The sequence below is a fragment of the Vicugna pacos genome, chromosome 11 (assembly GCF_048564905.1).
Source record: "Vicugna pacos chromosome 11, VicPac4, whole genome shotgun sequence".
Lineage (NCBI taxonomy): Eukaryota > Metazoa > Chordata > Mammalia > Artiodactyla > Camelidae > Vicugna > Vicugna pacos.
This window is the reverse complement of record NC_132997.1, coordinates 73,628,963-73,917,320: the sequence shown is the minus strand read 5'-3', so window position 1 is coordinate 73,917,320 and position 288,358 is coordinate 73,628,963. Positions and strand designations below refer to the sequence as shown.

The 288,358-nt window shown below is 43.0% G+C and overlaps 4 protein-coding genes and 3 long non-coding RNA genes across 8 annotated transcripts in view; 4 read left to right on the top strand and 3 right to left on the bottom strand.

Moving 5' to 3' along the window:
• The window catches only part of PIK3AP1 (phosphoinositide-3-kinase adaptor protein 1), a 104,390-nt gene extending 16,710 nt beyond the window's left edge, over positions 1-87,680 (top strand). The window contains exons 3-17 of the mRNA XM_072971701.1: positions 31,151-31,287; positions 33,703-33,847; positions 35,595-35,737; positions 35,866-35,998; positions 37,965-38,161; positions 40,846-41,035; positions 54,630-54,725; positions 60,867-61,067; positions 63,907-63,972; positions 65,817-66,022; positions 69,013-69,085; positions 75,390-75,545; positions 77,075-77,145; positions 78,468-78,586; positions 84,764-87,680. Of these exons, the coding sequence (XP_072827802.1) occupies positions 31,151-31,287; positions 33,703-33,847; positions 35,595-35,737; positions 35,866-35,998; positions 37,965-38,161; positions 40,846-41,035; positions 54,630-54,725; positions 60,867-61,067; positions 63,907-63,972; positions 65,817-66,022; positions 69,013-69,085; positions 75,390-75,545; positions 77,075-77,145; positions 78,468-78,586; positions 84,764-84,821 (1,991 nt within the window). The 3' untranslated portion in view covers positions 84,822-87,680. The remainder of the gene's footprint in view (positions 1-31,150; positions 31,288-33,702; positions 33,848-35,594; positions 35,738-35,865; positions 35,999-37,964; positions 38,162-40,845; positions 41,036-54,629; positions 54,726-60,866; positions 61,068-63,906; positions 63,973-65,816; positions 66,023-69,012; positions 69,086-75,389; positions 75,546-77,074; positions 77,146-78,467; positions 78,587-84,763) is intronic.
• LOC140699377 (uncharacterized) lies at positions 76,105-78,596 on the bottom strand. The gene is made up of 2 exons (XR_012077527.1): positions 78,125-78,596; positions 76,105-76,348 (listed from the first exon to the last, which is right to left on the bottom strand). It is a non-coding gene; the product is annotated as an uncharacterized lncRNA (long non-coding RNA).
• On the bottom strand, positions 84,945-91,024 carry LOC140699378 (uncharacterized). The gene is made up of 4 exons (XR_012077528.1): positions 90,860-91,024; positions 89,909-90,036; positions 86,269-86,324; positions 84,945-84,976 (listed from the first exon to the last, which is right to left on the bottom strand). It is a non-coding gene; the product is annotated as an uncharacterized lncRNA (long non-coding RNA).
• Positions 91,025-91,146: 122 nt separating this feature from the next.
• On the top strand, positions 91,147-147,283 carry TM9SF3 (transmembrane 9 superfamily member 3). The gene is made up of 15 exons (XM_072971702.1): positions 91,147-91,436; positions 100,180-100,375; positions 108,793-108,915; positions 111,281-111,441; positions 112,458-112,535; positions 119,274-119,405; positions 120,755-120,921; positions 124,810-124,904; positions 127,892-128,022; positions 132,926-133,065; positions 135,820-135,888; positions 137,595-137,741; positions 138,179-138,262; positions 138,389-138,465; positions 143,079-147,283. Exons 1-15 carry the CDS (start codon positions 91,341-91,343, stop codon positions 143,144-143,146), a joined length of 1,764 nt encoding a protein of 587 aa, XP_072827803.1. The 5' UTR covers positions 91,147-91,340; the 3' UTR covers positions 143,147-147,283.
• A 4,478-nt stretch (positions 147,284-151,761) lies between these two features.
• Positions 151,762-267,565, top strand: TLL2 (tolloid like 2). The gene is made up of 21 exons (XM_006210577.4): positions 151,762-152,013; positions 174,347-174,457; positions 200,386-200,463; positions 214,431-214,586; positions 217,467-217,584; positions 222,434-222,612; positions 223,545-223,650; positions 230,815-230,939; positions 233,538-233,653; positions 238,483-238,585; positions 245,151-245,267; positions 246,273-246,418; positions 246,902-247,097; positions 254,634-254,759; positions 255,483-255,643; positions 256,257-256,437; positions 257,797-257,922; positions 260,378-260,505; positions 262,793-263,006; positions 265,465-265,715; positions 267,316-267,565. The coding sequence occupies exons 1-21, from the start codon at positions 151,818-151,820 to the stop codon at positions 267,448-267,450; spliced, it is 3,069 nt and encodes a 1,022-aa protein (XP_006210639.1). The 5' UTR covers positions 151,762-151,817; the 3' UTR covers positions 267,451-267,565.
• LOC140699824 (uncharacterized) lies at positions 167,728-168,554 on the bottom strand. The gene is made up of 2 exons (XR_012078071.1): positions 168,285-168,554; positions 167,728-167,903 (listed from the first exon to the last, which is right to left on the bottom strand). It is a non-coding gene; the product is annotated as an uncharacterized lncRNA (long non-coding RNA).
• A 7,231-nt stretch (positions 267,566-274,796) lies between the features above and the next one.
• OPALIN (oligodendrocytic myelin paranodal and inner loop protein) lies at positions 274,797-286,672 on the top strand. 2 transcript variants are annotated; one of them, XM_015244684.3, is made up of 6 exons: positions 274,797-274,889; positions 278,325-278,360; positions 281,233-281,268; positions 282,345-282,464; positions 283,805-283,861; positions 285,369-286,672. In XM_015244684.3, the coding sequence occupies exons 1-6, from the start codon at positions 274,887-274,889 to the stop codon at positions 285,555-285,557; spliced, it is 441 nt and encodes a 146-aa protein (XP_015100170.2). In that variant the 5' UTR covers positions 274,797-274,886; the 3' UTR covers positions 285,558-286,672. The 2 variants fall into 2 exon arrangements, with proteins under 2 accessions (XP_015100170.2, XP_072828441.1); XM_072972340.1 differs by lacking the exon at positions 274,797-274,889 and having other exon boundaries at positions 278,304-278,360.
• Positions 286,673-288,358: the final 1,686 nt, after the last annotated feature.

Here is a 288,358-nt window from a genome sequence, read left to right as displayed (position 1 = left end):
GGCTTGATTAATGAGATTTCTATCCTTGAAATGATCAGTTTATCATCTGAACTAGCTCCTGGCAACCTATGTGAAGACAGGATCAAACTGGGGTGCTTGTGTCTGTCTATCTATCTACCTACCTACCTAAATTTTAATAGAATATATATATATTTATATTTATGCTGGTGTATATATATATATTTTTTATTCTGATTTCTGAAATTTTTTCCTGGAAGGATACACAAGAAGTTCTTAATAGTGATTGCCTTTGGGTAGAAGGAGGACATTTTGAACTTTTTGTTTTACATATTTCTCTAGTGTTTTAATTTTTCTATTATGTTAATTTTTACTCTCAGGGATTTTAAAAGAGAAAACTGACGGAGTCATGGGGATTTTATGGGTCTAGAGGAAGGAGTTGGGCTTACACCTAGCTAATCCAAGTAGGTTGAGCTTCAGGTTAAATTCCTTTGTGCAAACTCCTTGGCCTTCTTCTCAGCTTCATTTGATTGATCTTCTGGGTAAGAGGAAGTGACTTGGTATTGGGCCGCATTATTGCTGTAATGTCTGTACCGTCACTCACTCATTGTGAGCTATGCCTGAAAAGAGGTAACAGCTATTTATCATTGAGTCATATTTTTACTCTTGTCAAATGGAATTTGACTCTTGTCGAATTTAGATTGAGGTCTTCTTGGGTTTCTACAATCTTTATGACAAGAAGGAAGAGAATGTGGGTGTATTTTTCACGGACTCTGACACTAACCAGTTGTGCCACTTTGGACAAGTCACCTGGCCACCCTAGAACTGTTCTTGTCCCCTCTAAAATGCTGAGAGGAGCACAAGTTGACATCTCAGACCTTTACAGCCATGAAATTCCATGACTGCAACCATGTATGATTTCATATATCTTACATTTCATTGCTGGTTCCCAGTCTGATAGTTTTCAAGATCTCATCAAGGTATAGTGTATTATTTCAGCAAACAAGTTATCCTTCACAACAGAATTTTAAACAGAACCTTAAATGATATAATAATAGCTTTCTGTTTATGGACATTAGTCCAAGTTCAGTCTTAGGAGAACATAACAATATGCCATTATCTGTGTGGGAATGAAAGAATGCATGTTATTTAACATTTTACATAGACTGTTTATTATGGTCTATGTGTAGATTTATTAATGTGGGTTCACAGGAAGATAATGGGGACAGGGGAAATGGGGGCAAATATGCATGACAGAATGGGTCTGTTAATTTCCCTATTTTTGCAGGATGTTTTGACAGCTTTTCAATTCAGTTTCCACCACCATTCACATGACTGAGAGCGTGTCTGAGATGGCTGAGGAAATAGGGTGATTAATGCTGTAAATGACTCTTTATCTGTCCATTGGGGAAATTATTGAAAGCATGGTAGGCTTGTCATATGGACTTCTGGGCAGAAAACTTCCAATTTAGTCAGTTTGGTAAAATTTGGACTTAAACAGCGGTCAGTTTTCCAAGACACAGAAAAATGAACAAAATCAGTACTTAATAAAATTGCCTTTTCTGTTGGGGGAAAAAGCATTTGGAGACTATTTTATTCTCACTGTGTTTAAGTTTTTAAAGAAAATGCTGGTCTCCACTGACTGTGTTTTGTATGTGACAGGTGCCCAATAAATGGTGGATGTAGGGATGCCTGGGTGGGTGGGTACATCCATGGATTGTTGTCCATTTTCCTTACTCTTGAGCCCATTCTGAATATCCCAGTTGGAGGAAAAGATATCCTTCCCATGAGCACCCTTCTTAGGGAGCCTGTGCTGCTGTGCCATTTGGATCATCTGCTGTTTCTATGGAGCAGGTTTGTCTTGTGGTCACATAGTCTGGATGTGTCCAAACAGAAACTCTTTAAATTGATTCAGAGCAAGACAAGGTCTACAGAGTGCATCTTTTTCACTCTGTCCATACTTAACAATGTACCAGATATGACAACCTGTCCCACAGAAGATCAGGTATGCCGCTGTAGAAGCCAGTTAACAATTTGAGTTGTTAGCTCCATGGGGTGCTCGTGGGTCATCAGTAGCAGAGATTAAACTGCATGTGTCCTTTTGAAGGAGAGCATTAAACTGAAGAAATCTGAAGAGTTCAGAGGAGACCTCTAGAATTGGCTTAGTAGTTTTGGGAATTCCTTGGTACTTTTTTTTCTTCTGGGTTTATGCCTTCTGCATATATGTATCTTCCTTATCACTCTTACAAGCGCAGACTCATGCTAGCCTTTTACTTAAAAGAATGCTGGTTGAACGTGCATATTTCGTTGGCCCAGTTGCCAGTTTCACAAACAGATTGCTGGCTCTCTCTAACATCTGATAACACAGGAAATAGAGGGGAGGTTGATGATGAAATGAAAATGCTCTACTTTTAAACTGGACTAAAATAAGTTTCTTTTTACATATACAGTTGATGTTAGAAGCTGTGGCTATAGTTAAAGCTTGCAGTAAGATAGACATTCATCAAAACTATGAGAAGAATATTAGTATTAGCTGTTGACTTTTTTTTTTTTGAGCATTAAAACGTGGGAAAACATTTCTTTTGCAGGATGTGGCATTTAACATCCCAAGTGGAGTCAACTTGTTTCTGATTCTGAAACAGATTCCCCTTTTTATTTTCTAGAACTTTATGAATATCATCTCCCAAAGCCTTGGTTTGTTGCTAGAGAAGGTCTTTCTGTGATTATAGAGCATTTCCATATTAATCTTGATAGGAAGACTGGCCTCAATCCAACATATAGCATTTAACAAGGCTGGCTAGGTGTTTATTTGCAATTAGTTCTCAAATCTCATCCCCCATGCCCTACTCCACCCAAAACAAACTGAACTATAGTATTGTAACATGACAAAGGGAGAGTCCTAGCTTCCATGGTTTATATGAAAAAGAGCTGGGAGTTTCAGGTGACCACATGCTCAACGTGCATCAACAAGGTGGTACCACTGCTCTAAGATGCAGTCTTGAGCTGCTCTTCTGAACAATAGCCAGACTGGAAGAAGTGATGGCTCTTCTTGTGTTACACACAGACTATAGCTACTCATCTGGGGTAACTATTGGCAGAAGGTGGGGGAGTGGAAAATTAGGTTGGGAGGATGGGGAGGCAGATAAACCTGAGTTGTCTCTTTTTGAGGCCTGCTTAGAAAGGTGAGTGTATTACTCTGGACTTGTATGGAGAGAGAACCCCCAACCTGGGCCAAACAGGAATTAACCAAACTATGCAAAGAGCAGGAGTGCAGATGGTTCTCAGAGATAATGTGGAACCAAGGATTTGAACTCCACAGGGTTGTCTCTTCTGTGTCTCTCTGCAAATTGGCATCATACTCTGGTGAGTCATCTCCAAAAAGGAGAATTGTAGCCTCAAGGAGCTATCACATCTCACTCCTTCCAGTTCCAGCTCCAGAGAGGAATTAATGCTGCTTCTCTTTGGTCCAAAATTTTAAAATCCCAGGGTAGAGTCTAGCTAGCTGCACTTGGGTCTGGTGCCTAACTCTAGGGCAAGGGGATTGGTGGTCTTTTGACGGCCCATTTGATGGCCTGAGGTGTGGGATTTCTAAAAAAAAATGGCAACTTCCACTAAACCACTTGGTGAGAGTGGAGGGGTGGAGAATTTTCCCAAAGGGGGTCTGATATTCTGTTCTTGTCAAGCAACGCAAAGACAACTGCCACCATGAGGGATCTGGGAGCATACCTGTGCCTGAGGAATAGAGGAAAGAACGAGGGGGTGGGGTGTTAATCACAGAATTATAGAATTCATGGCTAGAGTGAAACTGAGACTCAGAGACTCAGCTATCAAATGACTTGCCCAAGGATACCCAGCTGATTAGAGACAAAAGCCCATGCCTCTAACACTGACCTCAGAGTTTCATTCACTATATTTATTACCTTCCTATAGAAGAAAACACCAAGGAGAGACATGAAAAATACCATCAAACATTTGAAGGACTGTTATGTGGAAATAAGAATGGTATTTTTTGTTGATGTTTCAAAGGGAGGGTTTGGTTTCATGGGCGGTGGTAACCCACAAGCAGAATTCTATTATATTTAAGGAAGAATATCAACACTTGAGGTGGCTTAACAATGGAGCAGGCTGTGTCAGGAGGCATGGCCCGAAGCCGTCTTTGGAAGCCTTCAGGCTAAAGACTGTATCTTAGAGCAATTGTGCTACCTCGCTAATTCATATTGAGCATGTGGTCACCCCAAAACCCCAGGATAAAGATGTTTATCAAAACATCTGCCAATGATGCTGGAGAAGGAATCCCTTAAATTCCTGGCAACCCAGGGACACTAATTAAAAACGTGGACTGTGTTGCTTTTCACTGTTTTCCTACAGCTTCCCCCAGCTGTACAACGTGTACAGAGCTAAATGCTGTGCTGACCATTTTACAGTGTTGTCTCATTGACTCAACCTGTTACCTCCATTTTGCAGAGGCACAGAAACATTCAAATTTGCTCCCAAGCCCCTAGACTTAACCATTACATTCAGTGGCTTCTCAGAAACTATTTGTTTACAGTCCCAGTTTTACAATGTCTCTGTCAGGTGATCTCAAAGTATAATCCTCAGAATACCTGCATCAGAACCATATATTTTTGGTTTTGATACAGAAGCAAATGTTCTGAACACCATGTTTTTGTAAACATTCATGTTTCCTGTATATTTGAACCCCACAGTTTTTGGTAAATATTCATATTCTGGGCCCTACCAATTACCTAAGGAACTAGAATATCTGCGTGGAATAGGCTGGGAATGTATATATGTATTTTTACAAGTACCAGTAGGATTTTGATGGACATTTAAGTTTTAGAACCACTGGTCTAGGTCTTTCTAGGGAAGGCTTGAGGGGACACAAGATCCTGAAAAGCCTCATATTTCTCTAGACAGCTTAGACTTTGTTCTGAAAGCCATGGGGAAACCTTGAAAGGCTGAAAATTGGGTCTGACATGAACAGGACTGATTTTCAGGAAGTTCAATCTGGTGACTGTGTGGGTGGGGCTGGAGGCCAGAGTCTGGGCAGGAGGCTCTCGTGTACTTCAGGGGAGAGGTGATATGGGCCTGCGCTGAAAAGCAGCAGTAGGAAGGGGGCCCTGGTTTTTAAGGTAGCCTTTTCCCCAGTGTCAGTTGGGTGTAGAGCTAAACGTATATAGATCCTTCTTAAATGAAAAATGGAACCTACGCTACAACAGATTTCCTGATGAAATATTATTGTCAGTTTCCTTGGGCTCATGTGAGTATTTTATTGAGATATCATCAAGTGGTAAGTTCCTCTGACATCTTAGTCTTGCCCTTTGATTCTTATCACCAACCCCCCTTTACTGTCAGTGGTATGTTCCGTGGAGATCTCAAGCAGTGTGTTTGTGCAAGGCCTCATCTCCAGTGCAGGTGGGGAATGATGGTTGGCCGAAGACGCAGAGACCCAGTGTTGCCTATTGAATATACAGGGGAAATGCCAAGGCATCTTGGGGGTGGGTAGGGTTGTTTGTTCCTAAATGGGCACATAAACTTAACCGGGGGTGCTCAGGTCATTATGTAGTTCTGGCCAAGCAGCCACACCATGCTGGAGGGTGAATAATGTGAGGGCAATGGGTGCTTCTGTGGAGCATGTGCCACTACGCTCCTAAGAGGCTGGGGGAGGCCCTATTTTTTGTCTCTATCTTTTACCCCTCTGCCTCTGTCCTTGTTCTTTAGATTCTAGTATCCATAGTTCCTCCTCTGACTGGACTCCTGCAGAAGTCATTTGCAGGACATTCACGGGCCACACTCATTTAGCTCATTGTTTCCCGAATTTCAGTTGTGTTCCCCAGCTTGAGTGTAAATCCCTTAGGAGTAGGGCCCATGTATTAACAACCTATGGTGCGCCTAGCATGGTGCAGGCACACAGAAATCTTAGTTAATGCTATTGGGTTGACTGGGTATTTGACTGAAGTCTTAGAGCACAGATATTATAGTTACTTTGCAGCTGAAGCAGCTTTCTGACAGAGTGACTTAAATTACTCTCTCAGTAGGGTCACAGTCATTATCTGTCACAAATGTGCACTGACTGCCTACATCCTGAATTGTTGAGAAAAAAAAATGCTTTCAGAACACTCATGGTCTAAATAAGGAATCAAATGCAGATTCATCTTAGCTTCAGGTGATCCTGCTGCCCTCTCATTAATATATATTTATGAAACACCCACTCAGTGGGTTTAGTGAGGATTTGGTGCTATGTTACTTGCTGCAGTGGCATTATAGATTCTGTAGAAATTATAGGCCCTCTGTCAAGAATCCTCATGAGCTAAGCTAGCATGTGGGCATTTGTCTGGTAATGGCCTGTTTCAACATCTAGGACTTGCTACCCAACAGAGGGATTGGGAGCATGTTTCAGCCTAGCCTGTCTCCCATGTCCCACCCTGTGTTGTCAGAAGTAGCTCCCTAGTTCCCTACTGCTGCGTTGCATCAGAACCTCAGTGTGGAAAAGGCAGTTAAGAGGGCCCTGGATAGGAAGGTGAATCAGTTGGCTGAGGCAGTGAAGTCTAAGATTTGGAGTCAGGAGGGCCAGGGTTCTAATCCCAGCTTTGGTAACCACTTCTGGGTCTTGAGGCAAGATTCTCTGAGACTCTACTTTGTTATCTGTAAAATGAGATGAAAATGCCCACCTCACAGGGCTGTCAGGAAATATAATTGAGAAGATGACTGGAAACACATGGCCCCCTGTTCCCACCTCCTTCCACAGGCGCATGCTCATGTCTTGATCTCTTGATCAGCATCTGTCTGCTGGGTTTGTTCGGGATTTTTATCCCCATGACTATTGGTTTGATTTAAATCCTGATCATTTCTTGTCACAGAGACTAGATAGTTTATTTTATGGTAAACTTTTTTTAAGTTTTAGAAATCTCAAAAACTGTAAGGTTAATACTTGCTTGTTGTAAAAATTTTTTTCTAACCATTAGAAATCTGTAGAGGAAAAAGTGAAAATATTTGTCCGCTTCCCCAAATCCTCAATCTCTTCTGTAAAAGTAACTACCATAGACGGTTTGGTGTGTCTTTCCAGGCCATCTTTATTAATTTATAAAATACACAGACATTTTTTCTCTATAAATAGAATCACTGTATATATATTATTCTGTAACTTCATTTTTTTCAATTCATTGATCCTTATTGTGACTTTATAACATATACACATATGGACTTTTTTATAAAGTAAATACTGTATGCATTATATTTTGCAGCTTGCTTTTAACTGAACCCATAGACAGCTGTCTTTGATCTTCTTAGTTCCATCTCATATATCTCCAGCTCTTCTTCCACCAAACTGCCAGAATGATTTACCTAAAACCTGTATTCCGTCCTGCTCTGTATTCTATCTTAGGGCATGTTGGTCCTTCTTGAGATCACCCTCAAAAAGTCAGAGATATATACAAACCTTCCCAGTTTCTTTTTATTCATTACAGGACTGCAACCCGATACTTAAAAACACAAACTTGGAAGCTTTTTGTTAACCTTCTTACCTGGAGGAGGTCAAAATTTTTATGTTTATTAACTTTTTGGTGACATGTCCTGAATGATTCCTCTCAGATTCGAAGATGTCTTCCCTTAAGCACGGAGATTCAGAGAGCCAGTTTTGGAGACTCACTCTTGTCGCTTTTCGGGCCTTTCTCATGGTGAACATATTAGGTGTTCTCTTATTGTTGGCCTTTTCTCTTTGCTCTGGAGTTACTATTATGTTTAGATCTTCATTACCCAAAGACTTGAGGTCCTTTAGGATTGAAGTAAGAAGACCAACTAGTGCACAGCTGTCCATGAGCTACGATAGAAAGAAAGCTGTAAAACAAAATGAGTGCGCCTGGGTGGCCTTAGCATCTGGCTCAGTGTCTGGCACAAACTAACTGCTCAGTAAATTTTTTAAAAATGGAGGTGCTGGGAATTGAACCCAGAACCTCATGTATCCTAAGCATGTACTCTTACAACTGAGCTATGTCCACCCTCCATCAGTAAACTTTTCATTCCTGGAAAGCATGTCAGGTATGACAGGTCCCTCTGCAATGGGGGCAAGGAGGAGATGCAGTTATTCCCATTTCAGGGCATGTGAGGCCCATAGTTTGCTGTCAGTATCACTTTCGAAATGGCCCACGGGGCTGTAGGCAGATAAGTATGGTCAGCATCCTTTCTTGCTGAACCACGACCTGGCCGCCTCTACTCCTTCTAGCTGCTTGGACCTGAACAGAATGGGGGAGGTTTGGAGCTGCTCTCTCTTTGCTTAATTCACACTAGTGATAGGTTTGTGCATCTTGAGTTTGATGACCACTGAATGACCACTCAAAAACCATACTGGGACAATTTTAGATTCGACACTGGTCATAAACTCTGGGAAAAAAAAATCAAGACACAAATAACTAACAAGCTGAATTTTGTGGCTTTTGTGGATCTATTTACTTATATTTTTAAAAAGCAGTAAGTCTACAGCCTTAAGATACTCAAAGTGACATTCTTTGCTTCCTTTGACCACAAAAACCACATGTCTACTTCATCACCAGGAGGCTGTGTCGGGGCAGATTGCAATCTTCCTACTGATCTTTTAAAAAAGCAAAAACAAACAAAAAGCCAAGAACTCCTATGTTGGTTGCAATGCATATACTGGTTAGGTGCTTCAACTCTTAGAAAAGAATTCGTACTTTATCCTCAGCTTGTCTTAATTAGCAACATGGCATGTCTGTCAGAGGGTGTCACCTCAAATATTCTGGTTTGTGACTTCTGTGATCATATTTAGGTTTTCCAGTTTTTACCCTTCTTAGTGAATTTTTCCCCTAATATGGAATGTATTCAGTTGGCCCTTATCTTTTCCGGCCATTTGGAAGGTAACCATACTGTCTTAAACTCTGCCAGTTGTACCTCAAAGTTTTTCTTAAGATTGCTGACACAGGCTCATTGTTCTTTGAATGCACTAGAATTTTCTTTTTGATTATTTCTATATGTTCTCCCAGGTAAGTCAGTGGCATGTATCTCTTCATTCCTCCAGCACAGCCCAGGCTTCCCCTCCTAAGGTCTTGTACAGTGGGACATATTGTACAGTGCAGCCTGCCTGCTCCCAGTTCAGACTTTGTTTATAGGTCAAGCCATCTTTTCTCACTATGCTGGCATTGGCCTCAGCATTGGTCTCACTCAGGGTTCTAGATATCCATCCCATGCCACTGGAGTTAGCTCTTGAGATGAAACCAGCATCTCATTCCTGGTCTTGCACTTTCCCCACATGTGTTGTCTCACTTAATAAGTAAGATTTCTCACTTTTAGGCATAAAAGATATTTCAGCAACTCCTTGGATATACTCCCATCTTCTACTCACGTTGTGTAACTAGCTATGTCAGTGCTCTTGAATGGAAAAGAATGACTGAGAACCTTTAAGTGCCACCGTGCTTTTCATAACACCTGACTGTTAGGAACATTTTGGGGAGACTTCTTTATCATTTGGGGTAGAATTCAGCCATATCTCCTGAGTGGCAGAGTTGTACTAGAAGCAAGTCAGGATGTTTTGGGAATCTCAAAATGAGTGTCCTCAGGTGAGGTCTACTAGGTGTCAGTAATAGAAGTGAGCCATCAGTTTAGTTTCTGGTGTCCAGACTGAGGTCATGGGCACAGCCATGTGACAGGCATCATCTCCTATGTACAGATACAAACTTGAGTGTTCATTCAGAGAAAATGTGTTAAGATTTCTCTGACGTTTTGGTATAAAACATCTGCCATCCTATGGAATTAGAAAAGTGAAGATCCTGAAGTCTTGGATTAAGTCTCTCTCATCTTTAGAAGTTGTAGCTCTCAGCATATGGTAGCACCTAGTGCTCAATAAATATTTGATGAATGACTAAATGAATGATTGGAGTATCGCTACATTATAGTTTGGCTTTAAATAAACAAGACCAAATTATTTGGCTTATGAAAAATGACTTAATTTTGTTGTATCAATTTTCAGTACAACTGAATTACAAATTTCTGGGACTATAAAGTAGCAAGGGACTAGAATATATAGGAGTCATGAGATGGGTGCACCTTAATTTGTTAGTGGGATTAGTGTCGCAAGTAGATTTTTTTGTCTTGGTAAAAATGAAAAAGGTATATTTTCTTGCCTTCTTCCTAAGTCTGAGATACATTTCCAAAATCTGTGAATACTCAGGGCTCTTGTGGCATTGTACTCCAGAATAAGAAAAAATTAGACCTCTTGGGCAGGGATATTTTATCCTTTTATCTTTGGTTTACTCTCCATTACCTTTGCATAAATTCCCACATGGCCAACTGAATATCTCCTCTTCAGTCAGATGTGAATCCTGAAAATTTCAGATTTGCCAATTGCACATTGAATAATCAAACCAAACCTTGTTTTATTTTATTAAAAAAAAATTTAAACACGATGCAAATCCTTTTTGAAATTAGCAGAATTTTCTGCCCTAGCTCAGGGTTATAATCTTGGGGCACCTTTCAAGGGATGTTTGTCACAGTTATGAGCAAAGCTTTGTTTTGATTTTAGCAATTCCCAGCACAGAGACGAATCCTTGAGACTTCAGCAATGTAAGGCTGAGTGGAAAAGTATATGGTGCTACGTGTCTAGAAACCACTTCAAATGACTGTTTTTAGAACCTTGTTACAGTCTGTTTAAATGTAGTTTTTCAAAATAGATTTTTAATGGCTATCTTCTGAATAGCTTGATTTGCAACTGAAGAGAAAAGCAGCTCTTAAAAAAAAGTAGATGATAGAGAGGGAAAAGTTGTATTTAATTCTGTGTGATGGTTGCTATGGTGATGGTTGAATGTAAATTTCAGTTTATGTTAAAACCCTGCTAAGGTTTTGATTAGAGATCAGAGGCAAGGTGTGGTGTCTGTTGGTAAAGTGGCTAAAAAGCATCTATTAATGAGGCAAAAGAAAAAAATAAAGGATGGGGTCACACAGCTCTCTCCCCACCCAAATATCAGGTCAGCACTTACTAATCTCATAATGGTGACCAAGGCAGTACAAATTAGAGCAAGAAACAATAAAAAATTGTGTTTCTCTTCTCCCTTGACAACTTCTTCCTTGAGGAAATTGAAGACAAGAGAGCTTCCTCAGAGAGGAGGCAGTTCTTGCAAAGATGAACTCCTATGTGCCAGTTTCACTGGTTTGAAGTAGGCATTTGGTTGTGAGGAAGGGGATGCAAGCATCAGATGTAGGGGCTGGGCTGAGGGTCCTTGCAGACCTTCCAGCCGCTATTTCCCATCTTTTGAGTCCTTGGTCAAACCAACAAGAAGGAAAAACACACAAACAAAAAACCTGGCTAGAAGGGTGAATAACGTCATGTTACCCTAAAGCTTCAGGCACTAAAATTGTAAATCCATCTGGAGAGCAGACTTTTGCCTCTTAAATTAAGCTATTTAATCTAAGAAGGAACGGTTAAGGATCAGTGAGTAACTGAGCTAATTACAATCAGGTGTTTGTTTATCTAACTCTTACTCTTTAGTGCTACCTACTTAATTCTTTAGTATTTATATGTAGTTGCTCTAATAGTACATCCCCATATATTTATGTATTATTTATATTTGTATGTGTATGTTTTTTTTAAAAGGATAAGAGTGAGAAAGCATAGCAATTGCTTTCCATTCACCATGTTTATAGAAACATGGGTCTTCAAGTCCCTGGGCAAAATTCCAAGTCATCACTGCCTACTTGGCTAATTGCAAACCAGAGTAATGAAGACAGACATGGCCGATCTATGCTATGGGCACTCAGGATAAATGCCAGTGTCTCAGTTTCAGTTGCTGCAACCTATGTCCTAAGTAAAATTGGGAAGTAACTGAATTTGACTTTTGATAACCTTCTAGCTCTTTTTCATTCAGCCTTCTCCGTTGGACTCACTGCTCAGCACCCCCTGATTCAGCACCTTCACATTCAAAGTCATCCACTCTGGTGGTAGAAACACCCTAATAGAACCTTCTTTTTACTCAGCTAAAAATGCCCCAGTTTCCAGAATGATCCTCTTCAACACGCTCCCAAATTTAGTCAACATCTCCTCTCCAAAGTGGCTGATCTCATCATAACATGAGGAGATAATTGGATTAATGGTTATTCTTTAATGGTCATCCTTAAAGGATTATCTAGTAGAATGCCAGACTCTGATCTTAAATTTCCTTTCCAGCTTTTCTCCGACTTTGAGGCACATACAGAAGCTGGATATCAAATTTGTTAGGGGCTGAATTGTGCCCCCCTCAAATTTATATATTGAAATCTTAACCCCTAATACCTCAGAATATGAATGTATCTGGAGATAGGGTTTTTTAAGAGGTAATTAAGGTTAAAGGAATGTCATTAGAGTGGGCCCTAATCCAGTAGGATTGATGACCTTTTAAGACAAGATTAAGACCTAGAGGTGTGTATGCACAGAGGAAAGACCATTTGAGGAGACAGGGAGAAGGCAGCCATCTGCAAGCCAAGGAGAGATGCCTCAGAAGAAACCAAACCTCTTTTTTTAAAATAGAGATATTGGGAATTAAATCCAGGAGCTTGTGCATGCTAAGTATGCATTCTACCACTGAGCTACACCCATTCCCTCATATCTTATATATATATATATATATATTTTTTTTTTAATTGAAGTATAGTACCTCCTCATATCTTGATCTTGGACTTAGGCTTCAGAACTGTGAGAAAATAGATTTATGTTGTTTAAGCCTCCCAGTCTGTGGTATTTTGTCTCGGCAGTCCTAGAAAAGCAATACAGACTTATAGATGGATAACATTTGTAAGTGGCTGGGTAGTTATTACACTGAGTGGCAGAAGCACTATTCAAAATTATCTTGATCTAGTTCAGTAAGGATGATTCTAGTTCTGTTCTGAGGTCCATAAAAGCAGCTCAGCTAGTGCAGCAAGGTAGAAATCCAGCGTGACATTAACCTGTGAAGATGAGCTGCAGGTTAAGGCTGACTACCTGATTGATAAGGAACCAAAGGTATTATAAAATTAAGCTACATTAATAAAAATGTAGCTCCCCAGCCGTGGAATATTGTAATTTCACTATATTCCACCAAGAATGGTGTTTTGTTCTGGGTGATATATTTTTTAGGAAGAAACTGATCAACTGGACTGTGTCCAAAGGAGGACAACCAGGGAGTTTGGAAACATGTTGTATGAGCCACCGTTTTGTGGAAAGGCTTGTGGCTGTGTTCTGAGTCATGGGGGAATGGAGAACCCTATTTGAGGTGGACGCTCCTGAGAGGCAGGAGTGGTGGACGTTATGGCGAAAGTTCCAACATTCTGTCCACCCTGGATGATTAGTGGAGTCAATGAGTGCCTGGCACCCCCATGGTGACAGTTATTGTGCATGTGACATAAGTTGAAACAGAATGAAGGGAAGAGTTCCCATGCTTGGGAGGATATTTTTCTCTTTTTTCTTCCAGTCCTTATTGTGCCTGAAGTGAACCTGCAGCTGCCACTGCCATCTTGCTACCAACTTAAGAATGAAGCTCACACTAAAGATGGTAGAATAGAGAAATGCAAAGGCCCTGGGGCCTTGGTGATATTAAGTTACTAAACCCTTATGTCAGCCAACCCCAAGTCCCCCAACTGCTGGACTTTTTATTCTGGGAGATAAATGTCCTTATTGTTTAAGGCATCTTGAGTTGGCATTTCCTTTACTTGCAGCAGGACCATCTTAAAGATTCTACAGGGTTGGGCTGAAGATGAGGAAGAGCTTTTATAGATAACTCCAAATGCCCATCAGTAGGGTAGACTCTTTTAAGAAGGGAGCTTTTGTTACTGTGAGTATTCAAATGGAAATTAAAAAAAAATCCTTTATTGAGTGGAATTTTGCTGTAAATGATTCTCAAGTGTCAGTCAAACCCTGATGATCTAAGATTCAAAAATAATTCTTACTAAGTATGGTGTGAGTGACCATGAAGCTGAACTTTTCCCCTGGCCATTTGCATTATGTCCAGCATAGCTCAGATGAAGCTTTTATTAGTAGAATGTGGAGGTGGGGGAGGTTTTGTGCATGAGAGCCTTCCAGCTGCTCCCTGTGCACTTCGCACTTCGTATGAGTGAGTCACTCTCCTCTTTGCCTACAGGGGTCCGTATCTGGGGTCCCTACTTTTGGAAGATTTCTGAACCCTAACCAAAAAGGGAAATAAACCATATTATGGCGGCTAGATTTGCCAAACACAGCATACAAAGGGCCTGCAATATTATGGAGAAGAAAAGTGAGCAAGAGCAAGGTTTTGTGGGCTCTTGAGAGGGGCACAGAGGCTAAAAAGAGTGGCGGAGAGGTAGACAAAAAGTAGTTAAGCATTACAGGGAAGCAGTTTTACACCTGTTTTAACCCATGCTCCTCTTTGCCAAATGTCCCCCTTCCATAGTTCATATTATAAAAATTATAGTTAAAAAATTGAAACCTAATAGAATTTGACTGTGCTTCCATTTTAATTCATCACTGGCAGGGCATTTGCAAACGCTCCTGCCTCCCCTCTGAGAAGATATGAATCACTGGGATAGGTTTTTCTTGATCCTGGTCCTAACATTGATTAGATTTCTAGTGGTTCTGTAATTAAATATAAAATAATTGTGAAAACTATGTTTTGCCCTCATGCTTGCGACTCTCAACGAGAAAGTGTGATCTCACGCTATGTATCTCACATGATACATAACAGACAGGACTTGTTGGGGAGAAATGTTCACAGAAGGTGAGAATGTAGTTGGTGAGGCCAGTGCGGTGTCACACACACAGTGTCCGGGCTGGACAGGGACCCCAAGGTACGACTGTACTGTCCGCTCTTTCTTAACACAGAGGAGGACAGCTATGAGCAGGGAAGTGACTCACCAGGGAGCCGGTGGTTAATAAATCACTGACCTGAGGGTAAGAGTGTGAGAATGCCCAGCTTTTACTTTAGGGAGTCATTTTTTAAGAATTTGAATTTGCAAGGAAACCAAATCTGATTGATTTTTCAGTTAGTGAGAGGGGTCGATGCAAGTAAGAGGCCAAGGTGGTGTGAAGAGGCTAACTACTAAGGTCGTAAATATTTTCACGTGTAATGAAGGCGGAGGATGGCCCAACCAGTGCTTCTCCCTGGTGATGGGGATCCTCTGTTGTGGGCACTGGGCACGTCTGGTGTCAGCGTTGCCCAGCACATTCCTAGCTCTGGCTCGGGAACCAGAGGAGAAAACAAAGCCACATTTGAAGGTGGGCTCAGTGCCCACGCTGGAGGTCATACAAGCAAGTGGCCAGCCTGTTTACTCTGAGCTCCACCTCCACAAAGAGAGTGATCTCATCTTCCCTCAGATGGGAATGTCTCCTGGGCTTGGTGGGAGGTATTCAATCAGTTTCTTTACTTCCTGCCTCAGCTTTTCAACCTCAGGCTGAAATGAGGCTGCTCAAGTGTCGGATTACAGCTCCAGCACAGAAACTGAAAATTCCCCCAAAAAAGTCCCTGTAAAATGGAGAATATTACCTGGAGGATACAGCTTGATTACCTTTAAGATGTTAATTATTAGACAAAATCAATGTTTTTTTAGTTTGATTTTGACTCTTCTCAGTTTAAAAAAAAAAACTGAAGATCATTTCTTCAAAGATTTAAAAAAAAAAAAACCCTGAAATCCCAGCGTGTGTCTTTGATGACCTTCTGAGAAATGGGGGCTGGAGAAAAGGCCTCTGAGGTGGGGGTGGAAGAGGTGAGAGGGTAGTTTCCAGTTTGGGGGCTCCTTTTTTGTGCATTCTTATCTGTTTCTGCCACCAAAGCACAAGTGTCAACAAGGCTGGCAGAGGCCCGAGCCAGCTGAACTGGGGCCATGGAAGCTATGATTGCCTCAGGTCATAGCCAACCCAAGAAGGGACACTGTGGCTCCAGTCAGATGGAATGACCAGAAGCCAGCAGCAGCCAGCAATGACCACTACCAGAAAGATGGCCAAGGTTTTGAAGAAATAATTAAGGTCACCGAGACAAAGGCAAACAGGTGCTCAGAACACATACAGCATAGCAGAGTCATGTCTCTCAGAGCCTGTTCTTGGAGGGAAGCTGTGCTGACTACACTTCCCTTCATAGGCAGACAGCTGGCAGGGGACAGGCTGGTGACACTGCAGATGAAGTACAGCTGTAGAAGAGAGCAGAGGGGTTTGTGGTTGTAGATGGATTCTGGACAATGCAACCCACCTTGGCTTCCCCTCCAGGAAACAGCCAAACTAGGAAAGTCCCCATGACCTTTCATTTCTAGACAAACTGGTTTGGTTGTTTTAATTGTGCTACCGCCAACCTATAGTTCTAGGCTTTTATGTCCCAGATCCCTGCAGTACACACATAAAACTCAAGTCCAAGTATGCAGCAGTGGGGGCCGTTCTCATGTCCTCATTGCAACTAGAAGTATAATAATAATAATAATAATAATAATAATAATGATGATGATGATGTGTGTTAGGCATGGTGCTCAACAATAACAATCCTGAGAGGTTGGAATTATAATTTCCATTTTACAAATAAGGAAAATGAGGCATGGAGAGGCTGAGAAACTTGCTTAAGGAAACCGGCTAGTAAGGGCTGGGGTTCAACTTAGATTGTCTGGACCCCAAATTCCATGCTCTTAAGGAGTACTTTATCTGTGGTGGCCATGACAATGCACCTGGAAGACCTCCAGCTTCCAGGAGTACATCTGACCAAGGGCCCCAGGGCTGCACTCTGAATCCATCACAGCATTTGACCAAGCCCTTCTCCCAGTCAATGACAGCGTGGTGGGGATGCTACAGCAGGCTGGGTCCTGGAAGACACGGGACCCCTCCAATAGCCATCTTCAGCTTGAGGACTCCCTGATGGGCTTGCAGAACTTCCCTTCCATCCATCCTTCCTTCTGTTGTTCTTCATTTGGGCTTAGGCTATCCGATGGTTCTCCCAACTTCCCTCCCCATTTTCTGTTGCAGGCACTTTTCCTAACAAAATCTTTGCAATGTTTAATCCCATTTTAGTGTTTACTTCTTGGAAGACTTAGACTTACATGGTGTACCACCCTGAATTTTCCGGGCAGCTTGGTTGAGCCTGCCCGCATAAATCAGGGATTAGACAGTTCCTGTTTCTCTCCAGCTCCCACACTAAAAGCCTCGAGGCACAAGGCCTTGCAGTGGTCCTCCCTGTGTTGTATTTTTCTCCACTGCTGGTAACTTAGGTGGTTGGTCTTATCTCATTCATCGATTCATCCATTCATGCAAGAAGCATTTATTGATTTCTCGGCTCTGGGGATCCAAAGATGAATGTCAGGGAATCTTCCTTCAAAGAAATCGTAGTCTAGTGGAAGAACAATTTGGTCAAGAGAGAAACAATCCTAATCGCTAGTGACTGTTCAGTGCTTACTCTTTGTCAAGTACTCTTTTAAGCGTTTTATATGAATCAACTCATTCTGTACTTACAACTATTGAGTCAGGTAGGTGATATTATTATCTCCATTTGCACACCTGGGAACTGAGGCACAGAGAGGTAAGTGGCAGGCAGGAAGTGGCAGAGTTGGGATCTGAATGCATGCAGAGCCTTCATGCCGACTGCTGTGCTACACTGCCTATTGCCTTGCCGCCTCTTCTCAGAGAGTGGGACAAGCTTCCACTGCAACAGAAGCTCGGAACCCAAAGCACTCAGTTCCCACTTTAAAAATCTGTATTGGCTGTGATCTTCTGGGAGTCTGGTGGGTGCAAACACCCACTTGTTGTGGACAATCAAGGCTTGCTGCTCCTGCCTGCCTGGAGGTAGCAGCATCTTTGCTGGTTCCTGTCTCCATGGCTACCTAGAGCATCCCTGGGCTGCCTGACACTCACTTTCTGAGTCACATTTGATTGTCTAGCTCTGGACTATCATATGCAGAGGTGTGCTTCTGCCCATTTCTACATGGAGAATCATTTCATGGGGGCTCTCATTTGTTAAATGAATAATAATGAAAATAACAACTTCTTAACTTTGTCTAGTACTTTTCAGTTTTCAAAGGGCTTCTAAGTGTTTATCACTTAATCCCATAAACCTGTGCAGCAGGCCAGACAGGTATGAATGTTCTCATTTTAAAGGAGAAGAGGAAATTGAAGCTTTGAAAAGTCACTATACCCAGTGACTTGGGAGATGAGACTTGGATCCAGGCCTTCTGTGGCTTCGTTGACTGTGCTCTTCCAGAACCCCTCGGTTGCTGCATTTATATTGCTAGGACATATTATACCATACATATTTTTTTAAAGCCTAGCCCTTAGTAGCCTGGGTTTTAATTATTGGGAAGCAATCAGCAGCTCCTGGGTTAAAGGAACTTTTATTTTGGTCAACAATTATTTAAGCAGAATTTGGATGCCATCTTTTTTTATTTTTTAAGCCGATCACCAAAGAGAATTACGCCCCTACCCCAACTTGCCCATACTTGGAAGCCAGATACAGCTTTCAGGGTGAAGAGTGAGAGAAAGTTACCTGTCCTAAAAATAGAAAGTGAAACTGGCCAGTCCAATTTCATAGTTTCAGCTGGTTAGAATGCTAAAGGTCACCAAAAGTAGGGGCAGGTAAACACCTTCTTGGCCTTTTCTGGAAGTTTGATGACTCAGTGGTAGAGAGACAAAAGAGAAGAGGTTTTTTGTTCATTTGTTTGTGTTTACAGTTTCTTAAGCTTAGTTCTGTTGTCAAGGGTTGCCTTCAGCCTCTCTGTTCTTGGCTGGGTGAAAATAAATTGCATTTTCATGGCCTGCCCCAAACAAAGCACATTTGTCCATCTTCACACCAGTAAATCCAGGTATCAGTGTCTGCTTAGATTGGAATTGATTCCTGAACCAGGAAACCAAGAAGAAGCTGTTATTAATGGCCTCATTACAAGCCTGTGTCATGCCATTTGAACGAAATTTACATAGAGAGAGGAAGCACATTTATAAATGTCGGAAAGAGATGAAGAAAGAGGAAGCCTTCGTGGGGGGCTGTGGTAGCTCCTGCTTTGTTAGCAACAGTGGGGTTTCCTGAACGGTGAAACAGGGGCCCATGGGCCTCTAGCCCTGAGAGTCCTGGTGGAGAAATTTCTCCCCAGTGGTGGCCTTTGAAATGTAGTGCTTCTTAAGGGTCTTGATAAACTTGGCCAGTGAAGCTGTGCTTGGTTGGAGCAGCCCCAGAGATGATGGGTCCAGGACAGATACGGGTTTCTGTGCAACCTGGTTCCTATGGTGGGGCAGCAGATTTTCCCCCAACCCTTCCCAGATTTATCCCAGAGACTTGTTAAGGGAAATTCAGCCTGTGGCCAGGAGGCAGCTCACCCAGGAGAATTATTTCCCCACTGGGGTCATGTTTCCCAAGAGCAGATCTTCCTTTAGCCAAAGGAAGGAGATGGGAATCTTGAGTTCATAATATGGTTCTGCCGTTAAACCAGCAGCTAATGACGTAGGGCCAGTCATTTCACGTCCCTGTGCCCCCAGTTCTCCATTTGCAAAATGGAGATAGTCACGTCTGTCACGTGTGTGGGACAGTGAAAGGAACTAATGAGAACACATTAAAAAGTTCTGAGGCACTGGGTGGTGCAAGAGCTCCAAATATCCCTCAGCTTCTCAGTTGAGGATGGAGAGACTTGGCTCTGGTACTCAGGAAAGTCCTGAAGGTTGAACTTGAGAGAAGTTTGAAGGGCGGGCGGAAGGACTGCAGGCAGATTTTCTCATCAGTGGACAAGGGTGAGCCCACACGCTCATTGGTTGTCATGGCAGCCTCAGCTGTGGGACTATTTTTATTCAAGCTGAAGAGCAAGCAGGGCGAGTTGGGGAGGGGACGGGAAGAACCATCATCCTTTGCTTTAAAACAAAACTAAACTAAACTGACACCTTGCATAGCTCATTTAGAGCAACTAGGTGGGGGCTGGATAAAGGTCTTGCAGCCTGAAGTCTTCTCTCCTCTTGCCCTACTCCCTTATCTTGAACTTCAAGTACCTTGAGGAGGGCCAGGAATTACCTGGTGAATGAAGGAAAAACAATTTCTTGTCTGTGTGAGCTGGAAAAGACTGGGGTTGATGTGCAATAGATTCCTGATCCAGAACCCTCTACCCAGTGCTGCAGATCCACTGATGTGTAGTAAAACCGGGCAGCCTCAGGAATCTGCAGCTGGCACAGAACATCTGGATGGCAAAGCGGATTGGATGTGACAGGTGAGCCAGCCTGTGTGGGGAAAGTCAGCAGCACTGACTGACTCAGGAAGTCAGCATGGACTTGTGGGAGGAGAGGATTTGTTCTTCCTCCTCTTTTCTATTCCTTTCTCCTTATTTCCAGGGAAGTAGAGGGCCACCATGAGATTACTTAAAGTCTGAGTTAGGGATATGTCCGCAAGGCTCTGCCTTACCTCTCTGGCATCATGAGAATGATGATGATGATGATGAAGGTGGCAAGGACAATGATTGATGTCACTGTAATGAACTCATACTAACACCACTAAGTAATTGTCACCTCCCTCCCCTTCCTTTAGTGCCAGTAGACGTGGTGGGGAAAAGCCCTGCATTCCACTGACCCTCTTAACGTCATTCTGATTGATGCCTATATGTGACTTCTGGGGGTAGCTGGTGACTTGTGGGTTATGTAGACTTGTCACTGTGTTGGGAGCTTTTTAAGTGAAAGGGATTAGTTGGGCAGGAAATTCAATACCCATTAACCAAGGTGGGTGAAAAGGGAGGAAGAAAGACCTATGGGTGATGACTAAAATGAAAAAGCAGTCTTGATGTTTGCCAGGAAGCTGGGGGGAGGTGGGGTTGATGAAACTCAAGGTCTGAGTCCCACCACTGCCAACATCTCACCTCCCACCACGAACCGACACGCTTTGCGATGAAACAGAAGCTCCTTCATTTGGATCCACACATTTGGAATCTGGGGACAAGGCCAGGCCTGAGGTCTCGCTTTGTGCTTTCTAAGGAAATGATAGCCATGATACGGATTTTCTAGTCTCATAACTAGTGTAAACAAGATACATGGTAGGAGAAATATTTCATCTACTTAAGAACCATTTTTCTAAACGTTTTGTGAACGGTGCTTGTGGTATGCTTTCAGGCATTGGTTAATTTTAGCATCTTATTTTCTCACGAAAGCGGATAGAGCAGGATGTTGGCGTGGTAACACTTTGTTAGCCACTAGTTCACGTTATTTTAGAGATATGAAGTCACTGCTTGCTCAGGGTGTAATGGATGGTCAGCCATTCCCCTTCTCGATTCTGACCAAGGTTTGCAAAAGAGCTGGCATACTCCACTTGTGTACCTGGAATTATTTAAAAAACAAGCAAAGAAAATTCTTTGACTTTTAGAAAAATAAAACTACAGTTTCAGCCTGTATTTTACAGAGTTTCCTCTTCTCGTGAATACTACCTACTTGGTGACAGGTCTTCAGTACACCGATCAAACCCCTTGAATGGTATTTGGGGTCCTCTCTGACACCCAGGTTCCTCTTCCCCTCTCACCAGCTCCGCTTCATATAGATGGTGCCCCTCCTTGCTTCCTGTAGCCCACACACAACATTTGTCGTCATGCTTTTGTGCCTTAATCGTGCCTTCACCTCTGCCAGGAAAGTCCTTCTGGCCCCGTGTCAGCTTCTCTGCACCTTTCAAGGCCCTACTTGTCATCCCTTTGGGGCTGTCCTCCCTTCTTTGATCCTCTGGTGGCTATAAACTGTTTTTTAAATCCCTTCTTATCCATTGTAGTGTTTTGTTTTGAAGTTATTCCTGATCTCATTTATCTTGCAAAGTTGAAAAGAAGCTGTTTCTCTCCTGTGTGCTGCCCCCACCAACAGTGAGGACAGAAATGTTCTCACCCTGATGTTTCTTGGGAGGTCTAGGATAGGCTTTGAATACTAGTTATTCATCGATAGGCAATGGATGTTTGTTGAAGGGATAAAATTATACATTACTAATTATTTTATCAATTTAAATGGAAAATGTGCTTTTTACCTCAAAGGGTAATCTCAGCATCCAAATGCTATTTGCCTTAATTAAAGTAAACTAAACTTTCATCATCCTTCAGGAAATTTTTCTCAACTTCTCTAAACTTTGGTTTTATTTTTCATGTGCCAGAACTTTTATAAACACTTATAAACATAACTCACTTTATGTAGTTATATGTATGTTCTCATAATGCTTGCTGGTGAGAGATCACATAGATCTCTCAGTGGTTTCACGTGGTCCCTCATCTTCCCAGTTCAGTTGTAAGCTCTTTAAGGCCAGCACTGTAGAGGACACGTCCTCAGAAACACCCTGGGGTCCACATCATACATGTTTGATAGATACTTGCTGGGTGATTAGGAAGCTCAGGTTTCAGTACGTTTCATGTTGGGCTTTGAGAAATAGTTGTTTTGGGATTTCATCATGTGGCTTAGGTACAATGGATCAGCATCATAATAGTTGAGAAACTTCATCCTGAGTGGAGAAGCCTCCAGAAATTTCTCCAGGCCTCAGGCAGCACTCTATACTCCTGCCCCATCTGGGTAGGGTTAAATTTGGGTCTTGACTGGGTTGCAGATGCAGAGGGAACAGGACCACACCACCTAGGTTGCTTGGCTGCTCATTTCAGCATTCTTCTAAGAAATCTCTGAATCTTCTTCACTCTTGTATCAGCCACATTGAAATCTTGGACACAAATTGATAATGTCCTCCTGCTTCACATCAGCCCAGAGACCCACATGGGCCCCTGACTGGCCCCAGTGACCATTTCTGTTTCATTCTATTTTTGGCTAGATTGGTGAAAAACTCTTAATTTTCAGTTGAGATTTATCTCTTTAATTCCCTTCTTTGTTCATTTTCTTTTTCCTTGTCATTTCAAAACCGAAAGAGAATAATTTAACATGTTTATGCTACAGACCTTCTTTTGGCCTTCCCACCTTTGCTTTATCTTATTTAAAAAAAATCACTAATAAATTTAGCTTAACAAAACGAAAGCCATCTAGCATAATTCAGCTTTTCCCAAACTTCAGTCATTGAGGATCATCAATATGGTTTTTGGTTTATCTATTTTTTTAATAGCTTTATTGAGATATAATTTATATGCCATGCAATTTACCCACTTAGAGTGTACAATTCAATGGTTTTGGGGGTATATTTCATTATAAACTTTCTAAAAGTGTGGCAATATATATAGTATAATATTTGCCATTTCAACCAATTTTAAGTAGACAATTCAGCGGCATTTGTTACAGTCACAGTGTTGTGCAACCATCGCCACTATCTCTTTCCAAAACTTTTCCAGTGAACTCTTAATAGTATTTTCTTTATCTCAATTCTTGTTTTTTATTTAAGTAGATTTATTTTAAAAGGAAACTTGCCACTATAAATAAAAAATCAGTATCTCTTGAAATAAAAAAGTAACTATAAAAATAAAGACAATAAAAACCAAACAGTGGTTTTAAATTCCAGTATACATTCATCCCTGCAGAAGCCTGTGGGCTTATGGCCTTGTTCCCTCTGCGGTGCAGGGGGAGATAAGCATGTTAAGGAGAGATTAAAAGCATCGTCTTACCAAACTGAGTCTTTCTTCTTGATAGGAGTGGGATTGAAAGAATTTAAAGGGGACTGTTTTCTTACTATGTGGCTCAGAGTCACTGAACGTTTGCTGTACACCAGGTAGATGGTTCCCAGTGTGGAAAATGCTATCAGAGCTCATGAGAGCATGGATTTAGGGGTTAAATTTCCATTCAGCATGCACTATGTGACATGGACAATTTATTTAAATTCCAGTGCCCTAGTATTCTCATCTGTGAAACAGTCAGAATCATTCCAACCTCTTAGGTGTGATAAAATTGAGTCATGTGTGTTAAGGGTTTTGCATGGTTCCTGGCATATAGTAAATGCTCAGTGTGGCAGTTGTGGTCATTTTTAAGAATGATCCCTGTTTATAGTACTTTCCCCAAAGCTTAACATTACCTTACAAGAGAAGTTAGCTTGTGTGCCCTGAAAAAAAATGTGTCAAGATCAGCAAACACCATTGTCTCACCTTCCTTACCCTACCCCTCCCTCAGGCTATCAAAAAACAGTCCCAACTGTGCACCAGACAATGTGCAGGAAAGAAGCATTAAGCACTGTGGTCTGAAAACTTCATTGGAAAATCAGACAGTGCAGCCTTGGGGCAGAGGCCCCTGGAGCACACTGGCTGGTTCAGTTGGCATTCAGTGTCTCTTGACTTAAACTCCATCCTTGGATGTGTCACTTGGCCGTGGTGGCAGGTCGTGGCTTACCTAACCAAGGCAGCATTGCTCAGAACAAGGCAGGACCACCAGGTGTTGGTGAGCAAAAGCCCACGTTGTGTCTCATGAGCTGAGTCACATCACCAGACCAGCAATAGCAAGTGACACTGCTTCCTGCCCTGGTCCACATCCACAAGGGAGACTGGCACAGACACCTGTGGGCGAAGTCCTACTCTGCCCCTTGCTTGCTTGCTGCGTGACCTGGGTTGCGTTACTTCAATCCTTCAGGCACAGTGTTTCCATCTATAAATGGGAATAGGATATTGATTTCTATCTCACAGGGTTTACATGAAAATTAAGTCAGATTAAGACTGTTAAAGCAGTCACCACAATACTCAAGTAAGTGGTAAGTTTTATTGTTATCGTTATTAGTAATAATGAGTCTGTCACTAGCCCTCTTACCTCTATAAGCTGGTCCATGTGGTTTGATGTGGGTCCAAGTACATACATATACTCAATTCATTTAAAATTCATAATTTCTTTAGAACTTAATAATGTTAAATAATTTTTTAGACTCCCTTCTAAAGGAAAAGATTTTTTGAATCTTTAGTGTTGACGGATTATTTTGATGTTGCTGAAATGTGAATGAACATATTCAGTTCCTGATGCTTATTGTTCTTTCCCAATTCCAAAAGCAAAACAGATGAACCAGATACGAATATAGGTATTAAAAAAATAAAAGGCAAACTGACTGCACTTGCTTTGTCATAGATGATGGTGGTTTACTGAAGCAGCATTACGAACATGGCACGAGGCTGTGGAGCTCAGTGACTCTGTCAAAGGGTCTTGCTACAGCTCCCCTGGGTTATTGTGGGACTTGGCTCTCCCAGTGCATTTCTTCTCTATGTGAAGAAGTATACAGGGAACCTTCTTGTGTTCACTTGGCACAGATGTCCCATTTACATGTCATCCTGCCCCCTGTATTCTTTCCTTATTAGCTTCTGACATTCAGCGTAGCGTAACCTAGTTGCAAAATGATTACACACATACAAACACTTACGGCCACCGCAACCGTGTGGCTGGACCCAATTATAATGTGGTCATCCAGATAATCTGGAAAGTCTTTGCATCTCATTTTAAAGGCATTGTCATCTAAATGAAAAACCCAGGCACTGATTCTCATAAGGACTATATCTGAGGATTTTGACAGATGCCACCTTTGAGAAACATTGATTCACATCCTGCCTAGATCCCCAAAGTATGTCAAGCAGCCGTCAAAATTAAACACAATATAAAAAGAGAAATAAGCAAGACCAAGACCTGGAAGAAAGTGTTAACAGTGGTTAAGAAACAAAATTAAAACCGAGCTACCTGGCAGCAAGAGCAAAAGGTGAAAAAAACCATGTTAGCTTGTTCTTACTGTCTAATAAGTGAAAGTAGGCAAGTTCTCTGAAGAGACAAACTTCCCTGCCACTGAATTCAAGGAGTGTTTACCAAATGAGTCTTTTACAGATGAGAATTTGAAGAGCTTGATGTACAAAGAAAGTCTTTTTCTATAATTTCTTCAGAGTTTCATAAGAGCTAAGAGGATATTGTCAAAGTTTAAAGCAATAAGGATACTATTGGTGTCTTAATAATACTTGAACTGGGGAGGATCCTCAGGGTTTTCAGAGTGCCTTCACTCAAACATTTATTTATTTGAGTCTCAGGATAGCAAAGTTGGTGTTATTTTTGAGGTGGGGAGGGGTGGAGAGGAATCTGCAAGTTTAAAGGGGAAACTTTGGGGCCATCTCATTCTGTCAGGTGGGTTTCAGTGGTGCTTATGTCTGGGTTTAAATCTGCTGAAGTGGCTGGACCCTGGCTGTCTGTATGGTGCTGTGGAAGAGGCTGATATGGCTGGAAGAAACGTGAGCAGTGGTGCTGTCCATCAGCGCCACCAGAACGGCCCTGCAGAGTGAATGGAATCCTGCCTGACTTCTTGAAATGAATTAGCGGCCAGTAGCTTATTCATTTCAGGTGACTGAAAGAATAAATCTACTGGAAGGAGTTGTTTATAGGGACCATCTGAACATGGGGACTGTCTACCAAGTGTTGCCCTGTTAGGAACAGTCTCATCATAAATGATGCCAAGCTGGTGATGTGATTAGTCAAAAGATTCAGCTGCTTCTTTTCTCTTCGCCCAACCCCCAGTATCAAAGTGCTTTCTTATTGTGGAAAATATGAAAATACATGAACAGTTTGGAAGGTAGGAAGGAAGAAAGAAAAGAGGGAGAGAGGGAAGGATTATGCATATACCCACACATTTTCTTCTGACCTTTTGGAATGCATTTTCCTTTGTGTAATTGATAACTTATGCTATAAGATATACGATTTTGTTTTCTGCTTTTTTGTTTAACATAATGTCATAAGCTGTTACTTCAAACTCTTTGGAAAATAATATTTTAAATATTCTTTTACCAGACAGATTGTTTTTCATTTTTCACTGATGCAAAGAATGATTTAGCAGACATCTTGGTTCATTACCTTTGTCTACATTTTGAACATTTATTTTTCTCCTTAAGAGATATTTCTGGAAGTAGAATTAAGTGGCCAAAAGTATGAACATTTTAAAGACTTCCCTTTCTCTATGTGTGGTCACACGGCTTTCCAGAAAGATTGTACAGTTTATACCTTGTTCAGCAGCAAATGAGAGTATCTGTCCTACCTCACCTTCAAATATTTCCTAATTTGAAAAGGTGAAATAACAAATTTTTATTTGCATTTCCGTGATGATTAGTGACAATGAATGATATTTAATTTTTTTGGATGGAGAGGTAATTTTATTTCTTCTTTTCTGAATTATCTACTTACTGGGCTTTGGGTATTTTTAAAGAGATTTCTATGACCTCTTAATATATTAAGGAGATTAGTTCCTTGGCATGTCTATTTCAAATTTTTAACTAGTTTGTGATTTGCCATTGGATTTTTTGGAAACAGCTTTCTTGAGATGTAATTTACCCATTTAAAGTATATAATTCAGTGATCTTTTTTTGTATATTCACACACTTGTGCAGCTATCAGCACAATCAATTCTAGAATATGTCCATCATCTCAGAAAGAAACCCCATACCCTTTAGCTGTCATCTCCCAACCTCCACCCACCCCCTCCCAAGAACTCCCAGCCCTAGGCAACTACTAATTTTCTTTCTGTTTCTTTAAATTTGCCTGTTCTGAACATATTGTATATTTGGAGTCATGTAATATATGGGCTTTGTGGCTAGCTTCTTTCACCCAGCATAATGTTTCCAATATTCATCTGTGTTTATAGCATGTATTGGTATTTTCGTCCTTTTTATGGCTGAATAATTTGTCTATCCACTTATCAAAGAATGAACACTTGGGTTGTTTCCATCTTTGGCTATTATGACTAATGCTACCAAAGCATTATAGTTAGTTTTTATTGATTTATTTACTAAAGTTTTAAATTCATGTCATCATCTCTGTTGCTTGTTTGGATTGTATTTCTTCAGTAGTTTAAGATAAACAAATATTTTCCCAAAACAATGATAAAATTTCCACTTGTATTTTTATCTTTTTAATTTTTAAAATTTGTTTTATTGTTCATTTCAATCTATAATCCATCAAATTTTATTTTGGAGTGGATAAGAATTAGGAAGAGTCTAAATTGTCCTCTGACCCCCACCCCCATCCCGAATGCCTAAATTTTTTCAGCAATATCTGCTGAATCATCCTTCTCACTAACCTTTTTTTTTCATTCTGTACTGATGTTTATTGCTTTTCATCACATGTTAAGTGTTTATGAGAATGAAGCTTGATCTTGGTGTTATTTATTGTGTTTAATTGCTCTGTTTAATTTTTTATAAGTTTAATATAAAGTGAGGCTACCCTTTATTGTTTCTTAAGCTTTGGTAGGAGACATAAAACCTATATAAATGGAACTTTCTTAGATAGGAAAATTGAATATTATAAAGAAGAACACTGTGGGAACTACAATTTGAAATTCAATGCAAGGAGGGTGATTGATTTGGATTCTAAATTATATTTGAAAAGTGAGAAAGTTTTTTTCCATGATTATTGTTTTAATCAGATTTTTTTATACTTAAATGTATCTTATTTTATTAAAGCTTAGGAGGCAAGTATTACTATTTGTTTTTGACAGTTCAGGAAATTGAATTTTGATGTATTAAAAAATTTGTCCAAACTGAAGATATTTTAAACCTGTTCTGTGCAATTTCACAGATCTACAGTTTTTTTCCTACTCAGAGAATTATGTAGTCAACAACTGGATTTCTATTAAAACTTCACAGGCTTTTTGTGATAACTATCTTGACAAATAGTGCATAGTTAGACCATTAAAAAACCCGAAGGCAGTGAACCCCGTGATACCATTTTCTGTTATCAGTTCCTTAAATTCGTCTTTTTTCTTTTAGTTGCAATTTTTCTATTTCTTGTGATGAGAATGTTAAAGATTCACTCCCTTAGCAACTTCCAAATGTGCATACAGTATTATTAACTATAGTCACCATGCTGTACATTTCATCCCTTATTTGCATGAAATTTACTTTATAAATCAGATTTTCTACTTATTCTGAGATAATTTTGGTAATTTATATTTTTATATAAAAATTGTATTGACACTTAAAAAAATTCTTAGCATAGAGTTTTCACATCAATATGTTTCTAAAATTCTTCTCCATATCTGTTGTTATCCTCCTTTCTTGTTTGGCTTATTTCTGTTTCTGTATTCTTTTCTTGATTGCATTCAGTAGAGCTTTGACTCTAGCTAGCCAACTGATTGAGTCAGTAATTTGGGAGAAACGAAGAGATTTTTTTTTTTGAAGCAATAGATTGTACCGTGGGTCTATCCCCAGGAGGTTATACCTGTATAATAAATTAGAATAGGTAATTGACAATAGTTGGTACCCACCACTCTAGCCACTTAGGATAATGTCAAAACAATTCTAGAGCAGTAAGTAGCTCCAGGGAGCTTCTTGCAGTTTTAAGTAACTGGTTGAATGTTTTAAGTCATTGGGGTTATTTTCTCATTCAGGGAGAACCTCAGGAATGAAAAAATGGCATGTCTAGGTAGCTAATAATACAAAATTAAAGCTTGATATAGTGTTATATAATTAAGAAGAAGAATATTAATTATCTCTAATTTTTTGGTTCTTTCTTTCACAGATTCCTGTGGTGGGTGGGAGTTAATTTGGGTGGCGTGTACAGCTCAGTCCACAGGGGTGGACCCTGACTTTTTAGAAGTCACTGATTAAGGAGACAAGATGTGGGGAAGGGCAGATCCAGTGGAGAAAATGGCAGCCTTCAGTTAATTTGTTTTGGAAAGCAGGGAGGTGGGGAGACTACTGCACTTAGCCTTTGCAGGGGGATAATTAGCACTGAGTGAGAGGGGAGTCAGTGGGATCGAAAGGAAAAGAGAGATATAGGAGATTGATGGCTCTGATGCTTACTGAAAAATAATATCACCCTCCTTAGAACTCCCAGGTTCCTTTGCCCCATCTCTTATTACTGAGTTCTGCCAGGATTCCTGTTGCACAAACAAGGTCAGAGACTAGGCTGTACTCAGCCTGGCTCTCAGAAATAGTGCATCTTGGGAGAAACCACAGAGAGGGGACACACAGCAGGAGTCCGTGCCTCCCTGTCCATCGCAGTGTGTAGACATCTGTCAGTACCAGTGTCAGGCTCTAGGACAAGACCCCTGTCCAAGGCTGTGGAGCTTTTAAGTTGCATATCTGGGAAGCCTCAGCCCCTCCCCCAGCCTGAGCCAGTCCCAGAGGTCCTTGCCTCACAGTTAGAGTAGTAGGACACGGTGGGGCCTTGGCCCCCTAGCTCTGTTCCGCTGCCTCAGCCTTCATGGTCATGGGAGCATAGCCTCTCCCCAGCATGACGTGGGGTCTAGGGTGCAAGCCTGTGTTACAGCTTTGTGTGGGGACATATCCATGGGCTGATGTGCCACCCCAGCTTTCTCCCAGGATGGATCATACTCCTTCCCTGGGAGGCTGGCCTGCAGGAATCAGCCTTATCTCTCTCCAGCTCTTAGATTGTGGGCTCTCTGAAGACAGGATGGATGTCTCAATCACCCTCATGTCTTCTCAGTGCCTAGCATGCTTGGCTGGCTCTGTGAGTGATTTAGGAGTGAAGAAGAGCAAGCCCAAGAAACCCTCCCTCTCCTCGTGACCCTTCTTAACCATTGTGTTCCTCTTTGAGGATCTGATGAAAGCTTTGAACTATCTCCAGAGAAGTGTAGGCAAACACATGCACACGCACACACACACACACACACACAAGTGTGCATGCATATATGGAATCTTGCATCCAATTGATGAGCTCTGGTTAAGAGCCCCTGCCTTAGAGCTCTGGTAGGTTCCACTTACCCCATCTGAACACCATCTCATTCTGTGCTATACCCCATACACCTGCATACCCCTGCTCCCCTGCTCTGAGTCTGTGCATCAGTCTTTCCACAGCAGAAGTTTTGGCTGTGGTACTGATTTGGAACCTGGTCATACAGATCTAAAATTTCTTGAAAGTGATGGTTTTCCACTGTTACTCCAGAGCGGGTACATTGGCTAGCCATGGCCCTGTGGAATAATGGCTTCCTGGAGAGCACAGGTTTTACTTGATGTTCAAAAGATGACCTTTAAATGGACAGTCCATTCTTGACCCCACCTGAGGAGAAGGAGCCTCTTTCCTCACAAACACCAAAGTCAGCTCTATGAGAAGTCCAGATGTAAGGCATCCAGAAGCCTGTTGTTTGAGACTAGACCTGCCAGCCCCAGACAGCAGCCTGCCTCAGATTTTCTGGCTTTTCTCTCCACTGTCATCCTGTTGCTGTCACCCTCCCCTGTGGCCTCCAAGGTGGTTGACTTTTCCTCATGAGAGTCTCTTTCATAATTTCTTGAGTCACTCCCTGCAGCTTGTATTTGTTTGAGATTCGGAACCGTTTCCTATTTGGTAATGTTTGGGGTTTTAATGGGGTGAGACATGCCCAGCACTTCTTCCTTCTCTTTCCATTCATTGGTGCTCTCTGTGCCATAGATTCTGGCTGTGACTCAGTCACTGACACTGAGACCGAGGACGAGAAGGTGCTTTCCTACTCGAAGCAGCAGGGCCTGCCGCCGGAGACTCCGCCTGGGAACCTCATGGTGGTGCAGCCGGACCGCATTCGCTGTGGGGTAGGCATTCCTGGGGCTGGCTGATGGATGTCAGAGCACAGGCTTTTGGGCTTTTCAATGGATGTGCTTGTTATAGTAAAGGGAGCAGGGTTCTACTGTTGCACCTCAGTGTAATCCCAGCCTTCTCATGGGGTTTCCCTGTACATTAGGTATCCTGGGAACCCCAATGTCTGGGACCTGGCACACCTCTCTCCTTTAAATCAAGGCAAGATGAGCCCAGGAATGTATATATTAGCAGTCTAAAACTTTAAGTTCATGGATCAAAAATTTAGAGCATGTCAGAGACCAGCAGACATGAGCATTACAAGACATTTATATGCCAGCCGTGGAGTTAGAGGCCTGGGTCTGTTCCTACCAGCATAGCGCTGGGAGGAAGGAACTGTGGGGCATTTGGAGAGCTTGCTTCTCTGTCAGTTGTTCCCTAGCATGGCCCAAATGGGTGCCTTGAAGCTTGATGGCTGAAACTTGCTGGCCTGCATTGCTTGCAAGCAAAAGAAAGAAGATTAATGCTTGAGCATAACATGACTAACATTTTCAGGGATGGGACCTACGTTAAGAGGTGACTTGAAGGTGAAGGCCAACTGATGGGCCACTGTCATTTGAATCCTGCCATAGTACTGATAGTTTTTCATTATCTTTCCTTTCCTGATGAGAAATGTGTGATATTGGTTTAGAGCAGAAAACACTTCCCTATGGGTACAAGCCCTATGCTGACTTTGCCGTGGCAACAGGAAGTCCTGGCTTCCCTGTGCTTGTGAGTGGTTTTCTGCACAGCCTGAGGCCATGAGCCACTGGGCAAGGACTCCCTCTATGGGGTTGCAAACCACTGCTTCAGGCTGGATGAACTCGTAGACATGTTTAGTTTGGGCTGCACAGTGTTATAAAATTGGGCATGGAAATCTGTTTACAGCTTCCATTGAATCAAAATCTGGAAATACCAGACCTGAGATGAGTGGCTGGGCTGAGCAGCCCTTCAGAAAGGGCGTGCATCCTCCAGGATGCTGGTTCCCTCCCCTCCCCTTTCTTTGTACTCAGCCCGCTTGACTCCTTTTCCTTACTGGCCAGGCCGTTGTGGGCATTTTAGTTTTCAGTCTTCCTGTACTATTCCCTGCCTTCCCCACGTCCCTTTTCTCCTGAGATCAGACTGGTGGGTGCCTGTTGGGGAGAGGGTTTTGAACTAAAGGGTGATACCCCTCACCTGCCTCCCTGGTTTTCCATGCTTTGGCCCCTTCTCCCATGCTGGCTCCCACTGACCCAGATTCTCCTTGTTGCTTGCTCCAGGTCTCTGGGTCCTGGGGCAGCAGGGCTGGGATTGGGTCATGACTGTCAATAGTGGAGACTCATTCTCTCCAGCTCCCCAAGCTTCTTGGGAGAAGGAGCAGGCGGGACAGGGCTGGGTCTGCAGCAGGAGTCGGGTCAGCGATAAACACTTTCACATTTACCCTCAGCAGTCTCCATGAGCCAGGACCCCGTCTCCCTCTCACCTGCTGTGGAGTCGTGGCCCTTGTCATGAAGGCTTTTACAAGGGCTTGATAGCAGAATCTTACAGTGAACATTTGGGAATTAGATATGGCCAGAAATTTGTCGTTTTCCCCTGTTTTTTGGAGAACCTGTCCTTTCCAGTTCAAAGTCTCAAGAGCTTAGTCAGCGTAACCAGCACAGTAAAACAGACAATTCCATTTGACATGTTCAGCAAAAGATCTCAAAGCAAGGTAAAATAGCGACTCGGGTCACTCAATGCCTTGGGAAAATTAATCCTCCAGTAAGTTATTTTTGTCCACCTAAAAACAACTTAAGTTGCAGAAGCTAAGAGGGCTTCTCTCAGCCAGTGCCTCTCACTCTGTAAGGTCACCCAGAGGTCTTGGTAAAATGCAGGCTCTGGTTCAGAGGGTCCACGAAAGGCCTGCGATTCTGCATTTCTAACAAGCTTCCAGGGAATGCCAATGCTGCTGGTCCCTTGACCTCATTTTGAGTAGCAAGGCTAGTCTAGAATAGTGCTTCTCAAACTATCTGTGGTGAACAACTCTTTTTTAACTTTATTTTTGTAAATTTCCGATCCTTCTGTGGGCCCTTCATACATACAATAAAAAAAGAAATGCTATAAAAATTAAATATAAAGGCATATAAAATACAAGCTCCAGGTTTTAAAGTCATTATTAGGGTCAACAGATGTAAAGTACCTCATCAAATTGCTGTAAAGATTTATCAATGTTCACTCTGAGTTTTTGTAACTTGTCTTGTTGGGACCCATGGCAAGCTGCCTCTGCCCGGCACCAGACCAGAGACCCCTCACCTGCTCTGGAGCAGCCTCACTGGGCAGAGCTGGGGCTTCGGGAGCCACAGAGACCCTCTGGCTCAGCGCCCTCACAGGGGACCCAGGAGGAAGAGGGGATGGTGACTGGTCTCCCTTTCCAGGCAGAAACCACTATCTACATCATTGTGAGATGTAAGCTGGATGAGAGGGTGACGACAGAAGCAGAATTTTCACCTGAGGATTCTCCCTCAATAAGAGCGGAAGCCAAGCTGGAGAATGAGTACACTGTTTCCGTGAAAGCTCCCAGTAAGTAGCCTCAGGAACCTCCAAAAATTTGGCATCGTGTTAAGGAAGAGGCCCCCCTCTTGTTGTCTTTTACTTGTCTTGTCTTTGTTCAGCCACTGGAGAAAGTGACAGCCAAGATTTGAATTTGGTTGCCATGTCCTATTTAAAGGAAAAGGAAGTTGAAAAAATACACATGTGTGGTGGGGTGGGGGAATGGATATATTAAAATGTTTATCTTTATAAAGTTAACATATTAACAATTTTTGAAATTAGAGAAAAGTTGGAAGAAAGTCATCTGACAGCCTACACTCCTTCTTTTATGTCTTTGTTTACAATTTTTAAAAACATAATTGTTCCAATAGTATCTATTATCTTATACTCTTTTTTCTTTATGTACTCTTAATTTATCCTTTCTCCATCCCTTTTCCCCTGTGCTATTACGTGGACTTTGTAACTTTCCGTTTTATAATTATATTTTTTCTATTACAAAAGTAATGTGTGTTCAGTATGAAAATTTGAAGAATACAGTAACCATAAAAGAAAGTAAATAGAAAATTATCCATCTGCACATCCCCTACACAGAGGAAGTTACTGGTTTCTGTATTTTTCTCCATCTGTGTACATAGCTTCATACTGTCTTGTAACTGACTTTCATTACCTGGAAATACACTAAGAGTATTCTCCCATGTTAATAAATATTCTTTTACAATATGATCCTTAGTGATAACAAGGTAATCCATTGTATAGATGTACCATAATTTATAAAACCAATCCCTTGTGTTGGACCTATATCTTAAAATTGTAATTTTAAAAATGATATAATAGTTGAATAGAAGTATCATCTTTCAATTTTTCATTTCCTCATTGTTGCATATTTGTGTAATTTCTGATTTCTTATTGTCTTCTTATTGTTTTAAATGATGATATATTGAGCATTTTTATGCATGTAGTTTTTTTTTTTTTTGTATTTAGGATTGTTTCCTCAAGGTGGAAGGAATCCCTGAAACAATGGGCGTTTTTAAGGGCCCTGGAAGATAGAGCTTCATTGCCTTTTGAAATATTACTACTCTCAACTTTATTTGCTATACTATCACTAACACTAGGCATTATCACTTTGAATATTTTTGCTAATTTGGTATATTTTTAAGCGGTAGTCCGTTGTTTTAATTTGCACTTCTTTGATTACTAGTGAGGTTGAGTATTTTTCCATGTTCTCTACTTGTCGCATTTCCTCTTTTATGAATCGAATCTTTGTGGTTGGTGTATTTTTAGGTTTTTCTTTCCTCCTCACAACCCCTTCCTGTGGTGTAGAAGAGAGAGCACCTAGGGGAGTACATAGTAGTGACGACAGCAGAGCAAGTGAATCAGTTCTACTGGCCCAACGGGGCGGAAGCACGGAGTCTCACCCGCCAGGATCCCTTCCCCCTTCTGGCGACCACTGGCCTCTGTATAAAGTGCTTTAAATTCAGCTCTTCCTGCCTGTTGCAACAGTTGGCCTACAGTAGTGAACAAAAGAAATGAAAATCTTCCAAAAATTAAATTTCAGACCCAATGAGGATAATTCCTCTGACTCAGAGCCCTCCCGTGTGTTAGTCTGCTCACTACTACTTCTAGTCTTTCCCTTTCTTCCCAATCGTGCAGCTCACCTCCAAGATCTTTCTTCCAGCCGTCAGTTTCTTTACCATTAAGATGAATCCATGAACACTTTTCCCTGTCCCCTTGTAATATAAAAAAAGAATACTTCCATAGTATCTTTTCTTCTGTTCAGACCTTTCATCTGGGAATGTTTCTCTGAAGATATATTCCGGAAATTTACTGGTGTGTGAAACCGTTATCAGCTATTATACTGACATGGAGGAAATTGGGAATTTATTGTCCAAAGCTGCAAATCCCGTCGAGTTCATGTGTCAGGTAAGGATGGTAAAAGGCAACTGGAGTTTTCTGGGCAAGTAGTTTCTGCTCATGGTTCATCAATCTCAAATCTGCTAGATGGGAGACAGCTGGATTTAAAATCTGACCGTCTTCACTTTTGTATTTAGGCTTTTAAAATTGTACCCTACAACACAGAGACCCTTGATAAACTGCTGACGGAGTCCCTGAAGAATAATATCCCTGCAAGTGGGCTGCACCTCTTTGGAATCAACCAGCTGGAAGAAGAAGATATGATGACAAGTAAGTCACTAGTCCAACCTCAGGAAACCAGCAGTGTGCTGATCCCAGATTGCTGCTCTCAGCCTGCAGTCAGCCTGTGCTTGTACTTTCTGCCGGTTCTGCTCTACAGCTCATTCTTGGAGAAGCATTCATTCTTCACTGGCTAGCCTGAGATTCTTCCAAACAGTAAATATGAATATCTTACCCACTTGCTACAAAACCCTTTGTGGTGCCTACTTATCTTCTAGACAAAGTCCAAACTCCTTACCCTGTTTACAAACCCTTCCCAAAGGGCTCCTGCTCTCACTTCTCTCCATGCCCTCCCTCGGCTTCTGTGCTCTGCTCTGCGGAAGGTATGAACTTCTTTTACCTGATGAAAATTCCACCCTGCCCCTTGCCACATCGACCCATAGGAATGCGGTTTCTTCCTCCTCTCCTCCTGCAGCAGCTTGGGAAGCACTTCCTTAAGTAGGTTACATCTACATGCTGTTGGCTATCCTAGCATGTTGAGTGTCCTCTGTCCTGGCACTCTTCAGCTGTATCTGTCTTCTCTGCGAGGCTGTCAGCTCAGGGAGGACTGGGACTGTGCCGGGGTGGCTCACTGTAGGCTCAAAACAAATATTTGCTTGATGAGGGAGGAGCAGTCTCATGTGCGTATGTGACATGCTGGGAGCCAGGAGAACCACTTGCATGGGGATGGTGCCTGGCGTGCTGGACAGGATGCCTGTTATGGTGTGGACACCATGCTTCCTTCATGCTGTGGTTGCACGGCACAAAGGTGATCCAAGACCCTGGTTACCTGCTTCTGCGTCCCATCCTTCCACAGCCTATGAGAACCACAAGGATGAAGTTCTGTTATCTTCAAGTCCTTCTCCTTGGAGCATTCTCTTGTTGCCTGTCCCCATTTTCCTACTGTGGAATGTTCTTGCATCACTTCCAGCAGATGTTAATATTCTCTATTTTTAAACTTGGGTCTCAGGAGGGAGTATTTCGTAGTTTGACAGTCATGAGGGATTCTGGGGAAATTTACAGACCCTTCATTGCAAGGATCATATCCTGGTGGATAGGAAGCTGGGTTTATTGTCTTATTTTTAAAATACATGCATATGTTTACACGTAAAAAATATATATTCATATATCTGTCTATCATCTATCTATTGATCAATCACTCTCGGGTTTAAAAATAAACTTTTATAAAAACAACAAAAAAAGGTTTGTCCCCCAACTCCACAGTACAAACATGTCTGTGTCCTTGGTTGAGTTTAACTTGCTGTATCCGGATATTAGTAGATGGAAGGAGTCATGGTGATCCAGTGACTCTCAGGAGTGCTCTGTTTCCCACAAATCAAAGACTTAATGGACATCCTGGGGTTCACGAGCATTAATACTATCATTCAAAACCTGTCCTAAACAAAGAGCTCACTGAAAACTGTCTTATTAATCCTCCCAGGTCCCTTTGAAGTGGCCTGGAAATATTTTCTAGTTCAGAACTAGGGGCCATGGAAAGGCTACGTAACATACCCAAGATTACTCGGCATACTTTATAAAATTGGGAATAAGAGCTAAGAAGATGAACTTCTTTCTTTTAATCAGCATAAAGCTGTCATTTGAAAGTGCTCTGTAATTGGCAGAGCTGGTCAAAACATGATTCCTGTTGTACTTTGTGGCTGCTGTTTATGCCTTTAGAACATCAGCACATTTTGAACTAATATTATTTCTCGGGATTCTCTGATCCTTTTAGAGAAAGAAGATAGGATAGTAATGATTAGATTTGCTAATTAATTAGCATATTTCCTCAGTCATGTGAGACCATAATCTTCAATGGTGCCGCAGAGGAAGCTGTCAGATGTTAGGTCAGTCATTTGAGAAGTAATGATTGAGCTCCTGCTGGATGCCATGCTAAGCTTGCCAGCTTCGTCTCCATGAACAAGGTGCCCTGTGCTTTCCTTTTTATCTGTCCATTAAGTTTTCCCTGAAAATTTTTCAGATCAGAGGAATGAAGAGCTGCCCACTTTGTTGCACTTTGCTGCCAAATACGGACTGAAGAACCTTACTGCCTTGTTGCTCACCTGCCCGGGAGCCCTCCAGGCCTACAGTGTGGCCAACAAGCATGGCCACTATCCCAACACCATTGCCGAGAAGCATGGCTTCAGGGACCTGAGGCAGTTCATCGACGAGTATGTGGTAAGTCAAGACGGGAGGGCCCCTGGGATTGGAAGTGCACTGTATGGTTCCAGGGCTGCCTTTTCACCAAAGACATGGGTGGATTTCATCTCTAGCCTGTCCTTATGTGCCTCTTCTGGTGGTGCCAGTGTGTGTGGGCTTCGAAGATGAGCCCTGGAGTCACATGAACCTGGGTCCAAATTCCTGTACCAACACTTGTCAGCCACATGACTTTGGGCAAATTATGTATCTGTCCCCTGTCTCTCTCTCTCAGTTTCCTAATACACAGAAAGAAGATAATAATAGTTCTACCATAGGGTTGTTTTGAGGATAGAAGGAAATAATGTATGTAAAGCACTGAGATCCACCCTCAATGCATTTACAGAGACATTTATAGGGTGAATCTGCTGAAGGTCGATGCTGATCCCTCTTTCCCAGTCACCTCCTCACCCACTTCCAAGGCACCTTGGCAGGATGCTCCCAGCCGCCTTGCCCACCATCAGGCCCAGAAGAACTGTGTGAGGCTTGGTTCCTTCTTTAGCAGAGACCACAGTAAAGCTCTGCACCGGAGGCTTCAGGGAGGCCAGCTGTTGAGGCACCACCTTCTGCGGACGACCTATTTCTCTTTCTGAGCCTCTCTGCCTGTCTTAATGCTTATCTGCTCCTCTGGTTTTGGATCCCCAGGTCCTCCTGGATCATTGACTTCTGGGTCCTTCTTTGAGTGTAATCTCTCCCTGTACCTCAGCCTCATTCCATGTTCCAGGATTGCTTCCACTGTTTTGGAGGCAGCTGCCCTTCCTGACTCTACCCTTGTCTGGTTTTCCTCCATTTTCACTATTCACAGCAGTGAGACAGGAATAGTTCAGCCTCTCACACAGGGCTGTGATCTCAAAAGGAACAATAAACACAATCCAGTCTTGCTCTCTACCTCCAGACAGGGGTGAGCCTGACACCCCCTGCAGAAACCTACCTCTCTGCTCTGTACTAGCTAGTCTACAAGGCAGTGACTCACTGAGACACATAGAGGGGGCTTCCCAAAATTTAGAGGGTATTAAGAGTATTGAATGAGCAGAACAGCATGAGTCCCCGTTTTGGGCTTCATTGACACAAATGAGGTTAAAAGGTGTTCACGGTCCATGAGTATTTACTTGGCTTTACTTTTGAGTTAAAACGTATACAATGAGGTGCTTTATTTCCCTGCCAAAAGTTTTTTTTTTTCAATTAAGGACGTACTTAATGATATGTGTCCATAGTAATGACTACTACTTATTGAATTTATTTAATGGGCAATTGCACTATCTTCTTTAATCCTCATCACAATCCTTTGAAGTTGATAGTATTATCATCTCTCCAACAAAGTAGGCAAGAGTGTAGAAAGGCAGAGTCATTGTGCCAAGAGTCCCACAAGTAAGGGTAGAGATAGAATTTGAACCTAGTTGGTGTAAAAGCTGGGGCCTGTCATCCTACTCTGTGTGACAGGGATGTTGCACGATGCACTTCCAGCTTGCACTGAAGTTAATCTGGCTCACATTTCCCATATCATCTTTGCTGTCTGACTACAATCGCCTCAACCCATGCATCTTCAGTATTGCCCCCAAAAGGTCCCTTGTGTTGCTTGTGACCTCTGTGAACTGTCCCATTTCCCCTTTCCGTCACATCAAAACCAATACTGGACCTTGAGTCTCCACCACTGCACAGCTGTCGCCTGGTCTGCTCCTTGGATCTCATCAGGAAAGCAACACAGGGTGTCAATAGCAGATTACCTCTCTTGGGGTAGTGATGATGAAAGTGAGAATTTTTGTGGGTTGATGCTGAAATGAGGATTGTGAAACACCGAAGCTTCTTACCAGGAAAAGCTGTGCAGGGGTTTCAGAGAAGCCAGCTCTCTGGCTTCACCAATGCCTGGAGGCAAAATGACGGAGCGCGGCCTGCCTGACTTCAGGGCATTTCAGCCAAGATCAGCTCTCCTTCTGAGCACAGGATACAAATCAGAGAGGGGCACTTTGAAGTGTGCTGTCAGGCACTCTGGAGCAGCCTGCTGGAAGGAGCGGGAACAGAGTGAACCAAGTTCCCAAGGGACCTCTGACTATGCATAAGTGCAGGGACACCTTAGCTGCAGCCCTGTTTGGAACATTTGAATCTCCATCTGGCTAATCAGTAAGGGTTACACCCTTGTGTGCCATTGATTCCCTTTTGAGGAACCACTGGGATGTAACATAAAGGTCAGAAGCCAAGACTGCAGACCTTTGAGTAAGGCACTAGATTTTTCTGAGCTGTGGCTTCTCATCTGTGAACCAAGGAATAGGATACTTTCTTAAGCAGTGGTGGAAAGGATGTTATGAGATAATGCGTAGGCACATTCCCAGCACCGCCCCGACACATGATGGGTGCTCATGAGAAAGTTTTACATTTGTATCCCCTGAACATTCCATGTTTAACAAGTGTCTCCTCTGAGCACATAACTCTGTTCTTAGTGTTGGAGGAAGATACAAAGATTAAAATCAAGAACATAAAACAAAGAAAAAGACTTGGAGCCTGGCCTCAAGGAGCTTTCAGTCTGGGAAGTCCAGACATACACACACAGTTGCAACCCTGATGTATGTGAGCCTTTCCTTTGCTGTCACAAGCCACTCAGGGGCCTGGCTCTACCCGGAAAGCTTGGCTGTGCCAGTCAGTGTGCCTGTGGGTCCCACCTTCTCTTTCAGGAAACTGTGGACATGCTGAAGAGTCATATTAAAGAGGAACTGATGCAAGGGGAGGAGTCCGACGCTGTGTATGAGTCCATGGCGCACCTTTCCACAGACCTGCTCATGAAATGCTCCCTCAACCCCGGCTGTGACGAGGACCTGTATGAGTCCATGGCGGCTTTCGTCCCAGCAGCCACCGAGGACCTCTGTAAGTAGCACAGCCTGGTTCTGCTTCCATCTTTCTGCTGACAGATGGCTTTCTTCCTTCTGGTGTGTGGGGGAAGTCCCTTGCTTACCCTCACTCCCCTGGAGAGATGAAGATCCCATTTTACACAAAGTTAGATGGGTCATCATGTGCTGTGACAAGCAGAATCCATCTCCAGACTTCCTCTGCTATGACCACTGAGTGACTGGAAAGTCAACATTGGGGAAGATGTTGTCTTGTGATCCTGGAAGCGAAATCAGTGGCATTTGACCCTGTCAGTTCCAACAAGCCCTTTTCATAGCAAACATTTTGTAATGCCCCCTTACTACCCTACATGAGATGCATATAACCTACCTACATGTGAAATTTTTAGAAATCAAATATACATCTTAAATCAAATATAAAAGAGAACTAAAAGGAAAGGAAATGCTCAGTTGAGTCTGTGCATGAGGACACAGTGAAATAGCCAGATGCAGTCACCCCTGCTCAGAATCAGTGCCACTGTCACAGCCTCAAACGCTGACCGACACGTTTATTATATCAGTGACCCGAATGCTGTCGGCAGCAATGGCGTCAGCACCTGGATTTTACTAAGTGGTGAACAATTCCTCACATTCACCTCTCCATTTCCATAGTAATTGAATTCTCAGAAAATTTAATGTATATCAAAACCTTGCAAAAATATAAGTTGTATTTATGAATGAAGCAGTTTAGTTTCTAGGCTCAGAAAATTATAAGCATTTTTTGGATACCTGATTTTATTGGATTAGTATATAATAAACTTATTTCTAAATAAGTTTAACTATTTCTAAATATCATATCTCCAGGACATGACTTTTCCTATAAACTGCTTTTTTTTTTGCCATTTTTGGCTTTCTAAGTTGTTTTTTCAATAGTAAAAGTAATAGTCTTACAAAAGTTGAAACAAAATAGAAATGTATAATGGAGTTATTAAAAGTCCATGCTATCCAACCAACCAATATACTTGTAGTAGTTTGCTGGTTATATTTGTCCATAGTTTTCCTTATACCTGCTGATATTAAATTTAAAAATATGCACACATACATATATATATATGTACGCACAGATATATACAAATACACATATGTTTAAATATGTATCATAAGCAGTTAATATTTTTACCTAGATATATGTATAATGACATATTTAAAAGTCATGAGGGACACAAAACACTTCATTGTTCAGGGCTGTCCTGCACATTGAAGGATGTCTAGCATCTTTCTCCTTCTGCTAAATGCCAGTGTCTTCATCATGGTGACAACCCAAAACACCCTCGTAGATTTTCCAAACCCCCTCTAGAGGTCAGTGCTGCTCCCCCGAGAACCACTGGCCTAAATAATGGTGGATTTCGAAGCACACATCAGGGTTGAAGCAGGAGGACCACACAATGGCCCGCTAAGAGCCTTCTTAATATGTTACCACCATTTGCTATCAGATGCTAAGCGCTTCGAAACACTGCCTGCGACTGCGCTCTCCTTTCCTCTGGTCTAATTAATAGATTCAAGAAAGACAAGCAAGTCCCCATCAATGCATCCATCAGCTTTATTGATGGTTGGCTTTCTGTAATGGCCTAGATTGAGTATTGCCAACTTTCAGCCTGAGAAGAAGACTGTGGGGTCCCAGGCGCACAGGGAGATGGGCCTGATTTTCTCATCCATGAAGGGAAAAGCAGACATCAGGAGGGTGCTTTGGAGCAGGAGATGTGGGTAGATCAGGGGGCCAGAGGGGAGCCCTGACACCAGCAGGGCCTTTGACACCACAAGCCCAGCACCTGGAAAGTGTGGTCCCGTGGTTGTTAGGTGCTTGCCAGACAGATTGGCTGCTCCTCTGGGGGAGGGGGAGAAGGAGGGAAAGGGAGGCAGCAGCTCTCTTCCAGCACCTAACTGGGAGGACTGGGAGTGCTGGTGCAAGCTGCTCCCAAATGAGCCATGACCCAGCAGGGAGACGAGGAGAGAGGGCATTATCCCCACCATTCACATCCTCTACCTCACTGAATCCTCAAAGCAGCCGTACAGGGATGCTTTCATTAACCTGCACTTTACAAATGAGGAAACTGAGGTACGGAGACATTAAACAATTTTCCCAAAGTCTCACAGCTAATAAGAGATAGGGCCAAGATTTGAACCCAGGTCTATCTGTCTCTAGAACCGTATTCCTTATTCTGTACCAGAAATTCCCACCTAATACCACAAATTTTAGTCCTGGTTTCTTTCAGAAAAACCACCTACCAGCTCCAGACATGCCTCTTCCTTCTGCAGCCCAGATGTTAGCTCACAAAACAGCCTCTGGCGCCCCCTACGCTTGACACCCATCATCCATCTCTCTATGTACCCAAAACATTCTGGAGCATCTGTGTTTCAGCTACTTGCCTCTCCCCCATGTTGGGAAGACAACTTGGTGGGGAGGAGACACAGTCCTTTTCAATCTGGAGGTGACCCATTCACAAAAGAACATTTGGAGAAAGACTGGTACCCACTTGGGAAGCTAGAGACATGCATCAGCATTTCTGCCTTGTGTCCCTATTATGGGGCAGTTGAACAATGAAAGAATCTCCCACTTTATGGGCAGTTTAGTGTTGACAGAGAGCCTTAACACCTGTTATCCCTCGGGATGCTTGAACGCGTGAAATTCCCCCACCACATCGTTGCAGAGCTGCGGGGAATGCTAACCATCCCATTACTCCTTGTCTGCTGGTCCTTCACAGCAGGGGCAATGAGCCTCTCCAGCTTTCCTAAGGCAGTGGAGGGCTATGGAGCTTGCCTGATTTGTGGCCAGTTGGCAACTTGTAAAGTGACATGGGGTCAGGGGAGATTCTGGTTGCCATGGAGCTAGGAGGAGGCCATCGACAGACAGGCTATAGAATTAGGCTGCTTTCGGGTCGGGGAAAGGAAACTCACTGCATTTTTCATCTGCCAGATCATATAAACTCTGAATTTTCTGATTCTAGACATGATTTGGTTTGTGTTTCTGTCTCTGTGGTTTAATCTTGAGAATGACCACTCAGCTACTGGCCAGGAAGAAGCAGCAATTTGTACCTGGGGAGGACCCATTCATTTTACTATCAGTGACTCTAGGAGAGAAGGCAATTTAGGTCATAAATAAGTAGAGCAAACTGATCAATCTAAGATGCATATCTGTAACACCACCCAGCACAGGAATCACTGTCAAGCCAACAGACTGCTTTAATCTCTGTGATCCCACCTGATCATCTAGGGCTTGGTGGATAGAGTTTCCTTCATTTTATAGAGGAGACCACTAAGGCTCCAAGATTTAGTAACTTAAGTCCCATCGAGGGAGAACTGGGTCAGGAATCTGGGTCTGCAGATTCCCAGGGGTCAAGTCTGTCAGCTGCCCGCTGCGATAGAGGACCCTCCTGGCCTGCCCTTCTGCTAGGGTCTGCACTTGCCAACCCTGGGACAGATACTTACATGGGAGCTATTTCTAAATCTAAATAGCCGAGGTTATCACTGCCCCACCTTTGTTACCATCCAACCCTAGAGGCTGAAAATAAACACGTTAAGGGAGCTATGTGTATGTTTATTCACTAACCAACTCACTCGCTCATCCATTCATTCGCTCACAGGACAAACACTATGGAGTGCAGGCGCTCAGCTAGCGCCTTACCGTTGCCTGGGAGGTCACCTCACTGTGTTGGGACAAATCGGCCTCCTTCTGACGTGAATTTTGGAAAAGGGATGGTAATGAGGTCCCCTTCTCCAAAGGGCATGCAAACAACCACGAAGTGGGAAGGTTGTCAGGGAAACTCCCAGTGTTGAATGGAGGGGGCTGGGGAGCAAAGGTGGCTTCTGATCCTGAGATTTTGTGATCCTTCCACTGAACTTGAGTGGGTGTGGCTCATGCTCAGACACAATACCACACGCCTCACACTCACGGTCTTTAGTTTAGATATGCTGCCACCACGTGGTAACTACATGTCTTTGTCATCCAACTTTCAACTTTCAATTCTCTTGAGAATTTTTTGTTCCAGACCCCTGCAGATGTAAACCATCATTTTCTGTTCCGTACTAGGTAAGACATAAATGTTATGAAGAATAAGTAAGCTTACGCAAGCACTAAATAAAAGTCACGGCACACCTCTCTTTGAGTGCTTTTACTATCTCCTCATCTTTTTCTCATTTACTTCTTTTGCTTCTATCCCTACCTTCAGAGAATGATATGATGGTCCTTGGTCTTGGGTATTACATTTCATGTGGAAAGCCACGTCCAGTGACTGGTCACTTCCCTGAGGCTCTGGGTCCTAAGGTCTTGGGAGCCATTTCTAGGAGGCCCTTGTCCAGCCATTTCCAAGGTAATCTACTTGTGCACTTAGCACTGCTTAAATGTCTCAGAGACTTGTCTTTCTTCATCAGGAAGGAGGAGCAAAAGAAGAAAGGTGTAATGTCTCACTACTAGAAATGAAACTCACACATGTCACTCTAATCCACCCGCTTCCTGTGACTCCCACGTTGAACTTTTCTTTTGCACCCCTGCTCCCTCCACCCAGTTCTGTGGCTCACATCTATGTACAGTGGAGAGACCACTTAGCCTCAACTAACTTACTGGCTTTCCTTAGCAACCTCCCTGGCAACTGGTGCCTTTGTAACAGGTGATCTCCAGCAGTGTTTTCTTTACCTGAACTCTCTGATTACAGCCTCTCTGTGCAAGCTGGGTACCCTCTGAGCTGGGGACATAGCTGGGCACAGTAAAGGGCCTCACAGCCCAGCCAGGTAAGGTCTGAGCCCACCTGAAGGACCATTTGTAAGCAAAACTGTTAAGTTACTGATTTGCTTCTGGAACATTCTGTCTTCTCCATCTGCATGCTTTTCTCTCAAAAATTGTCCTTCCTACAGTAGCTGAGGTTCTGCTATCCTCCTGCTATCCATCGTGGGAAGACTCTGGCTAGTAGAGCCTTGGGGCAGCGGGGCTGGGTGCAAGGCATGGGGTCTTTCTAGCAAGGAACTCACACTGAGGTGGGGCTGTTCCTGTCTTGTCTGGGGCTGAAACTGACCCGGTGAAGCAAAGCGAGCCTCAAGCTACTTCCTGACTTCTGTAGCTTTTGCCTCCTCCAGATGTACGAGAACTGTGTTGTGCACATAGGCATTTAGTGAAAGCATGCTGGATTGAATGTTTTCAAGTTAAGAAAATAAAATCCTCACCACCAACAGCGACCTTGCCCCCCCGCTACACCTGCACAGCTAGGCGTGGCACGCAAATCACTTTGCACTCTGGTTACATATATGCCTCTCTGCTTACGAGCCCCTCCTTCAGTTAAGAAGTATGTATCACCCACGGGCTATACAATAGGTGCTCAATTATTTCTCGAACTTAAGATTTACCAGATAAGAAGTCATCCCAGATTTTGTGGCATGGAACCATTTGTTGACATTCCAATGCAAAGACTTCACTTCCCCATAGGTGGTAGTGAGACATCTGTTAGATGTCCCTGAGGGTAGGTATCTTTGGCCATTTCCTGCTGCCTTCTCCTTGTCTCCATACATTTGCTGGTGCTGGTCCTGCTGTCTGAATTGTCCTTGTCTTTTCTCAGCTTGGGAAATGCCCAGATTCCCTAACAAAGCCCAAAGACCTCCACATTCATGTATTCATTTGCTTATTCCTCATCAGTTTGTTCATTCACACAATCATTCAACAACATTTATCAACCCCCTTGAGTGTTTAAGTCATCGTGCCAGGTGACGAAAAGTCAGTAAATAAGCCAACATGATCCCGGCCTTCCAGAGCTTCCCTTCTAGTGTAACTGAGTATATAACTACAAACTGTGACAATGCCATGGAGGAAAAAGACACGATGCCTCTGAGAGAGCAGCTATGGATGTGGAGAATGGGCTGGGAGCGTGGGATGCATGGGTCTTAGTAAGTCATGGTACCCATTGCATCCCGCCAGGAGCTCATCCTGTGGATTGAGTCCTGCAAGGCAGAGGGTCTGTGTGCTTGCCAGGAGCACCGTATTGGGGCACTTGTCTGCTAAGAAATTCACAAAACTTAACATGCTACTTCTTCTAACCCTTTCAAGCTAGTCTCTTCTTTTGCAATGCCAATCACTCCTTAGCCTCTCTAATTTCAGACTGCCATTCTCCTGTCTCTGTCTCTCTCTGTTTCTCTCTCCCCTCCCCCAACTCTCTCTGTGTTTCTCTCTCATTGTCTCTCTCCCTTTCTGTCCCTCTCCTCTCCTTCCCTTCTCCTCTCTTACCACCTCTGCATGTGTGTGATTATCTCTCTGTCTCTCTCCTTCCCATCGCTTCTCCATGAGGGCGTGGAAAGGTTGCACTTTCTCATTGACATGATCAATCAAAGCACTCTGTTTGCGTACAAATGTGCTCTAAGGCTCTTTTCTGGCCACAAAAGCACTTGCTGAAAAAAAAATTCTTTTGGCCTGCTTTCAGGGTTTGAGAGCCTTTCCAGAAGAATAGTCTCCCAGTATCTGACATTTTACTATATTATATACTCAGATTAGGTTTTCCATTGAATTAACAACACATCATCTGGATGGAGATTCCACTGCAGCTAAATGATCTAGATTTATGTCCCATGAGGAGGATCATATGAGCTGCTTTGAAAATTCATTATTGCGCTTGACTCATTTCTTAATTAAGTGCCTGTCTGGGCTTTCTCTCATCTGTTCAAGCTTCTTTCTTCCTGGGAATGGTTTCTTTTGGACTGACTCCTTAAAAAAGTACAGTGTAACTCTGCCGCTGGCTTTTCCCAGAAGGAGATTGTAGCCCCAGAGTCTCCTTGTTATTGTTTTTTTTTTTTTTTTCCCAATGAAATGAAAGAACTTTGCACTTTCTCCTTAGACCAGCAGGTTTCAGCACATTTCAGTTTTTTTTTAACTGACAAGTGGTGAAGGCTAAGGGCTTAGAATCTGAAGTACCAACCTTGGGCACCCAAGGATGCAGGGAATCTGTTCTCCTTTCCTTTACAAAATGCCCTTTGTCTGGAAATGATTCCCTTCACCTCCAGAATTTCCTATGTGTTTCAGTCACTCATGTGTTACTCAGTGTATGCCTGGGTTATACGTACACGTGGGTTGTCCAATTTAGAGTTTGAGGGTTTCATCTCTCAGTAACTACAAACAACACAACTAGGTACTTTTTCTTTTCTCTTCTTTATTATTACAAAAGTAGTATCTGCTGCTTCTAGAATTTACCGCCTAGTATAGCTATGGCAAACAGTGTTTTAAATTTTTCATGTGCCAGTGTCACTTACGTTGTATTGAGTGCCTGGGGAGCTGTGTTGAGAAGGATTCTGAGGCCACAAAGAATGCTATGATTGATTAGTTGTTTGCCTTGAGTGTGGAATAGGGACGTGGAGGCCAGTGTATGTATCCACTGTTCCTGTATAATTCAAAGATATTTATGCTCAATTCAGTATAAAATAATCATTTTATTTAAAATGTAAATAGAAAGAAAATTATGTTTCTGCACTTAAGCCTGTGCCTATCCAGAGACTCGATAAGGCCTGTGCCTACAGCAGGCCAGGGCTGTTGAGTCCATGTGTGGACATGGTATGATGGACTTGCTTGAGTGTGTTGTCCTAGTCCCTGTGCCCTGTTCCCCTTGCCAGTCCCACGTGGGAAGGAAATTCATGGCAGGCTGACTGTGCTGACATTTGGTCCTATCTGTGGTAGGCAGAATAGTGCCCCTGAATCTGTTAATATGCTAGATTACATGGCAAAGGAGAATTAAAGTTGCAGATGGGATTAAGGTTGCTAATCAGATGGGCTTAAAATAACGGGACTATCTTGGATTATTGGGTTGGCCCTGTATAATCACAAGGGTCCTTAAAAATAGAAGAAGGAATCAAAATGATATCCTTAGGATCAGCCTCTACCTGTGATCTGGGCTGCACAGCATAAGGCCAGAAGGGATTGAAGAGCTGCTGGAATTTCCCCCATGGTGTTCATTGCTGAGCCCTCTTATAAAGAGCATGATGAGCCTCAGGAAAGCACACAGTGTTGGGTTTAGGGCCTCCAAGTCAGATCTGGACTACAGTGGCAGAGCCTTGGCCAAGGAAAAAAGAAGCCTGCAGCTCTGTCTGGCCAGCACTTGGTGTTTGGGAGCCATGATCAAGTAAATGCCTGGCAAGTCTTATTTGTGAGTCAGATTTCCACACATTATTCTATGATAAAGAATTAGGGCTCGTTATCTTAAGATGCCCCCATACTTTGAGTGTACTCTAATACATATTGGTTGGGTGTAATTCTTTATTAGGAAATGTATTACATGTGATATTTGAGAATATGTGTGGAAATTCAGATATTAGAATTAACCTGTAAACATTCATTACTCTGAAGGAGGAAACTTGACTTCCAATGAATAATTACTATTAAAAAATATAAATTGAGTCCTCTTTTTAAAATTGTTCCTTGCTTAAGACATTAGCCTGGGTATAAAATTTAATAATAGAGATAATAATAATAATGGTAATAATAGCAGCTAGCATTTATTTAGCACTTCTTGTGTGCTAGGCATGTGCAAGATGCTCATTTAATACTGATAATAAACTTATGTGATACTTAATTACTATTGTTGCCATCATTTTACAGACAGGAAAACAGAAGCTTAGAGGATTTAAACAACTCGACCCAAGAGTTAATGTAACAGCTATCATTTCCTTTTCTGCAGGAGAATTTGACCTTCCGGTTGCCTTCCTCTCTGTTAACCTGGTAACCTGATAAGAGCCAATAAGTCAACTGTGTCTCTAGGCAGGATTGCCTGTGATAAAAATGACCCCTAATTGGTTGGTAAATTGCATCTGGAACTGGGAGGAACTGTATGTAAACTGCACCATACTCTGGGCTTCCCTGAGGGCAAAGACTCTGGATGCCTCTTATGGGGACCCTGAAGCTATGCCTCAGGAGTTGCTAATGTAACTCATGAGTTGAGAAGTGCTTTGCCTATGAGACACCAAGGCACCTCCTCCACCTGCCTGATATGCGTCTTCTCTCCTTACATGAGAGCTGCTGGTTTGGCACAAGGCTGCCCTAGATGAGGAAGGCCACTTGGCACTGTTCTGCTGACCCGTGTCCTCCCTCCTTCTGAGTATACTGGCACCAGCTTGGCCCATGGTCAACTTGCGAGTCTCAGGGATCAGCTGGATCTAAAAGGCAGTTGGACTGGTGTTCCTACCGTCAGCAGCGGAAAAGTCAAAATTGGAACCTATGCATTTTGACCCTAGTGTCCAAGCCTCTCACCATCCTTCTGAGGTGCCTCAAAGAGGAAAAATAACTCTACTAAGGTCACAGGACTGATACTGAGCAGATCCTAGTTTGTCTACTTCCAAAGTCATGCTCTTAACCATAGGTTAAGGTGTGAACTGTAGAGTAAAAAGATCTCTTTGTCACAGGTGTCTTATTTAGCCCTTCCTCAATCATCATACTCACAGGTGCATGGCTCACAGGAGTCCCTGGAAGATGACTTGATAGTGTAAGTGGACAGGAAAGGGTCAGCGTAGGTCATTCCCAGGGAGTTACGCTTCTTTAGTTTTGCTGTTACATTTCTTCCTCTACTTTTCTCATCTCTTTCCCTCCTCTCCCTTCTTCTTAAAACAAAACAAAAACAAAAACAAGAAACACTTTTATTTTGAACTACTTTTAGATTTAGTGGAAAGTTGCAAAAATACTACCCTTCCTGTATACCTTTCACTCAGGTTTCCTTAATATTAACATCTTACATAACCAGAGTATAATTACAAAGCTGAGAATTAACATCAGTGCAATACCATGAACTAACCTCTGGACCTTGTTCCAATTTTACTCATTTCCCCCTGATGTTCTCTTTCTGTTTGTAGGTAGGGTCCTAGATAAGGTCCCATGGTACATGCTCTTGCTTCTCCTTGGTCTCCTCCAGTGTGTGTTAGTTCCTCAGCCGTTCCTCGTTTTGACACTTCAAAAGAACACTGACCAATTATTTTGTAGAATGCCCCTCAGTTTGGGTTTGTCAGATGTTTCCTACGATTGGACTGGAGTTACCAATTTTGGGCAAGAATGCTGTGGAAATACCGCGTCCTCCTCAGTGCATTGTATCTAGGGATCATGATATTGATATGTCTTATTACCCGTGCTCATTCTTTTTTTCTGCCTTTTCCTTTAATCCACAAAGTATTCAGCACATTAAGATGGGGTCATAGTACCCCAGGCAGAAACCCACATTATTAGTGTCGTAGTGTGCCTGGTTCAGCCAGGGCTGCTGTTGCTGCTTCCATTTTCTTCTACATTTTGTTTTTCTAACACTCTTTGTAGCTCCTTCAATTTTGCAGCTGCATTTTGGATATGGAAACAGTTCTCTCGAACTCAACTGTGTTAGTGAAATAGCTAGACCGTGTGTGACTCTTTGACCACTGCCAGTGGGGTGACCAATTGTGTGTGGAGGATTTGTGCTCTGGTGTTGCCAGCCTGGGGGATTTGGTTATTGGTGATTGAAGCTGCTCTGCCTCCATCAGGTTCTTAGAGATGCTTGGACCCGAGGGGGCTGTGGTTTCCCGGAGGATGCAGCACTGGACATAAAATTTCTCCCTCCCCTCATATCTGGGGGTGTCTGGTGCAAGCAGACCCTTTCCTTCAGGGTCTATTCCTCTGTTGTGTGAATGAGGTGCTTCAGAAGGTGTCTGGGTCAGGGTCAGATGGCTGAAGGGGTGTAGGGGTCAGGGTAGGGAGGTAGAGGAGGGTCCTGCTCCCAGTAGGGCACACCCAGAGGATATGTCTTTCTTCCTAATTTTCTAACTCCATGCGGAAAATGTTCCATAAGACCACAATTAAGCAATTTAAATAGAAATCTCATAAGAGGAGTTTCCTGCTCTTGAATTTTTAAGGAATGAATTAAGTGTGAGTTCTTATCAGAAATTTATTTTTAAAGTTAAAATACCTCTAGGTATGTGTCAGGATCAGTAAGTCACCCTAATTGCTCTATGGTTTACTTTATATAATTCAGTGGTGACAAGAGAGGTTCGCTGAATTGACAGTTTCCTCATTTGGAATCACAGGGCTTTGGACTAGAGGTTATCAAGGTACATTGTAATGTCTCCACTATTTCAGGAAACATTAAACTGAAATGGTGGAAAAAGGAAGTTGGCTTCTCTTTCTTTCTTCCTTTTTGGATAATATTTAAGGTAACACAAACATGATCAGAGCTCTGCTTTTATTTCCATTATTTTTTCAATAGGCTAAAAAACTAAAATATAAAAAGATGAGCAGTGAAAAAAAACTTTCTCTAGTTTTTGTCTGTTATCTTTCTAGTTCCCAGGAAACCTTAATCTTAATTTCTGATCTTAATTTCTTACATTTCCTTCCAGAGTTTCTTTTTGCATATACAAGAAAATACAAAAATAGAATCTTATTTCCCCCTGTTTGGGGGAAACAGGTAGCAGCATATTGATTTTCAAAAATGTATTTCTTCTATAGACTCACAGACATAGAATATAAACTTGTGGTTGCCAGGGGGGCGGAGGGTGGGAAGGGATAGCGGGGATTTCAGAACTGTAGAACAGATAAACAAGATTATACCGTGTAGCACAGGGAAATATACACAAGATCTTATGGTAGCTCACAGAGAAAAAAATGTGACAATGACTATATGTATGTTCATGTATAACTGAAAAATTGTGCTCTACACTGGAATTTGACACAACATTGTAAAATGATTATAAATCAGTAAAAAATGTTAAAAAATGTATTTCTTGAAGGTTCTGATTCATTGAAAATACGTATTCTTTCATCTCACCTCAGATTTTTAAAAAATATACCCACTATGAACCCCCTCTGGAATCCAATTGTCCTCTCTCCCTCCCTGAGGTAACCACTATCATGAATTCAACATTTATCCTTCCCAGAATGTCAGCATGTTTTCATATGTTTAACTACATATTTATGAATTTATAGATCATATATAGTACTGTTTTATAGGCCTTAAAACTTTATATAAACAATATCATACTGCAAACACCAGTCTGCAACTTTGTCACTCAACATTCTGTTCTGTTTTGTTTTTTATTGTATAAAATTTATATTTTGATTATCAGCAGATTATCAAAGTTTGAAACAAAGTCCAGTAAGAGCTATGCTATGTAATAATGTAATATCTGGTCACTTGAATATTTAAAAATCAGCATTTTTTATTATTAAAAAAATCAGTCAATCTGCTAATTGACAGGTGAGCCATAATTTATTTTTAATAACCTTTTGATTTGATTTTTGATTTGGGAATCCATTTGTACATACTTGATCATAATTACCTAGGCCTTTAAAAAAAAGTGTTGATAATGTTTTTCTCATGTATGAATGCAACACAAGTCACTGTGGATAATTTGGAAAACAAAGAAAATTATAAAATAGAAAATAAAGTGTCCATGATCTGAAATGTCCATGATCTATCCATATGACTTCAGAAATAGCCACTATATGCATTTTTTCTTACATTTTTTTATTGAGTAATAGTTATTTTACAATGTTGTGTCAACCACTGTATGCATTTTCATGTATTTCTTTCCAGGTTTTTTTTCTATATAAATGCAAATATTTTGTCTCAAAACTCAGATTATGCCATGTAAAGTTCATTATCCTTAACTTTATGATCATGACTTCTTTTTAATGAATATTCTTAGGAAATGTGATATAAATATAAACATAAAGTCACCAGGTTGTATTTAACTGGTCCCCAAAGATCAAAGTAGTAAGGAAACAGTGTATCTGTGTATACTGATTAAATTCAATTTTTTTCCTCAAAATATAGTATTCAACTTCAAACTACACATTTTGCCTAAGCAAACAAGTCCCTAGTGATTGTGTGATAATGACTTTACTGAATGCAACTTCTTAATATCAAAGCTTTACTTGTAACACAGGGCTGAATTTTTGCTCCCAAAATGCATACTTCAGAGTCACAAAGTAACAGGTCACTTTTGGTTACTCAGGTTTGAGTAGAATCTGCTGTGGTAATTGAATGGTTTTCACATGTCTCCATGGAGTTATGCTTGATAGTGAAAACCAAAGGTCTCTGTGCTTCCTCCTTATAAATGACCAATGACGTGGATGACCTAAAAATAGAGTTCTGGCTGTTATGTTTTTGAGATGGTACTATGTTGATAGAAGTAGCTCCAATACATTCTTTTTAACTGTTGCAAAATGATCCATTGTTCAAATAAACCACAGTTTATTTATTCTTTGTTGTTCCTGCTTTCAATTATTTGTTTGCAGTTTTAAAGAAGGCTACAGTTTTATATTTAAAAGTTAAGCCCATTCATTCAATTGCAGATGTGCATATTTATACATTTTGAGTCCTGTGGCCCAGGAAAGGGCCTGAATGTTGTTTTCCTTTATACCCCATACTTACTGGATGTCCTTATTGAGTAGATAAGATAACTGGATGGATAGATGGATGGATGGATGGATGGATGGATGGATGGATGGATAGAGGAATGAATGGTTAGGTGGATGGTTGGGTAGATGGATGGTTTAATGAATTCCTGAATCTCTTGATTTGTTGAACCTTGTATATCCATCTATAAAATGTCCTTGCCTGTGTGGAAGAACAACATATAAACTCTTAGTCTCCTTTTCCTTCTAGATGTTGAAATGCTTCAGGCCAGTACATCCAGTCCAATCCCCGGAGATGGTTTTTCTCGGACCACTAAGGACTCTATGATCCGCAAGTTTTTAGAAGGTAAGTTGCGGCAGTGAACAGGGAAGAAAAAAGAGGGAAAGAGAAGCAAATGGAAGACATCGGTTCCATATGAGGGTTGTTCCACTCAAGGAATGGGCTTCCATGTACATGCATATGGTGTGACTAAAGGTACTTTATCTCCACAAGCTCCTCCATCAGCCTGTTACAAGTAAGCCAGAAATTCCCACCACTGGAGCCACTCCTTTGGATAAACACATTACCTTCAGCAAGACCTCTTTTAAATGCATGTGTTTGTTTTTCTTTGACCAAAATTTAGTAAGTACCTACTGTAAGCAAAGCACTGTTTTGGATGTTGGCCTGGGGGACACAAAGAAAAATGAGATATGATCAGTACCCTCAAGAGACTTTACTTTCTGAGGAAGGGGGAGAATATAGGAGGATATAACACAGGTATCATTAAGTCGAGGCTGTATTGCATAGTGATTAAGAACATGGACTCTGATCTGTACCCAGTTCCCACTTAGGTTAGCTGGAAAACCTTGGACAAGTTATTTAATTCCTCTGGGTCTTATTTTCCTCAGTTGTAAAATTAGATGAATATTGTGAGAATTAAACGAATTATTGTATATTAGGTCTCAGAGAAGGGCCAGGCATGTAACAAGCAATAAAGGCTTATTTTGTTGTTATTATTATTACTATTGAAGGTTTCAAAGGTGGAGGATGTTGATATGAGTAATTCCTTAATTCTGTTCAATCATTTACAATATATGGTGGGGTCTGTTGATCAAGTAGGTATAGAAAGCAGGGTGTTAAGAGGATGGGAAAATTTGTTTTGACAGTAAAGAGGAAGGAGAAATTCTGAGCAGTGGTAGACGAATAGCAGCCTGGCCAGCTGCCTGTTTTTGTAAATAAAGTTTTATTGGCACACACTGTGTTTGTTCCTTTAGCGTTGCCTATGGCTGCTTTCATACGCTAAGGGCAGAATTCAGTACTTTTGTGCTTAAGGGACCGGCACCGTGGGAATCACCTTCACCCTGCAGGGTAGACAACAACTCCCCCAGGACATTTCATTTTGTTAACATCAGAAAAGCCGTCCCAGAATTTCTTCAAGCCCTGTATAAGATATTCAAAGATGAAAAGATTGGGGCTTTCCCACTAAATGTAAACTTCCTTGAGGTCAGAGCCCTCTAATGAGTTGGGACCAGCCTGGTCAGTCCTCTGGACCCAGAACCCAGGGAAGCCAAAAGCAATCTCCCCACAGCTCAGAAAAGATGCAAAGAAAAAATTCCCAATAAATCACCGGATTGGAAATCCCACAGGAAGAAGGCCCATGCATTATTTATTCATGTATGTTAAACAGGCATTTAATAGAGATTTGTTGACTAAATGGTGCTAGGGAGAAGAAGGAGGGAGAGAGAAGCACCTACTATGTGCAGGTACTGATATATTCCTTTATTATTTCATTTTGTCCTAACAGTACTCCTATGAGTAGGTCTCAGAGGGAAATTAGGCTCAGAGAAGTTATATATCATGCCCAAGATCACACAGCTTGTATGTAAGTGGGGCAGAAGGCATACAAAGCCAGGTCCGCTGAGATTCTCGAAGCCATGAGGATATTGCAATCAGGTCCCAGTACAGAACATTGAAGCCTGTCACCAGGAGGGAGGCAGAGAAAACCTGTCCCAGTCCAGGGACAGAGGGTGGGAGGCAAGCTTCTGTCCTAAATCTTTTTGGTCAGTGGAGAGCAGAGTAGGGCAAAGGTTGCAAAAGAAGCAGTGGAGCATGGAGGTGAAGAGCACACACTCTGGAACTAGCTTTGCTGGGTGCCAATCTGGCTCTAGTTGACTTTGGGCAACTTACTTAAAAGTGCACAAGGCTCTAATTTCTTCATCTGCAAAGCGAGAATAATGATCGTAGTTACTCCACTGCATTGTTACAGAATCAAAGGAGATGATGTGGGCAATACACTTGGAATAGTGCTTGGCACAGAAGAAGTCCTTGGGAAGGATTTACTGTGTCATTTTGATGCTGAGGAGAAGGATGCAGGAGCCGTTGCTAGTGAGGGCTCCAGGCCACCCTCACGCTGCAGCCCGGACACCAGGGCGTACTTCCAAGCATCCTTCAGCTTTGGGGGCTGTGCTCTCTTTTCCCTAGTCCTAATGAGATGTATAACTGAATCCCAGATGTAAAATTGAGATGACAGAGCCTAGCGCTCACTTCCTTTTCCTGCACCGACGGGTGGCAAATGAAGGTGATATCAGTGTTTTCTTAGTTGCTTTACATGGGTTTCTGAGTGGATCCTACAGGAGATGATAAAGGGGAAAGCCCTTTGCCAAAGGGCAGTACTGTTCAATTAAGGTGTGGTTGCTCTCTTTGCTCAATGACTAACAATCACCCAGCTCATTGGGCCACTGCTTTCTTTTTTTAAAAAATATTTTTTGAGCTTTATTGAGGTATAAATAACAAAAATTACACATATTTAAGGTATATAATTGATAATTTCATATAAATATACATTGCAAAGTGATCATCACAATAAAGCTAATTAGTATTCATACTTCACATAGTTACCTTTTTTTTCCTTTTCATCCCCCTACCCACCTCCCCTCTGGCAACCACCTGTTTGTTCTCTGTACTATGTTTCTGTTTTGTTATGTTTGTTCATTTGTTTTGCTTTTTAGATTCCACATATAGGTGAAATCATACTATATTTATCTTTCTCTGTCTGACTTATTTCACCAAGCAGTAATACCCTCTGGGTCCCTCTATGTTTTCACAAATGGCAAGATTTCTTTCTTTTTTATGTCTGGGTAATATTCCATTGTGTATATATGCCACATCTTCTTTATTCATTCATCTATCAATGGCCACTTAAGTTGCTTCTGTATCTTGGCTATTGTATATACTGCTGTAGTAACTATTGGGGTGCACATATCTTTTTGAATTAGTGTTTTTGTTTTCTTCTCATAAATACCCAAAAGTGGAACTGCTGGATCATATGACAATTCTATTATTAATCTTTTGAGGAAACTCCATGCTGTTTTCCATAGTGTCTGAACCAATACACATTCCCACCAACAGTGCACCAAGATTCCCTTTTCTCCACATCCTTGCCAACACTTGTTATTTGTTGTCTTTTATATAACAGCCATTCTGACAGGTGTGATACCTCCTTGTGCTTTTGATTTCCCTGATGATTAGTGATGTTGAACATCTTTTCATGTGTCTGTTTGGCATCCATGTGTATTCTTTGGAAAAATGTCTATTCAGGTCCTCTGTCCATTTTGTAATCCTTTGTGTTTCTGTGGTGTCAGTTGTAACTTCTCTGCTTTCATTTCTGATTTTATTTATTTGGGCCTTCTCGCTCACTCTCTCTTTTTCCTTGATGAGTCTAGTTAAAGGTTTATCAGTTTTGTTTAACTTTTCAAAGGACCAGCTCTTAGCTTCATTGATCTCTATTGTTTTTGAGTCTCTATTTCATTTATTTTTGCTCTGATATTTATTGTTTCTTTTCTTCTTCTAACTTTATTTTTTGTTTTGTTTTGTTTGGCTTTTTTTTTAAAATTCTTTTAGGTATAAGGTTAAGTTGTTTATTTGATATTTTTCTTGTTCCCTGAAGTAGGCTTATAACTTCACTCTTAGAACTGCTTTTTATAAGTCTCATGGAGTTTGGATTGTTGTGTTTCCATGTTCATTTGCCTTCAGGTATTTTTTAAATTTCCCCTTTGATTTCTTCAGTGACCCATTGGCTGTTTAGTAGCATTTTGTTTAGCCTCCATGTATTTGTGTTCTTGTAGTTTTTTTTTTTTTAACTTGTAGCTGATTCCTAGTCTCATGTTGTTGTGATTAGAAAAAATGCTTGATACAATTTCCGTCTTCTTTAATTTAGACTTGTTTTGTGGCCTAGCCCATGATCTACCCTGGAGAATGTTCCATGTGTACTTGACAAGAATGTGTATGCTGTTGTTTTGGGATGCAATATTCTTATATATGTATCTATTGAGTCTATCTGGTCTAATGTATCATTTAAGGCCAGTGTTTTCTTACTGATTTTTTTATCTGTCCCTTGATGTAAGTGGTGTATTAAAGTCCCCTACTACTATTGTATCACAGTAAATTTCTCCCTTCATGTTTACTAATATTTGCTACATGTATGTAGGTGCTCCTATGTTGGGTGCATATGTATTTACAATTGTTATATCTTATTGTGGGATTGATCTTTTTTATCATTATGCATTGTCCTTCTTTGTCTCTGTCACAGTTTTTGTTTTAAAGTCTATTTTGTCTAAGTATTGCTACCCTGGCTTTCTTGTGATTTCCATTTGCATTGAATACTTTTTTTTTCATCCCCTCACTTTCAGTCTGTGTGTCTCTTTAGATCTGAAGGGGGTCTTGTTTTTTTATCCATTCAGCTACTCTATGTCTTTTGGTTGGAGCAGTTAGTCCATTTACGTTTAAAGTAATTATTGATAGGCATATACTTATTGAAATTTTGCTAATTATTTTCTGGAGTTTTTATAGTTCTTTCTTATTCTTTTCTTCTTTTGTTCTTATCTTTTGTGGTTTGATGACTATCTTTAGTATTATATTTGGATCTCTTTCTCTTTTTGTGTATATATCTGTTATAGATTTTTGTTTTGTGGTTACCATGAGGCTTATATATAACCACACGTGTGTGTGTGTGTGTGTGTGTGTGTGTGTGTATAATATATACATATATATTTTAAGCTTGATCTCTTAAGTTCAAATATATTCTAACAACCCTGCATTTTTATCCACCTTCATATTTAATGTTTTGACTTCATATTTCACATCTTTTTGTTCTCTGTATCCCTTCACTATTTATTGCGGATATAGATAATTTTACTACCTTTGTCTTTTAACCTTCCTTCTAGCTTTATAAGTGGTTGGTCCATTGTCTTTGTTGTATAATTGCCTTTACCTATGAGATTTTTCCTTCTTAATTTTCATATTTCTAGTTGTGCTTTTTCTCAGCTTAAAGAATTCCCCTTAACATTTTCTATAAAGTCACTTTAGTGATGCTAAACTCATTTAGCATTTGCTTGTTTATTAAACTCTTTATCTCTCCTTCAAATCTCAAATGATAGCCTTGCCAGGTAGAATATTCTTGGCTGTAGTTTTTTTTAAAAAATCACTTTAAATGTGTGGTGTCACTCCCTTATGGCCTGCAAAGTTTCTGCTGAAAAGTCAGCTGATAGTCTTATAGGAGTTCCCTTGTATATAATTGTAACTACTTGCTTTTCCCTTGCTGCTTTTAAGATTCTCTCTTTATTTTTAATGTTTGTCATTTTAATTACAATATGTCTTGGTGTGGATCTCGTTTTCAGCTATTATTTATTCAAATATGTCCTCTGCCCCTTTTGATCTCTTTTCTCCTTCTGGGACTCCTATAATGTGAATGTTAGTATGCTTGATGTTGTACTAAAGGCCTTGTAAATTGTTCTAATATTTTATAATAGTTTTTTCTTTTTTTCTGTTTGGTTAACTGATTTCCACTACTCTGTCTCCTAGTTCGCTGATCTGTTTCTCTGTATCATCTGATATACTGTTGATTCCTTCTTGTGTATGATTTAAATTTCAGTTACTGTATTCTTCAACTCTGTTTATTCCTCTTTATATTTTCTAACTTTTTGTTAAGCTTCTCACTGTGTTCATCTGTTCTTCTCCAGAGTTCATTGAGCATCTTTTTGATCATTACCTTGAGCTCTTTGTCAGATAGATTGCTGACCTCTATTTCACTTAATTCTTCTTCTGGGGTTTTATCTTGTTCTTTCAATTGGGACATATTTTTCTGTCTCTGATTTTGCCTAATTCTGTTTTTATATTTATATGTTAGATAGGTTGATTGTATTTTCTAATCTTAGAGAAGAACTTTATGTAGAAGACGTCCTCTGGGGCCCAGTAGCACATTCCTCTCTGGTCACAAGAGCTATATGCTCTAGTATTGCCCCCTATGTGGGCTAGGTGGGCCCTTCTTTTGTGATGAGGCCAACCACTGTGGGCATGCTGGTAGGTGGGGCTGGCCCTACCAGGCCCTGTCTCAAGCGGAGGCTGCCAGCCACTGATGGGTGGGGCTGGGGCTTGGGGTGGTTGGTTGTGGGGCCCAGCGGGCCACAGGGTTTGGCAATTACTTTCAGTCACCTTTTTCTATGTTTCTAGGCAACACCATAGGAATGGCCAGTTTGGAGAGGGACACGCACCGTCTTGGTCAGGAGGAGGAAGATGTTTACCACACAGTGGATGATGATGAGGCCTTTTCTGTGGACCTGGCCAGCAGGCCCCCTGTCCCAGTGCCCAGGCCAGAGGCCAGTGCTTCTGGTACTCACCACCTGTCTGACAATGAACCATACATTTCTAAAGGCAAGTATGGCAGGAAATGATGCCCAGTGGGGTCTTCAGAGCCTCCCAGCAGGAATTCCCTGGATCCTCTACCTTCTGAACCACTGCTCAGAGACCGTCCCCTTCCGAATGGTCTTCAACCAGCTGCAAGGGACAGAGTCAGAGCTTGGGGCTGATTCTGGAGCTAGGCTAGGGGCAGTGATCAGATTCAGTTTTCTGGCCTTCCTGGAGGCATTCATGCACAGTATGAAGACAGAGGTAAACAAGATTTTCCTCTACTCCAAATGGTAAAAGCACTGATAAATTTTATCTCCTGAAACTCTTCTTCCTCCTCTTCTTCTTGTTAGTAAATTTTAATAGCTAACATTTATTGAAATCTACCCAGAGTACCCTATCTAGAACATGTCATTTAATCTTTACAATAATCTGTTAGGTAAGGGCCATTATCATCCCCTTTTTATGGATGAGGAAAATGGAGGCTTACAGAGGTCTAATGATGACCACATTAGGAGAGCTGGAATTTGAACTCAGGGAGTCTGACTCCCACAACCCTGGCTTTCAGGCACCATACTGGGCTATCTACCTACCTACATTGATACAGATTGGTGAGAATTGGGTTTTGACTTCTTCATAATGATCCCTGGGACATTTGATGCTTCTAGCATTGTCAGTTTCACTATCTTCTAGGACTTGATTTTATTAATATGATTATAAGTAGTTTAAGAGTATGAGACTTGCCAGATTTGTGCACATGACCTCCATTTCATTTTTAATAGTGTAAGCAGGTTGTGGAAGATGTGGCAAAAGATCATGAACTGGAGAAGGCAGCCCTCAATCAGAGCTGCAGAGGTAACAGGGCTAGAGTTGTCAGATAAAGTACAGTAAGTATGAATTTCAGACAAACAGCAAATAATTTTTTAGTGTAAGCCCCAAACATTGCACTCTTTTTTGCTTTTGGTTTTGCTTTGTTAAATCTGGCAACCCTCAACTGGGTAGAAATACAGTTGAGGAATATTATGTATGGCCGAATGCCGTCAGTGCTCGTGGTTTGCCATCCCTTGGGCAACATCTCCTTTGGTGTGTGTAGCAGACACTGTTGGTGCCCCACCCACACACCTCTAGCTCTTTACGTTTCTGTGCCTACTGGCTGGACCCTGCCTGTCAGAACCTGTGTCTTAGCCTAATGACTTCCTCTAGCAACCAGAGCCTCCCTTGCCCTCTTACAGGACAGGCTGGAAGAGTTGGGGAATTGTCACTTTTGGACACCCCCCTACCAGCTGCTGACAGAATGGGGTTGGTGGCTGACTACCCTAGCTTACTGACCCCTCTACTGGGAGAACACCAAAGTGCATGTTCTGCATTGTTTTCCAGAGCCCCCCAGCTTGCCCACCATGGTGATTCACTCGATAACCCACTGTTTTATTGCTGTATCCACTTCCCTGTCATTTCCATCACCGCCCACATTGACTACTTGTACTTGGATCCTTGTCCCCAGGTCTCCTTCTAAGGGAACCCAAATTAATAAGCATTGAAATATATACTGATAATGCCTAAATGGCAGGAGGTGGGGAGAGGGTGTTGATGGCCTAGCTTATGGTGGGGAAGCAGTTGGGACAGGTGATTCCTAAAGAGCCCTGTTGGACTTGCTAGGAAACTGTGGGGAAGCAAAGGACAGGAGAGAAGCAGAAGATAACAAAAAAGGCAGTGATTTGGAGGCTAGAATACCTTAGTTCAAGTCCTAACTCTTATATTTTTCAACTGTAAAGTATGGGACATTAGGTAAATAATTTGACCCTCTTTAACTTCAGTTTCCTCATCTATAATATGGGTATCATAATAATATATGTGTACATTGATGTATAATAATACTCTGCCAGAGCCTTATCATGAAGGTCAGATGAAATAATGTATAGGAAACTATTTTATAAACTATAAAAAAAACTGTAGAGACATCACTTATATTAACTAGCATGCCAAGATATTGCTGACCTATTGGCATCAATCTCAGGGTTTAGATGTGAATAATGTTAAGGAAATCTAACATGGAGCGCTTACATGTGCCAGACACTGTTCTAAGCACTTTCCAGGTATTAACTCATGTAATCCCCACTACAGCCCAGTGAAGAAGGTACAATTATCATCCTCATTCTACAGATCAAAAAACTGAGGCCAGGAGAAGTCAAGCATCTTATCCAAGATTATATGGCTCATAAGTGGCAGAGCCAGAATTTGAATCCCAAAGTCACGTGCAGAGCCCTGGGAACCATAACCACCATGCAGTACCACCACTAAGTGAACGTTTGTCAATTTCCAGCTTTCCTATGAGCCTTTATGGGTCCACTGCGCATCGGTGACTTTATCCAAGTCCCTTTAGAGTTGTGTACACATTTTACCTGCTCCACTGCTCCGAGTTCTGTCTTAGGACACTTGCTGATATGCTAAGTGGCACTTCCTTTTATTCTCAAACTTCAGGGCCTTCCGTGGCTCGCTTCAGGTATTCAGGGATCCAGCACACGTCCTTGTTCACAGTACCCCTTTCTTTAATGATCTCTTAAATGCTGATCATGTCCTCTGGCTGACTTTGTCTTTCTGGTTTGAGACTTTGTCTGTATGATCTGTCTTCATTTCATAATTTCTATTGCTTCTGCTCATTAGTTGCCTCCTTCTAGAGTTTTGGTTTATAAAACTGTGTATAGTGGTCCAAGTAAGATGTGACCTATTATTATTTTTTTTGGCACAAGATTTTGGTGAACTTTTTTCTGGTAAATGTATAAAATATTACAAGGCCTTTTAGAAAGGCTGTAAATCAGATTACCAAATATCTGATTTTGCTTTACTTAGATTATTCTTTATCTCTTAGTTTTTGCAGAAAAAAGCCAAGAGCGGCCTGGGAATTTATATGTTTCTTCAGAAAGCCTCCGGAAAGGTAAGCCAGATGTCCTTAGCTTCCTTTCGTATAACCTGGACTTCTAGGTGGTTGAAGTGTTTACATTTCAGTAATTTTCAGGTGTAACAGCTCCTTGGCATTGAAAAACAGAGAGGTTCAAGTGATACCTTAGGTAGAACTGTTCTGATGGTAAAGGGAGAGGAGATTGGGGTGCTTTAGAAAGTTGCACAAATTGATTATACCAATAATATTACTGCGCCAGAAGGTGTCTATAATAACAAACAAAAGTACAGTTTAAACATTGAGACTGATGCCATCGGATAAGAGTGGGCGGCCCAGCATCCAGTCTTTACCTGGTAGATTTAGCCCTACCGTGCTGTTAACTTACCCTACCTGTATTAGCTGGAGCATAGTTTAATTCAACTGTATTTGAGAGACATTTTGCTTACCATTAGGTAACATTTTTCTTTTTTTCAAAAGATCTTTTAAGGAAGTTTGAAGAGATAAGTGATTTTTTATTCTTCATTAATTTCTTTGTGCCAAACAGAGGCAGTCAGTATTATCCCATTGGTGATTCTTTTGAAAAGGAATCATGACACCATCTAAACATTTGAAAACATCCCCATGGACTCCAGCAATAGGAGATTGGATCTGGTTGGCTTGTGCATTTTTTTTCCTCCTCACGTTCCATCTCCCAATACAATTAAAGACAGCCTTGAAAAGGGCAAATGTGGGAGAAAGGTGTGTGAGTGTATGTAGACAGATGAGTGAATGGTTGGTAAGAATGATAGATAAGCTTCTTGGAAGTTTTTTCAATATGGGTGAAGTCATCTCTTTTTCCTTAATGTCACCTCTCTGAATCGCAATGCCCAAATGGGGACCTGCTGGAGAAATTTAGAATCAAAGGTAGCCCTAAAGGAAATGAGCAGTAGAACGTCAAGTTGGTTTCACATGCCCCAGTGGCTCCATCACCTCTGCAGGTAGCTTGTTCCCCGCAGAACTTAGTGAAGTCACAGCCTGAGCAAGAGGGGTTGGTTTCATATTTACCTAGACTCTCCAAAGCAGGGAACTATACATTTTTTGTTGGGAGGAGAGGTTGGCACGGGAACAATCCAAGAAGAGCCAGTTGGGTCCCAGCAGGTAATTTATACCTGGTGACATTGGACCTGGGTCATGATCCCATTAGCATTTCAGTCTTCTCTGGGATCTCGTGCCCATGGGTCCATAATCATTGTGCCCCATGCTGCTAAGATGGGGAGGGCTGGAAGTGGTGCTGGGAGAAGCATCCTGGTTAGGCGTTCCTGTATGTTCTCTTTTGGGAGTGGAGTTTAGTCTAAAGCAGTGGTTCTCAACTGGCGGTGATTTCTCCTCCACCGCACTCCTCACCCTGCCAGAGGTCGTTTGGCAATATTTGGGACATTTTTTGTTGTCACAACCAAGGAAGTGGAAGCTATTGGCACCTAGTGGGTAGAGGCCAAGGATGAGGCTAAACATCCTACAGTGCACAAGACAGCCGCCTCCGCAACAACAAAGAATTATCCGGTCCAGATTGTCAATAATGCCGCAGTTAAGAAACACTGCTCTAAATTACTCTCTGAATCACTCCAGTAATTCAGGCTTGGGGGATTCTGTTGACTCATCCAGTGGACGCCACACCTCCCTAAAATGTTGCGGCCTCATCTACTTTAGTGCAACAGGCTTTGAAATTACTAGCTGCTTCCCTCTCCTTGACTCCACGTCATACCTCCCCCTTCTTGGTTCCACGTGTAATTGTTCTTTTGAGACACGTCCTCTTGAGCCCGTTAAGCCTCATTAACACTACTCACCCGGTCAGCTCTCCCCAGTGAGGGAGCTATCAAGCTGAGTTTCACCATCCTTTCCAGAGCCACCTGTCAGACCGTGGAGGGACAGGCCTCAGTCGAGTGTATATGACCCTTTTGCTGGGATGAAAACACCCGGCCAGCGGCAGCTCATTACCCTCCAGGAGCAGGTGAAGCTGGGCATCGTCAACGTGGATGAGGCCGTGCTGCACTTCAAAGAGTGGCAGCTCAACCAGAAGAAGCGGTCTGAATCCTTTCGCTTCCAGCAGGTAACTGGCTCTGGGTGGAATTAGGTTCACATCTGTTTCTCTGCTAGGCAGTGGAGGAGAGCCGAGTCCATGGCTGTCCTGTGTATTGTGGTAACTGCACACCTGCGGCTGCTTGTTTGAGTGTCCTGGTGAGTCAGTGCGTATGTGTATCTGTCAGCCGCAGTTTGTAACCACATGGCTCCCTGGCTGAGGCTGGATGGCTTTTCCTGGTGTTATGTGGCTACAGAGCAGGAACCAAAACTCAGCTGTAAACTGTAATTCTGCGCCTGCCGCTTCCTCTGTGTGTGGCCCTATACTTTTGCTTTCCAGCTTTTTTCTTTTCAGAGGCCCTCTCTCTGCTCATAGTGCCAACACTCCCACAGAACTATCACACTTTAGAACTCAAAGAGAACTTGGACAGCTCCCAAGAAATATGATTAAGTGAACAAAACAAGTAGCAGACATAAAACTACCCAAGTTAAACACACTTGCGTGGAGGTCATAGCTCAGTAGTAGAGTGCATGCTTAGCACACACGAGATCCTGGGTTCAATCCCCAGTACCTCCATTAAAAATAAATAAAATATAAAGACTGCTCTAATATACTTAAAAAAAAAAAAAGCACACTCACACACACACACAAACTCCGTAGGCATGTGTGCAAACACAAGGCAAAGATCCGGGAAGGGCCACCTCGTGCCCATCCCAGCAGTTCCAGCTCAGGAGGAGGCTGGATTGCAGGGCTGGGCTGTGAGAGGAGACTCTTGCTATTTACACAAGGATATACAACCCCATACAGTGAGAAGTGGGGATGTGAGTCCTAAAGCAGCATTTGTCCAGCTCTGACAACAGTCTGGGGCACTGTGCTAAGGTCTGAGTTGACCTACTCTCCTCCGCCCCTCACAGCATGCACGTGAAATGTGTCATTGCTCCCATTTTATAGACAACTGAGGCTCAGAGAGGTGAAGAGGCAGAGTCAGGATTCTCATGATCCCTTTCTCACTCCAGAGGCTAGGCTCTCTTCACCACATCATCTGCCTACTGAGTGCTTCCTAAACAGGGTCACTTGCTCTGCGGGCTACCTCCCTCCCTCTAGGGGTTTGAACGCAGGAACCCAGCGTCTTCCTCACTGGGGAGACCCAGGCTGCAGTGCTGCTAGGAACAGGCTGGTCCTAGGCAAATACAGAGTTTCTTTCTCCTTGCCAAGTTGGTGCCACGTGGCAGGTCTTTTGGAGCAGCCCCAGCTCCAGAGCCAGGCAGCCTGAGTTCAGCCTTGTTCTGCCTATTGGGGCTGGATAACCTTGGCCTCTCTGTACCTCCGTGTTCCCATCTCTGAAATCTGAAGGGAGAGGACTAGATGATGTAAACCATGTGAAGCTATTAGCATGCCCGGCACATAGTAAATATATAACAAATGCCAGCTATCTTTCTTTATCCACATCCAGGAGGCTTCTTGCCTTCCCATGAACTTGCCTGAACTCTTGTGTGTAGCAGATGACTGGATTCATGTTAGACATGGCAGAGAATCCCAGTCCTGGGAGCTGAGACTACTCCGTGCTCTGACAGCCTCCTGGTACTTCTGGAGTGCCCTCCCCTCCATCCAGGGACTGGAGGGTGTGAAGACCATTCCTGGACTGCCCTGTCATCCTTTTCTCCACTCTCTGTCAACCCCACTGACTCCTTCACTTCTCCCTCCCACCAGCAGGCTCCATCCAGGTTCCCTTCTCAGTGCAGGTGTCTCTTATGTCTGTCTCCAGTAACACCTTTCCAGCCACCAGCTGAGCACTTCCCCGAGGTGCCCTAGACGTAACCTGTGGCACGTCCAACAACAAACCATCCCTCAAGGCTGCTTCCCTTTCCTGGCTCCATGTTTCTGTTCATTGCACTGTTACCTTCCAGAGGCTGAGGTGCAGACCTCAGAATCTCTTGGGCCCTTCCACACTCCCCTATATCCAGCCAGCTGCATGTCTTGCTCTGTCACATTCTTCGTCTTGCCTCTGCTCCTTTCTTTGCATTCCCAGCCACATCCCATGCTGGCTTGTTTTGCCTGCATCTGCCCTATCACATCATCTCCAGGTGGGTCTCCTTGCCTCCAACTCCTTTCCTTCCTCTCTGCCAGACCTTAAAGCTATGGCCAGCCCACAATTTCCAGTGTTTCCCTGCTGCTTCCTGGACCAAGCTCAGTCTCTCAGCTGCAGTCACAACCCAACCAACCTTTCAGTCCTGCCTCCGTGGCTCCCTCGTGGAAACCTTCTGCTCCAACCCGGTGGTCTGGATGTTAGTCTCTGGGGCATTTCCCTAGACAGCTCAGACACTTAACTTCAAGATGGTTGCTGTTTATTGACTAAAATAGCAACAAATTTCCACCCTCACATGTCTGTTCAACATTTATTGAATGAACACAATAGAGAAGACTGCAGAATTACAGAAAAGTACAAGACCTGGCCTCTCGCCCATCGAGAGTTCACAGTACCTCCAAAGAGACAATACCCACACACGCACACACAGAGGACAAGGCAGCATAGCCCAGTGCCAGATGGCATGGGCAGCACTAAGGACTGGAGCAATCTCGGGGAGCTTAGAAGGTGACCTATGCTTGGAACAGACAGAGTCATGGAATCAGTGTTCCTCGGGGTCAGGGGAACGGTGTGAAGACACAATCTTAGAGTCAGAAAAGTGGGTAGAGAGTTTGTGAGCAGGTAAGAGGCTGGCTTGGCTGAGGGATGTGTAAGAAGGGTGATGGGTTTATAAGACTGAGAAGGAGCTGGGAACCAGAGAGGAGGGGAGATACTTTGTTGTGGACAGGGTATCTTCTCTTCAGGCACAGCGTCTAAAAGGATGTGGATTTCTCTGGGGGCCGATTGCAAATGCACTCAACCTCATTTGCATGTTGGAAATGCTATTGCAATGTGATATATCTTGCAAATAGCATAAAATTAGAAAGAAACTCTAATGCCCAGAGGGTACAATTCTGGTGTATACTTTAAAAATAAACTAATTTTTTTTTTCCAGGAAAATCTTAAACGGCTGAGAGATAGCATCACGCGAAGACAGAGAGAGAAGCAAAAATCAGGAAAGCAGACAGGTATGTGGCTCCCTGGGGGTGCTGCACGGTGAGGGGCTTCGCTGGTCTGTTTCCTTGACTGTCCTTTCTGCTGGGGCCCAAGTGGGCAGACTGCTTGCCCAGCACCTGTCACCGTGTTTACAGATCTGAGTCCCCCACAAGGGTATGAGGTCCTCTGGGGCAATGACTCTGTCTTGTTAATTCTGTGTACCTAGAAACTGGCGCATGAGGCATGTCAGCAGATGAATGAATGGATGGCTTGAACTCTGCAGCTCTCCACCCTGACCCCTATTCAAAGAGGATGATAATGCTTTCTCCCCAGGCACCTGACTCTCCTCTTGGTGTTTAGGAAAATGCTTTTTTTGAGCAGACAAAGGAGAAAATCCCATTCACATAGTGTCTGTTTCTGACTCAAGCAGGAAACTGTGTCATTGGTGTCCACAGCATATACTGCTTTAGAAGCCTGGTCTCAGGTGCAGCAGGGCTCCTGCCGTGAGTAGTGGGGTCCAATAGCAGGGCCATGGATTCCAGTTGTGCATACTGAGGACCAGACCCCTGTATTCCCCTTGACCCACCCTCCCCTAGGTACTACTCACCTGGCACCACCACCCCTGAGCAAGGAGTGGGCATTTGCCCACACTACATATTCGTTCTGAGAGCCTCTGGCATGGTAGGTCTCTGTGATTTACACTGGCCAGGCTTATACCAAGAGGAGCTGGCAAGAAAAGGCTTTCAGAGAAACTCAGCTCTTGAATGGAGCCCCATTACATAAAGAACTAAGTCTGTGCATAACTTCTGTAGTCTGTCTCCAGCTGCCATCAACAGCCTGATTTCCCACGAACCTGGTCTGGCTGGTAACAGCCTCGTCTTCAAACAGGAAATCTTCCTGCCACAGGCCCCTTGCTTATGCCTCTTCCTCCTCACTTGTATGAGCCTACTGGGCTGCAAGATCCAGCCCTGGCAGCCCCTTCTCAGTGAAGCCTTCCTGGACCACTCCTGGCCATTGTACTCCTTCTTCATCTGAGCATCATTAGAACCTACTATCCCTTCCATTCATCTGGCACTTCTCTTTTGCTGCCTCTGATTGTTGCTACTTCATTCCTTCAAGCCATCAGCAATTCCCAAAAGTTCTGCCTCCAAACTACATGTTAAATCTGATCATTTCTGACCACTTTCCATGCCACAACTGCATCTAACTGCATGCACACCATCATCTCTTCCTGAATTAATGCAGCAGCCTCTTCAGTTGTCCATTATTACTCCTCTACATAGTCCTACAAATCATAGCAAATGACCTTTAAAAATAAGGAATCAGATGCCACTCCCTTGCTCTTGTCCCACCCAGACTAAATCCCACTCCTCACTATGGCCTACAGGCCCTCCATGATCTTACCCCTGAGCTCATCCTCCACTTACCCCCACACCCCATGCTCTAATCTCAGTGGACTCCCTTTTGTTACTCTATCAAGCCAGAAGCATTCTCTCCAGGGACTTTGCACTTGCTGTCCCACACCCCCCCCAAGACTTCTTTTCCCATATCATTCCCCACAGGCTCTTTTTCATCCTTCAGAGATACCTTCTCTGCCATTCTCTCCAGAGCAGCCCTCCACGACTCACTTCCTATGCCATTGCTCACCCTCTTCTCACAAATCATAGACTGGAATTATCTTATGCTTCTGTCCTTATGGTTATTTTCCACCCCTTCCTCATACCTACTATAAGGTCTGTGAGGGAAAGAACTTGTCTGTTTTGTGCTCTGTTGAATCCCCAGTGTGTAGCACAGGACATTGGTGGAACTTAGTAGATCTTTGTTGGAATGGTTGATTTGAGTAAAATGTTTGGTGACACCATTCACCCATTCCATAAACACTTACTGAGCACCAGGCATCCAGCCAAATAGACCCATAATACATGATCTTTACCATCTGGTAGCTTTTGAGCTAATCTTTTATTTGTGTAGGTCTGGTATTCTCTGCTAGAGCCTGTCCCACAATGCCTAGCGTAGTGTTTTGCATACAGTACAGTACTAGCTAGAGAATATTAAAGATTTTGACAACTTGGAAGAAGAGGAATAAAGGGGCTAAAACCATGGCAGAAGGTCAGAGGGGTCATCCTCAGGCACCTGCTTGGGTGACTAGGTTTTAAATGTATGCTGCCACTAGCCACGCTCTTACTTGTCTGCCTCCGGATTGAGAGAAGGAGAAAGGAGAGAAGGCAGAAAATCTGGTTTAAGAACTGCACAGTTATCCTAGGGTCAGACAGTAGGGCTCCAGGTGGTAGACGGGCTGAGGTGCTTTTTAAAACTAGAGCACATGAACTCAAAGATGGAAAGAAGCCTTGGTTTACATGGGACATTTCAAGCTTTTAAATATACTCATCATCAAGAAAGCTGCAATTTGGTGGAGCAAGCAGTGCTTAAAGGCTGGGGAGTCACAGCGTGGGAGTCCTGTGTGCTCGGCCGTCTGGGCTCCAGAACCAAGCTACTGGTGTCACCACACCTGGGCCACCCACCCAGGCTCCATCTGGGGCCACTGCAGATACTCAAGCAAGACAGACACGCATACTGAGGAGCAGGCTTCAGTCTGGGGGCCAGCAGGACTGAAGTCAAGTTCCTGCTCTCTGTTCACCTCTAACTAGCTGGGAACCATGGGCAAGGTACTTCACCTCCCTGAGCCCCAGTCCTCGTCTGCAAAATGGCACTAATAAAAGCGCCCACCCAGTAGGGTTGCTGCAGAGACTAGATGAGTTAGGATATCACTGGGGTCCTGGCACACAGAGCACCTTAAACACCGCCTGCGCACTGGCTGGCATCCTCTCAGGCAGGGCCTCCAGGGAAAGTGCGCTGGGCTGGGACTCACCACCCAGGGGCCAGGTCCGGAATCATGGCTTTTAAGACATTATACAAAGTTCACCCAAGGCTACTCTAGCTCTGAATAACTGATACCCACCAGCAGCTCTAGTCTAAATTAGAATGGTCAATGTCTAAGTGTTTTCAAAGGAGCATGAGTCAGGTGCCCTCCCGCCCCTGCCACCCTGTTCCTCAAGAAGCAGACTCTCTGACTAGGATTTGGGTAGGGGGGAAGGCAGGAAGGGTTAAGTATTTTTTACTTTTTACACAAGGGACTTTTACTAACGTCCTAACTAGTAAAAGTTTAAACTGTCTGATTTGACACTGAACAAGAATGGCTGGGGACCACAAGCAGTCCACATGGGGAGAATGCTCTATCCAGCAGCACCAAGAGTCTCCCTTCATTTATGTTTTCTATTGTGGTAAAATATACATTACGCAAAATCGACCCTTTGCACCTCGGTGTACAAGTTGGTAGCAGTAAGTACCTTCACAATATTGTGCAGCCGTGAACGCTGTCTGTTTCTTCCCTGACAAGGATTTGAGTGCAAGTCGCTGATGTGGGATTTCCCAGGGAGCCCAGTGGAGGGTGGGGAAGTGAGAGAGGAAGGGAAGGCAGCTAGCAGCATGCAGTTAGCACTTCATCTCCCCAGAGATGCTGGGAGTCGATGGAGAATACCCTGGAAGAGTTATCCCTCCCAAGGGGCATTTAGACACCAGCTCCTATGTCTTGGGTTGAGGCCTGCCAGGGAAGGAGTGCTTGTAATCTGGCTACCAGAAAAAGTTCGGGCAGTTGGAAGTTGGACCCTGTACTGCATGGTGAGGCCCAAGGGCATCAGAGCCAAAGAGAAGGCATCATTAATGAAGGTTGAGTAAATGTGATATACTAGATAATTGCATAAAATTCGATTATATATTTAGTGACATTCTAGCTTGTAATTGCCTGTTCCAGGGATTTTCACAAAGATGGGCCCGGTGCTGCTGCATCCGTGCTTGTGAGGGAAGGGTAGGAACTGGGGGTGAGTCGAGGATGGATTGGAACAGGGTTTGGGTCTGCTTATTCTGCTGCAACCATTGCAGCTCCCTTAAAAAAAAAAAAATCTGTTTTCCACATTGAGCTGCTGTTTTCTCTAGAGGAAAGAATTCTGCTTCACACACACACACACACACACACACACAAAATTTGAAAGCGATTGACACAGGATAACATTGACCTAAAGGAAAATGAGGGTTGATGAATGGCGTTTCTGCTAAAGGACCTTTTCCAGGAATGGCGACCACTCTACTCAAGGACTGACTCTATTCATTTGGAAACCTCATTTGCCTTAGAAAAGAAAAACAATGAGTATTTTTCTTTAATTTGAGTTAAAAGAACCAGGACGATTAAAAAGTAAGAGTCTGTTTGTAATAACTTGCCAGTCTTTCTTCAGCCCTAGGAGCTGTTTTGCTCTCCCTGGGGTAGTGCAGAGAGCTGACACTGTAGGAAATCAGCAGGGCTGGCCTGACTCGTGACTTGCTGAACGCCCCGGCCCCACAGAGAAAAATATCAGTGTTTGTGTTCTGGACGTGTCTGTGACCAGTGCAGGGCAGGACCAGGAGGAGCAGGCTGGGTCCCAGGAAACCTGGGTTCTGATCCCTGCTTTGTCACTGAATCCCTTCATGACCCAGGACTTTTAACCACTCTGTGCCTCAGTTTCCTCATCTGTGGTTACATGTGACTCACCTGCTTAACGGAGGAGCCAACTTCAAAGGAGGGATAACCACACATGTGAGTGCACTTTGGGAAAAGTGCTACACGATAGAACGATGGTAATTATTCTTCCTGGCACTGTTCCTCTATCCAAAGAATATCAGGATTTTGTGGACACTTACACTGGCTCTACTTGATTTTTTGAATGTTCGACTTCCAACTTTTTTCCCTGTGTATTTTACTTTCCTTCCTTCTCAAACTGGTGGAGAGTCAAAAATTGCCTCATTGAAGTGAATTAAGCAGGCGGGAACCTCCCTTTCAAAGATTGTTGTTAAACAGCTAGGTCAAAGCTGGGGGTGAGGTGAGAAGTGTGTCACCTGTTTGGGCTCTGAGACACCGTGGGCTCACACCCACGTGCGGGACACCGGCTAGTCTCTGCCCGAGTACTTCCAAACTTGGGCAGGTGTTTCCACTGCTCAGTTGTAACCAAGAGAGCCCAAGGATGTGTAAAAGATCTGTGTTGGACACGAAAAAGACCTCTGTTAGACAGAGACCTGGAGAGCTGTGTTAGTACTTGGAACAGCCACCACCCTTGGAACTAGAGTGTCTAAAACCAGGAAAGCTAGAGCCCGTGCAAACCAATAGTCCACCCTTTTAAAATCCTCTGTGCACTCGATCTGCCCTGCCCTCACACTTGCTCTTTCATTCTGTTCTAGTTTACCCATTCGCCCTCCTTGGCAGGATTCTGGCTTTGGCAAGCGGAGCCACCTTGCCGCTGCGCTCCCTGAACTTCCTGCTGCACCTGAGCGAAGGGGAGGTGATGGAGGAAGTGGCTCCCCAGAAATAAGAGCACACGTTCCCCCAAGTACACCTGAGTTTCTACCTCTTCCCAGAGGCCCTGCCTCATAGCATCTGGGGTAGAAATCTAGGGAGGAAGAAAGACCAACCACTGGGCAAGGCTAAGCCAGTAAAGAGGCAGAAGAAGAATCCGTCTTTCTGAGTCTGTGTGGCCTTAAACCACTGGCCAGACTTGCAAGTCACAAAATCTTTCATGGGTCTGATGGATCTCCTTTCCTGAACCGTCTGGGTCATTGCTGTCAGTTGTGACAGCATCATCTGTCATTTATGAAGGGATTGAGAAGCAGTCTGAGTAGCGGGTAAGAGCCTGGACTTTGGAGCCTGGGTTCAAATCCCAGCTGGCCCACTAACCAGTTGTGCGATGTGGACATGGGGACATGCTACTTCACATCTCTGTACCTTTGTTTTTGTTGGGAATGATGACAATAGTATTTATTTCATGGGTGTTGGGAGGATTCAAGGAGCTAAAAATATGGAAGCTTTTAGAGCTCTGCGTGATGCACAGGATAACTTATTATTACAGACAATGGGGCTCATCACCCCTCTTGAGAAGGGGAAGTAATTCAGAGGGCTTGACTGACTGACTCAGGCTCCACAGCCAGAGAGTGGCAGAGCTGGGGTGCTAAGCGTTTCCCTAACTGCACCTTCTTTCCGCTGCCTGCTGGGAAAGCATTTCTCTGCCCTTTTCCACATTCCTTCATCCCAATCTTCTGTCAGTGATGGCCATGCAGGATTCTGTGGCGCTTCAGTGCTGTTGAGCAGGATCCCCACCCGCTCCCCGCTCTGCTTCTGCTCCTTCTCTCCTCTCCCCTCCCCTCCAGGCACCCTCCAGGTTCAGGTGAAGGAGGCAGGCGGAGAAGGAGCAGCCCAGCAGTTGGGTAAATGGCATCCGATTCCTTAAAGCTTATCCCTTTTCTCTCTAATTCTAGACTTGGAGATCACAGTCCCAATCCGGCACTCACAGCACCTGCCTGGGAAAGTGGAGTTTGGAGTCTATGAGAGTGGCCCCAGGAGAAGTGTCTTCCCTCCAAGGACAGAGCTAAGACGAGGAGACTGGAAAACAGACAGTACCTCCAGCACTGCAAGTAAGCAGGTGACCCCCCCGGTGCCTTCACAGCTGAACTCCGGTGGGTGCCTTTGGGCTTTGGAAACATGCTGTATTATGAGCTCAGAAGATCTTCATTGGAGCCTGATTTGGGCTTGGGAGATGTAAGAAATGGGGACACTTAGCCTGTGAAGTTCTCCTTTTTTCAGGGGGTCAAAGATCCTGTACACAAATATCCCTTGAGGCCAGATTGTGTGATAATTATCACTCTATCACTTTTATAAATGATAAAGCTTAATCATAATAGTAGTTAACATTTGTTTAGCATTTGGACTATATGTTAAGCCCCCTCCACAGATTCTCTGATTTGATTCTCACAGCCATTCTATGGTATAGCTGCTATCACCTCTATTTATCAAGGAGAAAACCGGAGGCTTAGTGCCTCCCTCTATGTTAAATAGCTAATAAATGGTGACGCTGGGATTGAACTCAGGCAGACTGGATCCAGGACCGAGACTCTTACCTACTATTCTTTTTGCTTCAACTGTGATAAGGGGAAGGAAAAGGGACAATGTCAGAAACATTAGAAAACAGTGGGCTCAGATTTGAGAATTCCAACTTTATAGGGATGTTGAGGATCTAATTAGGAAATGTCTTCCTTTTGGCTTGAAGGCTTGAATAGGAGTCTGATTGCAGCAGACAATACACACTGATGTGCAGGCAGGAGCTGGGGCTTTGTATCCGGATCCAGGGCGGTGGTAGCTGACTTCAGACACTCCGGCTTCACAAGCCAAATAGATCAAGTTTCCCTTCTTTCATACATTTTTAGTGTTATCAAAACAGCTAGGAGAGAAATAAAAGAGCAAGAGATAAGCTGAATTTCAGGACTCACGTCTCCTTAAATGTCAGGCAGAGGATCCCCAAGTGGATGTAGGAACGGGAAGGTAGTCTAATCCAGGGGTTCTTAATCTTTTCTGTATCACAAACCGCTTTGCAAACCTGATGTATACTCTGGACGTGCTTCCTAGAAAAATGCGTGTGCATGTGTACACACACACACACATACACACACACACACAGTTTTGCCCATCCATGGATTTTGGTCAAGAACCTCTAAACTATTCTCCCTCTTTACTTTACTAATGGAGTGCTTGTAACCCAGGAAGTGTAAGATTTTTGCCCAAATTCCCACAGCCAGTCAGTGACAAAATGGGAGTAGATCCCGGCTTTTCCCTCTGCCTCTATTATCTGTTGAAACAGACCTAAATCATATCACAACCACATGGGAAGTCTAGACTAGGCAGAGAACACCTCCCCTTACATAATGCAGGTGATAATGTGTATTCAACCCCTTCCCGCCTTGAGGCAATTTAGAGAATTCTGACAAGTTCAGAAATGGGAATCTTTCCTAGTGATCACAGGTGGCAGAGGAAGCAGGGGGCAGGCGGCTCATCTTTCAGGTGGGTCTTGGCAGAGAGGAGAAGTGGTATAGACACTTAGCTAGAGTTCTGTGTTGTAATGTAGCTGGAGAGAATCCACAGTCCGGCTGATTTTGTTTGCACCCTTTAGGCAGCGCGAGTAACCGATCCAGCACCCGGAGTCTCCTCAGTGTGAGCAGCGGGATGGAGGGGGACAACGAGGTGAGAGCCGGGGCCCCACCCCCATGTGTCTTGTCCTAGGGGTCGTTTTCACTGCGGGAACTAGAAATCTAGATGAAAGAAGTCAGACACTAGAGATTACGTGTTGTAGGATCCCACTTATAGGAAATGTCCAGAATAGGTAGATCCACAGAGATAGGGTGCAGATGGGTGGGTCCCAGGGCTGGGGGGAGGGGAAATGGGGAGAAACTGCTTAATGGGTACAGTGTTTCCTTCCAGGGTCATGAAAATGTCTGGGGACTAGATAGAGATGGTGGTTGCACAGTAATGTGAATGTGCTAAATGTTCACTTTAAAATGGTTAATTTCATTTTATGTGAATTTCACCTCAATAAAGAGAAGGGAAGGAAGGAAAGAAAGAAGGAAGGCCTGACAGAAGGGGGAGGGAGGGAGAGAGGAAAGGTTAAGCCAAAAGGGGACTCTGTGAGGAGGAACTGGATGAATATCAGGCAATTGGGGTCAGTGATCACCTTTCCGGGCCTGGGTCAGAGCGGCGAGGCATGCCGGAGCCAAAGCCGCTGTTCCATGTATTTCCTGGGGCCACACACTCTTGCTTTTGCGCATCTGCTTTTTTCTCTCCCTGTGCACTGGCCTTTTCTGCTTTTCCACATGTATAGGGGCAAACAGTCCCCTGAGAGCCACAAGGCCTCAGGGCAGAGAGTACGTTGTTGCCTTAGGCTGAGGCCCAGTTTGAGTCAGGGTGTCTATCCTGATCCAGTGACCAGTGGCTGGGACCAGTGGGAAGGGTCATATGGGTCACTGCCAACCAAGGAGACTCCGTGACATAGGGCCCTAGGCATGGGCTGCCCCTCCAGTGTACAGCTTGGATTACCCTGTGACTGAGGGTCATTCATGATTCTGTTGTCCTCAAACAGGGACTTTTGTTTAGAAATAAAATTCCTGCAGCTGTATCTGGTTGTACAGAGCAGTGCTTCTCAAACTTGAATATGCATAAGAATTACCTGGGATCTTGTTGAAATGCAGGTTCTAATGGAGCGGATCTGGGGAGGAGCGTTTCTCTCATGCTCCCTGGTCATGCTGATGTTGACGGCCCAGAGACCTCGCTTTGAGTAGCCAGGAAGGAGAGTTCAGATCATTAATGATAATTTGGGCCAGATTGTCTCCTCAGTGACTCGGAGTCAAAGTCAGTGGAAACTGCCCTGGTATTACTGGGTTGACTATCACTTAGTAAATAACCTTCAGCCAAAGCTGAAGGAGGGCTGAGGAGCTTATGGGATAGCAGTGTCCAGCTCTGCTGGTAGCTTAACGTAATTTTCACCTCTCTTTCTCCTCTTTTTGCTGTAGGATAATGAAGTCCCCGAGGTTACCAGAAGCCGTAGTCCAGGCCCCCCACAAGTGGACAGCGCACCCACCGTGCCTCTTGAGAGGCCTCCCAGGGTGCCACCACGAGCTGCCTCACAGAGGTAATGTTGAAGCTGATGGATTCTTAACTCACTCTCTGAGTTCCAGAGGGAGAGTAGGATCTGCTGACATCTAAGATGACCTAAGAATGAGTACAGGGCTAAACTACCTGAAATGCATACTTTGGACGCGTTTCAGAGTGGATTCTCCATCACTTTAAGTCAGGCTTCACTCAGTTGCACAGATTCTAAATAACAAACGCAGTATTTCCTCAGCAAAACACATTAGTAAACATCAACTTCTTGCATAATTTTCATCTGTTTGGTTAGAATTCAGCTCTTAAGTAACTAATTCCTTGACTGTATTATGGGGACAGTGCCTTCTGGGAACCAGGAGATAAGAAGGCACTGGGAATGAAAACACAGGTGGGAAGCTACCCAGGGACACACTACCTGGGGATAAGTCTCTGGTAGCCACTTGTGAGCTTGGATGAATTATTTACTTTCCATGTGCCTCAATTTCCTTGTCTGCAAAATGGAGAGGTAACAGAACTTCCTCACGGAGTTGTAAGGATTGAGTTTTTGGCCCGGAGTAAGAACTCAACAGTCTGAGTGATATTTTATTCAGAAGGATGAGCCTATGGAGGTTTGGAGATGGGTGTTACACCGAAGAGTGTGACTGATTCATGGGGCTCTGATGTCTATCTTTGTTTACAATAGTGCTTGGGCCTCTGGCAGGAATCTTATCAAGATCTTGTTGGGTCACAGAAAAGGTGGTCAAAGCTAGCTTATGTGTCTGCTAATGTAGAAAGGAGCCTTTGGGAATAAAAGCCTAGGCTTGCTTTAGGAGTTTAATTCTTTGATACCTAAAATGCGATGTTGGCGGGGGGTGATTTTAAAAGCAGAAAGCTTTTTTTTCCAACCAGGATTTTATTTTGCATTTTGAAACTTTTAACTCAGATGAACCTCATCAGTGGAATTTGTTGAGAAAGTGCAAGGAGGCTTTTCTTCTGCTTTTCTGGAAAAAGCAGCTGACTCTGCGCTGAGGATCTTTCCATTTCTCCCCTTGCTATTCGCCACTTTTCCATGTGCTCCCAGAAACAGTCGCATAGTGACACTTGCTACACAAACCTCCCACAGCCCCAAGCTGCATCACATTCACCGGGCATGTTTCCCTGGTGTAGACTAGAGGTCACGTAGTAGAACATTAGCCCTAGGAGGAAACTTAGTGATAATCTAGTCCAATCTCCTGCATTTCTGCAATGTTCTGTTGCTTGAAAATTATTATATAGATAGTGACTGGGGAGGGGTGTTTATGGAGAGCAATTATGGTAATAAATGCTAATATTTATTGACCACTTACTACGTGTCAGGTATTCGGTTAAACACACTAAATGCATTATCTCATTTAATTCTCTTTGAAACTCTAAAAGGTAGATATTTAGTGTTATCCCATTTTGCAGATGTCAAAACTGGGGCTTGAGACTTGATTAAGACTTGCTCTGTGTGTCAGACCTAGGTGAGCCTGACTCCAGGGTCCAGTCTTTTAGTTATTTTATTACACCTCTCCAAGGAGGTGGAGGTGTCATGGATGGGGGGGGAGATCCAAGAGCTCAGATCTTTTATTTCTGAAGGTAAAGACTTTGGAGGCAGATATTCAATCATAGCAGGATTAAAAAGAGTCAAGTTTGAATCTATAGCTACAAAGATTCTGTGGGATTTTGTCAGCAGAAGAGAGAACAACCAGGGAAATGGGTTCCAGAAATTAAAGGCTGGAAGCTGGGATGCAGTTAATATGTAAAGGGAAATGGCAGATGAAATTGTTTGAGGAAGTCTGGAAGCATATTGTGGTGCAGATGGGAAGAGAGAGGGAGGAAAATGCATTTTACTAAAGAAATGGTATTTGCAAAGAAATCTATAATTGATAGAAACTGGGGTTTAGGTCCATTTTGGGTGTGAAGATTGGCAAACATGCAAGTGATTTGTAAGTATGTACGTAATTTTCATAATAAAATGAGGAGATGTTTGAGTGAAGAATAAAATGGCCTCTTTTCCTGAACACCTGACCCACTGACAGACAGGAGGGGAGGCTGACCTGGGTGGTCTCCACTCCACTTCCAGATCTGGGAATTGGCAACTCTTCCCCGCTCATGCTCTCCCGAACCCTCCTCTCTCTCAAACAGCACTGGTGGGTGCAGTCTTCATCCTGCTCATCCCTCTCTCTATGCTGGCCCCTTCCTCTCCTCACTCTGTGAACTGGAATTGCCAGTAGACTCCAAATCTCCATCTCCATCTCTGTCTTGGCCTTCTATTTCCTACTGTTCAATGGGGACTTGACCAGATGTCCCACAGAGATCTCAAACATAGCCTGGGCAGAATGAAACTCATCATCCCCTTTGCCATCCTCTGCCCTACACTGCCTTCTCCTCATGATTTCCCAGCCTGAGACACGACACTTCCCCAAGCCCCTCACCCGGAGTCGTCCTCCACTCCTGGCTGCCTCGCAGCTCCTCAAGCTCTGTTCATTCTGCTGCCCTTTGAGCGCTCACATCCACCCCCTCCTCCCCATCTGCCAGTGCCTAAGTTCATCCTTGTAGGCTTACATTTACCTCCCTGCCTCCAGTCAGTCCCTCCTCCACACTGTCCCAGAGTGCACTTTCTAAGAACAGAAACAGTTGATGATGTCACTTCCTGGCATAAAAGCCTTACATTTAATTCTGTATTTTTTCAGCACGCTGTGGCCCTAAGTCTCATCCTTCTCCTATATTGACCCATGTTCCACCCCTTAAGAATTCCTAGTGAGCTGTACCATTATATACTGTCTTTGCCCAATCTGTTCCTTCTTTTGCCTGGAATGCTATCTTCTTACATGCTTCCAATCTCTGCTTAGAAAATTCCTATGCATCCTTTAGGACTCAGTCCAAACATCACCTCTTCTGTGAAGCCTTCCTTGATGTTCCTATGTAAAGTGAACTTTCCTGTGGTTCCCCGAATACCTCTATTGTAATTCATTCCATATTGTGGCCCTTGTTTACATATGTGTCTCCTCAAGTAGATAGAGAACCTTGCAAGAATAGAGAATGTTTTTGATTGAAAAAAAGTTTTTCTACCCTCCCAGCCCAGCATGGAGTTAGCTACTTGACACATACTAGGAACTTAGTAAGTATCATGCAAGTGAATGAATGGGTGGATGGATCTACTGGAACTGCTTGGGTTGGACTACCTATCTCTAAATGGCTAGCCATCAAGTCACCAACCCCAGTGCCGGCTGGGTTACAGATTAGTGGAAAGAAGCTTCACATTCTCACCTGTTGTAAGTTCCCAATATTCTTCAAAGTTACAGAAGGCAGATGGTGACACGAACAGGAGCAGATGCATTATATCTTAGCAAGGTGTTCCCCGTGCAGGACAGTAGTCCCTATAGAGTGGGCAGCTGATTATGACATTCTTCATAGGTAAAGTCTTAACAGTTGGGGTGGGGGGGAACCAAAATCTTGCTAAGCCGTAGCCCCTTTGTTTTTTTTTAATATATTTTGCCATTTACTAGTGATTTGCCAGTCACTGATAATCTACGCACTCCCCTTTAAGGCATAGCCTAGTACCATGGAATCAGAACACACTTCTAAAGGCCTCCTGGAGTACCAGGAGTTAGTCGTTTAGATGCTGACTTGTAAAGAGATCTGTGGAGTCCGGAGGAGGGGCCAGAGGGGTTAGAAAGTAAGGGGACTCTGGCCTGCAGCTACTTACAAACTAGTAGGAAAACGTAAACATATTTTTAACAACATTGTGACCATACAAAAGCATACCATCAAAATAACAGGATTGCTTTAAAAGAATGTTAACCAATGGTAGGATTGCTGGATTCTTGAACCAGGCTTACCATCAGCAAGACCTCACCTTCAACAGGAAGGAGAAAGCAGCCAGTGCCTAGGTGTCTCTGGACTGGACAGTCCTGTCTCCAACTCCAGCTTCCCAGTGTCCTGGAGAGGCTGTCTCCTCACAGACCACCCCTTAATTCTGATTTATTACCCTTTACTTCCATGGTTCAGATATGTCTATAATCATAAGTCCATTTCCCTGAGATGAGGCTTCCAATCCTTGGTAGGATTGTTCATCAGAATAAAATATGAAGATGGTTTGCTAGTAGACCCACCCCAGCTTCAGAGAGGGGCAGCAGAAGAGGAGGAAATCACAACTGTCTTTGTGATGGAAGATAAGATGTAAGTTTCACGTGCATGGGGAAAGATCTAAGAAGAGATTTTTATCATAATAGTAAAATTATTAGCTTTACCTCTTGAATGCATATTCTAAGCCAGAAACTCTGCTACCCACTTTCAAACTGTCATCGCCAAGCCTCAAGCAATACTCCAATGTAGGTATCTTCACCTCTGTTTGGCAGATGAGAAACAGGCTTAGAGAAGTTGAACTTGTCCTCCAGACATATGAATAAACGCCTCTGCCATATGTTCTCACAGGTTCTGAACGTCCCCGATCAAAACATTCGGTGCAGTGTTATGATTTTCCCTATTGTCTGTCTCACCCATGACATTCTTGCACCTTGGGGGTGGAATCCATGTCCATTTTACTTGCTGTTCTATGCCACACCCAGGAGTAGATGCAGAGTAGATAAATGTTTGTTGAGAGGAAGGAAGGAAAGAAGGAAGGAAGGGAGGAAGCTCAGGTAATAAGTGGTATCCCCTCACTGTCCTTCAGCTTTCTCCTATAAGCCCACTGTTCGTAGGGCAGGTCAGGGAGATGGAAGGAGATTGTCCTTTTGTTTTCTCTGTATAAAGAGACAACCACATAAAGTCATCTTCTCCCAGGGGCCACAGCAGGACCTCCTGAGGATGACTGTTGTTACTCTTTTGTACTTCTGCGTCCCTCTCTGTTCCTGAGATGGCATACCTCTTTTCCCACCTCTTTTATTATTTCCTTGACCTACGCAAAACTTGCAATCAAGAGACATTTGTTAAATATTTACTCACTGATTCATTCAGTCCTCAAGTACACAATTCCTAGGCAGCTCAGTTCAATTACAGCACCTGACAGAGCTCTCTTTCTTGACTTATTGACTGGCTTCCAAGAGAATTAAATATTGGTTTTATAGCACACACTTGGAAATACCATCTGCAATCGTTGAACCTCTCTGTAAATGCACTCACCTGAGTCTATGTGGAGTGTCATTTAGGACTGTTGAAAAACCCAAACATCTAATGTGGAAGGGCGCTTCTAGGAAAGCTAACGTGGAGTTGGGGTGACACACTTAGTGATCTTAGGTGGAAGTAGTCGTGAGAAGCCAGCTTCAGAAACTGTTAAGTCCTCTCTCAAAGGATCTCCCTACTACAGTGTATCTCCCGCCTGTCTGCATATTTGAATCACTAGAGCTTTAAAATAGAGGTTTTATTGTTATTTAAGTATGGCAAGGTCAACAAATCAGGAGACAACTGCCATTGAATAAATAACTTGTTATACTCATGGATCCCAAGAGGAGGGGTACATTATGCTGGGATGGGGCACACGGGGAAGCACTGGGTTTAGTCAGGCGAGTGGGGATGGGGCGGGGAGAAACATGGGCAAGAGCATTTATTGTGGTTCCTGCAGGAAGGAACAAGTGAGGTAGGCTCGGCAGATTTAGGATTGGCTAGTTTGAATAATTTCAGCAGGCTTTGGGGCAAAGGTCTGTCTCTAGTTGTCTGGCACCAGGCCCTGGGGTAATCAGTGCAACAAGATAGTGGCCTTGAATGTGAAAGCCCCAGTGAAGGAGGTGGCTGGGGTACGGACTCTAGATTGGTTAGTTTGCATATGAAAGTGTGCTCACTGGCAGGTGGTTTGCTATCTCTAGGAGTTAGTTTATCCGGGGAGGGGCAGTCCCTCCAAGGATCAGTGAGGCCCCAGATATCAAAGCCTCAGAAAACAAAGTCATGGTTGATACAACTGGTTTAAATAGGGACACGAAAGTTGTCATGCTTGAGCCCTATCCTCTAGAGATTATGAAGGGAAAGGTCTGGGATCGAGCCTGGAAATTGGTATTTCTTCAAAGCTTCACTGGCGCTTCCGATGTGCAGCTAGGATTGCAAGTCACAGCTTAGCATGTGTGCCACTCAGAGGTCCGTATGTGTGTACAGTTTCATTAACTGAAGAGCATGTGCTTCGCATAGTATACCAAGCTTGCAGCAAGTGATGCGTAAGAACTAGTTCATCAAATTCGTTTTAAAATAGTTGCTTTATCTTTCATTTCAGGCCCCCGACGAGGGAGACCTTCCACCCTCCTCCACCAGTTCCACCCAGAGGTCGTTGATTCCACCTCCTAAAACCTGCCGACTTTGGGACTTTGGGACTTGCAGTTTTCTGCCTGTCAATGAAGTCTTCATGTTGAGTTTAACGGTGTGACTGCAGACCTTAAGACCCACTCTCATTGCTGGTATTGTTGTGGCCCTGCTGGTTTGGGCGTTCCTTGAAGAAGATATTATTAAGGCACAAAGAAGTGAAAAATGAAGAACTTCATTCCCCATCACCAAGTTTATTGATGCATATCCTTGTTTGCCAAGAGGATGAAGATTTAATTAGAATACGTACCTCTAATTTGGCATGTCAGAAGCCAAAAGAGATTGCTTAGAAATGTATTTTACAAGTGATTTTACTGAAATGCACTTATACTAGGCCATGGTTATTTGCTAGTCCAACCTAATTTCTAGAAGTGGTTATGATTTAAGACTTACAGTATTCAAGTAAGAAGGTATGTCCTAATTTTTAAATAATTCTTCAACTTTTCTGTAGATTCAGGAGGGTGTTTAAGTGCCAGGGCTGGTCACATACAACAGACTCAAAAAGACTTTAAAGAGGGACTAGTCTTAACTCCTCTTATACAGAAGGCAACTCTGAGCTTTCAGAGAAGAACCAAGAGTACTCACCTGGTTAGAAGAAGAGGTGGGTCTAGAATCAGAACCGGCTGATTCTAGGTCACCACTTCCCATCTCCAAATAGCCAAGCTCTCCCTTAGATATGCCCATGCAGAAATTCGGTCAGTGACTGACTATTGGCCTTCCAGAAGTTTCCTTCTTCCACATCTCCCAGGTATGGGACTATTAAGTATTTGGGGCATTTATAATTCAGTATGCTTTCAAAACAGTGATGCTGTCAAGGAACATTTAAAAAGTGGTTGGGAACCAGAAGCTTGGGATGCCGGGGACCTCACTTGATAGATCTTAGTTCTGGCCACAGGAGAGAGGAGGCTCCTTGACTTTTACTCTGCTGAGGGGTCCCTACAATAGAAATCGTTATCTATTTCCATATATACCTGTTATTACCACTAGGCTTAGGAAATCTGTGCAGAGATTGTAGAGCCTTAAAGGTATCATTAATTTTGAGTCCCTAGCACATAAATCTACCTTTAAAGCACTGGTTCTTAACCTGATGCTTAAACATACAGTCAAATTAGTATCAGATCTATTTCTTTAAAAATGATCAGAAACCTGGTGGCTTTCTATGAAATTATTCTCCATCCCACACAAATATATAAAAGCCACACTATCAAAGATCTATTTGAGTAGCTTTATTAAGTCATTTTCTAATGATTAAAAATTCTTTTTCCATTTCATTCCTCAGTCTGGCAAACAAGGACTTATTGAAATTAATAGCTTCTGGGGTCTTGGGTTTTTCTGTTTGCAGGTTTTTTTTTTTCTTTTCTGACTTTAAATACACTATTGGCCCTGGCCATTAAGACAGTATTTGTGCAAATTACCTACCATAATGCCTGGCGCCCGGCAGCCGTCTTACGGTGGCCCCTTTACTCCCCTTGTCACTTATTTGGGAGAAATCGGGTTATGTGAGATGAAAGGAGAACAAGAAATATAATGTTGGTACAGTTATCCTCCCTGTTATTTATAGATAGTCTCTATCTTAGGCACATTTGATTTTGATAAAAGCTATACTTTTTTATATTCAGTACCTCTAAGCCCCCTTTTGGATGTCAAATTTAGATTTTTTTTACATTCTCTGATTAATAAGCATTTAAATTAATAACATGGCAAAACCTACTATCAGCCAATGCTGTTACCATCTTTGTATGCATATCACTCTTTGTGCAATATTGAAATTTTTATTGCATTTTATTCTTATATGAAAAATAAGTGGAAAACGTAAGACTGAGTGCTGATGAGAAACCTGGGTTTCATAAATGTGACACACTTGAGACACAGACAGAAATGATCAGGAGTTCCAAGTCAAAAATGGCAAGTCTAAAACTTTGTTGAATGTTCACTGAACATACAAAGTGATTGGTTGTGTGTAAAAGTAAAAGAAGAAAATGAAAAAATTTGGATGAAACACTGGGACCATGTTATCAAAGAAATGATGGGGTGACATTTTTCATGGGTTTCAATACAATGAGGATCAGAAACTAAATTGTAACTATGTGTCCAAAGACACCTAGTCTCTGTAAAAAGTTCTCTGCATGATACCTTGGGAGACAGCTCTGCTGACACCATCCTTCCCCAAGATTTTACAAACTGGCTCAATAGACAGTGAAGCTACTGGTCATATTCATTGCCATTGACTTTGCCTCTTAACTGTACAAGGTACATTGTCCACCAGTTGCTAGGCCAGCACTGTTCCTTCATCTTATAGTAAAACCTGTGAGCAAACAACCAACAATATAAGCAACAAAGTAGGGACACTGATAGACTATAAACAGGAGGTGTGTGTTACAATCAAATAATTTAACCTGAAGTATTTAATGATGTGAATAATCCCTAATGCTTTGCCATAATTAGGCAAATAGTATGTAAATGATTTCAATGAATATTTTTATAAGTCAAGCTAAGTTACCTACCCTCTCCCTCTCCTTTTGTCTTGCTTTGTCATTAAAAAAGAGAGATCCTAGTCCATCCTATATCACCTCAGTAGTTGGGATTTTTAGATCCCTCTCCCATATGCCCCAGGAAGTATTCATTTTCTCTGCTGGTCTTTCAAAGAATAGTGTGTGGATTTTGCAGCTGGTTGGCTAAGGAAGCATTAGTAACAGATTTATTTCTAAGAAAGACAAGTAGCTAATTTGGATAACTCTAGAAGATTCATCCTAAAAATCAATCCTCAATTTTGAGGAATCTGCCTGTTTAAATGTTTTCTTTGGTTTGATAAATAAATTGTGTTTGATTCATTTCCAAGTGAGTTATTAAGAATATAATGTGGCCTTCCTCATTCATTCCTGATGGCCAGATACTGCGTTCTCCAGAATGGTGAGAGGATGAGTAGGAGGGTAAAAGGTGTGTTCTGAATGTTGAGGCACAACTCAGAATTAATAGACACTGTAATAAATAGTAGGTTCCTAGGCTGGCTCACCAAAACCTATTTAACCCACAATATAGGAGAAAATGTCTTAGCTAGCTATGCAGTAAGAGTTAGCATGATGCAGGGAGAGAACACTGGCTTGGAAGTCAGGAGACTTGGATTTTATTTTGATCTGCTACTGGCTTGCTGAGTTCACTTCACTTGACTACCCATCATCTATGAAGTGAAGCGTTTTGTGTTTAGTACTGCTCCAGGTCCCTTCAACTCTAAGTTTAGGACTAAGACAAGAGGTGGAGAATCCCTTATTCTGAAGGAGGGAGGCAGCCCTACTGGACTCACTATCTAATTGGCAAAGCATCCTATTATGTGGCACCTGCTGTTCCCTGCACATTGTTATAACAGATACTTTAAAAGATGTGTGGGAAACAGTAAAATGGGAACTGTACAAAAAAATTAATAGCCTTAGTTGCTGTTTGGTCTCAGAACCAACTGTTATAAGTGATTGCTTCCTAAAGAAAAAATTCAGAACAATTATAAAATTCTTTGGTATCTAGAACATTTCAGCCAGAACAGAAAAGGTAGAGATGGAAGGTGGTAAGTAGCAATAGAAGGACCCCAGAAGTAGATAACAAGCAAGATAAACAAGCAAGATATTGTCATGCCTGTTTTCTGTTATGCGTGCAATGTTTCCTGGTTTTAAGTCTACGCTCCCCAAATGAATACTTTTTACTTTTTCTTCTGTCCTCCCCACCCCCAAGCAATTGCCAACCCAGTGCTTCTGACAACACTTAGCAAATGCTTACTGCCTCCAATCTGTGGAGGCTGGTGATGGATGTTTAAGCAAGAAACTACTCATCCATCTTAATTCAGCACTTACAGGGCTTGTTCTTCAATTGCCCATCATCACTTGATTCAAAAGCTGTGATTATTCATTCACGGAGCATTTACTAAGCTTCCATTATGAGCACCGTGCTAGGTGCTCTGGGGGATATACAAAGATGTATAAGACACCTCCTCCGATTTTTATTGCAATTGCTGGTGTATGATTCATTCAGCAATTAATCATGTACTGCTTTGTGGTGTCTCAGACTATCTAGAAAGTGTTCTTTAAATCTTTCTATGCTATTTGACTTTTCACTTATTAATGTCTTCATTCAGCAAATAGTTATTGAATGTCTATGATGTGACAAGCAGTATCCCAGCAGCTGGGACAGATATAAACAAATGGTAGTGTCTGCCATCAAAAATAAAAAAGTCAGAATGTAGTAAAGAAGAGGAAATGAGACTATGGTAATTGTGACATAAATGCAACTGGAATCCTACAGAAGGGATGCTCAACTTCCTGAGGGCATTATGCAGGGTATCACTGAAGGGGTGATAATTCATTTTGGCCTGGAAAAAGAGTAAGTATAGGCTGCCCATTCATTTCCATTCAAGAGCAAAGGCACAGAAGTATAAAAAGAACATGGTGTATTTGGGAAATATAGGGATGTAGCCTGAGTATCAGTGGGAAGTGAAGTTGAGCTAAATTGGAATCTGTGCAGCTGCAGGCTAACAAGACTATCTTTTTTAAAAAAAATTTACGTATAGTCAGTTACAATGTGTCAATTTCTGGTGTGCAGCTTAATGTCCTAGTCATGCATACATATACATATATTTGTTTTCATCTTATTTTTCATTAAAGGTTATTACAAGATATTGAATATAGTTCCCTGTCCTATACAGAAGAAATTTGCTTTTTAAATCTATTTTATATATACTTGTTAACATTTACAAATCTCAAACTTCCAAATTTATCCTTTCCCACCCCTTTTCCTCCAGTAACCGTAAGATTGTTTACTATATCTGCGAGTTTGTTTCTAACAGGACTATCCTTTGACAAGGAACTATTTTTTTTCTGATTACATATGTAGCACATACTCATTGTAAAAAACGTCCAAATATTTGCAGGCATTACACTGTTAATGGTTTGAGTCAAAATCTTTCAGATTGTTTTCTATGGGCAGACTAATATCATTCAAAATGGAATTATACTCTGTATTTTCAAGTTTTTTCATTTAAATTATCTCTCAGTTATCATTCTATGCCAGTACATACAAGTCTCTTCCATTTCTTAAAATGACTGCATGGATGGTAGTCCATTAATAGTAAAAAATTCTGGAGCCAGTTGCTTGGATCAGGTCCTTGAGCAGCGACTTAAACCCTCTGTGCTTCAGTTATCATATCTGTAAAATAAACATACTAACAGTGCCTACTGCATAAGGATTAAGTGAGTTAATTCATTTAAAGTGCTCAGAAAAGTGCCTGGCAGATGAAAATCTTAGCTGTGATTTCTTGATTTATTTAAACAATATTCAAGAAGTGTCGTAAGCAGGAGAGTGATATACTCAGGTTTCTTTTCAGAAAGATCACTCTGGACCTGTTGGGGAGAATAAACAGGGAGGGAAGAATGGTGGTAGGGAGCCTGTTAGGAGGCTGTTGCAGTACGTAGTGAGTGCGGTGTGGAAGACTTGCTGTTACTGGCAGAAGCGAGGGAAAAATTAATTATTGAGACCTTTCTAAGATAACAAATGCCAGAACTTGTTGACTGCCGATGGCTGAGAGACAATCGGACTGCCAAGTTCCAGATTTTTGGCTTAGAGGACTGTGTAAATGGTGGTGCCGTATTCATGTATTTATTTGACAAGTATCTTTTGAGTTCCAACTACGGGCCTGACACTGTCCTAAGCACAGGAAATATGTCAGTGAACAGCATCTCTGCTAGGGGAGAAGCTTAGAGCCTAGAGGTGTTTATATCTGTGGACGAGTGACCAAGAAAAAACAAATAAATAAGGGTTTAAACAAGATTGAATAGTAGGGGTTCAACAAATATTCAGTGACTATAAGACACTCATCCAACCGGGTACCAGTTTAACACCCTCCCATAATGATGATTATAGGAGCGGGTGATTCATTCACAGCGGGAGTCGAGCGCCTGGTAAGGACTATTTGACCTGACCCCCTCCGCCCCCCGCAAATCAAGCTCGAGGCGGCAGGTCAGACTATTACCCCATTTCACAGCCGAGGAAAACTGAGGCCGGAAGAGTTAAGCGTTTGGACCCGGTCGCACAACTCGAAGGGAGCCGGCTTCGGCCCTGAGGTGCGAGCCAGGCGCCCGCGAGGGGCGCGAGGCCCGGGTTCCCGGGCGGCAGACTTGAGGGCCGGGCACCGCGCGGTCCTCAGCGGCCGCGGTCTAGCGCCTCCCTGGCGGGGCGGCCGCGGCGGTTGCGGCCCCGCGTCGCGAGGCACTTCCGGCGTGTGCCGGGGTGGCCGGATGACGTGGCTGAGTCAGAGGAAGAGGCAGGGAGGCGTCGGGGGGCGGGGGAGGCTCCGGAGCGGGCGGTGACGACGGCGGCGGCGCGGAGGAGCCAGCGGCTGGGCCCGGGCCCCGTGCGTCTGTCCGCGCCCCGTGGATGCAAATCGGCCGCGGCAGAGGCGGCGGCGGAGGAGGAGTCGGTGGGCCGGCGCCGGGCCGGTGGGAGCGCGGAGGATGAGGCCGCTGCCGGGCGCTCCCGGCGTGGCGGCGGCCGCCGCGCTATTGCTGCTGCTGCTGCCCCGGGCCCGGGCGGACGAGCACGAGCACACGGTGAGAAGCGCTCCCGGCCGGCGCGGCCGCCTCCGCCTACTCTCCTGGCCCGGCGCCCCCGCAGGCCCGGCGCGGCCTGGAGGGCCCGGCGGCCCGGCCCGGCCCAGCCCTGCGGCCGCCCGAGGGCGCCTTCCGGTTGGGCCTGGCGGGGCAGGATCTCCGGGAGCTGGGAGGAGGCATTTCCGTGCGCTCCCGGGACAGGACTCGCTCCCGTAGTGCCTGGGCCTGCTTCCCCAACCCGGACCTAAATGGCGCCGCACCCCTGGGTCTGGGGGCCCCGGGAGCCCGTAAAGAAGCAGGGCGAGGGTCGGGGCTCACTTAGCTGCGGGACTGGGGGTCGCAGGCAGTCAGGCTTGGCACTGGTGTCCCCCGAGGAAAGGGAGCTGAGCCCGGGCTGCTGGGGCTACGACACGGCGGAAGATGGACGCACCACGTATTACCCGTCATACACTAACCAGGAAATAGCCACCGCTTTATGGTCCTCACCGGCCTTTATTTCCCTCTTCTCCCTAAACCGGATTAGAATCCTGGCTTGGGGACAGCCTTGATAAACTTGGGGTGAAGAGCTCTTTACACGTGTACAGGCGCTCAACCACACGCACCCGCCTGCGAGGCCTTTCTTGTAACTTTCTCCTCACCCTGTTCTCGCCTCTAGATGAGGCTCCCATCCCACTGGTCTCTAACTAGGCAGCTTCTGACTATAAGGGGGCTCGAGTTTCCCAGTCCTCTTGTCTAGCCGGGAACAGTCCGTTTTGCGTTTGGCCTAAAATCGATTGGTTGGTTATTTAATTAGCATTTTCCACATCAAAGCTTGAATCTTAACCACTCTTCAAGTGACTTTCACTTAGGGCTGTAGCTCAGTGGCATTCTGAATGGTAGATTGGCAGGGCAGTAAAGTCATGTAAATTAGAGGTTGCTTGTGAGTAGTTGTGCCTTTAGATCTTAATTCATTAAAGACATGGTTTTGCATAAGAGGTAGTGTAGTACTAATTCTGAAAGATTTGGGGGAGTCTTCTGTCATTCCTGATAAGCGGGGAAATGAAGCAGCCAGACTTCTGTATCCCTGGGTTAGCTGGACTCTTATTTTAGCTAACAAAAGTTACAGACTTTTGGCTGTTGTACCTTCAATCACGGCCTGAAACTTCTTACCTGTGTATTTATTAAAGGGACACAGTTCCAAGTTGGTGACATGTCTTTGTGCTGTATTTGTGACTTTTCACCTTAAGATAATTTTGTTCACAGGTTAAACACTTTCCTATTGTTTTTTTCCCATAAGAAACTTATCTCAAAGTGTAAGAAGTGTTCATTTTCAATGGGCATCCTTTTTGTTAATGGTATGGTTACTAATATTTTTCTATGTTTTGAACATTTAGGGAAAGTTACCATGTAAAACTCAGAACTGTTTCTTAAGTATAGTTCCACCACAGAGTCATAAATAAGCTTAAGAGTAGTATTTTACACTTTTAGCCCATGTTTTGTATGAACTGCTGTAAATAGGGAAAGGTATGTATTAATTAAGTTGGAGGTGAGTAAAAAGGCCTTAGATTAATTCACAGATTTAAAATGTAAACATCAATTTCACTGAAATTTTATTGCCAGGAACATTAAAATTTTTAAAGCCAGAAATTGAATATAAAATATTTGATAAAAGATTTTTGAGAGTCTATGGTATGTAGAGAAAATTGCTGGACAAAAAAATTTGTTTACCCATTACGAATACCTATTTAAGCAGTTATAGAAAGAATGAAATTAAGATATAACCAAAAAATTAAGTGTCAGTCATTTTTTTTGGCTGTTAGCCAAAATAATTTACTTCTTACAGTTTCCTGAAAATATTTCTTGAAAACTAGGCATTCACCTTAAGCAGATAACAGTACTGAAAAGGGTATCATCAAGTGAATTTGTTCCCACCAAGAAGTAGCTAGTGAAGATGATACGGAAGGAAGAGAAAAATTGCCAAGGAAAGGTTGCTGAGTTAAGTGTTTAATAAATACTTGTGGAATTGGATTATTAATTAAAAAACGATTTTCAGAAGTTGTAGTTTGCCCTTTAGATAAACTTTCTGTGAAGCCAGTTTCCAAATAGAAATAATAACTAATAAGGCTTTTGTAGCAATATGTGGTAGGCACTGTTCTAGGTACTTATATGTGTTGACTCATATTTTAAATATATATTGATAATATTGAGGTAGATGACATTATGTCCTTTTAATAGGTGAGAAAACTGATGCCAGAGAAGGTAAGTTACTTGCCTGAGGCCACATAACCAGTAGAGGTAGAGGTGGGATTTGAACTCAGTCTGAATTAATAGTCTTCTGTGCTCTCATAGCCCTTTATCCTAAAAATAGGATGGTAAAAACACTTGGTATTAAATTGAGTAGTTCTGTGTTGATAGTGTTTTTAAGTGCTCAAAAGAAATGTTTGGGTAAGTCTAACTCCATAATGGGTTGTTACTGAGGATATGTTTGGGTTAGCATTAAAGAGGGATAGGGCCGACTTTGTGGGCATGTGACCTGTAATATGTGTAGGCACTTACAGTCTGTGCTTGGTTTAATGCTCTGCTGTCACTATCTTGAAATTCTTACTACTTTTTGAGCACGGAGCTTTTTTGTGCTGGGCCCTACAAATTTTGTAGCTGGTCCTAAGAAGGAGCGACGAACTACTTTATGCAGTTCCACAAAGCCCTTTATTTCTCTTACTTTACCTACTCAGTCAGGATTGAGCTGTGCATTGGACTCGTGGCATTTTTATGTGTTTATCCAAAGCTCTTTTAATATTCTCAGAATAATAATGAGAAGGAAATGTGCTGCTGACTTCTAGACAATATACACATGTAGAATATATAAAACTGTGTTCCTTTAAGTTTTTTTTAAAGTTGAATCATATGAATTACAGAACACTTTTAAATAAAAATTAAAGAACGCTTTCATGAAAGACAGTCTCTTAATAAGTGATTGAAGGGTCATAAAAAGAACTCTTTAGAGTAAATGAAAGATGTGTAGGGTATAGCTTATTCTTATTTGATTTTCTGAAACTTGGAGCACTTGGAATCATCTAGAGTTAGATTATAATGTCTTCTCAGATTCCAGAGGACTTCATTAAAAAGATTGCAAGTTGAGAATCAGAATTTTAGACCTGGAAAGACTTGAGACCATTGAATTCAACACACTCATTTTCCAATGGCCTTAAGAGGCCCAGTGACTCGCCCAGGGCCATAGAAAGAATCTGAGCCACCTGATTTCTAGTCTTGTTTTTTTTCTACCTGTGTATATAATTTCCATAGTAATACTATGTAAAAATGTCAGCACCAAAAAAACAATAATCCAGGGCACAGGAAGCCTTGAATTTTTATGAGTTCTGTTTCCTTGAGATCACAAAATCAATTATAGGGGGGAAGGGTCTGTTACATACCAGGCTCTGTGCTTGGCACAACAAGTGGCATTTAACCAGTGCTTTTTGAGTGACTTGAGTAATTAGGGAGCTACTCGGGATAAGAATATGCAGTGTTAGAAACATGGAACCCTATTGCTTAAGTCAGTGAACAAATGCAGGCCATTGTTTATTTAAGATGCATAGTCCTGGGGATGCCTGTTGTGGTCTAGGGGACCTACCTAGGCTAAAATCTCATTGGGTACACAAAGTAGGTCATGTTGGCCAGTCGGCCAACCCAGTCGGCCTGGGGTAGCCTACTGCCAGCCTCTGCCATAGACACTGTAACAGTAGTTTCAGAAATGTTTTGTTTCCTTTACTTAGGCAAATGAAGCCTTCAATGTTTATCTCTGTTGGAAGTATAGGAGCTCTTAAAACATATTTGAAGGTTTATAAAGAGAACAAACTGTTTACTACAAGTGAATTTATGAGTGCTTTAATATAGATTTAGTTTTAGGAATTGCCATATTTCATTGGCCTATTTTCAGCTGTACTCTATGGTAGGCTGAGAGTTTATCTAGGTACAAAGCTATTTTGAGAGAAAGAGCACTTATCTCAAGAGACTATCCAAAAATACACTTCTAATTTATTTGTATTAGAATTCTGATGTAGGCACTTTAAATAATTAAAAGGTGTTGAAATTATAATTTTTTTTTTAAATGGAGGTACTGGGGATTGAACCCAGGACCTTGCTATGCTAAGCCTGCTCTCTACCACTGAGCTATACTCACCCCCCCAAAATTATGATCTCTGAAACATTTTCAGAATTGAATTTTGCTTTCTCAGATGCGCATTTTAAAGCCAATACGTATCTTTCCCCTCATCCCATAAAAATGATGGCATTTGGGTGCTTATTCTGAGCCTGCAGTCCTTTGCCTGTCTATGGATTCCGATTTCTTTATTCAGATTTTACATAAGTACATCAGTCAGTAACATTTTCTCCTGAAGTATTCCTCCTGAGAAAAAGTAATTCACGATCTCTGCCAAGGAGGGAAACTTCTGTACCTGCTCTTTCCCAGCATGTAAACAGTATTTAAATGAGAGACCCAGCATCTGTGACTTCTTGAGAATAAAGGTCATTCCTTTTGAGATTAGAGCACAGTTAGCTTCAGCACTTCCTCAGGTACTTTGTACAACTGCACTTTCCTCAGATTTCCTTCATTTCGTTTTTACTCTTCAGTTAATGAAGCTGACTGGGGATTATCGAGAGTGTAGTTCTAAACTTATAAACGTGATACTAATTAGAACAATCGGACAAGTTATTTGACGTTTCCTTACTTTGTTTGAATCTGTAAAATGGGGGAAATAATCGACCTGTCATAAAGTTTTCAGAGGTTAAATGTTTATGTAAAGATCTTAAAACTATGCCTGGCACATGGTATGTGCTTACTAAGTGTTAAGCTAATGATACTATCACAAAAGATGGTAAGCATGTGCATGTGCGATTGGTCAGTTAAGGCTTTACCTGAGGACTTGGGAAAGGAGGATTTGGGCAGTTCTGAAGGATAAGTAGGAATTGGCTAGGTGGGTAGAAGGAAACTATTATAGATTTGGGGAAATGACGTAAAAAACAAGGTGGAGTCGGAAAGGAAAGGAAGACAGTATTATAAGCCACCTTGGCTGGAGCAGACAGCACAGAAGTTGAGTCTAACAGTGAAACTTCTAAGGGCTGGAAAATGAGTGGAACAGTGAGGTGAAGAATGCAGGGGTCTGGACTGGCCTCCTGTCCTTTGGCTGCTTCCTAGGGAGGCCTTGTGGAAGGAATCATCCCCATGCTCAGGGGTCCCGTGGTCCATTGCTGTGCTTGCTTGACTTTTTCTCTCCTCTTCTTCTGGTTACATGCTGCAGGTAAGTTATCAAACTCTGTCTTAGTGTCATTGGCCACCTCAGAGGTTTTCAAGGAATGTGTTTAAAAAGAGCTTGCTAGGATTTCTTGGAATGTTTTGAAAGTGAATTGGACTAGCCTTTTGGCCAAGGGTGGAGGGAAGAGCCATACTTGTTGCTCTCTTCCCGTGGAGTTGGGGAGCCCTGGGACTCTCCCAGCAGTTTACGGAAAGGAAAGGTTTTTCTCCCTAAAAAGTTGTGTGAAATCTTCTGTTTGGTATTTTCAAATTTCAAGATACTTTAACACATCTTTTTCTCTTGAAAAAGAATTCCTCTCTTGACCTTGTCTTGGGAACACTTATTCTCAGGGATAATCAAAAACCGTAATGAAAAGTAAGCATTTTAAATTCATGAAATCTGACTGGTCTGCATAAGGAGCATTATAAAAGAAAAGAAACGTTTTTGCCTGGGTATTCACCCTAACTGGTGTGTATGTGTGTGTGAACATGTATGAATGTTTGTGTATATATTACATGTGTGTTTATTTCTAATTACTATTTCAGTCCTCTTCTCAGAAGGAATCCTCGGTTACAGGATGGTACATATTTTGTTATAGTACAGTTTGCATCATCTCATCACAACACTACTACCCCACTAAAGTTTCAAGAATGTTTAAAATGGGTAACTTCAGAATGTGTAGTTTAACACACACTATGACCCTTAAATTGTTTTCATCTTATGTTTCAGTTTGTATAAAATAAATGGCTGCCTTATTTTAACAAGTATTTATGTTCAAATTTTTGTCTATTTTTAAAGGGATATGAGTATTAGGATTTGTAGAAAAAGGGGTTTTGTGCTTGTTTTTCACGAGTTACATTTATGAAATTTTTGCAGACTCAGCAGGATTAATGGCAAGAATAAGTGCTGTCTTTCAGTGTTCTAGTCTTAAATGGTTGCATTTTGTTACCTCCCCTTTCTTATTTCTCTAAAAGTTACTATTGCAGGCAGTACACATACTTCAGACTTTTACTAAGTTGCCAATGAACTTTATATTTCAGCATTTCTTCAGTATTTTTCATCATATTTATTGAATATTTTTTGTGTACATGATACTGTGCAGAGAGCTTTGTGTTCAGTGAACAGGTTTCAGTTCTGATACCATCTCTGTTCAGTGGATAGTGATTGGTTTAGAACACTGTTTTGAAAATTCTTTCGCTATATCCTTATCTGTATCTATGCAGAAAGGAGTCCCTTGGTTGATTAATGCTCTGTGACCTTAAGCATTGGATGAAAGAGTTGGTGGCATAGTTTATTTGTCAACACCCTAAAATAACAAGAGCAGTTACAAATGGGGATCTATGTATACATTCAGATCTTTGATTGACTCCTTCATACATGAAGATTATCTGCATTTGTTTTTTTTAATTCACTTGAAACAGGTTATGACTTTCTATATTGTTTTTCATCCTGACTCTTCTCGGCCAGAGCAGAATTAATCGAATGACTACTGTTGCTACAATAGTCCTTTATTACCTTAATTATAACACTTAATTTATTCATTGTTAATTATTTACTTGCCTGGCTCCACTATGAATAGTGAACTACTTAAAGGGAAGGACAGTATTTTATTCATCTTTATAGCCTCAACACCTCGTTCTATGCTTGATGCTTGTCTTATGTATTCAAAAAGTCAGGTAGTTTTTTTATTTCCTTGATGACCTGGGTGATGTTTTATGAACAGTAAGAAGTTTATTGTTTGAAGATGAAGTGATTAGATCTAAGTCCTAGGATGGCGATGGTATGAATCAAAAGAGGCAGATGCTTCAGATGAGAGTAGACACATCAATGTTTTTGGACTGCAGAGGGACTTGGGGTTTGAGTCTCTATGTCTGAGAGGACGGTACCGTTAGAAAAACAAAGTAGGTAGTTGGGTTTGGGTGGGATGAGTTTGGTTTTAGAGATGCTGAATTTTGATTGAAAATGTTTATTAGGTTTATTTAATTTTAATTAATTAATTTATTTTTACCAGAAAGAAATGTAATTTTAAAAAATTGAAGTATAGTCAGTTTACAATGTTGTATCAATCTCTGGTGTATAGCATAATATTTCAGCCATATATACATATATTTGTTTTCATACTCTTTTTCATTATAGGTTGCTATAAGATATTGAATATAGTTCCCTGTGCTATATGGAAGAAACTTGTTGTTTATCTATTTTAAATATAGTAGTTAGTATCTCCAAATCTCAAACTCCCAATTTATCCCTTCCCTACCCGCTTTACCCCTTGTAACCACAAATTTGTTTTCTATGTCTGTGAGTCTGTTTCTGTTTTATAAATAAGTTCATTTGTGTCTTTTTTTTTTTAGACTCCACATATGAGTGATATCATATGGTATTTTTAGATGGAGGGCTGGAGGTACTATTTGGTAGGCTAGTTGGATCACTTCCTCTTTTATATACTTCATAGCACCCTACTTTATTATAATTGCTTGTTTAGTGTCCATCTTTCCCTTTAGGCTCTAAGCTCCAGTAGGGCAGGGTACATGTCTTGTTCAAAGCTGTATCTTCAATTACAGACACAATTATTGGCACATGGTTGGCACTCAGTAAATAATGGTTCAATGATTTAACTTCTGTGCTGTTACTTGACGTAAACTGCATCCTATATTTTCTCTACATTGCTAATTAGGATTTCTAGTTGTAAGATTACTCAGGTAATTGCTTTTCATAGAAGCATTGGATTTTTAAACTTGAGGAGATCTTAGAAATCTTTGGCAGATCCCCCCCATTTGGACCCTGGAAAAGTGAAGTCACCTACCCAGAGTCATCGGATCACAACTCCAGATCTAGCTACGTGTAATATTCACTGATGGGTAAAGCCGTAATTATTTATTCAAAGAAATTTGCGTATGTTACTTGTCTTCCCTTGAGTGGGATATGGGGATTTCATGGTATGGCTTTCTCTTCTCTTGTTCAGTCATTTCTCTCCTCTCTGGTACTTTGATTAATGGCCATGGAAAAGAAAGGAGATGAAATTTTATTTCTGCTTGCTGGCAGTATTAAATCTTTTGAGTTTCTAGTGATTAATGTAAGGTTGTGGATAAACCATTGATTTTGTTTCCTCCTTCCTTGTCCATGTTAGCTTGGTGAATCATGTTGATTCTAGGTTTACCTTTATTTGATAGTGTAAGTATTACTTATAACATTCTTATGGGTTACTGGATTTTGTTTAAACAGTATCTTTTGTAAAACAAAGTTTGGAAAAGGTGGATCTGCCTGAGACGACAATCAGAGGATATAATTTTAAAATTCACTGAATTTCATTTTTAATGTGTGCATATCGATCATTATATTGAAACAAGCTTCCAGTATTTTATAGCTTCCTATAGAGACAGTACATTTTTGTTTACAATAGAAGCAAATATTTCCTTAATTTGAATTAGATTTTTTTAAAAACATATTCTTACTTGCTTTTTTTTTTGTTTCAGTATCAAGATAAAGAGGAAGTTGTCTTATGGATGAATACTGTTGGGCCCTACCATAATCGCCAAGAGACATACAAGTACTTTTCACTTCCATTCTGTGTGGGGTCAAAAAAAAGTATCAGTCATTACCATGAAACTCTGGGAGAAGCACTCCAAGGAGTTGAATTGGAATTTAGTGGTCTGGATATTAAATTCAAAGGTATGTAAACCTTAATAGTCCTTAAAATAAGAATTAGATTGTAGACCAGGCTTCTCAACTTTGGCATTATTGACATTGGGGCCAGATAATTCTTTTTTTTTGTAGGAGCATGTCCTGTATATGGTAGCATGTTCAGCAGAGTCCCTGGCCTCTACCCCCTAGATGCCAGTAGCACTCTCCAGTTGTGACAGCCAAAAAAGTCTTCAAACATTGCTAATCGTCCTTGGTTGAGAACCACTGTTCTAGCCTCTAAAAAATGTTTTAGTCTCTAACTTAACGTTTAGAAAGATATAATAGTAACTAAGAAAGATTTTTTTGAATATTTATGAAATAATAAAATAAATAATTACTGTAAAATTGTATTTCCTTAACATATTTACTCCTTAGAAGTGTTTTCTAGTAAAACATTTAGTGGTTGGACATGATGTGGTTGGGGAAAGCCTCCACAGTTTCCTAATGAAGTAATTTCTGGAGGTGAGGAGATGTAATGGGGTATACGGATACTTAAAAATTAGGTGTAAAGCCTCCATGTATTTGTCAGTATTGTATTGATTTATCCTCTCAAGATCTATAGGATAGTGTGGTTTAAAATTTTAAGTCAAAGACTTGTTAAAATTGAAGAAAATCTGCCTTACCTATTTATTATGCAGTTAACTATTTGTATCAGTTCCTGTGAGTGTGTTTATACTTTTTATTTTTCTGTGTGGAGTTTGTCAGAGTGTGTATTTCCTGCATAGACATTTTTAACTTGATGAGCAGAAGCCTGAGGAACTGAATTTTTAGGATCTTTGTCTTTATTTTTGAATAGAGCATGGATCTTGTAATCAGAAGCTTTGAATTTTAATCCTATTTCTTTTACTATATTGATTTTAGTAAAGTTGTTTACGCCAATGTTGACTTCAGTGTCTACATGTATAAAATGAACAGTAACTAACCTCTGGTATTTTTAGTTTTTTGGGAGGAGAATGTGAAATGAAATATTTTAAAGATAATATTTTGAAGATAATGTTTAACTTTGATTTGTTAAATTTTATTCTTATTTTTAGGGTTTTTTTTATTACTGTTGTTGTTAATAGGTATACATATTTACAGCCCTTTTTCCCCCTATAATATTCCTTGGAACTTAATTATAAAATTAAGTTGTAAATTTAAGCCACAGTGACCTGGCCTATATAAGTTTATGAATTATTGTAAACATGCCCTGAGGCTTGTTTTAATTTAATAAGATGATTTAAATATTTAATCACACATAAAGAGAAAACTTAGATTAGAGTATGTGATTTTTGAGAACCTCAATACTACATTTATTCACATACTGTCTCTCCTTTCCCATATTTGGCATACGTTTCTAGTTTAGTAAGGAACCAGGGAGAGAGAATAGGTAAAAACCTTGAGTCTTGCTTTGCCACTATGGACAGATTTCATCACCTTTTGAAATCCTCACTCTCATTTACTAAAAAAGAGTACTCATTCAGCTGTCTTAACCATTCTTCTTTTATCAGTTCTTTGAGGCTGAGATAGGAAAGATTATTTAGATAGAAAAGTGTGGTTTTCATGAGCTGTAAAAGTGATTAATTTTCCTTTCGCATTAAACACCTTTAGATGAAAATCAGAACTAGACAGGTGTTACTTTCTAAGAGTTGGAGCTTCCTTGGAGTCTTGCCAACTCTGCACTCCAGCACGGATGTGCTGCTAACGGACCTGCCAAATTAAGTGGTCCAGATGAAATAGTAAATGCTGATTAGATTTCTCCTTCTACTGTAGCCCCTAGCTTATCCTGTTCAAAGACAAAGTTGACTATGCTTTAAAAAGTGTTTTGTGAGATTTCCTGGTTATTATTTGTAGTAGCATGGAATTTTAAAGGTGGGATCCACCTTAGAGATTGTGTCATTTCTAACGAGTCACCTTAGTCAAAGCCAAAGATGAAATGACTTACCCAAGAAACATCATAGCATACTGATAATGTCATGGAAACTTAAACTCTCTGTATGTGAACTGTAGAAATAGTTACATTGTTAATCTTTCATCCTTTAAATATTTGATTTTTAAAGGTTCTTCTGAAGGCAAATATATTCAAATAAAATAAAATTTTGGAAGTTCTGTGAAACTAGAAAAACTATATATATTATATATATATAAATACACACTGACACGTGCATACAAAAACACCTTTTTAAAATCTAGTAGATTCTGTCAAGCTAAATGGATATTGTTTCATAAAATGAAGGTCACTAAATAGACGATTTTAGGGAACAATGATAGTTTTAAATCTAATGTAGGATGCCTCTCTTTTGTGATTTTATGCACAACTTTTTTTTTTCTTCCTGATAGTCTTCATACTACCACTAGACAAAATGCTACATTGAGAACATTTAGACATCATTGGAGAGAGAAGGGCAGGCTTAAGTTGGATATCCTTGAACCAGACCTGAATTCATTACCCTTTAATTTTTCAAGGTACCTCTTAGAATCTTGGCCATCGTGGAGTGGAAAGAACACATGCTTTAGAGTCAGAGAGACTTGATGCATCTCAGCTCTACCTACCTGTATAGTCAAGGACAAATTATTCAGCCTCTCTGATCTCATTTTCCTCATCCATGAAATAAGGGAAATAATATCCACTTGATAGAATTGTCAGATTTAAATGACATAATGCATATAGATCATTCATCAAAGTTCCTGATAGTTTACATTAAAAAAATGGTCATTGTGAATACTAATAGCACATAGTATGCGGCTATGCTTCCAACTTGATTTTGCGTTAGCAGTTATAAAGCTGCTGCACTGGTCTGCTGGGTATTTTAGTTAGTTCTGCTAGGGCAGGGACATTCTTGTTCCCTATTGGATTCTTAGCTGATAAGACATAGTGAACTCTTAATAAATAGTCTGGCACCTGGAGGGTTTGTGCCTATTTGTTCCTTATGATAATTGGTTCATTCTGATCATTAGATGATCTGAAATAGCAGTTCCTAAACAGTTTCCTTCCTCTCATGTGAGAATTCTAGCAGTGTAACGAAGGGTGTTACTTGTTGAAAAACTGTTGACTTCTAGAGGATTCCTCCCCTCATTTATTTTATTGATCTTCCCTTGAATTTTTCTTCCTTAAATATCCCAACTTAACAGAGGGGTAAAATTATTTTGTTAGTATTTCTTCTACTTCTCAAGAGTGAAATGGTAAGGTGAGAATACTGCATTTAGGGAGCTATGCTAAGGGCTGCTTGGAGCTTTATGTATTTCTAGTTCACAGATTCTCAGTCTTGACTGTTTTCAACCACAGAATAAGCTTATGAGATGTATTATGCCAGTTTTCCAGATGAGGAAGTTGGTGCCCAGAGGTTAAGTAACTTGTCCAAAGATTCACAGGTGGAAAGCAGTGGAGTGAGGATTTGAACCCTGGCAGCCCAGCACTAGAGTTTGAGCTCCTAACCACTATGCAGAATTCCTCTAGAGGTATCTGCCTGAGTGGTAAAGCCTGAATACTAGAGGGAAGGGAAAGGGCTTGAGAGGGAGCAGCTCCTTTCTTCCAGTCTAAAGATTTTTATTTAAGATAACCCCCGCCCCTGTGTTCAGTCCCTGGGTTCTACTGTTCCTGCTCTTCCTGATTCTTGAGCCCTCTGCTGAAGTTCTCTAGGGGCAGTGTCTCTGGTCTACTGCAGGGGGAAGTAGCGGGTATTCATCTAGCAGTGTGATGGGTGGAGGAGGGGACCTGGGCATCCAGTCCCTCCGCAAGCATATTTTTATACGATCCCCCTATGTGTTCAGCCCTACGTCTGTCCTCTACCTCTTGACATCTGTGGTGCCTCCAAGTCCTGAGTGTCTCCCATGTTCTGTGACAACAATCCCCTCCCTGCTGCTATGGTTTCCTCTGCCTTATTAGTCATTTGCCATTTCCATTTGTTTTCCATTTCCCCAAAATTTGTTGAAATCTTTTTTCACTGTCTTCTTGTCCTCATGCACCTCCATCCTTTTTGTTCCATTATTGACATTTTAATGGAGTTTCAAGAGGGAAGAGACACTTGTGGTTAATCTACCTTGTTTAACTGGAAGTCTGGGAAATTGATGCAATATTTTGTCCTGTTGGTTTCAAGCATGTTTTAGGCAGACCAAATAATATGAATCTTGTACTGAATTGTGTCTAGGTATTTGAGTTCTTGGTACTAGCAATTGCTTAAACTTTATGCTAACTGCAAATTTAACAAGTGTGATTTTTTTTATAAATTCTTATTCAAACTGTTGATAACATTGTTCTCCTCAGATTGACATGCCTTTTTTGTTTTCAAAGGAATGTATGTGTATATATTTTTCTGATTGTAACAATGATATAGAATCAATGTACAAAATTTAGAAACTACAGAAATGTAAAGAAGAATTTAAAAATCACCTGGATATAAATAGCAGTAATATTTTCTCTCTGACTTTTTTTACATTCATCCACATTATTTAAAATTTTTTAAAATTGGGTTCATGTTATATGTATTTTTGAAAATATTTAATGAGCACTTGTATAGTGTTTATTATGTGCTTAATACTGTTTTAAGCACTTGCTAGCTCATTTAATAAGTTATGTATAAATTAGTTTTTACTCCTCTTTTTTCTTAACATCTTATGAGCTTGTCCTCACATTGTTAATTACTCTTTTTAAAATGTGTTTGTGTAGTATTCTATAACTCGATATTATAATTTCCCCCCATTTTGCAATTACAAGATACTCCTTATTTTCTTTCCTTCTTCCTTCCTTGCCTTTCTCTCTTTTTTTCCCCTATTAGAAATAACAATGCATTTAGCTATCCTAGCATAGAAGTATTTTGATGCATCTCTGAATCTTTTATTAGGATAAATTCTTCGAAGTAGAATTACTGAATCAAAGGTTCTAAACATTTTTAAGGCAGTTCTTGGTACCTGTTGCCAAATAGTCATCTAGAAAAAATTGTACCATTTATACTGCCAGTCAGGTTTGTCAGTTAATCAATACTGTTTATGTATATGGTTGATTAATTGATTGTGAATGTATCAGTTTTTCTAGTTAAAAAAAAATTCATTCAGCAGTTTTTGAGTGCTTACTGTATTCCAGAGCCCTGTGGTAGGCTCTGGGCATACAGCTGAACCAGAAGCTCTGGCTTCCGGATTCTATATGGGCCCTCTGAAGTTGTACCTTTAATTTTGTGGGAATGTGCATTTGGGGGGGCAAGGGAGATAATCACTTTCACTGGATTCTCAAAGGGATGTGTGGCCCAAGAAATCTTAACACTGCCTGTGAATACATTGGCACTTTTAGTCCTTAACTCTGGGAAGGAGATAGCATAGATGTTATCTGTTCTATAGTTGACAGATGTTATCTGTTCCACAGTTGAGGAGCACAAGATTCCCAGAGGTTAAGTGACTTGCTTTTATTCACATAGTAAGTTGTGGAACCCAGGCTAAAACTCAAGTCTGTGCCCATTTTTCTGTCAGTCTGTCTGTAGTGACTTCGTGAGGAACTTTACCAACTGCTACTGAATTTAAGGTAGAGTATTTCTAGTTTTCCGATTTAGAAAGACTATCAAAAGAGAAAGTAAATGTTCTTAGAAAACTCATGAACAATTATCACATTGTTTTTTCAGTGCTTTCACTGTCTATTCAGTTATTAGTCTGGAGAGTTGTTGAGAATTGATGACAGACTTACTGATATGTAGTTTCCATATGCCTTCTGTTTGAAACATCAGTGCTGATGTTTGCTGCTTTTTAACTTTGGTTTTGTATAGCATTTGTTAGACCCTAGTTGCGTCCTCTTCCGGATTCACAGATGTATATTTCGTCTGAGAAGGGTATTCCCTACTGTAATTTTAAAGCAGTGATTTGTGGTCATAGATTTTTCAGATTGTTTTCCAGTCCTGTAGAATGCTGAAGAGTGATCTGGCATATTCAGACACATTACACGCGTTATCTTCAAAGCGGCTCCCTCCTGAGAGAAATTACTGTTTCAATTGAGCAACCAAGCCCTTCAATTATTTGTGATGTTTGTGTTTGCTTACATGCCTGCAAGAGGAATTGCATTAAAATGTGACCAATCAAGGTCCGTATTATAGCCTGCCATAATGATGTTTTCCCTTTTGCCACAACATTTCTTTTCTAGATTTTGTATCAGTGAAACATACTCTTCAAGACTTCTTTGTTAATCCTTCTGAGATACTCTGCTCAGAAATTTCATTTGTTTATATTGACGTTTTTCTCCTTACACACACGTGTGCGCGCACACTCACACACCCCTTTCACACACAGATGCATGTATGTGAACATACTCAAATATACTTAGTGATTTCCTTTGCCAAATAAATGGAAAATCATGCTCCTAAAATTTGTTAAAATTTTATGTTTGTTTAATGCCTGCTCTGTGCAGCGTACTGAAACAGGCATAGCTGGGGCTAAAAAGGATATAATCAGTTACAGACATAGTTCTCAAGCTGATGGTCTTTTTGAGGAGCTGAGATACTGGTATGAGGGTATAAGTGGTGTAGGCCTAGGTGTCATAGGTATGGAGAGAAAGCCATGGGACTTGGGAGAAGGAGACAGGCTGGGGGTTTGGGAGGTGTGAGGGTGGGGGAATCAGGGATTATTCTGGGGGACTGGGAGAGAGATGGGAAAGATTCTAGGATGGACATAGGAGGTGGAGTTTGCCACACAAACAAAAAAAATCCAGAGGCCAAGGGAGTACAGGTGTGTGGGAACCGCAGGTAGTTTGGGTAGAGTGTATGGAGAGAGGATGCTAAATAGTTGGGAAAGAGAGAGAGGAGCTAAAGTTCAGACTGTGAGGAATCTTTTAAAAGCTTTATACAGATGAAAGTCATATTGTATATTGCAGAGCTTCGTTTGTGAAGCTACTGCATTGTTGATGACAATTACCAGGGAATGTCTGATTGTAACAGCACAGAATTTGGTGGCTTTGCAGAGGTAGCTATAAGTTCTCCTACAGCCACTGTAGCCCTTTGTTGCTGCTCAAACTGGACCTTCCTTTGGTTCTCACTAACCCTCTGTAGCTGTCGTTGCTTGCTGTCCTTGGCACATGAGCACAATCCGTGGACATCCCATTTGAGGACCTCTTGCTGCCAGTTCTCCTGGCAGTAATTTCTGTGTTAACTCTCCCTTTCTTCTGATCAGCTGCAGTTTTTGCCATTATGAAAATTCTAAATTTCTTGCTGCCTAAAAAGGACCTAGAGAGAAAGAAAATTTGTGTAGGAGCCATTGTTGTTGGATACAAAGCAATTTTCTTCTCTCACTTTGAGTGTGAGAGTATTTTCCTGTCCCTTTTTTTTATGGGAGTTGTTTCCAGTCATCTTTGGTTTTGTCTTTTTGGGGTACCCACTCTAGGCTGAGCTGTGAAAAGGGGAAGCTGTCCTTTCTCTTGAGGCTTAGGGAGACATGGTGCAGGTGTCTGGAGTTTCAACTCAGATTGATATTTATCATAGAAATAATATTATAGATGGCTATTGATTATGGTTCAGCTGCAATTTTTGTTTAAGATGTTTTAATCAATATTTAAGAAATTGAACATTGTTTCTTAGGGGAAGTTGCATTTTATGTTCTAAATAACCAATATTATAGTACAGGAGAACTTAAAAACAAACAACTGTGCTTTCTTTTTTTAAGATTGGTTTCTCTTTTCCCTAATTGCTTAAGTAATACACAAAAATGATTTAATCCTTTTTGATGACCATCAAGTGTTTGCAGGTTTTTTGGATTTTGTTTTCTTTAGAAACTAATGATCCTAAGCATGTTTTTGAAAAGTTTATAAGTTAGAGACCATCTGAACAGGATTTTCAGATAGCAGTATTTTTAAAAGTAGTCAAAAGTAGAAACGACTCATCTCCAGGGAACTTCCAGGTGATTTATAAACAGTGACTCCTGCTAGAATAGAGGTTTGCCTTTTAATCTTCCGAATTATGAAGAGTCACTGGGATTCCTCATAGAATCTGTGACCTCTAGTGACTTGTATCTCCAGGAATGTTCAAATGAGTATTTATCTCCAGGATCTTATAGCTTGAAACTGTTAGCTCTATTTAGTATCATATTTTTGAGTTTTTATATAAAGTGAAAACTTTCCTTTGTGTTTTAAGCTTTTTCATTTTTGTTTTTTAAATCAATTTATTCATTTTAAGGTTACTTTGTAAATGTTCTTCTATAATTTTCTTTATATAAGCAATGATTTCTTAGTAAAATAATCTTTGAAAATAAAAATGATTAAATTTCTTTTATTGTGAAAAATCTTAAACATGCACAAAAAAGGAAAGAATTGTAAAATGAATCCCCACATATTTATCACCCAGATTCAACTATTATGAATGGAAATTTTAAATTCAGGAATTATTGTGTCTTTTTGTGTTATTTTTCCTATAACTATTTTTCAAACCAGTGTGCTAATTTGAAATTTTTATTTTATGCAGATGATGTGATGCCAGCCACTTACTGTGAAATTGACTTAGATAAAGAAAAGAGAGATGCATTTGTGTATGCTATCAAAAATCACTACTGGTACCAGATGTACATAGATGACTTACCAATATGGGGTAAGTATTGTAGTAAGTATTGTATGTTATATTTAAAGTTTGAGAAACATTTCCATAATAAATAAGATTTATGTAATCATTCTGTTAAGGTGATTGTACACTAAATTGGTAAGTGTGTTTTCACTATTTTCCACAGAATGATTTTAACATCATTTTTATGGTTTCTTGTTACTTAAAGGGACTTTTGACATTGTCAAACCTTACATGAAAATCCCTCAAAATACAACTTTTATACACTATAGCTTTTCAGATTCAAGGGAGTAAAAGATGCTTTGAACAATCTGAGACATCTTTCCTTCCCCCATTTTTCTCGTATCTAATTCTGACTTATTTTATCAAAAACAATCAAAGGGACGGAATACAATTTTGAAGTTTTATTCTGTGTTTCTCTCCTGTGGAACTGTGGTAGTATGGTTTTTAGATACAGCAGCCTCCTGAATGACTTGTTGTGCTAGTTCTTACGTCATTGTCCCAAACTTTGTTACGTTTAAAGTTTTTAAAATATTTTGTTTTTTATGTTGATGTTTTATGTTCTTGTTCACCCATATTAATGGAGAAGAGCTATGGAATGGTTCATACAAACTTATGCGTAATCCAAACATCGTTTGTGCTGAATTTGATTAAATTATTTAATGTGCAAAGCACAGCCAGTATGTTTGATTACATTTTTCTCTTAGTGGCTTTTTGTTGTTGTTTGTTTTTTGGCCTTTGGACACTTGTTCTTCTATGTAATTAATATTATAATTCTTAAAATTGTTAGGAGACTATATTAATGAGCAGCAAACTGAAAGACTGAACATACCGGCTCGGAGTTTAATGTGGTACTAAAATGAAGTTTATAAGAAAGTTAATCTTAAGATATAATTGTATGCATCATCATTACTGTGTTGCATGTTAATTAGGTATAAATAGTAAGCATTTCATATGGATGACTGTAATTAGTATAATAGACACTTCTGTGATCAGCTCTGAGGGTAGCAGGAAGATGTGCAGAATATTCACTGAAGATTTCTGAGTCTGTCATTCAGGAGAACCCTTTAATCTGGGTTTCCCCTTGTTTTTGATGAAAGAGCAAGTTCCTCTCCTATTTTTTTTTTTTTGCATTGCTTATGGGTTTCTTGTCTGGAAACTTAGGTTTTTTCGGTCATTTCTGTGGGCCTCCTTAGCAACATGGCAACCGTGCTTTCCTGTTTTAACATAAATCTTTTTTAGCTCTGGGTTTCTGCCATGTTTAGGGCAGATACTTTTGGATATCCTATAATGTCTGAACCTTATCAGAAAAAAAAAGTCCTTATTTGGCTTTTCTTGGGATAAAGATTTTAGATTCTTTTAACAGTCCCTTAGAGAATTCCTTCTTATTTGATGTAACTGTGTCTCCACCCTCAGAGTTTTCAGAGTAGATAGGTAAATAAACTTTGATGAAATGAATTATTAGAATGATTTCATTTTCCCTCTGCTACCCCAAACAAAATAAAACTGTATTCCTTGAACTTGTACCAATTAGAGAGAAGAACTTTGGTTAATAATCAACTAATTCTTAATAAGAAATGACCTTTTTTTCCCTTAATACTTTAATGAATTGCATTAACCAGAGAGGGAAGGCCCAATGAGTAACTGTTAGAGCTGAAGGCTCCAGAGAACATAGAGACTTGGGTAGGTAACACTGGGTAAATAGCTGACAGTATGAGGGCACAGGAGATAGGTCCTCAGCTGCTACCTTCTCCCCTGCCTGGGTCTTCCCCTTCCAGTATCTCAGATTGGGATCAAAATGGTCATTTTAACTGTTGCCTTATTACTGTTTATCGTCAACACTCCTTTCATTTCAGTGACTTCCCAGGGATAGATCTAGTTTTTGAGATATTAAGAGGAGGTATTTTAAGTTTTTGTATCCGCTATACACATATGTGCAGCTTATTAAGAATGGATTGATCATAGGTTATGAAAGAAAGTACTGGACTGGGCATCTGGTGAACTTGGCTTTAATTTTAGTTTGATCACTGAACTAGGGGCCCTGCCAGATGGTGATATAGTGCTTCCCTGAAATTTTGACATATTAGGGAATATACACATACTGTTACAATGAGGGTGACACTAATGACAAAGCATGAACTTTGAGGACCAAATTAGTGGTAGGTTATACTGAGCTGTTCATCACTTTTTTACCATGGTGTGGAAGTGGTTGTGTTCGCCAAATAGTTAAGAAAGAGTAGACGTCCAGCCTGCACCTTTCATTGTTATAACCATGAGAAATAGTGGTAATATTGCTGTTTTATAAAAACACTTTTCAATGAGCTTTTAGCTTCTAATGTATTTTAAATATTAAGTGATATTGCATACCTTGTATGAAGTGTTATTTCTTTCATAGGTATTGTTGGTGAAGCAGATGAAAATGGAGAAGATTATTATCTTTGGACCTACAAAAAACTTGAAATAGGTTTTAATGGAAATCGAATTGTTGATGTTAATCTAACTAGTGAAGGAAAGGTGAAACTGGTTCCTAATACTAAAATCCAGATGTCGTATTCAGTAAGTATTAAAATAATTGTATGCAGGAAGAAGTGTTGTGACCTAATTTCAGCAATTAAGTGTGTTTTACAACTTTAATAAATGAAAATGCAGCTTGAAATGGGACATAACAGAATATTATTAAAATATGTTTCCTCAGTGTATGTAAGTAAACCTCCTAAAAGCAGGGAGATTTATTTCAGGTCAGTAGTGTTAGATACCAGTTACATATTTGCAGGACCTACCGTTTGCTTCAGCAGAGTTTACCGTTACAACCGGGCAGTTAGCTAACCCAGCTGTGTGTTTTCATGGTTACTTTTTAGATTGCAGTACTCCTTTTTTCTCTTTTCTTTTTGCTGTTACAGATAAGAAATGATGCTATATTGAAAATTGCTGGGTGAGAATAGTTTACCATATTTTGCTGTATCCGTTGGAATAAGATACTCCTGCAGAGTTAGAGCTTGTCGGAGCCCTTTGCAACTAACAAGTTGATTCAGTTCTGTTAGAATTAAAAATAGTGGAAAGAAGAGAAATCCTTTGTAGGCAGCCTTTTTCTTTGCCATTTTTTTCCCCTGGTAACTGGAATAAGTCCATTGCTAGTAGCCAGTTTTGAAAGTTTTTCAAGCTTTGTGCATATGTACCTAGAGCAAATAATATTTGCATAACTGTTTATAAAGAAATGTGATCATTTTAATAAAACTAATGTAATCTAAAGACAGAGATGCACAGATTCTTATTTTAAATTGGTCTAATTGAGTTCTTATTACATCTGGTCAGAGTATGTAAGTCGGTAGCAGTTAATAGTCTTGAAAACTGAAATGATCCCTCTAAATAAAGTCATAGTTTTGTTAATACACAGCGAGGAAGATTGGTTAGTTTTTTATCATATATTTCAGCTTCTCAAATTGGTAGTAACTTTCTACCATTTCTCTAGTTTCTTCTTCTAAGTGTGTAAATCTTTTTATATTTGCTCAGTTTTGTTATCAGATTATTGATTACTGACCTTGATTTTCAAATGAAAAAAAAAATTTTTTCAGGTAAAATGGAAAAAGTCAGATGTAAAATTTGAAGATCGATTTGACAAATATCTTGATCCATCCTTTTTTCAACACAGGGTAGGTAAATTGTGTATTTTAAGACATTCAGTATGTGCTTCAATCAATTAAACATGAGCATATGCCATATATACATATTGGACACTGTGCTGGGGCTGTGGATTTCAAAGATTTAACTAATGGTGATTTCAAGTGTGAGCTCAGAGTCATGAAAGTGGTAGAGGGTTTTAGAGGAGCAGTCAGAATCTCCCTTTATCATGCCTGGTTTAAACCAATGAAGAGATACACAAGAATAAAACATATGGGAAGCCAAGATATTACTTTTATTACTAATAAGACTAGTATTGGAGAATGTGGCTTTTATCTGTGGTCAGGTGGGCTTCTTAATATTGAAACTCAGAATTGGACAAACTAACATACTCAGACATTGCTGAACTATTTCAAGCTTTCCTACATGGGCACCTGTGCTTGTAAAAATTATAGTGTGGAGAAACAGAGCAGAATGTGTGCATCCACTAGGAGGAAATGAATAGAAGAGTGGAGTGAGATCAGGAGTTTCTGCTAGGAGAAATCCTCCCACATATAAAGAAACACCAAGAATGAGAAGAAATGTCTCTCACCCCACCACCAACAGAGACACACTGGATCTCAGGTCCTGAGTCTAGTAGCATTGCTGCTGGTTTTGTACAGATAGCTTTGGTTCTCTTTAGCAGGAAACATTTTATTTTGGTGGTTCCCTCCTTGAAGGATGGAGATGAAAAGACTACAGGATAGAAGGAGACATACCCATTCTTCTGACTTTCTTCTTTACTTGCCTCTTCTCTTTTGATATAATCTTGTGGACTGAAATTCTGAAGTTTATTTATCACCAATTCTTGAGATGGCTTACAAAGTTTTCTGGTCTCAGATTTATATCATTGCAGCCAGGTTCTACCCTTAGACTCCACCAGAATCTATTACTACTACTAATCTTCCACTGGGTCCTAGGAGAAAAAAATTAAGCTATTTGGGGTTTGGTCCTTACTGAAAGATTTAGTGTCCTGGAGTTAAAATTTCCTCCCCCACAGTTACTCCTCCACTCCTCCACATGTTCTCCTCAGATTTAGTGCTCAGGCAGTCCTAAACGTGACAGTCCTGTTAAAAGTATAGGCACAAATAACTTCAAATAACGTTTGAGAATATGAGGGCTCTCAACTGACATTTCCTACTAGAACACCTCGATCTACCTTGTTTCTATCCCAGAGGGTGTTGACAACTTGGAAGAAAGGCTGCCTTTTGGCATTTGCACAAGTAGAACAGTATACTATATATATTTTTTCAACAAATATTAATTAATTGAACACCTGCTGTGTGTCAAGCACTGTACTCAGCAAGTGAAATACATAAGAGAATGAAAATCAGAGATCCATGCCCTCTTGGAGCTTACATTCTAGTCGGGGAGACATGCAGTAAACATAATAACTAAAATGTATAGTGTGTTCCAGGATGTGTACATCAAAAAAGAGAAAATAGAACCGTGGGGCAGGAGTACCATGAGTGGGGAAAGTTGTTTTGAGTATGGGTGGTCAGGGTAAGCCTCTGAGATGGACTTGTGAGCAAAAGCTTGAAGGAGTTGAAGGAAGTAAGTAATGTGAGTATCTGAGGGAAGAGTATTCCAGACAGAAGCAATACCATTGAAAGACCTGTTGGGTGGGAAATTGCTTGGGGTGCTTGAGGAGTAACAAGGAGGCCAGTGTGGCTGGAGCAGAGCAAGGGGGTGAGCAGTAGGGAATGAAGTCAGAGAGGCAGCAGTAGCCAGATCATCCATGGCTGCTGTAGGACTTTGAATGAATGCAAAGAGGGGCATGATAGTGTTTTCAGCAGGGTATTGATGGATCTGACTTGTGTTTAAACAGGATCATTCAGGTTTTTATGTTGAAAATAGTTTGTGTTGGGTAAGGGTTGAAGCAGGGATATCACTGGAGAGGCTATTGCAGCAGTCCAGAGAAGAAGTTAAAGTGGCTCAGACCAACGTGTAGCAGTGAAGGTGGTGAGAAGATGCCAGATTGTGAATACATTTTGGGGGTAGAGCCAGCAAGATTTCCTGATGGATAGAAAGATAAAGAAGGTTTGAGAAAAACTCCAGAGTTTTTGGCCTGAGCACCTGTTAGAGTGGAGCTGCCATCAGTGGGGCAGAAAAGCTGTATTTGGAGATTTGGAGAAGATCAGAGTGCAGTTTGGGACATGTTAGTTTTGAAGTGTCTGTGAGACATCTGAATGGAGACACTGACCAGCTAGTTGGATATATCAACCTGGAGTTCAGGAGAAAGGCCTGGGCTAGAGTTATAAATTTTAGATCTATTAGCATATAAATGGTTTTTAAAGCAATGAGACTGGATACAATTACCAAGGAAGGGTATGTAGAAATAGAAGAGGACTAAGGACTGAGCCCTGGGGTGCAGAAGTATAAATTTAGAAAGAAAAGGAAAAACCAGCTAAGAGCTCTGAGGAGATATTGGTAAGGTATGAGGGGAAAAGAAGATTGTATGATATCCTGGAAGCCAAGAAAGAGAGTCTGGTGTGGAAGAGAGAAAGATTAGTTCTGAATGGCTGCTGATCAACAACAACAATTGGATCAAGTAAGGTGAGTATTGAATGTGACTGTTGATTCATCTAGAGTCATTAGTGAGCTTGACAAAGATCAGTTTTGGTGTAGTGGTGGGGCGCAATCTGAGCAGAGCTGGATGAGAGAGAATGGGAGGAGAGGAACTGGACGCAGCAAGCTTGGCTCCTAAAGGGAGCACAGAAACAGTTGTGTAGCTGGTAAGAAAGATGGAGTCAGGAGGGTGGTTTTTGCTTTTGTTTTTTGTTTTTTGGATATATAAGAAAAACATACTTGTATGTTGATGGGGTTCAGTAGAGAGGGCAAAACTGACGATGCAGGAGATGGGAAAATGACTGAAGCATTTTCCTTAGGTAGGCAGGGGGGGATGGGATCTGCTGTACAAGTGCTGGGGTTGTTTCTAATACATGGCTGCAAGCACTGGCCTAGGAGCTTGGGCTGAATACAAATTGTCTCTACCTCTGACTGTAACCTTGATCGGATGACTCCGTTCGTTAGCTTCCCCTTAGTAGTGAAGCAGGGATAGTACTACCTTGCAGAGTTGTTGTGAAATTCCATTTGACAGTGTTTATAAAGCACCTGGTTCAGTGTCTCCAGGAAGAGGTGGCACGTTATCTCCACTGTTCTAAAATGTATGACTAACTTGGGGTGCTGCTTTAGGATTAGCAACACTAGGGGGTGCTGGAGTCAGCAGTTCGTAGGGCTAGTAACCCCTCTGTGACAACTGAGTTCTGTATTCTTTTTAAGAATATTTCCCTTGGTTAATAATTTTAGAATCATTCAGCATTTTATAATTTTGGTGGAAAAAGGAATATTATAAAATGTCAGGTTATTAGTAGTACATTATAATATGTATTAAAGTTTATATCTTAGATTAGAAAATAGCAGAGAGCTTTGCTAGAAATTTTAACATTTTAGGTCTTTCTTATTACTAAATAGTAACTATGAAACTTTTCAAAAATTTGATAAATTGAAAAAAGACATGAGTCATATATATGTATTTTTCTTTCTTGTCCTTTTCTAGGTCATCAATTTCCCAGGGTAGAAACAAAGTCAAATCTTTAGAAAAGCCTATTATTACAGACTGCTTTTATAAGTCTTAAATGATACTTTTGTGATAAATTTAAATTTATTTAACCCGGTTTTGCAAATATTTCTAAATATAATGCATTCATTATTTCCTTTATAATTTCAGTAGGTACAGTAAATAAATTGTTGAATGAAGGAAGAAGTAATCTTATGAAGAGGCAGAGGTAATTGACTGCCTCCTGTTTTTCAGGGAGAGGCATAGTTTCTCATTTGCCTGAAACCTCAGGGTGGGTAGTGGAGCCAGGACTGCCCTTCACCCTAGTGTACATACTCAGCATGTTAGCCTGAGTTAAAATCTGTCCTAATTGTACATGACAGCGTATCCCTCATGTTAAATATTCTATATGTATCTGTAGAAGTTTAGAGCAGGAATATATCTTTGAATAATTAGAATATGTGGATGAGAGATTTTATGGAGGAGAATTTTTGGAATTGGGCTTTAAACTATAGGTGGACTTTACAAAGGTGGATAGAAGTAGATCCCATGTGAACAGAAATAAGGAGAAGGATACAAAAGTAGAAGTGAGTAAGCTGTACTTTTGGGTCAGTGAGGAAGGGTATGCCTGATTGGAATATAAGAAAGAGTGGAAAGGTTGGCTAAATAAGGTGAGGTGGCCATCTTACAGGGGTAAGGGGTACAGAGTGTTAGGGAAGATAGTTTAGATTTGATGTGTGAGAAAATAGGGAAGGTTGCTGTAAGTTTTAGAATAAAGAAGTGGTATATAAACATGATATTTCAGAAAGAATTGCTGGGTAAGTTTTTACAGGATAGATTGAAAGGAAGGGGAGAGACCAAAACTAAAGGCCAACTAGGAGGCCATTAGAGCTCTCAGGTGTGAGGTGACGGCACGGGAACGGAGAGGGAGGAAGAGATACTAGAGACATTTTGAAGGAAAATAAAAGTTTCATAATTATTACCTAGGAAAGATTAAGGAGAAGGAAGAGCCAGAGGTAATTCTAAATTTTCAAAGCTAAATGTTTGTACCATTAGCAGATGTTAGAAATCAGAAGTGTTCTACGTGAGGCAGAAAGTGTGAGTTTACTTTCGGGCAGCCTACGTCTGAAAGTCCAGTAAGACATTCAGGTGGAAATGATCATCCTGAGCAAAGGTCTGAAACATGAATGAGAGGGCTAGAGACTTGGGGAGGGTTGGAGGTCGGGGGCACAAGGTGTTACCATCATCAGTGGCGCTAGTTAAAAGTTCTGAGAACCTGAAGAAGTCATAGCAAGTACCAGGGCTGGAGCTTTTGGGAAAGTTCAGACGGTGGGGTGAGCAGGTGTTGAGGATGAAAGAGGGAAGCAGCAGTGAAGGAGAGTGGCAGGGAGAGCGAGGAGCAGGCACGTAATTGATGACTGAGTCAGTTTGGAAATTCATTGCAGGCCTTGGAGAGAAATTTTGTGGGGCAAAGTGAGATCGTATTTGTGTTTAAGTGTAAGTGAGGGAAGAAGCAGGGCATGTCTCCTTGTTTGAAAGGTATCAGCATTGGAAGGAGAGAGGTAAGAAGATTGAGAATGAGGGGACAAAAGATCATGCAGACACTTTATTTTTTTATATAGTTTTGCAAATATTTATTCCAAAACACTAGGAGAAAAATGAAACACATTTTTTACATCATGAACACAATTATGTAAAAGTGTCTAGAGAAGATGACTGGAAGGAAGTATATAAAAATAGTGAAATAGAAGTGTTTTTTCTTCTATACTAGTATTATTATCTAAGTTTTTTCACAGTTCAGTATTATTTTGTAAATATATATAAAATGCATTTTATTTTAAAAATGTAGGTTTAATTCTTTAATTACCTTTTTTCAATTTAAATATCTTCTCAAGGTAACTTGTTTTCCTGTTTTGATCCTTTTGCTTTTGTGAGATCAAACAAACACTTTAAAAGTTATGGTGATGACAACTTTAAAATTTTTTCAGTGTTTTATTATGTGCCAGACATTATGCTGTATGCCTTACATTTATTATCTTTTTTACATCACATAACAACCTGGGGAGTAATACTGTTGTAAGTATCTACTAGGGACTTTTGGAGATGGCTGATGTTGGAGAAAGATGTAAGGCTGGGGATACAAAATGAGAGGGGGAGAAATACCTCAAGGAGTGAAAGGACTAGAGCCTAGTGGGGAGATTGAGTTAAGAGGAGAAACAGCTTCTGGGAGATTGATAGAGGAATGAAAGGCTAGGAGAATAAATGCAGAGAAATAAATGAAATTGAGAAGAATTTTGGAGCTTTCCTTAAGGAAATTTTGGAAATTAAAATATAAAGGAATTGCTGGACAGTGCCACAGACATAGTTGAAGTCAGATGCACTGAATCTGGACATAATTTTGTGACAAATGTGTGGGTGAAATCAAAGTCAAGAGCTTTGGCGACATTGAGAAACTGAGGGGTACCTCAGTGTTCTCTGGACCTGGATAGCTGATTTGGAGAGGAGTCACTCTTCAAATCATGGTGATGATGGTGACACGGTGGAGAGGATGGAATGTAAGCAGTGAAGCAAATCATTCAGGAAGGTGGCCTAAGTCCATGGCAGCTGACTCTGATGGGTTAGTCTTGGTATTTCAAGGAGGTTTTCAGGTTGTTGCTCAGTTAGAGGGAAGGAAACTAATGTTTATTGAGTATTTACAGCTCTGTGCCATGCATAGTGCCCATATGTCTTATATATGTTATTAAACCATACAAATCACTTAAAAGATAGTATTATTTCCTTCATTTTTGATATAAGAAAACTGGGGTCATATAGCTAGAAATGGCAGAGCCTGTGTTAAAAACCAATGCCTGTTTGATTTTAAAACCTATGTTCTTTCTCTGTAATGCTAAATAGCATATTTTGTGTGGCCAAATTGTACTTTATTTGTACAATAAACTTGATTGTGAAAATCAGTTTAAACAATATCATTTTTCATGCATCTGAAGCTTACTATAAAGAAAGCCAGTCTCTTTGATTACTGTTCCCCAGTGTGTCTTAATTTTGGATTTTCATTTAAAAGTTTTAGAAGACTTCTGGTTTTTTTGCATTAACGTCACACTGTCATCATGAAGCCTATGAATTTTGTGACTGGTATTTCATGTTGATAATATTTTATTTTCTCTTATGTTAGATTCACTGGTTTTCAATTTTCAACTCCTTCATGATGGTTATCTTCTTGGTGGGCTTAGTTTCAATGATTTTAATGAGAACTTTAAGGAAAGATTATGCTCGATATAGTAAAGAAGAAGAAATGGATGACATGGTAAGTAAACATTTTACATTGTATTTATAAAAACAATCATTTTGAACATTGGAAGTGAGTTGATAATCTTGAGGACAGGTAAGTTTTAGAATTCAGAATTTTCCGGTTTTAGAAAGGTATAAATCTCCCTAAGGGGTCTCTAATCAAATATATTTTTTACATGCCCTGAGTACATGTCCTATTAATCAAATATATTAATGTTTTTTCAGCAAAACATATGAATGTTCACCCTAAGTGGGATAAATAAATAGTAAAAATTATCTCTTGTTACTTCACTCCAGGATTTGCCACCAAATAAGGATATGTCAAACTTCTGAAACAAATGTTCACTTTTCAGAGCTTTTGATTTCAGAATTGCAGCTAGGAGGTTGTAGACCTGTATTGGTATCTTTTTAATACTGTAAAATATTGCCTAAAATAGAGAGTGAGTGGAGGGATTAATTTACATTTAGTTCAGTAGGTTCAAAGGGCTGGTTTGTTTTCTGACTTCCTTTACTAAATTACAGAACAATGTTGTAAATGAGCCAGAGTGTTTTGTAGAATGTTAATGGCTGTTCTTTGTAGATATGTGCCATCATTAAATAAGTTTGGAAAATAGTTAAAGAAATTAAAATTTTAATATGCTAATGTGTTGTGGAATACCAGAGGGTAGATAAAATATTTGATACCTCTCAAACATATCTGATCAGGAACCCCCTCTTTACCCAAACAAAACAAAACACCCAGATTATCTTGACGAACTCATATTTCTTAAGCACTGGTGTAGGATACTTGCTTACTCAGGTTAAAAAGGCAAAATTGACTCTGTTTTAAAAATGCTCTGAGCAGTTAAATAATATTTCACTGTTTGATACATTCCCTGTATATTTTTTTAGATCCTAGCCTGTAAAGGATGTTTCTGCATTGTTAGGGCATCTAGTTCAGGTTTCAGTCTTCTCTCTTTTGCTCTCCACCTGACCCCTGGTCACATATGAGCCATGGTCATGGTATAAATGGCAAGAACAATGCCTGAAAGGAATGTTCAGAGAGCCAGTGTGCTTGTCTTCCAGTTTGACCATTTCTTTTTTGCTCCTAGACCTTTTCCTTTTCCATTCTTTCAGATTCTCTGGGTACAACAAGGAGCCACCTTCCTGAGCCTCAATAATACCACAATACTTTAAGATTATAAGTTATTAGGGCAATGATTCTTTTAAATTTGAAATGTCTTGATATTTTGAAACCCTCTGAATAGCTGTAAGTTTGGAGGGAGGGAACTCCCTATAACTGTAATTGTAGTTTTTTACCTACTTTATGTATTTTAATTTCATTCTGAATTATTGTATTTTCTTTCTACATATATCTGTGTATAGGATAGAGACCTAGGAGATGAGTATGGATGGAAGCAGGTGCATGGAGATGTATTTAGACCATCAAGTCACCCACTGATATTCTCCTCTCTCATTGGTTCTGGATGTCAGATATTTGCTGTGTCCCTCATTGTTATTATTGTTGCAATGATAGAAGATTTATATACAGAGTAAGTTCATATCTTAACTTCATTACTTTTTTATTGTTTTTGAGTAGTTTTAATCATTGGAACCTTTTAAGTCAATCATAATTAAATATTTTCTTATTTCAATTATCTTAGAATTTAAATAGCATAAATGTCATTATTGAAAATTACATAGTGAGCAGTAATCTTCAGCTATAAGTATGTTTTTTCTGTTATATCCTAAAATTACTAGCCTTACTGAACATATTGTTTGACTATAAAGGTTATATTCCATTAGAGGTATGAGCAGAGTTACTTATAGTTCAGAGCTGTTTGACAAAGTGAATAGGCACTTTTTTGAAAGCTAAAGATCCAATTAGATCTTCATAAGAAGCATAAAGATTATACAGTTACTGAATTAATACTTCATATTTACCTCCAAAACTTGGAGACTCTGCAGAACAGAAGAAAGCATTATAAATAACAGTAGAAAGAGTGATGGAAAAGGCACATGAGGTTAGAGAATTAATTGGATGACTTCTGATCCTATCTTTACATGGTTTCTGGTACATTTTTTCTTTGAGGACAAAACCAGTTGTAAGAAATTCTTGATATGAGGTCTTCAGGTTACAGGAAAAGTGGTACATTCACAGAGATCTCAAGTCACTGTTGAGTGGTCCTATAACCTTGTGCTCAGAAAACCACAACCTTAACGAAGCAAACTTCTGAGGCTGAGGGGCAGGGGTTCTAATTCAGGCCCTTTGGATGCTGCCCCATGAAGTTCTTGGTCAGAATGATTCTTGTCTCCAGTTACATTTCATACCTCTATTTTGGTTTATGCATTCTTTCTTAATATGCCTGGCATTTGGTGGACAACCATTAAATTGTTGTTGAAAGAATGACTCTTTAGTTTAATATTAAATATTTCACTGTACTAAATTGCTGTTTCTTCCACTAGACAGTAAGCTCCTTGAGAACAAAGACTGGGTCTTATCTTTGAATTCTCAAAGTACCTAAAGAACTGTGTGTATGGAAGCTACTCTGTCAGTGCTTGTTGAACTGAAGTGAATGTGTGTTAATCAACAAAATTATTTCTCTGTAGTTTCTGTTGTATTTCTTTAAGTTATAACCTTTGCAATTTGTTTACCATGTAAACTGTAAAACAGTTGACCAGAACATAAACTGCAGTATTCTGGCGGGTAGTTCATATTTTAGGATATAATATATTTCGGATGAACTAAATCCCAAATTCAGGAAAAGCATTTCAAATCTTCCAGGAAGTCATGCTTTACATTAAATACTAGATTAAGTTCACTGTGAAATTGACACTGACTGTATAGTCACAGTCTTAGGAGTTAGTAGTGGGTAACGTCTCCTGGAATCCAAGTTTTTGCTTTGTTCCTTCTCAAATGTTAGTGTTACAATGTTGGCAGTTCATTTTTTAGTGCAGAAACTTCTGCTTACAGGCCTTCAGCTTTTAGAAGTACTAAATTGCATAATAGTTGTATTAGGAGGCACGTGATGCATTGTTATTTTAGTCTGTCATTATCGATGGTTATTCTGTCATGCTTATTTGAAGTGAACATACTTAATCACTTACATGATATGTACTTCAGCTGTGAGAATTATGATGCTATTAAAAGAGACTAACATTATTGAGGTTCCATATTAGGAGCTTTATGCTTATTAACTCCTTTAGTTCTCACATCAGTCCAATGAAGGGACTATTATATCCACCCCACAGATGAGCAGAGTAAGCTCAGGGAGGTTAAATATTTAACTGAGATCACACAGCTATTAGTAAGGGGTGTTAGTAAGCTGAGATTTGAGCCTAGCACTCTTACTTCAGAGCTTGTCTTTTAATTTTCTATGCTGTGGAAATGAAAATAGAGATAATAAAAATACAAAGCAGAGAGAAAATGAAAAAAACTTGCGCAGAAATTTGTAAGACTCACTGTAGAGTAGGAATCTAAAGGATTCTAAAGGATAAAAATCAGATAATGTGACAGGTGAAAATTATTTTACCTCAGAATTACTTTCCCCTCAATCAGGGGAAAAATATTTAGGTGGGCAAGGGATCAGCATCCATGTGGATACCAATTAGTGTGATATTAACTGCTGAGAAGGCGTGGTGTTTGAGAAGTCATGAATAAGTGTGGTAAAATGCAGCTGCTACGCTGAAACTTCCGGTGGGGAGTGGTGAGATGTCAAGTGCAGGTGAAGCATCTCCTTAGATGTGCCCCAACCCTTGCCCCTAATCTTGGAGAGATGAACAAGGACGAAAGTTCCCTACTTAAGCAGGTTTTTCAGTGTAGATGAAAATGGTCTATTTGGGGTGGAAAATGCCCATAGAATATTTATGAACTAAGAAGTGCAAGAGTGTGTTTGATTTTTACAACTGTGACGGATACTCATACTTCCATTTAGTGGCAATGGTTCTAGGGGATACAGACTTAACTCCCTTGTAGTCATTTTGGACTTTCAGTCACTGGAGCAACTTTTTTGAACTCTGTCAATGTCTGTGTCAACCTTCATACACTCAGTTATAAACAGAATGGGTCAATTTCTTAATAATATTCTGGAAGAAATGTTAGTATTTTCAGTGTTTAATTGGATTCTTGAAAAAACAGATTTGGTTTTTAAACCTGATCAACTTTTAAACATGGGAAAGATAAATTTTTATATTGCTGCCACATTTGCGTTTAGCTATATATTGATGTAATTAAATGGTGCAATGTTTTAACTCTTATGTATCTACACTAAGAGATTGAACATAGGTGTTTGACCAGAAGAGTGCTACATGTTTCAAGGCTATATGATGCCTTTGTATTCTGCATGGATGGATGATGAAATATAATAATAATTATTATCCAGAAGGTAGTTAATTTATGAAAATTGAATATCTTTCCAGTGCATGTATTAGTGTCATATTCTTATAAATTCTCTGTAAAAGAGTATTCTTTAGGTCAGACTGATAAGGTTATATGTTCTATACACAGACTTTTACCTTCCTAGTTGTGGTGAGTTTCAGAAATGGTCTTTATTTTTAGTGAGTTAATGACATTTCTGTATTACGGCAAATGACACTGTCATTTTATCATTTTAATATTTCTCTTTGCAATTAGACATTTAAAGTATTTTGTCCAATTTTATTCAATAGGAAGGTTGATCTGAATTGCATAGATATTGGAAGAGGAGATTAGAAATTGTTGATCTGAATTAATGTTAATTTGTAAACCTATGGATTTATAAAAGCATTTTATTGTTTATTTACTTATTTACTATTTTTTTTTAGTTATAGTCAGTTTACAATGTTGTGTCAATTTCTGGTGTACAGCACAATTTTTCAGTCATACATGAATATATATATTCATTTTCATATTCTTTTTCACTGTGAGTTGTAAAAACATTTTAAACAGTAGAAGGGAAACTAAATAGAAAAAGTCTAAGTATTATACCATTTAAAGTAATAGCACTAATATTAGAAAGATTATAGTACTTCCCATTTTATTTCTATCATCAGACAAAAATCATAAGCAGTTAAATTATAAAGAGGAATATTCTAATTATTTTTCTTAACAGATGAATATCCTTTTCCATATGATGTGATTGGTTCACAGACTGCCAAACAGTTTTAGTGCCAGCTTCTAATATTTTTGCCAGAGAAATGTGAAATATTTGTTTAGAATATATTATGAAATTTAACTTCAAATAAAAAAAAATTAGTATCAGCCTGTTATCATTTAAGTGCAGTTTTAACTAGAAAGTCATTCCCTAGGAAACCTTTTGGATCCTTTGCAGTTTAGGGAGATATTTTTGTGTTCCTGTTTAATTTATCTTTGAAATTAAACTGAAGTTAATGTGATAGACTGTATGATGTTTTCTTTAAATTGTTGGTTTTAATTTATCATATATATTGTCTTTCCATTTTAGGAGGGGATCAATGCTTAGTACAGCCATATTTGTCTATGCTGCTACATCTCCAGTGAATGGTTATTTTGGAGGAAGTCTGTACGCTAGACAAGGAGGTAACTTATGAGTTGTCACTTTGTATTTTTAATTGTGGATGTTAATGTTTTATTGTGAGGTATATCGAATTTAAAGTGGGCAGTATAACATCATAAAATCCTTTGTTATCCCATTTCACATAGTCTGCACTGAACCTGTTATGTGTTCTATCTTGCTTTTATGGAATCCTTATATGTTATTTCCTAAAATTATGAATAATTAATAGATTATCTCCATTGTCCACTGTGAAGTTAGCCCTGAGGAACATATAGGAGAGAGTATATTTAAATTATTTGTATTATTTTGCTTTGAGGTCCCTAGTTCCCTAGATGTGCTCCACAGGGGGCTTCCACATAGAGTATCAGTTTATAGCTGAATATAAGGGCATGTTTCACAGTTTATGGATAAATGTCTGGACAGTGGAAGGAAAATAGGAAGGAAAGCTCTTTATTTCTGTTGAGTCTTAAATACTTATCAGGGGACCCTTCACAAAGATTTCTGTTATTCTGTCACAGTCTTCATCTTAAACACTCCTTTGCTTCTTTTCTGTTGTGACCTGGAAATGATAGGATATTCATGGGTAATATGAGGGTACTGCTCCTTAGAATTTCTTTCTATGATGGCATTCAAGGTCTTTTAAATTCCTTTGATTTTCCTATAATTGTTTGAGGTCAGAGAAAAGTGCTGAAAGTAGTAGATTTGCATGTTTCAGTTTAGGAATGAAGGGTGTTGAAAGACCTTAAAATTATATTCCTAAGGATAGAGAATTCCTAATGTGATTTCCCAGTCCATCCTAAGCAATTAGGGGATCCTTCTTTTAATATGACTGTCATACAGGAGCTAGGCTCCAGGAGCTCCTAGCATAGGATCATTTAAAACTCCCCCAGGATATCCTGGTTTACCATGGGGTTTTTTTTATTGATTTTACTAGACTTAACGTGGTCTGTGCCTCAGCAGAAATAGTTCTTTGGATTGCCTGAAGGAGTATTATTTCGGATTCCTGTTGTTGTTTTAGGTAGCTGTTCATTCTCTGTATGTTTAACCTCTAGATAGGGGAAATGAGTCTTACTATATGCAGGTCTACCATCCTAAGGAAATAAGGATGCCTAAGGTTAACTCCTACTTTGAATTTGACTTGAAAATTAGGCTAAGAATTTTACAGTTTCTGACCTCCAGAAAAGTCTCCACAGAAGAAACAGATTGTACAAAACAGGAAATTTATTCATACTTGAACATAAATTTGCTTTTGGTTCAGTTGCAAGTTAAGAACACCAAGCAAAACTTTACTATACTTATTTTTGAAAGTTGATAGAATTCAGACTTAAACCTAGAAGTATCAAATCATACCAAGTATAACCTAATTGACTGACTGACAAGCACTAAGGAGGTGTGATCATGTCCTGATATTTTGTCTAAGTGATCCATCAAAATCAGGTTAATATAGAAGTGAACCCATAGAATCAAGAGTTTTTTAGAGTTCCTTCAGGATTTGGACTACAATGAAGCTCAAGATCTTCACGCTGTCCTCAGTGCACTGGATAATGCTCCAGCCCAGTTTAAAGCCAGGGTAGAGTGGAACTTGAGCAGAGTCTCCAAGGTGTTGGGGAGGAGTAGGAAGCACAACAGTGCAGATGCCTTGGCTAATGATTATAGCCAGTGGAATATGCGTGGGCTTCTCTTTGACTGTTGGAGAGAAGGAGAGAAAGAAAGTTGAATATAGAATTTATTAATACGTGTCTGAATCTGAGAAGATAATGAAAAGTGCAGAAAAAGAGAATGTTAGGAAAGAGTTGGAATAGGAGAAATAATAACTTTAATTAGCTGTTACCCTTTTTGTGTTGTTCAGATGCTGAATATTAGTTTAGAAAAGAGGGATTCTTGAGACTTACCTGAGAACAAAATTAAATAGAGGTGAAAGTTCAGAATCAAGGAGTTTTTCTGGAGGAATGTCAAGATCTGAGGTAGTTAATTCTAAGAGACAGATGTTTAAAAGAGCTTATATAAAAGAAAACAAGTATTACGGTATGGCTTGTTTTTCCTAGAGCGCCTTCTGTTTGGGTCTCTGTTGCTTAAGATTGTGGGACTCAATTTTAATAGTGATTCCGTGTTAAATCTTTATATTCTGTTCCTAAGGAGTATGGAGATGCTTCCCCAGAGGTGTACTTGCTTGTGCACTCTGCTGTATTAGAAAGATAGCTCCTTGTTGTGCTTCTCTCATCATAATGAACATGATTTAAAATTTTTGATTGTATAGTTTAGAAATTCCTTTTTTGGATTATTTAAGTAATAGATGCTCTCTGTATAGAATTTTGGCAATACAAAGAGGTTCAAAGAAATAGTAAACCATAATTGTTGAGAGAAAGCTCATGAAACACACATTCTTTTGTTTTTTTCCTTTTGAAACATAGAAATGAATTTAAATATACGTTTATAATAATAATTAGAGAAAGAGTATAGGGACCGTTACTAACCGATGGGGGTTTTTAACTTTTTTTTTTAAGTAGTGTAACCCTCTTTTCAAATGAGAGTATACATGAAACTCTAGTGTTTAGAACTGCTGCAAATGGATTTGTTCTGGTTGAAGCAGGGCTTGGGGACCTGGGCCCTTCCTTCACCAGTGACTTTAGGGCCACCTCCTAAAAGCGCCAGAACTCCAAGTAATGGTTTAAAAACACTTTTCTAGGCCAGCTTGTAGCCCAGAAAGATTGAGTGGTTAACCAACATTCACAGCAGTTCAGTGACAGAATCAGGACAAAACCTCAGGATATTGTAGTTCATTGCTCTTTTCCAGTACACTCACTTCAAAAGTTGCATTTCTATTAGACATACTTGAATGGCTGGACTAGTCTTTATTAGCTATTGTTTTGAAACAGTTATAAGGATGTTAAATTTCAAGATCTTTACATTAAAATAGTCAACAGTTTGGTACTCAGTGACTACCTTTTAAATATTAATGTATGTCTATCTACCTAGGTCTCTGATTTTTATAGTTTCCATTTTCTTTCAGGAAGGAGATGGATAAAGCAGATGTTTATCGGCGCCTTCCTTATCCCAGCTATGGTGTGTGGCACTGCCTTCTTCATCAACTTTATAGCCATTTATTATCATGCTTCAAGAGCCATTCCTTTTGGAACGATGGTGAGTTGCTTGGTTCTTACTTTTAAACGGAGAAAGTACAAATGTTCTAATATGAGGCCTGCTGTCTCTCCAAAGTACCTCTTATTTGGAGTTTTGAAGTTGCAGCCAGTCCCTTTGCAGTCCTGGAAAGTTAGGTAAAGAAAAGTTTTTCTTGATTCTGTCAGCCAATGAAGGCTGACTTTAAAGAAAGACAAGAGAGAGAACACTATACTTTTTTATCAGAGTTGAGAGAAACTGTTAAGTGTATTTTAGAGGAAGAATGATGACACATGAGAAACTTGGGTGTTTTAAGATGATGGGTGAATGCAGGGGTGGGAAGTGAAGATTTTCTGTAACTTTTTTTTAATGTTGGTAACTGTACTATTTTTAGACCCTCATTAAAACATTTAGATTAATATCAGTAATACATATTGCTGTAGATACTAAAATCCTATCATTTCTTACCTATTATCACAGACTTTGAAATGTTTTAGATTATTTGGGTATATTAAAACTAAAACACAGATATACTGGTGCTTTACAGAGTTAACGCACAGTCTCCAGATTTTTCCTGTTGTTATATTTTTACTAGAAACAGAATTTTAGGCCTGGAGTAGACTTTAGTCTTAATGTACACTTGTGCAAATGTGCACACACGCGCACGCCCGCGTATGCAAATTGCAGGGTGGTTACTGTTGTCAGAAAAGGGAGATGACTTGGCTAAGATCATATGGATAGTTAATGGCAGAAATGTAACTGGAACCTGTATCTCCTCCTGAATTTTAATCTGGTTTTGGGTCTCTATCTATTATATGGAAGTTACTGAATAGTTTCATATAAATTCCAGATGATTTTGTTGTTTTACAGTCTAGGTTTTTCAAAGATCCATTGTATATACATCTTTACTAAGTCTTTAATACTTTTTAGTTAGGAATATTTTGAAAATTACTTCAAAATTTAAAGTTTTTAAATTTTATTTTATTTTTTTGCAAGCCAAAGTGAGTGATAATGGTTAGGAAAAGGGTAAAGTAATTAATTACATCCAAAACTGGAAAGGAATTTGCCTCATAGTCATTCTAGGGCATAAGAAAGTTTATATAGGGAGTCAAGTTACCTTTTTTTTTAAATTAAAAAATAATTTTATTGTGGTATGGTTCCTATAGTAAACTACACATTTTTCAGATGTACATTTTGATGAATTTTGATAGATGTATATATACACCAGTGAAACCACCATCATAATCAAGATAGCTAACATTTGCATCATAGAGTCAAGTTACTTCTTAAAGATGATCTGCTAAGTTAATTACTTTCATAGTGCTTTAAAAATTAAAATTATGATTCTGTTATAATCTTCTTCATAAACACTTGAATTTGATGTGGTGAAAATGATATTTCAAAGTTGCTTTATTTTACTAAAATTGTAAATTTTACTACTTTGTAAATGGGATTTTAAATGTTAATATTCTCTGTAATTTGTCTTTGGATAATTTAGTAATTACTAATTATTAGAATACAATATCAGACTCTATGCTGAGCCAGAGGTTTATAAAATTGATCTTTGGTGTATAAAAGACTGGCTGTTGATGCTTAGCAGACTCTTAAAATAGCATGGCCTTCATTTGCATTCTAGTTTGGAATGAAGGAATACTGAATGGTTTTGGTATCAGGATATTGCTAACTTTATAGAGTAAATTTTTAACTTTCAATCAGTGTTTCTTCTATTACAGTTTTGAAGTTGCTCAAGAAACAGAATGTGGAGTTATTTATTAGCATGTTGAATGTGGAATAAAATATATAGGCTTCTTTCAAGCATTTGTGTTTGAATTGGCAATGTCCTGATTATTAGGTTGATTATTGTCGAAATGCTTAAATTGAAGCTAAAGAATGTTTATATAGACATAAAGGCATAAAATGTATAAGATAGAAAAGCAGAATAAAAAGTGTCTACTCTGAGCAAGTGTCAAAGAGATGCCTAAACATAATGGCTGACAAGATGATACATTTTTTAAGACTTGCCTTATTACCTGTAAGCAAATTACTGTCTGTCACCCTAAGTAGAATTTATATCCTTTGGCATTCCAAAATTGCCCATCTTACGCTGTGTTTTCCCTTTCCATTCCACTCATACCACAGATTTCCCTAAAAAGCCAGTCTGGAAGCAAAGATAGAACAATAGTCATATTCTTGGTTTCTGACTGAGATTGAGAATAGTTGACCAGTTGGTACATCTTTGGGGCTATTAAGTAATGATAGCAGTACTTATTTCTAGCTTGTTCTTACTGTAGCTATGGGACACCCTCAACCTAGAGTGAGTCCTTCCTTTCCCTCTCACTGTTTTCAGTCTCCATCGGTCCATGAGCAGTGGCTAGGATGCTCTAGAGAGTGCCCTATATTAACAGTTTGAGTTCCAGGGTTTTCACCAGTGTATTAGACTACATTTTTTTTTTAACTCTTAGCTGCTAACTTTAATTTTAAATGAAAGCTTAATTTAGAAATCCAATAAAGAAAACAGATACAAGCATGATTCTATTAGTATAAATAAATTTTACAAATTCAGTATTTTAACATTTTAAATTTAATGACAGCAATAAAGTTGTGATGAATGCAGATCTAATATCAAGGAGTATGGATAACATTCTTCTTCAATGACCAATTTATTTGGTTGAATATCAGTATTGAGAAAAATCCTGATTTCACAAATGATTTTAGTTCCATGTGACCTTTTTTTTTTTTTAACAGCTTGCCTTGCAATCTCAGAGTATTCGTCAAGTAAACTCATCCAGAACTTTGACATAAAGGAGTAGGAAATTGGTTTCACAGTTCAGTCACTAACAGTTTTTAATAAACTGCTAATTTTTTTTCTTCATGTATAAAGTCAGATGGGAAAAGGGGAAAAAATGCTTAACAGTTGATAATGTCTTGATGAGACTGTTTGTAAGTTCCTTTATTGACTGTTGTGCTTTGAATGAGCACAAAAGGCAAGATATGCCGTCACTTCACCTGCCACTTAATTGCTTGTGACATGCATGTGCTGTAGTGCATTTGCTAGTTAAGTTTTTAGTGAGCAAAATATGTGGAGGCCTGAACTGGGTCGGGGTGGGAGGTGCGGGGTGGTGCGGGAGAACGAAAGATCAGTGTAGCATTGCAAGCCGTCCTAGTCAGTGACACATCTACACGGAGTCCACGTACTTACACAGAGATAGCAGGAGAGTTTACTCCGAGGTTTACGTGAAAACGAATTATGATAGCTCCAGTTGTTAATATTTGGTGTAGAACTAATTTGAGTCTGTATGTTTTTTACTATGATTAAAATTAAAAAAAAAAACTATTTTCAAAAGGATATTCAAATCAAATGCTTGTGGAATTCCTGAAACTCTTCAGTAGGACCTGAGGGTTCTGTGGAACAGTTTGAAAACCACTTTACTAGAGCATGTCATTCCACATAGGAGTGTTTTCTCCAGCTTCTTTTCAATTCTTACTTGAAATTAGAGTTCTGGTAAGTTAAGGGGAAAATACATAGGTCTCTATTACAATGTGTTAATATTTATGAGTTTTATATACGTAAGGAATATCAAAATAATAAGAAAGCAATTAATAATCAGTAATGATTGAGACACAGTTTACCCTCAAAATATGAGATGTGTATAAATCACAATATATTCTGATAGTTAAAATGTCTTTAAAACATCTGCTTATTTTTATGTTTCACATACTATTTATATGAGCAAAAATTCATATTATTAACAGGTCTAAACTGAGGCACCAATGATTTGAGTTCCTAAGTCTGATCTTTAAAATGTAATTCCAAGACTCTCCTAACTCTCATACATTTGTAGAAGTTTTATCTGGCAGGAAGATGTTGATACCCTTTGGCTTATTTAAACACACATAAGCGCGTGGAAGGATATAATGAAGATACAGAGTTTTCACTCATGTTGCTTCAAAATAGATTCTTTCCTTCTCATGTAATCACTGTGGATTTTCTACCCCACACTTCATTTTTCTCAATTTCTTCACAAATTTCATTCAGCTTTTCTCTCACTTTTACTTTTGATAAATTAGAACCTCCAAATGTATTATTGAGAGAGATCTTAGAGATGATTCAGTCCTACTCCATTTTTAGAAGTTCAGAGTGAAAAATATCCTAACCAGAGGCTGGCTGGAAAAAGCTTGAGTGTGTCCCCTTGAGTATTCAGATTTATATAAAGAGAAAAAATCACAAAAATAAATACGTTCCTAATTGACCACTTGGTTCTAGAATCTCTGTTTGATCTTCCCACTTTATACTTTGAACTAGTGATTGGCAGAAAAATATTCATGTTATTGTAGTAGACACATAAAAACATTAACAGTGTGATAGTCTTCTGTTGTTAAGATCCTCAGGCAGTGTGGAATGGAAACGAGCAGGGTCTCTGAAACAGGCAGATCTGAATTGAAATCTTAGTTCAGCCACCTACAGTGTGATTGTGGAAGTTACTTAGCCTCTTTAAGTCTCATTTTCTTCATCTTTAAAGTAGGGAAATAACATATGTAAAGGTCCTTGTGTATATTAGGAGCTCAGTGAAGTGTAGTCAAGTGAATAAGTTGGTTATAATGATAAAAGATAGAGAATATGTTAAAAGTATGACAACTGAAAAGTGAAAGGAGAGGAAAAAGGACTACAGCAGAGACAGTATGGGAGAATAGGGAAAATTGGCACCTACAATAGTTAACAAACAGTTCAACTTGTGTTAGTTCAATCCTAATAGTTTTAAAACACACGTATTTCTATTAGTATATATCTTACACAATTTTAACCCGTATTGAACTTAAACATTTTCTTTTGTGATCAGATTGTTTAAATTTTTGTGTCCTTTTTGTTTGTTTTTTATTAATGTTATTGTTCTCGGAGTAATCATACACTTTTTAATTTAATTTACAGGTGGCCGTTTGTTGCATCTGTTTTTTTGTTATCCTTCCTCTAAATCTTGTTGGTACAATACTGGGCCGAAATCTGTCAGGTCAGCCCAACTTTCCTTGTCGTGTCAATGCTGTGCCTCGTCCCATACCGGAGAAAAAATGGTAAAGAGAATGCTAAATTTTCTGCAGTTGTTTCTCACAATATACAAGTTCTTAATGCTGTTATGTATATGTAACTTTTAGAATTGGCATGTATTTATTTATGAGTGACTATCTTAAGTTTAAACTTAAGAATTTGTCTTTTTACTTTTTTCTTCAACTTAAATTGTTGGGAGTAGTAATAAATTATATCTTTATTTCACTTTTTGTGAATTGCTGCCATTTATAGAGAAATCAAATGCTTTGGTAAGTACATTAGTGCCTAGAGGTGGATGGGAGCTAAAGCTGCAGTAGCTGTGTTACTGCAGCCTACAAGCCAGATTTGACCTGATGCCTGTTTTTATAAAAAAAAAAGTTTTGTTGGAACATAGCCATGACTGTTTGTTCACAGATTGTCTGTGACTGCTTTTACACTGCGGCATGAGTTGAGTAGTTACGACAGAGACTATAACATCTGCAAAACCTGAAATACTTAACTGTCTAAACCTTTACAGGAAAAGTTTGCTAACCCCTAGCTATAATTTCATTTTCCTTTCCAGATATTTTATTATTCTAAGCAATATTGACACACATTTCTAACCGTATACTTCTTAGCAATGAGAGATGAATTGGGATTGAGACCAATTATAATTTACTGACCTACATTCTTTGTCTTCACTTCTGGGAAAATATAGAGTCTCTCAAATACATTTTGTCACATTTTATGCACAAAATGTGTTTTTGAGGCTCTCCTGTAATTCAAGATTAATCCTGACAAAGGATGACAGCTATCTCTGTTTAACAGCTAAAGCATTTCTTCTATTGCAGCAGTATAAATATAGTTCACAATTCATTGAACCATCAGCTTTGAAATAATGGTTCTTGATAGACTTTTAGCTTGAGGTGATTTGTATTTTTTCAAATTTTGGACATAAAATGAGATGTCACTAATATGTTTAGATTTCAAATTTTCATAATTCAAACTTGAACAAAACATGAACTCATTGTATATATGTTTTGCCTTTTTTTAACTTTTTTTATTGATTTATAATCATTTTGTTTTGCCTTTTAAAATTAGTAAATTTAATGTTTTAGTGCTGATTTATGCTACTCTGCATTCTTTATTCTTCTAATTCTTACTAGCAGATAAAAGTAGAACAGTCTTACTGTCTGTTTATCATATTCCCCATCTTGTAAGAATAGCTGTACAGTAACTAGACTCTACATATTCATAATAATGGGCATATATTGAAAAGCCTGTGCTCCTAGATATTTGGCCATATTATAAATATAACTTATATTCAAGTACTTACACAGTCTTTTGTAGATTTTGAAGTATGCAGGCATTTACAGAAGTGGAGGCTGAATAAAATAGCCTGTAGTTTTAAAGGAGAGTGATCTCTTTTAAGGAATTGTCCATGTTCTTTTTTTTTTTTTTTTTAGATTGGCTTTTTTTTTTTTATTAGATTAGTGTTTATGAGAACTTTTGTAGTCTTTTTTTTTTTTAAGTCAACTTTATCTTTTTCCAGGCAAGATTAGATGGTGAAGGCCCATTGATATCCTGATGTTTGTTCACCCATTATTGGGGAGGATAAGGTTAAAGGAAAAGCATAGTCAGAAATCACAGAAGTTCATCTGGGTCAGTAGAGCTGGTGAAGGAGAGGAAGGAGCAACATGTGACCTTGCTAACCATAGGTCACATCTAGGTGAAGGAAGGCTCATGGGTCTTTTCATTTTCTTTATATAAGTTATATGGGAACCAAAATCTGAATGCTAGATCTGATTCTCACTGATGTGTCTCTTTGAACAGATCATTTTTAACCTCTGTGGATCTTGGCTTCCTATAAAGGGAGAAAAGAAGACTTTATGATTTTTAAGTTTTTTTTTTTCAGCTCTCAAACTTTTTTTCTTCTCCGTTTTTTAGTTTGTCCATTCCAGAAATAGTAGATTAGTATCTTTTATGTGCCCCATAGTGTCCTGGGCACTGGGAATACCTAGATGAATAGCTTCTGCCTGCTAGGGTTTATAGGCTGGTGAGGTGTGATACGTATGTAATTAGATAGTTCGGTGTGGTGTGGTAAATTAGGTTTACGAGGCAGTGGAAGAACTCACTTCTTCCTGGGAGACTTGGGGAAGGCTTTACCCGGAGAACACTTGAGCCAGTGCTTGCAGGAGAGAAGCAGGAGGTGAGGGAAGGCCTTCTAGGTGGAGAGTTACCACTTGCAGTCAGTTGAGTGAATGAGTGAGGTTTGAGTTTTATTTTTTATTCATACTTTGGCTCCATTATAACTCAGAACTCATAATACCTTAATTGTATAATTTATAGGAAAAAGAACGACTGACTCAAGGAAAGCATGAGCAAAGAGATGGCAAGGCCACAATTTGGGAAACGTGATTTCAGATAGGGGATCTTAAGACTTATTTTCTTTCCCTGTGACTTTCTGGAAGTAAATGATTGTAAAGTTTTTAGAAGTTACTGAGAAGTATAGAACAGGAGCAAACACTCAAGAGTCTTGAGTTTTATCAGTAGCAAGAATTTATGTTCCCCAAATTCTTATCTTGGCCTTTAATGCCAAAAAAGAATTTTGACAAAAACTTATGGCTAATTTAAAGGCCCATCTCTGTATTGTGCCTCTTTGAATTTTTGTTTTTCTTTTTACTGGTTTGTTTCTGTCCTTTAGATTATTTTTAAGTACCAAACATCTGATTTCTATTATCCGGATTTATATAATGTGGAAATCATACTAGAAATTTACTGTTAATTTTAATATTTTCCAGGTTCATGGAGCCTGCAGTTATTGTTTGCCTGGGAGGAATTTTACCTTTTGGCTCAATCTTTATTGAAATGTAAGTTTTGGCAGTGTATTTATATTTTGAGGGATTAAGAAAATTTAGGAGTTAGGGTAGGTATAGAATCATCTGATGGGAAAGCATCTAACAGAATTAGTCTGTTAAGTCTGTGCTTCTAGAAGGGAGTCTGTAGTTTATGTAAAGGTAGTTTTCTGCTTTGTTCTCAGATACTCAGGTGAAGTTTTATATTGTTCTTTATATTGTTCTAGACTTCTCTCACCAAACAGATCTTAGAAATCAAAGCATGCATGCTAGAGAATGCCAGACCAGCCTTTGACTACTATTTTTTCAAAACAAACTAACTAGGTAAATTATTACCTGCTAGTCAGTCTAGATCCTGACATCTTTAGATGCATGATCAGTTCTAGTCTCCTTCCACAGTGGCCCTCAGGAGTGCTGGGAAGTGTGTACGTGTTTAGGGGTGGGAGGTTTGCCATCTTGTGTGCCCAATGACAGTGCTTCATATTTGCAGTCCCCCGTGCAAAATGTAAGCCTTTTTTTCTCTCAGCCTGTGTTCCAGTGTTCCTTGATGGGAATGCTCTGGCATTTTAGGCAGGACAGTTCTTTGTATGGTGCTTGTTCAAGAAAAGCGATCATACCCCTCTGGCTCCTGCCCATTAAATGCCAGTCATTGAGACTACTCAGAATTCCCTTATACATTTCCAGATGCCCCACTGCTGATTCTTTTCTGTATATTGGATGCTTCCTTAACAGACATGATTGCATCTGATAATTGGTTAATTGAAAAAGCTGGCTCATGTAGGAGAATTACACAAAAAAAAAGACATATACATAGTATTTTTACTTAAAACAGCTAAAGGTATATCTTTCACTGATTTTTTTTTTAAAATATAGAGCCAAGATCTTGTCTTTGTACGTAATTTATGTTTCCATCATTTTCCTTTGACATTCATAATGCATCTTCTATGTTTTCCAACCTTTTTAAAGTGGAGCAAGAACATATGGACTTGCCTGAAGCATTCTAAGTGCAGAATCCTTCTAAATTTGTAATTTGTCCCCCAGTCTTTTATAGCTATCTCACCCACACCTAATTTTATACCTTTTTTTTAGTGGCTCACCTTGTTGAATTTTTCCAAAGCATTCAACATAATTTTCATAGAAATCACATTCTTTTTGCTCTCAGTTGTGGAATTAGAGTAAAGGGTCTTTTTTTGGTATAAAATTGTAATGCCCTTTCTCTTACGGCCCTGTGAAAATGGCATAATGCTGCTTTAGGCTTTCTTTTCCTAATTTAAACATTATTACTCTATCAAATCTATTTTTTATTTAATAGGGTGTTTATAAAATATAAAATACATTGCTTGATAGTGTTCTATCTAGAAAAAACAAAAGAATGAGGGAATTGACTTGATCTTAAAAATAGGAATTTTTAGCTGTTTTCATTTTTCTTTTCCACACATTACTCCTTAAGCTTCCTGTTTATTCAGTTTGCTTAGAGATGAATACCCTACTGATGAATCTGTTCTTGAAAGATTATCTCAGAAAATATTTTTGAGAGACTTTTAGAGGATTTAATAGATGAAAAAAAAGGAAAGGGAACTGTTGGAAGTTACTTGAAAGAAAAATATTGAGATTTAAGTGAGAAAGAAGTGAGAACTAAGATGCAAGTGAGAGTTAGCAAGACCAGGGTGAGCTTTGAGAATAAAGACTAGAAAACTATGTCTTCATTGCCTTTTATTTAGGTATTTCATCTTTACATCTTTCTGGGCATACAAGATCTATTATGTCTATGGCTTCATGATGCTGGTGCTGGTCATCCTGTGCATCGTGACTGTCTGTGTGACCATCGTGTGCACATACTTTCTACTAAATGCAGAGGACTATAGGTGGTGAGTACTTACTCCTGGAAAGAACCTCTGGGGACCATAACATTTTAAAATAAGATTCTTTTGAAGTGTATTAAGCAGATTAAAAGATCTGTATGGAAATTTTTCTCCCTAAGATAGTGTAGGGATATTTTTCAATTATAAAAATGATGAAGATTGTAGAGGAAAAGTCGTATCAGTCAAAAAAGTTTTTATTTTAAAGAGGGTTACTATCTTAAATACAAGGAGACAGATCTGAAGAAGGAAATAGTTTATTTAAGGTCATTTAAAATAGGGAATCTGACAAAATTCAGGATCTCTCCTTCCAATTCTTAGGCTCTCTCCTTGTTGATATATTTAGATGTTGTGTACATGCATTTGTTTTTAAATATATAGAAAAATTATTTGCTTTAAAATCTTTCAGTGCCATTCAGTCAAAAGAATTACTTTTTTTTCTTCAGGCAATGGACAAGTTTTCTCTCTGCTGCATCAACTGCAATTTATGTTTACATGTATTCCTTTTACTACTATTTTTTCAAAACAAAGTAAGTGGAGACATTTTCTCATTTTGTATTTAGGAAACTAAGTTTGTCATTTAAATACTAGAATTTAGGCCTTATGTTGAAAGTAAAAATGAACAAACTATATATAATTTTTTTGTTTTATTTCAGGATGTATGGCTTATTTCAAACATCATTTTACTTTGGATATATGGCAGTATTTAGCACAGCCTTGGGGATAATGTGTGGTAAGTTCTGAAACTCTTGGAATATCATGAGTAGATCTTTGAGTGTTTCAGAATCAGAAAAATACAGTAATTGGAAATTAAGAAATTACATTCTGTTGTTTGAGCAGGAACATAATAAACTCAAGCATCTGATTTCAGTTGTTTTGACTGTTTCTCAAAACCTAACTTATTACCTCCTTGATTTCTTTTAAAATTTCCTCTTTCTAATAATTCTGTATAGCACTGTTTTCCATACCACAAGTAGTTTCTCGTTCATGTTGAGAATTGTCATTTTTTTAAAGCTTAGATTTGTTGGAAAAGATTATGATGTAAACAGGTTAAGGTTTTGGCCAAATGATTTTTGTTTGGAAGTTTCTGTTCCATTGTTCATGGAGATAACGGTGTCCAGGAAGGTAGCACAGCTTAATGGCTATGAGTACACGCTTGGCTGCGCTACCTTTGTTTCTGTACCTTGATTCAGTTCCCCAAGTTCTCCAGACCTCTGTAAAATGAGGATAATACTACTGTTTTATGGGTTTATCACAGTTTACCATTAAATGGAAGAGGAAGAGTTATCAGCATATGATAGAGTCTCTCGTATGTGTGAAATAGCTAGAAAATAAAGAAAGAACTTTTGGAAGCAGCATGATAGATGGAAAAGACATGGACTCAAGAGCCTGAGAGACCTCGATTAAGTCTCCATGCTGCCACTCACTTTTTTTTGTGGCCATAGGCAGGCATAGAAACCTTTCTAAATCTCATTTTCTAATCTGTAAAATGAGCATATCTTTCAGAGTATTTATTTGTAACTGTCCTGTGTGTAAAGCACCAAGTGTAATGCTGGTCTATTATTAGGTAGTAAGAGATAGCCAGTTACATGGGAGATGTGGTGGGGATTTTTTTTTTTTTTGATAATTTTACCTTTAGCTATTCAGTAGGCAATAGAATAAGGAAGATAGAATAATCTTGTTAGAAGTTAGGTCCTGGTATGACATTTGTGGACCTCTTTAGGGTACCAGGATTGCTTTTTCCTCCATTAAAAGAATCTGTTCTGCAGATTGATGGTTGGCAGAGGTGAAGGTGTTCAAAAGGTACAGACTTCAAGTTATAAGATGAGTAAGTTCTGGGGATGTGATGTACAGCATGGTGATTAGATTTATTAATACTGTGTTGTATATTTGAAAGTTGTCTAAGAGATTAGATCTTAAAAGTACTGATCACAAGAAAAAAACTTTGTGAGGTTGTAATTAAATTTATTGTGGTGATTGTTTTGCAACAGAAAAATATATCAAATCATTATGTTGTACACCTTAAATTAATGCAGTGTTACATGTCAATTTAAAAAAAAGAATCTGTTTTGTTTATATATACCATGTATGTGACCACGGTGCGCACACATACACAAGTAACACTGACCATAAAGTAGTAAAACTAATTCCACCAGCTATGAGGGAAGACAGTTCACTTATGTTACAGTTACATGGTTTGTTTATAGCTGCTGTGATCGCCTTCCACTGTAATAATTAGTTAACAAACTTTGAGGGAAAGAAAGATGAATAGGAACTCAAGGTTAAAACAAGATTTGTGTTACATAGGAATGTCCTGTGTATCCCTAGGCAATCAGAAGTTTCTTTTAGCAGTATTTGCGACCCTTCTCTCAGAATATTTAATGCTCCCTGAACTTCTCTTTATTTAATCTGTGATCTTTCTTGATTATCACCAGCAATCAGTGAGATATAGACTCATGGGATTATGCAGAGGGTTACATTTCTTTTTTCTTGACTATATGTGATCTTAGGAAGACCTAGAGAGGTAAATACCTTGACATTTACAAAGAAAATGGAATGAATTTAGCTAAATTTTTTGAGTGCTTTTCCTGTTGAAATTTCATCTTGCTGCCTGACAATCTTGGCACATTTACAGTTCCCTGTTGTTCTGGCAATGTCCCAGCATTTATTTTTTAATGAGTTTATATGCCTTCAGTGCTAATCTATTTGGGTGGGGGAGGGGAAGCAGTTCATACTGGAAATGATTAAAATGTCATCATAATACAAAAATTATACATATTCATCAAGTTATATTGCTAAAATGCTTTTTCAGTCAGTAATTGAAAGAAAAATATTCATTGGGTTTTTTTTAAATGTAAAAAAAAAGAAATAACAATGTTAAGGTGGGAAATAATTAGATTGTTATAGTCTTTATATTTTGAGCATAGCATTTTAGTTTTAAGGAAATTAAGTTTAAAAGTGTATTATTCCCAAGACATTTACTTTTCTAGAGAGCATATTCAGTAATCTCCCTTTTATAAAGTCATATTTTTGTAAGTTTATTCTTGAGGTACTCATAAGATTAGGAAAAATGATTCTCTAGGTTGACACTGTTTTGCTTTTAAGCATATCTCTGCTCAAAAGGGAACAATGTTTTCTAAGTCTGGAAAATTGGATTTGGTAGTTGGACTAGTGTTATATTATGCCAGTTAAATTTTTGATTCCAATTAAAATTTTACATGTGTTTTCATGTTATAAGAATTCAGGGTTTTTTTTTTAATAAAATTGAGTGTTTTTTTTCTTTTACCTTGTAAGGACATATATATAACTATTTCAGAATGAATTATCACTATTTTCAAGTGTAGTATGATAATTTCATATTATAAAAAGAATGTCTATTGTAAAAATAATTGAAAAAAGGCTTGCTTTGTTATTTGGGGTTTTTAAAAAATATTTTTAATATTTAATTACAGGAAATTTTCAAATATATACAAAAAGAGGAACAATAATATGTATGTAATGAGTCCCCATGTACCTGAACACATCTAACACAGTAATCAATTTGTAGTCAATCTTGTCTTACTCATATTCCCACCATACCTCCCTTCTTTTCTGACATGACTCTCAAACCTCATGTCATTTCAACTGTGTAAATATCTCAGTATATGTGTATATATATATATATGTGTATGTGTATATCAAATATGCAGTGTTTATATAGAATTATATAGCTGTAATATATAACTTAGTAATAATACAGTTTTAATAATATTTCAGTATACACATATATATATGTAAAATTTCTTAATGTGTTCAGTATTTAGTCAGTATTCAGATTTACCCCACACATCCTTATTTCTCTTTTAGTATAGTTTGTTTGCATCAAGATCCAGTTAAAGTTTGTGCATTGCTGGGTTGAACACTCTTTTAAGGATCTTTCAATCTGCTGATGTTCTCTCTCTTTTCCCTTGCAGTTATTTAGGGAGCTTGGGTTTTTGTTTGTTTGTTTGAATTCCTGTAGAGTTTTCCACACTCTGGATTTTGCTGATTGTATCCCTGAGGTGTCACTTATGCTTCCCCCATCATATTGCCTGAAAAGTGGTACTTAGGTCTGTAGACTTGATCAGACTAAGAATACTTGTCCAAGTATATTAACAGGTAGTTTGAACAGGTAAACTTTCATCAAGAGTCTGGTTGCCTTTCTTTGTGAGTTAGCAGCCCTTGATAATTATTGCCTAGCTCAGATAATCTATTAGTGGTTATAATATTCTAATTAGCTGGGATACTTCTCTAAGGAGAAACTTATTTTCATCAACTGGTTCCCTTGAGGTACAGTTCGCATACATACAGGACAGGCAGAAGAGACTTACTATTTCCCTTGCATACACCAGTTAGTTTAATAAAAGTTAGTTCAAAGGTGCCCAAATAGGCGTGTGTGGTGTATATCATTATTAATTCATGGAAGATTTACTTTTAGCTTTTGAATAATGGGCTTAGATGGTAAATTCCTAAATCTAATAGAGAATCTTCTCTATGATGTGAATGACCAGCAGTCTTGTTCTAAAGATCCCTTATTATTTGTAGTAAAGAACTATCCAGTTCATTCATTTATTCAGCAGGTATTTATTGAATATCTTACTGTCTGCCAAGTACTCTTTTAGGCACAGGAGGCAGAGCCTTAATTTAACAAAACAGACAAAAACACCTTTGCTCTCCGGTGTTTTAGGTCCCATTTGACCTAAAACTAATTATTTAAAGACATTTCGAAACTCCTGACCTACTTACCTGTCTCTCTTATCCATTCCCTCAAATATGCCTGCCTCCCTACGAACCACATAGCTTCTGCAGTTTAAACATAAAAAAATGACGCCATCAGAAATTTCTCTCTAGAGCTTCAAATGCCATTGGGTCATAGTTCTCAATTCTTCCCTGAGAGAATCCCCGATCACTTTTTACTTACCTATCCATAACGTAGCATATGGTTTGGGGAACATATTAATGACCTGGAATAATCTGTGCTTAAATTTTAAAAAGATGTTTTTTTATTTAACAAATGTTTGTCATTCTGAAATTATTCTTTTTTTATAAGAGATTATTTAAATTTATATAGTTCATAATTCATGTAAGTGATATTTAAGTTAATTCTAAAATATTATATGAGGTCAGACTTGGTGTACAACAGTTAACAGGTGATTTGTAACAAATGATATAATTTTAATAAGTTTATAGAGAATACTAACGTAAAGGTGTTATCTTGGAAAAAGAATAACTTTCCAGAGCAGAGAGCATATATTTGGTGTTTGTTTGTAAATGATGGTTGCTGTTCTCTATGTATTTGTTTCAAAACATCTTATTTTATCTTTACAGGAGCAATTGGTTACATGGGAACAAGTGCCTTTGTCCGAAAAATCTATACTAATGTGAAAATTGACTAAAGACCCAAGAAAACCTGGAACTTTGGATCAATTTTTCTTTCACAGGGGTGGAACTTGCACAGCAAAAAAAAAGCGCAAGAGATTTGGGCTTTAACACTGGGTACTTTGTGGGTCTCTCTTTCGTGGATGGCTTAAAGTAACATCTATTTCCATTGATCCTAGGTTCTTACTGACTGCTTTCTCCAGCTGTTCACAGCAAATGCTTGGATTTTATGCAGTAGGCATTACTACAGTACATGACTAATCTTCCCAAAAACTAGCTCATTAAAGATGAAATAGACCAGCTCTCTTCAGTGAAGAGGACAAATAGTTTATTTAAAGCATTTGTTCCAATAAAATAAATAGAGGGAAACTTGGATGCTAAAATTACATGAATAGAAATCTTCTGGCACTAGTATTTCTATGTTACTGAAAAATGATGTTCCAGAAAGATTACTTTTTTCTCTTATTTTTACTGCCATCGTCAACCTATTAAGGGACATTTTTATATATTGAACCTGGGTTCTTTTTTCACCTTTTTTTTTTCCCGATTGAACTACATCCTTTTTTTTTTAAAGAGAGAATTTAAAAACATTAAATCCTGCATGTAATATATCTGCTGTCATCTTAGTTGGACCAACTTCCCATTTATTTATCTTAAAACTATCCAGTTACATCTTAATTCCATCCAAAGAAGATACAGTCTGAAGATAGAGGTGTACTCTCTACAATGCAATTTACTGTACAGTTAGAAAGCGAAGTGTTAAATGGAGAAGATATTTGTTTTTATTAAACATTTTGAGATTTAGATAAACTACATTTTAACTGAATGTCTAAAGTGATTATCTGCCCCCTCCCCCCCAAGTTAGTCTTACATCTTTTTTGGGTTTGAATGAAGGTTTTACATAAGAAATTATTAAAAACAAGGGGGGGGTGGGTAATAAATGTATATAACATTAAATAATGTAATGTAGGTGTAGATTCTCAAATGCATTTGGATGTACAGGTTGACTACGGAGTCCTTTTTTCTGATGATGATTGGTGTAGAAATGTGTGAATCTGGGCGGCTTTTTACATCTTGCCTACCACTGCATGAAACATCGGGGTTTCTTCAAAATGTGTGTGTCATACTTCTTTTGGGAGGGGGGATTGTTTTCTTCTGTTTTTTTCTGAGGCTCCTACAGGAGCTAAATTTGTAATTTAGAAACATTTAATTTTGTTAATCCTGTCTGGGGCACTTAAGTAACATCTAAAGCATTACTGCTTTAGAGTGTTAAAATAAAATTTCCTGACCAAATTGTTTTGTGAAAATATATGTGTTTGCAATTTGAAGATATCTTTCAAAAGGCAATATTACTGAATGCAATTTTTCTTTAATATACTGTAAACTATGCTTTTCTAATACAGGGGACCCACACTTTAAAATCCTCAAACTTGCTTACTTCTAGTTTATCCAGTACAGTCACAGAGTGAATGACAAGGACTTTGAATGAAATTGTGGCACGAGATCTGTTCAGGTTGGTGTACCGTATAAAGTGGGGATGGGTAAAAGTGGTAAGCTTACTATGGGATGAGCAAAGAAAGGTTACAGTTTTCTAAGAGAAGAGATTTTAATTTATACGTCTTTCTGGAACTATCCACAATGTGAAGTTTTCCTAGAACCATTGAGTTTCTAGTTTAATAGTTTGCTATGCAAATGACCACCTAAAACAATACTGTATATTGGTATTTTTAGAAAGACTGAAAATAGCTGTATTTAAACCTTAATGTGAAACTCATGCCATTCATAGGCACATAAGATGTTTTCATTACAAAATATGTTTCTATAAAGTAATAGGCTCTGCATCTTATAATATAGCACGTGAGGACTATAAAGGGTGAAATGTTTGATTTCTTACTACTTCAGTATGGCTGACAGGAACAAACAATTTTGATCAGAAGCTGTAGGTACATCCTCTTCTTCAAACCAAAATGTTACATTAAATGTTTTCTACTGGTTCTCCCATTTTCTCTTCCTTCGCACCTACCTTTAAGATCTTATAAGAAAAGGAACTAAAAGTCAGTACTTAGTGGCTTACATTATGTAACTTTTAAACTACATGTTAAGTACTTATAAGAACAGGTAGTCTATCTGATGGAGTGTAAATTGGATGGCAAGCTTCTGTCTTAATAAAATGAAATTTGCTTCTCATGAATCTTGCAAGTAAAATGTAGGGTTTTTAAAGAATGAGTGGTTTAGCTGCTTTCAGGTACACCAATTCCTTTACTAAATTGATCTCTATTTGAAGTCCTTTGAAATCTTGAGTAAAAAGTAATTTTCTAATTTCCAAGTACGTTATGAACTCCATTAAAGTGAATATAAATCACTTTGAAAAGTCCTTTAGAAACTATGCATTGGTTTATGGCTTCATAGAGGGGCTGGATGTGTGCGTGTATGTCTTGAAAAAGATGTAATCCACAAATAGTTTATCTCCCTAGCTCTCAGCTGTAGAATAGTAAAATATAATGTTATTTAAGTTAATTAAAGGGTAGGGTTTTTCTACTCCATAAATGCTATTTGTCTTTCATTTGTTAGTATTTGCTCAACTTAGCAACTGATGCTTTGAATACTATAAAAAAAAAAAACTAAGGATAAACTTCCCCATTGTATCTGTAAGCACGGTTCTCCTGAAATTTAGCTGCATTAGTAATTGGCATCATTATGTATGTACATACATATCATATATGTATTAAATATATCCAAGTACAAGAGTTGGGTAAGTTGGAAATGTAATGGCTGGAGGGGTGGTAAAGCATTCTTTAGTGTATCATGTTGGACTCCTAGATTGTGTTAAGTTCTCCCATAAATCAAGCCCCATACCCTTAGAATTCATTATACTTTGGTGATATCTGACCTAATGAATGGTATGCTTGAGTTTTCCATTGAGAGTGGGTGGGCCTCTTTATAAAGGTGGTTGCTACAAATTCCAGTTCTTCCAAAAACCACTTTATTTAGGGTTTATCTACAAACTGTATTCATTTTGATAAAGCTTTTGTTTCCTAAATGTTTACTAACCACCTTATACCAATTGTGTTGCAAATAAATACTATTTTAAGATTTCCTGAAGTTTTACAAGTGTAAAAAAGGAGAAAGTGTATTGATGTAATTTGTTCAGAAAAAGCTACATACTGAAGGGCTTCTGTATATGAATTCTGGGAAAGAAAAGTCTTTCTGTAATCTGTACACTGCAGTTCCATTTGGGTTTTAAGTTAGATTTCAGCATGTCTTAGTGCTTCATTCTGTTGATTTATTGGAACATGTAATAAATAGGAGTAGTGACCTATGAAAACACAAGTATTCATTAATACTTTATATCTTCATAAGAATTGCATAGTTATGAAGCTATATTTTAGCAATCAAGATGTTAAAGAGATCAGAGAAGTAAAAGTTTATAAAGATTGTTTAGAAGTGTGTACAGAAATAGACTAGAGTAGATTTAGAGGTAGGGTTGACCAGAAGGTTGATATACAGCTGCAGAAATATTACAAGATTTAGATTCAGTATGGGGAATAACTTTCTCTGCTATGAGCTTTTTCTGAAAGCCATCTGATTTGTCAACATTCTTATTGGAGCTGTAGGCAGAATTGTGCAAAGGCAAAAGTAAAAATTAAATTCTTACTTTACTGTATTAGGAAGTGGAAATAAACTGTTGTGAAAACTATTTACACTGAAGTATTGGTGAACTGGACTTGCTGATAATTGACTGATACAGCAGAATACTGTGTGTTCACCCTAATTCATCAGTTTAGGTCACTTGAAAATTATGAGCCTTATAAGGTAAGAGCTTAGGCAAGTAAGAAACAACATGGCATTCTATTTAAAGGAAAACGATACCCTTGGAAAAGCAGTCCCACTTGGACTTTTCAGCTGTGTCAAACTTGAATCTGTAGATCCGCACAGAGCACGGGCAGTTGGTGACAGTGGGAAGGAAACAGTTACTGCTCAGTGATTACCTCCATTTTGTGCGCACCCTTGGTTTGTGTAGGCCATATTCCAGCTGGCTTTTTAGTAATAGAAATCCAGTACAGTATATAATGTGTCACATTTGAGGTTCTGATCTAGTCTGTTAATCTAACTGAAGTTGGATTTTTTTTTTAAGTAATAAAAAGTCAAATGTACTTCCCTTGGATGCTTTATTTCTTTCCTTTTCGAAACAGGTGAACCAAGCATAAGGGATAACCCATTATTATTGGCACGCATATGAAGAGATTACTAATAGCTTTCCACAATTAAATAAAGCAGGGGTCAGCAAGCTTTCTGTAAAGAGCCTGATAGGAAATATTTGAGGCTTTGAGAGCCATACCATTGTAGTACAGCAGCCGTGGTGGACAGTACGTCAGCTAATGAGCATGGCTGTTCTCCAGTAAAACAACAACAACAGCCAGTGGGCCATCGTTTGCTAACCCCTGAAACAAAGGATTTAAAATTTAAGGTTTGGTTTTTCCCCAAACTTTTTATTTGGAAAAAAAAAGTTAAATATACAGAAAGTTGAAAGAATGGTACAGTAAGATTTGTCTTAAGAAATTACTTTTCTTTTTTATTGTCATTCTTTTGACTTTATAAAATATACAAGCTCTGACTCTTACATTCAAACCGCATTACCCCTGCGCCTGTCTTTCTCCTGATTAGTAACACATTGCATTTGTCTGGTACTTACTACTTTTTCACAGCAGCTTCACATACGTTCCCTCACAACTATGCTGCGAAGCTGGTAGGGTAGACAGCTGCGTTTTGTATATAAACTAGGGTAGCTAAGGAGTCTCTTTTTGCCCAGATGTAATCAAAACTAGGGTCCTAACGTCTTGACTACTGTACCTGTAAAATGAAGACACCTCCTCTCCAGCCTATGGAACAGATAATGTACATAGAGATCACATTGGAAACGAGTGTTCTATACTGATGGAAGGGATTCTTTTTATTGTACTGCATCAAAATCAGTGGTTCATTTCTCCATGTCTATTTGTACTTTTTTTTTTCATCTCCAGTTTTAACTAGTTGCTTAAATTCTTGTCAGCCTCCTTGGTTCTTTTCTCCCTCTGATTTTTTTTTTAAACCAGCCTTGACACCTATACTTGGCAATTCCCGTTAGCCAAATAGTTTAAATTGGTACATATTTGAGTTACTTTTGATCTCTTTAGTGAACACTTTTTGTCTAGTTGAAAAACTAGAAGTATAAGGGAATCTCTTCTATAACCAGCTTCTGGATTCAAAGTGAGAACTGTTTTATTAAATAGCTAATCTACAGTTTAACATTAAAAAGGGGGGAGGGGATAAGCCTGCATTGGGACATGTGGAGTCAATGGTAATGTGGTCTACAAATGTATTTACAGTTATTTTCAAAGTTTTGCATGTGTAAGGCAACAGGAGTTTAAAAATTTTAAAATGTGGGACATGGTTGTAGGGAGAGCTTGATTTAAGTCATTTTAACCAGCCAAAGTCACAGTCATTCTCGGTGGCTCAGTTTAAGCCACTGAGATTGTGGGGCTTAACCTTAGAGGTCACTGAAGGGAAGAGAGGGTCTAGAGAGTGAGATATGGAAGGCAGTTTCCAAATTGGTGTTGGCCAGGGAGGTTTGCTGCAGGTGACAGACCCAGAAGGTAGGATAGACGTAAATAGGGAAGTGTCATAGGTATGGTAGCTGCTGTAGTGTTGCCATGAAGGTGCCAGCTATGTGGTAATGAAGTTGTCCCGCACAAAGACTTGGAGGTGTGAGACAGCAAGGCCCTGTTAGGATGACTGCAAGTACTGGACAGATGGCAGGAGCCAAGGTTGGAATCCACATGAAAGGATGGTTCACTGGTGGATGGAGGGCCTGGTGTGCTACCCTTAGGGGCTTGGGTAGAGGTTTCAGAGAGCCGCAGAAGGTTTTAAACTGCTGCTAATAATTGTAACAATATTAAATATTTTAAATGACCTCCAAAAAAACTGAAAGTACCTTTCCAGTGCTCAGTAATGTAGACTAAAATGAACCAGCAGATGAGAGTGCCTGCTTTATTCTGGAGGTTCTGCTCCCTGCCTTGGACAAGATGATGTATAGTAGCCTGGAAAGGCATGATGAGAAAGTGGCCTACATGGACTAGTTAAGGAGAATAAAACTTGGTAGCATGGAGATGGAGGCATTTGAGAGCTGCTACAAGACAGCTGGTCACTCTGGTCATAGGGGTATAGTTGGAAAGAGTTGGGTGCAGGGTTTTCCACAGGACCATGAGCCACAGGGGAGGAAACACACATAATTAGGAATGTAATAATGGAAATAAATTGAGCAGCTTTAGATCAGAAAGCCTTTTATTCTAAATCTACCTCTCATTTTCATGGGATTTAAAGAAAAATACATTTGAAAAATTACTTGAACCCAGGTTATAGTATATAAAAGTGGTGAGTGAAAAATCAGAAACCATAGAACTGAGAAAAATATTAACCGTCGCTTTCAGTTGTTTCTAACTTACTTATACTGTGACCCAAATGCTTTATTATTTGTTGTTTGATAGTCAAAATAGCATTTAAACAGGACTTCTGACATAAAACTGTGCAGCTTGCTCATCCTGGAGCATGGCTGTCTTCAAATTATTTGGGCAGTGCATTGGTGAGAAGCCTGGCAGCTACTCACCAGGTGGGGATAAGAGGCAATAAAAGCTCGCAGCCTCAGTGCTTGCACAAGAGGTTGCCTGTAATGTCTGTTTTCAGGAGGAATTCCCTGCTAATGAAGAAGCCAGTTGGCTGTTTGCCTAGTGCCATCTGGAGATCTGGAAGTGTCACAGAAGTTTGTTCGGCCTTTTAGATGTTGACTTTGTGGACTTGTCTACTGACAGGTGGCAACCTTCACTGGGTTGAATGCAGAGACCTGTGGCGTTGGGTTTGACTCCTTCCAGCATTCAGGCAGAAATGACATTCAGCCCCTTCCCACACCTATTGCCTGTTTAGTGGCCAGTTGGTCTTCCCTGCCATTTGGTGGCATCTACCCCCCCACCCCATTTATCCCTTCCATCTGTCGGTTTAACCAGATCTTCTTGCCCAATCTGGCTCCATCCTGTATGTGCCCATTTGATGAAAACTTAGCATGAAGCAGGATCAACTTGCAATTCTAAGGGCCAAGACAAAATATCCAGTAACACTTTTCCAGTAGTTAACTTTTAAACCTTAACTAGTTTGAAGGACTTGTTACCCTAGTTACTAGATGAGAAGACAGATGATAAAGCAAGAAATTTGAATCCTATGTAAAGCCCAGCTCTGAGCTCCCTGTCAGCTATTTTGTCATTAGTGGCTGTGAAACCATGTGAAAATCCAAAAATGAATCTCAGTCCATTTTTCTGCTTGCAGTTTACATGAAAAACAGAACAAAAAAAGATTCTACAGGGTGTGATGCTGAAAACCTCTACACACTGGTGTGTTTTACTTCTTGATTAGGGCAATTTTGGTTGCATAAAAAGGTCTTGGAAAAACCTCGTGGTAATAGTACTTTTTATGCCTGCAAATAAAAATGGCTCAGTTCTGACAATTTTTATGTTTAAGGTACAACAAGGAGTGAGTTTAAAATATCTCTTGATTTTCTCTTAAATTATTCGGTCATGTGTTTTTAATTGGCAAAAAAATAACCAGACTTCAGAAATTGGTCATTTTCATCCCATCAAGTTAATGGTGAGTGGCTTGTTTAATAAAACACGTTTGTAATTTAACACAAATAGCGCCTACAGCTGTTCGTTTATCAGTCTTTTTGCCTGTATGAAGCATCTTAGACTGTTTTACTAAAGGATGGGGTCATGTAGAGGGGAAATCCATCATTTGATTAAAAATGATTTAGAGTGATTTAATTCCCCCCCAAGCCACTTATGTCACCAGCCACACGTTAGGTGGGTGCTGCAGCAAGCGCCCTTCACGGTTGGACGAGGGAATGTTGCGAAAGCTGAGAGGATCGTAATCCTCGATTTTTTTTCTGCGCCGAAAGCAACCAGAGAGAATATTCTCTTGATCCCTACAGAGCAACGATTGTCCGAAAAGCGCGTAGCGAGTTGGTAGCAACGCGAACCTTCGCTGGTACCTGTTCCTGCGCTCTGAGCTCTAACCACTGCCGCCTGCCTTCACCCACGTGTCCATCGGGGAGTTGGAAAGTGAGTTTTGAGAATAAAACAAGGCGGGAAGTCGAGCCTTGATCTTCAGGAGCAGCGTTCTGTGGGGCTGGAGGTGTGGTGGCGCTTAGAGAAGAGAGCCCTCGGCTCGGTGGGAGCGACGCGGGCCCCGGGTCCCTGCCTGCAGCATCTACACCTCGCTCCCCTTCCTCCGAAGTTGCGGAGGTGCCGGGAAGAGGAGGAGCCTCGCCTCGGGCGCCCGAGTGATTGGCTGCCCAGGGCCCCTGGCGAGGGCTGTGTGGTCCAGCCCGGGTGGAGAGGGGCGGAGCGGCCACTGCTCCAACCACCGCCACCACAGCCACAGTCGCAGCCGCTGCAGCTTCGGCCGCCGGGCAAGTAGCTCCGAGCGGCGGCTTCTTGGGTGCCCCAACGCGGACCGGAGGACTCTGCTGGTTCTGCACCCGACCCATGCCGGGCAGCCGCGCGTAATCGCTGCGCCCAGGCGGCCGCCGACCCGACCCCGTGCACCGTCCTGAGCCTAGTTTTCGGTGCCCGCTACTCCCTCAGGCTTCGCCAGCCCCTCGCAACCATGCCCCGGGTGACTGCGCTCGGGGCCCTTGTGCCACTGCTGCTGCCTCTCCTGCTACTGCTGCTGCCGGTGCCCCGCGACGCCGGGGGGCTTGGGGAGCGCTCGGACTCCTCAGACTTCTGGGACTACTCCGCGCTGGAAGGCGAGGAGGGCGCGGAGCAGCAGCTGGAACATTACCACGACCCGTGCAAAGCCGGTAGGTGCCGCCGCCGCTGCCGCGGGGCAAGTCCGGCAGAAGTTTGCCTTTGAAATGTAAATGAGGTGGTGGGCAAGCCTGCGCTGCCGTCTATGGAATGGGTCTCCCCTCCCCTTCCCCGAGATCCCCCGGGCTCCCCGGGAAAACAATGCCCCTGAGGGACTGCTTAAATACCACTCTGGCTGGGACGTCCCGGCCCCTGGTGTGCGGCGCACACATGGTAGCGGCCGCGGGAGCGTTCCCAAGGCAAAAGAGGGCGGGTGCCCGAGGCCGAGAGGGCGCCCAGGGGCTGGGGCGGGCGCCGCGGCCGCCTGACAGCCAGGTGGTCAGCACCCGCCACCGCGGGACACGCTGGGCAGGAGCAGAGGAACAGGAGCCGGGCTGGGCGCGGCGTTCCCAGGCTCAGATGGAGTTGCTGGGTCCGATTTCATGGCATTTGCTAAGTTTCACGCAAAGTTTCCGAAGATCTTGTGGTTACTCTTGGGCAGATAATTAAAAAACCGAAAAGCTTCACGGCAGGCAAAAGGAAAGCGGTAGCCGAAGGAGAATGTGCATGACTCAAGTTGCCGCAAACTTCCCTGTAGCCGTCTCAGCGTGGTCGCGGCCTGGGGGTCGTCCTGGGCTGGCGGAGATGGAAGTCGTCAGGTGCTCTAATCCCACCAGGAAGCCGCGCCCCGGGACGCGCGGGTCTTTTCTGGCGCAAATCGCGGCCTGGGCACTGCAGCTCTCGCTTCCCACGAGCCACCAACCGGTTGTTGCGTCCCGCCGGGAGCAGTGTCCGTGCCGGAATAGCCCCAGAAGGGCCCAAGCGCCTGTTCCAAAGAGAGCCGATGGGACTGGGGCAGTTCCCATCTGAGACAGACGGGTACTCACGGTCTCCGAAGTCCGCCAAGACACTCCTGGCCGCTGGCCGGGGGCCGCGAGTAGCGGTGGTTATCCCTGGGCAGGGTCCGGCCGTTTCTCTGGGCGGCCCGCAGAGACGAGCGGCCGGAGGGAAGCTCGCGGCCTCTATCCGCAGAAGGGCAGAATGCTTTTTTTCCCAGTTGATGTGCGAAGTGCCATGGGCCACTGTGGCCCCATTCTACACTCCCTGAAGACCTCTGGGAGCCTCAGTTTCCTTAGCTAAATTGGGGACCGTAATTATAGGAGGACTCAGATGATTAATGGTAAAATTCTCTGAAAATGAAATAATGGTGAGGACACTATTCGTGTTGTTAGTGCAGCGACTGTGGTCTAGGCTGGGGGTTGGGCAGGTCAGAACTGGGTGAAGTCTGGGGAAGACCAGGTTACTCAGAGGCCAGAGGACATAGAAGAGTGTGAGACTTGAGAATCTTGTGAAGGTTGAAGATCAAACCAAGCTTGAGAGGCCTGATCTTACCCTGCTGGAAGATTCCTCCAGAATAGCCATTTATTGCTGTACCTTGTGCATCCTGTGAGTTAGGAAGGTGGGCAGAGGGTTGGTTCCTGGGTGATTTGAGAGAATGTCAGCAGGTTGCATGCCCTGGCTGAGGCATCTCAGTTCCGCATTGGACCCAGGTCCTGACCAGGCTGAAGAGTCTCTGGAGCACTGTTGGAATGGTGGCCTTGCCCTGAAGGAGGGACACTGAGGCTGCGAAAATGGGATGGGGACTAAGTGGGGTGGGTCAGCCATCACCTGCACCTGCACCAGCACCTGCATCTACTGGGTGTGAACTGGGGGACTGGGGAGGCAGCAGGGGCCTGGACAGGGGCAGCAGCTAGCATGTTCAGGAATGTACTGAGCACCTCTGGGACACTGGATGCTGATCTGGGCACTGTGAATCCGGGTGAAAGAGGCATAGGCCTGTCTGTGAGAGCTCCCCAGTTCCCAGTCTCGGCCTTACAGAATAACCCTGCGGCAGGTTTGCCTCTTGGGACCTCATTTTTCCCCGGTAATTTTGGTGAAAATGCTGGATAACCAGAGCATGCATATTCTGTGACTCTTCAAGCTGGTAGGGCCGGAAAGTAGAGGATCTCAGGTGTATGGTTTGAACCAGCTCTGTGCGTCCTCCACAGTCATCCTGGATCCTCTCAGCCCCTTGACCTCTCCCTCATCCATGCTGATGCTGAGAGTGGCCAGAAGAGGGCGATGTGATGGGAGACCCTGGAAAATGTCACATCAGTCTGCCTATGCTTCTGGGAATGTCCTGAGCAAGGGAACAGCCTTCTGGAAGGGCAATAAGCAGTTCACCAAGGTACAGGAGTGTTAGTGAAAGGACGTGCCTCTCAGCTTTCGGGGCAATACTCCTTTGCTGGTTACATATTAAACTAAACCTTATGGGGCAGACTTCCTCCCATCCCAGGCACCTGCTAACTCCCTGACTCCTCTAGCCAGAAGCCCTCTGCCTAGGACTTGCCTCAGGGCTTCAAACCTAAAACAGCCTCCCACTTGCCCCTTCTTGAGTGTGGGTCTCCATTCTGCTATGGACGCCAAGTGCAGACAGAGTGCTAGGATCTGTTCCCGGCCCCTCAGGAGCTGTATTCCCTGGCAAGTCCCCTCCTCTCTGGGCCTCAGTTCCTCATGCATGGAGTGAAGCTGTTGGACAAGTTAGGGTTGCAAACTGACAGATCCAGGGAGCAAACTCTCTTAGTCCACATCTGCCATCCTGCCCTGTGCTCGCTTCATACCTTATGAGTACTTGAATTTGTGCCCCTGGCCCCTTCCTTCTCAGTGTTCTATGATTCTGTGACCTTTGCTTCCAACTCAGTCTCTCAGAGATTGACCAAATTGATTAGTGTTCTATCATTTGCAGTTTTATCACTTATACACTGTATTGTTGACTCTATCATTTACAAACTGTGTGGCCTTGGGCAAGTCACTTAATTTCTCTGTGCCTTTGTTTCTTCATTTGTAAATGAAGATAATCCCTAGTAGGTTAATGTGCTTAGAACAATACCTGACAGATAATTCAGTACCTTATAAACAGATTTCCTAGAAACTTGTTGAAAGAACATCTTCATGTTGACCTTCAAAGCAAGTTTTAAACTGTAAATTTTAAACTTACTAGTGAACGATCTATTTGCTTCTGTAAAAAGGGATGCTTTAAAACAGATGATTGCAGAGTGGGAGTGGGTTTGGGACTGGTAAGAAGCGTGGGGCTTCCTGGGCATGGTCTCTGGTGGTCCACTGGCTCTGCTGTTTGTTATCTAATACCGTGAGGTCAAGAGTTCAGCTGACTGTAAATTACAAGACATCCTTTCAATGACCATGCCCCTGAGAACAACTTTCGCAAAGCTTCTGAGGGCTTCTCCTGCCCACTTGCCCTCGCCCAAAACTCTTTAGCTGGGTTCAGAGTCAGAGGCCTGGGTCCTTATCCTGACCCTGCCTCTTACTCTCTGTGTGGTCTTGAGCAAGTCACTTCACCTCTCCACCTGCAAAATGGGGAAGGGAACAAAACTGCTTGCCTTGTAGGGCAAACATAAGGCAAGTTGTAGCTGCCTTCCTGAGACAGCAAAGTCCTAGACAGGACTTGTGTGTAGATAGATTGTTTGGGAGGTGGTCCCAAGAAGCAGGGTGAGGGAGCAGAGCGAGCGTGACAGGGAAGGAGGAAATCCAATGAAGGGACTGGGATTGAGGTATCTGCTTTAGTTGTTGGGGCCATGTCTCCACCCAGCCCTTCCCTAAGGCCTCCCAGAATTATCTGCCCAGGGAGTAGGAGGCTGGAGCATTTATCCAAAGGCTGCTGTCCTTCATTGTTTGCTCCCTTTTCCAGTTTCTATTCCTGTGTAAAAACCCACCGACGCTCCATGGTGTAGAACAACCACTGGATCAGGAATTTGGAAAGGGCACAGCAGAAGTGGTTTGTCACGGCTCCACAGCATCTGAGCCTCTGCTGGGGAGACTTGAGGGGGACTTGACAAACTGGGGGCTGGAATCATCTTGAGGCTCATTCTCTCGCATCTGGCAGTTGAGGCCAGCTGTTTTCCTGGGCCTCAGTTGGACTGTTGACCAGAACCTATAAGTGGCCTCTCTGTGTGGTCCAGCCACGTGGGCTAGTTCAGCTTCCTCACAGCATGGCAGCTGGATTCTAAGTGCAGGCATCCCCAGGGAACCAGGTGGCAGCTGTATTGCCTTTTATGACCTTGCCTCAGAAGCTCCATGTTGTCACTCCCACCATGGTCACATGCTCTCCCAGATTAAAGGGGAGGGAACATATCCCACCCTGCCACAGAAGGAGGGTCAAAGTCACAGTGCTTTAAAAGAGCACGTGGAATGGGGAGTATGGATGCAGCCAGTTTGGGAACAAACGACCACTCCTTGAGGCTTGAACTTCCCTGCATGTTTGGCCTGCATCTGCGTGTGTGGGTGCTGTGGGCTAGACAGGTTCAGAAAACTTTCACAAGCAGAACAGTGGGGAGCCACTCAGGAGAAGCGTGGCACTGCGCAGAGTTGGGCTGAGGTTATGGGACTCAGGTTACTGATATTGTCTACCTGAGGCTCAAATAATATACAAATGCTTTGTAAACTGTTAAATGCTCTGTCGCCTTTGGGGTTTATTAAACCCAAGGGAACTGGCTGACAGCCAGCTTTCCTTTTCAGCTGGTGGCTTGATAAATGCCAGGGCCCTCACATATGATAAATATATATAGTCCTACATAAATAAACATAGTCCCTGGCAGCAGATGGCTCAGGAGCTAGGGGTGAGGGTGCTGGCCTGGGGACTAGTTCTTGCCTCACAAGGAAATTTCTAGTCCTTCCTCACACTTTCAGACCTTACTTCTGCCTGGAATTTGGGGCCCCCCTCTGCTGTATCATTCTCTCTCAGACACAGTGACCTTACCAATCCATCCTTATTTTGGGGTCACCCAGGGCCCTCTAGGACAGCATTCTCTGGAGCAGCTCCTGCCAGCAGCCCTCATGCTACTGATGTGAGGCTAAACTGTCAAACTGTCAGAGGTCAGCAATTTATCTGCTTTGGCCACTGCTCTGTGCCCAGTGCCCAGTGGCACATTACAGGTACACATCAATATTGGCCGAATGAGGGAAAAATGATTTTTGGCCCTGTCTGGTCTGGGTCCATGACTGAAGGAGCCTCCAAGCTCACTGTCAGCCTGGAAAATGAAGCTCCCCTGAGATGCTCTGGGTGGAGCTGGGGAAGCTGAAGTCCAAGGCAACACTCCCCCAGAGTTTCCATCCTTCATGGCAGGGGCAGATGCCCTGGCTTCTCAGGCACACGATTTCTTTCCCATGGTGCCTCCTGGAAGCCTGTCTCCTTGGCACAGCCTGTCGCCAAAGTGGGAGCTGCCATCTCTCCCCATGGGCCACAGCCAGGTGAGGGCGGCTGGCATTTTTACAACTTTATTTTTATCCCTACTTGTCGTGGTATCCTTGCTGATTTGGGCAGGTGCTGATTTGATGGAGTCTAAATATTTCAAGGCTGTATGGAAATGAAATGTTTATCTTTCCCACTTCTCCAGGCGGGAGCAGCATCTAGTCCACTTCTGTCTCCAACATTTCACCCGCAAAGTGCCCTGGGGCAGGGCACGAGGTGGTTAAGAGCAAGGGCTTTGATACTTGATAGATCTGGATCCAAAATCTGCTGCCCATGACCTGCTTTGTGACCTTGAGAAAGTTACTTAACCTCTCTGAGCCTCAGTTTCCTCACCTGAGAAGAACTACTAATATTCACTTCTCAGGGTTGCTGTGAGGACTAAATGAGGCAGTGTTGGTCACGTGCTCAGCACAGTTTCTCGCACAAGGCAAGAGTTCAATGGTTGATTATGACAGTACATTATTACAGTACAGAGCAGGTGCTCGCAAGTGCTTCTTGAACTCTTGCTGAAATGCTATAGAGGAAGTTGAATTTTTGTGATAAATGAACAAATGATTTCACATAGTACAGTCAGGGATTCTTAAATTCAGACCTGATAGTTATTGGCAAACAGGGTCTTGAAAGTAAGTGAAGGGTGAATTTTTTGGTATGTGAGTTCTAGCCCAATAAAGATTAAAAAGAAAAAAGTCAGTGAGCACAAGGACGGGCCAGGGCAGAACTGGGGGAGAAACGCTCCATCTTGGCTCTTGATGAACTGACGGCTGAGAGCACAGCCGCCCAGGCTGAGGGTTCAGGTCTCCTGGACAGGCAGAGGACGGGTGGCCCTCAGGCACCCAGCAGAGCCCAGAGGTCCCGATCAGGCCACGGGTCACGCTGGGGCAGGCAGCTTCTGGGGGAGGGGAGGCTGGGAGGGGAACACATCAGCCGCTGTGGGGCGAGAATGTTCCAAGAGCTGAATGATAGCAAGGACACCCTGTTGACCTTCCACCCAGCCCCCCCATGTAGATGAGCAGCTGGGATGGTTCCCATTTTGCATCTGGAGATACTGAGCTTCAGGCCTTCGGGCAGCTTCTCTGCCCAACATTGGTGCTCCGTTGACTTCCCATGCTGTCTGTGTGGGCAGAGCTCAACTTCTCCAGACAGAAAAGTCCACAAGTGGGTCCCCAACTCTGACTCCAGTGGAACTCATTTTTTTAATCTTCATCATGCCCAGCCATGCAGGGATCAGCATCTTGCCCCCTGTCCCAGGGGTGGCATGTGTGTGGGGTGTGTCCTTTAATCCTCTGTCCAGCACTGTGAATGGAGAGGAGGGGCCATCACAACAGCCCCGGATCTGCAGGGCGCCTGGCACGGGCAGGGCCACACCGGGTGCTGGGGAGCTAAGTGCCAGTCAAGCTCAGCCCTGTCCCTGGGAGCTCACAGGCATGGCCTCCCCAGCGGGAAGATGCTCCTGATGGAAGCCAAGCACAGACAGCTTGGGCCCTCTCATCCAGCAGCTCCAGACCTTCCCCTAACCATCACTTCTCCGGCCACTATCACGGCTCTGCCCAGCCCAGGCTGTGCTTGTTTGAGCACCTGGCTCCTCCCCAGCTGTTGGTTTGGTACGTTTGGAGTCAGGCTGACTTGGATTTTCCGTCTCATCTCTGTCACTCACTAACTGTGACACCTTGAGCAAGTCCTGCAGCCTTCAAAGCCTCACTTCCCTGAGTCTACATAATGCAATTAAAAGAAACTTATTTCATGGGCTGCTGCTGTATGAAAGGCACTTGGTATTTTGCTCAGCAAAGAGAAGCACTCAGTGAATGTGAAATGTCACTATCACTTTGTGGCCTCCGAAGAACCTGTCACGCACGAAAGGTGTGGGGATTAAACTGAGTCCCATGAACAACACCGCCTTCCCCTCCCGTGAGAGAGAGTTCAGACCCTGCCTCTTCCGCTTAATTGCTGTGGGACCCTGAGCAAGCTGCTGAAGCTTTCTGGATCTCTGTTTCCTCATCTATAAAATATGGATGCTGACACCTACCACGGGGGGTTATTATGAAGATTAGATGAGTTAATATAGACAAAACACTTAGAATGGTGCCTGGAACATGGTAAACATGTAGTAAATAGTATTGTTTTTATTGTTTTCACCCCCGCAGAAATCCAACAAGGTTTCCAAGGGCAGGAAACCAAGTATCTGAACTGGAGCAGACAATTTCAGAATTTTGTTTCCTAGCAACGCCAATGGTGACAGTTCCTCTACACCCAGAGAACTTGCTCTAAAAACAAATCTGCCATGAATCTCACTGGCTCTTTGATAGTAGACTAGGTGGTTCCATGTACTGCAAGCCAACCAGCTGTCCAGGCCCCACCTGGAAAGCTAGCCCCTGACTGGAGCGGTGTGAATGGCGTTGAGATGGAGCCTTCAGGTTCCTCCCAGCCACTCCTCTTTCCAAAAGTATCCCTCCAGGGTCCAAATAGCTGAGGTGCCAGCAGGACCTGGGCCCACATCACATCTGATGGCAGTGCATATCCTTCTGCCACAGATAGGCAAGCAATCTGAATAGAGGTTGTAACTTCATTGGTCCCCAAATCTTTGCCGTCTTACCCCTCACCATGTTTCTTAAGAGGAAGAGCAATGATATGAACTCTCACAGTGGTTACAGTGTTGCCTTAGAGCTTCAGGCCACACCTGATGGTTTACAAAGCTCTTTTCTTCTGTTCTCTTCATTGGGCTTTCAAATAGGAGATGATCTGAGCACTCACAGGAGATGTTCAGGGCCTTTATGATCTTCCAGGCACTGCAGGACATAGTCTGGGTGCCTGCACAGAGGAGAGGCTGGGCTAAGCCTGCACAGGACATTGAACTTGTAAGTGGTTGGATAAGGACCTCAAACCCCTGTTCTCCCTTCAAAGCTCATGGCCTCTCCAACCCTGGAGCGGCCCCCCTTTTCCTGGCTCTCTCTAGTTAGCAAGCATCTCTGTGCTGCCCAGTCTGAAAGTCATGTTTGTACACTTGTTCCCCGGAGTACCATAGCCCACTACCTTCTCCCTACCTTTTTCTCAGTCTTGGCTAGGAACCCAACAAGGATGAGGTAATTCTGGCCTTCGAAGTACCCTCAGTCCCAAAGTGTAGGGAAGAATAAGTGAATAATACAAGATATTGAAATGTAACTGTCCCCTCTTTGTTCCTCCATCCCTTTCCCAGAAGGCCTAGGGAAGTGCATGGGTGTCAGGTCCTTTGAGGACGATGGGTCCAGCCCCTCTCCCCACCCTAGAGGGAGAGGAATTAGAGGGCCTGCGTTTCCTAAGGAGGCTCTGTGTGAGTGGCAGCCTGGGTGACAGACCAGAGCAGTGGAACATCCTGTTGAAGACACTACTTTTGGCATCAGGTAGCCCATGGCCTGAAGCCTGCCTCTGTCCTCACTACTTGTGTGGTTTTGAATAAGTTTCTTAACCTCTCTGAGCCTCAGTCTCCTCATTTGGAAGATGGGAATGATAGGAAAACCCATCAAATACGTTTGTTCGAGGATTGAATAAGGCCATGAACATGAAATGTTTAGTGAGCATCATTAATTGTTAGCTCTGCTCCTTGCTGTTATGATTAGTCCTGGTATTGTTCCCCATTTAAGACTTTCCCTATAAGTGACAATCTCTCATCAGCCTGTGTAGGCTTATCTCTCCCTCTCAGGGCTGCACAGAGTTCTCTTGGGACCCAGAGCATGCGGCAAGTGATAATTTATTGCTTCACAGCTCGCTCGCTCTCATCCATGAAGCAGGGAGCGGATGATAGATAAACCAAATGCACAGAAGCAGGTTTCTCATGGTATGCTCTTAGCCCGCTCATAATACAGTTCTGCCTGGAAGCAAACATAGCAACAGGAACCGAGCTTTCCTGCTGATTGGTTACAGACCTATCTGTGATCACGCCACCCTCTAACCACTTCTGTCAATTACCAATAAATATTCTCAAGCTCGCCTGCACGAGCACTTGAGTGTTGATGTTCAGCCCCGAGTCTTTGCCCGCTCCACCAGCTGGGCCACTTATCTCCTGGCTCATCCTGCAATTTGCACCGAGCCTCCTCTCCTTCCTCCCACCTGGGTTACTGGCCTTGAGTTGATGTGAAACTGGCTCAAGCCAGTTTCCCACAGGAGCAGGCTTCCTTCTGCCTCAACTTTTTTTCATTTCCTTGGATCAGTTCTCCTCCCTGCTGAGCTGTCACTGGTTCCCCATCCTCTGCCTGAGCTCAGAGTCCGCTGTGGCTTGCTGAGGTCTGGGCCCTGTGCTGGCAGGTGCCAGGTGGTATCTGGTGGTGGCGCCAGGTGCTTCAACCAGAAACGGGGCTTCATCCTGGATACGGGTCCCTCCCTCTACCTCTTATGCAGTCCAACCCAAGTCCTGCCAATTCTGTTTCCAAATTTAAGCCCATTTACTTCTCCCTATCTTTACTGCCCCATTTGGTCTAAACCCCACTGGCTCTCATGTGGGCTTCTGCGATGGTACCTGAACCTGCCTCCTGGCTGCCCCCTTGCTCCTTGACTTACATGTCCTTCCCCAGTCTTCGCCCCGAGGCCCCCCTAGGCTTGACCTCAATCAGGTCCCCACTCTTAAATCTCTCATCACTTTTGTTTCCCCTCATGGCATGTTTTTAACAGAGTATGCAGTCTGAAACAGGGTGTAGTCATTGTGGGACTATTTATTTGCTCAGTGTCTGTCTCCCTATCAGACAATGAGTTCCAGGGGATAGAAACTAGACTCATTTAATTTCCCAGTCACCACTACAGTGCCTGGCACATGCTGGGTGATCAACAAATACTTGCCAGATGAAAAATGGAGCAAATGAGATACCATAGGGATTTGGAAAAGGTAGCAATCACCGTAAGACAATCAAAGAAGGCTCCCTTGTAAGGGGGTTGATGAGACCTGAACTTGGCCGGGATTTGAAGAAGGTGGAATGCAGAGAAAGGCATTTCAGATAGAATAAACATCGAGAGTCAAGGCGAGATAGCGGGAATGCTTTGGCTGTTCATCCAAAGATGCTCATCAAACCTTGGGGTGCCCTTGAGATGGGCAGGAAAGGAAGATTATTTTTTAACATAAAACAATTTTCTTAATTACACAGCTAATACATATTCACTGGAGAACATTTAGAAAATACAGAGAGCAAGCAAGAGTAAATATTTCCGGTAATTCCATGGCCTAGGAGTAATTGTTGTTAACACTTTGTTGTATATTCTTCCAAATTTTTCTATACATATGTGTTGTTTTTTTTAAAAACGTTGTACATATTGTTTTAAACCTGCTTGTATTTCACTTTCACTTAGTACCATGAACCTCCTTCTGTGACAATAAAGATGCTTATGTAATAAATCTACTTGTATAGCATCAATTTAAGTTGTTTTGTGCATCATTGTATATTGTTGTTTAATTTAATTTAATTAATCCCCTATTGTTGGACACATAGATTTTTTCCAATTGTTTGATTTTATAAACAATCATGCTGGAGTCATCCTTGTTGCTAGATTATTATGTACATTAAAAAAATTTTTTTAGAAAAAAATTCTACCCTTAGAATTGCTGGGTCAAAAGCATAGATGCTTTAAGGGCTTCTGATTCTTCTTTTCAAATTGCCCTTCAACTTTTTTTCACCCCTTTGCACTCTTATTAATATTCTGTATTCTAATTTTTAAAATCTTTGTTGGTTTGATAAGAGAAAAATAATTTACAATTTCTTCAACTTGCATTTATATTATAATTATATTTCTTTTTCAAATGATTCTGAACTTTTAAAAATATATTTTGACCATTTGTATTTCTTTTACTGTGTGCATTTCTTACTTACGGGCTTTTTTTCCTTCTTGTTTATGGACTATTTTTCTTTCTGTTTATGCTCATTTTTCAAATTAGATGGTCATTTTTTAAACATTTTGTAGGAACCATTGAAGATTAAGACTTCAACCTTTTATCTATCATGTTTTTCACAAATAATTTTGGGAGAGAAGATTTTTTAAAAAGAGGAAGTTTATTCTGTACCCTATCATTCACTTTTTCCATGGAGATGACTGCATGGCTCTGTCAGTTAAGATTGGGTTAAACTGGTAGTAATGAACCCATGTTAATTGGCTGTGGCCATCAGGGTCCAGTTGGGAGACTGGAATCCACATCAGTAATTTGAGAAGTAATTCAAAAATTTAATATAAAGGATTATTAACTAGCAAAAGGGGACTGACTATTAAAGGAGGCAGAGAGAACTTCAAAGAAAACAGGAATAACAGATATAGGTAGCAGTTATTAGGGAAGGAATAAATGTGGAAGAGTTCACCCCCTTCCCCCCCCCCCACCAGGCTATAACTTCATAGGAGGGAATGTGGCTGTGGCCCACTGAAAGTTTTGAGATGCTGCAAAAAGGCTGACAATTGGGGAATTGCCCATTGGAGTCTGGGCAAAACTCTGAAGATTGGGCATCTTCAAGCTGGGTCTCCTGAACACTGCTGGCAGCCACTCCATCGAAGCAAGAAAGATGAGACTACAGGAGCCAGGAAGAGAAGTCCCATTCCCTTGTGGTGTCCCTCTAGTACCCTCTACTGACAAAGCCTGATGTGCCCGCTGACGAAGGAGAAACGTTTCAGGGTTCAGCCCCTGTATCACAAAGCATGACAAAGAAGGGTGGATTTAGAGCTGAAAGGCAATATACTGACAGCTGGAACACTGGCCTAAAGAAGTTAGAGGTTTCTTTCTTTCTCACATCAAAGTCTGGAGGTCTGCAATCTGTGGCCAATATGGCAGTTCTGCTCCAGGAAGTCGTCCAGGGTCCAAACCCCTTTCAGCCTGCCCCTCCACTCTCCCTAAGCTGAGGCCCTTGTCTTCATGGCCCAAAATGGTAGCCAGAGCTCAAGTCATCACACATACAGTCTTGACAACACAGGCATGGGAAAGAAACAGGACATGTGAAAGAAGGTTCCCAGGAGATGCCATTTGCCACTTTGGCTTCCCTCTCATTGGCTGGAAGTTAGTCACATGACCAGATAGCCATAGGGGATTCTGGGAAATACTTCTTCTGGAAGGCCTGGAATGGAACATTGCAGGTCCTATAACTAGGGAAGAAGGGAGACAATAAGCAATCTCTGCCACTTGCTGGACCTTAATGAAGAGAATTTAGTCAAAATGATGACAGGCCCATTACCACTGATGAACATTTACTAGACACACACGGTAAGATCTTAGAGTCAAGTCTTGTGGAACGTTAGAGCTGGACGTTACCCTCGGGATTATTTATTCTGTTTTTCGTGTTTCCTGTGAGAACCCCGAGGGCCTGGAGGGGCAGTAATGCGTCGTGAATCACATGGATAGCTGCTGGCATGCCTAGGCGGTGGAGCCCAGGGCTCATTTACTCTCCACCTAGTGTATCTTTCCTCTCTCTGCACGACTTTGGGTCTCCAGTGGGCTTTTGTCTTCAGAATGAGTCCTCCATAATTGCACTGGTAACTTAATGCTCTACAAGAGATCATTACACAGTGGAAATATTAGGGCTTATGAGATATGCCTGACCCTGGAATCAGGCACATAAAATGCAAAATTAGAGCCCAGGAAGCTTCTGGCTTTTAGGGCCTAAACTGCACCCTTCTCTCTGTTACTCAGCAGAGGCCGTGTGAGCTTAGACTATGGGAAAACAGCAGGTATGAGAGAGTGGTGAGTCATATACTGCTGGAATTAGGCAGTGAGCTGTGTTACCTTAGGCCAAAGTAGCCATTCACTTTACCAGTCAGAATGCCATCTTCCTATTTGGCTATGGAAATAATGCAAGGATTTTCTTAGAACAGCAATATAAGCCAGCAATATAAGTAAGGGACTCCTTACAGGGGCAGAATTAAGGGAACCAAGAAGAGCATGAGACATCCAGAGACCAGCAAGTCTCCCCTGTGGTTGAAGGGTCAGGGGAGGGAGCAGTGTTACAGGAGCTGGAACTGTGCAGGAGGCAAAGTGGCCAAGGGACACGGCACCAAAGCAGGGAGAAAGCAGGGAAGAAATGCCTGCATTTCTCTCCCTTCTTGCCTCTGATCACCAGGGTCTCTTCCCGGTTGAATGCAACCAGAAGCCAGAGAGCAGGCAGACCTTGGAGGAAGAGGTCCATAGCATCAGCCTTCCTGGGCACAGAGCAGGGCAGAGAGAGTGGGAAGTAAGTATAAAAAGAATAACTTGAATCATAGCTCAGGTCTTGCTGCAGATATTCATTTATGTGGATGGAGCTATTTTTAGTATCTTTACAACATAAATCTGGAAATGGCCCATGTGCGGCACCTACCATGCCACTCCTGCCCCAGGCCAGTGGCAGGCATGGCTAATTGATCACGGGCCCTTTTTCTGTAGGTCCATGTCACCTCACAGCACTCAGAGAAAACATTACCAGTTGAGTGGGATTGGCACGTGAGATGAAATGTATTTGGAGCTATAGAACTTAAGTAGCCTTGCAGATATGTCCTACCTGCTCATGCCAATCTTTTGTTTTCTGGGAAATTACCTGAGCATGTATTTCTTAAGCCAGGTGAGTCCTGTTTGGAAAGCCAAGCTGTGGCATGGCTCTGAAATACATTGGTGCAACCCCCTTGAAATATAGGTGAAGAGGCCAGGCAGGAGACCATATCTGCCTTGAGCAAGGTGGCCACCAGCCTACCTGCCACACGGACCCTTTTGGTTCCTCTGTAAAATGGGGTGGTGTCAGCCAAGGCAAAAGGCAGGACTGGGTGTTCTTTTAAGGTGGAATTAGTGTTCAGAGCTGAGTTCCTCTGTGGTATCCATCTGTGTGTGGTGCTCTCCTAGGTCCTGATTGACCTTTTTTAAAAAATTTTTTTTAATTGAAGTATAGTTGATTTACAATATTGTGTTACTTTCATATGTACAGCACAGTGATTTAGTATTTTTGCAAATTATATTCCATTATAGGTTATTACAAGACAATGGGTGTAATTCCCTGTGCTGTACAGTATATCCTTGTTACCTATTTATTTTATATATAGTAGTTTGTATCTAGAAATGCCATACCCATAATTTGTCCCTCTCCCCTTCCTTCTCCCCTTTGGTAATCACCAGTCTGTTTTCTGTATCTATGCGTCTGTTTCTGTTTTGTATATACATTCATTTGTGTTACTTTTCAGATTCCATATGTAAGTGATACCATATAGTAATTGTCCTCTGTCAGACTTATTTCTTTGTCTGACTAAGCATAATATTCTCTAGGTCCACCCATGTTGCTGCAAATAGCAGTATTTCATTCTTTTTATGGCCAAGTAATATTCCATTATATACATATATATATAATATACATATATATATATATGTATGTATGTATCTCACATCTTCTTAACCCAATTTCCTGTTGATGGGCACTTTGGTTGCTTCTATGTCTTGGCTATTATAAATAGTGCTGCTATGAATATTGTGTACATGAATCTTTTTGAATTAGTGTTTTTGTTTTTTCTGTATATATACCCAGTAGTGGAATTGCTGGATCATATGGTAGTTCTATTTTTCATTTTTAAAAGAAACTCCATACTATTTTCCATAGTGGCTGTACCAGCTTACATTCCCACCAACAGTGTACGAGAATTCCCTTTTCTCTACATCTTCTCCACCATTTGCTATCTGTAGACTTTTTGATGATAGCCATTCTGATGGGTGTGAAGTGATACCTCACTGTGGTTTTAATTTGCATTTCTCTAATAATTAGTGATGCTGAGCATCTTTTCATGACTGACTTTTAATACAGAAAGTCCTATGGACTCTCAGGTTTCTATTGTGTCCTCTCAGACCCCTAAGATCAGATTTTAAATGGATTTGAATAGAAAATTCTTAGCTGGAACAAACAGCCAATGGGTTATGGACATTGCCAGCATGTTGCAGGGCATAGATGGCAAATAGGTTCCCAATTCATCTATTATTTCCATCCATTCGTGCTGGTCCTCTGCAGACTGCATTGCAATGGATTTGGAGGCTGTGTCCAGGTTCAGTGGACAAGAAGGCAGTGATTAATTAAGGATATTTGCACTGGCGGAGAGGGCCTAAGAGGGACACGTGTTTGTCTCATATTTGTCATTCCTGGTGAAGGGGAGAAATAGTGGTTTAAAGTCAGCAGATGTGGCTCCTAGATGTAATATTTGGAGCAAGTCATTTAACCTTCCTGGATCTCAGTTTCCTCATATGGAAAACAAGGACATTTCTTAGATGACTTTTTAACTCTCTCCACCTTAGAAATTCCATGATTTAGTGTAGTTTTTTTAAGTCTTCAATGTAAAACTTGCAACAAATCTGTTTGATCCAATTACGCTATTCCCAGCTCCGGACCCCTCTCTGCCATATGCTTGAGTGACTAAGCCATCCATGCCTTGTGAAGGCCATTTCCCCAGGCTGGAGCAGCTGGAGACCCTGGAGACAGGAAGCCTCCCATACTAAACAGATTCTCCTCTTTAATCTCAAATGAAAGATCCAGGAGGCATGATTCACATCTCGCCCGTTTCCTCTCCTCTGTCCTCCGCAGGCCTGAGCCTCTCCCCTCCCGCTCTGCAGACGCGCCTGAATGCAGAATCCTGAAATTTAGGTTCATGGTTTCAAAGTTCATGGTCCTGAGAATAAACAAAAAACTATTGTGGTTGCATAGAGCTGTGGACCCCATTAACACCGCCCCATGAATATTTATAGCGTGGAACTACAAAAGAACATAGAGGCCATATTGTATTTCCTAGAACTTTCTTTCCATGGGGTCCTTTCTCTGTGGGTCACTTTAATGTAAGCTTTGCTTATTTAGTTGCACACTTTAAGCCGATTAACTTTTTACTAAAAAAAAACCCTCCCTGTTTGTTTGTACATACACTCCCTTGACAAAGATTCATAGAAAACTGCTTTAAACCTGTTAAATCCCTCTGCTGGAAACTTGAAGTGAACTAAATGTGTCTCTGGGTAGGATTTCCCTGTAACCCTCCCCGCCTCTGGCCCCTCCACCCCACCTCAGCCTGGTTCCTGAGAGGAATTCCAATGGTTCGAAGGCTCCAGATTTAGTTCCTCTGGTAATCTCAGCTTCTCTCTAGATGACTGTCTCACGGAACGTCAGCAAGGTCCTTCCTGAGTGGTTTGTTATGGGGATGGACAAACAGCAGGCCCTGGGTGGATGCTCTACGTTTCTCTAATAGAAGCTGTGGTGAAATTAAACATTAGAGCTGGAGGGACCCTGAGACATCCACTCCACTGGTCTTGAAACTTCGGTGGGAGCGAGTCACCTGTGGGGATGGGCGGGGCATGAGCTTAACACGCATATTGCCAGGCCCTGTCCCCGGAGATTCTGATTTCATAGATGTGGGAGGGGCCTGGGGAATCTGCATATCAATGCTCTCCTCAGGCACTTCTGACAGAGTGGTCTGTGGCCCTGCCTCGAGAAACCCTCAGCAGGTTCAGTTGTCTCCTTGTATGGGTGAGGAAAATGCCACCAAAGGGAAGCGTGACCTGCCCAATGTCACACGGAGCATCCAAACTCCCTCTTCCTGGTATAGACCAGTGGTTCCATACTGCTTTAACTTGGGCCTTTCGTGTCCCAAGATGCAGCTCCACTGCAGAACATTTGTGATTCCGCCATAAGTGGGAAGCTAATAGGAAAATAAACGTCCTGCAAGGCTGGGCTGTAAGTGTGGAAACGAAATCAGGGAATGGCCTGGCTGGTGGAGGTGAGATGAGGTGAGGTGAGTACCTGTTGGAGGCCATTCCCACAGAGTAAATCCAGGACTCTGTCAGTTTTGGGGTGAGCCCTGGGGAGGCACAGGGCCGTGACTGCGATGGACTGGAAGGTGCGAGGTGGGGCCAGAAAACAGTCTTGGGGAGGGTGTGGTTGGTGACTGAAGGCAACAGTACAGTTGAAGGCATCTCCCTCTGACTGGGGTTCTGCCTGCTCACAAGCTCTCCAGCTCTGCAGCCCCAAGCCAGGGGTCAATTAACACCCCCAGACCCTTCCTCCTCACCATGAGACTCTTGGGATCTCAGGTGGGGCAGAGAGTGAAGGTCCCTCTGGCTAATGCCTCCTGCTCTCTGTCCCCTCCAAGCACCCCCACTGGGCTGTCCAGTCTTGGCCAGGCCAGTAGCTCATCTGGAAACGGAGCTCATACCTTTGACCTTGAGATCAGCCCCCACCTTGAATCTCAATTCTAGAACCTGGGTCCTGGGTAAGGCAGGGAACTGAACTCCAAGTTTAGAGCCAAGAGGCCTGCGTTCAAGCCCCACCCCCTTCTCAGAGTTGTACCGGGTGGCCGGGCTCAGCACTTTACTTCAGTGCCTCAGTCCTGAGAGAAGAATGAAAACACCAGACTTGGAAGCAACAGAGAGAGCTGTTCCAAGATGAAGGGGCATGTGTTGGAAGGGCGTGTGAGCCCTGTCACCAGAGGTGTGTGAGAAGAGGCCACTCAGGCATCATATGGTGGGTTGGGTCCCCTTCTAGTCCTAGGCGTCAGTAATTCCTGGGGGACTGCTGAGGAGTGCAGCAGTCTCCCAAAAGTGTTCCTTAGGATGGAAGATTCAGTGAAGAGAAATTTCAGGGCAACCATGTTGGGAAATGCTGCGTTCTCTTTCTCTTGGAGAGTTGTGATATTTTTTAGGATTGTAAAGGCTCTGAGAAGTCCTGCAGTAAAGAAAACAGTTTATTTCATTTATTGAAATATAGTTGACTTATGATATGTATGTTTCAGGTATACAACATAATGATTCACAATTTTTAAAGATTAGACTTCATTTATAGTTATTATAAAATGTTGGCTGTATTCCCTGTGCTATAAAATATATCCTTGTAGCTTATTTATTTTATGCATATTAGTTTGTACCTCTTAACCCCCTACCCCTATGCTGCCCCTCCCCTGTTCCTGCTCCGCGCTGGCAACCACTAATTTGTTCTTCTTATTTGTGAATCTGCTTCTGTTTCATTATATTGACTATTTAAGAAAGGAGTTTAAATAGTATTTATTACCTTCTTAGAATGTGAAACTCTGGTTGAGGAGGGCTGTAATTTGGGAATCAGGGAGGCCTCTTTTGACTTGAAACACTCATGAAGCCTCACCCTGCCTGCATGACCTTGGCCAATTCCTACCTCCTCTCTGGGCATTCCTTTGAGGTTAATGTATAGAAGTCATGTAGCCTGATCCCTGGGAGAAAATACCCCTGTTCGGCTGTAGATGGGGAGAAGACAGAGGGCAAGATGCTGTGCTGTGAGGACCCTGAGATGGGAGCTGCAGTGATGGGGCCTTTCCCTGAAAGGACTGGGTCATGGTCATCTTTTGCAGCCTTGAAGGTCAGGCTCATGGATTAGATGGGAAACATGATATAACTCTAGGAACCATGAGGGACTTTACAGATAATTATTGTTATTACAGAGGAGTGCTGGAGCTGGCGCTTACCTGCTTGGAAGAGCCAGTGGTACAGACATCCTCCAACTCCACATCCTGTGACTTTGATGTCAGCCGTGGTGGGAGTATTTACACCAGGGAAAGGAGGCTGTCCCTTCCCCCAGCCAATTGTTAAATATCGGCACACTCTTGATGATGTATCATTAGAAAGTATTTCTTTAAAAGTAGTCTCCTTTTATATTTTCAAATTTATTATACAATAGCTTTAAAGTTTTATTGACTACTTTAAAGGTTTCTATCTTTGATTTCTGAAAAGCAGTTTTCCTATTGTATTTCATAATCTATTCCTGAAATACTCTTCATAACAAAACACTTCGTAACAAAACACTACCACCTGGTGACAACTCCCTGAATTGCAGGTTGGAGGTCCAGCGGGGTCAGCCAAGACTGGAGCAGGTGGTATCTTCACTGATGTGCATTTCAGGTGCTTCCTACGGCCTATCCATTCAAATCCTACATTTCTGTGGAGAATTGCCTGGCTTGACCTCTTCATTAACAGCCATGAGAGGCATGGAGAGGCCTTGATCTTGGGGGCATGGTTGAAGGAGGCAAAGTCTCTAGTGCCTTGAGTTGGAGCTTCTCAAACTTCACTGTGCGCACGATCTACCTGGGGATCTTGTTCACATGCAGCTTCTGAATTGGCGGGTCTGGGTTAGGCCTGGGAGTCTGTATTTCTGTCGAGTTCCAAGACCAGGTCAATGCTGCCCATCTATAGATTACATTTTGAGTAGCCAGGCGTTGGTGGTGGAAGAAGAAAGTTACCCAGGTACTATCACCTGGAATCCTCTGAGAGTCTTCTCTTCGGAGACTGCCATGGGCTATCCTTTGCCTTTTGGTAAAAACTCCATAGCTGTGTGCTTCGAATGTACAGACTTAGCTCATTTGATTCTAAATACTGTTCAGCCAATTTATTGATTTAATTTTAAAATTTTTATACTTTTATTTGGGATTTATTTTGGTGTGTAGTATGACATTCAAAGCCAACTTGACTATTCTTTAAAGAGCTAATTCATTTGTTTCAGCATAATTCATTGATTAGTGCCTCTCTTTCCACAAATTGGTGAAACTTCCTTTGTTATATATGAATTTTCTCATGTAGCCTAGGGATTGCTTCCAGACTATTTCATGTTGCAGGCTTGTCGAAGCCTTATAACATATTTTGGTGTCAAATGACGGTTTCTTGACGGTTATCACCTAATTATGCAGATGAACTTTGATATAATTTTATCAATAATAAAAAATTATTGGGACTTTGATTGAAATGTATTAAAACTACACATTAATTTGGAAAGAACATTTTAGGAACATAGTATATATCTCTCCTTTCATGTCAATCACTTTTTATAGGTTTTAGTAGAATTTTATGTTCTCAGCATAACACTACTTTTTGTGTCAAGGTTTTTCCTAGATATGTGATGCTTTTGGCTGCTATTTGAAACAGAATTTAGTATTTTATTTTATATTACCTTATTTATGTTATATTGTATATTATTTAAATTTTTATTTTATATTATTTATATTGTATATTTATAATACAGTCATGAGCCACATGTGGCAATTTAAATTTAAATTAATTAAAATAAAATAAAATTTTAAATTCAATTCCTTAGTTACACTAGCCACATTTTGAGTGCCAGTAACCACGTGTGGTTGGTTAGTGGCTACCATATTGAAGAGCTCAGGTATAGAGTGTTCCCACCATGACAGAAAGGTTTAGTGCAGTGCAGTGTAGTGGGTTTATTTTTAATCTTGAGAAACCTCCATGCTGTTTTCCATAGTGGGTGCACCAATTTACATTCCCACCAACACAAGGGTTTCTTTGTTGCCCCATCTTTGCCAGCACTTGCTTTTCTGGTCTTTTTGATAACAGCCATTCCGACAGGTATAAGATGATGTCTCACTGTGGTTTTGATTTGCATTTCCCTGATGCCTAGTGATGTAGAGCATTTTTTCGTGTAACTATTGGCCATCTGTATGTCTTTGCCCATTTTTTAATCAGATTGCTTGTTTTTTGCTATTGAATTGTGTAAGTTTTTTTATATATTTTGGGTATTAACATCTTATTAGAATATGGTTTGCAAATAATTTCTCCCACTCAGGAGATTGTCTTTTCATTTTCACTGATGGTTTTCTTGCTGCGCAGAGGATTCCTAGTTTGATGTAGTTCCACTTATTTGTTTTTGCTTTTGTCGCTTTTGCTTTTCTGTATCATATTAAAAAAATCATCGTCAAGACCTATGTCAAGGCATTTATTGCCTATGTTTTCTACCAGGCGTTTTATGGTTTCAGATCCTATGTCCAAGTCTTAAACCATTTTGAGTTAATTTTTGTGTTTGGTGAAAGATAGTGGTCCAGTTTCATTCTTTTGCATGTGGCTGTCCAATTTTCTCAACACCATTTTTTGAAGATACCTTTCCCCATTGTATATTCTTGGCTTCTCTGTCCTAAATTAATTGACCATTTGTGCATGGGTGTATTTCTGGGCTATTTGTTTTCATTAATCTCTGTGTTTGTTTTTATGCCAATATCATACTGTTATAGCTTCGTAATATAGTTTGAAATCAGGGTGAATGATGCCTCCATGCCCAATTCTTTTTAAAGCCCTTATCTTTCTTGTACCTTTTCAAACACAGCTACTGGCAAACAAGGCATGCTACTAACATTCTAACTCCCAGTCTCTTCATTTGAAGCCATAAGCTCATTCAGTTTATCATCTGCCTTCCAAGTTAATGCGGGCAGTGGTTTTATCAAATACTTTATCACTGCGTAACATAGATCACTTCCTTCCAGCCTTCAGTAAAAGTTTCCTTGACATTCACTGCCTGGCCCAAAGACAATGGATTTTTGTTATAATAGCGTACTACTGCTGATAGCAATTAGTCAGGATATAGTCAGTATTAGTCAGGATAAAAAGGTTGTGCTCCAGTAACAAAGAGCCACAAATCTCAGAGACTTATAAAAATATGGTTTTTATTTTCTTCATTCATGTTACATACCCACCCTAATCTGCCATCCCTCTCTCCACATCATGTTTACTCCAGAACTTAGGGAGACAGAGTCACCTCTATTTGGGACATTGCTTGTCCTCTGGGAAAGGGGCAAGAGGACATGGTGAATCATGCACTAGCTCTTAAAGCTTCCTCTCACATTTAATTGGTCAGAACAGGTGAAATGGCCAATCCTGACGTCAATGGGGCAGAGAAATAAAATCTTTTCCCAGGGAAGGGCAGCAAATACTGTGAACAAAAGTATCACTTATTAGATTATCCTTTTTCTTTTATATCCTGTGGACTCTGAAGAAGAGAGAAGCAGCTGTCTTTGTGGGGTGGTTTTGCCCAGAGCTGCCTATAGTGACAGTAAGACAGGGTGGCCTTTCAAAATACCTTACAGACCTAGGCCTTTGATCTTCATGGTGGTTGGTCCCAGCCATGTGACTTTGATGCACAGAATTATTAGCTGTTGTTCTTCTTTCTCAACAAGCCCTACCTTTTAGGCTCAAGGAGAAATTTGATTGGATGGACTGTCATTTATAGAGCTTGCTACTCAGCATCCAGTGCCCTCTGGACCACTAGTAAATTCCTTTCTTGATCTCCAGCTTAAATCAACCCACTTATGTTTTTTCTTCCCAGCTGTCTTTTGGGGAGACATTGCCTTAGATGAAGAGGACCTGAAGTTATTTCAGATCGACAAGGCCCATGACTGGGTCAAGCAGTCTGTGGAGGAAACAGGACACAGCACAGGTGAGTACTATGTTCCCCTACCCCTGCCCTGGAGGGACGGGTCGGGGACTGCAACAAGGGTAGATGTGTACCCCAAGTCATCAGTATGTGACCTGTCAGTCCAGTGCCCGCCTGTCGCTGGAAAATCAGAAGGGTCACTCCTCCTTTTCCATTGCAGGCTGTAGAGCTGAAGCCTCTAAGTTTGCTTATCCTTCTAAGAAAATCTTTGTTTATCTCTTTATCCAAAGGTTCAAACTTGAGCTTAGAGAGTTCAGACGGGACCTCAGAATAGGTTCTCAGGACTCTGGCCTCAAGGTCCAGCACTTTCCAACTGGAGAGAATTCCAGGGTGGACTCCATTGAGAGCATCTTTAATGGTGATGCTAATAGTGATTAGCACTGGGAGGTTACTTGCTCAGGGGTACTGTGCACTTGCTTGGCTGAAAACCCAGGAGAAAATCCCCTGGGGCTGGGAAACAGACTTTGATTACTCTTCTCCCAGCCTCCTTCCTTGCTTTCACCTTGGGGTGAGTAGTAATGGGACTGGTCTCTTGAGTTCTCCTCCCCATCCTGCCCACTGGGCTTAGATGCCTCCCTTGTGTGGAATCTCTCTTCTCAGAAGCAGCCCAGGGGGCCGAGCTGTGGGGGCTGATGAGCTGTGTGGCTGATGGTGGCTTATTATTCAGTGACTAAAGCTGTGTGCTTGATGCTGCACTGTCTCTGCTACCTGCAACCCCTCCGCCCACCTTCCCTTCCTTTCTTTCAAGGATTTTTTAAAAAATGTGGTAAAAACAGTTACCGTAAGATCTACTCTCTTAACACATTTTTAAGTGTACAGAGCAATATTATAAACTACAAGCACAAGGTGATAAAGCAGCTCTCCAGAACATTTATCTTACAAAACTGAAGTCTTATACCCCCTTTTAAGCACTAGCATGGGCCTAATGCAGTGCTGGTGGGAGAAAGTAAACTGTGACCTCTGCCTTCAAGGAGACCTTTCACGCCAGGCAGACAGGGCTTTATGCATTCTTCTGTTGACAGACATGTGGACAGTTTACAGTTTGCGGCTATGATAACTAAAGCTGGTACTGACATTCTTCTACATACCCTTCAGTGGACACATGCACTCATTTGCATTGGGCATGTGTGTACCCAGGAGTGGAACTGCTGGGTCACGGGATGTACTTAAGTTATTAGTAGATGCGGTCAATTTTCCCACTTGGTCGTACTGATTACACCTGTGTGGGTACATATTGATTTGGAAAACAGGACAGGTGACCATGCAGGATCCAAGGAGGCCTTTGGGTCTTAGTCTCTCCAGCCTGGGGACCCCACTCACACCCTCTGGGCCTGCCCAGATACCATCACGAATGCTCAGGGTTCCTCCTGCTGTCCTTGGGGGACCTGCCATGGCACAGCATGGGGATCCCAGAGAGAGGCTGGGTCGTGGCCCGCACCCTGCTAGCTGTATGCCCAGCTGCTGGAGAGTTGCCTGCCCGGAAGGTGGCCTGAGAATGCTGCAGTGAAGGGAAGCCTAGCAGCCTGCCTTCATCTCCCAAGGCCGCCATGGTCAGTCGCATGTTCTAGGAACCTGAGTATCTGTCTTCTCGTTCCTTCTCCCCTGTGAGCTGAGAGGAGGCAGAGTCCACATATATTCCACTCTGGACACCCCCAGAGGTGGCCCAGCACCTTGTGCCTGGCCAGCATCATTGGAGAGGGGAGAAGGAAGAGGCAGACGGGGACCAGCAGGCCCTGGAGCCGTCTCCCAGGGGCCTAAGGGATGAGGAGTCCAACAAGGCTTTGCTCCCAGGAAGGTGGTGGACGCGCTGGTCACTGTCAGCAGGCCTTGGCGTCAGACTGCCCGGGCATGAGTCCTTGAGCTAGGCCTCAGTTTCTTCATCTGTCAAATAGAAATAGTAGTCATCCTTACCTCAGAGTAACGTCATGCAGACGAAAGGAAAGAATACTTGTGACATGCTGAGCACAGTAACTGGCACACAGGAAATGCTCACTAAGTATCACCTCTGCCTCCTCTTCCTCATTATTTGTAGTAGAATTTGTAGAAAGAACACTTACCTGGGAGAGTTTAGGGTTAAAGTGGAGAATGGTAGATTTGCTACATACTGGTAGGAACTTTAGGGGCCTGGGCACGAAGCCTTTGAAACATGTACCTTTCTGCTGTTTCCTCCTCCCCAAGCCTGAGATATGTATTTTTGGGGGTGTGTTTTTATGGCAGGGTGATTTTTATCCTGATCACTTTTCTCTGAGGGCCAATAGTACTTTGCGACTATCTAAAAGAGTTATTTTTATTTTCAGAATGGGAATATTTAAAACTGTTTTTGCTGATTAAACTAATACTGCTGGCTGTGAAGGAAAAAAAAAAAAAAGTCCAATAGCTCAAAACCGTAGAAAGCAGAAAGTGAAAATCCCCTTTTATCCCCACCCCAGGGGTCGCCGTCATGATCTGTTTGCTGGATTCCTTCCAGCCTTACTGTGCGCGGGCCATGTGTTTTTTAAATGTAAAAGGATGTTTTCTTAATACCTTCGTGTGTAACCTGCAGCTTTAACACCACATCACGGATGTCTTTTCATGCAGTACTTTGTGGTCTCTCACATTTAATGTACAACTCTGCCACCATTTATTGAACTAATCCATACAGAGGTGCATGAGGATAGATTCCTTTTTTTTCTATATTTTTTTTCTATTAAAAATATTGCTGGTGTGAACAACATTGTGCATAGATCTTTAAATATTTGCTTGGATTGAAAAAAAAGCTAAAAAGGAACCACACCTTTATCCGCTCTTTGTACTTCTAAATGTGTGAAAGGATGTACTCTTAGATATCGGTTATCTCATTTCCAAGCCTTAGTAATTATGCCTGGTTTTTTGGGGGGGGGTGCAGGGAATAGGAAGAGGGCTAAATCCCTGGAGGAGGGTGGGATGCAGTACAGCCCTGAAGGTCTCTTTTCCCAGGTTTATTCTGTGAACTTGGAGCCGATTTCCTGGTTGCAGAATGAAAAGATGCCCTAGAAGCGACTTGGTCTGCATCATTTCCTAGATGTGCCCAATGTCCCAAATTCAGTCAGTGGCAGAACCAGGACCAGAACCCCAGTTTCCCATATCTCAGGCTGTGTGTTCTCCCTTATACCAACCTGTCTGCCAGATGCCAGTTAGAAGGAACGGAGGACAACAGAGGTGCATGTAGTCATTCCTTTGCCAGCCCTGGGAAAGTAGGCTGGAGTCTTTCTAGACTGGGAATTGAGCAAAGACCTTGTGCCCGAGGTGGCTTAAGGGCCCACTCAGGGCACTGTGCTGGCCACGAAAAAGCCACTAAGGGCTCTGGGACCCCAGCAGGGAGCAGCCTCGCTGTTAGCTTAGTTCCTCAGTCTCCCTGCCTCCAGTCTCTCCTTACCCATCCTTCCAGATGAGCTCCTGGATCTGATTTTGCAACCACTGTACTGGGTTGAATAACTCCCCATCCACCAACAAATTTATGTCTACCTGGAACCTCAAAATGTGACCTTATTTGGAAATAAGAGTCTTTGTGGATCTAATTAGTTAAGGACCTTAAGCTCATCCTGGATTTAAAGTGGGCCCTAAAAATCCAATGACTGGAGTCCTTGGATGAAGAGGGGAGGATACCGAGAGACACAGAGAGGATGCTGTGTGAAAAGGGAGACTGGGATGATGCAGCTCCAAGCCAGGAGCACCGAGGACTGCCAGAAGCTTCCACGAGCTAGGAAGAAGCAAGGAGGAGTCTCCCCTAAAGCCTGCAGATGGAGCATGGCCCTGCCAACACGTTGGTTTCAGACTTCTAGCCTTCAGAACTGTGAGAGAATAGATTTGTTATGAGCCATCCACTTTATGGTAACTTGTTATCGCAGCCCTAGGAAACTTATACAGCTCTGCTCCTTAGAACCCATCTGTGGCTCCCTCTCACTCATCAGAAACATTTCTCATCTGGCCCCCAAGGCCCTCCACGCTTCATCCACAACCTGCACATCCAGCTTCCGTCCCTCTCTGCATCCTCCAGCCAAACACAATGACGTCGTGTCTGTACAGGCCCCAAGGGTCCTTTCTTCCAGCCTTCAGTTCCAGCTACGCCATCTGCTCCAAGTCTTCATTCCATGGAAAAAAGACATGAAGGTCCAGAGACAGCCAAAGACTCACCCAGGGCCCTACAACTGGTGGGATTTGTGACACCTCTTTACTCAGCACAGCTGCTGGCTTGAGAGGCCATCGGGGTTGAAAGAGCTGTTAAAATCAACCTTATTTGTTGCTGGGGATGGGGGAGCAATATTTCCACCCATGTGCAGACAGACCTGTTCCCCTGCCATGAGAGCTGCCAGAGGAAGTGGCAGCCGCCTTTGGGATGTGTGTGGGGGCAAGGAGGCAAGAGCGCATTCTTCAGGGAGAGAAAGTCCTTCTGTGTGCATTTTATTTGCAGTGAGAAGAATGGGAGTCCTGGGCAGGCATGGGCCAAGCTGTTCTATGAATGGGGCCCTTGAATTAACATTGCAGAGTTTTCTAAAGCTACTAATCGGATTAGCTGTGTAGTGAAGGAAGTACTTAGCGGGACACACACCCAGACACACACGCAGGCACACACACCACACACACTCTCCCATCCTCTTGCATCCTCTTCAAGGTGGTGCAGAACCTGACAGCCCCCATTCTGAGTTCTGGGACACCCCCCACCCTCACCCCCACCCCCACACAAGATGTGGAGGAAAGGCCTGTGCTGTTGATGTTTCGGACTTTTTGTTTGTTTCTTATCTAAAGAGTCTAGGATGTGAAGTTGAAGATTCTCCTCTTTGCGAATGTCTGGAAATGTGGAGAGGAAATCTCATCTTGCAGTTACCTCCATCCGGGTAATGGATCTGATTTCTTGCTCTTTGTAATGAAGACTCTGAAAGGGGAAGTGGTTTTGATTACTTCCTGGCTCTGATGGAAGCTGTCGTTTCCCGCCTTGTCTATTCTGAGCCACTGGGCCATGTCCATCTCTATTTAAGAAACTAACCTTGTGCTAAACCCTCACTTCCTAAACTCCTGCTGTCTGTGTAAGGCATCCACATAAGCCCGATGTTTTGGCCATTTGAGTTCAAAATAATAAATTAGCCGGAGAGAGTCAAAGACATGAGTTCAGATAACTTGCCTCCTCTCCCTGGACCTCATTACTCAGTGGTGGACCCCACAGAGACTTGGACTTGAGTTCCTTTTCCTAGTCTGTCTGTGACTTGGAGGAGCACATACTGCCTTCACCTGCCCCAGCGTTCCCCTCTGAATAGAGAGCCTCATAAAACCACATCCTCATTTCTTTTGAGCCAGTTTGAGCTCTGGACTTGAGCTCTGGTGTCTCAGGCCAGAGAAAAGAGAGGAAGCAAAGGCCATTGGGCATCAAGGATCTAAATCTAGGCACGAAATGCTAATGCATAGCCATGAGAGACCCAGGTGTATTACATGGGTTTCTGGGCTCTGCCTTCCAAGGTTTGAGGGTCTAAAAGAGACCCAACACGTCTCTGATCCCAACACAGTTTTAGCTCTGAGGTCCTTGAGGGTGGGGTTATTTTGAGCAGCCCCATCAACAGGCTGTGGTTTTTGCATCTTTGCTCCCATGGAGACATTCCCCGAGCTTGGTGGACATGGCTTCATCTTTTCATTAATTTTCTTTATTGGTGATGAGAGTGCTGCTAATTGAGAAGTGTCCAGAAAGAAATGGGGGCAGTGGTGGCTTTCTGTGACATCTTGTAGAAGGGGCAATGCCCTGTGTGTACGGATGAACACCAGGGTAGACTCTTGCTGGAGCAGTTCATTGGATTCAAGGCTGTTGTCTCTCACATCATGCAATGCCAGTGCCATCCCTGTGAGGTCTGGTGGTCTCTGCTGCTGGACCACTGGCTTAGACAGCTGGAGAGGGACAGGAAGCTGTCAGGGGCACTCTCACTCACTCTTCCCACTGTCTCCTCAAGAGCTTTGGAACAAGGTCTTGGGGGCTTTCTTTCTCTACATACATTGTACTTGACATTTGTGATTTGCAGACCCTTCTGAGAATTTGAAGAATATTTTCAGCACTTCTCTGAGAAAAAGGTACATACACAATTTTGCTTGCAATTTCAAGAAGTTAACTCCCAAGTTATGAAACTGGTCCACAGTCCCCCTTTTCTGTCTGATTCCACTCTGCTGGAGATGGTCTTCTCACGTGGACATCCTGGATCCTGTAGAGCTGCAGTGTAGAAAGGTGTGGATGTTGGAGTCAGGCAGGCCCCTCTGCTCCATACTGATTAGCTGCGAGAGGACTCCTTATTTATAAAGTGGGATATTAACACCTGTCTTGTGGGGTGGGACGGGGAAGTCTGGTAGATAAGGCATTTAACCCAGAGTCTGACACCTGGTAGGTGCTCAGTAAACAGTAGCCACGTGGTTGGCTCTTCTACCTTTTCTTTGCCTGGGCCCACCTCTGTGTCCCAGACTCCACACTCCCGAGATGCCTTGGAAGTCTTTTCCTTTGCAGTTCCCTGCCTGCACCCTCCCTGGGGTCTCTGGAGCTGGGCTGCCCCCAACATGATCTGGTGGGATACTTGGATTTAGATCTCACCAGCACATGGGAAATCTCTATCAGTCCGCAACACAAAGCCTCCTCTAGTCCTCCTGAGTCAAACTCGAGGTCATGAAGTTGGCCAAACAGAGATCTGAGAGTGGATTAGATGCTGGTTCTTCTTTGATAGCAACAACAAAAAGAAGAGCAAGCATTTATTGTGTGCTAATTATGTCTTAAATGCCCTACGTACATGATCTCAGTTAATCTTCACACAACAGCTCCATGTGGTGGATGTTGTTAGTACCTCCGGACGTGAAAGCTAATGTTCAGAGAGATAGGTAACCTGACTTTGATCACACAACTAATTATTGGCAGAGCCACGACTGCGACTTAATTTGGTGTAATGTCCAAGGCTGATTTTAGCCTCTACACTGCACTGCTTCTAGAAACAGCTGCTGGCATCACCACTAACCCTGTCACCTTGAGCTGTGAAGATTTGGTCTCCCCAACTGTACCCTTGAGAGATGATGAGAAAAGGCAAGGACGGGTTTCGTGCCCTTTTGGGGACGCCCTCATCCTGCCCTCTGTTGACTCGGGTTGCCGTTCAGTGTGTGCCTTGCTGCGTCCACTAGACTGTCACCAGCTGTGACTTGTCTTTCTTTGGTCCTGGCCCTCCCTCTTCCATTCCAGCATCAGCCTGGGCACAGACAAACCCTTGTGAGTTGTGGATGGAGCCTCAGGAGTGCATGATGGTGTCCTTGCTCCTCTGCTCCCCCAGGCCAGTTGGGGTTAGGACTGTTTATTTGAGTATATGATGCCTGGAGTTTGAGCCAGCAATGGAAACAAAGCTCGTGCTCAGGGGTGGTGCCCTCGGGCTGGGCAAGCCCAGATCGCCTTGTATGGAGTGTCTTAAAAGAGTATCCTTTGGCCACGCAGACAATAGTTTACCTTTCCTGATCCCTTCATACAGATCCCTAGGTGGAAAATATGGTCCTTAGGTCTTTTCCAAACCAGAGAGGGGGTGCCGGCATTTCTGCTCCCTCCTCCAGGGCTCCCCTCAGCCCTTCTCTTTGCAGACCTCCTCCTGCCCAGCTGACAGCTCCATGTCACCCCTGCCCCTCCTGTGAGAATTCGCCTTGGCTTCCATGGTCGAGAACTTGATCTCTATGGCAGCACTGCTACTCTGGCATGCCCTGCCCTCCCCTCGTGTCTGCCCCACAGCTCTGCTGACCCTCTCACACCACCTTCTTGCTTAGAGTCCTTTTCACTCTCTCTCACTTCCCTCCCTCCTTCCTTCAAGTAGCAGATGTTAATTGGGGACCAATTCACACCAAGGATGCAGCAGTACCCACCCTTTCTTCTGCCTTTACCGAGATGGAGTTTTAATGACGGAAATGATTATGGTCATGCTTTGAGAGTACGGGAGGAATGGGGCAGGCTGTGGGAGCAGTGGGACCTGGGACCCAAAGAGCTCGCTGGTGTGGGGCACCACCAACCTCCCAGAAGCGGCATGGTCCCCTGGGTGGAACTTACACCTGGAGAGAAGGCCCCAGGTGACGACTGTCATCCAGGCAGGGGTTGGGGTTGGGCATTCAGCCTGGGGCATAAGACCTGATGGGAGAGCAGGACGCAGGAATGTTCCTGTGAAGGCAGAGACCCAGGCAAACAGCATCAGAGAGGCCTTTAAAAGAACTCACAGAGAGTTCCAGTGCTATGCGGGAGCTCAGTAGGACAAGGCAAGGACCCCTGGATTTTCCTGCAAAGAGGGTATTAAGGAGGCCAGCAAGGCAGAGACATGGCCTGAGAGAATAAAATGGGGACAAGGATCAGAAATTAAGCAGAATCCCATAGATCAAAATCGGGGTCAAAGATGATGTGCTGCTGAGCCCCTCGAGTGTTGAGCCCAAACTCCTTAAACCCTGCTGACCGAGGACAGGGCTGGCTCGGAGCACAGACAGCCATCAGCAGCTGGGTGAAGAGGGAAGGTCTGGGGTGCAGGAACCGGACTAGGCCTGGCAGTTATTCTGCTCATAAAGTTTTCAATTTAGTAAGATGATTTGAAATGATAAAGAGGCATCTGATAAAGTGCACATCTGCTCTCTGGGAAGGGAAAAAGAATGCAACATAAGGATTCTATCATGTCATTCCCTGGGGCCTCATTCAGAGGCTGACTTATATCTTGGATCGAAGCCAGAGTTCACTGTGAACTTGAAGTGTTGGGAAAAGTCAATACACCTTTAGGTTGATTTTTATTGTCATCACATTTGTCGGAATTTGAAGAAACTGGGCTGGGAGTCCACTTGGAGTCCCAACGGGGTGCAGAGCCAGGTTGGGGAGGGGCAGTGACCATCCTTGGGCACCCATCCAGGGAGCCGTTATCCCAGGACCCCTCATGGGCCTGGAATCTGGGAGCCTGAGTCAAAATTGGGAGATTATCTTGAGAAACCAGGACAAACAGGAGTTTAGTGCCTGATACTCTAGGCGAGGTTCTTTCAGTTTTGAGATACAGGATCCCACTCAAGAAAGCTCACATAAAAGAGTTTATTTAAGGGTATATTCCCATGGCTGCCTAAGGACAGAAGCAGAAGAGCTGGCCTTCTGGGGACTCAACTAGAAATTGGAGAGAAAAGAACAAGGCTGGCTTCTTCTCTCAGGGACCACAGAGTGTCTCATTTTTGCTTTTTCTCTTCTTTTTGCACCTGACCCATCATGGCCACCATGCCGAGTCTACACCATGATCCTTCTTCTCGAGTGTTTCCCACTGAATGCCTATGGTGCCCACCTACATAGGGATCCTGGGGAAGCCCAAGGAGTGGAAGAAATCTCCAAGGAACAGAGTGTAAAGGGAGCTGATCAGCTCCCTAGGGAGGCAGGAGGAAGAAACAAAGTGATAATGGAAGCAGGTGGTAGGTCTGTGTCTGTAGCACAGGAAGGAATGAAGGATTGGAGCAGCTCTGGTTTGCGGAGGTGACAGATGAGTGACTTGACCTCCTAGGTATGGAGATGTGGAGGCAGACTTCTTTGGAGTTAACCTGGTCTTGGGGCCAAGCCTGGTAACCTCACACTCACTTTGCATTTATATTCATTTCAGGGGGAAATACTTTATGCATTCCCATCAGCCATCTTAATACATGGAATTTGGGGGCACAGCCTCATGAGAGCTGAGTGTGGCTTGTAACAGGTGGGGACCTAACCTTTGCCTCTCAGTTCAGGCCATCAGAAAGGTGGTGCCTCACCTCCCCAAGCATCACTCTTTGGCTCTCCTTAGTCTAATTCTGTTTTCTCTTTCTGTTAATAGTGTGTGCTTTCATTTGCATTTATTGAACAAAATTCTGGTTTTTGTTCGTAGTTGAAATAGTAGGTGATCTCTAAAGCAGAATAAAATGAAATAAACCATACTTAAAGGATTTTTATTTACAATAAAGCCCTCCAATCAACTGTTCCAGTATTAGTGTCCTAGCTAGAAACAATATTCCTTACCCTGACTTAAGAGAAACCTGCAGTGAATCCTTTTTGACAGAATAAAGGATGCTTTTATCCAATAAGTAATCTCTCCCTAAAAAATTTTAACACAGCATTTTTAGCTTTCTTGCACCTTTTCTCCTGTTTTTGTTGGCCTCTCTTGGATGTGTACATTTTGTTGCAGCTGGAAACTGACCTTTGTTTCAAGTGCATTTACTACTCAAGTGTTTTCTTATTAGGTATGATAATGAACTAAATTGTTTTTGAACAGAACCAGTGCCACAATCCTCCAGTTATCCAATGCGAGGCATGTCAATTCACCTCATCGGACTGCCTCACCTGTAAAATGGAGGATTGGATTTTAAGCTTCCTGAGGGCTAAGAGTGAGTCTCTCAGTTCTTTTGCCAAGTGACCACCCTTGGGCACCCCTACAGGGTGATGAATGAATTGGGACTCAACACATGGTGTCTGCTGTGTGCATGGCTGATTAGATATCCTTCATGTGATGCCTCGTGGAAATTTAGAACAATCTGCTCAAATTGCATCCAACCTGAGATCTTCCAGAGACCCTACAAGGGGCTCCCACAGGTGTTGGGGGCAATGTGGCTGTCACCTCCCTTTGTCCCATCTAGAAAACAACAAACAGCAGTGGGCTGGAGAGAAGAGGTTGAGAAAGGTCGGACTGCCTCTCTTCCCAGAAATGCGTGAGGGATGAGGCTCACTGTGCACTGGTGACAAGGAGCTGGACCGGGAGAGCTGGAGACGCAGCTTGAGGGGTGGCAGGTGGCCTGCGGTGAGTTTGGGATGAAACTCGTCTCCACCATGCTAACCTGTGGTTGAAGTGCAGAAAGGCCTGGACAAAGTCTCGTCGCTTCTAGGGTTGTTTACACCGAGGTCTGCAGGTCATTATTTCTGTGGTTTCCAAGGAGGTCCAGAGAGAGAAGGTGATGATGGTGGTGGAGTTTGCCAATAGAATCTCATCCTGCGTTCCATCATCTTATTTCTCTTTGGTGTCCTTTAATGAAACTATCTGCCCACAAACAGTGAGGGAAAAGCCCCAGTTGACCTTGGCACTGTGCCTCTGAACTTTATACAGCCCCCATCCTTTTCCTACTGCTCCTGGCTTCTACTTCCCAGGTTCTCCATGACCCTCCTGCATCCTGGACTTTGCTGCCATCCCCTGAGGAATTCCTGTCTTCCCTGACAGGGGAGCCCCCTAGAGGCACAGCTTCCCCACTCACTCTGCAGCCCAGAGGTCCTAAGTGGTCAGCCCACCAGCCAGATCTGGTCTGCAGATGTGTTCTGTTTGTTTTGTAGTGCTTAGATTCTTTTTTTTAATTTACTGCCAAATTTTAAAAATCGTATTTCCCATAAAAATCCAGAACTCTGGCTTCTCTTGAAAAGTTGGAAGATCTGGCCACACTGGTCCAGCAATCCCACATGGCAATAATCAACGGAGTTGTGTAACAATGGGCTGGACTCCAGAGGAGCAGGTGCTCTGCAGTTTGCCGCAGACCCCACTACTCCCTATTCATCTTTTTCACACTGATGTGTTCCTTGTTTGGACCCCCACCTCTAGGCCTAGGCATCTGAGTTTGCATATTGGGCCAGTGGGCAAGAGACACCATCCTTGGGCCTTCATTCAAGTCCCAGGACACTGGTCAGGGTTGCTTCTTTCTTCTGCATCAAGGGAGGAGGGTCCTAGGCTTCAGCTATTGCCTGGTAGTCTGGAAGAAGATCATTCTTCTGGAGCCTCTTTTCTTCCTTTCCTTGAACTTTCCATCTCTGGCACCCCCTTGCAATACAGCATGCCCTGTCTCAGGCTCTGGATGGCACTGGGCGGGGGGGTGGAATACAAAACAGTCCGACAGGACAGCATCTTGCAGGGGTAGTTTATGACCCGGCACATGCAATGACATCAGCAGTTTCCTCCTGCCCCAGCGAATCAGTGGGATGGGACCGTTAATAGATCTTAACCTCTCTGAAACAAAGCATCATTTCACCTCGCTGCCATATGCCATCACCCAGAAAAAGCACTAGTCACCCTAACCTCTGTTTTCCTATATTACCTCTTAACAGTGAAGCCATTGCTCTGCACTTCTCGAACTGAGCTGACTTCTGTCCCAAAAGGTCAAAGACAGACCATGGAGCTCCGTGGTCCTCTCCTGAGTCTCTCCTCCAGTTCTCTGCAGAGGGCTTGGCCTGCTCTTCCCTCCTTTGATTTTCTGAGTCCCTTGCGACTCTCTCTGTGACCCAATAGATGGGGTTTGCACTTTGAGACATATGTAAATCTTGATCAGTCATTTGGTCATCTGTGCAAAGGCCAAGTGATAAAATCCTTTTAAGGTGTTCTATGAGGACAAATGTATGACTCTTCTGAAGAACTTTTTACAGAGTAGGGAGAAAGTGTTAACCCTTGGGTGCAGGTGACCCTTTCTTCACTATCTGGGATTTTTCCTTCCTTCTTGGCTCCTGTCAGACACTAAGAGACGGAGCAATGATGCAAAGAGCAAGTGCAGGGCATTAGATCCTCCCAGCTCTGCTACATACCAGCTGGTGACCATAGATCAAGTGCTTTAATCTCCTTGAGCCTCAGTTTCCTCATCTGTGAAATGTGGATAACAATAATAATTCTTTCCCCACACAGGTGCAGGAAGAATATAGACAACTGAGATAACATAGGCAAGCATTAGTCCTATTCAGACCAGTCCAAAAGGACATACTTGCTAAGCATCTGCTATGAAACCACACAGTGGAAATAGCAGGATGTTGTCTTAGTCCTCAAGGAGTTAAGTGTCTTCTAGGGACAACAGACTTGGTCCACAAATAATTATAATCTAGGCATCATTATACAATTATGATCAGGGCCAGGAGCTTCTTGAAGGCAGGGACTGTATCTGATCTGTTTTTCTGTCTTTGGCACCTGGTACGGTGCTCGGCACAGAGAGGTGCCCTGTAGAAGTGTGTTGAATGATGGGAGGAATGAATGGATGAATGAGTAAGGGGCCAGGAAGGGAGTGCATGTGGAACACAGAGGCGAGGGATGGCCTCGTGGAAGAGGCAGAGCTGGGCCTGGAAGGATTCTGATTGGGGCTGAGCGGGGAGGGCACTGCAGGTGGAAGGCAGAGCCTGAGCAGAGTCATGAGCTGGGAGCTTGGTGGTGAGAACTGGGCAGTTCAGGGTGGTCGGCGGGTGGATCAGAGGGTGGGATGCAGCAGGGAGAAGTAAGGCTGGGGAGACGTGCTGGGATCAGACTCTGCTGGGACTTAGGCTGAGGACTTGGACTCTCCTCGGTGGGCCCTCCCCTTCCCTCCTCAGTGTCCAGAAAGTCTTTGCCCGGCACCTTCTGCCTTCCCTTCAAACTCAGCCAACCCCTCTCTGGGAAGCCTCTGCTTGCCCAGGTGTCTTCCTCTTTCTCCCAGACTGGATGGTGAGCTCTGTGAAGTATCATTTATCTGTGCGCTCCCAGTGCCTAGTCCTGTGAGAGGCACATTTTAGATGGTCACCAAGTTTGCTGAATGAATGACTCACAAAATGAAAATTCCAAGTCCACCTGACTCAGTGTCATTGTTACCATTCATCCCTTTATTTTGCTACTTTATCAGTTGGAAAATGGTACCTTTATTTTGCTTCTGTTTTTGTTTCTCAAGAGTAAACTTCTATATAATTATCTACTAATTAGATTTTTCTTCTAGGACATGTTCACCAGTTTCCTTATCCAATGTCTATTAGATACAAAGTTTTTCTCATCAATTTGCATGAGATATTTATATAGTATAGCTAGTAACCATTTGTTATCTTCAATGCAGACATTCTCCTTTGTATGGTGTTTTATTTTCATTTTCGGGGATCAGATTTTCTGAGATACAAAAGTTTTAAAGTTTTGAAGTTAAATATATCAAGTCAACTTTTCTTTTTCTTATATGTATAAAATTATTCCTACTACAGCTTTAGGAAATAACATTTTTTTCCTAAAATCTTTCAATGATTTATTTATTTATACTTAATTCTTTTAATCCATTGAAGTTTTATTTGTGGGTACTCCTCTTCCCAACTTCTGACTAATCACAACACAATCTAATTCATATTTTCTCCCCATGTCTTCTTGACCGCATAGTCTGTGTTTTTACGTATTGTGTTAGCATTTATGTCCCATTCATCTGTGTCTTTTTAATGTCAATTTCTTTATAGATTTTAATATTTGGTGGGGCTCATCTTCCTTCTCATTTTTAGAAATTTTTTGAATAGTCTTATTTGTTTATTCTTTGACATGAATTTGAGGATTACTTCTCTACAAAAACCTAAGAGGATCCTAACAAAACCCTCTTGTATTTGAATCATATTTGCATTAAACTTATAACTTCATTTGGAGAAACTGATACATTTGTGGTATTTATCCAGTTCATCCAGGAACATGGGGTATCTTTATTACTTACTCCTATTTTTATAAACTGCAATAAAAATGTATACTTCTCCCCTTGCAGTTATACACACTTCCTGTTAAAGTTATCCCAAGTCTCCTATGTTGACTATTCTGAATGGGCCTCCGAAATTTCCTCCTCTTTTGGCATATTTCAGTGTGCAGGCTGGGCAAGGGCGGGCTTTTATCATATCTCAGAGCTGAGTAGAGGATTTGCTCCATTTCCCTTCTCATATGCAGCTGGGCACGGAGTTATGTTCATCCCCTAACCTAAATAACTCTCCCAAGCACCCTCCTGTCGGTCCCTCTAGTCTTGTCGCTCTCCGGTCGGTCGTCATCACTTCTTGCCTGGAGATGGGCATTAGCATCCGCTGTAGCCTCGCATCCTGCAGCCTCTGTCTCCCCGGTGCCCCTCCCACCAGCAGCCACCTCCTGATGCTGGGTGCTGTCGCAGGCCTGGGCATGCGTCAGTGAAGAAGATGGAGCCAGCTTTTTAGAGGGAGTCGTTGAGGCAGGCAGTAAACACATAAGCAATTACTGATAATGTTCAGTGTTCCCCAAAGGAAATAAATGCAGACTGAGAAAATTCTTCTAGAATATTCCTCTTACACATTTAGCTTCTTGGTCCAAATTTTGCCCTTCAGCGTCTCAGGGAAGAATTTAATTGGTGTCCTATTATGCTCCAGTGTCCCTGTGCTCCACTCCTGCCTCACTATCAGCTGTGAACACTGTGTCTGAATTTCTTACCTGCTGCCTCTCCACTGCACCATCGCTTCCTCACCCAACCACTCCCTGCTTTAGAAGCACCCCCTCAGAAGCTTCCGGAAATCCATCTGAAGGAGAGGCCCCAACGAATCCCTCCAGGGCCTCTGAGAACTGACAGTTCCCCTCTGCAGCTTTGCAGAACAAAAAAGGACCACACCTCAAGGGAAGTTCAGGTGACAGTCGTATGAGGGAAGGAGCAGCTATACCTTTCTCACCTGTCTCCTCCTCCTTCTCTCCCCTACTTCTGAATGACACTGGGATGCGCTCTCGGAATCTGCTAAAGTTTTGGCCACAGGCAAGCTGTCGTTCTGTCAGGCCACTCAAGCCTGTCCTGAATTTGGAGGAGGCTGAGGTATGACAGGCTGGGGTCTGGGGAGAACTCCCCTTGGGGGACAGATACCGGGCTGGTACAGCCAGAGCTTAAACTGCAGTATGGTCCTCAGATACCAGAGCTGAGGCCTCCTAAGGTGACCTAAAGAATAATTATCAGTAAGGCTGTGGGGTCCCCACAAGGTGTCAGACACTGTAGTAGGTGTTGCTCACAACTTGAAAAGTTAGATCCTATTGTGTCCTTTTTTATGGATGAGGAAACTGTGGCTCAAAGAATTTTAAGTGTCGTGCCAAACATCACTGAGGTCCAAAAAGCTGAGCTACCAAGGTAGGCTGGCCGTTCCTCTTCTATGTTCTATCCTGCCTGCCTCTCTCTGATCTTAACTTGTTGCAACCCTTCTTGTCCTTCGATGCCACCTCCAGGAAGCCCTCCTGAACTTCCAGGTTGGTTGTGGGACTTCCTTTACCAGGTTGCTCTCACTGTTCTCTCAGCCTCATGGCCCCTGTGGGTGGGGCAGTGTCTGGCTTATTGCACGTTGTGGAACTGACTTGCCTCAAGGCAGGTGGTGAGCCCTGGCTAGAGGCGGGTACCTTAGTGGCCTGAAGGGAATCCAGTGGTTCTGAGCTCAGCTGGAAGTGAAGGACCCCTCCTGTGTGCCTAGAGGGAACCACTTTCTATTCCTAAGGAACAACCTGTTCAGATTTCAAGGACATCTGATCTGATCCCTGGTTTAGGGGCGGAGAGCTCTGACTGTCAGCATGTCCAGGGCAGCTCCCGGTAGGGTGGAGAGTGGTTTGCAGGACAGCTTCACTGGGAGCTCAGACTCCTGTTATCATCTGAATTCTCCTCTCTCATCTCCTCTGCTTCCTTGGAGGTCCCACCCCAGTCTCCTGGGCACTTCACACCTCAGAATACAAACACTGATCCCTGAGCCTTCAGAACCACCCCTAAGGTGTGGACTCAGAGAGATCTCCCTGTGAACATGACTCTTTATCACCTAGCTTGCTCTAGAGAATGAGGAGCTGGGATTTTCCCAATCTTATCTATTGGGACATTTGCTGCCAATTATTAAGGTTGGAATCCCTAGCCCTGTATTATAAGGGCCATCAGTAGTCAGACAGGCCTGAGATTGTATCTGGGTTTTTGCCTCTTATTAACTGTATGATTGTGGGTGAGTTATTCAAAGTTTTCTAAGCCTCAGTACTTCCATTTGTAACTAAAGCCAATAATAATCCCTACCTCATAGGACTGTGCTGGGAATTAAACTAGAAAATACATGTAAGGCAGCAAGCACGGTCCTTGGCACACACAATAAGCATTAACTTTCTTGGTTCTCTCAGCAAGGCTCTAGCCTGCACTTACCTATCTTGGCCAACCCACTCCACTCTCCCAGGGATAACAGGATGACGACATATAAACTAGTTACCTGAGTCTTTTCTTAACATGTGTCTTTGGTTAGTTTTTTAGTTATTTGATGTCTCCAGTTGTCATGGAGCAAGGTTTAAAGAAATATCATGCCGCGGTACTGTGGGATATCATCCCTTCACTGACTGCCAAAGAATTCTCAGCCTAAACTTGGTTTTGTTAAGCGCACTTTGAGGAGAACTTGAACGTTTCACTTCACTTGTGATGTTTGTGGTATAAAATGCCTGGTCTCTGTGGCTGACTGTTTCATCCCGTTCTGCTGAGACTCCAGGATGGTCTTAGAGCCAGTAGTGATGACGGTAATGGTAGTGATAGCTACCTCGGGGAGTGCTGCCCAGGGGCCAGGCATTACTTGGTGCCTTGCATGTATCATCTCTCTTAAACTTCATAACAACCCCATGAGGTGAATGCTCTTATCCTCATTTTATGGGCGAGGAAACGGACACATAGAGAGGTTAAGTGACTGAAGATCACACAGCTAGTAAGGGGCAAAGGAAAGGTTTAACCTGAGAGTCTGACTCCAGAGCTAGCACTTCCAGTCTATTTTGCAAAACACCTGACTTGCTAGGACCTTAGGCATCCAGAGATCAAGCAGGGGGTAGGCTGTTCCATTTGTGATCCCTGGCATGCACGGTCCTTCCTTGTGACTCTCGGCTTGTTTGTGTGACTTGCTTTGGCCAGTAGGACATCAGAAAGCATGATGTAAGCAGAAGCTGAAGAAACACTCGAGCAGCGGGGCTCATCTCTTTGGAATGCTGCCTCCACATGGGCCATCCCATGTGGATGGCATCCCAGCCATCCCCCAACCATTTCAAATCATCCCAGCTCAGGCCCCAGACACTGTGGGGCAGAGACAAGCCTTGACTCAACCCCTGGCCCTCAGATCTGAGGCAAGCAAAAGGGGTTGTTCTTTTAAGCCACTCTGTTTAGAGGGATACTTTGTTATACAGAAGTAAATGATGGAGACAGCGAAGAAGCCGAGGCCAGGCTGGGTGTGAAAGATGTGGGCCAGGTGTACGAAAATGCCTAGACTCCAGGGCCCAGGAGAGCACTGGAGGTTTGAGCCAGGTGAGCAACAAATACTCCAAGAGCATTCTTAAGCAGAACGTCCTGTGTAGCTCAACCAACAACCAGGGATCAGGAAAAATGCAGGCACAGGCACTCAGGATGAGTAAAGGGTCCGATAGCAAGCGAGATGAACATCTGGCTGGAGGCTCTGGGAAGAGAGAGCTCAAATTTGCATGATTAGGAAGCCTCCCATGAGCTCTGCCTGGGGTAGGAGTGAATTCCGAGGCCTCTTCGGCCAGTGCTAGGACACAGGTGGGAGCCAGTTAACTGACTGCAGAAGGGTGGACTGGGTCTCCCAAAAGCCCATCCGACACTGTCTGAAAGAAGGTTCCAAAAGGCCTTGTCCCGTTCTCACCAATGAGCTTTCCTCTCTTCCATCTTGCCAATGTGTGGATTTTTCCTTTCCATGGTCAGAGCAGAAGAGCAGTAAAAAGGATTGGACCTCAACGTTTCCATCTGCATAAACACAACTATGTTTCTTTCCCATCGTAAAAGTGTTTCCCTGTGTGTGTGTGTGTGTGTGTGTGTGTGTATGTGCACGTGTGTGCCAACATAGACTATGTTGTGTAGAGTACATGTCCTTAGGCAAAGTGTGTGCTGTAATCTAGCTCTTTTTAAAAATCTTTTTACTTCCTGATTATAAAATACGTTGAACAAAATTTACAAATTACAAAAAGTATATAAAAAATAAAATTCTTCCAAAAATCAGCAATCAGAAACCATCATAATGAACATTGTGAGTATTTCCTTCCAGTATTTGTTCCCACATTTTTTTGTATATGCTTTTTAAAAAGAGATGATTCAGTTGGAATCATACTGGGTACTACTTCCTAACTTGTCTTTGGCTTATAATATGAACATGTTTCCTATTTAGCAAACTTCTTCTAAAACAGTTTAAAAGGTTGCATAATGCTCCGTTATTTCATAATTCACTTTACTACCCACCACTGGAGGTGTGGTTGTTACAGTCTGTCTTTAGTATGCGACATGTTGAGATGAACATCCTTTGCTTTCGTTGTCAATCACTTCCTTAGTACTGATATGTAGAAGTCATGTTATTGGGCCAAAGTCATATTATTGCTTGTTTTAAAAGACTATGATACATCTTGCTAAATTACCTCATAAAATGTTGCCGATTTACATTCCTCTTCCAACAGCAGTATATAAGAATTCCTGCTTTATTATACACTTGCTAATATTAAATCATTTCATTAACAAAAGCTGGCGGTGATCTTTTAACTCATTTTCCCTTTCCCTTCTGTAGCATTTGAAATTTGGCATAGATATAAAATTTACTTGGCACTGAATTGCATAGGATTACACATTGATTACCATAGTGGTTGCCTTGTTTATTCCTAAATCAACCTGTTAAAGGGGCTTTGCCTTGCCTTTTTTTCCCTAATGAATAATTAAAAGCTCCACTGAGCAGATGTGTCTTGCCAGTAATTTTCCAACAGAGGTGTGCAGATGTTTCAGCCTTTGGTCTTGTCGGGGATGCTTGCTCAGAGAACAGGTGTGGGGGAGAGGGCAGGGATTATGAGCATGGATTCTGGAGTCAGGAGGGCCTGCTTTGGAAGGCAAATTCAATTACTTACCAGCTGGGTGACCTTGGACAACTTATTCATGAATCTCAGTTTTCTCTTCTGCAAAAGAGGAATGATATTCCTTATTCTCAGGGTTACGGTGCCTATTACACAAGACCAAAGGGCATGGCAAATTGACTGCTTAAGACATGGTTGTGAGGAGTAGACTCAAATGCCCTGCAGGAGCTGGCCCCGCATCCCTCATCGGTCCTAGCTCCAGCCCCGCTGGACTCTTATTTTCCTCTCTCCAGATTTTTTAACTTGCTGATGGTTTTGTTGTTCGTTTTTTTTTTTTTTTTCGCTAGGATACTCTCCCCAGATAGATGTCCCCCTCTTGCCATTTAGGTTTCAACTCAAATGTCACCTACTCAGACCTTCCCTGGGCTCCCAACCCCCATTGCTCTTTCATAAAACTGTTTTAATTTCCCCAAAGTGCTTAATCCCTCCATGGAATGGTCTCATTGTTTATCATGAATTTTCTTCCCTCCCCTAGAGCCATGAAGGCACCATGAAGATAGGCCCTGCCTGTCTCTGCCTTCAGGAACAGAGCACCATGCTGCCCAAAGCAGGCACTCAACCAATATATATTGAATGAATGGACTGGCAATAAAATGATCTTTAGATCTTGTGCTAGAAATTATTTTTTAAATTTTTCTTAGAGTAAAGCAAAGCAGTTTTATGCTAGATTTACCTCTGGTGAGTTGGAGCTGTAAATACATGTATTAAAAAGTCAGTAAATGGGAGCGCTAAGGTGGTCCTGGCAGGATTACTTCAGCGTGTGATGTATTTTAAAGGCTTTGACACCAGACTGATCTGGAGAGAATCTCAACCTCTACACCCAATAGCTTTGTGTTCCCAGTGATGTCTTAACTGCTCTAAGCCTCAGTCACCCTGTATGTAAAATGGGAATAATACCCACCACCAATGTTGGTTTAAGGATTAAATAGCAGATAACATATGCCAGTACAATAAATAATCAGCACTTTAAAAATGTTGGTTGTTCTTGTGTTTAAAAAAAAATGAGAACCAAGTAATGTTAGGCTCTAAAAATGAGACAGAAGGAATAATAAATGTAAGGTTTTGTTTATTAATTACCATATCATGAATATTAATCCACAGTCACTATGAATAAGCATATATTCAAATGAGCAGTGCTGATCTATGGCTGTGTCCTCTTGGGCTTTGGAAAAGCCATCTCTTTCTGCTTCAATGTCTTTGGATGTACATAGTTAATATTTCATTAATTATGGTGGAGGGGCGTTGTGTGTACATCAATGTCTCATATGATGCATATAATTAAGCCATTTTGTGTTGGGAGCGGAAGAAAATTGGGCTTTCCCAAAGAAAAGCAGCTTGCTCCTAAAGTTGCTAACAGATTGCTTCTTAATTGAACTTGGGAGGTGAATTATATGGTGAATTAGAAAAAAGAACAACTCTGAATTTAGTGAATTGTTCCATAAAGGAAACTGTGGGATTGAATTGCAAATGCTGGATAGAAACATTTCAGCCTGGCCCCATGCATCACGGGCTGCTGACCTCTGCTGTGTTTCAGTGAGAGCGTGAACAGTCCTGGAGCTCTCTTTTCAAGGCCTGGAGGGCATTCTTTCCCAGAGACCAGCTGTAAGCCTGGGTTTCTTATGCAAAGGAGACATTTGAATAAACCCCTGTGACTAATGAATTCTACAAGGTCTTTGCATCTCTTCTCACTGAAGAGGTAATTAACCAAAGATCAAATATGGACATATACATGTATTTTTTTCAAAATTTTTTATCTTTCAGTCACACCCAAGGAGAAATACATCCCTGCACCCTGAATACTCCACCCCTACTGTCCCCATCTTTGTCTGCATCAGGCTATGCTTCTCTCTTGTTCTGTGATGCCTATGGCTGTGGTTATAGCCACAGTCACACCTGTCTAACTCATTTGTTTGCTTTTACTGAAACAGCAACACTTTCCATTGATTTAGATGTGGGAAATGACTTTTCTTCATGCTGGATGTCTGTCTCCAGTTCCACATCTTCCATTCCTAGTGAGCTTGGGAGGAGAGAGTTTGGTTGTAAGAAAATATCGTGAGGTGATGCTTCCTCTTATACAGTTCTCTGGATAGAGAATCACAATTTTGGCTGCACCTTGGAATCACCTGGAGAGCTTTTTAAAATTCAAGGCCCAGGCCATGCCCCAGACCAATTAAATAAGAACCTCTGAGGGTGGGACACAGGCGTCAGTATATCTCTAGAAGGCTTCCCAAGGTGATCCCAAAGTACAGCTGTGGTTGAAAGCCACTGTTCCAAGAATATCTACTTCCCTCCCTCCATAAGCTGATAAAGACAAAATTTTCCATCAGTTATGCTGGGTTAGAAATGATTGTGTTTCTTTTTAAGCTCTGTCTACCTGACTCATCCATCAGTCCATCCATTCATCCAATATTATTGAGTGTCTGCTATGTGCCAGGTGCAGTGCTGAGTGTTTATTGTTGGACAAGATAAGGTCCCTTTCTTCAAGATGCTAAAAACTAAAAACTAGACTAGGGGATCAGCTGAGTAGACAGGAGATCCCCACACCTTGTGAGGGATGTGAGTAAGCCCAGGGGGTGGACACAGAGAAGGGGGCTTCTAACTCAAGAGGAACAAGGGGGCTCCCCAGAGGAAGTGGTGTCTAAGCTGAGCCCTGAAGGTCCAGGAGGATTTGGCCAGGTGAAGATGTGAGTGTGGTGGAGGAAGGTGCATCAGTAAGAGGAAAATGGGAACCAAGGCACCGTAAGTAGCTCAGGTGGCTGAGCAAAGAGTGAGAGTGTGGGAAGTAGCAGAGGAACCCGAGGCACCAGGTGGAGGAGGCCAGCAGGGCCATATCACAGTCCTGTTAGGAGCTGGAGCTCATCCCAAGGGCAGTGGGGAGCCTTCGGAGGGTTTTCATCAGGGAAGTGGCCAAACCACTTTCACTCCAGGTAGATCCCAGGCTCAGCTGTCCTGGAAGCATTAGATACGCTGCCCTTTTCAGAAAAAAGACAGAGCCTCTAGTCTCTTGCTGGTAAGGATGGCAGAGGAAGGACTTGTGTCTTAGCTGCTGTGACCCCAATCTTATCACTGAATTTGTATGTCCCCTCACAGGCCTCCGGGGAAAATGCCCTGGATCCCTCAGGAACAAGCAGCCACTCGCAGACACCTCCCTTGTTCTTTTTCTTTCTGGGTCTGAGGCTGAGTTTGAGGAGCACAGGTTGCTGGGGAGGGTCCGTCAGGACCCACGTCCAGCTGTCTCCATTATCAACCATCACCATACCCTCAGGACAGGCTAGTCACTTCACCTCTTGAAGCCTTGAGTCTCATGAGGCTACAATTACATAAGTCAAGGCACGGAAAGCATTTAGCACTGTTCTTAGCGCATGGCCAGCAGTGTATCGGGAAAGTAATAAACACTGATTCTTCCCCACCTCCATCTACTAGGGGGCACCTGGTCTCCTACAATTCAGAGCTTTGCTCCTGTTATAACCCCAAGGCCAGGGGGCCAAGGGAATCAGAAGTCCTCAACTAACCCCACCCCCCACCCCCTGCCTGCTGCAGAGCTGAACATCAATCTCTCCTGGCCATTGCTCTCTCAGCCACAGCCTCCAGCTAACCTTGAACCAGGCTGTGCTTAACAGGTCTGGGGGTTTTTTTTGCACTCCCTCCACCCCTTTTGCAGGAGTCAAGCAAGTTTAAACTTTCCAACCTTCCATGCTGGGCTGGTGCTATGTGGAATTTCCTTTCAAATCTCAGCTCCTATGTCCCCATCCTGTCCACAGCTAGTAACCCTCGTCATCTTCAATGATAGTGCAGTTACAAAACCCTTTCTTATCCTCTGGTTCCCACCTAGATCTCTCAGAATAAAAGCCAAAATCCTGAAAATGACCTGCAAGGTGCCCTGTGAGCTGGCCCTCCAGACCGACCACTGCTCACTGACCTCATCAACTACTACTCTCTCCCTCGCTCATTCCACTCCAGTCATACTTACTCTCTACTGCCAAAGCACAGTCCCACCCCAGGGCCTTTGCACCTGCTATTCCTTTGGTTGGAACGCTGTTCTCCAGATATCTACAGACTCTTTTCCTCACTTTCTTCAGGCTTCTGCTTTTCTACCTGACATGAAATGGCAACACTTCATCCCTAGCATCTACTGTTCCCCTCACCCTTATTTGTTTTCTTCATAGTACTTATCAACAACTGACATATATATAGCTGTCTATTTGTTTATCATTTTCTTCTCCACCCTCTACCAGAATATAATGTCCATGAGGTCAGGGTAGAGTTTACTCAGTGTCATATCCCGAGTAGCAGAAACAGCATCTGGCATGTAGCAGGTGTTGGATAAATATTTGTTGAATGAGTGAGTCCCTAAACAAACCATGACCTCATTCGGAACTCACAACAGCCCATTTGACAGATGAAAAGTACTAATGCCCAAGGTCTCATCCTCAGTTACACAGGGAGTGAAGTCTAAGCTAGTCCCAGGGCCTTGGCCTCAGGCTCTCCTTCGCTCGGCACAGGGTACATTCCTCTGCTGGCGAGCGATTTTCATACCGTCAGGATTTCCCCTGACCTTTAGCCTGAGAGGAAATGATATCGCAACTGGACGAATACTCAGAGGGCTGGGAGCTGGCAGTGAAAGGCCCGGCAGCTGCAGGGAGTGTGTGAGTGGATTCTGAATTGGCCAGAAAGGCAGCGGTCGAGCAGGATGAAGGCATGCAAGAATACAGCGTGCGCCTGATCCACCGCCAGCGTCAGTCCCCAGAGGGGAAGCAGTGGTCTGCGTGTCGGGAATTAGCAGGTGCGAGGGATCTCTTCCTTGGTTGTCTGGGGCCAGGGCACTGGGGTCCATGTTTAGGACCCTTCCTTGAGCAGCGCTGGAAGCCTGTGAGCTTTGAGGCACAGGAAAGATCATCAGGCTTCTGACCAGGAGACTGTGTCCTGACCCCTCAGCTTCCCTGATGGGCTGGCAACCCCGGGCTGATCACTTTGTGTCTCAGTTTTCTCCTCTGTCAAATGGGGTTACACTTCTTCTGCCATAAAGAGTTTTAATCAAGGTCAAAGGGGAGTTGGGGAAACTGCTTTGAAAGCTGCACATTTCTAAACAAATGCAAGAAATAATTTTGCACAAGTACATGCTTTGATGTGGTTTCACATGTATGATAATCTCTCCTGGATACAGGCTTTGTCCTCGAATCTGCTTCCTGGTGTCCCAACCTACCCAGCTCATCTCCCAAATGTAGGCGTTATTCCTTCCAATCCCTGGTATCTAAGTCATCAGCCTCTCCCATTGCTCTGCCTCCAACTATATTCATAATATCTCTGCCTTCCAGAGCCTTCCTCTCCACCCACCCTGGTCAGCCCCTCCACATGGCAAGCTTATTCCTGATCCAGATTCTTTCCTGATTGTCCTTCTGCTGGGATGCACTGACCCAGGTCTCCGTGTGGCTGGCTCCTTCTTGTCTTCCAAGTCTCAACCCAAATGTCACCTCCCTAAAGGGCCTTCTCTGACCACTTCTAAGCAGCTGCTCCAGTCCACTCTACCACATATTGCATTTGATCTTCAGAGCATTTTCTGAACCTATAATCATCTTATTCCTTTATTTTCTTACCTACCATTATTGCCCGGCCACCCATTTGGAACATACCCACCTTCTGTCTTGTTCGCTGCTGGATCCCCACTGCCTGGGACTGTACATGGCTCCCAGTAGGTCTAATAGGAGATGCTGATTGAGCATCTTCCTGGTGGGGACAGATGTGAACCTGGTTTCTAGATGATGGCTACTGGCAAATAAGTACACGCATCACCGTCCTTGACTACAGCAGGGTCTCATTTATAAAGTAAACACAGCAGTTTCTAAAAGGAGACTCACCCAAGAGGGGAAACCAGGACATCTGTTTTGGCCAAGGCAGCAGCAACTGCCACATCACATATTCAGGAGCAGCACTGATGGACATCTCCTTGCATCCCATGCCAGTGACTCCAGAACAGGAGAGCGTCCTGTTTGCACTGGGCTTTCTCAGGGAGGTGGGGGTGAGGATGCTGACTTCGGGATTTGCCTGTTAACTTTGTATATTTCACTCCAAGTGCCCTTGAACTGTTGGATGAGAGGATGCTTTTATAATTTGCGAACCATGTGCATGGTTGTAAGAAAGCGGGTTCTTTTGGACCTGAGTGTCTAGAACAGTGCCCAGCACATGGTAGGAGCCTGGTCATCCTTTGTTGAACAAATCTTTACTGATCCACTGCTGATTCTGATCATCTCCCAGGTGACCAGGTTTGTTCCCTGATTTCCTGGTGCTGGTGCCAAGAAGCCTGACGCATCCTTACATTCCTTCTCTTCTTTGTTCCGTTAGGTGGGCTTGGAGAGCAGCCATCTGAGAGCTGGCCGAACACTACAGCCACGAATACTAGCCACAAGGAAGCTAGAGAGGGTAAGGAGAGGCCCCGCCAGGCCTGGGGGTACTTTTTGGCTTTTAGTTGTTGTAAAAGTCACATAACGTAAAATTTACCATTTTAACAATTTTAATGTGTACCATTTAGTGGCGTTAAGTACACACGCAATGTTGTGCCACCATCACCACTATCTAGTCCTGGTCACTCTCCTTTTTCTTCTCCCTGCCCTGTTCCTGGCTTTGAGAACCTCTTACTGTACCTTTTGCTTTCAATCTTGGTAGACTAGAGGCAGTGAAGTCTGTGGGATGAGGGAGCGTGTCCCTTTGTTGAGAGCGGTGGGCAGGCTGCCAGAGAAAAGCATAAGGGTGGCATGTGGTTGCTCGGGACTGGATGGCCTTCAGTTAAACTCTGAAATCTGGGCTTGACTTTTCTCGCTAGTACTGGCTAGTGAGCTAAAGGCCCTGAGAGCTGAGAGGAAGGATGGTGAGACTTTGGAAACTAAGGGTCTGGCAGAATGAGTGGGTGTGGGAGGCAAGGAAGGAAAATAAAGCTGCGGTGGGGCCTGGGCTGCTGGGAGAGGAGGCTGAGGGATTGGCTGTCTCGGCAGGGCCACCAGTCAGCAGGTGCCTGCCTGGAGGTACTGCCTCTGCCTGTCTGCACACCAGCGCTCTTAGAGTTCTCTCCTGGAGATTATGGGCAAGTGTCTCACTGGAAGCCTCTCATTTTTTGATGTGCACGAGGAGAGAGGTTGCTGGGCCTCCATCCGGCCTGAATCCTGCAGGAATCAGGGCTCACTGCCAACAATGGCATTTCTTCTATGTAAAATTAACTCAGAGCAAAAGGAATCGTCTTTAAATGCCAGAATCCTGTGTTTCAGGGATGCACAGGGATCCTGTACAGAGATGAATACAAATCAGTATTTGCTTTATGTTATAGTTTTGCTTTAATGTGACTGTGTATTTTACACATACACCTACATATATATAATTTCACACGAATGCATAGATAGGATGATATCATCATATACTTTTTATAGTGTTGTATTTTTTTTTTCTCTTCTCTTTAATTTGGCTTCCGGCTTCACTTTTTTCCCACATACCACCCCTCTGCTCTTCCCCGGGAAATATATGCTAGTAACTTGGTATGTATCCTTCCACATTTTTCTCCATGCACATATATTCATATATATGCTGATGTAGAGACAGACACACATACACAGGTAAACATACATATAAGCACATAAACATATATGTGGATATAAGTTTTGTCATTCTTTAAAAAATGGGATCATATTTGATACCTGTTTTTTATACATTATACTTTTCTCTCTCATCAATCCCTCATGGCAAACCCCATCCAGGACACTTGTTCTAACTTCAATTTATTCTTTGGAATAGTCGCAAAATATTCCTGATATGAATGGACCATAATTTATTCAGTCCTTCCTTTATCAGTTAGTACTCAATTCGCTCCAAGTTTTTGCCATCGTAGACAATCCTGCAGTAAAATTCCTGAACGTAGATCCTTACACACTTAGTATGTCTTTAATAGATGTTGCTAGAACGCATTTCAAAAGCTGTAACCATTCACATTTCCATAGCAGTTTATAAGTGTACTCCTTTCACCATATCCTCCTGGCCCTAGGTGTTATCAGTGTTTTTAATAATGTAAACAGTAGCTTTTTTATTACTTAACTTGTATTTCTGTGACTCCTGGTGACTTTTAGCATCTTTTCCTACCTTTGCCAGGAAGTCCTGCCTCTTCCTGTCCGTGGCCCACTTTTCTATTGCTGATCCCCTCTTATCAATCTGACCTCGTTCAGAGAGGCAGATTCTTTCGCTCCCACTCCCCAACACCAGCATTTGACAAACATGCATCTAATTCTCAGTCACACTTCATATTGCTGGGACCGTGCGCAGGGTCCCCTTAAAATCTGTACGTTTCTGCTTTGCTTTCTCAACGGTATTTTGACAGGTGTTTTCAGGCTCCCAGACATCTGGCAAACTCAGTGTCACTTCATTTTGGCCACAGGAAACCAGCACACTTAGTGGTAAAATGGAGCACAGGGTTTGGGATGAAACCAGAAAGGTTTGCCATCACCCTTCAGTGATGTAGATGCTGTACCTAATTTTTCCTTCACAATTTAAGTGATGTATTACTGCACAAAAACCACTCCCAAACGTAGTGACTTCAAACGGTGATTTGTTACTTTTCACAATTCTGTGGGTTGCCTGGGCTCAATGGAGTGGTTCTTCCACTGATGTCAGCTGGAGTCACTCACTTGACTGTGTTCATCTAGCAGCTGGGCTGGGATTAGCAGTCTAGAAAAGCTTTTGTCACATATCTGGTGCCTCAGTGTGCCTCCTCTTGGCTTCTCTATCCACGTGGACCTTCACTATTTAGTTGTCTAACCAGCCAGCATGGCAGCTGGCTTCCCAGAGGAAGGAGGAAGAAGCCACCAATCCACTTAAACCTTGGACTCAGAACTCTCAGAATGCTACTTCTGCCACATTCTATTGGTCAAAACAAGCCAAAAGCCAGCTCAGTTTCAAGGAAAAGAAAATAGATTCCACCCCTTAATGTGAGAGGTGGCATGAGCTCACAGAGTTGAGAGGTGCGGCCATATTTGGAGACTATCTACTGCCTTCCCTTACTGCATCTTACCTACTCACCAGCAATAGCTGTTGTCAGGAGGTTTAATGTTTGCTAGTTTATTGGGTATAAAGTGACCCAACCAAATAAACTCAAACAGTCAGACACACTTGGGTTTGCATCTCAGCTCAGCCACTTAGTAGCTACCACCTTGGATAAGTTATCTAACTTCTCATCTAAGGCTTGGAGAGAATTTGAAATATATTAGAAAGATTCATGCAAAGTGCATAGCCAGGTGTCTGGAACTTGAGGTACTCAGTGAGTGGAGTGCCTCCACTTCTTCCTCTCCGCTGCCACTTCCAAGAATTACATTGTCCAGCATTGAAAGTGCACCGTCCACCTCTGGACTGGGATTCCACAGCTGTTCAACAGCTGCACAGAAACACAATTAAGGATGACAAGAAGGAATCAGGCTGCTGCAGCCCATTAAAATTCTGCTTCTGATTGGGTTGTACACGGTACTCACACAGTGACAAGAGATCTTCTTGGGTATTTTAACGAGGATGATGACAGCACTCTTCCACCCATGCCCCACACTCCTGCAGCTGGCTGCATCCATAGTCTCCAGCCCCTCATATGACCCTGGTTTGTTTGAAGAGGATAATGTCAAGGTTAGGCCAGTTCCACGACTGTATTACAGCAGTAGACGAGCAGGTCTTTAAGCATCCAGGCCAAGCCTTGCATCCTGAGGAGGAAGGAGCCCCCAAAGGTGAGGCGAGGGCAGATCCTTCTTGTGTGTCCCTCCAGCCTTCCCATCCATCCGGCCAGGACACTGTCTGGCACCGGCCTGGAAGCCTCTTGTTTTTGTTTGAATTAAATATGAGACAAATTGTGTCAATCTCAGATTCCCCTTTAATTACAACCTGCCCTCCTTCCACCACCCCCAGAAAAAGAGACTGCTCAAGCAGGAGAAAGGATCTGAGGGAAGCCCCTGGCCCGCTAGCTGCCACAGCAGGTTTATTTCCTGGCATTATGTGGCTCCCCTCAGCCCTGACGGTGGGGATTTTTTTGTGCTTCCAGCTTTGGGGAGGGCTGGGGGGCTCAGAGAATTGCTCCCTCAGCATCCACCTGGCAGACGCTTTGGTCTGAGGAGTCCTCCTCCCCTGGAAATGAGAGCTCAGCCTGCATTTGGGGGCTGATAATGGAATTAATGAAATGGAGTGTGTAAGTGTACCTCGAATGAAGCTGTGACTGTTTTGATAGAGTCTGATTTCCAGAACCACATTCATTAAAGAGAATAGACCTTCCACTTTTGGTAATAGTGTCTAAGGGCTTTGTGCTGAGGCAAACAGTAAAGGAAACAGGTTGCATCAAAGAACAGGGATCACACAAACTTGGGCACAGAGCATCACGTGGTGCCCGAACCCCTGAATGTTACTTATGTCAGCATATCTGCATGTAACTGTAGAAATTGACTTTAGGCATTCTTTCGAGCCTGTCCCCAAATGCAGACGTGGTAGTGATTACTGCAGTGCACATGGAGCCCTTACCACGGCCAGCGCTGGATGTTCATTGCCTGGTTCGATATCCATGACACCGCCGTGCAGCAGGAAGGAAGGCTCGAGGGACAGGGGCTTGTCTAAAGCCACACAGGAAGTAAATGGCAGCGCTTATTTTGAGCCTAAGTCCCCGTAACTCCAAACCTCTTGCTTTTAACCTTTGGGTTCTATCAGTGGTTCTCAAACTTCCCTGCACTTTTGAATCACCTGGGGAGCTTGAAAACCCACAGATCCTTGGCTGTCCTGTAGGCCAACTGAGTCCCAGTGGACACCAAAATTTTTTTAAAGCTCCCCAGTTGAATCCAATGTGCAGCCAGGTTTGGGAACCATTGTGCAGAATAATCCAGTCTCCCTTTTCACGGAGCCTTTAAGGCTCACCACAGACAAGGTGCGAACTTGCCCATCACCCGTGGGGTGAGGGTTATGCAGGTGGCTGGACTGTCGGGGTGTTTACTTCCAGCTTGGGAGGGACCGGTTAACTAATCGAAAATCTGCAGTTCCTTGCTTGAGAAGGCTGGGTCAGGCTTGGTTCTATTTATGACACGGCTATGCCTTCAGCTGGAGACAGAACATTGAATAGCTATGGCCACTCAGCTTTTTCAGAGAGGGTAGAGTCCACTCCCAGAGCCAGAGAATTTAAATGGAGTTTATCCCCCAGACCACCCCACCCCCAGCGTGTTAAATCCTTTCATACGCCCCTGAGCTCCTCTTCAAATGCAGGACTCTTGGACCATAATAAATAATTACATCCTTCTATTTGGACTCTGATTCCAGATAGTAGTAATCCAAGAAAATCCAATAATGACAGTTGCATTAAGATCCTTCTTCCAGGCTAAGCAGAACATCTGTTTAGACATATTTTTAATCGGCAAATGCTTCCTGTGTTGAGTCCTCGGCAAATTAAATTTTGGGGGGAAGCTGTCATTCAATAACCCATCTCTGGAAATTACACCCCAGTCTCTTTCCAGGTGCACTTAATATTTTCCCATGCTGACTCGCTGCACACAAGTCCTAACAATACCAGGTCACATGTATATATAGCACAGCTTGTCTGAGAAACATGGGATGTCTTTGTGTTAGTTCCCCGAATGGAGAAGTATTTTTATCCATTCTCCAAAGGAGAGTTGGCGGCAGAGGAAAATTAAGAGACTTGTTGAAAACCATATGGGAAATGAATAACAAACTTCCACTTGCTACATCGCTGCCTGTGATTACTTAAGACATGATGATTCTCAGGATTTAAACATTAAGGGCTTCAGGGCTGCCAACATTTTGGAGTGGTTTCCGCCACAGAATTGTTTGCACTGTTGGTTGTTTATTTTTAGAATAACTCACCCATTCTTTAATTAATGAATTCAAAATCCAAAAGCACCAAATGCTTACCACCAACCAGACACTGCGCTGGGTGTGAATAGAGTGGTGAGTGAACTGGCCACTGTCCCTGCCCTCACGGATCTTCCAGTCTCCTAGAGCAACTCACATTTGAAATCTGGATGCAATTTGGAGTCCTGGGCTGGGATAGCAAGCTGGAATCTCTGTAGAGACCAAGCAGGTAATGCCCATGGGTGAAGTGGCTGGAGGGGACCCTGTGAAGTGGGAGATAGATTCTAGCAGCTGGGAAAATTTGTGCTCTGCCTGTGGGGAGCAGGTGCTACTTAACTGCTGTGCGTTGTAAATGATGGAAGATGGGCCCACTGTTGCCAGATCTTTTCATCTTTAAAGAAAAACTAGAAAATCTGGATTTTTATGTGAAATTCCTTGATTTTTAAATGTTGGCTTCTCAAGTGAGATTGAAAAAAAAAAAAACAAAACACAGTATGGGCCAAAAACCTCCAGGCCAAACAAAATACATCTGTGGATTGGGTTTATCCCAAGAGCTGCAAGTGTATGACTTCTGATCTAGAAATTCTAGCAGCAGAACAATTATGTTCAGGTTTAAAATTGTATTAGATACCAACTTTCTGGCAACTGAACTGGCAGGGACCCCTTTTGCAAACATCAAACTGCTGTGAAAAAATGTAACCTTCCCCTTACCCCAAACTGAAAATACGGCATTAAGCGTAAAGAAAAGAAAGGGGAATTGTTAGGATCAGAAGAGAATAGGGAACATAAACCCACAGAACTAAACTTCAGATGGTGGCAAATCTATGCAGAGGGCATTGAAACTGGGCCAGGATTTGGAATACTGAGGGCAGGTGTTTCAATGACAATGTAACAACAATAAAGGTTCAGGATTTGTGGCCTTGCTCCCATGTGAGACAGGGAGTGGAGACAGATTTTGCATAAAATAAGCTCCTTCAAAGGGTTTCCTACTCATTAAAGAAAAAAAAAAAGACTAGAAAAACTCTGCTAAGTGGTTGAGAGGAGAGACAAGAAATCTTGCTATCTTTTCTAGGTTCTAAGTGGGGGTAAAAAAAATCTTCTATGAGAAACTGAATCCTAAAGCCTGTTTCTCACACAGGAATAAGTTCTCAATTTACATTTCCTATGTATGGAAATATTTAACTTAGAAATTAACATAAACATTGATCTAGGGCCCACAGAATCTGAAGAGACTTGAAAAAATGAAAAACAAGGTCACACTTATTATTGAAGACATATGCAACTACTGAGGAAAGGAATAGCCTCCCCTAAAATAGATCTTTAAATAAAAACATTAGAAACTTGAAAAGTTAATCTGTGAAGGAGAATCAGCAGAGACAACAAATTAGAGAAGTAGTACCCCAAGATGTAGAAATAATAGAACAATCTGAGGAAGATTAAATAGGTATACAGAAAATGACTAAAGAGCCAGTGGAAGAATTTGAAACTATAGTGTGGGGAAAAAAGAACAGGTCAATTTAGAAGCCACTAAATAGGGCTTCTAGAAATGATAGCTATATTTATTGAAACTGGAATGGGAGAAATAGTATATTGAACACAACTGAAGAGAGAATTAGTGAAGTAGAAAATATATGTGAGGAAACCATACACATTATTACCACTGAGAGATAGACAGAAAATGTGAAAAAGGATAAAGAGACATGGAGGACAAAATGAGACTGTTCAATAGGAAATCTAGAAAATGAGACAACTTCCAAAGGACTGGGAAAGAGGAGGCAATGGTCAAATAGTTAAGGAATTAGGATTGTCCAGAATTGAAAGAAGATGTAAAACTTCAACTCTCTTCAAGAGATTCTCAAGCAGAGAATGCAAACAAATCCACATCTAGCCAATTATAATGATGCTGAGGAACATCAAAGACAAAGGACAAAAGAAGGAAAACAGAACAAAAGATAAGACAGATAATGAGTGAAGCAATAACCATTAAACTAAAAGGATACCTCCTGTTGGTAACAATGAAGCCCAAAAGACATTGAAATACTATCTTTGAAGTGCTGAGGGAAACTGTCAACTTAGAATTCTATACATTCTCAGCTAAATTTTGCTTCCAGAGTGAGGATGAAATAAACTGAATGAAGATAAAATAAACTGAGAGAGCTTATTATCATCATGAAAGAATAATAAAAGATGCATTCATTTCCAGGAAAGAGATTTGGAGATGCAAGAAGTAGAAGTAAGCAAGGAAATGTGTGAATATGAACATAGATATAAACCTATATTGCAACATATGAATCTTTGGTAATATTGACTAATTTGGGATTTTAATAAAAGTAAGTAGAAACTAACATGAAAAATTGGAGGATCTGTTTACAAATTAAAATATCTTAAGATGCTGTATTTTCAGAATGAGAATAGAGATTCTAATTTCTTTAGATATATCTTCTAGTTCACTCATCCTTTATATTTTTTTAAGTCAAGAATGAAATGTTAAAAATTAAAGGCAACACTAAAAAATAGAAAAGAGATAACAGAAATAAAAAGTAAATACAGAAAATATCTTAATTCAACAGAAAGCAGTAAAGGAGAAAAAGAAGCAGCAAAGAAAAAATAGCAAATAGTTAGCACAAAAACAAAAAAGGAAGTAAATAAGCCCAGGTATATCAGTTATAAAATAAGTGTAATTCAGCTATTAAAAGAGAGATTGTCAGGTTGAACAACAACAAGAAAATAAAATCTAGCTCTTTGCTGTTTATGACAGACACACCTCAAACCTAACTACACTTAAATGCAGAAATTCTCAACAATATATTAGCAAATCAATGACAAAAATGTATAAAAATTGTACACTATAATCAAGTGGAATTTATTCCAGGTATGCAAGGCTGTTCCAACATATGAAAATTAATCAATGTAGGCTTACCATATCAATAAGAGAAAAAGAAAAATCCTATGATAACATCAATTGATGCAGAAAAATCATTTAACAAAATCTAACATATTTATGAAAAAACTCAGCAAATTAGGAATATAGGGAAATTATCTTAACTTGATAAAGAGCATTAACCAAAAACACCACAGCTTACATCACACTTAACGGTGAAAGATTGAATCTAGAATCCTTCTAAGATCTGGAACAAGACAAGGATATTTGCTTTTGTATTGTTATTCAAAATAGTTCTGGAAGTTATAGACACTGCAATGAGGCAAGAAAAATAAATTAAAGGCATACAAATTGGAAAGGAAGAAATAAAATGGTTCCTATTATCCAAATTACATGTTTGTCTATGTAGAAGATTTCAAGGAATCTACAACAAACAAAAAATTTCTAGAACTAATAAATGAGTTTAGCATGACGGCAGAATAGAAGACCAAAACACAAAAATGCTTACACATGCCTAATAATGAATATGCAAAAACCAAAATTAAAAACACCGTAGCATTTATAATCACTCAATTAAAAATGAAACACTTGTACACTTAAAAAACATGTATAATATCTGTATACTGAAAATTACACAATGTTGATGAAAGAAATCAAGAAAGACCTACATAAATGGAGAGACATACTGTGTCCATGGTTGGAAGAAAGACTTAATGTAGTAAAGATGCTGATTCTATCTAGATTGATCTATAATTTGAATATAATTCTCATCAAAATCACAGCATGTTTTTTTTGAGACATAGATAAGCTTATTTTAAAATTTATATATAAGCATAGCTAAAACAATTGCAGAAAAGAAGTCTAAAGTGACGGTAATCACTCCACCTGATATTAAGACTTACTGCAGTCCTTCCTCAGTATCCCTGGGGGATTGGTTCCAGGGCCCCTCATTGATACCAAAAATCTATGGATGCTCAAATCCCTTATATGAAATGACATAGTATTTGCATATGAGCTATTCACATCCTCTCATATACTTTAAATCATCTTCAGATTACTTATAATACCTAATGCAATGTAAATGCTATATATTTGCCAGTGCATGGCAAATTCAAGTTTTGCTTTTTGGAACTTTATGGAATTAAAAAAATTTTTTTCAATCCACAGTTGGTTGAATCTATGAAGTGAAACCCATGGATATGGAGGATTGACTGTATATAATTACAGTACTCAAGACAGTGTTATAGCAGAGGGATAAGCACACAGATCAATGGAACAGAGTAGAGAACCCAGAAATAAACCCAATTACTATGTGACCCAGCAGTTCCACTCTCGGATATTTATCTCAGAGAGATAAAAAGTTACCTTCACACAAACACTTCTACATCAATGTTCATAACAGCTTTGTTTGCAAGAGCTGGAAACAATTCAGATGTCTTTCAGCAAGTGAATGGTTAAACAAACTGTGGTGTGTACATACCATGGAGTATTACTCAGCAATAAAAAGATACTATTGACACATGCAACTACTTGGGTGAGTCTCCAGGGAATTGCGCCAAGTGAGAAAAGTTGATTCCCAAAGGTTATATACTGTGGGATTCCATTTAAATAATGTTCTTCAAATGAAAAATTTTTCTGAAATGGAGAACAGATTAATGGTTGAGAGTTTAGGTTTGGGTTGAGAGAGGGGGGGAGGGAGGCGGATAAGACTTTAAAATGGAAACATGAGAGATCCTTATGGTGATGGAACTATTCAGTATCTTGAGTGGTGGTGGATACACAAACCCATACGATATGAGTAAATTGTGTAGAATTAGACACACAAGTATACATAACCCTTGGGAATGAGATCAGTGGATGTCCATATCCCAGTTTTGATGTTGTACTACAGTTTAATGTTACTATTAGAGGAAAGAGAGTAATGGGTACACAAAATCTCTCTGTGTTATTTCTTACAACTGCATGTGAATCTACGATTATCTCAATGAAATTTTCAATTTACAAAAACTATTTCATATACAGTAAACAAAAATATTGAACCTCAGCATTATGACCACTGTGAAGGTCGTTTTATTGTTTGTTGTGGGAAATCTAATTTGCTCACAGAATAATACCTATTAAATGACTCATTTAAAACAAAAGACATAATTACACAAGAAGATTGAAAATAAGTGGATGGAGAAAAGCTATACGAGGCAAACACTGCTCAGAATAAAGCTGGTGTAGCAATATTAATATCAGCTAAAATAGTCTTTATTATGGATGAACATTATTACAGATAAAAGTATTTAATGATAAAAGAAACAATTTAACTGAAACACTTAACAATTCTTAACTCATATTACTTAACCAACATAGCCTTGAACAATATAAAGCAAAAATTTTTTTTAAAAGGAGATGACAATTCACAATCAATGTTCTCAAGGTTGTTTAAAGCACTTTTCTCAGTAGCTAATACACTAAGGAGCCACAAATAATTGGAGGTAGAATATTTGAACAACATATGTAGCATCCTTCAACCATCAATTTTGGTGCACATTATTTCAAGGATGTATGGAATATTTATAAAATCAATCATGTACTGGGCTACAAAGCAAGACTCAAAACATCAAAGAATTGATACCTTGGAGCATGGGCCAGTATCCATGGCCAGGAGGCCAAATCCAGCCTGCCATCTGTTTTTGCAAATAAAACATTATTGGAACACAGCCATGCCCATTCATTTACATAGTGTTTGTGGCTGCTTTCACACTACAATAGCAGAGCTGGGTAGTTGCAACAAAAAATATATTAACCACAAAACTTAAAACATTTACTGTCTATATTTTTATAGAAAAAGTTTGCTGACTCCTGCCTTAGAAGATAGATCCTTGGAACACAAAGCAATGTTAGAGATCAATAACGCCCACATTTTAGAGACAAGTGTTTAGAAATTAAAAATCACACCTCTAAATAATTCAGGAATCAAAGAAGAAAGTTGAAATGAAACTTAGAGAACATATCAATGTCTAACATTGAAATGCACACGTCAAAGATAGGATGCAGGTAAAGAGAAATCAGAGAAATTTTAGCCTTAAGTGTTAATATTAGAATATAAGAAACATTGAAAATTAATGTGCCAAACTTTCTACTCAAGAAGCTAGAAAAGGATAGCCAATTAATTTCTGATAAGGGTGCCAAGACAATTCAATGGGGAAAAAACTAGATTTTCATCAAATGATGCTAGTACAACAGGATATTGCATAGAAAAGAATGAAATTAGACCCCTGCCTCACACCATATACAAAAATTAAGTCAAAATAATCAAAAACCTAAGTATAAGAGAGCTAAAGCTATAGAACTCTAAAAGAAAGCATAGATATAAATCACTATGAGGTAGGATTAAGCTGTACAGGCATACCTCAGAAATATTGTGGTGTCAGTTCCAGACTACAGCAATAAAGTGAATACCATAATAAAGTGAATCACACAACTTTTTGTTTGTTTCCCATTGCATGTAAAAGTTATGTTTACACTATACTGTAGTTTATTAAGTGTGCAAAATCATTATGTCTGAAAAAACAAAGTATATACCTTAATTAAAAAATACTTTATTGCTAAAAATGCTAGCCATCATCTAACAACTCAGGGTTGCCACAAACCTTCAATATGTAAAACACAGACAATAAAATGAAGCACAATTAGTGAGGTAAGCCTGTAATTTATTATATATGACACAAAAATCACAAGCAACAAAAGGAAAAAATGGACAAATTGAACCTCATCAAAATTAAAAACTTTTGTGCTTCAAAAGACACTATCATAAAAATGAAAAGACAGCCTCCAGAACAGAAGAAAATATTTGCGAATCATATATCTGATAAAGATCTGGTATCCAGAATATATAAAGAATAATGATAACACTACAATAAAAAGACAGCCCAATTAAGAAATAGACAAAGGATTTGAATAGACATTTGTCTGAAGAAGTCATACAAATGACTAATTAGCACACGAAGAGATACTCAGCGTCATTCGTCATTAGGGAAATGCAAATCAGAGCCACACTGAGAGGCCACTTCACACCCATTAGGATGGCCATGATCAAAGATTGATGATAACAAGTGCTGGTGAGGATGTGGAGACGTGGAACCCTGACGCTTTGCTGGTGGGAATGTAAAATGGTGCAGGTGCTTTGGAAAGCAATCTGGTGGTTCTCCAAAAGATTCAACATAGAGTTACCGTGTGCCCTAACGATTCCACTCTTTGGCGCATACCCAAGAGAACCGAAAATATATGTCCACATAAAAATGTGCACGTTAATGTTTGTAACAGCATTATTCATGATAGCCAAAAAGTCCACCGGCTGAGGGATGGATAAACAAAATGTGATATATCTACACAATGGATTATTATTCAGCCATATAACCTAACAAAGTACTGACACAGTCTATACCATGAATGAACCTTGAAAACATGCTAAGTGAAAGTGGCCAGACACAAAAAGCCACATGATGCATGATTCCATTTATAGGAAATGTCCAGAATAGGCAAATCCATAGAAACAGAAAGTGGTTGCCAAAGGCTGGACGGAGGGAGTGCTAATGGATACAGAGTTTCTTTTGTTGGTGATGAAAGTGTGGGCTTCTGTAGCGGTGATGGTTGCACAGCTCTGTGAGTATACTAAAAAGCCCTAAATTGTACACTTTAAAATGGTGATTATTATGGTGTGTGACATACCTCAATTTTTTTTTAAAAGAGAGGAAAGAAGCTAGGCAGGAAACATCAGAATAAAATAAATGAAAATTAACAAAATTAACAAAATGAGTGGAACAATGAAAATGAAAAGAATCAACAAAACCAAAAGCTGATTTTTAAGGGGGAAAATATACAATAAAGAGAAAATGCTGCAAGTGAGACTGATGAGGGTAAGCAAGTAGACTGAAAACAAAACCTTAAATTGTCTGAGTGACGAATACAACGAATGTGGATTCAATTATTCGATTGCCGCAGGTTTGAGAGAGTCTACCCACCTGTCTATCTCTGTTTTCTAGGGACCATACCTCGAACTCAGAACCTTAGAGAGGCTCCATTTCTTCCCTACATTCCTCCCTTGAAGGTCCAGATGTGCAGAGGGATCCGGGGGAGCTGGGGGATTTTATGAGGCTCTGCATTTTCCAGGGGTTTATCTTACAAAGAATTAATTTTCTCAGCATCACAGACTGGCTCACTTCATTTGTCATACTGGCCAAATTATTTCCCAAATTTACAATATTGACCGTATTTGGTCAAGGCAGGGGACTGACTCAGCTTGTTCTTCCCGAGGTCCGTGGCTCTGAGAAGAGAGTACACCCCTAACTGGGCTCCATCCTAAAGGGCTGTGAACGTCCTGCCCACCTAATTCTGTGGCTCACGGGCTGCGCTTGAGCCCCATGCGGCTTCGTTCAAGGCTTCCAACGCGCCTCCACTTCCATCATAGACCTGGACATTTACTACACTTACCCCATCTGGAAAACTACCACCCAGGTTTAAAATCCTGACCAGACCAAACATCCCCTTTAGAATATTTGTTTTGAATATCCCCTCTTGTGGATTCATGGATAATATAATCCTACCCATACACGCAGGAGGAATTCAAAGCAAAGTAAATGGCAGCGTGACTGTTTTGCAGATGGCAAGGAGAATGCTGTGCTTCCGCAGAGCCCCGGAACCTTACGTGCTGGAGCTGAGAACTTCTCTCCCCGGGTCCGAAGAGCCACAACCTCAAGGACAGAGAGGATATGGCCAGGAGGGGTCATTCCTTATGTCATTGGAGGGAACTTCACTGGTCAGTACCTACAGATGAGGCCTGCTTTGGGGCTGGGTGCTTTGTCTCCCTAATTTGGCAGAGTCTTCCCTGGAGGGGCTCAAATGAGACGGAGTGGATGCTGGGGCCACAGCAGTCTTACCTGCTAAAGCTCCCTTGTGCTCTTGGGGTCCAGTGTGTTCAGCCTGGGGAAACTGCAGTCTCTGCTGGGGCTAATTCCTTAGAGGTGGTCACCTGTTCCCTGAGGCTTCCTGCAGAGGGGGACACATGACCCTGGCCTTGAAGGATGGACACAGTTTGCACAGTGGGTATGTGAGCAGCTACGCATGGTGACTTACCTATTCTCTGTCTGCATAAGCATCCTGGACCCCCCCACACCCTCATAAGTGCACCACGGGGTAACCAGAGTGGCCAGTAGACGTGGTTGGATGGACCACCTGGGTCCAATCCTGGCCAAGGCACTATCAGCCGTGCACCCTGGGGAAAGTTACTTAACTTCTTGATGCCTCAGTTCCCTCTTCTCTAAATGGGGATGATAATACTTTCTACCTTGTTTCTGAGGGTGTTTTGAGAATTATATGAGTTAACTTAGAAAAAGCACTTAGAATAGTGCCGCGTAGATAGTAATTAGTAATTGTTTGCTATTGGTATCATTCTCTTTAAAATAAATACGTCATCTAATGGTGTCCCAGCGCCATTAATGAAACTGAAACTCCTGACCAAGGGCTCTAAGGCAGCCCTTGCCCCCTCTCCCACCTAGTCCTTTACCCCTCACTCCTCCTCGCTCCTCCTTGGTCCTGGTGCACTGACCTCACCAGCCGTCTTTCTCTTCTGGGATGTGCCCACCTCATTGCCTCCTCAGCACACTAGCACTTGCCCTCCTGTCTGCCTGGACAGTTCTTCCCCACATCTTCTCTTGGTTGCCTTCTATCAGTGGAGTCTCAGATCAAATGACGTGGCTGGTTTACTTGTATTTTTATTTTTTGTCTCTGTGCAAGCACTGTGGGAGGAGGGCTATTTTTCCTGTCTGGTTTTCATTCTTTATCTCCAACACCTGGAACAAGGACTCACAGTAGACCATCCACACTTGTGCCCACAGCAGGCTTGTGGCCAGTGTGAGTTGAATGCTTGAGTGAAAGGCCATAGGAGCTGCCTTTTCCAGGCTCTCCACGTGGACAGCATGTCTCAGTCTGTCTCCTCTCCGTGGTTCTGTGACTTCTATTACGAAAAGTTGTTGATGAAGCAGATGTCCTAATGGCTTGCCAAAGCCACTGAGAACCTCTGAGGAGCAAAGGAACTGTGATGACCTTGGCAACAGGGACCTGCAGCCTGGAAGAGAGTATGAGCGCCTCCTCTTCCACGGAGCCACCCCCTCCCTCTCTCTCTCCCCGGCGGCATCCATGCCCTTGGTTCCCTTCTACTCCCGCAGCATTAACCTAGGGCTTCCGGTGCCAGACCCTTAATTAGGTGCTGGTGATAAAAAGATGACTAAGACGTCACCCTGTCCTCAAGGGGCTCTCTACTGCATAGGAGAGAGAGACATGTGTCTTAAGAGTTGACATGTAGGAATTGTCATTAGCTACTAACTTGTTCTTTGGTATTTTAACCAGGTTCTTTCAGATCTGGTGTGCTTTTCTGGCCAAAGATCTATATAACCTTTATCAAAATGAACTAATTTAATGTAGAGAACTGTCTTTACACAGAGATTTTTGTTATTCTGTCATAGTAGGATTGCTAATTTGGTGAGTAATTGAGCTATAAACAATTTGAACTAAAAGAGTCAAGGTGTCCCCCAAAAAATAGACAGCTAAGTTACTCTTCAGTCCTTGTTTTGGTAAGGACAACAATATGGTGCATCCACGTCTTCTAGACTGGGAGCCTCCCAATGGTTTGTTGGGTTGTTTGTTTTTTGCAAAAAGTTCATTCTAGAATTCAGACCCCGCCCCTAGCCATTCTGTGTACTTCCCAAATAACTATTTTTATAAATCCTTCTCATTGTTTCTAGTAACATCAAAATGCAGTAGTCTTCTTTATTTCAGATTGATAGATTTTGAAAAGAATACTTATTGACTTATACTATTAGCCTAGAGCTTACAACTACTTTATTCTTACTCACAGACAATTTACGTATTGCTTTATTTTTCAACACAATTCTAATCAGAGAAATATGGAGAAAAGTTCAGAGAAAGTATGAAATTCACCTGTTTTCAAAGGCCTTGTAGAAAACTAGGCTCCAGGATCCCCCAGCAAACACTGAACCCCAATGCAAAAGTAGCATGACTGTCTGTGCAAATAGAACTTTGGAGCACATGGGGATACCTTCCTGTAGGTAGAAAATCAGGTAAAGGGGTGGGGTGCAGTGCTGGTGAGTTACTTCACGAGCCTAAAACTGCCAAATTGAAGAGCCTGAGTAACATTTTTTAAACTTTAGAAAAGTACTCTCAATACAAAAGAAAAATTGGGAAGCTGAGGACATTTTGAAAATCTATATTTACCCTCTTAGTGGGGAGGGTATAGCTCAAGTGGTAGAGCACATGCTTAGCATGCACAAGGTCCTGGGTTCAATCCCCAGTACCTCCATTAAAAAAATAAATAAATAAGTAAACCTAATTACCTCCCACCCCACCCCCCCAAAAAAACCCTAAAAAAAAGTACATAAATATTTTTACCCTCTCTTCCAATTCACAAACTCCTACTCTCTACGTTTTGGTAATTCAGGAAACTTATATTGCATTCTTAGCAGAGAAATCCTTAGTCCTAGTGCATTTTTATTCTGGATCACCTGAACAAGCTTTTTTTTATCATTAGAACAAGCTTTGTCATAAGTCAGTGTAACTTAGAGCATCAAAGGAAAGTATGGCCCCACGAGTCAGGTGATGAGCACCTGCCCTGTCATTTCAGGAAGCCAGAGGGCCATCTTTAAGCAGGCCATGAGGCACTGGGAGAAGCACACCTGTGTGACCTTCATTGAGAGGACTGATGAAGAAAGCTTTATTGTGTTCAGTTACAGAACCTGTGGGTAAGTTCATGAACGCAAGTTCACCTCAGTGGAATCAGAGATAGACAAGTCAGATGACTTATAGGTCTTGAATATTCACTCTAAAACAAAGTGTTTCCAATATGCTGAAATATACAGAAGCCAAGCTTTTGTCAGAAACTCTTCTTGCCTTCAACAAGTTCACAATCTAGAGACAGAATAAGTGGAGGAAGACACCTGGATCTCTTGTCATGGGAGCAGTTGAAGGAACTGAGAGTGTTTCATACAGAGAAGTGGTTCTGAGCCAATTTGGGACCAGTGATCTCACTGAGAAGCTGATGAATCTATGGGCTCCCTTGTGATGGAGCAAAATTCTGCATGTAATTTTATGGGCTCCTTGGACTTACAGACTTCCTCCAGGAAACATAACAATAATAAGATTATTGGATTATGAATAAACTTACCTGTTATGCCAATAAATGTAAGTGTGATATACTCTCCTACTGAAAGAAAAAGTTTCCCATATTAGTTCAAAAACTGAAATCCAGCTACATGCTGTATATATGAGATGACTACTGGGGAATATGACCCAGAAAGGTTTAAAAGTTAAAGGAAAGAAGGCTTACAGGCAAATGCAAACAAAAAGAAAACTGGGATCACAATTCTAGTTGTAGACAAGGTGTTTTTGTTTTGCTTAGTTTGTTTTTAAAGGCAGAACATGTTAAAAAAAAAGGTGAGACACTTTATAATGAGAAAGAGTACAAGCTACAATGAGAATATAACTGTCATAAATCTTTATGCACCAAATAGCATAGCATTAAGAGTCATAAAACAAGCCCCCGGGATTTTGAGGGGAAATCGACAGAAACACCAGCAGCAGGAGACTTTATTTCATTTCTGTCAACCCAAGTAGATCAATGTCAAGTTGACCAAAAAAAAAGTAGAGATTTGTAGAGGACTGGAAAAATATAGTTAATAGAGTTAGCCTTATGAATCTATCAGATTCTATAACCTGATAATACATTTTTAAATATCTATTGAACATTTATAGACATTGTCCATCTATTAAGTATTAAGAAAACATCAGTGAATTCTAAAAGGCAGAAATAACATTAAAATATTCTCTGATTGCAAAGCAATGAAACTAGACATAATAATAACATAGCAACAACAACAAAAATAAAATAAATATTCCTGTATTACCTGCTAAGTTAAAAGCTCTCATTTTTACAACTCTTGGGTCATAAAGAAATCAGGATTAAAATTACAAGATGCCTAGATAATGAAAGCCCTACAGTTCAAAATTGAAGAGATATGGGCAAAGCCATGTCCAGAAGAAAACTCACAGCCTCAGATATTCACATCACTAATTAAGAATGACGATGAAATATTCAGTTCAAAGAAGTTAGCAAATAAATAACTACATAAAACCCACCACCATAACAAAATAAACCTAATGAGAGTACAACAGAATGGACAAGGTTACACATTACAGTACAAATAAATCGAAGAGTAAATTCTTTGAGTAAACAAATAAAAAACTGTAGTAGACAAATTGCTTATTTGTCAGTCAAAGACAAAAAAGTGACAGTGCAGAAATACACAAAATCAGAAATCAAAAAGAGAGAAATAATCACAGATTCCACAAAATCATAAAAGAGTACTTTACAAAACTCTAGGGCAAGAAGTGTGGAACTCTGGATAACGTGAATGACTTGAAGGTCAATACAAAGTGCTGGCACAGACCAGTAACTTTGAACGAAATTGAAAAATTGAAGAAAAAACTTTTCCCCCACAGCATCAAATCTAGAATTTCACAGATGAATTCTTTCAAAACTTCAAGGAACAAATTATTCTGGTACTATTTAAGCTTTTTAGAGCATAAAAAAGAACACTTTCTTCCAATTTACTTTAAAGGGACTATCATGGTGTTGCTACCCCAAAATGAAAAAGATGGCACCAAAAAAAGAGAAAATTATAGACTCAACTGATATGAATAGTCATGCAAAATCCTAACTAAAATATTGGCACCTAGAACACAGCAGTACAAGAATAGAAGAGTAGGCTGCCAAGAAGGTTTATTGAAGGAATTCAAAACTAGTTCAACACTAGGAAATCTATCTGCATGATTCAACATATTGGTAGATCAAAAGAGAGAAGCCACATTCATGTTTCAATAGATGCTGAAAAGACATCTGCATATTTCAACATGCCCTTGTTGTTTTAATTGTCAAGGTAGTGCAGGAATAGATGTCAGGGATAGATCACTGACTTACACACACACAGATATGTATGTGTGTATATGTGTGTGTGTGTATCTATATGTCTCTCCCAAAAGCCCGCATCATGTTTATCAATGATAATCCTAGAAGCATTTCTGTTAGAATCAGGAACAATTTGAAGATATTTAACATTACTTTTGGAAATACTAGCTAATGTAATTAGACAAGAGAGAGAGAAACAAAATGAATATTGGCAGGAACAAGGCAAAGTTTGTATTGTTTGAAGTTAATGTGATGTATGCCTAAAAAAAACCCCAGATCAGTTGAAAAACTATCAGAAACAAAAGGAGACCCTTCAGGTAATTGATTACAAAATTAATAAACAAAAAATTAACTACTTTTCCTTTAATGAAATAATTTGATACACTTTCATAATGGGAAAAATCACAACTTTAATAGAAGCATAGTAGATAATATATCTAAGAATAAACTCAACAAAAATGCAAAAATATGCCAGACCTACGGGAAGAAAATGCCCAAACTCTAAGAAACTTTTAAAAAAGAAGTAAAAATGGAAATGCATACTATTTCCTCGTATGGAAATACCCAACATAGTAAAGATGTCAGAACTTTCTAAAATAATCTATAAATTCATGCCATTCTGCCATTCTGATTTAAACAACAACTTTGTATGTGTGTGAGTGTGTGTGTGTGTGTGTGTATGTATATGTATGTATGTATATATTTTTTAGAGCTTGTATAAACGATATTAGAGTTTTTCTGTAGGAATGACCACATAGATACAACCGAGAGAGAGAGCAAGGACAAACAGTAGTGACAGGGACAATGGTAGGGGAGGGGACAGGAAGGGGCCTGATGTCCTATTCCAACATATAGGATATTAAAATACAAATGAAGATAATGGCAAAGCTGTTTGAATCTCAAGGAAAAATAGATATATGAAACAAAAGAGTTTAAAATAAACTTGTACGTGGATTTAGGTAGCATTTTAAATGAGTGAAAGAAAGATGGATTAATCAATTGAAATATTTGAATATTGGGATAATTAAATAGCTCCTTGTGAAAAAAAATAAAGCTGGAATCCTACTCACTTCTTACACCAAAAATAATTCTAGGTAGATCAAAGATGTAAACATTTTTAAAAAGAAAGGAAAGAAAAGAAAAACAAAATTGAAAAGTATTAGAAGGAAGCAACAGTGAATTTTACTCATAATCTTGGGATGTAGATGGCCTTTCTAAGCAGGACATAAGAAAGACTTTACATTGAAATTTTAAAATTCTGTATGGTGAAAACAAAACAAAAACAACACATAAAAGACAAAGTCAAATGAGAAATAACAAAGGGAGAAAAATCTTGGTTAACACTTTTGATAGATAGTCAAAGATTTGTTTCCCTAATTTACAAAAGGTTCTTACAAATCAGTGATAAAAAGATGGACAACCTAAAAAAAAAATTGGGGGGAAGATGTGATTTCATAGTTCACAAGAAAAAAATACAAATGTCACATAATACATGAAAAACTAGCCAACTTCAGTACAGTTGAATACCACTTTTCATCTATCGAATTGGCAAAAATAGTTTGGCAAAACCAGTGCTGGCCCAGTTGTGGGGAAACAGGGCTTTTAAATATACTATTAGTGGGCATATAACGAAACAACCTTTGGGAATTGCAATTTCATAGTATCTATCAAAATTTCAAATGCACGTACCCTTCTATCCATTAATCTCATTGCTAGGAATTTACCCTACCACGAACAAGTAAGACCCCAGTGGTTTCTATGTTTTGTATTTTGCTGTTTATTTGTGTATTTATTTTGTCTCCTTCTCTCCTGAGGCTCCGTTTAAATAGCAAAACCTGGGGTCAGCCTAAATGTACATTAACGGCAGACTGATCAAATAAATTTTAATATTATGTTGCTTTGAAAAAAAATGAGAGAAGCCTACATATGCTGTTATAAAAAGAAGTCTAAATTAAGGAGGAAAAAAGACAAGATGAAGGACAATTTGGCATATTTAAAATATATATATGTATATAGATGTATTACATTTTCTGGAAGAACATTTAAGAAACTGTTAACAGTGGTTATCTTTGAAGCCTTAATACTTAGATCTTTTGTAACATAGGCATGTATTTTTTAAATATTTTATAGAAGTTATCTGAGTGGTGGGACTAGGAGCCATTTTAATTTTTTTTAATACCTTTCTATATTAAGAGTAATGAATATATATTAAAAAATACTGTGCCCAGAAGGGGAGTCACCTCTAAGTCTCCTCTGATAGTAGTATCAAGACTCATATTTTACAGAAACTCAGCAGGCTCCTTCCACTGTCTCCTCCTTGTCATCAGAGATGGTCCAGCAGAGACTTGGGGGTAGAAGAGTCGGGGACGGTATGTGTTTTTTCCCTGGAAGAGAAGCCATGTCTTTCTTTGGATTCGCAGGGGAATCCATGACCACCAAAAAGGTCAAGAACCAGTTTTGGAGGGAATTCCTGCATCGAGGGAAGGTGGACAATTGAGATCGTTTTCAGCTCTGAAAGTCTGTGTTCTTTTAGAGTCACACACACACACATACACACACACACGAAGGGGAGCTAGACTCTTGCCATTTCCTGATCTGCTGACCGGGCTATTTCTGCAATTGTTCAGCTGTTGTTCCTACGTTGGGCGCCGAGGAGGAGGCCCGCAAGCCATATCCATTGGAAAAAACTGTGACAAGTTTGGCATTGTGGCACATGAGCTGGGCCATGTGGTTGGGTTCTGGCATGAACACACCCGGCCAGACAGAGACCAGCATGTCACCATCATCAGAGAAAACATCCAGCCAGGTAAGGAGTCTGTATGGAGCCCAGAATCAGTGGTCAGGCAGGTGCCACTCACGGGGTCAGGAGGGAGTGAAGAGGGGGGTTGCCAGGAGCTGACCAGCACTCATGTGTAAGTATGGAGGCTTTTACCAGCACTGTCCATCTGTGGCCCTTCCTGGGAGGTCATCTGCCAGAGCTTGTAGGTGAGAGCAGAAGTGAAATGACTTTCCATGTTGTAAAGGACGATGAAATCCAACTCCATTTCCTAACAGGAACAGAATTGACCAGAACACTGTTGCAGCATCAAAGCTGATAAGCCAAAAAAAGAGTTCTCCTGGTTGCTTTTTTAAAACTCATTTTTGCTGATAAAGGCAACACATATTTTTGAAACTGAAATATAATTAGGACACAAGTACACATAAAACCAGTATTTCCACCTATCCCAAGGCGGATAAACTGTCTAGATTAAAAAAAAAAAAACCTCCTCCTATTAAACAATTTTATACAGAAATTCATATTGAACGTGAAAGTAGCTGGGTGAGCAATACAATTGCCTTAAAAATGCTTTCCAGTGTGAATTCTCAATTTGGGATTTAACATAACTCTTTGATGTGTTTTCTTGTGTTCCTTGAATAGCAGTGTTAGAGATTTTTTTAAAAAATGTTTTTTGAGCAATCAGATTGATAACTAATCTACCTACTGACTTAGTTTAAGTCTTTTGAGTGGCATTTTGGGAGGAGTGTTGGGTGGTGGGGTTGGGACAGCGTACGCTGTTCTAAGTTTGAAATTTCCAGTCTGTTAAAACCGACAGCAAGAACCACCACCACGTCTGTCGTTTGACTGATGGGGCTAACAGAGCTCTCGGAAGTTGCTATGGGTCGTCCTTCTCCCCCCTCTGCCTCCTTTCAGGTGCCTGCCTTGGTTTTCAAAGGCCTTAACAGAGTGTTGTGTCACAGGTCAGGAGTATAATTTCTTAAAAATGGAAGCTGGGGAAGTGAGCTCTCTGGGAGAGACGTACGACTTTGACAGCATCATGCACTACGCCCGGAACACCTTCTCAAGGTCGGAATCTACGGTTATGCGTCGTCTGTGTTTTACTGTGCCTGCCGCAGGCCTGGGTCGGATTCCTGGAGGTCTGCGGAGAGCGGGTCTCTGCATGCTCCTAGCACAGTTGGCGTGTCTGTCCTTGAAATTCAGTGGCCTCTGGGCTGCAGTGAAATATAATCTAATCAGGTTCCCACTAATAAGATTGAATCCCATTGTGAAGCTGGTGTTCCATCATTGCCCTCCTGTCACAAGCAGCAAACTGGAAAAGGGAAATTATCGAGAGGTTAGCTGGGATAATAACTTAGCGGCTTTGTGTAAAATTTCCGGTGGGTGGGGGACTCTTCTAAAGCACGACCTTGATGTAAGCATGGTGGCACTTACCAGTTCACTTAGAAGAGATGTGGTTTGCTGGAAGCTAGACTGTGTCTGAGCTGGGAGAGTGGTAAGTCATGGATTCATTTTTCATTAGAAGTGAAGAAAATGAGGCTCCAGCCAGCTCAAGGGCATGCAAGTAGCTGGGGTCAGAGTGAGAACAAAAATCCAAGTCACACATGCTGGTCACACATGATGGTAGCTGGTATCCCGAAGCACATTCAGACCAGTTATTTACAGTTGGCATCTGCAGGGTCTGTTTTGATGAGTTAGTGCTGCGCTGGAGCCGGTGTTAATTGTTTTTCATATTGCCCTCGCTTCCAGATCGTGGAAGTGTTTTGTATATAGAAGTTTTCCCCTACTAGTCCCAGTTTTGTAGGTCTTTCCATTCTTGAGTTAATCACAGGGCAGATATTTTCTCTCTTGGCATTTTCCCCCCTCAGTCTCCTCCTAAAACCACCTTGTTTGCTATTTAATTATTTATTTAATAATTTTTTAAAAGATTTGAAGTGATTCCCAATCTATACAAGAAAAATTAGATGAGGAAACTTGGGGATGGGGGACAGGGGAAAAATAAGGGCAGGTAGCTAAGTGGAAGCTTGGAATCAATTTGGTGTTTAGAATATATGACAGAACGATATGAACCCTTTGTTGGTGTGTGGTGTGGACAGCAAATCCTGCCCTGTGCTTCCTAGCAAGTCACAGCAAAGAAGGAATCGATCCATTTCACGAGTTTCTGTGTCCATGAAGATTAAAGGAAACCATTTGTTCAGGAGACACGCAGCTCTTGGGAGTGAAAGGGAAACTACCTGGCTGCGTGGCTCTTGGATAAGGCTGCTGGAAGCACCCCGTTGACGAGGTCGCAGGACCACGGCAGAGATCCTCCACACCTCGGCGTCACAAATTCTGAGCCAGGCAGGCGCTCTCCAGAGCTCTAATGCGTGGGGTTGGGTTGAAGTCAGCATCTTTGAACAACTGGCATGGGAATGACCTGCCCTGTTCTCTATCAGAAGACTCAGGGGCAATATGACATGATGGAGAGACCACTGATTCTAGTCCTAGCTCTCCCATGCACCTGGTTGTTGAGGGAAGTCTAGACAGTAGTTAGAGGCAGCTGTGTGTGGAGTCAAATCTCCACCTCCCTGAGCCTCGGTTCCCTGGTGAGAGACCTGGACTAGATGTTCTGAGCCCCTTCCAGCTCAAACATTTCAACATTTCCTAATCAGAATGGGTGAGGGATGGCCAGACATGATCACATTCATTGCCATATGGAACTCTAAGGCTTCCTTTTTTGCACGCTGGGAAACTGAGACTTTGAGGGACCTACGCTGGGGGTGTGGGAGGCAGGATGAGAGCCCCTTCTGCTGATGAAAAAGGTGAGATACTTGGGTGTGGGGGCTGGGCTGACTCACAGGTTTGGGAACTGATGCAGGGAATAGACAACCTGCCTCACATCATCCCCAGGGGGTGCAGAGAGCCAACTTATTGATTTTTTCAAGATGGTCCTAGTGAGAAGCTTATACCTTGGGTCTTGTTTTTAGCTTCAAAACTCTTTGTATTGCTTTATACCATATCTATTAATTATTCTTTTAAATCTATTTATTAATATGTATCTTTGGCCTTCCCTTCTCCCTCACCAGACTGAGATCTTTGAGGATAGAGACTATTTCATTCTCTTCTAGTCCCCAGCACCCAACACGGTGCCTGGCACAGAGCAGCTGTTCTGTAGATATTTGTCAAATGAATAAATTAATGAATGAGTCAGAAGAGACAGGGAGACCTGCAGTGCTGACGACTAGAAGAGGATGTTAAGGGAAGAAATGGCCATCAGCCTCATTGCTGTTCTTTCCAGCTACAAATGCAGTGGTCACTTCATTAAGGAGAATCTACAAGTATCTCCTGTGCAGGAACTTTTGGATAAATTACTACTAAAGGGTTGTAGAAACTACATTCCTTCTCTGTGCCTGTTGTGTGCGTTATGGTGCAAAGCTCTAAAGCCAGAGGCCAAGGCAAGAATGCAGACAGACTGTCTTCTGGCACCAACATTTCTTTTCTTGTCTTTCAAGAAAAAAATTCTCTATTTTTTCTGTAATTTCTAATCCATAATACAATTCCTTTTGCCCCTCAGTACGTAACCATTTTAGCACTGTTGTCAATGTGAAGCAATTTATCAGCACAGACCAGTGGAAATCCATGGGCAAAACCTACAAAACAATAGTTCCTCATCAAAAGCACCCAGAACCCCTAGAAGGGAGATTGGTGAGGAGGCAGCACACAGTGTGATGGGCAGCTAGGTAGGGGCAGAGCACCTGAAGATGTTGGGGGGAGGGCAGACTCCCCTTCTGGTATCATGATGTCATCGATTGCTGCAGAATTATCTAGCTCCAAATTTGACAGTTCACAACAACTTACTTTTTATGACATTGTGGGTCCTTCTGATTCGTTCTTCTCTGGTCTTGCCTGGGATCACTCTCGAAGTGATAGTCACTTGATAGTGCGATCAGGTTGGATGATGGCTGGTGCCATGTCTGGCCATGGTGCTGCCTGTCCACTGGGGTCCCTTGGTTCTCCTCCATGTGGTCTCCCACCCTTCAAGTAGGCTAGGCTGGGCTGTTCACTGCTTGGGAACTCAGAGGGCAAGTCAGGAAGCTGCTAGACTCTTAAGGCTCAGGCTCTAGACCATGCATGACATCACTTCTGTCGCAGTCTATTGACCAGAACAAGACACAGGGCCGGCCCAGACTCAAGTGATGAAGAAGTAGATTCTACCTCTTAATGGGAGGAGTTGCAACTTCATGTTACAAGGGGATGTGGGTATCAGGAGGCACAATGTGTTATTTTAATAATCTACAGCAGCTGCCTTCACACCCTTGCTCCAGAGTCAAGAATGGTTTCAGCAAATCTATTTTGTAGCATTGTCCTTTATGCCAATTTTCTGCATGGATTTTTCAGAAAACTGCTTTGTTCAGTGGGGGCATTTATCCATGGTGTTTTTTACTTGGCCCACTTTTGGTCAAATTCTCCCCCCTTCTAACTTCATGCCATTACTCTTGGTCACAGATCCCCTGGAGCTAACCCTGCACATCGCCTTTGATTCTGTAAAGGAGCAGAAAATGGCCCGTAGGACCCTTGCTCATCTAAGGGGCAAATGCTAGTCCTGCTGCTGGGAAACCCAGTCTTCGTGTCTTTACGACTGTCTGCTTCCAACTTTATTCCCTCTAGTTTATGGCAGTTCCTCCCTCCTCCCCTTAGTTGGACCCAGGCTGTGGGGAGTGGTGTCTTTGGAGGTTTTGTCGGGCAAGGGTCCAAGAGATGAGGAGACAGTTCTCCGGTACAGGGGCTTCTTTGTTTGGAGAACTCAGAGCTGACAGTTTTATTCCCCAGGGGCATCTGCCAAACCCCTTCTTAGTTTAGCAGAATGTCAGTGCTAAGAGTTGTCCTACATAAAAGGGGGGCTGTAACTGCGGGGGTTTACACAGGGGACGTCTCTTATAGTAAACATCTTCCAGGGCCCACCGCTGTGCTGGCGGCTCAGGGACCAGTCAGGGAAGGAGTCTCAGCCCACAGAGCTGAGTGTGAGCCAAGGTGATTCCTGCTGCTTTGGTTTTTGGAGTCGCCAAGCTTCCCAAGTCTATCGTGTGTCTCACACACATGAAGGCCTGTTTCTTGGGTGGTAGGAGATACTGGCTGGATGGAGGAAGATGCCAGGAGGCTGGCTCCATACTGGCCTGTGTTCAGTTCCAGAGCTGGAACTCATTACTCGCTTTGTTCTCAGGGTGAATCTCTAGGCTCTGCCAACTTGGCTTTCTCACCTCCAGAGAGGAACCCTGATGACAATGGTACCTGCTTCCTAGGGTGTTATGAGAATTAAATGAGATGGTACATTTGGTGTCCAGCCAGGGCCTGGCACATAGGAAGGTCCTGTGAACACTCAGTAGGCTGAGTCGCCTACACGGAGTGGTCTTCCACAGAGTCAGTTAGCCTGAGTGGCCAGGAGATTGTCTGGAGCCTTGCATTTTGTGCAGTAAAATATCTTCCTCCAGGGGAATCAAGAAAACAGTTACAAGTGAACACATTTTATGTCAGGGCAGAAATACCCATTTTTAGATTCACAGGTGATTGAATTTAGAATCTTACGTAGCGTCATCACTTGTGGTGTAAAACTTGGTGAAATCAGTGAGGGAGACCCCAGATCCCACCAGAGTTGCTCTCAGGGACCCAGAGATGAGACAATGGGAGTTAGAGAGCAACAGGCCAGGTGGTTAAAAGCTGGGGAGAGCGTGCTAAGGAGGACATAGGCAGACCATCCAGACTCCTGTGTGCTGATGTTGTGAAGAAAGTGAGCCTGGAATCTGATTTAAGAAAAAAGTATACACAAGAATGAAAGGGAAGAACTAGGGATAAGCTATATTTTCCAAGGTAGTGTAGGACTTAGGGAAAAGGAAATGTTTGAGAGAGAGGAGAGAAAGGAGAGAGCAGCTAATAACTAGGTACAAGCATTTTTACCCATTTCCTTTTGAGTATTAATAACTGTTTTGCAAAACCTTTTGATGACGGTGTCCTATCTTGGCTGCATAATTTAATCTAAGAAGCATTTCTTAAGGTCTGCTGAGCTCCAGTCCCTGAGGGCATAGAGGTGAGAGACCCAATCTCTCTGCTGGAGGAACTTACTGTTTAGGAGAGAAGACAGTTACCATCACCCTGAAAAGGACAATAGAGTATGATAAGAGGCTAGACGGATAAGACCCAGAGGAGGGAGGGATTCCCTCAGGATGCGAGGGGTAGAAAGGGCTTGCAGAAGACTTTTAAGAGGGAAAGCCATCTGACTGGGTTTTGAAGAATGAACAGGAGTTTGCAGTGTGCGAGGAGATGGGGTGTCGGCAGCTTTGGCAGAGGACAGCTTGTCTAAGGGCATGTTTGGGGCCAGCAGGAGAACGAGGTTGCTTGTAATAACGAGTGAGGTGGAAGTGTCAGGAGAGGAAGGCAGAAGCCACAGAGCCAGGCCTGGAGCCCCAGGTGGTGATAGGAAGTCGGTGAAGTCTTCTAAGCAGAGTGGGCACATGCCTACCCTTGTGTTTCAGAATGATCACATGGCAGCCTTGTTGAGGGGCAAGCAGAGGTGGCTGAGTCTACAGGAGGGAGTTGAGAAGCTACTGGAAAGAGTGCAGGAAGGGGATGCTGACTACTAAGGCAGTGTTCTAGGATGAGGAGGAGGGCATGGGTTCAAGGGATGTACAGAGGGTGCCATGGACAGGACCTGGTTCCTGGTTACAGAGCCGAGGGCACCTTCAGATTCAGTCTCACGAGACAGGTTCGTGGAAGCAGCAGGAGGAGGGAACGCACTAGGTTGTAAAGGAGTTGGATGTAAGTGCTCCGTAGGACAGCACAGGGTGGGGGTCATGAGGTATCTGTCTTAGCAAATGGTTCTGGGGCTGGAACCAGGGAATTCACTGTCAGCCTATAGGTGGTGGTTAAAACCCAGAGGAGCAGGTGGAGCAGGAGAGAGGAGGGAGAAGGTGGGGGAGGAAACCGAGGGATAGCACTTCCAGGGAAACAGAAGTAGATCCTATCTTACTGTTCAGAGAGAGAGCAATGCCTCGGGCACCAGGGAGAAGGGAGTCCGGGGAGGGAGGGGCCCGCAAAGGTGGCAGTGCTCCAGGGAGGGCAGATGAGCGTTGACAAGGGTCCTTCCGACTTGCCAGTTGGTCAGTGACTGGTGCCCACCGAGGGCAAGGTCAGACTGCAATTGGATTGAGCCATGGAGAGTGAGGCTGCCAGACAGAGAATGGAGACAGTTATATCCAGAGCTTGGGTTAAGAAGGGAAGGAAAGGAATCCGGTGGTAACTGGAGACAGTGGTTCAAGGGAAGGCCCTATCCCGCTGGAGAGGTCCCAAATCAGGGGTCTGGAAGCAGAATGGGAGGCTAGGCGGGGAGTAAAGCTCGCACACCACATGGAGGTGAGAACTGGGCCGGTACACACCAGGCATCCTGGTGACCATTTGTCTGCCTTGCTCGTTTTAGATTTCATTCAGATTGGAGCAGAATAAGATGTTGAAGTTAGAAGGGTCTGCCAGGACCATCTCAGCCCATCTCTTATCACTCAGATGGGTAAACTGAGGCTCAGAGAGGGAAAAGACTTGTCCAAGCTCACCGAGGTGGCAGAGTCAGGCCTTACGTAGAAATCTCTAGGCCAGGGCTTTCTTGACTACCTCCTGTTCTCTGCGTTCATCTCATTTTCCATCTGATTATCCCTCTTGCCAGCAAGGCCCCCCAAACCCTGATCTCCTTTATTCACCAACTCATCAAGCAGCACTTGCTGACCAGCCCCTGAGAATCTCACACTGTTCCCAAGCTCTCTCTGGAGCCTCTCCAAGACTTATCCATGTTCCGTACTGTCCGCTGCACAACTCCAGAGGGCGCCACTCACACAGTAGTCTCTCTGAATGGTGCTCCCTGCAGTTGTGCAGCGTGGGGGCCTGGGGCCTGGACCTGTCAGGGGCTTTGTGAAAATGCTCTGTGCACTTCAGTAAGGAAGCCCTCAGGGCCACTGGGCCAGGGCATATTTTTAAACTTGGCAGAGTCATTTTCCCATTGGAAAGGGAGCAGGCAGCTAATGAAATGGAATGCTAACATGCCAGCATGAGGGAAGGAAACCTCTGCAGTGATGCCAGCCTGGGGCGAGCCGGCCATGGGGGTAGGAATGTTGATGGGGTTGTGGACGAGGAGATGGACTCTAAATCCCTGCACCCATGGTGGACCCCCTTGACTTTCACTCTCCTTTCTCTCTCTCTCTTCTCTTTCTGCAGAGGAGTTTTCTTAGACACCATCCTCCCCCGTCGAGACGACAATGGTGTCAGGCCAACCATTGGCCAGCGCGTGCGGCTCAGTCAGGGAGACATAGCTCAAGCCAGGAAGCTGTACAAATGCCCAGGTAACTGTGAATCACAGGCGTTCCCTGAGTCTCCATAGCACCCACGGAGACAGCTCACCACTGTTTGCAAACGTCCCCCATGCTGGGAAAACAACTTGGAGGACGTGAAGAGTGTCCCCCTTGGCAGCTATGATTCCTGGTGTGCTGCTGTTAGGAGGAGCTAGGCAGTACAGGAAGCCCAAATGGTGGAGTGATTACAAGTCATGAAGCAAAGAACAGATTTTAGAGCCCACAGCTTAACTTGTGGGAAGCTTGGGAATTCTCTGGCACAGCTCTGGTCTTCAGAAAAGGAAGAAGGCATAGTGGAACAGCAGTGAACTGGAATCCAGTGCACGGTGCATCCCGTAGTGGTAAAAAGCCTTCTTCTTTCTATGCAAGTAGTGTATGTGGGTTTGGCCAAATAAGAACAGAGAGTTAAAAAAAAAGAAGAAGAAAGAAAAAGAACAGAGAGGTTTTGCAGAAAGGCAAAGAGTGAAGGAGAATGTTTTGGAAGGGTTGAAGCCAGCTTCCCAAATACTGGAAGGCAGACGGAGTCTCAGAGTGTAAATGAGGTCATTTCTATGATCGTGGGCTCTCCAAGTTGTCCAAGGTGCTGGTCAGTGGACGATATGCTGCCACTGAATACTGGGCAGTACACTGGACCCAAGCAGATATCTGCTTCTCTGCCAGTTCAGAGGCCCCCACCCCTTGAGTTTGCCCTCTTTGCTTCCATCCCCTTGGCTTCAGCATCAACACACCCCTCGGCTGCCCTGTGGGTAGCTCACGTTGGCCCCTTTAAGCTGCTAAGCTTCAGTGCAAAGCATTAGTTTACAGCAGTCAAGTTTTTACCTGTGATGGGAGATAAGGCAATTCTGTGGTTTGGGGAGGAAGAAGGAAATTCCATTACCAACAGGTCCAGTAATCCTTTCCAAACCCCCAGACCAGACACACAGTTTGATCATGGGACAGAGTATTTGAATTAGGGGTCATCTTAGAAAACAGGGCTATCACTTTTTATTTTTTAACCATACTGCCGGCTCACTCTCAAAGGCATGGCCATGCTCAGTCCCTAAGAGTTGGTGTCGCTTCCCTCCCAGGCTGCTGTTCTGGGAGCTCCCCAGACCATCTGTGTCCTGAACCTGCACAGAAAAGGCCTCTGGCTGCCCCAGCTTGTGTGCAAAGGACAGGGCATGCAAAGGACCGTGTGGGACTGCTCCATCGTGAAACTCTAGGAAATATGTCCATCCAGCTATTAGTCATCTGGGGGCGCATTAGGGCTGAAATACAGAGCACACATATCACATAACCTTGCTGAATTGAAAGAGAAACCTTATAGCATTCCCTGGGAAATGCCACAGTATTTCTTTAGTTATAAATGTTTATGCCTCTTACTTCCCAAAAGGATTCCAGGCAGCTGGTAAATACCATGGAGCCATACAGTCATATATCTGTTCTTGCAGAATGTTGATGATTATTCTAAAGTAATTTCCATGGAACCCTCGGGGGTGTTGACTGCTGGGCATAATCCTCATGATGCCTGGCAGTTGTTCAGTAACGTGATACTGAAGCCCCGATATCCAGGATTTCCTGAGGCTGACGCTGGGCTGTTCTCCCCATATCCCTTCCTGCAGCTCCAAAAACTGCATCTTCGAGTAGTTTCAAGTAGTAGCTGAAAGTGAGGGTGGTTGCTCTGCAGAGGTTGAATTAAACGTAGGAGAAGAAGCTAAGGACGCTCGTTTCTCACACTTTGGAGGTGGCCCCGTGAGAGGAGGGTGCTCAGCAAACCAATGTCCCTGTCTTTGGGATCTGAATCCCCAAGGGTGAGGGGATATGAAACCTGCAGCTTCCAAGCTTATGCATGCAGATACCTTTCTTCCCCTTGAGGACCAATTAGGGGAAATGTGTTTTGCATACATAGGACTAAGTTCTAGGCTCCAGGCAACCGTCCAACATTCAGGGGCAGAATAGCCTACTGCAGAATATTCCAGCTTCCTGTGCCTCTGGTCATTTTCCTCTGTTTCCTTGACTATTCCATCTCTCTTTCAGAGGTAGGGAGCAGAGAAAGAAGAGACAGGATTCAAATAGCTGAAATAAGATTCAAAACGTTTCCTTTTTCTTTTTGCTTCACCTCCTTGCACTTCCACATTCTCTCTGCCACGGATGTCATTAGTGGTCATTATCATGGCTACTATGAATGAAGCACCCACTACGTGCCGAGCACTGTGCTGATCCATTTCATGTCATGCAGATGATTTCATTAACCCTCTAGGTAGGTCTCACCCATTTCACAGATAAGAAAACTAAGGCCCAGCAAGACTGGGAGATTTGCCCACCACCACACAGCCAGCTGGAGAGCTGAGATTCAAGCCCAGCTCTAAGCTGGGCTCAATCCTGAGAGCCTCAGAAGAAACGTCTGGGGTGTAACTAGGAGCACCCTAGCCCGACTTTTGCTTTTATTAGCTGGAAAAATGTCAATCTGCCTGACGTGCTTTTTGCCAAGGTGTTCCGAGGACTTAGGCTGGCAAAGGGGTGAATTAGTTCAGCATCCCTGTCCAGGGAGCTGCTGGGCAGGAAGCGTGTGTGCCTGCCTGAATCACACTTGTCATTTTACTTGCGCAGCATGTGGGGAGACCCTGCAGGACACAACAGGAAACTTTTCCGCACCTGGTTTCCCAAATGGCTACCCTTCTTATTCCCACTGCGTCTGGAGGATATCGGTCACTCCGGGGGAAAAGGTAGGTGTGAAACCATCTCAGGAAATGACAGAGCGTTCCTTGAGTTGGGTGAGGCGTGAGGAATTGGTATTCCTAATAGTAGTAATAACAGCTGTTATGTTACAAGCACCTACTATGTGCCAGTCACTGTGCTAGCTTACTTACATTCATAATTTCTGGGCTTTTCTACCAGTCTCCCACACACAAATGGAAGCCTGTGTCCTAAATGTTCATATGAGTTATAAATCAAGCTCACAGCTGGCTGAACAAAGTAGGCTTTACCCTCCTACTTTGATAAATACACCATTAGAATGCCCTGGAAGGCGAGGATCCACTTTAGAATTTCTTGGTACCTCGGAGTGCTGTTGTGGAAGGCGGCACTGTGGGGAGAGCTAGCCCCAACCACAGCTGGCCCCTGCTCCTCTTCCCAGCCCCCATTCCACCTGGGAGCACCCATGGTGACACCCCAGCCCACGATCCCAAGCACCTTCCACTCCTACCTTGCAAACAGCTGTTCCTTGTTTCCCCGTCTAGTAGAGGTGGACTGGCCAGGTGTACTGTCCACTCTTGGGAGGGTGGATCCATGTCAGAGATCTCTGCACACCCTGGAAGTGTCCTCAGAGCTATTTGGACAGGGAATTCAGCGTCCTGGGCTCCTGGAGTGCAGTCTAGGAGCTGGGCAAGCTCTGGGCAGGCACATTCCTTCAGTTCTGAAGATTCTGTGACCCTCTAAAGCTGAGCCCTGGTCCAAGGGTGGTATATTCTTGACTGCTCTGCAGGGTACATCTCCTTATATCCACCATGTAAACAAGGAATCTGAGGCTCCGACATTTAAAAAATTGCCCACATTCACAGGAAGATATAGAACTGGGAACTGGGGCTTCTGCACCTCGAAGTTTGTATTTTCTTCCCTACACCTCTCTACAGACCCAGAGGTTCTTCAGGCTGTCTCAGCCTAGATGCAGCTACCTTTGAAATGTCCTCTCTGCCCCTTGAGTCTAGCTCCCTGCAGTCACACCTGCCGCAGCTTGTCTCACGGTATCATGACTGCTGGCTTATTTGGCTGTTCCCTTTCTAGACCCTAAACTCATTGAGCACAGACATGGTTCACCCCCAGCACCCAACACAGCCCATAGGCACAGGTCACACGTTAAGTATTTGTTGAATAGATGTGTGGGTGAATGAGTGGCTGAGTGAAAAACTTACAGGTGGGGATGCTGTGGGGGGTGTTGGATTTTCTGAAGCCTGTAGTTAATCTTCAGGTATTCCTAAGTCATGGCTTTTTAAAAATGTCCATTTAAACGTTAACGTAAACATGTTGTGATAACTGGAGAGAAATAATGGCGAGGAATCACTGTGAGCATTTTCTACGGGCTGGGCACTGGTCCCAGCATAGCCTGTGGAGTCTCTCAATTAATCCTCATGACAACTTAATGCGACAGGTGCTATCACCTCACTTATTTTGTAGGTAAAAAAAACAGACTTGCCTAAGGGCGCTCAGTTTCTTGCAGAGTTGGGATTTGAACCCAGGCAATTTGACTCTGAGAGCTTGGATGCTTAACCATCATCCTATATTCCACAAAAGGGACAGGCTAGTAGACATTTGAATATGAATTCATATATACACACACACTCACATGCACACATAGACACATGTGCACACACATAATACCCACATGCGCACATCCTTCCTCTGGCTCTAAGCATTTATGACAGTGTGGTTGTCATCTTGAGCCTATGAGACTTCAGAGCTGGCTGCCTTGGGCAGATGTGCTGTCCCTGTGTCTGCAGGAGGCATTGATGAGAGGGAGGCAGGAAGGAGGAGGAGGAAGGGGAGAGAGTTGGTAATCCCTAAACTGTTGAATTGCCCTGAATAGCAGAGGCTATGTGATATGTTTGAATTGCATAAGATTCAGCAAGCCTTAATTATTATTGCTGACTGGGGGCAGGGAGAATATAATATATCGTTGAAATTCCAGCACCAATTATTTCATTTCTGCTTCACCCGGACTTCCCCTGAGCTGCTAGTAATTAGCAAACTTGATTGATTTGAGTATCACCTCTCGTTCATCACCTCTTCCCCTATGGTCTTTATGGTTCACTAACATACTTAAGTAATTAGCCTGAATCATTATCCGCTCATTCAGATCGTGAATGTGTTACCAAGGAAGTTGTAATAACATTTCCTTTCTGAAATTTTAAAACGCAAAGGCTAAAGAATTATATTGCAACCAGCGGATGTTGCAACGGATTACTGAACCCTTCCACCTGCATTCCAGCACCGTGGGAGAGACAAAAGAAATCTAAGTTTCATTCTCTGTCTTCAAGAGACTTAGAGTTTAGTTAGGGTCCCCTCTTCACGCCTAGGGAGTCTGATTTAATTGAAGGAGGGGCATTTGCTTGGCACCAGTAATTTTTTTAACTTCTGAGGTGATTCTAATTCACAAGCTGGATTGGGAACCATTGGTTTAGTTTGAAATAAGAGTGATCTCACACACACACACACATACACACACACACACACTCCAAAACACAGGACATGTGCTGGCCTGTTATTTTCCAGTCCTGATTTCATTTCCTAGGAGATCACAGACCTTGTGGAAGAAGACGCTCCTTGTCCTAAGATCTGAACGAGGGAGCTGGTGGACACGCTTGATGCCAATCAAGACAGGCAGGCTGAGAGAACAGCTCATAGTGTGTCCAGTTTGTGGTGCACCAAGTGTACACTCAGTGTGGCTGGACTTTTTTAAATTGCCATTTATCGAGTGCCTGTTATGGGCTGGACATAGGACCACACACGCTATACACAGTCCCCTCCACAGCCCAGCAGTGTGCGGGTTGTTTCACAGATGAGGAAGCTAGAGACCCAAGAGGACAGGTGTTTTCCCAAGATTCCAGAGCTGGTAAAGGTAGAGCTGAGAAGAAATCCAGGTCTGTCTGCCTCTAGGAACGCCTGCTCTGGAATCGCTCTAAGAGCAAGAAGGGGAAGTCCCAAAGAGGGAAAGATCCTGCCCCTCTGGGGATCAGAGGAGGGCTCAGGGAGAAGGCCTGGGAGGGCCCACGGCACGGATAGGTCAGGGTGCCCAGGAAATAAGGTCACATAGGATGGGGTGGTGGAGGCTCTGGAAAGGAAGCTGAGTTTCATTTATGAGATGGGGGCAAAGGGAGCCACTGAAGTTTCCTGAGCTTAGAGGGATCTGGTAAAAGTGCAAGACTGATCTAGAAGGCCTAGTATGCAGCATGGGCGGGGGCACAGCAGGGAGGAGTTCAGGAATCATGTCAGCAGGAACGGCGCAGGGGCAGGGAGACTGGCTTGGAGCAGGGACACGGACATCTTAAAGGAAGAAAGTCGGCCAGCGCTGAGATGAGCAACAGAGGCAAAGCAGAGATAACACCACCGTGTAGTACTGCGTGGTTGGGGTGAGAGGGTCACCCACAGACAGGGAAGCCGGTAGGGCTGAGGGGCCCTCACAGACAACAGGGAGCAGGGAGGACAGGAGCCACCGAGGAGCGAGAACGGCGGGGAGGGGACGGGGCAGACGGGTGACAATCAGAGGAGAGGTTCAAAGCAGAGGGGCCACGGACGACAAGAACAAACTCTGACCCGCGGCCCTCCAGCCTCAGGGTTTACTTAGAGGGACCCGGGGCTGTGAGAATATAAAAGAAAGTGGCAAGTGGAGGGGGGAGAGTGAAGATGCCAGAAAAGGATGAACTGACTGAGAGCAAGTCCCCCCAGGTGAGAAGAGGCATAAGACCAGGGGTGCAGCTCCTGTGTGCCGAGTCCGCAGGGCCCCCGCCCCATCCACTGTTCGTGGACTGAGGCACCCGCTGAATGGCCTCAAGGATGTCCAGAAGAACTGAAACCTTCCTTCTCAGGCGCTCTGAACCTCACCACCCCAGCCTCACCCCTGCTGCCCCTCATTTCAGACACACACACTGTGACCTGAGCTGGACCCACAGTACAGTTCCCCAAACGGCTCCTTTTCTCTACTCATGTCAGTCCCTCTCACCAGAATTCTGTCTAGCCCTGTCTCTGCCCCTTGGACCACTACTCCCCTTAGGTTAAATGCCACCTCCTCCGAGAAGCCTTCTCCAGTACCCCCAGGCAGGATCGAGTTCTCCCTCCTTGGGGCCCAGAATGCACTCTCTGTCCATCCCTGTCTTTTCAGCATTTATACTGCAGCATTCTAATTGGTTTGGCATATCTACCCTTCTCTCACTTTCTGAGCTCCCTAAAGGCAAGAATTCTTGTCTTACTGATCTTTCTGTCTTGATTAGCCAACACAGACTGGCACGCAGTAGGTGGTCAACTAACAATGGTGGAAGGAATGAATGAAGGAGTGAACGGATTAACTGTAGGAAGGCTATTAGACACACCGCACCTCAGAAGAGTGAGGTCACAGCCAAGGGGACATCGATCGCAGAGGTGCTCGGATACACTCAGGCTAACCCCAGACACTTTAGAATGATTGATGATGTTTTAAGATCTTTTCGTATCTCTAAGCTTCACTGACCCCTTACCTCCTTCCAAATCCCCAGTCTCAATGCATCCTGGCCAGTCTTTTTAATGCATCTTGCTTTCTGTAAACCACCTAGAGACTTCAAAAGCTCAAGTTATTCCCCAGACAGAACCAAAGGACCCATCTCCTCTGTTTACTCTCCATCCTGTTTAAGGTTTATTATTTAATGTCATGAGGTTTCCTGTGAGTGTGTTTTTCAGAGGACACTCCTACTGTGGTCTGAGAGCTCTGTATGCTAAAGGGTAACGTGAGAACACGGGTATGCGAGATGTAGCTTCAAAACTCCTCAGGCTTTGCTGCCAAAACTCACTTCACCGTAACTCTTTACAGATCGTCTTAAACTTCACATCCATGGATTTGTTTAAAAGCCGTCTGTGCTGGTATGACTACGTGGAGGTCCGGGATGGTTACTGGAGAAAAGCCCCCCTTTTGGGTGAGTTGACTTCAGAAAACATTAAGAGAGGGTGATCAGATGTGCTCTGCAATGCTGTTAATGTTTGGAAGGGGCCATCCTGCCGGAGTCACAGGAAGCTCTCAAGGGTCGGCGTCATTGTAAAACTCCCAACACTCCATTTGGCCACACATGTTAAAAGCTTTTAAAATTGTGAATACTCTTTGACCCAGCCATTCCACTTCTTGGCATTTATCCTAGGGAACTAATTAAAGAAGTGTGCAAAGCTCTCGCTACAGGGATGTTCACTGAAGCAGGAAAAATTGAAAACAATTTAAATATTCAACAGTAGGGGTTAGAGGAATAAATTATAATACATCTTTTCTATGGAAAACTATCCAGCCATTAAAAATAAAGTTGGAGGGGACTATTTATTTATACAGAAAGATGTTCCTTGTGCATTGCTACACAAAAAGGTGTTGCAAAACAGGGTATGCAGTAGGATTCCATTTTAACAAAAATACGTGTGTGTGTGTGTGTGTGTTTGTGTGTGTGTGTGTGTGTGTATAAATGCAGTCATTGCAAAATCAGATGCCATGAGAGATAAGGTGTAAATGAATGAGATGGGGTTGGTATAATAAAGTAAGAAGTGGTGTGGAGTGTGGCAAACTAAACAGGAAACATCCTTGACCCAAATTACCCAAAACAAAACTACCTAAAACATTGTGCAGGCCGAATTCAACTGGAAGAAATCATTTTGTGATCTACAATATAAGTATTAAGTAAAATGAGAAATGTAAGTAAATGACACACAGCAGTTATTTCAGGAAGATGGAGTATTTTTTTTAAAAAAAATCTATTCTGTTGGTTTTGGTTTAGCTGTATTTTCTCATTTTTCTATGATGAGCATGTATTCTTTTGGGGAGATGAGCAGTGCATGAATTCATCCAGGAAAAGTCAGTTTGGACCTTTGAATGAGGAGGCAGGGGACAGGTGGCACAAAGAGAAAGGTCAACTCACTCAGGATTGGTCACCAGAAGAGAAATCTCTCAGGGTGACCAGGGAAGGATGACGTCATATAGAGGACCCACCAGTCGGGACTATGAACAAGGGGAATAATTTGGCCCAAGAATGTCACCCATGGTAGATCCAGAGAGAGAAGCAGGTTCACAGGGAGCCAGCTGGGGGGTCTCAGCTGAGAGCGGGCTGTCCTCATTCTTAGCGTGCTATTCAGGGTGGGCTTCTGAGTTGGAGCAGCCTGAGTTCTCAGTGAGAACTTTGTCCCGGGCCTATCTTCATGTGGGCAGAAAAGCCATACTTACTACGCTTCAAATGACTGGCCTGAAGACAGCTGCTATTGGGATAGCTGACTAAAGACGGAGGCAGGAAGGAGAGAGCTAAGCTGGGGATTTTCACTGCCGAATCGAGCCCAACTTCATGTCAGATTCCAGGGTAGGCAGAATAGACTGGGAGAGAGGGTCTGGCTGGACCCAAGTGGGTACCAGGTTACCACTGTTAGGAGGTTCAGTCAAGTAGTTAATGGTTCAGGAAGGCAAGCCAAGAAAGTGATCACCAGGTCAACCATGGAGGACAAATGGGTGATGCCACCTGATAGCAGGGTGGAGGCTGCCTGCCCCGAATTTCTGCTTCCTGTCCAATGCGAGCCGATGCCCTGTGTGCTAGCACCAGAGTGGGTGGGGCTTTCTAGGAAGTGCTGATTGGGTGCAGCAAAAAGACAGAGGGCTGCTTTCCCAGGAGCAGAGGTTCCCAAACCTGGCTGAACACCAGCATCAGCGGCAAAGATGTCTTTGAGTTTAGATTCCTGGGAGACTGTTGACTCGGAATTCCCATGAGGAGGGTCAGGGGCTGATCCCACTTACCTATAAATGTCCGTGCAGGTGCTCTGGTCTAGCACCAAATCCAGAGAAAGGGGACTCATCAAACTGAAACTGGTTACCTCTGAGCAAGGAAGCACAAAGGTGGGGGGCAGCCTCATGCTTTGGTTTGGACACTTCTGGATTATTTGGCTCTTTTACAAGGATGCATTCAAGTGTTGTTTTATAATTAACAGAAGAAGCTGTGTGGCAGAAGTTTCATGAGAACGTGGAATCACAGACCACTCATCCTGGCAGGGACTTCAGAGTCACTTAATCGCACACTTTCATGAGAAAAACCACGCTGTCCAAGTGTCGACCAACTCACTAAGGCCACACAGCCTGCTAACGACTGAGATCGGGTCAGAACTTAGATGTCCTGCTGATGGGGAGAGGGGGCTGCTGAATCTGAGGAGGAGATCCCTATAGGACTGTCAGATAAAGTGCATGATTCATTGTTTATCTGAAATTCAAATTTAACTGGGCTTCCTGTATTTTTGTTTGCTAAATCTGGCAGCCCTATACCCCCAGGGAATGTGTTGGACTTTGAACGCTCAGGAGGAGGAAGCTCTCTGTTCCTAAAGTTCCCTGGAGAGGGCCAAGGCACGCTCCTGAGAGTGGGCACAGGCACACGGATTTCCAGCCGTTCCCTTTCCTTAAACTTGAAACAAGGATTTTCTCACTACAGATCCTGGGAACGCTGACTACACGTTCATTGATTAGATGAGGCTTTTGCTGTTCATCGTTGTCAGTGATGGTTTTTTGGGTTTTTTGTTGTTGTTGTTTTTGCTCATATTTTTCACACTTTTGCAGAGAGTGTGTGAGTGTGTGTGTGTGTGGATGTGTGTGTGTGTTGGGTGTGCTGCAGCCAAGGCATGGCCCAGCGCCTGCAACCGTCATTCTTCATTTGCAGGAGTTCTCCTTTGCCAACTATTTGGCCTGCTCTGATGTTTCCAAATGCAGTTGTTAGTGAACTTTTGTGTTTGGAACAAGTGCATTGTGTGGGCCGAGTTGGTCCCTGGGAGGGGTCAATGCCATGAAATCTGCCGGGAGGAGGCAGGTCAATGCCCCTTTGGCAGGAGGGAGGGCGGATTAGGGCGGATTGTGAAAGTATGCATCTTGCTCTGAAAACCCGCGCGTTGCATATTTTCCCAGGGCAGTGTGTGAAAATCCAGGCATAATGGACACATAACTTTTTATGAATGAACCCTTTATGACTCCCCATGGAGCCCACTTGTAGTGTCCTCATCTGCATTTCCTCTGCTTGATATCCTTATTAAACTCCTCCTCCAAAGGCAGGAACCAGATTTCAGTTTAGGAATTTGACACCTTTTCTCTCGTCCAATTTCTCTCCAGCCTGTTAGTCCCCTTGGGAGGAGGCCACTGGGACCCGGCTTTTCACATAGCGATTAAAGGGAAATGTAAGTAGATTGAGAGCATTTCACGGCTGCTTAAAGGTAGCAGATTGGTTTTTCAGTTTCAGGGGTCACTTCTGAGATGGCACCTAGAGAGGGGAGGGAGGTGGGTGCATACAGAACTCATCCAGTGATCTGAGATACCGTCCTGTTAATTGGATTCCCCTCCCTTATTTCTGCTAGCGGAATTACTCGAACAATGCACTTTTGTAGGCAGAACCGTCCTTGGGCATTCTGTACCACCACAATACACACAAAAGCCTTTTTTCCCCCCTTTCCCTGAAGTGGGGAGGGAAGTTCAGAAAGGCCAGGCTGGCCAATCACTGTCGCGTGGCCCCACTCCTGGGGCTCCCTGGCAGGGGCAGCCTCCCAAGTTAGCAGAAACTATAGGGTGAGTCAAACCGCCAAGTCTGGCACTGCCACCAGATTGCTCTATGGTTTGAGTCTTTGATCGTCATTCCTATGTGTCTGTTTCCAAACTGGGAAATGAGAATGATGATTACATCCCCAGAGAGCAGATTTGGTGTCTATTGATCCAAAATGTGCTGTGTTGGGAATTGCCCCTTCGACAGAGAAGTTCCTTTGGATGGTGGTGGCGGTGATGGTGACGATGATGAAGTCGGTGAGATTGCCAAAGTTTGAATCCAGCTCCCACTTACAATCTTGAGCATAACTCAGATTGAGTATAATGCAACTCCAATTCTCCAATCCTCAGTGTTTTTTAGAAATGAGATTAATAATAGCACCTAATTCAAAGGGTAGTAGGGAGGCAAATAGATAATCCAGGTAACGTGCTTAGGACAGTGTCTAGTATAGACTGGCTCAGTCAAAAAGGAGACTTATTAGAACCATTATAGTGTAGATAAAAATGTGGAGACATCAGTCAAGGGACAGTGAGGGTTCCAGTTAAGAATTACAAGGTGATTTGGGGAGATGTTGCTTAGAAATAATAAATAATCTACCAAGTCTAGCTCTGCCAAGGCAATAGAACACACCTGATCCTGTAATTCCTACCTCCTCTGAGGTACAGAGCAGAGGTGGGTTGTTCTGTGGCCCTGGGGTAGGGGTTCATCTAATCCAGTTGGGTTCTTAGGCAGCAAGGCAGTGGAAGTTCCTCTCTCTTTTGGAAACGTCCCCAGCGGCTGTGACAGCTGGGGTTTTAAAAGGAGAAACTTGGACTTGAAACTTGATTTGGCTGAGAAAGAGTTCCTTTTGTGAACCAGCATTGTCCAACTGCTGCTGAGTGGCTCCGGCTCCTCGCTGGTGAGCAATACTTCCCCGTGCTTACATGTTGTTTTCCAAGAACTAATTGAGACTAATTGGCCATGTGCGAGGAACCACTACTGAAAACGTAGAGGTGTCTGATGGATTTTTCCTTGCCGAATTCTTGGCAACAGTTTCAGGTCATCTCCCCTAATATTAAGTTCCCTCAATCCAAAAGGCTGCAGGTGGCCTGGATCGGAAGGAAGAGGAAGGAGATTAGCAGCCTCTACCCCCATGTCTCCCCAAAGAATGTCTGCCACAGTTAGTCGTCAGGAAATGTCTGTAGTGGCATTTATTTCTCCTCCAAGCTCACTCCCCCATTTCTCAGCAGCAGAGGTATGGCTTTAAGAGGTTGATCCAGTGGCTAACACAGTGCTGGCAACAAGCAAGTATTCCTTTTGAGATAAAATTCACACACCATACAACTCATCACTTAAAGTATGTAAGTCAGTGGTTTTTTGTATGCTCAGAGTCGTACAACCTTCACCACAATTTTAGAACATCATCATCTCCAAAACAAAATCCGTACCCACTAAGAGTCACTCCCCACTCTCCCTGATTTTTAAATGGATTTTTGAGTGACTCATGCAGTCAGTGCTTGGCAGAACCATGGACTTCCGGTCCAGATAGACCTTGGCTAGTCTGTGTTGTAAACTCATCAGTATGACTCAGCCCATCTCCCGCCCCATTTCCATCCCTGTTCTTGCCCTGGCTGTCATTCTTATGTGGCATTGGAAGTTATATGGCCAAGGATTACCATGCTCTGGGAAGGCCCGGCCTTCCCCCTTTTCCTCTGTGAAGGGTCCAAATTTCACACAATGTCCCCATGTGTCTAAGAAATGTACATTTATTTGTATTTTTAACAACACAAGTTCAAATTATCAGCCCTTTTCCATCAGGTTGTAGGAACTTAATTGCAGTCAGTTTGTGTTTCTTCCCCCAAGGTGAAGGCACACTTTGTGCCAGGGCACGGTGGCTGGGAAGGCATCCATACTCCATCCCACTGGCATTGCTGGGACGTCCTCATCCCCCTCTGCTCTCCAGTTCTCTGTCCATCTAAGTGGCTGCTGTGCCTCCCCTTGTCCCGACCCTAGGCCAGTTCAGAATGGGGCCGAGTCCACACCTCCTCAGAAGGCATTCTATCGGAGATGTTCTCTGGCTCCCAGATCCTCTGGGCTGTGGGAAAGTCGATTCCGTCCCCTCCCAGGAGCCATGTTGCTGCCATCAGGTCATGCTTTGCCGGAAGAACCCTGCATGCCCGTCTCCTGGCCTAACATCTTAACAAACCGTGTAGATACTCCTCTTCTGACCCCAGGTGAGACATGGGGAATCCAGGGTCTGGTTTGCCTCTCCAGGCTCTAAGGACTGCCCAGGGGGTACAGCTCGCTGCTTCTCCCAGCAACTTAAACCTCCTTGGGGTCTCCACCCTCCTCCCCTCCCAGGGCACAAGGCCCTTCCAGAGGTTCCATGTGCCCACTCCAATCCCCTCCCCCACTCCGTCCCCTTGCTCCTCCGTCCTAGGAATCTTTCTAAGATGACAGGGGTGGGGGAATGTGCTCTTATTCATTGTGTATTTTCCCAAATCTTTGGTAGTGTGACCAGGCTTGTGAAATTGAAAAGCCAAGAAGATCTGATTTCGTGGTCATATGTCCTCTGGCAACCCTTCCCTACAGCAAGGAAGACATAGGCAAGCCCCCACACAGAAGGATATGTATGTAATAGAAATTCCAGGGAGGCCTTCATCACTCTCTCAGACCACCATCCCTCCACACCCTCAGCATCTCAGCAAGAACCAGTGGGAGGCAAGGGGGTGCCTGGGCGACACTCTGGGTACTTTGACTGATTGGAGGCTGGAACTCTCCTGGAGGAGACACACAGGTGTCTGATGGTTTCCATGACAGCTGTTCATCCTGTATGTGCTTCAGGATGAGTTGTCACAGAGAGGGTCATCGCTCACCCTGTACCACATTTGAAGAAACACTGCCCTCTCTCTGCCCTCAGTGAGTCCCTTCTTGCTGCCTGCCAGCAGCCTGACCGTGCTATTTTGCCTCCCAGGTAGGTTTTGTGGTGACAAAGTCCCGGAGGCCCTCATCTCCACAGACAGCCGGCTCTGGGTAGAATTCCGAAGCAGCAGCAACATCCTGGGCAAGGGTTTCTTCGCCGTGTATGAAGGTTCGTTCATGAAGCAATGTGGCTCCTGACATGCTCTGTCCCTCGTGTGCAGCAATGTGTCCCTCTGCGGCAGCTGCCAGAGCTGTGAGGGTGGGCTAGGCTGGGGAGTCCACTGTCCCCTTCCCCCGTGTTCTGGAGGCTGAGAGGCCAGCTGGGCTTGCTTCAGGGCAGGTGTCATCTACCAGTCACCGCCCAGCTGAACCCTCACTCCAGTCCAGAGGGGATGGTATTGAGGGGTAAAGAATCCCGTGGAAATCAAAGCAACCTCTGAATGGGTGGGTGACCCTGGGCGAAGAATCCAGCCTCTCTGAATTTCATTTGTGAAAAGAGGACTTTGGACAATGTCCAGGAATTTCCAACTATATTTCTTGGAAGGGCCTCTGAGACCCCCATGGTGGCTGAGTTGAGGGAACCAATAGGTCTGGGTTGTGGCAGCCACCACCAGGGCAATTCTGTTCTGTTGGTTCTGCATATTGGGTTTTTCTAGCTAGTTACCCTTGGGCCCACCCTACCAAAGGAAAAGACTAAATAGTCATTAAGGCCGCTTAGGGGCTTAAATTGTGATTTTGGAGAGGCCAAAATTTTGCTTTTATAGAAGAAATAGTGTGCGTGTGCGTGTGTGCACGTGCTCACTCACAACGTCTGTACCAGCAGTCCTCCACCCTCTGCATTAGAATCACCCGGAGATCTCAAATGTCACCGCCGCACAGAGCTTCCCAGACATGCTTGATCAGAACTTCTAGGAATGTGGCCCCGGCTCCCCTAGTCTCCCAGGTGATTGGATGCACAGCAGAGGTAGAGAACCACTGCTCTACATGATTATTTTCTTTATATGAGAAAAATTCAGAGTTGCAAACAAATGAAATTATGCCCCTCTGGGCTAGTCCTGGTTGGATGGAAGTGAAAATGTTGGCAAGTGGAGCCACCTAGTGGTGATAAGTGGGCACCCAACTTCCTTAGTAAGCTTTGACCTGGACTCCCTTCCTCCCGGCTCTTTTTCTAAAGCTACCTGTGGGGGAGACGTTAACAAAGACGCGGGTCAGATTCAATCTCCTAACTACCCCGATGACTACAGACCTTCCAAGGAATGTGTTTGGAGAATTACGGTTTCTGAGGGGTTTCACGTGGGGCTGACCTTCCAAGCTTTCGAGGTGAGTACAATTTAAGATTTTCTTCCCAAGGAGGCAGTAAATACCAACTTTTGCTAGACACTCTGCTCTTTAAAGATGGGTTCCCACTTTTTTTTTTTTCTGATCGATAACAGGAAACTAAGAGGACACTTCAAGCCAATGGTGCATTTTGCCGGAACATCTAGTATCAGAACCTCTTGCAGGCTTTCAAATCTCACCCGCCTCCTTTCTGAAGGCTGCTGGAGAGGGTGGGGGAATAACCGAAGTGAAAGTCTAGGGTGGGCTCCCAGGATGTTTTGTTGACTTGCTCTTTCCTGCTTATTATCACTTAGTCTCTTTGCAGCTTGATTCACCCTTGACTTGCACAATTAGGAGGCAGCTTGGAAAAGCCCAAGACACACTTGGGTCGTTTTGCCTCTAGGTTTTTGAAGTGATAGTTGGGTTCCTTTCATAAATCAAAAACCTTAAGGTGAAGCCGCTGTCTTCCACTGTTTCTCTGTTTAGATCGAAAGGCACGACAGCTGTGCATACGACTATTTGGAAATCCGCGATGGCCCCACGGAAGAGAGCGCCCTGATTGGGCACTTTTGCGGCTATGAGAAGCCAGAGGATGTGAAGTCCAGCTCCAACAGAATGTGGATGAAGTTTGTGTCCGATGCCTCTATCAATAAAGCGGGCTTTGCAGCCAATTTTTTCAAGGGTATGAATCAGCAGTTGTTTCCATTTTAGTCACAGGAAGAGGTATTAACCCCCTGGCTTTAAGAATCACAAAACCCTTACTGAACCTTCACACCAAACAAGGTTCCTTGCAGTGGGGAGGCAGCGAGCTGTTTCAGAGCTGTGCGTAGATTCCCCAGCAGAGTTCCCGGCTGACTCAGGAACAGGCTTAGCCTGCGCTTCTTTCTATGTGGCAGAAAGTTGTGGTGCTGCACTTGGAAAAGAGGTATGTAAATTTACAAGGGCAACTTAATGAACCTTACTGAAACTAGCTTTGATAACTATGTACGTGTGTAGTCACCATTAACTGAACACTAACTGTGTGCCAGGGACTGTGCAAGGTTTACATGGTGTCATTTAATTCCCAAACTAACCCTTTGAGTTGGGTTTGGATCACATTTGATCAGGGTTGAGAAAAGCTGCTCAGGGTCGCTCAGATAGTTAAGTGGCAGATCAAAGAAGCCAAACACAGTCTACTCCTAAGCTCAGACTCTAGAACATTGCCTTGCCTTCCCCGTTGTGGGCCAGAGAGGCAGCCCAAGTCTTCAGCTCCTGAAGGATCAGCTCTGAGTCTACAGGCCTTTCTCAAGTGCGCGGGGCTGGGGCGGAGGCTGAGAAAGTGTGGTGTTTACAGAACAAACCTCCCGGCTGCCTTAGGGACCTACTGCTCTCAGGAGTCTCCATAAAACCGGACCCAGAATGGCGTGGGAAGACCGGCGTTCCTGGCCCCAGCAGAGTGGGCTTCCTAAGACTCCATTGAATGAGCAGGTCTTCCTTTTCTGCTGGCCCTGGAATTCCTCAGACCACATCCTGAGAGGGAATATTGGATATTCCCCAATGCATTGTGTCTGGGCGCCCACCAGCGCATCAGCAGCCAGAGTGGAGATATCCAGTCTGCAGTTGGGGTCCCCTGTCCAGTGGCTGCTTTCTCTTTTTCCCTCCTCTCCTGGGGCTCCTAGCTGTGCTAACTCAGAAATCCTGGTCTCTTCCTCACTCCCAGCCTCCCCATATGCCTCCTCTATAGCCCCTTCTCCCAGGTTCTAGGTGAGCAGATAGTGTTAGAAGAACCCACTTCAAGCTGTGTGACCCTGAGCAGGCAGCCCTTTGTCCTTACGGAAGCCTCAGTTTTCCTCTCTGTGAAACAGAGAGAAGGAAATCTACCTGTTTTACCCAACCAGCTGTGAAGCCCCAATGAAATGATGGCTGTGGAGACACTTCATAAGCTGAAAAGTGCCACACAAGTATATGGGGCTGTCAGTTTTTTCTGCTTGGAGGCATCTGGGGACAAGCAAACCCAAACGGAAACAGAACAAGAATCATAATGCTCTTGAACGACTGGAGACAAAATTTAATTCTTTCACAAGCAAAAACAAACAACAACAAAAGCAAGTGTATTTCAAATGCAGCTCAGCTCATGGTTCTAGTGTGGCAGTCCTAATTGAGATGTCTGGAAATTCACAGCCCCCGTCCCACCCTGGCCCAGCCTGCACATGCTGGGGGTCTCCCAGCCTGGAAAGACCCTGTCTGATTTAGGAGCAGCCACACTGGCTGGGTGGCATTGGGCCAGTTATAAAACTTCCTCCTGTAGAAATGGCACTACGAGGTATCACAGAGTTATTGTCAGGAGGAAAACTAATAGCATTTAGTGAATACACGTGGTATCATGTTTAGTCCCAGTAACTGTCTTTGCTAGAGAAGGAGCCTTTGAAGTGGTTATTTTTCTCTCTGGAAGAAATGATGCGACAATTCCTTCTTGCTGTCACCATGTATCACTTTCTTATCACTGCTGTAACAGATGACCACAAATGTGGTGGCTTCAAACAACACAAACGTATCATCTTAGCAGTCCTCCGGGTTGGATTTCCCTGCCTTTCCAGCTTCTAGGGGAGGCCCCTGCACTTCTTTGGTTGGTGGTGCCCTCCCATCTTCAGGCCAGCAAGGTCAGCCGAGCCCTTCCCAGGCTGCGTCTCAGACCTCTGCTCCCATCTTCATGGCTCCTTTTTTGAGCCTGACTCTCCTCCTCCCCCTTTCAGTTGTAAGGACCCTTGTGGTTACAGTGAGCCCACCCAGATAATCCAGGATAATCTCTTATTTCAAGAACCTGAATCTATCACATCTGCAAAGTCCTTTTTTGCCACGTAAGGTTAAGGTAATGGATTTACTGGTTGGTTCCAGGATTATGATGTAAATGACTTTGGGAGACCTTATTTTACTTACCATGTCACAAATAATCGTGAAATTTTATTCTAGTTCTGTTTATTCTAATTCTTCTGTCCTTCTCCTCCCCGACTTCCACCCCTAGGTCTGTAAATTAGGTGTTGGGGCTTCTTTCCAGTAAGGTAACTGGTAACAAGTTGGCCCACCCATACCTCATGCCTGGTTCTGCTCATGATCAGCATTACAGTTTTTAGAGCACCAGCTAAATCTGGAGATTAGGGTTGCCAGATTGAACAAATTAAAAAATATAACGTTTTCCCAGTTAAATTCAAAGTTAGTATAAATATGTCCCAAATATTGCATACCATACTAAGAAATAATTGGTTGTTCACCTGAAATTCAACTTTAACTGAGGCTTCTGCTTTTTTGGTGGCAACCCTGCTGGAGATGCCAGTCAGTGCAATGGAGAAGGATGTTTCTCTGTGGGATGCTAAGCTGGTTCGTAAGGGCCTGAGTCGAGAGCCTTGTCCTGCTCTGAGTAACTGATAACCAGCTCTGTTTGCTGCTTAGAAGATGCCATCTTCTCCTGCCTCCACATTTAACATTATTCAGTCATCAGAAGGGCTGTGCTAGGGGCTGGGGACAGAGGAAAACATGGTCATTGTCCTCAAGAGCTCAAAGTGACAAAGAAGACCTGTGAGCCAATGGGCAATGGTATTGTGTGAAGTGAGGACCTCAGAGGGTACCCAGCCTAGATACTTCAGGACGTTTCAATCTGCAAACCTCTTTTTAGGTGCCTGTAGAGGTGTTAATTGCGGCCCATCCACACTAACTTTGTGCACAGGCCCAGCTTGACGTCTTTTTTATGCCAAGAAGGATGGCACAGAAACACATTTAGACAAGAAGAAACATACAGCATTGACCTTGACCCTGGATCTTAAAAGAGGAACCAGGTCTGGTGGAAACCTCGTTGGGACATATTAAAGGAGAAGGAAAAGACGTCAGTTGAGTGTGCCCGAAGCGGCATTTGTGACCTCACTGTGTCTTCAAACAAGCCCTTGCTTGGTGTTATTATCACCCCGACTTTAAAGTCGAGGAAGCTGAAGTTCTGAGGTGGAAGAGCTGGAACTAGACCCCAGAGGCATAGGACCTGGCAGCTCATTCTCTCTCCTCTACAGAGACCTGAAAGCCGTGGGAAGTAAAGTGAAGGGATGTGAACTTTCCATTAGTGTTGTGATTTGATTCCGACACCCGTCCGCTTTCTGCCTTCTCCATGCCATGGGAGCATAGAAAAAGGGCCCTGGATTTACATCTAAAGTTCGAGTTCTAGTCCTGCCCGCATTTCTTACCAGCTACCTGCTCTCAGGCAGGTCAGTTTTCCTTTCTGACACTTGATGCTACCAGCTTTGTTCTCCATCTATTTCCAGAGCCAGACCCACAGTGGCCTCAGTAAACACTTACGGGCCAACGGATGAATGAAGAAGGCTCAGATTCCTCATTTGTGGACTGGACTTCTTGCTCCCTGCTCTGCCTACCTTTCAGGGTTCCCAGGAGGATGAATGAGACCAGAGACCATAGTGTCTAAAAGAAATAGGAGACAAGTCATAAATGCAAGCCATATAAGTAATTTAAACTTTCTAGCAGCCAACTTACCAAAAAAAAAAAAAGGAGCGAGAGAGAGAAAGGCAGAAAGAGGCAAAATTAGTTTTAATACTATATTTTATTTAACTCAATATATCAAAATACTATCATTTTAATATGTAATCCATATACATACAATTAACGAGAGATTCTATGGGGTTTTTCTTCACTCCAAGTCTTGGAAATCCAGTGTGTTTTACACTCACTGCACACCTGCATTTAGACAAGCTACTTTACAAGTGTTCAGTAGTCACGTGGGGTCTGGCCCAGGTCAGCACCTGTCTACAAGCTGGACACAGCCAGTTCCTTTGCCAGCCTTTTTCCAGCAAGGCCGTCAGTAGGATGTCCTGTGAGCACACAGCGGCCAGTGCATGTGTCAGGACTTCTCCAGTGAAAGAAACTGGAAGAGTAACTACAAAGGCCACACAGAAGAGGTGGACCAGCCAAAGAAGCCCTTGCCTTCGTGCCAGCTGGCTGGAGTCTCTGCCCAGGGCCCAGCTGGCACATGGCACTGACCAGGGTGCCAGTTGGCCTCCTCATCCCTCTCCTGTGCCAGATGGAAGTCCCTCTCGGAGCCTGCTGGCTGGGCAGCAAGCAGAGCACCTCGCATCTCTGCTTCCTTTGGGAGGTGGCAAGTGCATTTGAGGGTTGGCAGGGCCACGTCGGTCCCTCGCTCCCCACATAAAGGATGTAAGGATTTCCCACCTTGATCCCCACATTCCATGGTCCCAAAGCTGATGGCCTTTCATGGGGTTTTTGATGTGGGGGACTGGCTTCCCTCAAGGTACTTGAGAAGCTTAGGGATGTGCCTTGCCTTCCCTTTCCTTACCTGTCTTTGAAACAATCTGGGGGATCTTACCTGGGCCATGTCATTATCTATCCTCAGAACGGTGCCTTCTTTCAATGAAGAAGGCATAGAAGCCAGAGTCCTGCTATGCGAAGCTGACCTCTGTTCGGCTTCTTCTCCCACCCCAGCGCTCTCCCAGACTTTTCTGAGAGGCTTGGCCTTGGCCACTGTAGCCCAGAGCAAGCATGAGCCCATGGCTTGAAGCAGATGTTCCTTCACCACCATGCAGGTGCTGCAGAGGGCACCCTGGCTCCCCGAGCTGGAGCAGGGTTGGAAATAGCCAAACATCACTCTGCTCTTTCTGGACAGAGCTCAGGTGTACATGTATACCTTTCACCCACCTTCCTGGGCCAAACACTCTTCCCTTCTAGTCTCTGGAGGAACTACTTTGCTTTTAGCAAATCCAATCCACTAGCCTCTCTTCCTCCACAAGGCTACGCTGGTGCCAGGAGACTCATCAGTGGTCCTCCCCTTCGTGCATTTGACATGTGTGTCCTGCCCACAGCCCTAGCGTCTGCAGGCATCCATCTCCTCTGCCACCCACCTTGGCCCTTTGGTTAGCTTATTCTATGCTCATGGGCTCTTCCCTCGGTTCCTTTCTACCCTCCTCCTCTGCCCACCTACCAGTTGCTGGTTTCTTGACTCTGCCGCGCTGCCTTCCTGCCCATCTAGCCTTCCTTCATTGGTCCATCCTTGATGCCTTTTCCTTCTTTCTGTTCCCCCCTGGTCTCTCTCCCTCCTCAGGCCTGCACTCCTCTACCCGTACCTGATTCAGGGATGCAGGTAACCTGATCTTTCACTACCTGCATCACAGTGTCTCTCCGCCCACTGGAATTTCAAAAGCAACCCTGCTCTTGTCCATAGGGACAGCTACTGTGCACAGAGCAGCTGTACGCCATGTACCTCACAGGCATCATTTTCAATCACCATAACCCTAAAAGCAGCTGTTACTCTCATTTTGAACCAGGAGGAAGGCTCAGAAAGGTCAAATTGCTCAGTTTATTAAAGGAAGACCCACTGAGTCAGTTCAACCCAGGTCTGTCTGGCTCACTCTAAAGACTGGACTCTTTCTATTTCTTATTACTGTTGATTCTCTGCCTTTTATACTTTCTAGCAAATGTCAAAGTGCCTTGACTGCTGTAAAGTAATAAATAATTGCAGGATTGTTACTACTTTAGCAAACTTAATACTTACATTTATTTTAGCCTATGGGTAGTGTCAACCTCTTGCCAAGAGCATGTCTTCTAAACCCAGTCTCCCTTACTGACCAAGTTATTTAAGCTCTTGTTGAGCCCAAGAACACATCATTCTTAGAGTCACCTAAGTTTCTCTCCACTATGTGCAATAATGGGATATTTACAAACTATCCTTTCCCCAGTGACGAGCAACCAGATTGACGAGTACTGTGTGCATCGGAGTCCAGGGGGACTGGAAGGGAATGGTTTATTTGAGTTGGAAAAAGGATACAATGATGGTTGAAAGGTTTGCATTTTCTGCAAGACCAGAGGATTGGACGTTGCAAGGAGTCAGAGCTTTTAACAATTCAAATTTCAAAGGACAAGAAACACATTTGAAAACAGTGAATGTCCTGTCTCTAGGTGTTTTCCAGCAGGGTCTGGAAAGCCGTCTACCAGAAATGTTATTAAAGGATTCTTGCTGAGGTGGCAAGACTGGGGATCTTTCTAAGTCTTTACCAACTCGAAAATGTCCTGATTTCTTTTCTTTTATGTGTAATGCAAGGTCTTTAAGATTTTGTGAACTCTGGACTTGTTCTGTGCCTGCCTTCCATGGTGTTATGAACCAGTACACTCACTGGCTCCCCAATCCTTCTTCCTAGATTGGATTTCTTTTCTTTTCTTTTCTTTTCTTTTCTTTTCTTTTCTTTTCTTTTCTTTTCTTTTCTTTTCTCTTCTTTCTCTCTCTCTCTCTTTTTTTTTTTTTTTGATGATGTCTCCATGTTTAGTGCAGTCCCTAACAGAGGCTGCAGCTCTGTTAGGTCACAACTTGTGTGCTCTTTTTAGGGATAAATGTAACATATTTTGATATCAGAAAATAATGACTTTTTCCTTGTACTTCTGATACTCTTCCTGGGAGAGCCCAATGCCTGGGTTTTTCTTTCTTCAGTGTGTATGGACTGACATGTCTGGAGAGATTTTCCAGTGATTCTCCAGTTCTTCCTCTGGACAACGTCCTGCTTGCTATTTAATTGCCCCAAACACATCTCTGGACACTGTCGGTGCCGAATCCCACCCAGCTCCCCGGCTAACTCAGCCTCGCTATAGCCTTTTCCTGCAGTGTCTCTGGGAAGCGCTGGCTCACCTAAGAGCCCAGTGTTTTCTGTAAACTTGAAGATCTTCCTCTGCATATCTCTTCAGATCAGTGATTACAATGCTGAGTCACAGATTCTGGCTCCATCCCTAGGAAATACTTACACATTTTCATCTAGAAATGTGTCCCTTTCTCCTTACTCTTTGCTTACTGTCCTGAGAAGTTCCACATTTTTGGAGGGAGGGATTCTCAATTTTATGGCATTAAAATTGATTAAGCCTTTGGTATGGAACTCTTGAGATTTCCTAAAGTCACAAACAAATACTGAACCGTTCCAAGAATGAGGTGATCCAGGCCTGGTCCCTGCTCAGAGGAGCCCCGCTTCTGGCTAATGAGTTACCCTTGCATGTTGTCAAGAACTCACCCCTTGCTGTGGCTGTTCCTGGTTTCTCAGATGTGGACAGGTGGTCCTTGGAAGGTGGTCACCAGGAGTCGTTTTGTTTTTAGAAGAGACTTGCTGGGAATCCCGGGATGTGGAACGTGACAGGGAACAGACTGGGCAGCTTTGTGATGATTTAAAAACCCGGTCACCTTCCTCCCAAACAGAGGTGGACGAGTGTTCCTGGCCAGATCATGGCGGGTGTGAGCAGCGCTGCGTCAACACTCTGGGCAGTTACAAGTGCGTGTGTGATCCTGGCTACGAGCTGGCCGCTGACAAGAAGGCGTGTGAAGGTTGGTGTTGGACCTGCCAAGCGGGAGTGAGAGGGAGTGGGGGACAAGTCTTAGGAGACGTGGGGCAGACAGAGATGGGGCAGCTGTGCAGGCACAATGGACAGTCGTGGTGGGTGATTCACCTACTTCCTGGAGGGAAAGGCAACTCAGTAAAGTCACACACATGAGATGACTTTATGCGACTCCACCCTCGCAACTGTGCAAGTGGGGCCGTGGTTCATTCTCTTCTGTGACCATGTGAAACTCACATGATTGCTAAGGTAGAAAATAAAAGCAAAGAATAACTATGAGCACTTTGGTGTGCCTCAACCAATAGTGCAGTTCATTCCTTCCATTTCTACCTGGCTGGTGCTGTTCTTGCCCACCTGCTTGACTCTCCTTGTTTATGGAAGCCAGGGACATTGCATAGCTTGCTGCAAACATTTCCAATTCTCCTTGGCCCAAGCCATGTAACATCCCCAATTATGCCACTGGGTGAGAAGTAAGCACAAATACATTGTCTTTTTTTTTTTTTTTACACAGTAAAGACTTGTCCTCAACTCCAACCCTCCAAATCCTCAGTTGAAACAGACTAGAAGAAAGGATGCTGAATTAATCAGTTCAGATGGTCTAGGTATTTTTAAAATTATTATTAGAGAACAGCAGGGCTTACTGCTGCTTGGGGAAAATCGCAGTCACTTGGAACTAAAACCAAATGAATCTTGCTTCTGTTTCCCCGTGCAGTGGCCTGTGGCGGCTTCATTACCAAGCTGAATGGGACCATCACCAGCCCTGGGTGGCCGAAGGAGTATCCTACAAACAAAAACTGTGTCTGGCAGGTGGTGGCCCCGGCTCAGTACCGGATTTCCCTTCAGTTTGAAGTGTTTGAACTGGAAGGCAACGATGTATGTTCCTGTGCTCTAACTGAGTGGGGGTCGTGTTGGGATGTGGCTCAGGGCCCCGCGGGCAGTGAGGTAGCCTCCCGGGGTCATGGAGCCGTAGCTGGGCAGAATCTGGGGAGGGTCTGGTGCGGCAGTTTCAGCTGCTCCCCCTCTGCAGACAGAGTGCTTTGTCCTCTTGTCACTGACGCATCCAAGGAGAATCAGGACCAGAGAGGAGGGAGCAGGTCTTGGGGGTGGGAAGTGGTCAGGACAGGTATGTCCCCTGAGGTAGGAACCTGGGGCTTAGTGTCCAGCGGAGGGGGTGAGATGCAGCTGGGGACCAGGACGGTATAAATAGCCCGTTCCTTCCTTTGGACAGTGGTTATGGAATGACCAAGTCAGCCAGCCGAGACCGGGCAGAGCCCTGCAGCCAGGGTGCTGATCGGGCGTGCCCCCTGTCTGCGCCTTGGGCGGGAGGCATCCCAGTAAGAGTGGAGAGGACCCTCCCGCTGGACCTGGCTGAGCTCGTCTGCCCACCTGGCAGGGTGCAGCTCTCAGGAGGGGGTCCTGCAGTATGCCAGGGTCTGGGGTGGGGACGTGGGGGCACAGGGAGGCTCCCCACGGCGCTCCCTCGCAGGTGTGTAAGTACGACTTCGTGGAGGTGCGCAGCGGCCTACCCCCCGACGCCAGGCTACACGGCAAGTTCTGCGGCTCCGAGACGCCCGAGGTCATCACCTCGCAGAGCAGCAACATGCGTGTGGAGTTCAAGTCCGACAGCACTGTCTCCAAACGTGGCTTCAGGGCCCACTTCTTCTCAGGTGCGCGGGTTTGGGGGTGAGGCCACAGGCTGAGGGCAGCACGGCTTTGCAGGCACCCAGCCTCGGGGCGCCTGCCCACCCCTCTCTGCCCGCTGCCCCAGCACTCACAGTATCTCTGCCTTGGTTCTGGGATTGTATAGAGTGGTGGCTCCACCATCACAGGGCCGCCACAGCAAACTGCCACAAACTGGGTGGTTTAAAACAACAGCTCTGGAGGCCAGAGGTGTGAAACCAAGGTGTGGGCAGGGTTGTGCTCCCCCCAGCCGCTTGGGCAGAGGCTTCCTGGCCTCTTCCTAGCCTGTGGTTCCAGTGCTGAAGTGTTGGGTGGCCTTCATCTCTCACAGGTTCTTAGCTGTCCTCATGAAATAAGAGGGCAAAACTAAAATGCCAAGTGTTCAGCAGGGAGACACCGCTGGCCCCTGAAGAGATCCCTGTGCGGGGAGGTGGGGATGGAGGTGGGTCCTCGGTTATTCCAGGAGGAAGCTGGCTTAGGACAGCGCTGCATACTGTGCCGGCTTGAGCTACAAGGACCGTAATGATACAGCGGCCACTTGAGCCTGGCTGTAGATAAATAAAAACTAATGCTTACTCAAGGATGGATGCTGTTCTAAATGCCTTCCCTGTACTGATTTGTTTCCTCCTCTCAACAAGCCTATGCGGTAAGGATACTATTACAGACTCCACTTTACAGGTGAGGCAACTGAGGCAGAGAAGGACTACCAAGGTCACAACAGCTGAAAGCAGAGGAGCCAGGCTGGCACTGGGCCATCTGGTCCACAGCTCGCACGCTCCATGGGCAGGAGGTGGTGTGGGGTTGCAGAATATGAATCCGGGTCACACAAGCCACTTGGGCACTGAGTCACCTTGGGCACCTTAGCGTTCACAGCCTCAGTTTCCCTACCTGTAAAATGGGGGCATAGATACCTCCCTCCTAACACTGTTTGAGAATTAATTTCAATAATATAGAGAGTATAATACAGAAAGTGCCTGGGGCAGTGCCCATTGCATAGTAAATACTCAATACATGGGTATTATTATTATTATTATTATTATTATTATTATTATTATTTTATTATTAATAGCCTATCCATTAAGGAGCTCCTTGGTTTTGGCAGGGAGCAGGGATGGAGAACATATATACACATCGAAGTGCTTTAGGAGCATGGGAAATTCAGTATATACCAGGGCCAGATAATATCCAAGAGATGCTGCCCCACCCTCGCCCACCTAAGTGGATGATCAGAGTTCTGGCAATCTGGGAGGTTCCCTGGAGGAGACTCCTCTTGAGCGGGGTTCTGAGCTGTGAGGGACGTTCCCAAGCTGGTGGTTCCTCTTAGGAGAGTCCGTTGATCTCCCCAGACAAGGACGAGTGTGCCCAGGACAACGGCGGATGCCAGCACGAGTGTGTCAACACCTTCGGGAGCTACCTGTGCCGGTGCAGAAATGGCTACCGGCTCCACGACAACGGGCTGGACTGCAAAGAGGGTGAGGCTGGACGGCGGGCCACCTCGGCTGCCCGCATGTGTGCATACGTGCGAGCCAGAGCCAGGGACGCTCCCTCCGGTCTGCGGAGCCCTGAGCGAGAAGGCTCCACATCTGCCTTCCCTCCTCCCACCTGCCTGCTGAAGAGTGGTTCCCCAGGACAGGCATTCCTTCCAGAGGCACACAGCGGCCCTCGAGTGCTCTTCTGGAGTTATTACTGCAGTAACTCCAGAATCGGACCCTCTAGGTTTAAATCTTGACTCTGCTACTTAATAGCTGTGTGACCTTGGGCGACTTACTTCACCTCTCTGAGCTTCAGTTTCCTCTTCTGCTTAAAAGGGACTAAACATACCTCCTTCTTGAAGTTTTTGTGAGGGTTAAATGAGAAAATGCTTAGAAAGTATTTCAGACAGGCTGATACCTATTAAGCACTTGAAATGTCAATAAATATCAGCCATCTATGTCATAATCCTATTGAGGCAAATGCAGGTCCAAGAGTGAAATAGAATTTGGGGAAGACTTTGCTCCCTGCTCCCTTCACTACTGGGACTCCTTCAGGGCCAGATGGTTTTTCCTGCCCAGTTATTCTGTTCTTACCCTGCCCTGCAAAAAGAGTTTGAGCATCTCCATAAACACACAGGCCTCTAGGCATTAGTCCCACCGCAGAGCCCTGCACGGACGCCAGGGTGACAGAGGACCTCATGTCCTCTTGATGCAGGAAAACAGATGTAGGGCATGAGGAGGGCCATGTCCCAGGTCTCAGTTGAGCCCCTGAGATGTGCGCCGCCAAGTGTGGGTCCTTGGCTTCACGCAGGAAAGAATTCAAGTGCGAGCCACCGTTGAGTAAAGGTAGATTTATTTAGAGAGAGACATACTGCACAGAGTGTAAGGCAAGGAAAGAGGTGTGGGAATTGGGTGCTCAGGTTAAAGTAAAAGTAGGCACACACTCCATAGACAGAGTGCGGGCCGTCTCCAAAGGGTGGGGGGCACTAGGCGTGGTGTTGTCAGTTTTTATGGTCTCAGTAGCTTCACAGCTTCCAAGTGGGACCATTCCAATTGCCCTGGGGAAGGGGCTGAGATTACCAGGAACTGGGCCACCGCCCATTTGCGGTTAGCCTTGGGGCTGTCCTGGCACCAGCAGGCACGTTATTTGATCACACTGTTACAATGAGCATATAATGAAGCTCAAGGTCTACTAGAAGTCAAACCTCTTAATCCTCAAGGCCAACTAGGAGGTGAATCTTCCACCATTTTGGTGTTAAATTGCTGTCATTCCTTGAGTGGCTGTGCCCTGTCCCCTTCCATCCTGTCTCACTCTCTCTGGGATACACATTTCCGACCTAGGAGATTCTGGCTGGGGCGCCACAGAATGGAGTTGGTCAGGGCCTCCCCGGAACATTAAAAAATGAGCTCAGACATCTTCAGAAGCAGAGCGCCCCTCCCCCTCCAAGTCCAGCGCTGACACGGACACAGTTGGTCACAAGTTCCTCCGTCTGAGCCGCCACCCCTCTTGGCACCTGTTCTCTGTGTGGCTGCCGAGCAGAGGCAGCAATGGGCAGGGACCTCCTGGCAGCCGCCTTTCCCTCTGACCCACCCTCAGCCACCCCCTCCAGCTGTCGCAGCCTGAAGCCCAGGGCAGCCTTGGAGTTGGTGGTGGTACCTCCTCAGCGCCTTCTCAGTACCTAGCACTAGTACCTAGTACTGAGTACTAATCGGTAACAGCAAAGACAGGGCTCCACCCCGAACAACAGGTCTCTTGCTATCTCTCCACTTATCTTCTCCATTGGAGAGGATGCGTTCCAAAAGCTTAGCACAGTGCTCAACACAGAGGGAGAAGCACTTTAGCTATTGGCCAAAAACGTGACTCCACTTACTGAGCAAGTCCTAGGTGGGACCACCCTTTGCAAATAGCACAGTAACCAGGGCAACATCTGTAGCCTCCACTTGAAACTGCTTTGAAAAACTGAAAAACAGAAGGCATAGTGATGGAGAGCTTTGTTTGCATTTGCTAAACCTTTCACATGCATTATCTCATTTAATCCACACACACCCCCCCAAGCGAGGTTGGCAGTCTTTTGACAAATAAGGACACCAAGGCTTGTGTAAGTGCCCGCAGCTTGCAGGCGGTGGAAGCAGGACTTGAGCCGAGGCCCATCTGGCCCCAGAGCCTGTGCTGTTAATCACTGACTCCACCTGATTTCCGGTGATAACCACGAAGAGAATAGCAATAGTGAGAACGATGAGCTGGCTGCCGCGCCGCTGCCAAGAAGGCAGCAAAGCCAAGTCAATCAGCAAATCTCGGAGCCGGGACCCTTGGTTCAGGCCGACTTCTGCCCCCACATTTGATAATCATGTGACAAATAAACCTGGGGAGGGGGCTCTCCAAGGACACCTCTTGTGCTGCCCACAAGTGAACCACCTCTCTCTGTATGTGTCCCCCTAACCCCGTCGCCCCCAGCTGGCTGTGCGCACAAGATCAGCAGTGCGGAGGGGACCCTGGTGAGCCCCAACTGGCCGGACAAGTACCCCAGCCGGAGGGAGTGTACCTGGAACATCTCCTCAACCGCGGGCCACAGGGTGAAACTCGTGAGTTATTTTCATAGTTTATGGACAACGTGGACTCTAGTATCAGGCTGATACGGGTCTGAGTCTCTGCTCTGCCACTTCCCAGCTCCGAAACTTGGGGAAGTGTCAACTGAAGTAAATGCACAGCCTGAAAGTTGAGAGTTATCTTTTATTCGGTGGACAGTTCTGAGGACTCACCTGGGCTGACAGTCTCGCAGATCACTCTGAGGGGCTGCTCTGAAGAGGTAGGGGAGGAGCCAGGATATACAGGAGTTTTACAGCAAAGACCAGGTACTTGGAATATTGAAAGATTATTTACTTGTTAACTGAAGAAAACCAAACATCACAAGTTAAAGAATTTAGTGCTTTACTATGTATGGGAGGGAGCAAACATTTGGGCTCATTGAATTCATTCCTTTGACAAGCATCTAGCTATCTAGGGCTAAATAAGATGCTAGATAGGTCCTTTCTTATTCTCAGAGCACCATTGTGAGTGGCTGCAGAGGCTGGGCCGCAGGCTTGTCTTCATTGGGGGGGGTGGTTAGGGCGGTGGCAGTAGCCGCTGATGACTTGATGGCTTCAGCATTCTTTGTTTACTGATATGGCTTGCAGTATTTTTCATTCACAGAAGTTACTCAACATTTCCAGGACTCAGTTTTATTATCTGGAAAATGGGGCTGCTAATGAAAACCACCTCATGGGGCTGTTGTGTAGATTAAAAGAGAGGGTGCACACGAAGCCCTCAGCACAGAGTGGTGGGTGAGAAAAGCTCTATAAACAGCGTCTGTTCGCAGTGGTGTTGGCGTGAGCTGGCACCCACCACACAGAGCTGTAGTGCTGTTTCAAGTTCGGTTGTTTCCAGTTTCAATATTTTACAAAACAGTACACTCTTAAGATAAAAAAAAAATGTAGTCAGTACAGAGGGTTGGAAAGTGGAAATAAAAAAACTTATCAGATCCCCCTATACCTACTCTAGACATGACCTCTCTGAACATTTTCTTGTAAATCGGTCCAGAAATTTCTGTATGTGTATGTACATGGACAGGAAAAAAATATATATCTGTAAATACCCTTATTCTTGCTCACATTTCTCAGATGGACTCTTATTATTCATGTTCTTCTACAACTTAATTTTTTTCAATTAACAAGAGGAGATTAAGCTATGTATGCTAATTCTCTCTTGAATTAACAAATATACATTTTTCAAGCCTTTTTTTAAAAGTCCCATTCATGCACATGCTTGTGGTCTGCACACCATGGTTGGTTATTTCAAAGGCAAAATGAGTTTTTCCTACAAGTCTTGTTTCTCAGCAGCCAGAGACTCCCAGATCCTAGAGTGTAAAACATACCCTCTTATCCTCTGGAGAAGTTGTACTCCAGCAGACGAACAGTTTTTAAAGGGGTCATTCTAACTCTGGAGATAACTGAGCTCCTCAGACGGTATATGAAGTGCCCCTGCATTATGGACCAGTAATGCAGGCGGAATGGGAGAGAAGACAGGAGGCCATGACGATAAATTGAGGATCGCCCAGAACTTGCTTGGGTGTTTTTCCGTGAGAGCGGAGGGGAGGTTGGGTGGGTGAATGCGCGCCCAGGCTGAGCGCGGGTACCAGGCCTGGGGTATCGAGGTGAAGGCAGGGCCCTGACCACAGCTGCCCATGTAGGCACTTCATATGCGTGACTGCGCCTGCGGGAAATGCTTTCGCCTTCTCTCCTGGGTCAGTCGGAACAGTCTTGAATCTGGGTGAGTGTGATCTGGACTGCATTAGAGAAAGGCTGCCATCTGCTGGAAAATGTTCGCAATGGCAATACAAATCTCCTGATGGCAGGGGAACCGCTACCCATAGGGTCAGGAACGCACAATGTGCACAGCTGGAAGGGGTGCTTCCGTGGAAGGGCCACGGGATTTTAGTAACTGCCACAAATGTTCTCTGCAGAACTGAGGAACTAAAGCAACCTATCACAGGGGCCAGAGTCAGCCCAGACCTCCAGTTTATCTGAGGCTCGTACATATGCTCTAGTTTTTGAATTCTTCCTTGGGAAGTGGATGGTGGGTACATTGATCATGCTCTGCCTTTTTGCAGCCACAGAGTGTGAGCTGAATACTTCCCAGGAAGCTATTGTTTCACTGCTCGGGGACAACCACAGGTGTCTCATGGACCTCTGGGGAGGTCCCGTCTCCCCAGCTCCCCCAACAGCTGGCTGGGCAGACACGTGTCCTGGGCACACAGCCCTCTCCCACTACTGGAGAGGGGCCCCCACCCCAGCTGAAGTGACCCTGCCTCACTTGCTGCTCTTCCTTTCCCAGACGTTTAACGAGTTTGAGATCGAGCAGCACCAGGAATGTGCCTATGACCACCTGGAACTGTACGACGGACCCGACAGCCTGGCCCCTGTCCTTGGCCGGTTCTGCGGCAGCAAGAAACCAGACCCCGTGGTGGCTTCGGGCAGCAGCCTGTTTCTCCGGTTTTATTCTGACGCCTCGGTGCAGAGGAGAGGCTTCCAGGCAGTGCACAGCACAGGTGCGTGGACTGGGACCCCGGCCTTAACCCATTCCCCATGTGGACTGGAGATAGATGGGTGATGAAGGCAGGGAAAGGACTGCCTTTAATTCTGTCGATGGGGCAGGGCGGGAGGTCTGTGATAACATGTCCCTTTTAAGATGAAACATGGGCAACCATAGGGAAAGGGTGGTTTTCTCTTAACGCCTTTAACTGACAGCACTTAAAGTGGGCAACCCTTTGTTGGTGCATTTCTTTCCTCCTTTCCTTTCTTTCTCCTATGCCCCATTCCCATCTTTAAACATTTTATTTATAATTTTGCTGGTCTGTGAATCCCTGAGTCTGAGCACTGAGTAGTGGAGATCAGCCCTTTGTACCCTCCAATGACCAGTTCCAGAAAATGAAAAATGTTCCTGTTCCTAATTACTTTTCCTGTACTTGAAGTGTAATCAGCTTTCTTCCATCCTTTGGAGGAAAATGTTTATGCTTGTAACTTACATTATTTAATGTGCTAAAGAGAAGAATGTCAGTGAGAACTCTGGCTCTGCTCCTTAGCCACGTAAATAATACAACTGGGACGAGAGCCCGTGAGGCAACTTTGACTCTCTGATCCTGGTCCTCAGGCAACGCAGTGGCCACCTGCAGCCCGATCAGAGTTTGAGACCGTGATCATGAGCCCTGTGAGGTTTTCTGATCCCTTTAACAGCCCCTCCTCTCAGTTTTTTCCCCAGAGCCAGAAAATATGAATCAGGTGAGACAGAATGACAGCCAGCATCTTAGCGCTCTGGCTTGCCCTTGCCTGGGAGAAAACTTGCCAGTGTTCAGGGATGCATCGTAACTTCCCTAGTGAAGTTTAAAAGCCATTGACTAGTGACTTCACCCTCTTGTCCCTGCAGATCGAGTGTAGGTGCTCATGGTGGGTCGGGGTCCCTGAAAGAAATGGGAACACACTCAGGTAGAGTCGTTATTTGAGGAGAATTTAATAAAGGATTGTTTAGGGGTGAGCAGAGTATGGGGACATCACAGGGACTGTGCAGCAACCAGGGCTAGGAACTGCAAGGTTGTTACTACCCCCGGCCCAGATGCCAGAGGAGGGAGACGTTCGTGGAGCCTGGAGACAGGGGAGCATGCAGAGGGCCCCCCAACAGGAGCTGTGACTTGCAGTCAAAAGACAGCCTGTGGTGACCAGGCAGGGAGGGGGCCTGGGACAAAATGCTCTGACGTCTCTCTCCTCTGACCTGCTGGTGTTCCCTGTGGCTGGACCATGAGGGCAAAGCCTCCATCCATGTAAACCCAGAGGTCTGCCTCCTGGGGCCCAGAGCAGGTGCGGAAGAACGGAGCGGGGATCTGGCAGGGTGGCTACAAAGCATCCTGCTCTGCTCGGTGCCCAGTTCATTGCCAGCCACGTCTCAGGAATTTGAAATTTCCCAAAGGCAGCTCAGGCCTGGAAGAAATTCTAAGCCAGAGCACACACGGGGCTAAGAGTTGGGAGTCGGACAGGACTGGGGCCAGGCTGGATGTGGAGCTGCAGCTAGGCAGGGGGATGTTACTGGACAGTGCAGAAGCCACACCGGGGAAGGGGGCGTTGGCACATTAAGGACCTGCAGTGGATGAATTTGCCTTCAGAATTTCTGTTGCTTCTAATTTCCAATCACTGTCGTTTACCCATTTTTATTATGTGGTCTCTAGCGGCCTAGGCACAAGGTAGGATGGGACCTCGGTCATCCAGGGTTATGGTCCTAGTAAAAAACGCACACGCCAAGGCTACAGAACACAAGTCTAAAACACAAGGTGCATACTTCAATTGAAATAAATAAATTAAAAAAAAGAAAGCAACCCCCCTAGCCCCAAAAAAGTACAAGATACAGCTTACCTGTAACACCCACAGGAGTTTCAAAACTGGCCAGAAGTCAGGCTCTCAGATGCAAGCAAGAGGTTTCAGGTTTCAGAGATCACTAGCAGTTTTGGTGTGTTTTTGGTGCCCTCTGCTGGCAAAAATAACAAATTACAGTAAGTCGTTCAGGCTGGTTTTAGCTGTTCTCAGATGCTTCTAGCACTTCCAGGGGGAAAGTGGTAAAGATCCAACCACAACCCAGCGACCAGTTGGACAAACGATCCATTGGCCCCATGTCTCCATAACTGGAGAGGAAAAAGCTTTTTCCAGTGGCATACTCAGGTATTCCCCCAGGCCTTCTGTGGCCCAGCCTAGGAACACAGGACCTTGGCTTGTAAATGAGGACCAATTTGGATTCCATAGCGAACCCCGAAACTCCTGGATCTATTCACTCCTCTGTAAAATGGGATAATGCAACTTGCCTGGCCCGTGCCTCAGGGCACACACAAGGCTTTGTCGAGAAAGGAGGCCTGTAGGAGGGTGTGTAGAGAGAGCCCCAGGCTGGGGGTAGAGGGTGCCACGGATGGGCGGCGCATGCGCTCTCTGTGCCGGGGAGCATCGCGCTTCTCTCTCCGCTCGCTCCAGAGTGCGGGGGCCGCTTGAAGGCCGAAGTGCAGACCAAAGAGCTCTATTCTCATGCCCAGTTTGGAGACAACAATTACCCAAGCCAGGCCCGCTGCGACTGGGTGATCGTGGCAGAGGACGGCTATGGCGTGGAGTTGATATTCCGGACCTTTGAGGTGGAGGAGGAGGCCGACTGTGGCTACGACTACATGGAGGCGTTCGACGGCTACGACAGCACGGCGCCCAGGCTCGGCCGCTTTTGCGGCTCCGGGGTGAGTCCCAGGGGTGCCGGGCCGGGAGCAAGCCCCGTGGCCCGGAGCATGCGTCGTGTGGTCAGACCCCCCTGGGTCTGAGTCCTGGCAACCCCTGCCACTCAGAGCACCAGCCAGGAGGTTCGTTCTGCCGGATCAGAGCGGGAAGCGGGGAGAGTAGGCGGAGAGGTTGGGAGGCACCGGGACCAGTTCATGAAGGCCTTGTGCTGAGGTCAGCTAAGTAAGAGCATTTTCCTTTCAGGGCTGTCCTGTTTTTCCAAACGGTCACCTCCTCCCATGTTATTTGTTCTTTAGGCTTTCAAAGTTTTTTAATTAGACTTTGGTATATTCCATATATTCACAATTCTCTCCCCAAACAAAACCAAATGTCTATGAAAATTACGAATCACTCTTTTACTGTAAACATAGTAGTTATGTCCAAGGTCATTGTCATTTTTCTCATTATCACCTCTTTCCTGGGCTACCTCCTTAGGACAGGGCAGGCCTGTTTTGATCGCTATTTCCCCAACACCTGACACAGAGCCTGGCATATAGTTGGTGTTCTGTGAAAACGTGTGGACCAGCCAGTTCAGTGTCCAGGTCCCTATCTGGCCGCACCACGCTGGGCCCACGCTGGGCTCCCAGCTCTACCGGTACCTCCACCTCCAGGCCTGGTCACTCAAGCTTCTTTGCCATTGGCTGGACTTCCATCAGATCACTTTGGAGTCATTAGTGCTTGTGCTGAACAGAACCTCAGCCTGGTATTTGTATAAGTCTTTGAAAAATTTTCCTTCATCTTCTCTCACCTACCAAAGAAGAAAGGATGACCAAATGTGACTTAACTGTTGGAGTCCCTTTGAGGGAAAAGTCTCTCACACTGCAGGGTCCACATGCAGAGGAAAACCTGGGAAGGTCCTAAGCAGAGAAATGTATAGGTTGCCCAGTTTGGTTCCATTAGAATCTGGCAGACAGCAGCCTCTGAACATGGCTCCTGTTCATCTAACACTTAGCAAAGTCTTTCTGACAAATACAGTGACTCCATCCCCAATTTTTGTCCTTGGATGGGACATCGGCCTCAGGAATGGTCTTTGTTTCAGGTCTCCTGGGAGACACACCACAGTGGTGACCCTAGTGCTGGGTGATTCATGGTTCATACTTTACAGTCAGAAAGACCTGAGGTTTGGGGTCCTGTCTAGTTGTGTGAATTTGAGTCTCCGTTTCCTCAAGCATAAAATGAAGATTGCACCTGCTTTATAAAGTTGTTGCCAAGTTTACATGAGACAAGATCTGAAAATGCTTAAAGCAGTGCATTTAATTAATCTGTGTGCACTTACTAAAGAGTAGATTGTCTATGAGCTGGGCCTTTAGGATTGCTTTTGGAAAAGCAGGGCTGGGGCAGAGGGAGGGACGAGGTGCTCTCTGGAGCAGAATTTGCAAAGCTTTCCTTTGAGAAGGAGATTGTTTTGACGCCCTTCAGGGCCTCTGTTGGCAGGGATGCCTTGTGGCATCATCAGCCATCCTGTGTCTTTGCGTCAGGTTCTGTCTCATCCTCCTTGTGTTAAACTCCAGCCACAGCCAATGAGCTTAAAGTCCCCCTGGTTTTCCCTTCTCCTCCCCTCAGCCACTGGAAGAAATCTACTCTGCAGGGGACTCTCTGATGATTCGATTCCACACAGATGACACCATCAACAAGAAGGGCTTTCACGCTCGGTACACCAGCACCAAGTTCCAGGACGCCCTGCACATGAAGAAGTAATGATGTTCTTGAAAGACAGGAATTGAGAATGTTTTTATACTATAGCACCTTGTGAATCTGCCCTTGAAGCAGTGTACAGTATTTTTCTCAAGCAAAAACTCAAAATCTAGCCTTGGAGGTGTACGTATCTGATGAAGTTCGGCCAACACAGAGGAGAGAAGATGTTCCTTTGATTCTGGCTGCAGTGTTAACAATCGTGAAGTTTTAAAGATTAAGGTTTGACGTCACTGGCCAGTCCAGGTACGCGTGTTCACTCTGCTTGTCCCTTGCTCCTGCGGAGGCAAAAGCCCACCCTCGGGTGAGTCCAGATCGATTTCTGGAAGTGCTTCCAGGGGTGTCAGGCATTGTGACCGTGTCCTGGAGACTCAGGCCATCTTCTGTCTACACTGGGCATTGAGGGTGAAAGCTCAGTTGTTGCTCATGTGTTCCTCTCAGCTTAGGCTCAGGACTTTTGCTGACTCTCTGCCAGGGACATATCAACCAGAAAATCTGAGAGTATGGTGCCAGGACTGAAAAGGGCAAAAGAGTAAGCCGTGCATAGAGGGCACTGGTGTCCAAGGCACATAGTCACGGTGCAAGGAGACCTCCAGCCTTCCCTCGGCATTATCAGCTCTCGCCCACCTCGGATTCCCCCTCCCTAATTGCACGAGGGGGCGGAGGCACCCTCTGTGACCTCCAGCAGAATATTTGCTGGTGAGAGTCCCCAGTCTGCTGAGAAGAAAACACCCTGGCTCGTCCTGATACTCCCGCCCTTGCTGAGTTGGTGAAGACACCCCCTGGGCTTGGGTTTCCATGGGCTGAGACCATCCCTTCCTCCAGCTTTGGGGACACTTGCTATGGTTGACCTTGACTCTTGACAACCCATTCAAACTGCATTTGCAAGACGTGCAAAAACATCTTCAGCGGGACCATTCAGGTCCCTTGTGGGGTGAACATCATTGAAAACTGGGTAATTATAAGTCATGTAAGAATCAACATCTGGTAGAACAAGTCCACCTGTGACTAACTTCCTGTAACCAGGTAGTTAGTGAGTACATCAGTGACTGTGCTCAGACTAGTTAGCATTCAGTCACCAACTTGCAATCAGAATTCCCCACACTTGGCACTTGTTCTGGAGACCGTAGAAGACGCTGTTTGCATAATTTTAGAACCTCCAGATATACTTTAAACAGTGAGGTAGTTTTGAATGGCATTTCATTAAGGCATCTATGGGCATTATGAGCTAAAAGCTGTGGTATGTTAGCTTTAAAAGAGTATTTATGTTGGAGTAATTTTTAAATAATGTTTACATAACTGTAAGTCCTGTGTGGTTGGTACTGAACACAGGGCAGTGCACGAGCGTGTTTCTAGTGAGCAGAGATCTTCCCAGGCACCGGACTTCCTTTGGGGATGAATCAACATCATTTGAAACAAAATATTTGCAAAAGATTCAAAGTTATATTTTTTAACGATCAGAATATGCCCCCAGAGGACTATGTCTAATTAAAATGATTGCTGGAAGTAAAAAGAAAGAAAGAAAGGGAAAGAAAGAAAGGAAGAAAAAGAAAAGAAAACAAAAAAAGATAGAAGAAATGCATGGGAATATTTTTTCCTTAAAACAGAAAAAAATCTAAGTATTATGAATAATAATATATGTCTGTATATATGTATGTATGTAACTGTCAGAGCCTTAATCAATGCAGTGTGATACATGCCGCCCCACCGACGGTAGCTTTACTGAGGAGGCCCTCCTGGACCAGCCTTGTGTTTGTGGTTCTTTTTTTTTTTTTTTATACCAAGCTGTCTCCCTTGGCCTTTCCTGGCTCTGGGTGGAGGTTCAGCCTACATATCATGATCCATCGCAGACCCTGTCCTGGGGGATCTTTGGTTCAGCAGATGGAGCAGCTTGTCACGTGGCCCAGGTCTTACCTGCTTCACAGGGTGGAGTCCATTTCTCAGATGTTTGTGTTTTAGGAGCTTTTATTTTGTTCCATTTTATCTGTCAAACTTGAAACAGAAATCAGGATGCATAAGGCGGCTGCAAAGGGTCTCTCTCCGAGGACATGAAAATTCTGTAAGTTCCAGCCTTTAGAAGTCTAAATAAGATTAATGATACACAAGGTCCTGGGTTCATTCCCCAGTACCTCTGTTAAAAAATAAATAAATAAATAAACCTAATTAACACCCCCTCAAAAGATTAAACATTACAAAAAATTGTTTTAAATAAGATTAATTAATTCCCTGGAAAAGTGAGACGGAGACAGAAAGAGTCAGCTCTGCCAGGATTTGCCACCCTCGAGAAACAATGGTACTTATTTTTCTCTCTTTAGTATGAATATTTTCAAAAACACACAACTTCAACAATTATCAACCTATGGCCAATTTGAAACAATGGGACTCTTATGAAAACCTTTATTTAGGCCTTCTGTGAGTGATGTATTAGCAGAAAAGACAAGCTCTGATTCAGCTGGGTCTGGCCAGACAGCACCCCTGGAAGCTCAGACCCACGACATGTACGCACAGTGCAGGTTCCACAAGGAGCCGCACGGCTGGCTTCACGGGAGAAAGTCCATTCAGCAGAAGGACCCTGCCTCGGCTCCTCCAAGTGCTCAGTGACTGCCCTGCACACATCCCAGGGGCCATTACCCAAGCTGCTCTGTCCTTTAATTAGGGGCCAGGCCTTGGGGCTGTCACAGAGCTCCAAGACTGGCTTCGTTTCAGAGAATCATCTTAATGACCTGATGAAATATTTGGGGTTTGGGTCTTCAGCCTGGTCCAATTCTAGTGTGATCTGGTCTAGCTGATGCTAGAGCCTGGATCCCAGGGCAGGGTTAAGGGTCCAGAATTACCTTCAGCCTGTGGAATTTCTCCAAACAGAAAGCAAGGCTGTGTGCTGATTCACTGTTTTCCTCTAAAATTAGGTTTCATATTACTCATGAAATGATCAGCTTGTTTAAATCATTTGTAAAATCTTGTTAACTAGCAGGTCACACCAGGGTTTGCCCTTGATCCGGTCCATTTGATAAGTCTCCAATAATTCGTGGCATTGTTACTGTTCAATGTGTGAACAAACGTTCCCTTGGCTTTAGCAGATGTTTTTCAAGTCTCCATTGCAGACTGAACTTCTGAAAAGTAATCCCAAATGCCTAAAAGTTTTCTTTTAAAAAAAGAAAAACCGTTTGGAGCATTATCTATAAATATATTGTAATTTTTATTTTGCGTGATTTACATTTCATGAAACGTCACTTTCGAAGAGGAAACAGAGAGAAGCTAATGTATGTCTAGAAAGAGTTGTTTCATTAAAGGATGTGAATTTATTAATGTGTCCTGGGCTTGTATTACTAGTTCAGACAAGATCGGTGTTCTTGGTCATCATTCTCTCCAAGACCACAAGACCTTGGGGAGGAGATAAAAAGGGACCTTCTCTGTGGCCTTCTACTCTCTGGTGAGTCCCCAGTGCCTGGCTCCGAAACAGAGCTCCCTGTTGGACCCAGAAAGACATGAGATAGGCTCAAGAGGGCTTCAGAATTGGCCCTTTTCTTGGACCCAAACAGGCTGGAATCTGACAACGTAAACATTGTGGAGATGGCTACTAGCAGGGCAGTACCAGATGTGGTAGGCATCCTCCGTTTGTCCCTCAGCAACTCCTTCCACTTGTCTCCACCTGGTTTTGAGCCTGAGGACATTATGTGGCATCTAAACAGAAGGTCATGGCTCCTATAAGAGGGGTCTCTCTCTCTCTCTCTGGGCTCAGGCAGCCACTCCTTCCACTGACCCCTTCAGGCTTAGGGGAGTAATGACACTGCCCGTCTAACCCTGTGACTGCATTATCCCCCAAGGGGAACCTATATCAGTAGTCCTTTTAATAAGCCCTCCTTAAATATAACTAGTTGCCTATATCACTTATTTCCTGTGGGGGCCCTGGCTGCTACAGTGTCATTTCTAATCAAGGAGAGTCTTTTGAGTTTGACCAGATAAAGAGACTTCAGGGTGTGTTTGGAGTTTTGTGGATCATATCAGAGAAGGGTAATATGGGACCATGTTTCTAAAACCACTCAGTCTTAATGCAAAATGATTTAACACATGCAACTGTTTTGTACTATAGCATCAAAGTTTTATGACTTTTGCAATCACCAGTACCTGAAGGATGAGCCCCAATGGTGCAAGGGTATGAGTGCTGGATGTGTCAGTCAGGACAGAGTAGCTTATGCTGCAACAACAAAAAACAACCATCACGTGTCAGGGGCTTTGCATAAGAAAGACTTAGTTCTTGTTCGTACTGCTTGTTCATGTCTGGTATCTGGCAGACTCCACCACCGACCTCAACCCCCATACCATCCTCAGTCAGGACTGGGCTGATGGAGCAGCTGCTACCTGGAGCGTGGCCGATTTCTGTGGCAGAGGGAGAGAGTGTGACAGATCACACACTGGCTTTTACAACCGCCCAGGAGAGATGCATCACTTCTACTCGCATGTCATTGGCCAAAGCAACTCCTTTGGCTACTTCCCATTTTAAGAATGAAGTGAGCTAGAAATATCTGGTGGGTTCCACTAATGACTCTCACATGGGACATTCAGGGATTCGGAAATAACTAGAATCCTTCTGTTGGTTTTCACATTTTACTTCATCCCTACTTCCTTACTGACATTTCAACAGAGATTTTTGAAAACCAGAATAAGGCCACCTATCATCTGGAATAGACGAGCTTTTTGAACTGGCCAGAATTGTTGCCTGGCAAACCATCAGTGTGACTGGGCTGGTACAAATTTTAATACAGATTATCAGAGACTCTCAGGATTGGCAACTCTAACTGCTCACCCACTAAAGGCATTCTTTCTACAGTTCCTAAGGAGCTAATTCTCAGGTCTAATAGTTCCAGAGGGGGAGAGCCCACTCACTTCACCCACCCCCTCTTCTTCGGGTGATGGTGCCAAGTTCCCTTTGCAGAACCACCTCCTCGCACATTGGAGGAATCCTTTTTGGGCAGAGAGTCAGTGAGGTCCAGGTCCTCCTTGGGCACATGACCCAAACCCAACCAATCAGATCCTCTTCCTGAGACTGGAGTCCTGATCTAGGGGCAAAAGGGCTGAGATACTTCGGAGTTCAATTTACCGGGGAGGATGCCCTGAGAACACTGGCTAGGAGTCCTTGCTGCTGAAGTCTCAGGAACAACCTAGCTCTGCCCTCCCAGAGCCTGGGTCCCTGCCATCTCTTCGCTCTGAGGGTGATGCTACACCCAACCGACAAGTTCCCCTGCTTCTTAAATTCCAAAGAGCCTGTTTTGACGCTTATCACCCCAGAACCACGACTGAGCCAGACACTTAGGCCAGCACACCCCTCGATTGGAGGTCTTAGCAGTTCTTCAAAAGGTGTAATGTGTCCATTGGAAGGAGGGTTGGTGACCAGTGGATACCGAGCAAACAAAAAGAGTCAAAAAGGGCCTTGCTGGCCTTGGCCATCCACAGACAGCCTAGCCAGAGGGGGCTGGGGCCATCAGCTGGAGTTCCTTGCTCCAGCTCCCTGGTCCAGGTGTGATTCTATGCTCACCAAGCAAAGTTAGAAGCATAATTTGTACCAGTAGTGCTGATTTAAATGGTCCAGCCATTGTCGACTATGTTATCCCCCTTCATAGACTGAGACTGAGGCTGAAAGAAGTTACTTCACTTGACTGAGACCACACAAGGTCCAGAAGGGCAGCCAGCGCTTTACACAGAGGTCTCTCTGAACCATGTCTCTCCGACATCGAGGCACTGGTAGATTCAGTTTAAGCATCACTGTGGAGTCTTGAGGACTGGAAGCCCCGTGAGGCAGAGACCACACTGGTCTTGTTCAGTATAGCAACCCTGTGCCTGGATCCCAGCACTGCATTTTCCAGGATCACCTGCCTAACAGATGCTGCCTCCATCCCCTGTCAGTCAAGTCCCAAACCCAGGAGTCAGCTTCATCATGCACTTTCCCTCCCCTTCTGTCCCCTCCCTGACCCACATTTTTTTTTATCATCAAGTCTCACTGCCTCTACCTCCACAATAAGCCACAAACCCATTCACTGCCTTCCATTGCCACTGCCCCATCCCAGGGCAGCCAGCTCACCAGTCTCCAGGTGAACACTCGTGTCCCCTGTAATCCAGGCTATACAGAGAAGCTGAATAATCTTCATCAGCATCAGTTCGATCATGCCCCTCTCCCACTCAAAAACCCCTGCAAGTCTTTCCATTGCTGTAAGACAGAAATCTTCCCGTGCTCACATCACCGGACCCCTGACTCACTCTGTCTTTAACCGCTTCCAGGTTCCTCCCCGGTTTATGTTGCTGTGGGCACGCTGGCCTCCTTCTGGTCCCAGCACGCCAAGCCTGCTTCAGCCCCGGGACTTTGCATTTGCTGTTCCCTCTGCCTGGGACCCTCTTCTCATCTTTCACGTGCATCCTAAATGTCATCTCTCTGAGACAGCTAAAGCAACTGCCTCCCAGTCACTCCGGTCACCCTCCCCTTACACCCCACTTGTCCTCCAGCATGATTTTCGCTTGTTCTGATTGTTGTCCGTCTGCCCTCGCTGGAACATACATACCCTAAGAGTTGGGGCCTCATTTGCCCTCATTCCTGTGCCCAGGATAGTACTTGGCATTTAGAAGGTGTTAAAAAGATTTGTTGAGTAAATGAATGAATGCACTCATTGAAAGGACCAAATTACTGGTTTTAACCGTGTTGTTTTATTGACATGAGACTCCAACTCCTTCACCATTTTGAAGAAGCAAACTCCTCACGGAGAACTCATGAGAAATATAAGGCAGCCCACGTCAGTGGCTTCCTCCAGCTCCACGAGGCTCCTGCTCAAAATGTGAGAACAGGGTGGGGTGAGGCTGAACTCACCGCCAGGCAGCCACTGGCCGGGGGCTAGGCTATGTGTTCACTGCTGCAGCCGTGCCTCACAGAGCGGGCTCCAGCGCCAGCCCCCAGGCACCCCCTGCACTGACGCTGGTGATGTGTTGACTCCATCGTTGCTGGGACAGTGGTCAACGCCACTGCCTGGCAGCTGGGATGGAGTGACTGCCTCACTCAGCCTGTGTAACCCATTGTTTCTAAAGAATTGCTGGCTGCAGAAGCTGCCAAGCTCTCGGGACAGCTGTGGGTTCTTCGCTGAGATGAAAGTGTAACCAAGGAAGGGGCTTGAAAAAGTGAAAAGGACAGAAAATGAAGGCAAAGAGAGTGGATGATCCAGGCTTTCCACAATGGCTGTGAAGTAGGGGACCGTCTCCCCAGAGGGATGGGCTGAGGACTTGGCGACTCCCCTGACCATAAATGGCTTGGCCAGGGCTCTCTTGGAGCCACCTCTTGCCCTGTCACCCTTGCTGTCCCAGCTGAATGTTCCCACAAATGCAAGACACAAACCAGTAACACCAGCAAGAGAGGAGCTTGCCAGGGGCAGTAGTTGGAGAAGGTTCTTGGGAGGCTGTCGGAAATGGTGAGTGAGAGCCAGCGTCTTTTCTCTGCCTAACCTTCATTTCTCTCTTTCAAAAACAATTCTGAGGCTTTTAAAGCTCATATCTCCTGATTCAAGTATAATTGTACCTTCAGTGCAAAGAAGTCAAGGGGCTTGGTTTTTAACTATTATGTGCAAAATACTAACCATTAAAAAAATTCTCACCTAACATCTGCTGATCCTATCTTATATTTTAATATTCAGGTTTTCTTTTTAAAACCTCACCTACAAGAGTGCAAAATAGATGTTTCAGCTAAATTCATTTCCCGGCTGGACCAGTGGGTCCAATCATTTTTTTCAGTCTGCCTTCTGCTAAGTGCTCAGCAACAGAGATGTTCATAAGCTGCATCAGAAACTGTCCACCTTTCTAACTGACTTGTGATCCATGTTTGGCTGTGACTCAATCAAATAAAGTTTGCTAGATTAGAAGGAGCTACTTCATATGAAACTGCACTACTGCTTCTGTGACTCCTTTATTAAAGAGATCATTAAAAGGAGCTGAATTCAGGCTTTGGAGTCAGGAAGCTCTGTGACCTAACCCAGCATCTATCACTTGCCAGCTGGGGACCTTGAGAAACCTGTCTTGGTCTCAGTCTGCTCACCCCGACGTAGGGATGGGAGTGCTCCTCTTATGGGCAGGTTATGCGTGCAGTGTCTGATGCACGGCGTGCCCGCGATAACAGTGGTAGTCATCCCACCTTTCCCTCCTTCCCATCACAAAGAGCAAGGCCATAATGAGTGACACGCAGCCACTGAGACCCTAATGTGCCTTCAGGACCGGTATGTAGATACCACACAGTGCTCAGACTAGCGATGAGTGTCTTGTACCAAATTCCAGTACCTTGAGTGTTGCTAATCCAGGTGGGCAATTCCACCCAACAGGAACTTCCCAGTGCCTGCCTTCTGCATCCCTCTGTGCTGGCCAGGCCGTGAAGAATACGACACTCCATGATCCCTGCACACCCAGAGTAGTCCTAGTTTGGAAAGAGCTGCCACAAATGTTATTTCCATTGGGTTTATCCCGTGAGATGGGCAGGGCAAGTTAATAGTATCCCCATTTTGAGGGTGGAAAAACTGTGTCTGGAAGAATAGATTTGTTGTGAGGAAATGGAGACCAGAGAGTTTGAGTCACTTTTCCCATGCCACACAGCTGCTAAGTGGCTGAGTCTGGATGTGAATCCAGATCAGGGGACGCCAAGCCCAGGACTGCCTCACTCCACCCAGCTGCCTCTCTGAAGGACACTGCATCAGATTCTCCTCCACCCGCGTTTACGTGATGTTTTTCTCTCCATGAGAGTGCTGTGGTGTGTTTCTACAAAATATGAACGTCTTTCTGAAACTGGCCAACATCTTCGTCATCCAAATGTTGATAAACAGCACGTGCAATGGCCCACTTGTTGCTGCTCCTCCCTTCTGCTGTGCCCCCAAAGGAAGCTTTGTCTTGGGCCTGCTGACTTCAGTACCCTTACTCACTGATGAGATAAGGCTCCAGGCAGCTGCTCTGATGCAGTGACCATCCAGTGCCCCAGCAGCCTCTGTGGGCTTGCTTGGTGTTGGCATGAAGGGCAGTGGTTAGGTCCCTTGAGCAAGAAGACCCTGACCTAAGGTTGCCTGGACGTCCCTCTTGCTCTAACACTGTCCTGGAAGAAGATAGTGAGCTGTGATCCTGGGGGCTCTGATTATTCTGCAGAAACTGTTGGATTCCTGAGGAAGCTTATAGAGTGGTGGAAAGATACTGTCACCGGAAGGCCCGGGTTCTGGTGACAGCTAACTAGTTGTATGCACTTAAGAAATGCGTTCAAATTCTTGCACTGATTTTCTTCTCTATAAAAAGTGAGGGTCCCCTCTGTTGCTAAGAGACTGCTAACAGTCACCACTGAAGCATGCTGGCTGGCTGGGGCCATTTTAATTGCAAGACATTGTGTCTGGGGCAGAGATAATGAAAATTGTACATTGTAGGTGCTTAAAATTTTTTTCAGTTCACGAAAGAGTTTCTCATTCATTAACCCCTCTGAATTCCAACCCTCCAGAAAGCTAGCAATAATAGGTGTTTTGCCAATTTTGCATTTATTGGGACTATCTCCTCTAGAACCATCTTTCAGGCTGGATTTGACTCGCATGGACCATTCGGCCTGTTTTAAGAGATAAGTTCTAACATTTATCCATGACAAATTTCTGAAGAGTCCTTGGGCCTCCGTTTCCTCTTCTGTAAACTGAGAGTTTTCAGATAGACCTTTGAGGAACCTCAGGTCTGAAATACTATGATTCTTTTGGATTCTGTAATCCTCCCCAATCTCCCCATTGTTGGATAGCACTTAATTTAAAAACCTAGCAAATGCATTGCTTCTAGAATGACAGGAGGCTTCAGGAAGATCGGGGGCTTGAGTTTGAACCAAGCCATGGGGGACCAGGGAGGCTGGGGCTGAGTGAGGGCACAGCCAGGGGACACCCATCAGAGATGGCTGGACACGAGGGGTGGGGTGGGGCCCAGGCAGTAGAAACAAGACCACTTCAGCCCCCTGAATGAGAGGCAGGAAGTGTGACCAGCTGAGCTGGAGCAGAGGCCACCCATTTTTCCCATCCCGGCAGGGAATGTACTGGGTAAAGAGCAGCCTAGACAAGCTAGCATCCAGGAGCTCAAGCCGGACGGACAGAAGATGGGGACAGGGAGGGGGAAGGGGGCACCAGAGGCTCTGGGAAGGGCCGGACCCGGGCCAGTGGGTGCCTGGGCAGGCGACCAAGTTGGTGGCCCATTGAGCCCTTAATCTTTAACTGTTGACCTAGATTTGAGGAAGAGGAGAGTCTGGGTGCTGAGTGAGGGGAGGGGACAGGGAGTTAGCCTCTCCCCTGTCATCCTGACCAGCTCAGCTCCAGCCCGGAACCCCTGGCCTGGACTCAGCAAAAACAGAAGCCTGTCTTTCTCAGGTTCTCCTCCCTGGGTGGGGTGGTTTAAGGAGCAGGTGTTCTTGCTGGAACATAGCCCCTGGGGGGTCCTACCTCTCACCCCATGCAGAAGGTCTCATTACTTCTAAATTCACACATTCCTTCCATGAAAGAAGTTCCAGGGGGAAAAAAACCCAAATTTTAGCACTCTGCTAAATTTCCTGTAATGTTTTTTGCCTGGCTTTGGAGTCAGGACCCTTCAGGCAATAGCTTCACTGGCTGGTCCCTTACCCTGGCCCTGGATGAGGACCTGGGAGGGGAGAGAGGGCAAGACGGCCTTGATACTGAGGGAGGAAGTCATGACCTCAGGCTCTGATGCTCCCCCACCCTCTTTGGGGCCAAGATTGGGAGGGGAGACTGGGGCTGATGGAGGCTGCGGGGTGGTATATTCTCTTGGAATCCGCCAGGGTCAAGGATGTTTGGTGGAGCACTCTGATCATTCCCGGAGCTTTAATGTTTCCATCTCTCTTCCAGAGTTTTTCACTGAACTTCACGCTGCCAGCCAACGCGGTGAGTACAGCAGTGCCCATTCACCAGGCAAGTCGGCAAAGAAAGATGGAGACAGAGTTTATGCTGTGCCTTCACAGTGCTGTCAGGCAAAGCTCACGCATGACATACACCAGTCTCAAAGGCTCTGAAGAGTCGGAGGGCTGCTGAGAGAAATGTTCTCAACTATAAAAATTACACACATTTTGAAAAGGAAAATAGAAAAAAACCCCACCTAAATTCCCATCAGCAGAAAACATTGGGGTCATTCCTTCCAGTCCTGACTCTACATGAATTTTGACCTTTGCTGCCTTTGTACCATGGTGTTCCTACTCTACCTACAATTGTAGATAATAAATGTTTTCCCTCAGCCTTTATAACCATAACTGACGGTGGTCACATGGCATTTCTCCAAATGAATTATTTCTTTAAGGGGTTAATCACGATTAGGAATGATTTTGTGATAAGCATAGGTATAGATAAATCCTTGTCTGCACTTAACTTGATTTCCTTAGCATATAGTCTAGCAGGGGAATTATTGGGTCAACAAGAATGAGCACTTTATGGCTTTATTAGCTGCAAGTCAAAACGGAGATTTTCAGTTGGTGATGGTGGACAATTTCAGTCCAGAATTGATTCTCCATCTTCTGTTCTCACGTTGTGTAGAGATAACACTTGCGCCAGGGTTGCTTTTGGACCAGAAATGCTGCTATGATGGAACTGGGCATTTTCTTGGCCCAGTTTTTCAGTAGTTTTGGCTGTACCAAATTTTTCTGAAAAGTCATATGATTATTCAGAGAGAATAAACTGAATCTGCCTGGAAAGAGGACTCCTAAGTGCGTGTTCATGTTTACTGTAACCTGGGGCATCATTCTGGACAGCAGCAGAAACGTAGAAGCTCATGACTCACTGCCGGCCTCCCAGTGCCCACCACTGGCCGCCTTGGACGTCGGTCCCCAGACCCTCCTGGTGTGGCCCTGCCTTCTGAACCTTCCTGACTTACTCTGCTCCCTGCTTTAGCTTCTGCCTGTTGTCTGCAGACAAATTCCCCTCTCTCTCTTCTTACCTGTCAAAACCATTTAATATGGCCACTGCTGGAACTCTCCCCCGCTGCTTGAAGCCAGCAGGTCTGTAGAGACCTCAGGCTCTGTCTGATGCTGGCTTGGCCCAACCTATGAAAGTAACTCAGAGAAACAAGCAGCTGCTGCCTGGGGCGATGGGGCAAGTGGGGTGAGAAGGAGGCCTTCTGATGCTGGTCATCACCCTTTGGAGCACCTTCTCGGTTAACAGCCTGTTTCACTGAGAACTGCCCCTCCTCCCTTGGAACCTATGGAGATCAACGACCACCCCAGTCTGCCTGGGACTGTCTGGTTTTAGCACTGAATGCCCTACAACCTGGGCAACTTCTCTGAAAAACCAGGACGGTTGGCCACCCTACCTGGCAGTTATGTTCTGATCACATAACCCTTCCCTTCTGGTGCGGCTGGATGACGGGGAATGCCAGTGCCCTGGGAAGTGGGGACAAGGTGGATACCCAGCTCATCAGAGCCTCCCTGCAGGGAGCTGGGAACAGGGCCACATATGCAAGTCAGTCTCTGCTGGGCCACACTGAGCTGTCAAGTATAAAAACCGGGTTGGGATACTACATGTGGTCACCCAAGGCACTGTAGCACAACGGTTAAGGACTTGAACCCTGGAGCCAGAACACTCAGTGTCTGCCACTTAGGGCTGTGTGACCTCAAGCAAATGACTTCACTTCTCTGGGCCTCACTCTTCTCATCTGTAAAATGAGGATTATTATGGTCCTGTTTCACTGGCTGTTGTGAAGAATAAATGAACCAATACAGGAAAAGTACTTGAAAAGCCAGATTCCCACTGCTCATAAGTTCCACCTTCAAGGTGATTCATTATGGCAGCGGTGGTGGGTGGGTGGCAAAGCCAGCCCAAGAGAATTTCTGTAAACTGCAGCCAACATATTTTACCCGAAACAGTATCCAACTCTTCACATCATGCTGAGAAATAGAACACTTCAGGCAAATGCAGCATTAAGGTAATGTGGCGATGGGATGGAATTGTGTTTAGGTAAAACTGTAACCATTTAAGTACTAAGTGTCAGTGCCTGGTTAGCAAATCCCTCCTTCGACGGGAGCTCTCTGGGAAAGATGCCTGGGTTTAGAATGCAAACATCTGAGTTCAGGTTAGATTTACGGTTATCTGTGTGCAGTGAGGAGTGTGGGTCCTGGGCTCTCACGGCTTGGGATGGAGTGGTGATCTCTCCATTCACAGGTTAGTTGCTAACCTGGAACTCTGTGCCCTGACATTTACTGATCCAGATAAGACTCACCTTAAATATCTCATAAATGGGTAAAGTCCCGTGCCCCAGTTGAGTGTGAGTGTAACGTACTCGTTTGACGTGGAATTATCCCAAGAGTGTGGGTGATTCACAACTTCAGATACCTGCTGAAGCCATTTGCTTCACTGCATATTTGAAAACAAGTAAAACCTCCTTAAAGAGCCTGGCTTCCACTGGTATTTGCATTTTTCCCCCTTCTAGCAATGGGGACAAGCCAGCCCAAAGTGTGCTGGGAAGGGGCAGAGGGGACGGGAGTCAGCCTTTCTGAGTTATGAAACGCGTTGTGGCAAATCCACAGGGTGAATAACGAAGAGCTCGCTCAAATTTCTGATTTCTCTCTTCTTGTAACCAAACTTCTTCCCTTCTTACCTGGGAAGCAATCAAGGAAGTTTCTGTTTGGCAGTGGTTGTCATCTGTTGTTTTTAATAGAAAGTTTAGTAAAGGGACGAACTTCTGGCGTTACAGCCTAACCTTTGACGGACTGTCTCTTGTGAGTTCTACAGATTTTTCTTTTCTTAAGATGTGTTTTCTTTTCCCACACAGACTCCCTCCCCAGTTGTTACCAGTGGGAAAAGAGCAGTAAGTACACCACTTAAACTCTGGGCCCTTGGTTCTGTCATTTAGAGGATGGGTAGACTGCATTTGTTTTGAGGATTAAATTTGGATATGTGAACTGTCACCAAGCACAGAATCTGACTCAATTATTATTCTTATCACCAAGCCAGTTCAAAAGGGAGGGAGAACATGCAGAATTGCGGATGATTTCACGACATGTTGAACAAGAGAAGCTAGACACAAAAGGGCACATACTTTCTATGTGCATCTAGATGGTGCTGAAAACCAAAGTCATCTATGGGGTGGATTTCAGGAGTGTGGTTATGCATGCAGTGACTGGAAGGGAGCCCAGGGAGGGGCTTCAGGAGGGCTGGTAATGTTCTGTTTCTTCATCTGGGTGCTGGTCACATGGGTGGGTTCATCATGTGAAAAGCCATCAGACTATATATTTATAATTTATATACTTTTATGCATGTATGTTAGTCTTTAATAAAATCACCGCCCTCCCCGAAAAGTGAAGAAGCCAGTATTATATGACAGTTGCACATTTATAGGGACTCTGAAGACCATCTCTGGTATTTCCAAATAATCAGCAAACCTAAAACTTTATGAGGCTGCAAGCATGGCTGTTTCCACAAATGATCAAAGCAAAATGGGAATCTGAAAATTAATTGGCTCACGCATTTAGTGTAAATAAATTTAAAAATTCATATCAAAGTGGTGTGGGCTGTACTAAAATCTTTTACTTTTGCTAATATGAGTAGATGAAACTGGTACCAAATTGTTGCTTTGAATTGTATCTCAGCTATTCCTGTGCTGATGAGACATTTGTATTTCTGTTCCGAGGAATGGCCTGTTCTTATCTTTGTCCAGTTTTCTACTGAATTATCATCTTTTTCCAATTGATTTAAATTGTGTAAATTAAATTCCATGAAAATGAGTCATTTATCATGCACATTGCAAACATTTTTTCACAGTATTTTATTACCCTTTTGATTCTGTGTACGACACAGAGTCCATGCAGGGTCCTGTTTTCTTTTATTTTTAATTGATTAAACTCTTCCTCTTTCTGGGAGAAGCTGACTGATTTCTCCACGCAGGACTGTGGGCGCTCTCTCGGATTAGCAGCAGGCATCCCGTCCCTGGTGGCCACAGCCCTGCTGGTGGCCCTGCTGTTTACTCTGATTCACCGACGAAGAAGCAGCCGTGAGTCCACCGAGGTGATTAGCAGCAGCTTCTGCGGGTCTGGACGTGTTGGCAGGAATCGGTATTCAGTGAACTAACTGGCTTCGGGCGGAGGGTGTCAGGACCAGTGCCTGTTTCCTGAGACGTTCCTGCACCTCAGTTTCTGTCTCAGACTCATGACATTACCCTCTAGGCAGAGCTCTCTTGTCACACAACACTCGGGTCACTTGAGGATGGTATTTGGGGTCACAAAAAGTAGCAGCGGAAAGGGACTTCTGTTGCTTTGACAAACATGTCTGTGCAGCCAGTATGTTTTCTAACCTTGAGAAACAAAGGGCACGAGCTTCACAAAGAAGATGGAGGTACTCTGAGGAAAGATAGGAGACAAACAGACGCGGAGGTGTGTGTCGTGGGGATACATACGTCCAGGAGTTTGTGACTGTTTAGCTTTGCCCTTTTCACATCTGAACACCCATCAGTCACAAGGGAATATGCTGACCCCACCTCTTCCAAATACCAAGTTATTCTGGAAACCAGGCTCAGAATTCAAAGGCCATCCTGACCAATATCCAGCCAGCTTCCATGGCTGTGATTCAGCTGTGCTATGTGGACTCTGGGTTCCAATTCCATCCTCTACTTACGAGCATTCCTGGTTGGCCTCACGCTGGTAAGCGTTAATGGGGAGCAGAAAACCTAGGTTCCAACCCTGGCTCTGCCACTCACTGATTTATATGATCCTGGACATGTGACTTAACATTTCCTGTGCCTGGGTTAGTTCAACTCCAAAATACGAGCCATTAAAAACTACCCAACTGACTTCAAGAGGTAAGCAGAGTTGTAAAGATGGAATGAGGTCATGGGTAAAAGATGTATCGATGAGCTGTGAACTTCAAACATACGAAGAAGTATTGTGGTTGGTTGTGGTATTATTTACTGACTTAATAGTTTCTCAACCTTCAGGGCACTTTAAAGTCATCTTGGAGGTCACAAAATACCACCCACTAAAACCAGTTAAATCAGAAACTCTAGGTGATAGAACTGTGGCATTGGTATTTTTATTTTAACCCAACATTTTATTATGGATAGTTTTATACTGAAGTAGAGAATAATATAATGGATTGTTTCACCTCCTTTCCCACCCTCTTCTCTACATTGTTAACCTATATTGTTTTTGGAGTAACTCACAGTGGTGTCTCTTTTTGGGGAGTGGGGTGTTAGTATCTGCTTGTTTATTTTGTTTTGTTTTTAAAGCTCTCTGGTGATTCTAATGCGTAACCAAGTTTAAGAATCACTGATTTTAATCATGATCATGAGCAAATGCTGTAACGTTTCATTTCTTCTTTTTGATTTGATTTTATTTTTTTAACCAACTTAGGAAAGTGAGAGGCCTTGTGAAATTTCAGAAATCTTCGACAATCCCAGGATAGTGGAGGTAAGAACTCTTGGTTATAATCACTACACATCATTCACACAGTCACCAAGCTAAGGGTCTTAAAGCCTTCCGTGTACAGGAGAAGCGCAGGTGGACGAGAGAGGGCGGTGAAACTCAAGCACAGAGGAGGTTCTCATATTTTTATTGGCTGGACAGGAGTTCAAGGGTGATTTGATATTAGAAAATCAATTTAACATCACTTATGTCACTGACAAAAGAAAAAAGTCATGTGACCACCTCAAAAGGAGAAGAGAATTAAACAATAATTAAACAGCCATTTGTGATGTGAACACAGCAAACGAAAAATTTAATGGAAACTCTCTTAACTTGAAGGAAGACATCTTTTAAAGAAAATACAGCAGATATCATACCTAAAGGTAAAGTGTTAATGGATTCTCTTTAGGATTCGAAACAAGCAAGAATGCTCATTATTACCGCTTGTATTCAGCAGTGTCCCTTGGGTCCCAGTCAATGCCGTAGGATGAGAAGAAGAAGCCGTTAACTCAGCGGGAGGGAGCCCTTTCACAATGTATATATTATCAAAGTCACACCACACTGTTTAACTATCTTACAATTTTATTTGTTATTTATATCTCAATAAAGGTGAAAATAAAAAGAAATAGAAAGTATAAGACTGGGAAAAAACAAACAAAGACTGTAATTATTTGCAGACATGATTGTCTACATAATAAAGCCAAATTACAGATACATTATTAGACTTAACAAGAGATTTTTAACAAGTTTACTGGCTATAGAATCAATATACAAAAGTAATTTGCATTTCTGAAAAATCAATAATAATCAATTTGAAAAAATAATTTTAAAAAACATTTTGTAGTGGCGATAAAAATATGTAGAATATTGAAGAGTCAATGTAACAAAAACATATAACCCCTTTATGGAGAGTAATAAAACTTTAGTAAAAGATATTAAGTAAGAATGAAATAATGGAAGTTTATGTACAACACTCCTGGATAGGAAGACTCGAGAGCGTGCAGATGTCAAACAACCTCAAATTCATCTGTGTAAGGAATGTAGCTCCAGTATAAACCCCAACAGGTTTTTTTTTTTCATGGAACTTAATACAGTGCTTCTAAAATCTACATGGAAGAGGATAGAAAAAATTTAAATACCAATGAACAGATAGGACAAATAGACAACAAATAGGAAGATGGTAGATTTAAATCCAACCATATAGCAGATTAAAAGTAAAAAGACAGAAGAAGAGACGCCATGCTAACATTAAACAAAAGAGAGTTGAGCGGCCCCCAAGCCCTCCCAGGGCAGCAAGCTCGTGCAGTCACAGGTCTCTCCTCACTTGCTTTCTGTCTCTCAGGGATCCCGCCCTTCTTTGCCTGATGCCCAATATCTTGAAAGCTATTGTTTCAAATATTTTGTCTGGTGTTTGGTTGTCTCAGAGGGAGGGTAAATCTGGTTGCTGTTTCTCCAACTTGGCCAGAAGCAGAAGTTTTTGCTGTATTTTTTCTAAAGCTATTTGTTTTCTTAGAATCCCAGGGGGTCACCCACACATGGAAAGAATGTGACGGGAGCAGACGCAGCCCACGTCTTCGTGAAGACCGAATCGGGAGGCGAGGAGCCCGTGCGTGACCCTTACCGTCCTGCTGTGGAGATGGAGAGAAGAAGGGGACTGTGGTGGCTTATTCCCCGGCTGAGCCTGGAGCCGGACCAGAGCTAAACACACAGGGGTTTGGAGTGAGGAGAGATGCTAAGCTCCTTCCAAACCAACCCAAATTGATTTGCAGATCTGGACTTTTCTCTTTAGGGGGCAGATCTGATAAGGCTCATTCCAACTCTCAGATCGGTGGTTTAATAAGCAGTGAAGTCACTGTGCATCCGAAAGGAGCCCTTGGATCCTGTTCTTGACCCCAGTGGGAATTTGCTTTTCTTTGCTATTTGGGAAGAGGGGTTTGATTTCTCAGTGTCTTGCCTCCTCATTTATTTTCACATCCATTTTCTCAAAAAAGCCATCAGACCTGGCTTCCACGGGAGGGTTGGCCAAGGCTAGCACGGTGCAAGTTGGGATATAAATGAAATTTAAATGTGTGAGGAAAAGCAGTTTCTTATTTCTGAACAGCTCAGGGTAAAAATCACATGGGGCCACACGTTCCCTGAGCACAGAGGCAGCACGTGGCTGGGTCATTCATCCCTCCCACGTGTGATCAGAGGATATGTAAGGAAAGCAGTTCTACAGTGGCCTCTGTGTGTGTGTGTGTGTGTGTGTGTGTGTTGAGGGTAAACAGGTTGGAGGGAAGGCAGAGGTTGTTTCAAAAGATGATTTGAAATGAGGGCCGTACCCATTTTGTGGGAGTGGAGAGAAGGGCCCGAGTCCTTGGACTGTCACCAGGAGAAGCTCATTAGCAGGGAGAGAGGTCAAGCGGACTCTGAGTGGATGAACACAGGACCAAAGGGCAGTGTGACTGTCGTCTCAGGGAAGCCCCAGCTGGCTAACCATCGCTCCCGTGAGGAGGCTCCTGGGAGTGCTGGCTCCCCTATGCCGTCCACTGCCGCGAGCACACCGCTCTCCTGGTGGGAGAACCCGGGTCCAGGGCATCTTGGGGTCCACCCACCAGCTCCATGCATCACGTTGATCTGCTGTGGAAACACTCCTTTCTGACACAAGGCCCCTGATTGCTCAGAAGCACACTCTCTCTTCTTCAGATAACCAAGGGCAGGTTCTACAGACCCAACCACTGCCACACGCCAAAAGTGCTTTTCAGATCTCCTGGTGGAACTGTTTTGTGCCGAGTGCCTGGGGCCAGTCACCTTAACGAGCAGATTGGGCGTTTTCAAGCAGACACGCCCAGGGCTCCAGGAGCTTGTACTGCTGTTGCCCGCTGGGAAGGACCTTGGGCTTGCTGAGAACAGGACTGTGGCCTTGGCCTGGGCACTCAGGTGCGAACAGTGGGGCAGATCACGGGGCCTCAGCTCTGTCTGTGCAAAGCGGAGACAGCCGTTCTCAGCCTCTTACCCTTAGGGCTGTTGTGAGTCTGAGCGGACATGCCCAAGTGAATAAGCCTTGTGGTCTGTAAAGTGAGATGTGACTTGTATTTTGGATCATACGTCTCAATTCTACTCACAATCCATTGCTTGGAATCTTTGTTTTACATGACTTCTACTAAACTAGCAAGGTTCAGTACTTCTGTCATCTTTTTCTGCACAAGAACCTATTTTGGAATAAAGTGAACAGTACAACGGTCATTCTCGTGCACCAGCAACGTGTCTGTGTTTCTCTTTGCCTGTATTAAAGTGTGCGACATGGGTGGTAATCAAGGTTATCCCGGGGGTATTCCTGGTGCTGGCGCTTTCTCAGCTGGGCTGACGAAGGAGATGCTCAGTCCTTCACGGAGGGCAGCCCACGTTGTGAGGAAACGCTGAGACTGGAAGTCAGAAGCCCTGGTTCCCCAGCCTAGGGCCGGTCCTAGCTTTGGGAGGACCTTGGACCAGTCGTGTAATTAATAGGGACAGAAGGCATATCAGCGTATCAGCGGCTGCTGGGGCTGGTGGGGTGAGGAAGGGTGGGTGGGAGCGATTACCAACGCCACAAAGGACCCTCGGAGGTAATATGTTCTCTATCTTGATTGTGGTGATGGCCGCAGGGGTACGTTACACACCGACACGTCAAATTGTACACTTTAGGTACACAACTTAGGGTAGGTCAGTTTTACCTCAATTAAGCTGCTTTTTAAAAAATGACATCCACATAAAGCCACAATCTCTTGTTCTTCATTCAGCATTTTTCCAGGAGAACAAGAGGATATGGGAGTGTGGTTGGTGGCCTGGAAGGACAAATACAGTTATTCTCTGGAGAACTTGGAACTAGACAAAAATAGATTCATGTCCTCAGTGCCCAAAAGGTGGAAAGAAATCCACTCGTAAGAGCTTTCAGTGTCGGCCTGACCTGAAGACCTGAAAAGCTTCCAACGCCACATGCACTGCAGAAGCATTTTACCCCAGAGAAAGACAGGGCGAGTAACCCAAACTGGGGGCAAAATTAGGATTACTTTAAACCGAGGTTTAGGAAGATCTGAATTCCCTGAAGTAGTATGCAGACTGTATGTGTATAATCACTACTCTGGGGGGAGATTCCTTAATTCCCTTCAGATTCTCAAAGGGATCTGTGACACCCCTCTGAACAGTTTTAAATATAAACGGTGATTATTACAGTTGAAGGTTAGTGACAAAGATGTCAAATTAAACCTTTCTTAAACACCTTTTTGCCACACTTTTAATACAAACTGATTTGAAATTAGTAATGGTTGTGCCTTGTTAGTTTAAGAATTCTATTTCTATAGAAAAAAGAAAATGGAGTGAAAAAAATTAACCTTTCCTATATAGATGCCTGTTTTCATGAAAATCCTGAAGGTTATTTGCTAAGAATACTTAATAGGAATTACAGGTAAGAAGCTTGAGTGTGAGTTTTGCTGTGTTTCACATTAGATGCATCATGTTGGAAAATCATTCAGCCCCAAGGAAGAT

Coding starts and splice junctions, on each gene's coding strand:
- TM9SF3 (XM_072971702.1), top strand. CDS start 91,341: ATGAGGCCGCTGCCGGGCGCTCCCGGCGTGGCGGCGGCCGCCGCGCTA. Junction 111,442..112,457: donor AAATCCAGATGTCGTATTCA/GTAAGTATTAAA, acceptor AAATTTTTTCAG/GTAAAATGGAAAAAGTCAGA. Junction 120,922..124,809: donor ATAGAAGATTTATATACAGA/GTAAGTTCATAT, acceptor TTTCCATTTTAG/GAGGGGATCAATGCTTAGTA.
- TLL2 (XM_006210577.4), top strand. CDS start 151,818: ATGCCCCGGGTGACTGCGCTCGGGGCCCTTGTGCCACTGCTGCTGCCT. Junction 263,007..265,464: donor CCAGGCAGTGCACAGCACAG/GTGCGTGGACTG, acceptor CGCTCGCTCCAG/AGTGCGGGGGCCGCTTGAAG. Junction 265,716..267,315: donor GCCGCTTTTGCGGCTCCGGG/GTGAGTCCCAGG, acceptor TCCTCCCCTCAG/CCACTGGAAGAAATCTACTC.
- OPALIN (XM_072972340.1), top strand. CDS start 278,304: ATGTTTCCATCTCTCTTCCAGAGTTTTTCACTGAACTTCACGCTGCCA. Junction 281,269..282,344: donor TTACCAGTGGGAAAAGAGCA/GTAAGTACACCA, acceptor TTCTCCACGCAG/GACTGTGGGCGCTCTCTCGG. Junction 283,862..285,368: donor ACAATCCCAGGATAGTGGAG/GTAAGAACTCTT, acceptor TTGTTTTCTTAG/AATCCCAGGGGGTCACCCAC.